Here is a 288,358-nt window from a genome sequence, read left to right as displayed (position 1 = left end):
ATGGGCCTTCTGGTGGAATGTCCTGTGTGTTGTTTCTATTTACCACTCTCCCATAACGCTGAGACGGGCGACTTGGCTTCTGCAGGTTGTAATTCCTTCAGAGTTCTCCCATGTCGCTTGATGGTCTCCCTAACTCGTCTTCTTATAAGCTCACTCAGATTTTGTGGATATGCTTGCTGTAGGAGAGTTATAGCTGTGCCATCCTCATTCCATGTCTTAATAACTGATTCATGAACGGCTGTTCAGTGCCTTGGATATTCTCTTTTCAGTCATGTTTCATGGAGCTACTTGTTGTGTTCTTTGGTCTTCATTGTGTAGGTTAGGCCACCATACTGACTCATCACAGGTTGGACTTTCAAGATAAGGTGTGTTTTATCATTTATCACCTTTGCTGTGCACCTAAAAAGAAATTTACCAACTAGCCACTTTGGTTCTTTTCTTAGTGAGGGATAAGCATAAATGTCAAAACCAGCTGCACAACTGTCACCAGTCCCATTGTCCTTAGAGTACTCTGCGTGTTTTACCTTGGGGCCCTCTAATGGCAGGCTGCTCCCTAACTGGGAGGCTTTTATTTTTACTTCTTTACTTCAATCCCATTTATCACCAGTAGAGGACTTCCCAAACCATCCTTTTTTGCCCTTCAGGGACCACAGCTGGACAAGGAATGAACAATTTGCACTCTGCAACTTTAGTAATCCATAATCAGAGACATCATATTTAAGCTTGTACTGAAAACAATATTTGTTTTGGTTCTTTTATTTCATCTTATACAATTTCTTGTATTAGGAATTTGTTATTTTTTGCATACCCCTTGGGGTCAGAATGCAGGGCCAACCATTGTACAGCGCCCCTGGAGCAATGGCAGGTTAAGGACCTCGTAGAGTAGGATTCCCTTTTGGCAGTGACAGGGATTCGAACTGGCAACCTTCAGAGCCACCACTCTGTACAAGAACAAAAAGCATCAAATAAAAGCAATGTGTTTTGGTGGACTCAGGATTGGGTCACTGCTTTTTGCAGATGATGTTGTCCTGTTTGCTTCATCAGGCCGTGATCTTCAGCTCTCTCTGGATCGGTTCGCAGCTGAGTGTGAAGTGGCTGGGATGGGAATCAGCACCTCCAAATCGGAGACCATGGTCCTCAGCCGGAAAAGGGTGGAGTGCCCTCTCAGGGCTGGGAGCGAGATCCTGCCTCAAGTGGAGGAGTTCAAGTATCTTGGGGTCTTGTTCACGAGTGAGGGAAGAATGGAGCGTGAGATCGACAGGCGGATTGGTGCGGCGTCCACAGTAATGCGGGCTCTGCATCGGTCTGTCGTGGTGAAAAAGGAGCTGAGCCGTAAGGCAAAGCTCTCAATTTACCGGTCGATCTATGTTCCTACCCTCACCTATGGTCATGAGCTGTGGGTAGTGACCAAAAGAACGAGATCGCGAATACAAGCAGCTGAAATGAGTTTCCTCCGCAGGGTGTCTGGGCTTTCCCTTAAAGACTGGGTGAGAAGCTCATTCATCCAGGAGGGACTCAAAGTAGAGCCACTGCTCCTCCGCATCGAGAGGAGTCAGATGAGATGGCTCGGGCATCTGATCAGGATGCCTCCTGGACGCCTCCCTGGTGAGATGTTCCGGGAACCTCCAACCGGGAGGAGGCCCTGGGGAAGACATGATGGAGGGACTATGTCTCCCGGCTGGCCTGGGAACGCCTTGGGATTCTCCTGGAAGAGCTAGAAGAAGTGGCCGGGGAGAGGAAAGTCTGGGCATCTCTGCGCCCCCGCGACCCGACCTCGGATAAGCGGAAGAGGATGGATGGATGGATGGATAAAAGCAGTGCAAAGACTTTATAGAACCTGGGTGAGTTCATGCAATCTTCATTCAACCCCAGATGGCCCAGTTCCTTAGTTACAGATTATATATCCTGAATCTAAAAGTGAAAAGAAAGATTGATTGCCAGAGAAGGAGCTCCTTGGAAAGCATCCAGCAGCTAAGCAGATAGCAAGCACCATTTAAATGTCGGTGGCTCCTCTTGAAGTGTCAGGCAGGCAACAATGCACCAACTGAGACTCTGTTTGAAGAAACTTCTAGTAAACGACAGCCACTCTCTTCTCCCCTCTTCTCGCCCAAAGGTTTTCTTCTGCCAGAAGCGCAGGCAGTTTCTCCAAACACAGCAATGTGACTTTTAAGACATTATCACTACAACTAAGGTATTTTCCTATGGGAATCAAAAGCTGCCATCAGACTGGCTGTATAAAACATTCCAAGGTTTGGCTTTTATCTTTCAGTTTTCCCAGAATGCACTTCACTCCTGTCCAGCTGGACACTTCTATCAGGCCTCTGCCATTTACTTGAAATCTGTCAGTCGAAAAGGTTAAAGCGTCAGCTGTCATTGATGGGTCTTCTTAAACCAGTTGGCTGCACTGAAGTCATATTAAGGGGTGGTAGGGATACCAATTATGTTGTGTTTTACCTTTGTAATTAAATCAGAGCACTTTTCAGAGATCTGTTTTCACTTTGACTTTTAAAGAGTCATTTTGTGTTGATCAGTGTCAAATAAAGTCAAATGCAATCCCCTAGGATTCGGTTTTGCATAACAGGAAAATAATAAAATGTCCAAGAGGGTGAATGCTTTTTTCTAGGCCCTGCCCACAGCAGGTCTATTGGGAGGTCGGTGTTAGTGGATGCCCCTTTCCAGGTGGACCTCACCGGTGGAAATCTCAGGCCTTCTTCCCCGGCTTTGGCAGATGTTATCTGTGCCTCCAAGCCTTCAGGGCACTCGTTGCCTTTTGGAGAAGCCGAGCAGACACACCCGAGCCTCATCAGGCTAATTGCCCCCCTAATTGCTGATGTTTCCTCTGCATGTTGCAATTTGCAAATCTAATTAAAAGGCCCACACCCTGAGCAAGGCAGACGGCTGACAGGCCCGAAGACGAGACGTACAGGCATAGAGTAAGTAGCTCTTGGGGACCGGGACACACCTTGGAGACGCTTGGGTTAGACAGCCAGCATGAGCACAGATGACGGGGATCTCGGAGAGCGAGGGCACACACACACACACAGAGGGAGCGGAAGACATGCTCCTCCAGACCCTGGAGACCCCCATCCAGACTTGCGCTTTGCTAGCCCTGATACCAATTCTGCTCAGTAGCACCTTCCATGGTGTATCTTTTTTTTTTCTTCTTCTTTCCCATGATCACATTGGTTTGCATGTTGACAATCAGAAGCAGTTAGTTGCTGGTGGTAATCAATTGCACCCCTTTGGGCCATAGTGGCCAGACGGAAACATTTGGTATGCCACCATCTTGCCACCTCCTTAGACTCTCTTCTATCCCGCCAACGTGGAACTTCTGCACTCCGTCAAACTTGTTCCCAGTTTGACCATTTCAAGTGGTCGCCGGACCCCAAAATATCTAGGATGTTGCCATAAGCGTGAAGTCACCCTGCCATGTTTCTCTTTGGGCCTGAATGTGCAGCGACACAGTTCAGTGGCCACATTCAGCGGTTACGTTTTTACAATAAAGGGGGTGCCATGCCAATATTAAAGTATTTGGAAGGAATACCAGTTACAGTTACTGGAGCGCAGTCTTCATTTTCAAATGCTGTAGTGCCCTAATGGTAGTTAGCAAGGGGCACTTAATCATTGTCTTCCTAATCAGCCTGCTTTGCGGTGTCCCCCTTTTTCAAATAGAAATGGATGGGACTTTCAGGGGCACTGCAGGTCTGATAGACACGTCACAATAATAGCTCTGGACACTCGGACACACCGTGCTGCATAGGACGTTTTGACTTCATCAGCCATAGCTGCACACGTTTGGTCTTGCCGTGGTGTCCTTGAACCGTTGTTTAGTTGCCTTCTCTGAGGAGGTAGCGTGTCCTCTTGGTGTCTTTGCTTTCTCTGGACTGTAGCAGGAAACTCACAGACTCAGGAATGGATTGGCCTCCCAGCCAGCTTCTGGTTCTTGCCTTTTAATATTCCTGGAGACTGTGACCAGGATGGATGGATGGATGGAATGATGGATGCATGGGTGAATTAATGTTTTAAATTGCTATGCAAACAAATAACGTTTAATGAGGCAGGTGTTCACATTGCCCACGTATTTTCCGCGTTTGTAAACATTCCACTTGTTCCACTGTCTCACTGGTGCAATGCTTTGCAAGAAGAACGTAGATGGCAGACGTCTTTAATGCAGCCCTGTTTCGGGAAAGGACACTTACAAGACACTCTGTCACGCTTTGTGGGTCTGCAATAGATTGCGAGGAGGGAGTCTGCACCTGAAGATCCGCATGTTCAGGCCCGGCCAGTACTTGGATGGGAGGCCATCTAGGAAAAGCTTGGGTTGCTGCTGGAAAAAGTGTTGGTGAGGCCAGCAGGGGGCGCTTACCCAGTGATCTGAATGTAGATCTCAATGCCCCAGTGCAGACAGGACAATGTGCTGCAAAAATGAGCTCTCTGTGGTCATTAAAGATCCCTGGCTATCCTTTGTAAAGAGTAGGGTGTATCCCGATGTCCAAGCTGAACTGCCCACTACAGCCTACTCACGCTGTCCCTATTCATCCCATGTCTCTATCTCTTGCTCACCACTTCACCATCTCATAGCTCAAGCATGTGAGGTAATTGGCGCAGAAACGGCAGCCATTGCATCATCCGGGTGGATGCTACACATTAGTGGTGGTTGAAGTGGCTCCCTACACTCTGAAGAGCTTTGAGCAGCGAGAAAAGTTCTTTATAAATTTAAAGAATTATGGTTGCTTGCGGTGACCCTGCCCACATTTATATAGCGCACTCCATTGCCCATGATTCACAGAGCCCTCAGCAGGTCATTACAAGCATTGGTACATTTCTGAAATCTGCAGGAATGTTTGAGACCCTTTAATTACTATCTGCACCCGTGGGGAGGTTGGCAGTGTGGCCCAGTGGTTATAAATCACAGATCTGCGGATTTCATGTCACACTGTGACCCTGAGGGAATCCACTACAAAAATAACAAAAGTCGTACAATGGGTGACAAGATCTTTTTGATGTAATGGTGATGGCAACCCACACCATGACACCTGCGGTCATTTGAGATCGCACTACGTTGTCTTCATGTACGAGTCCGGTGTTCATCAGCTCCAAGGATGAAGGAGGGTTCACAAGTGTACATTGCCCAATGCCAGTTGAATGACAAAAGCCTTTTACAACCTTGGCAAGCATGGTAGTTATCTTTCTGGACTTCCACCTCAGCCTGTGCTCCCTGGCATTGTCCAGGATATGATTAAAATTATTCATGGGCCTGTTCCAGAAGGCCCTGCGGCCTGTTGCCAACATCATGGCACTGTTTCATCCGTACAACTTATTTGTGCCAGGATACATTTAGCTGACCATACAAACCTCATGAACCATTCAGCTTTGGTATGAGTCTCTGAGGGGTTCTCAGTGTGCTGTAACAGCAGAACAAGCGTCCACAGGTAATCCTGATCCAACTCTTTCTGCCCATTACCTTTCTTAGGGTGAGCACAGTCACTGATAAACTAAATTAGACACAATGCATTTCAGCTTTTGTCGAGAAGGGTCGCCAACACCTCTGCTCCCTCCGACGTCTGATGGCAGCCTACATTTCTGTATATGCTCTCCCGAACTTCCACAGACACTCAGTAGAGTCCAGCCTCAGTGGCCCCATCACATGCTGGTACGGCAGCCGCTTGGCTCAAGATGGTAAGGTCCTGCGGAGGATGGTGAAGGCGGCACAGAATGTTACAGGGCTCACACTACACTCGCTGGCAAGTAACTGAACACGTCAGCCATTCTGTATAGCGGCATTTCTCACTCCTCCCTTCTGGACTGTAGGCACCCACAGATTCAGGGGCAGCTTCTACCCACAAGTCCTAGCATCGCCGAGCAGCCAGTCATATTCATAAGTGCTGTATGTTTTCTCGTATGTGTTTATATAAACGGGTGTTAAAGTTTGAAATCACTCAAATTTAAAATGCATACATCTTACCTGAAGAAGGGGCCTGAGTTGCCTCGAAAGTTTGCATATTGTAATCTTTTTAGTTAGGCAATAAAAGGGGTCATCTTGCTGGACTTCTCATTAAACCTGTCGTAATAATCATAACCTGCATGTCTTTTTCCATACAAATAACTGTAGTACTAGGATGTTGTACTGTGTTAGCCATTATGGAAGCTGTGAGAAGTTATGTCTCGCCTGAGTTGCCTCGAAAGCTTGCATATTGTAATCTATCTAGTTAACCAATAAAATAGGGTCATTTTGCTTAACTTCTCACTACATTCACAATGGCTAACACGGTACAACACCCTAGCACTATAGAGTTCGCTACAACTCCGAAAACATTTCTGTGTTTTCGCCGGGGTTAGAACATTAGAACAATCTAAATGAGAACAGGCCATTCAGCCCAATAATGCTCACCGGTTCTATCCACTCTTCTAAAAAGAACATCTAGTCGAGTTTTGAAAGTCCCTAAAGTCCTCCTGTCTACCACACTACTTGGTCACTTATTCCAAGTGTCTGTGACAAGACAAACTTCCTAATGTTTTTGAGAGATTTGCCCTTAACAAGTTTCCAACTGTGTTCAAGGTATTCTTGATGAACTCATTTTAAAGTCCCAGTCTCGATCCACTGGACTAATTCCCTTCATAATTTTGGTAGCAAGTGGTTCGCTCATCACTAGTCACGGTCATGTGACACCTGTTCACATGTCTTACAACAACATAGCATTGTAGTGAATGGTGCCACCCATGACAACTAATCTTTCAAAATAGTTAGGACAGCACTGAAATCGTGGGAAAAAAAAATCTAGTATGGAAATGAGAGAATGATAACGGAGAATCGCTTCTGTACTCCCAACAGGCCAATATTACATTACAGATTCAACTACTGTACAGTATGAGCACTGCTGTCGGCGCTGTCCAAGCTCGTCCTGTACAATACGTGTGTACTAGTTGGGCTGCACTGTCCATTGTGGAAGATGACCCGGACACAGACAGGCGGACACGTTCAACTCGCCCAACACACGTTTATTATGATAATCCATATTTACAAGAAGCGCACACGCACACCCCAAAGTCCCCACAAGTCCAGGCCAGCAATCCAAATGCCTCACTCTTCTCCTCTACTAAGACCTTGTCTTCCTTCTCTCCCGACTCCAGCCCCTGAATGGAGGGAGACGGCCCCTTTTATCCACACCCAGATGTGCTCCAGGTGTCTTCTGATGAGCTTCCACCGGCACTCCCCAGTGTGGCGGAAGTACCGGCTCCGCATTCCGGGTGTCCCTGATCCTCTTCCCCCCAGCACTTCCGGGTGTGGCGGATGTGCTGAGGTCCAGGGCTCCGTAGGCATTGGGGAGCCCCCTACAGGGTTGAGCTTCAAAGCTCTGCACGTGTGGTCCCCATAGCCACCAGGGCGGTCACCCTCACGTGGTCTGGGGGAGGCGTAAGCCGTCCTCCGGGGCATCCTGGCCGGGTCCCCCCCCCCCCCCCCCCCCATGCCACCTGTGACTCCATGTACAACAGTCCAGTGCCTTTTATTGCCTTCAATAACTCACTTTGTGTGCCATGACATCAGTGGCGGCCTTTGTCCTGATAACTTTACAGTCATTGGGCTTTGCCACTAGGGGGCCCCACTGCCTTCCTCTCTATACATTATACAGCACACACATGGTGTCTCTGTGAAGTGGCAAGTCTTTTATTTCTCATTAGTTATGTAAAGCAGTCCTAATCCGGTGAATAGATGGCATATTTTACAGAGCTGCTGTGTTCTGAGACCGCAGAATTAGCGGCAGATAAATTTGACACGCCGTCCAAGTGTAATATTTTCCTTGGCAGCAATCGGGAATCCTTGCAGGGTTTTTAACAATTAGAAAAGACGCTTTCAATTAGTGACAGCTTTCCTTGGCATGCTGAGTGTTTAGTGAATGCCGCTTCAAGGAACACATGTGGCACCGTTTTAAAGGCCCGGTGAATGTTTACTGATTGTCTTGGCATTTTCTTGATGGCCGGGCCTTCTGAGTTGGTGGGTTGTATTTTGCTCTGTTTAGTTGATCTTAAAATGAGAAGCCAGGTTGCTACAAGATTTTTGTATGTACAGTGCCTTTGGAAATTAGTCTGAGCCCTTCAAATTTTTACACATTTTGTTATGTGGCAGCCTTGTGCTAAAATCATTTCAATTCATTTTTCCACCTCATCAAGCAGCACTCAATACCCCAGAATGACAAATACTAATAATGATACTTTTCACTTATATAGCGCCTTTCCCATGCTCAAGGAGTTAATACAGGATTTTACAAATTTATTAAAAGTAAAAAGGAAAAATCTAAAATGGACCCATCCTGGTGGGTTTCCAGTTTTGTGCCAAATGGTGCTGGAAAAGGTGCAGGTCATCCTAGTACTATGAACATCTTCAACTGGAGAGGCTAAAGCTGTAAATGAGGGGGAGCCCAGCTTCCCAGAAATTTTAAAAAATAAAAGGAAAATGTAATTGCCTTTCAGCCACCGTTGTCCCGGGGCTTCTTCCATTCTTGTAATCCTTTCCAATATTCCAGTACTGGGTGTGTATTATTATACCAGGCCAAATAGACAACCCCAAGTTTCAAATAAAAATCCTGAGGACTACATTGATTAAGTAGATTTCATCCTGTTGTGGAAGTTTAGCAAGGCTAGTGTATAACATTTCAATTCATTGCTGTTTTTTCTTAGTAGAGTTCTATATTCCTTTACTTTCCCCTTTTATATTCTTAACTAGGGGGCTTCACCCCCTGCCAGCGCTCCGCGCCGTTGTGAAGAGGGGGGCTGAACTCACACCAAGGAGATGCGGTCGCTCCTCCGAAACCCCTCTTCAACGGTGATACATTGGGATACATTACCTCCTCTTTGCTCAATCAGCTGCTGGCTTGCTGCTGCTGCTGCTGCTGTTGTACCGCGTGATCTGCATTTCGTGTAGCACTTTGAACGTTTAAAAGCTTGTACAGCACCTGAATATTCGATCTCTTTTCCCTGTTCTGCTATTTCACCAAGTAATACTTTCAGTTTGTTTGCGCTAATGCGATCTTTACTCTCATTTTTTGAGACTTTTGAATTTTCCTACTTCCATTATCTCTAACCTGCTCTGCATGTGTATCATGGGACTTGCTTCCAAAGGTTGTAAATATGACGTGACTTGTCCGTCTCGCGGGAAGTGAAAGTGTCTCTCTGTCTCTCTTCAAAAGATCACGTCTCGTATTGTCACTATTTTTTTTTTTTATAATCGAGAGATGAGTATCCTTTGTCAGAATGCTTCAAATCTCCCAGACTTACCACTGTTTATAAGGTATTATACCATATAACGTCTCCCCACCTGCCCTTCTACATCTATAACCTCAGACAATTAGGTGTAGTAGATAGATAGATAGACACTTTATTAATCCCAAGGGGAAATTCACATACTCCAGCAGCAGCATACTGATACAGAAAGCAATATTAAATTAAAGAGTGATAACAATGCAGGTATAACAGGCAGTAACTTTGTATAATGTTAACGTTTGCTCCCCCAGGTGGAATTGAAGAGTCTCATAGTTTGGGGGAGGAACGATCTCCTCAGTCTGTCAGCGGAGCAGGACAATGACAGCAGTCTGTCGCTGAAGCTGCTCCTCTGTCTGGAGATGATACTGTTTAGTGGATGCAGTGGATTCTCCATGATTGACAGGAGTCTGCTCAGCGCCCTTCGCTCTGCCACAGATGTCAAACTGTCCAGCTCCATGCCTACAATAGAGCCTGCCTTCCTCACCAGTTTGTCCAGGCGTGAGGTTTTGTCTCTCAGCTGGCCTGGGAACACCTCAGAATTCCCCCAGAAGAGCTAGTAGAAGTGGTCAGGGAGAGGGAAGTCTGGGCATCTCTGCTCAAGCTGCTGCCCCCGCGACCCAATCTCGGATAAACGGAAGAGGATGGATGGATTGTTTGCTTTGAATTTTCACTAAATATTTTAAAACGAACTTTTGGACTGAGAGATTTCTTTCGGCACACATTTTACCCGTGCTTGAACTTGCCTTACACTCCTACGGCTACAACGTCCATATTTCCCCTGCCGTGAACATCTACAGTTGCTGCATTGTGAGAAGTACTTGGGGTTGTAACGTCTTTCTCGTCCTTCTACTTGATCACAATCTTCTGACATTTTTGCCATGCAGGAGCTTCAGATGACCAAAGTCACCAGGCATATCACGGCGGTTTGGTCATACAGTGCTGTTTGTATCACTCTCACTATCCGTGTCAATGTCTGATGGCCAATTCACATTGTCATCACTATCACTTGATTCTCTTGATTCTGTCATGAAGAAAATCTCATTCTCACCTCAAAGAAATCATACAGAGTTTCTGGATGAGCAATCAGAATAAGACTCTATTGCAGGGATCTTAAACTCCAGTCCTGGAGGACCGCAGTGGCTACAGATTTTCATTCTAACCCTTTTCTGTTTTTTGCGGCTAATTAACTTCTTTTGAATTCATTTGAATTGACTTTTTTTTTAAGATTTCTTCCCCTGAATGTCTTCATTGTTCCTCTGAATTGCTTCATTTCTTTCCTTAAATGGCACCCAAACAGAAATGAAATGTGAAGTGAGTGAGCCAACAGAAGACCAACTAAGTCAGGGCCTCAAACTCCAACCAATTTCTCTCCAACCAGTTGCTTAATTAGGCGCCGATGCTCTTTGTTAATTAAACCTGCTCTTTAATTCCATGGCTTGTTGCGGCTCCCATTGGGCAATAGCAGACATTTCTGAAATTATTGATTTTTCTCTTTTCTAAGATCACTGTTCAAATGTTTTGTAGACCTGAGCAGATCAGCAGAGACCTTCATCTTTCTTTGTTTTCAGATATTGTGTGATGGGCACCAATTGTTTTGGTTCATTTTGTTTCTAATTATTGTTTGGCTGCTAATTAAGAAAAAGAAACAATTAAGGGGTCTGAGGCTTCAAGAGCAAGTCAAATTAAAATTAATTCAAAAGAAGTTAATTTGCAGCAAAAACAGGTCACCAATTAAGAAAAGGGTTAGAATGAAAACCTGCAGCCACTGTCACTGTTGCATAAAGCACAAAGCTATCTCAGTTCAATGAAGTGAGCCCCTTAGTCCAGGCAAGCCTCATATTTATTACAATTCATATCACAAAGCAACCTTTCTTTATACATTATTCATTACTATCTGACCCCTAAGACACCACTCCCTCATCCTCTTGGTTTGCTTTCTCCACTTATATTTTCTTATGCTCATTAGGCATAACTACTTTCTATTCATCAGTGCAATACAATACAATACAATTTATCTTTTGTATAGTCCAAAATCACACAAGAAGTGCCGCAAAGGGCTTTAACAGGCCCTGCCTCTTGACAGCCCTCCAGCCTTGGGAAAGGCAGTTCAAAAAGAGACCCCTTTCCAGGTAGGTTGGGCGTGCAGTGGGTGTCAAAAAAAAGGGGGTCAGTACAATACAATACATCACTTGCCACTATTATCTTAACCTCCTTAGTGTTAGACCGGAGCGTCACTCAGGCTGTAAAAACAGTGCTAAAAGAGTTAGCCCCGCGTGTCAATCGGGCAACTGTATAGACGTGTCCCGTGTAAGCATTAGACCCGAGGATTACTCGGGCTTTTAAAGAGCCAACCGTGTTAGAGCTGATTGTTGCTCAGGAAACAAAATAGGAGTGTCTTGTGTAGACAGGCCTGAGTGTTACCCAGATAATGGTGTAGACATGTCTTCTCCTAGCCTCATAATGGCCGTCTCAGAGGGGGCTGGGCGGTCTCATGGTCTGGAACTCCTGCAGATTTTATTTTTGGAGTTTTTTTGTTTTTTCTGTCCTCCCTGGCCATCGGACCTTACTCTTATTCTGTGTTAATTAGTGTTGTCTTATTTTAATTCTTACTTTGTCTTTTTTTTTCTCTTTCTTCATCCTGTAAAGTACTTTGAGCTACATTATTTGTATGAAAATGTGCTATAGAAATAAATATTGTTGTCGTCTCGTAAGAAATATTTTTTAGTAGCACACGTGTCGCATTTTATTGACGATGATATGAGCAGTGATGACAAAGTGAATTTTTCTTCACGCAGTGATATTGAAACTGGCCAGGAAATCGAAAGTGATTCTGATGAATCTGAAAGTGACGCGGGTGTCGATCACACAAGCTGATCAGTCTGGAAAGAAAATACACAAGAAATCACGAGAGTACTGTTGCGACTGTGACGTTGGGTTATATGTTTCACTGTGCTTCAAGATGTACCACACAAATGACGCATTTTGACAGTATATACAGTATTAGCAGCATTATTATTAGCCATTATTATTTGTATCATTATTATACTTCTTACTCTTCTCACTTTGTACTTTGAGTGTTTTCTATTAGAAAGATCAGATTTAATAAATACTATGGGGCTCTGCCCCCTACTCGCTTCGCTTGCCAACCCCCGGGTGGATGCTATGCACTAGCCACTTCGCGGATCTGCAACTCGCTTATGGGGAAGCAGATGTACAATTTAAAAAGATTATTATTTTAATAGGAATTGTTACATATGCATAATAGAAGTATTTTACATTACAGTGAGTAATTAATCATAGTACAAATTAGTAAAACATAATGAAATATGATTTTCTTCCAATTTACGTATGTGGTGTTAGAGGTGTTTGTTGCGTTACACTTTTTTGTTCTGTTTGGCTTTGAAATTAACACACAAACACTTTTAGTGTAAAACTTCAGTAAAAACAATTTTTGAATGAACTTTTCTTCAATATTGCATTGAATTTTGATTCCGTGTTTGGACTTACATCGTGACAACTCAGCATATAATTGCCCCTAATAAATAAGCCGACTTTTTCTAATGTTTGTCCCTGTGATTTGTTAATTGTCATAGCAAAAGCTATTCTAACTGGAACCTGTAAATGTTTTAATACGAATGGCATATCAAGATCTCCTTTGGTGTCTAATGCTATCCCCTGAAGATGTACTACATTACCTTTCTTGTCGCCTGTTAAAATTTTACTTCAGAATTGTTTGACCAATTTTGAATACAACTAATCTTGTCCTACACAATAACATTACGATACATCCTTCTTTCTACAGTAGTTCACCGGTGGAAGACCGGACGGTGTTAACGGTTGTAGATATTCTATGGAATATTGTAAGTTGATGTTTTCATCTTCCGCACAATCACCATCAACTGTTTCAGCAGAGTCTATTGATACGCATTTAACCAATTTGCCGTGTAACCGATTGACAATTTTCGCGTTGATTTGTTTGACTTCTTTAATTTCTCTGTATTAGGTTTGCCCATTTACTCATTTCTTCTGTTGATAACCCTTCAGGATGACATTCAACCTTAATCCGTTCCAGATCCTTTGACTTATACCAAACAGGACGTATACCAAACTAATTTTTCCCATAAGAAATAAAAGGAAAATGATTAATCCGTTTCCATGAAAAAAAATCCTATTGTTATTGGCATATTATACATTGATGGGGTTGTATAAAATAATAAACACTGCTTAATACTAAAATACATAAATACACAAAAGCAATTAGATGAAATAAATGAAAATTTAACCTCACTTTACTTTTTAATAACATCTTTGCTTTTCACAATCGTAGATCCCGTTGTTCTCGCCATACGGTATACAGCAGCCATGTCCTGGATACGCATGCCACCTTCATACTTTTCAACAATCAATTCAAATTTACGTGAAAAAACACAAAATCACGTGAAGATTCACATAGAGTTATAGTGCGGGTTGTTCACTGAATGCTAGCAATTGGCGTACTGACGCTCATGGGCAGCGTAGGGTAGCTCACGGTGTGATGATGCAGGTCCGCTCCACACTCCCATACGTTCTTACGGGGAGCCCTGAACCTAAAAACCTCAGTAATGTCACCGAGATGAGCTGACAAATGAGGACAATTCTCAAATGAAGCCAGGGGGTAGTGCAAGAATGCCAAGTGTTTTTATTTAAAACAAAAATGTGCATCTAGTTTCAATAAATAATTATTTAGTCAATACCCATAAAAACAAGTGTTCTGTGGAGATAAAAACAACAATAAATAAATCCGATAAAATCTGAGGTTAAAAATGCAGTCTCACTCTTCCCGATCACAGCCCACCTGTGCAGGTGAGATTTGCTCCAACTACCTCATTAACTTCCCCGCGGTCGTGCAATTGCGCCCATGGAGAATGACGCGGCTATACGGGTTAAAACCTGGCCCTTTTTTTAAGCCGCGGACCCGCTATACCACACGCGCTGTTCTAGCATGCGAGTCGTATTCCAAACAAAGGTCGTATACCAAGCAAAATTTTTTGCGTTCAAACAGGACGTATACCAAGTTGGATTTATTCCAAAGCAACCGTATACCGAGGTACCACTGTAATAAGTCTTCTTTTATTGGGAACTTAAAGTGAGGAAAACATAAACATTTATAAGAGCTGAGAGCGCAGGAACTGTGTCTGACAAAAGCATTCACACGAATGAGAGATGAGAGGATGGTTGAAAATGGTTGAGAGGAGGGCGGGACTTGAAAAAATCACTTGGCAATAGTCTTGTCTCAAGATTTTCTTTTATAATAGAGAGGTGTAATTTTTCAAGCCATAAAATGCAATACTTTTTACATGTGTCTTGTAGGACATGCTGGACACCTGGCCCAGGAAGTGACCATCACCTGATCACCCTTTCAATATTCACTTAATTACTTCTTATATTCCTTAACCTTGGGCTGATACTGTAAATATGGTGGTTTTCCAGTTATTTTGAAGTATAAAAAAGTACAGGCAGAAGCCTTTAATATTTAACTCTTACATGACTATTACAATGAGGACATTGATATATAGATTTAAAATCTCTATAATTCAACTCACGGTTCAGTTTCAGTTTGGTCCAAAACTGGCTCTACAGCTTCTCATTTACATGCCATCATGTGCTTTGCCTGAAGGCTTCACCCCACACTCATAAATGATGAGTTCCAGTGGAGTAGCAAAACATATAGTGATGATTTCTTTTCCGCCTGATGTTGTCTTATCCACTAGGTGGCAGCAGGGTGCTCTCCAGGGTGCTCCTTGGGCTTTTTACATAGAATTCTGAGCCTGTGAGACACTCTCTGGGTTAACACTCTTGGGCAAAAGAGGGACTGCAGTAACCAATCAGCTGGATGAGATGTTAAACAAGAAGTTAAAGGCACTACACAAATATTGCTTAGTAAGCTGCGGTGACACTGAAGTGCTCAGAATGCTTATTTGCATTTTGCTTTTCTTGTGTGTTTTTTGCAGAGCATCATTTTTGTGAGGCCAGCTGAAGAGTGCAATAGAACAAGACTTCTGGCAACCCAGGTACTGCAAATATACAAGTTGAATAGTCATCTGAAAAGAGGGGGATCCAGGACAGGCAGTGAAAGCTGTAGACTTGGGGATAATATAGCTCCCGGCCTGCAGCCTTGCCGCTGCTTCACTCCTGAGGGATTCCTCCTCTGCTGATGCTGTTCCTGCTGTTTAAAGTCCACAAGTCCACCTCCATTATTTAGCTCTGGTGAGTCTGCCTTCCTTAGCCTCTCTCTCCTCTTATAAATCCACCATCAGTGCTTGGCCAGCGGCCGCTGTGCTCCCTTTTGGTCCCCTCTCAGACTGTAATATTTGGGGGAGAATGGCACGCAAATATCTCGGCGGCCTTAACAACACCACTCACTAGATTTTTCAAAGCTGTGGTATAATCCTTAGGAGAGCAACATTGATTTCACCCACTCCATCATTTTACTGTAACCCTCACAGGTACAACAGCCCAAGGAAGAGCTGAGCTCCTTGGAGAGCATCATGAGAACTCCTACTTTTGGCAAAGCCATTCTGTTCAGGACAGAGACAGCGGCTGAGCATGAGAAGGTGGGGAGGAAGTCTATGTTTGTGTCTGAGAAGAGAGAAACTCCCAGGGAGCTGGGATTAACATATCCTGAGGTGTCTGATCAAACCAGTGGTATTCTGGCTCAGCAGGAGTTCAGGTAGGCTGGAGGAATGGATCCAAGAATGAAAGCCTTAAGGGGCTATGTGCGTGCACTCAAGTAAATATGAATGTTAGTTTGCAGAATAAACTGAAACAAACATCTCACTGTGGTCATTTTCTACCTCTTTGAGAGCAGATTTTATTGTAGGAAGCTTTTTGCGGATACATCTTTTTAATACATAAATCCCTGTTATCAAATGTACGTATTATTTTTAATGCGAACTCATAGCATAATGTTTAATTCTCCGTCACTACTTTAATTTGCCTGTTCTTAACACTTCCCATCCTAGGGCTACGGCCCACTACCTTCTGTCAGTAGTTTCTTCAGACTTCACCCAGGTACGATCGTCACTGTGGCCTTCCTGCTGGAGACGTCTCTCCTCACCTTTGATTGACGTACCTAAGAAAGGAACTTGGTTCTCAGCCCCTGGCGGTAGAATAGGAAAAACCTATGAGCAGAAAAGCAATTTTAATAAGTTTTAATCTTTAAAAATGACTTAAATATCTAGCACCATAAACAAAATCAAATAGGGTGTGGTAATTCACCATACAACCTGGCTGTGCTGTTCTCATTCCTCCAAGCAGCTCTGTTCTTGTAGTCTGCATGGAGTTTGACCCCTGGACACAGACCGATGGATTCAAAATTTCCCCAAAACTCACATGGTTTATTTTTAATTATCTGCACAACATAATGTAACCACAAATTTTCCCAGTAACTCAATTCTTATCTTTTCATTACGGCCTTCACTCCTCTTTTGCAAGCTCCGTCCTCTTCCACCCGACTCCGGCTCCCCGAATGGAGTGAAGCGGCCCCTTTTAAACCATACCCGGAAGTACTCCAGGTGTTCCTCAATTAAGTCCCGGCAGCACTCCTAGGTGTGGTGGAAGTGCTGTGTTCTAAATCCGGCTCCTCTTCTGACAGCACTTCCAGTTGAGGTGGAAATGCTGCAGGACCACCACTCCGGAATTATCCCAACGGCCCCTGGTAGTGGCCACATGACCCAACAGGCTTCAGTGTTACAGCCCCATGCTCGTGGCCCCGAAGTAACCCAGGGTGGCTGTCCTTTCATGTCCCAGGGAATGGCTTGCCCTTTTCTTGGTCCCCTGCTCTCCCAGGCTTCCCGACAGGGCACAATCCCCGGCTGTCCATCACATCTGAAAACTTCATTAGTATATTAGAACCTTTTTGGTTTCTCTTCTCTTGCCTTCTATCAGCTCTGTTATTGATCTTATAAAGCTAACCTGGGTGTGATGTGGTCATCCTGCCCTTTTTGAAATTGTTTCCAGTCTCCAAACAGTACTTTCAAAACTCATAAACTAAGTTACGCTTCTGTCGTTAGAAGCACGAGGTTAATGCGTAGCGAGCTTGTGTAACTTAAAAACTCTGTTGTGCTGCCCTAAATTTAACTTTGTGGTAGATGCATTTGTTTATCTCTCACAACCAAACCTCAACTCCACAGCAGCATTCCTAAAATTCTGCAGTTACAATGCCGTCGAGCTTTTTTTCACTTTCTACTTAAACTAATTATTGAAATATTCAGTTAATTGCTAAGCAAATACAAAAGCACTGACTGACAAGGTACAGTTTTCAGTATTCAAGTGACATAATAAACTGTTTTAATATAGAAAAAGGAATTACGAGTCTTTGTAAAAATACATGTTTTAAGACAATACAAGAAAAGAGTTTCTCCTGTGAGATTACACTTCATGGTTAAAGCTTTGTCAACACCTGACCATCACTCCTGTATAAGCTTGTTAGACATCCCATTCCAAAACCCGGGACGTTAATATGGAGTTGCCTCCCGTCCCAAAAGAACCTCCTCTCTTCTGTGGGTGGCTTTCTACATGATTTTGGAGTGTGTCTATTGTGTATTTGTACCCATAATAATAATAATAATAATAATAATTCCTTTTATTTATATAGCACCTTTCCCATGCCCGGCCAAAAGAAGATTTGTGATGTCAGATACTGATGTTGGATGAGAAGGCCAGACTTGCCATTTCAATTCATTCCAAAGGTGTTCAGTAGGGTTGAGGTCAGGGCTGTGTGCCGGCCACTTGATCTCCACCATGTCTTTATGGACTTGGGTTTGTAGGCAAGGACACAGTCATGCTGGAACACAAAAGGTCCTTCCTCAAACTGTTGGTACAAGGCTGAAAGCACACAATTTTCTAAAATATTTTTGTATGCTGGAGCATTAACAGTAGGACCATGGGGACAAGTCCCAAACCCTGAAAAACAACCCTAGACCAATATCCCTCCTGCAGCAACCCTTACAGTAGGCAGCATGCAGTCCTAAAGGTATTTGTCCTTTAGTGAGACATCATTCATCACTTCACATTTCTGCTGCTTCAGAGTCCAATGATGGTGGTTTTACACCACTCTAGCTGACTCTTGTCATTGCCTGTAGTGATCTTAGGCTTCTGTGTTGCTGCTAGGCCATGAAAATCCATTTCATGGAGTTCCTGATGCAGAATGTTTGTGCTGATGTTGCTTCACGAGTCTGTCTGGACCTCAGTTGTGAGTGAGGCTACAGACGATAGGCCATTTTCACACACTATGTGCTTCACCACTTAACTGCCCTGCTCCATGAGTCTGCGAAGTCTGCCCCTTCCTGACCAAGCTGTTGTTGCTCCTTGACGCCTCCACTTCACAAAAATGGCACTTATAGTTCACCTGGGCAGATCTAGCAGAGCAGAGATTTGACGTCCTAACTGGCAAAGGTGACATCCTAGGACAGTTGCCATATTTAAAGCCATCGAGCTCTTCGGCATAACCCATTCTGCTGCTGCTGATTGTCAGTGAAGATTAAACGGCTATGTGCTGTTTTTTTATTGTACCTGCTAACAATATAAAATTTCAATGGGTGTCCAAATATGTCTGTCTGTCTGTCTGTCTGTCTGTCTGTCTGTCTGTCTGTCTGTCTGTCTCATGAGAGCAATGAGAAGTCAAGCAGAATGATCCCTTTTATTGGCTTTCTAAAAAAGATTACAATATGCAAGCTTTTGAGGCAGCTCAGGCCTACATGATACAACACCCTACTACTATGGTCATGTGAGGAATGACCGCTCAATGGAATGAACGTTAGGGTTCCAATCCGGCCATTCCTGTTTACTTGAGTCTTTTAAGTAACAAAATCCGCTTTAACAAAACAATGATATGGCTTTCCTTTTTCTCCTTGCTTGATTTATCGAGGTCCGTCTTGCGGGTCACTCGATCACGTAAGTACTGCCTCCTTCCAACTGCCTTGGAAGTTATGGGCTGGAGGATGGAAGGGATGAGGTCAGTTGCCCTCACTGGGTGTCTTCTCAGCACTGTGGAGGGAAAAAAGAGAGGACACAATTAGCGACCGTGCCCCCTCTCAACTCTCTTGACTTGGAGGGGTAATACATAACCTCAGACAAGCCCCATGTGTGACACTTTTTATGTTCCCTGGATTAGTGTACAGTTTGGGCAGTTTCACTGTTAGAGATGGTGGCACCAAAAAATAATGAATTAATAGTGGCAATAAATAATTAAAGAATGCAAAGCAAGTCTGTCATTTTTTAACCGGTTTAGTCCTAGACGGAGTCGCAGGGGTCTGCTGGAGCCTATGTCAGCTAGCATAGAGCGCAAGTCAGGAAGAAGCCCTAGAGAGGGTGCCAGGCCATCACAGTACAAAGAGGTTTTTTTTAACAATAAAATACGAATACATTCAAATTTTAACTGGAAATGCAATAAAAGCATACCCACAAAAAAAGGACATCTATATAAAGTTTAAATTTGACTCTGCAGAGGTATCTCAGGGTGTCATTTTTCACAACATTTAAAATATAGAGAACCATATCTTTCTGATTTTTATATTTTTTGGCTTCAGTTTTGAATTATATGATCTATTTTATGTAGTGATGTGTGCATCTGCATTCTTGGTCTTTTTTACTGTTAGTTCCGAACACGTCTCATTGTTGCAATTACACTGTTTGTCACACGCAGAAGTCGGATCTTCGCTCTCTTTAATGAAGTAAACAGCAATTAAAAATGTTCCATCTTTTCCAAACACTTAACCAAGACCTTAGATGCACCTGAATGTTATGCAATGCGGACATTTTCTAACTTGTCTAATAATTAGGAGGTCAGAATGCTTGTTGTTTGCTCTGCGTTGCAAGGAGAATTATTGAGTGGGGTGAGAATTGCAGGAATGCATTTGCTTTGGGGGTATCGTGTTGTTGCTTAAAGGCCGTGTCAGACTTCTGTATCGAAGCAACTCTCAACAAGTTGTGCACAGACGACATGTCGCAGTCACGCTTAAGGGTGTGGTTTTCAAGTTTTCACACTAATCCCCTGGGGACAAAAATATCTATCTATCTATCTATCTATCTATCTATCTATCTATCTATCTATCTATCTATCTATCTATCTATCTATCTATCTATCTATCTATCTATCTATCTATCTATCTATCTATCTATCTATCTATCTATCTATCTATCTATCTATCTATCTATCTATCTATCTATCTATCTATCTATCTATCTATCTATCTATCTATCTATCTATCTATCTATCTATCTATCTATCTATCTATCTATCTATCTATCTATCTATCTATCTATCAGTGCCTTATGTCATCTGTCTGTCTGGGAATGACAACTCCACAGAATAAATGTTGGGGGTTCCAATCCGGCTGTCCTTGTTTATTTGAAAGTCTTTTTAGGAACCAAAAAGGGAACCCAATGGCACAAGTAACAAGAACCACTTTAACAAAACATCCCCTCTAGGGCTTGCAATGCCACAGCTTTCCTATTTCATACAATGCCTTATCTATTTATTATATAGTGCCAAACCTGTCTGTCTGTTTGCCTGTCTGTTGGTCTGTCTATTATATAGTACTCTGCCCGTCTGTCTGTCTTATAGTGCCTCGTCTATCTATCTGAATTATAGTGCTCTGTCTGTCTGTCTTATAGTGTCTCCTAGTGTCCTACGTATCTTTCTTTTATATAGTGCCCTGTCTGTTAGACAGACAAGGAGGCAATCCTATAGTGCCCTGTATGTCCGTCTGTCTGTCTGTCTGAATTATAGTGCCCTGTCTGTCTGTCTTATAGTGTCTCCTAGTGCCCTACTTATCTCTTTCTCTCTTTATATTGTGTCCTGTCTGTCTGTCTGAATTATAGTGCCCTGTCTGTCTGTCTTATCGTGTCCCCTAGTGCCCTACGTATCTTTCTTTTATATAGTGTCCTGTCTGTTAGACAGACAAGGTGGCAATCCTATAGTGCTCTGTCTGTCTGTCTGTCTAATGTTTGCCAGCAGGTCACCCCCATTCATTCATCTGTGCTGTATTTGCATCAAAGCCTTATGGGTGTGACAACAACTGTTTCCAGAGAACTTATCAATATTGACCCATTCTTCCATTTTCCAGCCCCGCTTTCCCAGTACACTTTTAACAGATCTGACCTCCCAGCAGGATCGGCCCAGCCCAGTGCTAGTCTGTCAAGTGTGTCATTCACTTTGGGGCCATGCGGAGTCCCCAGTTCTCCCAACCTCCATTTCTTGGTAAACTTGTTTGGGTACAGCGTGAAGAGATGTGCCAGTGAGCTGCTTTAGATGATAATTAATGGGAATCAATACAAAAGTCTCTGCTTCTTTATTATGTTCTAGTTAAGTGGATGTAAGGTACGCCCCACGGCCGTCTCTCTGATTTGCGCAAATAGTTCGCTTACAGTACCAATTTATGATATTTAGAGCGATGAGAGAAGTCACAAAATCAACCGGAATGTTCAAGCAAATTCTAGAGGAAAACCTGATCTAAATCCGTTAAGTAGATCTCTCGTTGAAAAGCAGAAACACAGACAGACATTGGATTTTATATGTAGAGAGAATGAAAAGAGTGGTCAAATGCTGCCATGCAGAAAGTTCCTTATTTTTTAAATTAAAAAGAAAAGCTGGCAAAGCTGTAAACAACAGCTGTGTGTTGGGTCTGCTCCAGGACAGGCAGGCTGAGGATATTCATTATTATAAAAGATGCCATCCTTTTCCCATTTTTTTTCCTTTAATTTTAACATTCAAAAAGCAGTCATGCTGTGGAACTGGATACCCTGCTGTCTCCCATGAAACAGTTGGAGGAGTACCATAGTTTAAAAGCTCAGTGTTTAGCCAAAAATATTGCAATTAATCTAGTTTATTGAACTTTTAATGAATAACCTCATATACTCAATTTATAATAATACATTGATTGCCTGAATATTTCAAAGTAGAGTCATTCTGCTTTTATGCCGTAAATCACTTGAAGATGTTGCATGTGTACAACTCTCAGATTCTTCCTTCGTTTCCAGCCTTTATTTCGACAGGGGACTCGTTTCGTTGTGACTCACCCGCAGCTCCGTGTGCGGCCTGTTGGTGACACGTCACAGACCGCTTGTAGGCTTTCACCTTTGGGATCCCTTTCATTAAGCGAGCCACAGGGAATTTTTCCTAGAGCTCGTATTGTTCGGCCCTCTACTCATCCCTGATGTCATGTCTTCACCCTTTTAAGTTTCCGAAAGGCAGAGGAAAGCTTTTGCACAGCTGTCACTTCATCGGGCGTCCATTTCATTAGAGGCTTGACGCCGCACCGTTCCACAGGCTGTCCCACGGTCTCGTACGTGACATGACACTTCATGTCCGTGTGCAAATCACCGTTTCCTGTTTTTTAATCTGCTCTTTCCCGGCTCTCAAATATATGAACATTTGCAAATGTGTCTTGTCTTTAAACAGAAAAACATTTTGTGCAACTCCAACTAGTTTAGTATGTCAATTATTCCTTCAACTTGAGTGTGTGTGTGTGTACAGTGGTGTGCCAAAGTATTCAATCCTCTTGAAAGCCATCGGCCGTATTTATCCAATCAGTATTTTAATGTATGCTGTAACAGTACATTTCCAAAGTCCAAATAAACCATTTTCTGTAGATATTTAACTGAAGAAGAAAACCCCAAAAGTTTGCCCTATACAAGGCCTAAACATGAATACTTTGTAGAGAAGCCTATTGCTGTAATAACAGCTTTCATTCTTTCGGGTTTTCTATGCTCAGGAGGAGATCCTCGAGGCTGGTGGGATGGTACCTCTGGACAGCAGTTTCAAATAGTGCCACAGATTCTCAATGGGACATTCAAACTTGTCTTTGGCTCACTCAATCCTGTTTTTGGTGACAGAGTTCTGGGTTCAGCTAGTTGGCTGACTGGGCTCCTTCTTGAAGTTGAGGTTGTTGGTTAGGGTTAGGGTTAGGTTAGGTTGTTAGTTTTCCTCAGTTATGCTGACTGGACCCCTTCTTAAATGGACACCTGTATCACACTGACCTTGTCCTTCATTGCACCGTGCTTTGTGTCACTTCCATTTTACCCAGTTTTGTTTGTGGCCTGGTAGAGCAAAGAAAGTGAGCTTGGCCTACTGGTATCCAGAATGGTTCCCAGCAAATAGAAAATAAGAAAGTAACCAACCCTTTTTGCATTGTATTTGCTTTTAATCATGTTTTTATTATTTGGTGATAAATAAATGAAATGTTCATAACTGAATTTTCATGATTGACAGGATCAAAATTATAACATGGAATGTTGGATCTACTGTCCCCACTCGAGATTTCATCTCCTGGCTGGCCTGCAGTGCTCAGGAAGGAAACATCGACATGTATGTGATTGGGTAAGCACCGCACAGCCTACAGTTCCCATACGGGTGCTTACGTCAAACACCCTGGGGGGATTCTTGCCCTCCTTCAGTGACATCAAGCCTGGTGGTATGGGGTGGGCTAAAGGAAATAATACAATACATTACAGTTTATTTTATGTACAGCGCTCTTCACTGAGTGCTGTGAACAAATTCTCAGGTAAAGACTTTACAAATTATGAAATACAGAACTAGTACATATAAAGCAGCAGATTTGTTAAAACACAAAGTAAAAACTCCTTAACATAAATGAAAAGCAACAACATCTCTCCATGATTTGGCCAGTTGACAGTGCAGGAGATGAAAATTGAAAAAGATAAAGTTACAGACAAAGATGTTATTCCTTAATACATCGAGTGCTCAATTTGAGTTAACTTGAAGCAGGCGATCTACAGATGGACGCCACCTGTAGGTTATCTTGTGGAACGTAACATCCTGCGGCTTATAGCATCAAATAGGACTACATTTGTGGATAACAGGTGTGAAATGAGGATAGTGAGCATCTGAACATCAGAACACAAAAATAAACATGCAGAACCACAACCATCTGAGTATCTCTCAGCGCTTTGCGACTCACCACCACCAAATTCAAACAGAAACTGTGACATTTGATTGCAATGATTAATGTACAGTGATCCCTCCTCGATCGTGGGGGTTGCATTCCAGAACCCCCCGTGAAAGATGAAAATCCGCGAAGTAGAAACCATATGTTTATATGGTTATTTTTATATTGTCATGCTTGGGTCACAGATTTGCACAGAAACACAGGAGGTTGTAGAGAGACAGGAACGTTATTCAAACACTGCAAACAAACATTCTTTTTCAAAAGTTTAAACTGTGCTCCATGACAAGACAGAGATGACAGTTCCGTCTCACAATTAAAAGAATGCAAACATATCTTCTTCTTCAAAGGAGTGCGTGTCAGGAGCACAGAATGTTTGCTTTTCTCTCTCTCTCTCTGACAATCAAAAATCAATAGGTGCTGTTCGGCTTTTAAGTATGCGAAGCACCGTGCGGGAAGCATATCACGTGACAAAGCAGCCACAAGTAAGCCCAGCAAGGAAGGGAGCAATGTGAAGGTAGTCTTTCAGCGTTTTTTATAGGAGCGGCTGTATCTTCTAGGGGTGCGAACAACCCCCGTGCTCACAATATATTTGAGGAGTTTTATTTAATACGTAATACGCGCTCTGATTGGGTAGCTTCTCAGCCATCCACCAATAGCGTCTTGTATGAAATCAACTGGCAAACCAACTAAGGAAGCATGTACCAGAAATTAAAAGACCCATTGTCCACAGAAACCCACGAACCAGCGAAAAATCCACAATATATATTTAAATATGCTTACATATAAAATCCACGATAGTGATGTTGAAGCATGATATAGTGAGAGATTACTGTAATATCTAACATGTTGGACCCAGACGAGTTCTCTCTCTGGAGTCATGCACAAAGAATTTTCTGTTTCATATGCCTACTATAAATTAACTCATAGATTTTTTGCTCAGTAATACAATGGGTTTAATTAGTAATTTAAAATAACATTCTGATTTTACACTGCTGTTAGGAACAAATTTAACTATTGTCACTTTTGGCAGTCAACGTGTTAAGCAGTTTGGACAAAACGATTTTTGAACACATCTGCTTACTTAACCTGAGCCCTAAAAAATATTTGTACTTTGTCAGTGGCCAGGTACTATAAATTAGGGTTGTGCGGTATAGTGGAACTGTTAAATTAGCAAAAGCAATTTATTTCCTGTATAGTCCAAAATTACACAAGGAATGCCTCAATGGCCTTTAACAGACCCTGTTTTTTGACAGCCACTCAGCTTTGACTCTCTAAGATGACAAGAAAAAACTCCCTTGTAGGAAATGAAAAAAATTTAAAAAGTGGAATATCTTAGAAGAGGCAATTCAGAGAGAGACCCTCCCCATTGGGGTAGGTTGGGTGTGCAATGGGTGTCAAAAAATAGGGCAGAATAGATACCAGTCACTATTTACAGAGCTATCGCATATCAAAAACAAAGTAGAAACTAATTAACATAAATGAAAAACAACATGCTCTGTTCTTCGGTTATTTGCAAGTCTTGGTAAGGTACCACCATTTCAGGATTTTCGGTACCAGAAGTAACCCTCAGCTTTGACGCAACAGAAACTTCATGGGGGATGAGGGACAACCCCCCCCCCCCCCTGCTGTTGCTTCAGCACAACCCACCCCTTCTTATTGCCTTTGCACAAACAAGTCTTTATGGGTACCTCCCTTTGCTTCAACACAATCGAGACTTCACAGAGACCCCCATCTCCCTCTTCTTATTACTTTACTGCTATCAAGACTTCACAGGCCCTCCCCAATTGCTTTAACACAATTAAGACCTCAATGTGCTTCTACACATTTGAGGCTTCCCTTTCTTATCGCTTTGACGTGATCGAGACTTCGGGGGAATTGCTTCAATGTGCACTCAATGCTTTTAAAAGGGAAGTGCTGTGCAATGCAGTGTAGCGGTGTGTTGCATAAGGGAGGCGCACAACTTTGTGGCTTACCAGGGAGGCTGGAGTCCTTGTGGGGTTTGGAGTCATCCATTATTTGCTTTGGTTACTGTTTTCGTACCGGTACTGAGGTCCAAAAGCTGGTAGCGATGCCAAAGTCAACATTTTGTACCGACTCAACACTACTGTAACTACGTTATTTGCAAATTCACACTAAAAGTTTGACCACTTTGTTTTGCTTAGTAACACCACATGTGGAAAGAAAAGTGGGATTTGTAGTAACGCTTTAGTTTAGGAAGTACAAAAATACACCTTAACAAAGGCTTCTTTGGATCTTCATAACACTTACAACACGTCAGTAGGTCAGTGTGGAGTATTGACGTGATGGTAAAATGACTTGTTATTATGAAGGATTCGCAGATCTTCTACTAAATATGCAATATCAAGAGAAATATGTATCAGTTAAGCCCCCGCAGATCACTCAAAAGTGACGTTTTGTTAGTTGGTCACAGGATGAGTAAACCCTTCACTGATGGTCTGTAAGTGTTTGTTAAGGTCTTACTACATAACAGTCAATGAGTATTAGATGAATTTTTTACTTTACTTAAACTAAAGTGCTATGCCTTTGCAGTTTTCTAACAGTTGTTTCAACATTTCTGTATTAGTGCCTACTCATGAATTTTTCATTTTTTAGTCCGTTTTGTTTGTTTAATAAGTGAATTGTCCTTCTTAATTACACTAGTTGCAGTATTTCCAGTGTAAAGAACAAAATGCAGAGAGAAACAAATGAAGGGTTGGGGAATCGTCCCCGTATACTGTAAGCAACTCAGACAGTGAAAACAACTCTGAGCCACTGGTCTTTGGCATACAAACTGCACAAAAGACAATGAAGAGTTGACAGAGGGAGGCTTTATAGTGTCGGAATGGGAAGGATTACAGATGCAGAGGAAATGAGGGTGACGTAAACGGAATGGGACTGAGTAGACGTCCTCATGGGAGCCGGAAGTGGGGACATCAGTAAGGGACCGGAGTGTGACGATGCGGGTTCCGCTCCATGCTCCCATCTTACTTCTGGGAGCTCTGAACCCGACACCGTCGGTAATGTCAACGATGAGCTGGACAGTGAGGCACAACAAAGCAAGGGGATGGTGCAAAAAGGGCGAAGTGCTTTTATTAAAACAACAGCAACAAAACAGCGTTCAAACAAATAATGCAGTGCATCAAAGTTCCATACATAAATAATCCAATAAAATCAGTGAACTGGTGGAGGTTAAAATCCAATACAAAAAATCCTTTTAAAACCCAAGGTTAAAACAATGGCTGGAAGCAGTCTTTTTAAAAGCAGATCCCAGTGCCTTTCTACTGGTGACACCCCTGCTTCTCCCGTCCAGGCTATGCACCAGGGGAGCCACCCTACCTGCAGCTGACCTTCTTTTTGCTTTCTACTGCTGGTCTGTTTGCCTTTCTGACCCCTGGCTCTGTTGGGCTTCATCAGACCGTGACTTGGGCTCCCCAGCGACCAGGGTGCTCACGCTGGGGCTTTCACTTCCCAAGTCCCGACTCCCGCTGCCTTCTCGGCCTTATGCGGCCTTCCGGTCACTCCCGCTCCTCACTAATGCTCAGTGACCTCTACTGACTGCTCCTGGGGTGCCGGCCAAACACCCCACAAGGGCTCACTGTCCAGCTGCACCTTCGCTCGTTCACACACCAGCTTTCTCCTCCCTGCTTCCTGTCTTCTTCTTCTTCTACTCCTTCTTTTTTCTACCCTCACCGCCTCGCGCTTCTATTATTTATCACAGGGATGTGGATCAGGTGTGGCAATTAGCAGCTTCCGGCATCAATTGCAGATGCGGACAACTCCTCACCTGTGCACTTAAGCGAGGACTGTCCGCATTACGAATCACCCGGGATCCTGCTCTGGCCTCACTACCACACCCCCTCGCTAAGCTGCGACTACGGTGACTATTTATTTAAAAAGTGGCCTTTTTGACTTGAGCTGTGGACCCGCTACACCACACGGAGATGACGTCATCATGGGAGGACTGTAAGCGAGCGATGCGGAAGTGCCTTGGCTTTTGTTGTTGGGAGGTTGTCTTCGGAACGTCTTTTTACGTATTTTCGGAACTCTGATTTTCAGGTTTTCTGGTAAGGAAGAGAGAAAGGCATTGATATGTTGTCCGGTACCCCAATCCCGCATCTTTTCACGCTCTGTCGGGCCTGTTGGCTGCCCCCTAATCGCCTGTGTGTGACACCAGGTACAACACATTTTATCTTGCATTAATATTTATAAATATGAGGAAAGAGCCCTCAAAAATGCATCAGTAGTGCAGGTACAGAAGAGACTCGTCTAAATTTGAAAATGAACATTTCTTAGTAAAACCCTTTAATGATTACATTTCTTGCAGTTTCAAGTTGGATGGTGAATGTCAGTGGTCATAAGTGGGGCATTGAACTGGCATTCTTCTGCTTTCAGGGTCCAGATACTTGGCTGCCTGGCCAATAGATTCTTTTGCTGCATGACTTTAAACATGTCTCCCTCCATTTCTTAGGTTACAGGAGCTGTGCATATTGCCAAAAATAAGGCTGAAGGAAAGCACCTTCTCACATCAGTGGAAGAAGCAGCTGTCCCATGCCCTGGCTCCCTTCGGATACAGTTTGGTGAGTGGAATGGCAGCTGACGTCTCAAGCAGTGTGTTTAGCCAAATTGAATTTGTAGTTTAACTCCGTGTTTTGCTCCACAAAAGAATTTGCAAAGCAAGTGGTGTTTTCCTTGCAGTGGAATGTGTGCGAATTACTGTGGTGCCCGGGATGCTTGCAGCCCTGGTGTCTTCATCGATAGTCCTGACTAGTGCAATGAGGACACACAAAAAGCAGGAGATGGTGCAAAGTGCATTGTTAAGTTTTATTCAATCAACAGGGAGTGTCCAAATACATAAAGTGCAGTGCTGTCTTCTTCCACAAATAAATAAAATCACCAATAAAATCTAGTGTTCTTCAAGGGACAAAAATCAGTCAATAAAAAGATTCTAAAAACAGGAATAAAATTGGATTTCTCTTCTTTGTTTCCTGAGCCTAAGTGTCACTCTTTTTCTTCTCCAACCCCACACACCCATCAGATCCAGTCAGTGGGAGCCGAGGCACTGGCCATCGTGGTCTGTCGTTGAAACAGCCTGCCTCCCAGCCACCTTAGCCAGTCACCACTGGGACGCCCAAGCCCAGCTCCACCATCTCCACACCATCTCTCCCTTGAAGCTCTTTGGTTACTCAACAGGAGTGATCCTATCCCTAGAGTGCCATTCCTCTTTCTCCCCACCAGGCCAAGCACCCAGACTTCAGTGTTTCTCTTGCCTGCCAACGCTTGTCCTTGATATTTGTCCCTTTCTCTCGTTCTGTCCCCCCACTCTCTCTTTTTCTTTTCCTTTTCGATTTCCTCCCTATCCCCAGAGAGGCGCTCAGGCTCCTTTTATCTGCAGTGAGTGTAGTTGTGCTGAACGACCTGGGGAGCTCCGATGATTTCATATATTTATACACACTTAACTATGATTCCATCTCTAAGGCAATGTTTCCATTATCCAGGGTCCATAGTACTAAAATCCTGTTTCCAGAATCGCTAACATCAGAAACATTAGATAACAGCACCACATACTTTGAATAATTTAGAAACACTTCAGGAAACCATTATGGCGTGTTACGGTAGCAGTTCTGCATTACGGCCCCATCACATTCAGCGATTGCTTTTACAGACTTCATTTACATCATCTTAGTCAGTTGGAGGCAATCAACGGTGCGCTCCTGTGAAGGCCTGTTGTGACACCTCGACCCTTCTGCGACTGGCCACAGAATAATCAAACCAGTTGTGAGACGTGCCTGGACACCACCAGACTGAGACCACATCTTTATCAAAATACACACGTTTATTCACAGTTCTTTTCACTTTACACCGTCCCGCACAGCACACTGTACTCCCAGCACTAATCACCCCTAATTTTCTTTAATTGTCCGTGGGCCGCCTTTCCTCTCTCCATGGGAGCCTCGTCCTGCTCCCACTCCTGACTCTAGCTCCCTGATTGTAGGAAGGCGGCCCCTTTTATTTCCACCCGGATGTGCTTCAGGTGCCTGATGACATTCTTCCGGCAGCACTTCCTGGTGTGGCGGAAGTGCTGCCCTTGCACTCCGGGCATCCCTGGAAGGCTCTTCATCCATCTTCCCAGGTGTGGCGGAAGTGAATGCCTCCCGGGCTCTCAGTGGCCACAGGCCCCAACGGGCTTGAGCCTCCTTGCTCCTCTCCCGTGGTCCTCTCCCAATCCAGGGCAGTTGCCCCCTCGTGGCCCGGAGGTCCTTCCAGGCGTCCCGGCTGGGTCAGTCGTAGAGGTAGGTTCTGTGTGCATGAGAGCTGACGCCCAAGGCATAACGCAGATAAACGCAGCGACGAGGAACAACGAAGATAGGTGTGTCAGACCACACAAACAAAAGAGAAGCTCGTCTGTCTTATCTCTTTTGCTTTCCATCCCATGGCAATATGGAAAAAAGAAAAAAGGGCTGAGATTGCAATTCTTATGCAGCGGCAGTTCCATCAGACAGCATATCAGAAGAAGGGCCGAGCACAACTGTGCTGGAAAGTCTGCACGTGGTCAGTAAATATGGCATCGTCTGTAGTTTTCACTCATTTAAATTGAAGTGGGCTGGCAAATTTGACATATTCTGTCACTAGACGTCGCACAGTTTGGCATCGGCATCACATAATGTGGCACCAAACCAATAAGAGACAAGGTACATTTTTGCAGAAGCGCAGATAATGAACTGGTTTTTTTTTAACATAACAGACTGTCTTGGTATGTGAAAGGAATAAAGTTTCTTTGTAAAAGTGCGCTTTTTAAACACAACAAGAAACGTTTTGCTCCTTCAACCCGCAGCTCCAAATGAATCTTTCAGAATGTTGGGATGTTGTGTGCAGATTGTAACTAGTGAAAGAGGCAAGGTGAACGTGTCACATTTTAAAAATGCATTTTCTCCTCTATCCAGGTTAAATCTCATTGTTTACTGGGCATTGTGCTGATGTTATTTCCCAGACGCCATCACATGCCACACATCCGTGGTATCAAGTCGGGCTCAACGGCCACTGGCAAGTGCGGATTCTGTGTAAGTAAGTCTACTTAGTCGCCTTCTTCTCCCTTGTCCTACTGCTCCCGCTGCTCTGTCTCTTCAGTCCTGGGTTATTTTACGTAGTGTTAGGGATTGGGGTTCATTAAGTTTAATTTTTTTCTTTGTATTCCTTTATTAAATTGGTTTGTAACAATTTGTAACACATTTCTCATCATTCAAAGTACAACATAAAGCTGCAAGGTAATGAAATGTAAATCAACACATAATAATGGAATAGATAGATAGATAGATATTTTATTACATCATAAACCGAACTGTTAGTACATCAGAGGAGATTTGGAGTCTGACCTGGTCACAGGCACAATGGAGCTGGGATGAGTATGAGGCGTACAGACATCATTTTCAGATTAAAAGAAATGGCCCTAGTTGATCTAAAGTCCAAGACGTTATGGTCAGCAGTTTTTATGAATTTATGGTAGGTTTCCCTGGTAAAATATTCCGTAATTTTGTGTACATTTAAGTGTTTTATAAATCCAAGTGTTGTGTCTGGGTGTCCTAAAGCATATAAACCTCACAAGCACTTCCAAAACTGCCCAATAGTGGGGGAAATCCTGTCATTAACCCTGGCTGGGCACAAAAACGGCCTGGTGGAATCTTTTATAAAAATAAAAAGGTGTGGACACTAGAGGCGCTGTTGCCCCACTAAACCCACCGGACAGACGTCCAAGACACACTTGTAAAAGCACCCAGAAGACTTTTAATATTTTTCTTCCAATAAAGTGCGCAAAGCACCGCACACTCCACAATTCACAGATCACAAATCAATAATAAACAATAATCAATAATCACAATCCTCCACTCCTCCCAGCAGCTCTGTCACTCTACCACCCAACTCCGGCTCTCTTGCTGGGATTCCCAAAGTCCTTTAAATACTAGTCGATGACCTGGAAGTGTTCCTTCTCCGGGTCAAACGCCACATCATCCTTTTCAAGTAGCCCGGAAGTACCGCAGGCTTCCGTCCTTGTGACTCCATAGTACTTCCGGGTTGTAGTAACAGTAGGTGTCCCCAGGTTCTTTGTGAGCTCCCCCTGGCGGCACCCACGGCATCCAACAGGGCTGAGGAAACGGACTCCATGTCCCAGGATGCTTTGAGGGAATCCGGGAAACCGTTGCCATCCAGGGGAACTGCCGCCTACCGTCCCGGGAGATGCAGTGCCCTAAAAAGCCTGCTCTTCCTCCTTCTTTCTGTTTAGGGACGTCCCATCCAGACTGAAATGCCAGCCGTCCCTCACAAGGTTTATTTCCATAAACTGCCCGAGGCACACAAGAATGCTCTGTGGTGTACAAAAGGCAAAATGACTTGTCTGTAACAGAAAGGAAATCCAAAGCAAACAAGTAATACAGATATTTAGAAATTAATTAAAAAAACAGAGCAAAATGGTCAAAATCCAAAATATTCAGAAAAAAGCACAGCAAAATGCACAAAAACTCACCACGTCCTGAGCGCAGTCATAGTGAACTGGCAGGAACCATAGGAGACCAGGATTTATAGGAAGGTGGGCAGTTCCTGGCAGTGATTGGCAGGTGGCCCCACCATTGGGGGAAACGCACACATGTATGCCTTGGTATGTTTTACTGCTAAATCCTTTTTTGCAGGCTTAATGTAAAACAATTTTAACAGGAAAAGGAAACATTTCTTTTCGGGAGGAATACAAAAAGAATACCGCCAGGAATAAGGAAGACTATCTGAAAAACATACAATGCAATACAATTTATTTTTGTATAACCCAAAATCACATAGGAAGTGCCGCAATGGGCTTTAACAGGCCCTGCATTTTGACAGCCCCCCAGCCTTGACTCTCTAAGAAGACACGGAAAAACTCCCAAAAAAAAACCTAGTAGGGAAAAAATGGAAGAAACCTTGGGAAAGGCGGTTCAAAGAGAGACCCCTTTCCAGGTAGGTTGGGCGTGTAGTGGGTGTCAAATAAGGTGGTCAATACAATACAATACACAGAACAGAACACAAGTCATCCTCAACGCAATATAATAGAAATATTATAAGTTCAGAGCAGAATTCAACAGTCTATGATATCACATAATAGGATTTGGATTTTGGAAAATCATTTAAACATTGCAGAAATGGGGATATATGTTAGAATTTATTCCTAAGTACTGTAATCATAAAGTGATCGCCATGCCAGCTTGCTTTACAATCTTCTGTATGTAGATGGATTTACGTTTGCATTTTTTCACTTAGCAGACACTTTAATTCAAAGCGACGTACAAAAGCGGGTCCAAAATAATCAGCCTAGGGACTGTTTTGAAACAAGTGTTGTAGAACCAGGTTACAAAATTGACCATTGCAAGTGAAGAGCTCCAAAGCAAACAGAACAACACCGTTCTGATTTGTGTTCACTTGGAATTAGTTACTCCTCTAGTTGGGGGGTCTGTTTATGTCATATATTTAAATGTACAGGGCCCTCCATAATGTTTGGGACACAAAACGCATTTCCTTGACTTACCCCTCTGCTCCACAGTTACACTTCAGACATTGTGATTAAAGTGCATGTGGTATACTTTCATTTAAGTGGATTTGCATACATTTCCGTCACACCGCGTAGAAATAACAAAATTTTTTCTGCATGGTCCCCCCATTTCAGGCCACCATAATGTTCTGGACACAGGAATGGCGGGTCTCTTAAATCAGTCATATTTAGGACTTTGTCACATATCCCTTGCATGCAATGACTGCTTGAAGTCTGCGATGCAGGTGCTGAGGATCTTCTCTGGTGAAACTTTGCCAAGCGTCTAATGTAGCCATCTTCAACTCCTGCTTGTTTCAGGGGGCTTGTCCCCTTAGGTGTTCTCTTCAGCATATGGAAGGCCTGCTCAACTGGATTTAAATCGGGTGACTAACTTGGACTTCAAGAATTTTCCATTTTTTTAGCTTGATGAGTTTGGAGGCATTTACTGGAACTTGATCAGATAAGATATTTCTGTACACCTCAGAATTCATTGTGTGACTGCTGTTGGCAGTTCCACCTTCAATGAAGAGAAGTGTGCCAGTCACTGTGGCAGCCATACATGTACAAGCCAGAACACCCCACCGCCATGTTTAACAGATGAGGTGGTCTGTTTTGGATCTTGGACAGTTCCTTCTCATCTCTACACTTTGCTCTCGCCATCAGTCTGATGCAGGGTCATTTTTGTTTCATCTGTCCACAAGACTTTTTCCCAGAATTCCTTTTTCACAAACTGTAATCTGGCCATCCTGTTTTTGTGGCTACCACTGCAATGTTGTCACCTCAGTATTTCTGTTCAGGAAGCCTTCTGCTGATAGTCGTCTCTGACACGTCCACATTGGCCTCCTGAAGACTGTTTCTGGTCTGTCAGACAGGTGTTTGGGACTTTTTCTTTACCAAAGTGAGGGTTCTTCTGTCATCATCAGTGGAGGTCTTCCTTGGCTTACCAGTTCCTTTGTGATTACTGGGCTACCAGTGTGTTGTTTCTTCTTAATGATGTTCCAGGCAGTTGATTTAGGTCATCCTAAGGTTGTCCTGATGTCTCTAGTGGTCTGATTCTTGTTTTTCTCTCTCTTAATGGCTTCTCTGACTTTCACTGGCACTGCTCTTGTCCTCATGTTGACCAATGGCAAGTACAGACTCCAAAGGGTAGAAGCAAGCTAAGGTATCTTAAGAAGCCATGAAACACACCTAAGGAATCACAAACACCTGTGATGCCCCAACATTATGGTGCCCTGAAATGGGGTGGCCATGTAGATAATGTGTTGTCATCTCTGCGTGGTGGGACTGAAATGTATGCAAATCCCCTTAAATGAAAGTCTACAATGTACTCTTTAATCACCAATGAATTGTTTGAGTTATAATTTTAAACTATGAGGTAAATCCAGGAAAAATATGCCTTTGTCCCAAATATTTATGGAGTGCACTGTAGGCTGGTGATGTCACAGAAACCAATTTTGTCATCTGTTTTTTGATTAGAGATCATTTTTCACTAGTTATATATTTTCATGTAATTTTCTGATGCCATCTTAATTTTACTGGTTGTCAGACTTGTTATGCATTTCCTAAGCAACAAATTTTATGGGGGCACAGAGCTGACATTTCACCACGGTAGGAGAAAAGGTGGTCCTCCTGCACTTCCTGATGATCCATGTTTGCAGATAATTCTGTAGAAATGTCTTCAAGTTGCGTTTTGTGTTTTTGTTTTGCATTTCAAAGCTTATGCAGTCCACTCTTTTGTATTTTATATTTGTAATTAAGCTGGAGCCCTTTGCAGAGATCTGCTTTCACTTTGACATTAAGGAGTCATTTTCTGTTGTCAAAAAAGCCAAAATGTATTCACTGTGATTCATAGTTCTATAACAAGAAGAGGTGAGAACTTCCAAGGAGGTGAATATTTTTTATAGCCACCGTTTATCAGCCTCTTTAAGCCTATTAGGGCTCCATTTTGAAGTACGTGGTGGTGTAAAGTGCTATTAAAACACACAACAGAACAGCACATTATGTACTCCACTGATGCATGTAATTACATTCTCTTATCACTGTTATTTTTGGGTGTGACTCACTGTTAAAAATTAATGTTCTATCTACCTCTGTGATGAAGTAAATGGATAAAAATTTACAACACTCCCAGCTTCTAAAACCGTCAACTCAATTCCTGAACATGTGTGCACATTTTATTTTTATTTGTTTATAGTGGAAACTCCGGCAAGTCGACCCGAATAAAGTCCTATGATAAGTGGCGAGGATTGGACCTTTGACTTGGTACTTTCAGGCCTCACCACTTCATAAAAAATATTACCTTTCAAATCATTTTGCTGTTTAACAATAAGGATTTCCAGGTGACCACATTCTCGTGGAAGCAGGTTGTCTTGCAGTTCCAGATCCTTGTTACGTTCCTCAGTCACGTTCACCTCCTCCTGTGTTTTGATTCTCTTTCTGTCTCAATTTTTACATTTGAGTCAGTGGTGTGCAGCCGCTAGAAGATGCCGGGGGCAAACTCCTTGATTGTATGCCCCCTAAGGTGAGGTGCTGTCAAAGAGAATGGTAAAGGAAGCAGATGAATATGATAAAGAAAGTCATATTAAGCACTTTATTCATTTAAGTTTGTTTCCCTAAATTAGATCTCCTCTCCAAAAACAATTGTACTCCTTCATTGTTTACATCATCTCTGAGGAGTTCCTTTTCAATGCTGATTAAAGCCAGGCTGGTCAGACGCTCTTGTGACAGACAGGTCCAGAACCCCGGCTGAACTCCTGTACATACAAGAATTATACAAGACTACATATTTCTCCGACTTACCTTACTGGACAAGCTAGAAAAAGAACACGAGAGATGAAATAAGTGAGGTAAACTCAGTCTCAGAAAAACACTTCACTGCACCAAGGTTGGACTAATGACCCTCAACACGTTCACTGCGCATACGGGACTGAGGGAGGGAGAGGGAGCCGAGCATCTCTCTCGTGCTGAAGCCCTTTCAAGGTCGTTTGACTTGTGGGTTCAATTCCTTGTCCCATGTGAAATAAGCATAGTTTTCATAATGTTTTCAAGGGAGGGCCTGTTTTTGCTGCTTGGGGCCTGGGCAGGCCTGGTGTAAGCACTTCTAGCTCTTAGAAGTCAGAGTGCTTCACTGAGAATTCTTCTTCTTCTTTCAGCTGCTCCCGTTAGGGGTTGCCACAGCGGATCATCTTCTTCCATATCTTCCTGTCCTCGTCATCTTGTTCTGTCACACCCATCACCTGCATGTTCTCTCTCACCGAATCCATAAACCTTCTCTTAGGCCTTCCTCTTTTTTTCTCTTCCCTGGCAGCTCTATCTTTAGCATCCTTCTCCCAATATACTCTCCTCTGCACATGTCCAAACCAACACAATCTTGCCTCTCTGACTTTGTCTCCCAACCGTCCAACTTGAGCTGACCCTCTAATGTCCTCATTTCTATTCCTGTCCATCCTCGTCACACCCAGTGCAAATCTTAGCATCTTTAACTCTGCCACCTCCAGCTATGTCTCCTGTTTTCTGGTCAGTGCCACCATCTCCAACCCATATAACATAGCTGGTCTCACTACCGTCCTGTAGACCTTCCCTTTCACTCTTGATGATACCTGTCTGTCACCAATCACTCCTGACACTCTTCTCCACCCATTCCACCCTGCCTGCACTCTCTTTTTCACGTCTCTTCCACAATCCCCATTACTCTGTACTGTTGACCCCAAGTATTTAAACTCATCCACCTTCTCCACTCCCTGCATCCTCACCATTCCACTGACCTTCCTCTCATTCACTCTTTGCCCCCTTGCCCCCCAGCATGCCACTGATTGAAGTGGAAGATTTCTTGGTTCTGCTTGTCCTTTAAAGAATACGTTTGGTATTTTTCAAGTCAAAGTTATTTCTTCACAAACATGGTGTGTATGCGTTTACAATGCAAAATTGTGTTCTAAAGGTAAGCATTTTCTATACATTCAAAAAACACGTAGCTGGTTTAATAATGGAACCTGTAGGACACATGGCACCATGGGAACATAACTTTTTGAAGCAGCAAAAAGATTCACAATAATAAAACACGCCTTCCGTGTTTTATATGAATCTTTGTGACAGAAAAAGGGATCTGGAAGTGATCATTACTACTGCGTATTCCTGGTACTACTTTTCTCGAGGTAAGGATACATTTTCTATTTACTTACGTGATAGAAGTGACCTTCCTGGAAGGAGTTCTCACAGAAATCTGGAAGTAAATCAACACGATACCAAGCACGTGGATGAACAGTTTACTGTGATTTTGTCTTTCAGTCACGCTCTATGGTGAAATGTTGTTGTGAAGACAGATGAGCACGGATGTAATACATGTAGCTGCTCTTTTTCTAGAAATAGTTGAATTTCATAAATTTGATGATTTTTTTTTTTTTTTGCTCAAAAATAATATGTGTAAGCTATTTTACAACATGTGTGTAATCTCAAGTCGCAGATCAATATTTGATACATCGATGTATTCAATAAGTTTTAAGGCTTTTGTTTTTCCAAGAGTCCCATTTCCCCCATAGCTTCCATTCTGAAATACCAGAATTTGCTATGTAAAAATGTACCTTTATCTGTTTATTATCACAGATGGACATGTCCACCCCACAACTTTTATGGAAGAAATCAAACAAGTACAGTCATATGAAAAAGTTTGGGAACCCCTCTCAGCCTGCGTAATAATTGACTCTCCTTTCAATAAAAAAGATTGTGGTATGTCTTTCATTTCCTAGGAACATCTGAGTACTGAGGTGTTTTCTGAACAAATATTTTTAGTAAAGCAGTATTTAGTTGTATGAATCAAATGTGAAAAACTGGCTGTGCACAAATGTGGGTCCCTTTGTCATTGTGCTGATTTGAATGTCACTGCTCAATGCTGATTACTTACAAAACCAAATTGGTTGGATGAGCTCGTTAAGCCTTGAACTTCATAGACCGGTGTGTCTAATCATGAGATATAAAGGTATTTAAGGGGGTCAATTACAAGTTGTGCTTCCCTTTGACTCTCCTCTGAAGAGTGACAGCATGGAATCCTCAAAGCAACTCTCCAAAGATCTGAAAACAAAGATTGTTCAGTCTCATGGTTTAGGGGAAGGCTACAAAAAGCGATCTCAGAGATTTAAACTGTCAGTTTCAACTGTAAGGAATGGAATCAGGACATGAAAGGCCACAGGCACAGTTGCTGTTAAACCCAGCAGGTCTGGCAGGCCAAGAAACATACAGGAGTGGCATATGTGCAGGATTGTGAGAATGGTTACCGACAACCCACAGATCACCTCCAAAGACCTGCAAGAACATCTCGCTGCAGATGGTGTATCTCTACATCGTTCTACAATTCAGCGCAATTTGCACAAAGAACATCTGTATGGCAGGGTGATGAGAAAGAAGCCCTTTCTGCACTCACGCCACAAACAGAGTCACTTGTATGCAAATGCTCATTTAGACAAGGCAGATTCATTTTGGAACAAAGTGCTTTGGACTGATGAGACAAAAATTGAGTTATTTGGTCAGAACAAAAAGCGCTTTGCATGGCGGAAGAAGAACACCACATTCCAAGAAAAACACCTGCTACCTACTGTCAAATTTGGTGGAGGCTCCATCATGCTGTGGGGCTGTGTGGCTAGTTCAGGGACTGGGGCCCTTGTTAAAGTCGAAGGTCAGATGAATTCAACCCAATATCAACAAATTCTTCAAAATAATGTTCAGTTCACAAAGTTGAAGTTTCGCAGGGGTTGGATATTCCAACAAGACAATGACCCAAAACACAGTTTGAAATCTACAAAGGCATTCATGCAGGGGGAGACGTACGATGTTCTGGAATGGCCATCACAGTCCCCTGACTTGAATATCATCGACAATCTATGGGATGATTTGAAGCAGGCTGTCCATGCTCGGCAGCCATCAAATTGAACTGAACTGGAGAGATTTTGTATGGAAGAATGGTCAGAAATACCTCCATCCAGAATCCAGACACTCATCAAAGGCTATAGGAAGCTCAACTAAGTATTGATGTCATATTTCTGTTGGGGTGCCCAAATTTATTGCACCTATCTAATTTTGTTATGATGCATATTGCATATTTTCTGTTAATCCAATAAACTTAATGTCACTGCTGAAATACTACTGTTTCCATAAGGCATGTCATATATTAAAAGAAAGCTGCTACTTAGAAAGCTCAGCCAATGATAAACAAAAATCCAGAGAAGTAAGAGGGATTCCCAAACGTTTTCTTATGTCTGTATATCAGGAGAGATTTGTAGAGCACTATTACTGAGTCGCCCGGGGGTGACACGTTACATAATTGAGGACAGCAGGCACCGGCTGTGATTGTCTACAATTCATTGATTTCCTTAAGATAATGTAAATGCAGGGTGCAGCTGAAAATGAAAAGTCATAGTGTGAGGTCAGCCTTCACTGTGTATAATAAGCTCAAAATGAATTAATAAATCAAGTTTCTTTAGTCTATGTTAGCTATTACAATTACGATTATTAAACTGAGCCAAGTTTTAACACAGTTTCTAAGATGCCACATGCCACACAAAGTCCAGTTGCTATATCGCTGTCATTCCAACAGATGGTGCATCAGAACGTTCGTAGTACAACAACATGCATTGCTATAGCACAATTTCATACAAATGATTGATAGATAGATCGTTTATTTATCCCCAGAGGGACAGTTGGCTTTTTACAGCAGCTTTTTAAAATAAATAAATATATAAACGGGTAGATAATTAAGTATGTAAATAATAAATAAATCGGTGAAAAAAAGAAAAACCATGAATGTAGCTCAAAGTGCCTTACAATGTGTCAAAGAGAAAGTTACAAGAAAAGGAAAAGCAAATATGATTATTTAAGAATATTAATGAACAAGTAGCAAAGAAAAAGTTACGAAATAAATAAACATATCCACACACTCTTATAAAACATAGTTATATAATTGTATAAGGGCAGTGTCCTTATATACAAAATCATAAATTAATTAAATGAGTTGCATTTGTTATTCCAACAGTGGCATATCACAAACATTACCACTGCTTCTCCAAACCCCTTAACAAATAGCATTGATTTCAATTGGTCTTAAATAGATAACACCGCTAGTCCACCTTAATTTAAGGATAAATGTCTGTGTGTCAGTCTGGTTGCTATGTCTCAGTCATTCCAAACATTTTTAGTAACAAAATGCATTGCATTTGTCATTTCAACAGTTGGCGCCTCACAAAACATTAACACTGCCTAACGTATCCAATACCAAATGTCATATAACAGAGATACATGCATTGCATAATGCACTGCAAATGTTTAACGCTGAGGTCTACGTTGATCTCATTTCATCCCTTTCATCTTAGACGGGTAGCATAGCTCGTTATATTGATAAACCGTTGGGTTAATTTACATAATTTCTAATGTTTAACTACAAATTTACAAGTGGAATACTTTCTCTTAGTTCTTTAAAAGTTTTCAATAATTTATTTTAAGGTTGTAACTAGATTTTCATCGATGGAGATGATTTCTGCATTGCAATTGCCAGGGATTGTTCCTGCCTTGGGTTTGTCTCCAGTTCCCCTGTGACCCTGCTCAGGATTAAGTGGGCTTAGAAAATAGTATGGTATTGTTATTGGTACAGTAATTCCTCGCTATATCGCGCTTCGCCTTTCGCGGCTTCACTCTATCGCGGATTTTACATGTAAGTATATTTAAATATATATCGCAGATTTTTTGCTGGTTCGCGGATTTCTGCGGACAATGGGTCTTTTAATTTCTGGTACATGCTTCCTCAGTTGGTTTGCCCAGTTGATTTCATACAAGGGACGCTATTAGCAGATGGCTGAGAAGCTACCCAACTTACTTTTCTCTCTCTCTCTCTTGCGCTGACTTTTTCTGATCCTGACGTAGGGGGATTGAGCAGGGGGGCTGTTCGCACACCTAGACGATACGGACGCTCGTCTAAAAATGCTGAAAGATTATCTTCACGTTGCTACCTTCTGTGCAGCTGCTTCGTGAAGCGAAATGCTGCACGGTGCTTCCGCATACTTAAAAGCTCGAAGGGCACGTATTGATTTTTGATTGTTTGTTTTTCTCTGTCTCTCTCTCTGCTTCTGACGGATGGGGATGTGAGCTGCTGCCTTCATTGTAACTGCTTTGTGCTGTGGTGCTTCGCATACTTAAAAGCCAAACAGCCCTATTGATTTGTTTGCTTTTCTCTATCTCTCTGACATTATCTGCTCCTGATGCGCACTCCTTTGAAGAGGAAGATATGTTTGCATTCTTTTAATTGTGAGACTGAACTGTCATCTCTGTCTTGTCATGGAGCACAGTTTAAACTTTTGAAAAAGAGACAAATGTTTGTTTGCAGTGTTTGAATAACGTTCCTGTCTCTCTACAACCTCCTGTGTTTCTGCGCAAATCTGTGACCCAAGCAAGACAATATAAAAATAACCATATAAACATATGGTTTCTACTTCGCGGATTTTCTTATTTCGCGGGTGGCTCTGGAACGCAACCCCCGCGATGGAGGAGGGATTACTGTAATTGCTTATTGCAGGGAGGCACTAAAAATAAATGGGAATAGACGGCTGGTACTTTTTATAAGAGGAATAATATGGTGGCAATAATAAGCCATTGAGAAGAATGTTTGCCCAGGTCTGTGTCTGCATATCCTAGCCTAACATCACAAACTCATCTCTGGCATTGCTATCTGCACGGCTACTCAGTCTCTACCTCAGTGACTTTTACAGTGTGATAAACGTTACCACCAATATCCTAGATGTTTAGGCTCGACTGATTTTCTCTTTCTTTCTTTTACAGTGTAACAAAGGGGGTGTCTGTATCAAAATGACACTCTATGGACATGCTTTGTGTTTTCTGAATGTCCACCTGCCACATCATATTCAGAAATATGAAGCCCGCATACGAGCTTTGAAGAAAATTACCAAAAGGCAGTTTCCTGGAAAGAGTCCCTATCAGGACTTTGACGAAACGTGAGTAGGAGAAACAAAGGGCATACCTTGCAAAATAAAGAACAAAGAACTCGGTACTTCTTGTACACTTCATATCATTTCTTGCTTTCTGTGTAAGTCCTTCATTAACAGGAAATAGGAAGGGAGTCGGAACTGACGCGGATACAATCAATTGGCCTTTATTTGTATGGCCGAGGACCGGGACTCTGATCTGTAGTATGTTTGAACTGTTTCTCTTAAATTAAAGCAATGTCAAAAATTTAGTATACCTTTTGTTAGTTCTGTGATTTTCTATTTTGGAACATAGCTGATAATCTTCAGCAGACTCTAAATACAAATCAGTCCGATTTCAGCTGACAAACCCATAACAGTACATCACTCGTTTAAAGTGCGCTTTGGACTCGTGACTGTATTAAGAGACACACAAGTGTTTGAAGATTGTTGTGAGAGAACAAAAAGATCAGGATGGTATTGAAAATGGAGATATAAATTAATCAAAGCCAGCAATATTACAAACATGCATCACAAGCATCTAGGAATCAAAGGGCAAGACATGGGCAAAAATTAAAAACGAGTCAAAAATTCAAAAACAAACCTGCTGCTTGGGTCTGCTTGGAAAAAATAAACTTACTAACCCACAAAATGAGACATTCTTTATCTAACAAGGGATAATGAAGACTTGACACTGGCTTGAATGTGTAATGGCAAGGTCATATGGTGGGAACCAACAGCATCACGTAAACAGTAGTGGAACTAAAATTTTCCAAACTTAGACATCAAAATTAGAATCTATATCCCAAAAAAGACTATTAAATAAAGTAAGGTACATGAACAAAATGTGTCTCTTGTGGAAATGAAGACATAGACAAGGATTGGGAGTAGCCAGTTTGGAAACCTACAGGTTTCAGCTCTGCTGTTTATTGATGATGCTGAACTTTCGACGTTGTTTACTGGGCTTTCTCCCTGTATTGTGATGAGGAACTCGCCAATTCCAGAAGACTTCTGCATAGAATCAGAGGTGGTGTACTGGTCCCTTGCTATGTTGTGAAATCGGTCAGATCAGGTGTGTAACTACGTTCTTCTGTTTCTTATGATAGTGGGTGAATTTCATTGTGTGACTAATTGTAAGATTATTATCAAGTTTTTGCACTGATTGAAAGTTACGTATTGGCCCACACATGTGAGGGTCACTTTGGCAGCTACTTGTTGTTAAAAAAAAAAGAATATGGCGGACTGCATTTGCTTTGGGAACGAGGGAGAAATCATGCTGCCTAAAGGCAGTGTCAGATTTATGTTTCAAAATAACTCGCAATGAGTTTTACATGGAAGGCTTGACATATTTATCAACTCCACTTCTCAGTCACTTGTGTGCAAATTTTTATTTTATTTTAGGACTAGGGGCTTTTGCCCCCTGTTCGCTTCGCTCGCCAACCCCCCTGCCTGCGCTATGCAACAGCCACTTCACGTCTCTGCCACTCTCGTATGTGAACTTCACTTTCACCAAACAACAAAACTTTTAATTTTCGCGGATAGGCCTATTCATGGGAAGAAACATTACTTTTCCCTGACAGCAACACGAATTAGACAATCTACAAGTCTCCGACTTAAAGTTTAAAGCCAAACAATATCTACATACTTCTGTCATATCATCCATGTCTATATATTCAATATCTTTTCGCTTTTACCTTTTCGTCAATATTGCATTGAATTTTGATTCTGTGTTTGGAATTGCATTCTGATAACGCAACATATAACTGCCCTTGAGTGAATATCGTTTCTTTCTCTCTATACGAACTGTGTCTGACAATAGCATTCACACAAATGAGAAATGATTGAACCGTGTGTGTGGTTGTAAATGTTTTAGATGTGGGTAGGACTTTTCAAAATCTCTTTGTATAAAGTCTTGTCTCGCTGGGCTTGAAATTTCTCTCATGGATATGCCTCTTCATTGGGAAGAAACACTACTTTTCCCTGATGGCAACACAAATTAGACAATCTAGAAGTCTCCAGCTTAAAGTTTAAATCCGAACAATATATTTGACCTCTATTACACCAAGTAATAATTTCCATTTCTTTGCACTAATGCAATCTTTACTATCAGTTTTTTGAGACTTTCAAATTTTCGTACTGCCATTATCTCTAACCTGCTCTGCATGTGTATCGCGCCAACATTTTTGAATTCTTTATGATGTTCTACTTTGTCATCTTCTCTTTGTCTTTTATTTCCAGCCCCGAGCGTGGTTAAATCTATTGGCACAAAGTCTTGTCTAGCAGGACGTGAAAGTGTCTCTCTGAGAAAATCACATCTCGTCTCTCTTCCCAAGATTTTTTTATTATAATAGAGAGATTTTTGGTTTATAAAATTTAATTATACTTGCCATCTTGGTATTCTTTGTTTGCATGATGCCATTGGTGTTGATCACTTGACTACAACTGTTGCGATTTCCATCATCTCCTAGATTTTTTTCTACATAAACATTCTTTGGCACTCTGTGCGTCATAAAGTGAATATCATGTTTCAGATTAATTACAAGATTGTTTTTGATTTTGACCAAGTTTTTGGAACTTGGTTCCAAGTTGTGTATCGCATTGTTTGAATAGCGCAAGTTTACGACTATTTTAGCAGCCAGTGGAATAGGAGCACCATGTAAGCGTAGACTAGCAAACAACATGGACAACTTGAGTCCTGTCCACACTAATACATGTTTATTTAAAAATACAACATTAGTCTCTGTTTTCGCCTTCTATTCACACTACCTGGTACCCGACCCAAAAATGGAGACCTTTGAAAACACTCTCCAGAACTGAACTGTATATTACTAAAAACATCCACTCAGTGTTAATGTGGGTAGACTGTAAACACAGATTTTTGAAAACTCAGACTCTAATTGGCTTGAACTTATTTTGTGGCCCTTTCCTGATTGGGTCCTGCATATTATATAATCTCAGTCCCTGATTGGTCACCCTTCAAAAAAGAAGAAAACCATATTCTAACATAGCAGGCACAGAAGAATTGCTTTCCATGGCACTTGTTGTGTTGCTTACCTGTATGCACCTGAATTGTGATTTCTAAAGTCTGAATGCTGCATACATGTGCCAAAGGCAAATAATTTACCAGTTGCTACAGTTTTATGATAAATCAGTTGGCAGGCAGCAACAATAACAACATTTATTTCTATAGCACATTTTCATACAACAATCTAGCTCAAAGTGCTTTGCAAGATGTCAAAGAGAAGGATTCATGGATTTTTCCATCGATGCAGGCTTTAGTGTGGATACTTTCGTAAACAATGTGAAAACGCGAGTACCTACAAAGATTCTTTTCATTTAAAAATGCCATTTTTAAATGAAAACATAGAAGTGTGGACGAAACCACGGTTGCATTCTGCCCCTTTTGAAAATTTACTGTGATTTAATTTGCTTTATGATTGAAATTCATTTACTACTTCTGACTGTTATGTGGAAGCCAAGGTGTCATCCCTGTTTCAAATGTCTTCCCTTTTTATTTATTTTATTTTTATGTTCTTTTGTAATTTATGTTTCAGAGAATGTTTTCTCTCTATTTTTCTCTTCTACTTTTCTATATTTTATTATCCTTTATGAGTATTTTGAATGTTACTTTTTATGTGTTGTTTATGCACGACAAGTTAGTTTGTTCTGTTTGTCATGTCTCCATTATTTTGAGCCTATGGGGGGTGTGCCCAAACCCAGCAGCGGTGGAACTGTCCCCAAGCTGTATAAAGCATCTCACAAAAGTGAGTACACCCCTCACATTTTTGTAAATATTATATCTTTTCATGGGACAACACTGAAGATATGACACTTTGATACAATGTAAAGTAGTCTGTGTACAGCTTGTATCACAGTGTAAATTTGCTGACCCCTCAAAATAACTCAACACACAGCCATTAATGTCTAAACCGCTGGCAACAAAAGTGAGTACACCCCTAAGTGAAAAATGTCCAAATTGTGCCCAAAGTGTCAATATTTTGTGTGGCCACCATTATTTTCCAGCACTGCCTTAACTCTCTTGGGCATGGAGTTCACTAGAGCTTCACATGTTGCCACTGAAATCCTCTTCCACTCCTCCATGACAACATCACGGAGCTGGTGGATGTTAGAGACCTTGTGCTCCTCCACCTTCCGTTTGAGGATGCCCCACAGATGCTCAGTAGGGTTTAGGTCTGGAGACAAGCTTGGCCAGTCCAGCACCTTTACCCTCAGTTTCTTTAACAAGGCAGTGGTCGTCTTGGAGGTGTGTTTGGGGTCGTTATCATGTTAGAATACTGCCCTGCGGCCCAGTTTCCGAAGCTTCAGTATGTCACAGTACATGTTGGCATTCATGGTTCCCTCAATGAACTGTAGCTCCCCAGTGCTGGCAGTACTCCTGCAGCCCCAAACCACAACACTCCCACCACCATGCTTGACTGTAGGCAAGACACACTTGTCTTTGTACTCCTCACCTGGTTGCCCGCCACACACGCTTGACACCATCTGAACCAAATAAGTTTATCTTGGTCTCATCAGACCACAGGACATGGTTCCAGTAATCCATGTCCTTAGTCTGCTTGTGTTCAGCAAACTGTTTGAGGGCGCACTTGTGCATCATCTTTAGAAGAGGCTTCCGTCTGGGACGACAGCCATGCAGACCAATTTGATGCAGTGTGCGGCGTATGGTCTGAGCACTGACAGGTTGACCCCCCCACCCCTTCAACCTCTGCAGCAATGCTGGCAGCACTCATACGTCTATTTTCAAAAGACAACCTCTGGATATGACGCTGAGCATGTGCACTCACCTTCTTTAGTCAACCATGGCGAGGCCTGTTTTGAGTGGAACCTGCCCTGTTAAACCGCTGTATGTTCTTGGCCACCGTGCTGCAACTCAGTTTCAGGGTGTTGGCAATCTTCTTATAGCCATCTTTATGTAGAACAAGAATTCTATTTTTCAGATCCTCAGAGAGTTCTTTGCCATGAGGTGCCATGTTGAACTTCCAGTGACCAGTATAAGAGTGTGAGAGCGATAACACCAAATTTAACACACCTGTTCCCATTTCACACCTGAGACCTTGTAACACTAACGAGTCACATGACACCAGGGAGGGAAAATGGCTAATTGGGCACAATTTGGACATTTTTCACTTAGGGGTGTACTCACTTTTGTTGCCAGCGGTTTAGACATTAATGGCTGTGTGTTGAGTTATTTTGAGGGGACAGCAGATTTACACTGTTATACAAGCTATACACTGATTACTTTACATTGTATCAAAGTGTCACATCTTCAGTGTTGTCCCAGGAAAAGATATAATAAAATATTTACAGAAATGAGAGGGGTGTACTCACTTTTGTGAGATACTGTAGGTCAGTGCTAGTGTTGTGGCATTAATTGAAAGTTTCTCTCGTCTGTGTCTCTCTTGAATTCTGTCCATTGTACATACTTTTTTTTTTGTTTCTTTTATAGATTAGGATTATTGTATTTTAAACTTGTTTTCTTTTAGGTTCGAATTTTAAGCATAACTTTTTTGGTTAGATTTTTTGCTTTTATCCTATTTTGTATTTTAAATCTTGAAATGTAACAAGGCTTAATTTTTGCAATTTGGGCCAAGTTTTTTAATGGCTCTTTCTTTTTTTTTATTGCGATTTTGAAGTCTTTAGTCCATTTTGATCTGTAGAGGCTGAAACGCCTGCTTCTCAAGTTTGAGAAAATGATTTAATTGATTCCTCATAATAGACATTCAATCCAAAGAACTCGGGCTCAGAACCTCATGTGAAGCTTCATGTCTGCCCTTACTGTCTGTTTAGAGTTTTTGTGAATCGTGCGAGTCCATAACACCACCACCTGAAGTCCACACTTATGGGTGGGTGGGTGAATGAGATTGCTAGGTGGCCTTTACCACTGTTTTCAATGGTGCTGTATCCGTTTATCAAGATTAGCCACTGAAGCAGCAATGCTGTTTTGCTTAAATTAACCTGTGGATTTGTATTTTTTTTTTAGTACTGCCTTTTTATTTGGGGACTTTGAATTTCAGAATTGATGATCTTGACATCAACTTTGTGAAGATGAAAATTGGTGAAAAAGACCTATCCAAGCTCTGGGAAAGTGACCAGGGTAAGAAGACACCATATAGTGAAGCATGTGAAAATTGTGAGGTACTAAAATGTCTTCACTCAAATTGAGCCAAATGTGTTTGTAATCTTCGGTTGGGCAGCTTGTGGCAATACATGTGCTGATTTTCAGCCTTGCATTCTGTGTGAGCTGATGACAGACCACAAGTAGACCCAATCTTGAGTCCTTGTTGGACATTTTGCCATTGCTCTTCCATTCTCTCATGCTGCCTTTCCCATGTCTGCTGGTTGTTTGGATAATGGCTTAAGGGTTGTCCTCGCACATTAACCACTTTGGCGTGTTCCCTCTGCTTTAAATCCAGGTTTGTCATGAAGTGCTGGGTGTGCAGGTAACAAGTCAAACTGAGCTGTTATAATCAAGTGGATTGATAAAGCGAGTAAACCCCACGGAGTAGAGTTAAACTGTTTAATTTTGGTTTTTCAGTGGTTCAGTGGTGAAGACTTTGGTTTAAAAGGAACAGTTAGCTCCAAACAAGACCATCAGCTTTTTCAGACAGCGTTTGTAGAGATGAATCCCATTATAATGTGCCTTCAGCTTGCTGAAGGAACTTGTAAGGTTATCAGAGAGCTCTGTCACAGTCCATGTGGGACCAGTTTCACTACTGCTGAGTCACACAAGGGGTTTTGGTGAACTGTAATGGACATGTTATGCAGATATGGGACCCTACTCTGTTATTTCTATTTTTGATTTTAGCATAGCTGCCATCTCACCTTGAGTCTAACAAATTCTTACATTTTGCCTATAAGATAAGTTTGCATATATGTGAGCAGCACGTACTGTGATTTCCACGTCAGTCTGTCCACAAAATAACAAATTGGCTCCCAGTAGAGTGATTCTATTATATTTTGCCACACTTATTCTTCAATGAAATTTGTCCTCAAAGTTCCATCTTTTTGTATCTCAAAAACAGTGCCCTGTATTTTTCAAATTTCAAAATCTCTCGTCTTGGGAGGCCTGTTGTGATTCTCGAATAGAATAACACGTCTGTGGACAACCCGTTCAAGAGTGTGTAGTGAACAGCAGCACAAGGGCTTTGCCCATAGGGCTTCTTCCTAAAACTCTTACCCCCAGTTTGTCCAGTCCTTGTACTTTAACCCAACGCTGGGGTTTTAGGAAGCGGTCAAAAGATACTGAACAATATAGAGATCCTTTATAAATATTTAGGAGGGGTGTTTTTCTTAGGATCTCTTGGATAACGTTGTGTTCTTAAACTTAAAAGATGCAAGCATCCCATCATCCACACCACATAGGAGTTATTGGTCATGTGCAAATGTCCAGGTCACAGACTCCAGCCTGTCATACAAGGAGCAGAGCTCCAAGAACACAGGCTTGTTTGTTTTTTTGGGGGTTCACTCAAAGAGCCTGATCATGAGTTTATGAGTGCTTCTAATTTGGCGCTAGCTGTAGGAGACTTGTGAGCTTGTCTGTACAGATCTGTTTCTGTCTTACTGCTTCTTCTTGTCATTTACAGCTAAACAAAGCGAAAAAAATAGAAGATATTTTTGCTGGCTTTCAAGAAGGGATGTTGAATTTTCCCCCCACATACAAATTTGATGTAGGATCCAACATCCATGACACCAGGTTAGTCCTTGACCGTGGAAGCTTTTTAAGCAGCATTTAGATGCACCTTCTTGTAGATGGAACTGAATGGCCACTTTACGTCTATGGCATAATTTTGGAATGTCTATTGAATTAAAGACAACTTCCCTAAAATTGTTTGGAAACCAGAGGATTTGTTCAATCGAATGACTGATATTTTTATAAAAATTGATTGTTTGATATGATGCGTGGCTGTTTGCGTAGTCCAAACTCTACACACTTTATGGACTATTAGTCTTTGAATGTGTGAGGTTTCTTCTCCTCAAATTTAAAAAGGGTTGCTTAAAATTTTCTAGCAATGCTACCAGTTTTTATTTTCTGTTTAGCATGAAGATGCGTAAACCAGCATGGACTGACCGAATTTTGTGGAGAGTGAAAAATGTCACAACAGCACATCTAGAGGGAGGGTCACCAGCTGGGAGCAACATCTCTGTCAGCCAGGAGTCTTATGAAAGCCACATGCAATTCCAGTCTAGTGACCATAAACCTGTGTCTTCTGTCTTTACTCTTAAGGTAAAGAACCTCCTCAGAAAAAATATTTTGTATGTGATAATGATTATTAGAACAATTATGACAAGAACAGGTTTGTCAGCCTAACAAGCTTGCCCATCCTATTCACCTAAATTGTCCAAAACAGCATCTAGCTGAGATCTGAAGATCCCCAAATTCCTGCTCTCCACCACATTACGTGGTAATTTATTTCAACTCTCTAAAGTTCTCTTTGTGAAGGAAAATTTGGAAACATTTGTGCCAAATCTACCTTTTAAGAAGTTTTCTGCCATGTCCCCATGTTCCTGTTGCAGAGTTGATTTTAACTCTTTCAGGGCAGATGTCGACTTTTGTCGAAATTCAGTAGTAGAAGACGGTAACCAGCCGTATAACTTGCTGATTTGTTTTGGCTTAGCTCTCTTTGCTAGAAGGAAAGTCAGCTTTGTTAAGTTGACCTCGATTACCTGCGCATGCACGAGTAGCAAAGAGCAAACAACCTCTAAAATGGCATTGACGTCTGGCGAGAGACCAAAGCGAATGCATAAAGCAAAATATTCAGTGGACAATGTTTTTTGCATTATTGACGACTCTTACTTGTCGGACTCCTATTTTGATGCAAGTGACCTGAAGATGAAAGTGAGGTACCGGCATCAGCTGATTGGTCGGTCAGTCCCCAGATGATCACGGTGCTGAACACGCTTGTGTAGCTGATGCACCTACGGCAACATTCGCCTGGGAGGACCACTACTTGCGTTGACAGGAGGTACAAACCAGATTGTGTCACACTGCAATAGGAAGATAGTCAGGCAGCCAGCCTGCCACGCATTCCCACCGGCCATCGAGCGGCCCCCTACACAGCCACCAGAGACCCTGAACAGGCGCAGACAGCAGCCACAGCAATATATGAAACCTTTGCTTTGTGGGCTTTTCAGAAAAGTGAGTTGCTTACAAAAAATATTCTTCCCTCAATGAGTTAAAGTGATAGCTGGGATCCACTGTACTAATTTCTTACAACATTTTAAACACTTCAATTATATCAGCTCTTAATTCTTCTCCATCAGTCACTCCTCATATCTCATACCTGCACACAGTACTCCAGGTTAGGCCTCACCCAAGTGTTATAAAGCTTAGGCTTGTACTCCTCACCTTGTGATATAAAATCCAGCATCCTGATAGCCTTCATAATGGCATCTCTAGCCTTCATAATGGCTTCTCTACACTGTCTTGACATGATTGAAGTGTTAAAGTATGAAGGGAATTAGTCCAGTGGATCGAGACTGTGACTTTAAAATGAGTTCATCAAGAACACCAGGACACAGTTGGAAACTTGTGAAGGTAAATTTCGCAGAAACATTATGAAGGTTTTCTTAACCTAAAGAACAACAGAGATAGACACTTGGAATAAGCGACCAAGTAGTGTGGTAGACAGTAAGACTTTAGGGACTTTCAAAACTCGACTTGATGCAATTTTAGAAGAATTAAGTGGATTGGACTGGTGAGCTTTGTTGGGCTGAATGACCTGTTCTCGTCTAGAATGTTCTAATGTAGGCAGTGACAAGTCCACCATAACTGTTGTACTTTCAAGTTTCAGACCTCCCATTGTGCATTCAGTTCCAACATTTTTACTTCGTACGTATCACCCATTACAGTTATGTATAATAAATTTCAGCCACCATAAAGCTGCCCAAGCCTGTGTACTGTCCACATCCCTCTATAACACTAGCCGATTCTATATTATCTGCTCTTCTGCCCAGTTTGGTATCATCTGCAGACTTAACCAGCTTATTGATTATGTTCTTGTGCAGATCGTTTATGGATATTAAAAAGAGCAGCAAATAGATCATTCTTTAGAAACCTTTGAAGTTTCAAAAACTCCCATTGAAAAGCATAATCAAATTTTCAAACACGTTTATCTTTAAAACAGAGAAGCTTTCTGTGTGACTTCAGCTATGGATTAGTTTACAGTTCACCTTGAGAGGAGTTACTTCATCTTTTTATATTTTGTATTTTTTTCCTCTGGTATTCATCCAAAAAACATTTTGTTTTAACTAAACAGTTTTTTATTTCACAAAAGCACAGAGAAACACCAGCTCACTTTCCTCTGCTGTGGCTGATCTACAAATGAATAGAAGAGGAAAGGGATTATGTTTTCAAGTGTCACTTTGTAAGCGCTGAGTGATACAAACACGTTCTCAGTATTTACACTGTAATGAAATCAACCTCATGACTGCGTTATCTGCATATTATAAAGGTTTAGTATTCTCTAACACTAGAATTTGTACACAAAACTGTAGACCTACTCGCCATCATAGACTGAAGCAGCCAAAACTATTACTTTGATTCTTCAAGAGAAGGTTTACCTCTCTGTCAGGTACAGCTTATAAAATATTATGTTAGAATTTGAAACTACAGTTAGCCACAGAAAATCCATAACTGACAACTAACAACAGCACATCAATCGGTGACATTTTTACACCACTTGAGTGGACTTCATCCACCACAAGATTATTGTTACTCCATGCCTACGTTTTCTAACTTGCAGTTGGCTGCCATTGCAATTTTGGATTTATTAAGTCAGAGGTACTGATTTTGCACAATTTCTGAATTCTTTCTAAACGTGGTTTGTTGCTTCTTTTGGAACTTGTAAGAGTCATTGTTTTGTCATTGTTTAGCCCAGACCATGAGCCATCTCTATAGATTTGCACTGAGGTAGCAGCTGGTTGCCAGCCATAAACTCTTGACCTGCGCTTGGCTCTCAGAAGCTTCCCTTCATCACTCGGAGCTGTAGAAGAGCTTGGTGTGCAGGGACAGGCTAATAGCAGAGTCGATTGCTTCCTGGTGACATCAGCTGATCTCTCTTCAGCCCCCACTCTATTGCTAGGTTCCACAACGCAGCAACACTCCACCTCCACCTCAGTGCAAATAACTGCGGACTACGCCAAGTGTTTTGTTGCGGGCTCACACACACACCATGGGCCATCTCCATTCACAGATTTGCATTGTAGTAACAGCCGGTAGCCAGACACAATCTGTGACATCTGGATAACTGTGTCTCTCATTTACATTTATTTGCTTAGCAGACTCCTTTATCCAAAGCAACTTACTCTCAGAAGCCCCCCTCATCACTTGGAGCTAAAGAAGAACTTCTGTATCTCATTACACAGGCTATGGCTGTAAACAGAGCACTTCTCAGTCATGTCAATTGATCTCTCCCTCTCACACTCTGAATCCTCACCCTGCTGCTTGGCAATTAACTTCCAACTATGCCAAGTGTTTTGTCATGGGTTTGCACATACCACAGGCCATTTGTATTGTGGTAAACTGCCGGTGTGAGGTTGTGAACCTGCACCATCTATATTATTACAGCTCTCAGAAGCCCCTCTCATCATTCAGACCTGAAAATCTTCTATATCTGACAAGAACAAGCTGTAAGTGGAGTGGAGTAACCTCCTGGTGATGTCCTGCTAACCTTCCCTTCTCCTTAAACCCCTGCTACTCTCAGTGCAAATAACTACAGATTACACCAAGTATTCTCACGCAAAACCACAGTCCATCTCAGTGTACAGAATTGCACTTTGCTTTGGTAGCTGGTTGCCAGCCATGAAGCCACAAGGTCTGGATTGCTACCACTCTCAGTAGCCCCTTGTCTCATCGTTCAGAGCTAATGAAGTTCTGTATGTTATCGTGCAGGGACCTGGCTGTAAACAGGAGTGGAGCCTTCCCTGGTGATGTCCACTGATCTCTGTCTCTCCCTATGTGGGACCCCACTGTACTGCTCAGCTCCACACTGCCTATATTGTCTTAGATGTATTTTTTCAATTTTTCAATTATCCATCCATCCTCTTCCGCTTATCCGAGATTGGGTCGCGGGGGCAGCAGCTTGAGCAGAGATGCCAGACTTCCTTCTCCCCGGCCACTTCTTCTAGCTCTTCTGGGGGAATCCCGAGGCTTTTTCAGGCCAGCCGGGAGACATAGTCCCTCCAGCATGTCCTGGGTCTTCCCGGGGCCTCCTCCCAGTTAGACGTGCCCGGAACACCTCACCAGGGAGCGTCCAGGAGGCATCCTGATCAGATGCCCGAGCCACCTCATCTGACTCCTCTCGATGTGGAGGAGCAGCAGCTCTACTCTGAGCTCCTCCCGGATGACTAAGCTTCTCACCCTATCTTTAAGGGAAAGCCCAGACACCCTGCGGAGGAAATTCATTTCAGCCGCTTGTATTCGTGATCTTGTTCTTTCGGTCACTTTTTCAATTATTCATTTAATTAATTTTTTTCATTGTGATATACTATATTAATCCCCAAGGAGAAATTCTTTTTGAATGACCTTTGGAGGTCAGAGTTCAGGGTCAACAATTATACAGCTCACCCAGAGCATTTCTTGGGTTAAGGGCCTTACTCACAGGCCCAATGGAGTAGGACCTCTTCTGGCAGTAACGGGATTTGATCCAGCAACCTTCAATATACCACTGCATTTCCTTAGCTTCACAGCCACCACTCTGCCTTATTTGTGTTTTTGATTAATTTTTAATGTGTATTTCGACATACAAGTGATAAGTTTCTTTTGCTGTGCCAAGTGATGTTATGGGTACAATATTTTGAATTCAGGATGAAAACAAAATACTTTTATCAGTACCTTGATTAAAAATTAACTTTTTTTTTTTTTTAACTGAAGGACCAGCTGGCCTGAACTTAAGAGGGTCTTTGGGGGAAATCTAGCACACACCTATTTCTGTTTGTTTTCCAGTTTGCCTAGGAGCCATTTGAAAGGGTTTTATGGTGGCCGTGAAGTCTGCTGGCTCTCATTCTGTTATATCTCAGCCAGAGTTGTTCCCCTGGCTGGGGTTCAAAGTCTTGTTTTATGTCTAATTCTGAGTAGTTGAGGTATATTAATGTTACGTTTGTTTATTGTTGGCTTTGTGTTCTATGCCTGTGCTAGGTTCCGTGTGTTTTGAGGGTGGTCCCCTAAGAAGCAAGGCCACCCACCAATCACCACCAGGAACTGCCATCTGCCCTATAAATCCAGAGGGTCCTCCATAGTTCCTGGTGGTTCATTTTGAATGTGCTTGGGAATGTTTGAGTTACTGTGATTTTTTCTGAGCTTGTAAATGTTTAGACATTTTGAACCTGAGCTCTGTTCTTAGGCCTTTCTTTGGATTCTGTAGTGGGACTTTGTTCACCTTGGTATGCCTTGCTGGCAACATCTTTGTCTTTTGTACACTTCAGAGGTAATAGTGCATTTTTTGGGAAACAAAATGTTTTATTTTATGAAGATGCTGTGTTCACCCTCATTACTAGCCAGGGTTTGACAGTAAATTCACCTCTAGCGGGAAATTTTGGAGGTTTTTGGTTCATAACACATTCCAGCAGCAGCTGCATTGTCCTTTTTACGTGCACAGCCAGGCCTTTCTTAAAGTGTCGTCTGTCTGGCTGTTATTGAGTTGCTCTAGTTTTGACCTCTGATGCACACAATCACAAATATGGTCACCCACCTCTTGTGATGAAGTGCTCTAATGTTTAGTTTGTGGTTCTATTTAGGTCCTTGTCTCTTTCTGATGCAGTTCTTCATTGATGAAAGAGTAGATCTGAGGAATGAACATACACAGCTAGATACCTGATGTCTGCCATTTAACACTAGGATTACCAAAGCCTGTGAAAAAACTTGTAATTCTGGCCCACCTTAAATCCATTTGCACCTCTCTGTCAGCGTCTTTTGTGTTGTAAATGTGTCGATAAGCACAAGCAAGCTCCATGCAACTGTTTTTACGGTTCTGCCTTTGTCCAGAAACAGTTTCATAAGCTTTATGACCTTAGTCTCGGAAAGTCTTTCTCCCGTGGGGCGACTGGAACTTTTCCTGAATAAGATCAAACACACTTGTGTAGGGTGTGACAGGAGCTTCCACCTGCAGCTAAAGTCACTTCAGTACACATATATTTTTTGAGCATGCCCATGTTGATCAAACACAGGAAGCTCCACAGTCTGCTTGTGACTTTACGGTGTGGGAAGTAAGTAAATAGGTAAATAACATTCGATCTGGCTTTTATATACAAAGTACAGTAATGTCAAAGGTGCGATGGCAGCTTTCACCTGTAGCTATAGACTCTTCAGTACGTGAGCGACTCTCCATGCTAGTGTTTAGATCTGGATGGTGTATGTGCCCAAAAAAGAAGTCTGACTACATTCTCATACCATTGCTCATGTACTAAAGTGTCAGTGGGCACTTTTCATGGCATTAAACATGTAATTTGTGAGCATGTCCTTGTTGATTATGAGTCAGCAGTTCTTACCGCTGTACTACCAAAGCAGTCATGACAATGAAGTACACTAATCCGGTTTCTTTTTCTTTGGTTATAGTCTTGAATAAAAGCACATTTGTTCTGTTATACTTGCATATTTTGTGAAAGTGCTTATTTGATATTTGGACTTCAGTCTTCACACATTATATACTTCAAGTCTACATTTTGTTGTTAGTACTAAAATATGAAAAAAGTTTGTCTTTTAGGTGTGTGCTAAACATTTCCTTTCATGCTACACTTACATAGATCATTGTAGACATGGAACACATGTGAAATGTATGTGTTCCAAATAACAATATATTATTTAGCCTATACGGCTCCAGGTACCTCACTCACAGATAATCAAGGCTGGGTCTGGGAAAACTTCTTGTCCTTTCTGCCACGGTGGCGGGGATGGTATAGCAGGCTGCTTGCTGCTTGTGCTGATCGACACATTTACAAGACCAAAGACGCTGATAGAGAGGTGCAAAAGGATTTAAGAGTTTTTTCGTAAGCGTTGGTAATTCTAGTGTTAATAGATTATATCAACAACCCAGAAACCTAAAGGAAGAAAAATATTTTTGTTTTATCTGCCTGACTGAGTCATTGCATTAACACTCAAGATGGGTGTCGACAAGAGTCGATATATAAATGAAGGCTAACCACCAAGAAAAATCACCTAGAATGTATTATATAGTTTTATCCACTAGATGACAGCAAAGACTCTGAGATAAAGATGAGTCGCCATTCATTTTCATTACAGCATGGCGTCAAATGCCGGAAAGCCACTCTCATCAAAAGAAATCCTCTGCCAGAGATGTGTTGAGTATTGTCGATGACTCGGATTCTGCCCTGTCAGATGAGGATTTTGAGCTGTCAGAGAAAAAGTGACAATGAGAGTGCTGCTGTAAAACCATTTTGTTCATTTTATGTTTTTCACAGTCTGGGCAATAAAAAGGAGTTTGATGAAACAAAAAAAAATGAAGACTTCAAAGAGTTAAGAAGCCCTTTACTTTGCTTTTAAACATTTAATTCTATTAAACCATTGCATCTTCCAAGTTGGCAATCATTTTGATTTACAAGGGCAACAGATGGAATAGTGTGTGCGATATGGATATTTCCAGATTAAGTGAACCATTTTGGAGTGACTAGATCCAAAATTAATGTAGTCACTTTCCCACCCAGATAGACAACATGGATGAGTGATCAGTTTCAAAGCCAGCACTCTGCTCTAGGGGAGGAAAAAGAATTTTGCCATGCCAAGTATGCTTCAACTAGCACGCAGTACAGACATGAAAGAATAGCTGCACATTAAACCAACCTAGCCAGGGACTTCACAGGTTTTTCCCCTTATTCTCTGGATTACTACATGCTAGAAAATTACCTTTTTTAGATCATACCTGTAGGTAAATGATGTGCACCTGTCTTGTTTGGGTGGGAATGTCTGAAAAAGAATGTCACTATATATCCTATAATTGCATGGTAAAGAGGATAATGAGACTGGGGATGACATTAGTCTACAAAGAAACCTTTTCAGTAAGGCTAACGTGTGATTATTTCAAAGAGCATCTTGCGGCCGTCACTCTGAACTTTGCTACATAGCCCCATCTGTGGTTTACACTACCTGCCTGTAAGTGTTCTTATACAAATCTGCTAATTCTGATGTTTTGGATCACCACACCAATAATGGGTCTGTTCTGAATTCCCCACCCAAACCCCACCCTTGCATCAATACTTGCATTAACTGGTCTCCATTTGGGAGTGCAAGTACCAAAGTGTTCATACAATCGCGATAAAGGCATGTTGTATTAAAATAAAAGCAGAGGTGGATTTATAGGTACTCATTGTTGTGAGTTTTAGACTCGAATGTGACAAAAAGGTGTGAAGACCTGTAAAAGAAGCAATGAAATCAGGCCAGGACCCTCACTAGCCAGCCCAAATTAGGCTCACCCTGTCCAACTCACTCCAACCTACCGCAGTTGACTTCAGCCCAACTAAGCCCAACAATGGATAGAAGTTCGCCATCAAACTTAAATGTTCAAAAATTCAAGAGAGGGTGGAACCATTGATAACCTCTAGCCTGTGACCAAATGGCAAATGATTATCATTTTAAAATGAAAATATTTATTAAAAGAATCTCTCTAGGTATATAAATCAATAAAACATAAAATGTAAGGCATCCATGCCTGGACAATATTGTCTTCCTGTGTCTACGAGAGGGTGTCCCCAGCATCCGACACAGACGGACGCTCACACAACTCCAGCACAACACACATTTATTTACTGGGTAAACGTGTCCCAGTCATTCCCCACACCACAGCACAGTACAAAGCACAGCAAATGAATGACACTCTGCCTTCTTTGTTCTTTTCTCTCTTTCTGCCTCCACTCCTCCTCCAGCAGGCTTCGTCCTCCTCTTCCCCACTCTGGCTCCACGAGTAGCTTCAGACAGATCCTTTTATGCTATTCCCGGAAGTACTGCTGGAGTCCCAAAGGATTGACCTGGGAGCACCTCCGGGTAAGGCTGCAAAGTCACAAAGCAGGGGTCTCCAGTCACTGCATGACCACCTAGTGGCACCCACAGCACCCAACAGGGCAGAGTCACCAAACTCCCAATTCTCATGAAGCCCTGTGGTGCCGCAACAACCCAGGGGGGCTGCCATCTATCACTCCAGGGGAGATGATGCCCTGTGAACGTTCTCTCCCTTGGTCCTTACAGTGCAAAGGGGTCCCAGCCGTCTGCCACAAAACAAACAATGTGGTTAAAACAGACGGCCATACCATTTGTACTGTTAATCCTGTTTTTTAGAAATGTGGAGTATTACTGTGCTAGTGAAGAAATAACAAGAAAAGCTCCAGAGGGCAAAAAAAAAGAGTTGCTGACAGGCAATCCGGAAATGAATAAATGCCAAAGCAGAAATCCAAGGGCAAAATCTGATGAAACAGTACAAAAATAATCACAAAAAACAATAAAATCCAATGAACAAAACAATACTCACTCATTCCACGTCTAGCATTAACCCTTGTGAGTAGTGCAAGGTGAAGGTGATTTTGAAAGCTATTTGAAGTAAGGAACATCAGAACAGTTGCTATGAATAGATATAGTCCTTATAGATGTCACCTCAGAAAAACCGTTCAATTGACATCTAAAAAATGCATGATAGAACTGGTGGCAGAGCGCTCTTCAGACAGGTAAACATAGCTGGAATGGCCTACCGGTAGACATCTCAAGGCAGCAGCCAAGCCCACTCCCAGACATTTTTTCCTTTCAGATACCCTACAGATTTGGGTTCACCAGGATGTCCTGATTAACATGGAGGTCATCAAGGCTACGTCCCGTGTCTCTTGCTCTTCTTCCTTTAAATGTCATCATTCTACTCCTCCTTTTACAAGAGAGCTTCCCAGGTAAGCTTCACCATTTCTTATTCTTGACTGTTTCGATTGGACCTCTTTCAGATTCTTTAACGTGCAACATCACCTTTGCATCACCAGCAATACCATGAATTCTTACTTACTTGTACAGAAATGGACAGAGAGGATGCACATGCTCCTGACTCATTACAAAGTCTCTTTTCTGCAGCTGAGTAATGTATGCAGTCCTATCGCCAACCAGAAAAATCAATTCGATTTATGCCTGTCGATCACATCACTGTGGCATGATGCATATGCTAGATCGTAAATCTCAGTACTCAAGAAGTCTTTTACTGCCTTAACCTGTTTGAGGGTTTGCACATCACATGCACTTTTCACCTCTTGGCTGTTTCTGATGTTCAATCTTTAGAATTGCGATCATCAAGATTGTCAAACTGATCATCATAATACATACTATCAGAACAACACATGGCTGACGGCTCAACAAAATGTCTTCACTCGATAGGAAGCGAGTCCAGTGATTTTTTATTTTTCTTTCTTCACTATAGATCTTCATTTAAATAAAGCTTGTGGAATCAATGAATGCAAATGATTCCAGAAAAGGATTAAACATGCAGTACTTCATCTTATGGGAATGAAACAAATTTTGCTGGAAGCTAAACACAGTTTGTTTTGGAAATTTGTTCATGTTGTGATGAGAATAACAATTCATGTGCAATTGAATTTGCAGTAAAAATCCGAAATTATTACACATTGGGGTAGGGGGGCTCTGAAACTTGAAAATACACTTTATGAGACTGGTGGACACGTCTCTGGCCACCTCTAGACATTGGACAGAAGTGATTAGGAAGGCTAATAGGCCATGTAGTGCTATGTCACCTATAGTATAGTGGTTATAAAACAATAAGGAACGTTAGAACTTTGACAGACGAGAGGAGACCATTCAGTCCATCGAGCCCATTTGTTTAGCTGATAGCTAAGCTGTCCCAATATCTCATCCAGATACTTCTTAAAGGTTGTCAAGGTTTCTGCTTCAACTCCATGACTTGGTAGTTTGTGTCAGAATCCCACAATTCTTTGTGTAAAGAAGTGCTTCCTGCCTTCAGTCCTAAATGCACTTCCCCTTAATTTCCACTGATGTCCTCGAGTACACGATTCACCCTTAAGCTGAAAGAATGCTGCTGGATCTTCTTTATCAATGCCATGGAGGATTTTGAATGCCTGGATTAGGTCTCCATGCACTCTTCTCTGCTCGAGACTAAACAGGTTTAATTCTGAGTCTGTCACAATATGACATGTCCTTAAGTCCCATGATGCACCTGGTTGCTCTCTTCTGCACGGCTTCAAGTGCTGCTGTGTCTTTCTTATAGTGTGGTGACCAGAACTGCACACAGTACTCCAGATATGGTCTTATTAGTACATTATATAGTATGAGCATAATAACCTAACATTTTATTTGCATTTTTAATCACTTCTTCACATTACTTAGGTGATGAAAATTTGTCAACATGAACCCCTAAATCATTTCAGAGGTTGCTTCCTGCAGCTCAGTGTCTCTCATCTTATTTTAATAATTGACATTCCTTTTGCCCATGTGTAGCACTTTGCACTTTTCTGTTTCAAACTACAGTTTCCATGTGTTTGTCCAGTCCTGAAGGTTTTTGAGTTCTTTTTGCTGCCTCCTCAGTGTCTGCCATCCCTCCAATTTTAGTGTCATCTATGAATTTCACAAGTTTACTAACAATACCAGAATCAATTAAATTAAGTATAAATCAGAAAAAGTAACGGTCCAAGGACGGATCCCTAAGGAACTCCACTGATGACCTTGCTCCATGTGGTCCATTCTTCTGTTATCTTTACTCTTTGTCTTCCGCCAACTAACCAACTCGAGATCCAGTTTTGTAAGTTAGTGCTGATGCCTACAACTTCTAGTTTCAGAATGAATCTTTGGTGTAGTATGGCGGAGTCAAATGTTTTGTGAAAGTTATGTTGTATGCTTTGCTTATGCCAATATTTGGAGTTGCCTGTTTGAAAATCATTGAAATGGTTGGTTTGGCAAGATCTTCCTCTCATAAACCCATGCTGGCGGTTATCTAGTATGTTATTTCCATACAGGAAGTTTTCTAATTTATTTCTTATTATAGTTTCCATAATTTTGCATGGCACAGAAGTAAGACTTCTTGGTCTGTAATTACTAGGATCCATTTTGTCTCCCTTCAAGCTGTAAAATGCACATTGGCCTAGGTAGCACCAAAATCTATACCAACAGTCTGGAAATTAGCCCTTTACACCAAACTCAGAACTGATGCCTTTGATGAGAAAATCTGTATCCTGTTAGTTAGTCAACAATTGGTCACGTTTATTCCACTTCTTCCAATGATCAAGTTTTTGCACATATAAATAAAATGTATTATTATTATTATAATGTAATAAGTATCCTTGAAATGCACTACACAGGAAAAGCATCAAACTGGACAATGGCTGTAAAAAACATTGCTGGAGGAAGAACTCCTTTATAATTACAAAGAAGCATGGTGCACAGGTTTGCGTTGGCTACATCACCTCGTAACTGGACGCCATGTCATGTCATTTTCTCACCTGCTTTATTCAGGCCAGGTTTCAAGGGGGTTTTGGAGCCTAAGCCAGCTAGCATAAAGCGTAAGGCAGGAACAATCTCTGGAAAACAAGAAAGCAGATGGTTAGAAAGCATAACCATCTTTACATGCTCCTTTTAAGGATAGGGTGAACACACACCACACCCACAAAAACACACACCAAACACACACTAGGGACAGTTTTCATCACCATGTCACCTAACCAGCATGTTTTTGGACAGTGGAAGGATGCTGGAGCACCTGGAGGAAACCCACGCAGACTCTGAGAGGACTTGAAGACTCCACAAAGGGAGGACCTGGGAGGTAACCCTGGGCCCCTTACTGCGCCACCATGCTGCAATTAACTGGTGTGTCTACCAGGGGGCGCACCAGCTCCCCAAATCCGACACAAACAGGCACAAGGCACAAGTTCAGCATAACACACGCTTTATTTGCAAGTGGGAAACACTTTTTGTTTGTTCCCCACCTATACACAGTGTACAGTATTAAGCACACAGCAATGTCTTTTCTTCTTCTTGTCCTGTCTGTTTCTTTCTCATTCGCCAACACTCCTCCTCTGGCAAGCTTTGTCTCCCTTCCTACCGACTCTGACTCATCGAGTGAAGTGAGGTGGTCCCTCTTATTCTGCAACAGGGAGCACTTCAGATGGCTCATCAGCATCATCTGGAAGACCTCCCAGGTGTGGTGGAAACCTAAAGTAGGGCTCTGCAGCTCCCACTGGAGGCTCCCACAGAACCCAACAGGGCTGGGCCAAACTCCAATTGCCCTGGAGCCTTGTGGGAATCTGATGTACTGCTGCCATCTTGCGCTCCGGGAGAGGCAGTACCCTGTGCACATCAGCTACCCGATCTTCCTTCATGACAATCTCCCGGCCATCCATCACACTGGATGTTATTTTGTCAAAGTACAGTTAATAGCAAATGATTAACTGTTTTGAGGTGAAGTCTTGTGAAAATGTTTCCTATGTTAAGGGTGGTGTGTTTTATTAAGCCTACAATATCTTTGACCCTTCATTTCTAATCAATTTTTTCCCTAGTTATTGCAGAGAAGAAGAAGCTCAGTGATATATGTGCGAAAAGGACGAGTGAATAAAGAAGTATGGAGTCCTAGCGGTCTCTCCGCTGTTTCATTATACGTTACCACTTGATCTTCGCACACTACCAAGAATGACATTATTTTGAGCTTTTCCACGAAGGTATATTGCTTTGTCTTACTCCTTACTACTCCATTTACCAGGAAGGTAAGCCCGGAGACGCAAGAGAACCAGAGCATTGCAACCAAAGAGTCGTCCATACTTGCCTAAGTGAGACTGTACCTACATTGTTCATTCATTTTCACCATACTCACAATCCGAAGAACGTAAGGCTGCCTCATTTCATCGAAATTGCCGTTTGAATTCCTGAAGTGAATACAGCGCTCCAAGTCTAACTTCATAATCTTCTGTGACAGTTCTTCTCACGTTTTGGGTGTTCCTTCATCGTTCCCATTTATTCTGTAATTCCTGCATCGTATTTACAATCATAATTATTTTCGTAGCAGTGAAAAAACTGAATCCAAAGAGATTTACAAATCACAATACAATAGAAATACTTGCACTTCTATATTTAGAAAGGACTAATGGCTCACTCAGTAGCCACTACTGGGCCACATTGCCTGTTTCACGACTTCCATTTTCATGGTTTTGCACCACTACCCCATGCTCAATTGGTTTTGCAGCCAGTATCGCATGCTCAACTCTTTCCTCAATGTGCATCTGGAGAAAAAAAAATTGAGAATCTGACGGATAGAAGTACAATGATAACTGATGCTAGAACCTTCTGGAAAAAAGAAGATTTTATCAGATTTTATCAAAATGGCAGTTACATTGGAGCAGTGGTTCTCTCTGCTTCTAGATGACATAACAGTGACAGGAGCCAACAGGAAAGGCATAAGGGAGTCCTGTGTAGGAATGATGGGATTGCCGAAGGACCTGTAGAAGTGGTCTTCAAGATGACAGGTACCATACACCTTCTGATGAGGGTGATTCATTATTTATTCCGTATAACTTCATCAATGAGTAATTATTATCATGCATGTTTTGAGTTCTTTCAGTATGTTTCAATGAGTGAGTGTTTTCTTCTTTAAACTTCTGACCATTTTCTATAGATCATGCTAGTCAAACCTGTGAACTCCTCAGAGACCGCGTCATTTTAAATAGACTTCTCTCTTAATCTTCCTGCCAGACTATTTGATACATCAACAATATATGCTTATGTCTGTAAAGTATAAATGTATTATTTTTTTAATAAATATTTAAAGAGACAATTTGCATCTCAATGGCTTTTGTGCTTATGGCTGGCCAAAGTCCACCGTGCAGTCCATGTTGGTTTTCATTTTGATGAATATCTGAATTTATTTTTTTTTTAATTATGGTATAAAAATGGGTAATAAAAAATACTTATCAGGGAGACATTTTCATTAAGTGGTGGTCTATGTTAATCTATTATTATTATGAACCAAGACACACAAAGAAAATATTGCTTGTTGTGATAAACTGTAGTCTTCGATTACGTTGGACTGCTTCTTCCAAATTTTTGGTGGCTGTATATTATGGAGTCTGCCCTGTTGACCACAAAAATCACCTTTAAATTTTCCTCTCACGTGCTGTTCTATTACAATCACCTATTTTTTCGATTTCCTCTTGTAGTCTAAGTAAACATGTACATTGAAACAGCTACAACTGGAATATCTGTGGTCGGGTTATCTAATACTAGTGGCACTGCTACTAGAAATGCCGCTCGGCTATACCTTGCAAATGGGACAGCCATGCCAAAGTGTCTCGTTACATTAAAAACAACTGGATGTACCGTAAGCATTTGGTCCCGGGGCACCAAAGTGTGGTACATAATCCGCACACAGCGTCAACCCTACAAAAATATTTTAATATAAAAGTTGAACTAACAAAAAATTTTTTTGAAAGTGATGAACAAGGGTACTGAAGGATTTCGATATTTGAAACCGATGTTTCTACAACTGATGCCAAGATTAAGAAGGCCATTTTTTTGTCAGTCCACAAATCAGACGTGTCATCAATAACAAGCGGTTTGAAGATCTGCTAGTGGGACTAGGGAAATTTGCATGGAAGGCATTCGTGGATGTCATTGAGGATTGTCTTGGCAACTACAGAGCACCAAACTCCGTTCAGCTGGCTGATGACATGTTTCAAGCATACAAAACCATGAAGTGCTACGGGTTGCTAAAGATTTGTTTTCTGCATTCGCACTTGAACTTCTTTCCTGCTGATCTTTGGGGTAGTTAGTGACAAATATGGTGAGAGGTTTTAGCAGGACATTGCAATGATGGAAAAGCAGTGTCAGGGCAGTGTTGCACACTGAAACGAGATGCATCAGATGCTGAGTACAAACAAATAGGCAGCAAAACATTTTAGCTCGATGGAAGTAATAAATTGCATCAGAATCATTAATTGAATAAACACACTAAATTCAATGAAAGTTAATTTAATTTTTTTCCCCAATCCAAACCCCTATGTGATACAGTCAATCAGGAATGATATTTGTGCTCATATTGAAGCTATCTTATCAAAATGAGCAAACATTTTTCAAGAAGCAAATCCAGAGTTAGCTTTTGCAATGTCTGTACGCAAGACTCTCCTGGAAAATTCCTTACTTGAGGTGTGCTATTTCTGTGAAACGAATGTATCACAATTGGGCTATAATGGCTGGTGACAATCACCCCAAATTTTGACTAAGCCCACCACCTTGCTTTGTTTAGATTGGCACACTGCAGTGGCACTGCAATCCATCTTGATTTTCCAATGCAGAGATGTGACAGAAATTGATTAAAAAGTGAAGTAAAATATGGCAAATTTCCACTCAATTTTACTTAATGTCACATGTGGCATGTTTGTATGAGATTTAACACGAGAAGCGAATGTCTGGTAACGTTTTGATTCCATTTGTTTATTTTGGCTGTTCACACTTCTCTAAAAGGATTGTATCTCTGCCACATACAGACGTGGACAAATTTGGTGGTACCACTCCACAAAAAAACACAAACTCACAATTGTCTTCGAAATAACTTGAAACTGACGTAAGTAATTGGAACTCATCATTGTTTAGTCCGTATTTATTTCATTTTGATCCAACAGAATTTTTCAAATATTAACACAAATGAAAAGGGCATCAACAAAAATGATGTAACCCTTAACTTAATATTTTATTGCAAAACTTTAAGAAGCAATCACTGGCTTTAAGGACTTTTAAGACTTTAGGGACTTTCAAAACTCGACTTGATGTTTTTTTGGAAGAAATAAGTGGATAGGACTGGCGAGCTTTGTTGGGCTGTTCTCGTCTAGAAAACAACCGATTCCTGGAGATCTCCACGAGACTTCTGCATCTGTCCACGGGTAGTTTGGCCCACTCTTCCTGAGCAAACTGCTCTAGGCATATCAGGGTTGAAAGGGGTCTTCTTCAGGCAGCATGTTTCAGTTCTTTCCATAGATGTTTGACTGCATTAAAATCAGTGCTCATAGAAGGCCACTTCAGAATAGTCCAATGTGTTGCTCTTAGCAATTCTTGGATGCTTTTAGCTGCATATTTTGTCTCATTATCCTGTTGGAGGATCCATGACCTGAGACGGAGACAGAGCTTTCTGATAGTGGTCAGTAAGGATCACTCCAGAATGTCTTGCCAGAAGGTCTTCATTGTTACCTGCACAGACCGAAGGCACCTCATGCCAGATTGCAGCAAAGCATCCCCAAAACATAACCAAGCCTCATCCATGTTTCACGGTAGGTTTGGTGTTCTTTTCTTTGAAAGCTTCATTTCTTTGTCTGTGGACTTAGAGCTGATGTGACTTGCTTAAACGCTTTGGTTTGGTCTCATCTGTCCAAAGGACATTCTTCCAGAAGCATTGTGGCTTGTCAATATGCATTCTACCAAATTTCAGTCTGGATTTTTTAGGTTTTTCTTTCAACAGTAGAGTCTTCCTGGGTCTTCTTCCGTTGAGCCCACCTTCACTCAAAAAGCGACTGACTGTGCAATCAGACATTGATGGACCTCAACCTTGAAGTTCAGCTTATATCTTTTAGAAGTTGTCCTTAGCTTTTTTTCTGCCATTCTTACTATCCTTCTGTCCATTCTGGGCTGATTTTCCTCTTGTGGTCACGTCCAGGGAGGTTGGCTACAGTCCATGGACCTTAAACCTCTTAGTAATATTTGCAACTGTTGTCACAGAAACATCAGGCTGCTTAGAGATGATTCTAGACTTTGCCTTTAATCTGCATGTCTATCATTTTCTTTCTGATCACCTCAGGCAACTCTCTCCTTTGCTTTCTGTGGTCCGTGTTCAGTATGGGACACACGATGACACCAAACAGCAGAGTGACGAAGTTTCTCCATTTAAACGGGCTGAATGTCTGATTGCATGTTTGGAGACCTGTGTGATACTAATTCAAGAACACAACTAGTTTACAGATCACTCCAATCCAATTACTTGGGATCTTTTATTGGGTTACCAACAAATGTGTGCAGGCCATTTTAGATTACTGTATCTTAGTAGAATAAGTAATAATTGATCTCTTTTCACACTTGCTTTGCTTTACTTGATCAAAGGCATGCAGGTATACAGCAGATAACTAACTGCATTTTAGTTAATCACTTCAGAATCATACAGCACTATTTTAACAAGATCTAAGGGTACCAACAAATTTGTCTATATCTGCATGAATGAAAAACTTTAAACTGAGCCACAGTGTGAATGTAGCCACAGACTACATTTAAGTGCATAGCACTTTGAGGACCTTCAAGAGTCATTGTTATTTTATTTTAAAGAAATTAGGTAAATACACTTGGTTAATGTATTGTGCAGGTCGGTTTTTGTAAAAATTGTTCTTCAAAAAAAGACACTTCTATAATAATAATAGTTTTTTGCATTTATATAGCGCTTTTCTCACTACTCAAAGCGCTCAGCAATTGCAGGTTAAGGGCCTTGCTCAAGGGCCCAACAGAGCAGAGTCCTATTGGCATTTACGGGATTCGAACCGGCAACCTTCTGATTGCCAGTGCAGATCTCTAGCCTCAGAGCCACCACTCCTAGCTACAAGCATATCCTAAATTGATCTCCTGAATTTTTTAATTTAGTTATGCACTTAAAGAAACTCCACAAAATTCTTTAGCCATTGCTTTAAGCATAGTTCAGGAAATGTGCTAATCCAAAATTGAGCCCTAACTTAAAATGGCCACTAAACATGCAGACAGGTGCCTGGCACCAAAACTGACAATTCTAAAAATGGCTTAGATGACTAAGGAAGCTGGCAAATTCATTTGACAAGCAGCCCTTGAAGAGAAACTAAGCAGAACAAAGATGAAAGCCGTTTTTTTAAACAACATCCATATGCATGCATTCTCAAACATATTTAAGACCTTGACTGCTACATAGTAGGTGATCTATAGATGGACGTCACCAATGAGTTATCTTATAAACTGTGTTTGGGGCGGTAGCACCAACTATGAGCTTATTTATGGATAACACATGTAGGAAGAAGATAGTTGGTGTCCAAAATGAACAATCTGTGCTTCCACAGAACAGAATGTTTCACTTCAGTGGAACACAACTACCTGAATACAATTAGCACATCAGATGGGAACTGCGACATTCGATTTCAACGAATTGTTAAAGATCTAACATGTTAGACCCTGCTGAGTTGTTGCACAATCAGGGTTCTGTTCCAAACACCAACTGCAAGGTATCTCAAATAGATTTTTTTTTTGATATTTTTGAGAAGACTAGTGGGCTCTGCCCCCTGCTCGCTTTGCTCGCCAACCCCTATGCGCTAGTCATTTCCCAGATCTGCCACTTGCCACGAATCGTGCTGTGCTTTTGGATGAACACGAATATCAACTCTGTCTTTGATATCTCTGTCTTTCAAAACTATTATCACTGACAATTCGTCACATGTTGGTTTATTATATACTGTATGTGAGTGTGATCTTTCGGATTCATATAGAAATCCAAGAAAATTTCTTTGTCCATGTTTTTCAGATAAATTTTGTGCAAAGTGTGATACTTTTGAACATATGGATTTGTATCCATTATTGGCTGTAGAATTTCTAATACGTCCGATTGTTTAACTCTTTCGATTCAATGTTGCATCACTTCTGTGTGATCATAAATATAAACCTGACCGAATTGTGGTTTCTTTGAAATTAAACTTGTAGTAGCTCTGTCATATTACCTATGTCCATATATTCAATCTCTTTTCGCTGTTCCATTATTTCACTGAGTAATAATTTCCATTTGTTAGCGCTAATGCGATCTTTGCTATCAGTTTTTCGAGACTGTCGAATGTTAGTACTTTCATAATCTCTAACCTGCTCTGCATGTGTATCACGCTGATGTTTTTCAACCTCTTTACAAAGTTCTACTTTGTGTTCTACTCTTTGTCTTTTCTTCTTCTACTGTTTGTCTTTTATTCCCCGCCCCTGCTTGAACCTGTTAGGTTTTCAATTCATCTCTTGGCACAAAGTCTAGTCTCGCGGGACATGGCATTTTCAGAGAGATAATTTCTCGTCTTGTCTCGTTTCTCTGAAAAAGTCTCGTCTCGTCCCAAGATTTTTTTATATAATAGAGAGATACATTTTTATTAGTTTTCCTCAATAACAAAATGTGTTTAATTATTATGTGAAACTAACACCCTGATTTTTCCATTGGCGTTTAATGACGTTATAAACAAATTTACCTGTTTTTAGAGTGTTAGACATATGAAGGGGGTTCAGAGCCTATGTCAGCAGCAGTGTGCACAAGGCCATCACATGACCCACTCCCGTCACACACGGACTCATTTATAGTCTTTATGGTCACCAGTATGTCTGCTGTGCACAGGTGTTTGGGGAGTCAGGATGAAAATTCAAACAGATAATTGGGCATAGGAAGTAAATCCATGATGATGGATCCATGAAATGCTGACCACTAGATCATCCTTCTAAACAATGAATAAACAAAAACTAACCCTTGAAGCTAACATGTATTATGTCCTAAAATTGACATGATTAGCATTATGGCTAGCAATGAGCCGATCACCTGGCAAGCAGACTGCCTCATTGTACTGGACCACCTCTCTCTTAATGTCACACCCTACCATCAGTGATCAAGGCTTTTCCATGTCACACAATGAGAGATGCAGCAACCTTCCATGCACCACGTTTTCAAAATGTAACGTTCAAGACCATGTTTGACGTGACAGTCTCCACTAAGGGTTTCTGTGTACGCTGTTGTTGGTGCTTAGTAAGAATGACTCACTCAAATTAAAACCCACAAAGCAGAAACCTTGTTCCTTGGCCAAAAGTACTGGGCTTCTCCTGTCGGTGTGTTTACTCAGTGGCTTTACAGATGATAAAAATATGTGTGCAAGTCCCAGACAATCCAAGAGTTTTCAGTAAGCTTGGACCCAGACTAAATTAAGATGTTTTCCATCTTGTGGAAATTGTAGCCAGACACATGGTCCTAAATTTGTGATGCCGTTGAACAAGTGCTGGGTGAGTTCATAGAGAAGGGAGATCAACTCCAGGAAACAGAATCATTTGGCTCTTTAAGGAAGAAGATGGAATTCATTTTCAGAGCTCATAAGCCTTATTGATCCTTGTGGTCCCCTCAGTCTATTCCTCATTTATAGTGGTGTGATGCTCTTGTGCCAACAGTCCATTGCAACGTCCCTTGTCGGACATCTTGGACCAGCAGCAAATGAGGAAGCAGACATGACTTTCAAGTGCAATGTGCATAGTGTTTGTTAATCAACAAAGAGTTTAAAGTTCAAAACAGTACATAAAAGATTAAATAAATATTCTTAAAAAAAACATTGTCTTCCATGATGAATAAATAGTTAGAATACTAAAGTTAGAAACCAAAGCTTAGTTGTATCCCATCATTCAGACCCCAGGAAACCTCCTCCTGACGCAGTCACCATACAACACCTGGGCAGCAGAGCACAGTCGCCACATCTGACTTTGCCAAAGACCCCAAAGATCTTCTCCCGGCAGCTCGAACTCACACACAGTGAAGCTTTTTTGTTGCCGTTGTACCCAGGACGTTCCCTTTACACTTTGCCACTACTGTTGGTACCCGTAGAGTGTGAACAGGAGTCTTCTCTTTTGATGTGTCTGTCCGTCTCATTTGCTCTTGTAGTCAATGACAGCAGGCCTTGGTCCTCCCTTTCGATTTCACCACTTCTACCAAACCACTCAGCAATGCCAAGACTATCTCTCCAACAGGTACACACTACACATATAAAACTAGTTTCTTTCCTTTCCCACACTCACTCTGTTTATTTAAATTGTCTGATCCCAGCTACTCTCTGATTGCTGCTCCACATCATTCATAATCAGGGTTCACGATCACACACTTCCACATGTGAATCACTTTTAACGTCACTTTGGTAAGTGCTAAGACTATTAAATTAATTTATTAAAGTCACCCCCACAACATAACGCACCACAAGTGAACTAATATCCGTGGTCCTAGAACCTCTCGTGATGTTTGTATTAATGAAAGGTCCAGAAGTAAAACCTTACGGTGTTTGAGTGTTGTTATCCTGTCTGTCAAGCTGACAATCCTTGAGTAAATATCAGAAAGGCAAGTTATGATCAATGGAAAAGCTGTTGTAGTCTGGATTTAACTTGTGAAAACAATTCTGGTTTTCTGGAGAAACATCAAAATGAGGCCTTTGTCTCTGTAATGAAGCCTCAGAGGCATGTAGGCAGTGGAAGGGAGGGGAGGAGGGAATTTCAAGAAGGAGAGCTGGAGATGGGTGTCTGAGGTGCCGGGTAGAAGGAGGGCAGGAGGTGAAAGAGAAGAGACCAGGATTGGTGTATCTATGAGTGAAAGGATGGAAGCCATTTGAAGCTGAATAAATCAGGTCAACAAAAAATGCAACCGAGTCATTGAAGTTGTGTGTCCAAAGTGAAAGGTGTTACCCAATGGTTAATGGTGTTAGAGGTGTCCATATAGTGCATGTCAGCTATGTCATATCCTGTAGAGTTTACTTAGTGAGTGAACAAAACTTGACATGACTTGAAGGAGGGACCACCATCCATGCAGCCTGAATGAAGTAGAAGTGAGCTTATTATGGAGGAGTTATTCATCATTTTTGTTTGCTTGTGATATACAGTACAAATGAAGGGGCCAATTGCTGTTATTATTTGACTTATTTATTGCGGTTCTAGTAGATTCTGGTCAGTAGAACAGTGTTCTGTTAGCTTTCCCTTAGCTCAAATTCTATAAGGTAGTAAGGAAAATACTTATCTCTGCTTGAAGAAAATGCTGACACCCGTTTAATTAGCTCTCACATATCAAGGGACAGCAAGACCTTGGGTTCACTTCCTTCACCCCTTGTAGGCCATGAGATCTCACCTGAACCCTGAGTCTGTCTTCTCCAGTGAACCAGCGACTTTTATGGCTTGGCTCACTCTAGCATTTCAGTAATTGGGCTCATAAGAATCCACTGCAATATCTTATGGATATGGTTTGGACAATATATAACTTGTGTGGTGTAAAGATTAAAAAGACACTGCCTTTTGGGACTACAAAGGGTCCCGAGATAGCTTAAGAAGAGGAAAGAAAATGCTTATCTCAACATGCTTCTTTAAATTTAAAGGTGAATTCTCGAAAGCAGAGACTCCTTTAGGTGCCGATAGGCACAGAGACACTGCATTATATATGAATTCACCTTTGCATTTTACAACTTTGAACAAAGTGTTCAAACACGGCTATGGGGGAAAGATGCACATTCAGTTTTCATGTCTCAGCAGTGAGTGAGAAGCATGTGAATGACCTACCAAAGGAGCAGTGGAAGACGCACTGTTGTGCTTTTATTTTTGAATGATATACAGCATTATATTGGCTGTGTCTGAGCAACACTGAACTATAACCTACTGCAAGCTGACAATACACCTGATTGGTCTGTTTTATAAATTCATGACAGTTTGATCTGGGAAACGAGTAACACGGCCTTGCTGGAAAATGTAGTGATGTAAAAAGTATGGCATTGGACCTAAAAATGTAGATGGGTTAAAGGGAAAGAAGCAAACTCAAGTGACGTAAAGCACAAATGGCTGAAACACATACTCAAGTGAAGTAACACAGTAGTTGTACTTCATCATTTTACAAGTCTGTTGGCTGTACAGCATTCCCCACACACGTGTTAACATGGTGTGTCTGGGATCTCCATGCTAAAGTTTCAACCTCGACCAGTTAGTTTCTCTTGTCGTTTTATCCAGGATTAAACATGTCTGCTCCACTCTCTGTTTGCAGCAAATTTGAGCAGCAAACAGTGATACATTTTTAAGGGCTGAAGGTTTGCCAGGGGTGAAAATCTTTGTCAATTTATCAGAATCATGGTGTAGACTTGCTCACTGTTGACATAGATGGGCATCCCACTCCTTCTTCGTGCTTAACATTTGTGTGGCCATTTTTGAACTTTTCAATCCATTTGCAAAGACTACATCTAGATAAAACACTGTATCCATATTGTGCAGAAATGTATACGTGTGCATTAATAATAACAAATAAGCACGGGCTGACTGAGAAGCTCTGAGCCTCATGGCATTCATGACGATGTGATTTAAATTTCCATTCGTAACCCTTTTGCCACCATCTATAGCAAAAGCAGGGCCTGATTCAGTTGGAATATGAAGACGAAAGCACCAGTAAGCTCTGACGGCTTTCAAAAAGAGCCATTCCTTTCACCAGGAGGAGATGTCAGCTGGCAGGCCCTGCCTCACACAATGGCTGACCTGAGAGGAGTGAAGAACGCCTCTCACTGTTTCCTGCAGTGTCCTGTAGTGAAGCCTGCCAGCTTCTGCCCATACATGCCAACAGCTTTTGTTTATTGTATGCTCAACCGCAGCGATCTCAGAGAGAATGCAGGTCTGCTCTACTCATCTGTAACTTCTTTATCTTCATTTCCTCAATTGATATTCTGCAGGCACATGAAAGCAGCACATGTATTAAAAAAAGGCGCCCCTGCGTGTATCCGCCTGAGGCAAGAAGCTGCCATTATTCAACAGTTAGAAATGGAATTTCGAAATGCTAAATGGCAGCTAGAGAAGACTGTTTCTGATATTTGAGTAATATTTTAGTAGTAGTAGTAGGTGAACTCTACCACAGCATCATGGAAGAAGAACTTTATCAAGTGGGAAGTTTTTCAATTCTTCGTACCCTGCTATGGCACTTGCCAGCTGTGGCAGCTGTTTTTCCTGCCAATGGTAAAGACACCCGAGATACTGGGAGCCTTGGAATCAATGGATGGAACAATTGTGCCGTTATGTTAAATGGCCCAACACAGACAGCAAATTTACTGGAGAATGATGGGGAGTGCGGAGGTCTCCAGGACTTTGTCTCTTACAATTGACCGTAGACCCCCCAGCAGTTTATCTTCTCCAGGGCGGTTACTATCTGAAATTTTTGCTTTCCTCTCCACCGTTGTCAACAGCCCATAGTTCACTGATAGTATTAAAGGAATATTCCATCCCATTTTTGCATTTGCTACTTACCATTTGTGGTTTGTAGTGATGGCCAAGAAAAAAATGTAGTCTCATGTTTTCATGAAGAATGGAAATAACAAAATTAATGCTTGAACAGAAGCATACGGTGACTAATGCTTCAAGTTCAAGGATCTTTATTTAACAGTTTTAGTAAAACTCAAAACAAAACACAAGTTCTCTTATAAGTTCTCTGTATAACATACAGGCATACGTTCGTAAGTCAAACATGAAACCGTCAGAAACTGTATGCCATCGTTACACCTTTTAAAACAAGGCAAACCAAACGGTTATGTTTTTAGCTAACTGAACGCTGACTACAATTCTGTTATTGCAGTTCAGATGAAGCTGAGCGCTAAGGAGGTGCCGTTAGAAGCTAGCCTGTGGGGTTAAACAGAATCTTCCATTAACTGTGAGAAACCTGCACAATTTGCATTCTGATCAAATGAAGCACACACTTTTCTGCATTTTAGCATTTCCTTCAACATCCTAAGATTGGTTATTACACACGTTCCTTGTGTTGCACTGTCTACATGGGAACTCCTTCAGTTGTATGCTGGAAATGTGCAAAACGCATGCATTTTGTGCTGCAATATTACAAAATTGGTACCTCTAGAAGAAGAAAGTAGTCCACAACCCAGAAACCCTTTCACATGCAGTAGTACTTTGAACTGAAGACCCTCTTTTCCTCCCGACACGCTGGGTAAGAGTGTTGTCTTCAATTCATAACTGTGACCCTGTATGAAAAGGATTCTGGGTTGGGGACTAACTTTCTTTCCCTGGAGGCATCGATTTGCATGCGTTTTGCACGTTACTTTCCTCTCTTTTCTTTTACAACACTACAACCTGATCAAAGTCCTGTGTAGCTCTCTGTGATGTCTGAATGAAAGCGGATGCTCCCACCCTTCCACAAGACCCTCTGCATAGAACTGTCTAAGAAAAAGGCTTGAAAAAACCATAAAGAAGTACTTAAGACATTTAAATTAGTTAGAGTGTCCACTGGAGGCTGGGTGGTCTTTTGGCCTGGGACCCTTACAGATTTTTTTTTTTCTCCAAGTTAACTGGAGTTTTTCTTTTGTTCTTATTTTTTTCTGTCCACCCTGGACATCTGACCTTATCATGGTGGCTCTGAGGCTAGGGATCCGCACTGGCAATCGGAAGGTCGCCGGTTCGAATCCTGTAAATGCTCTGTTGGGCCCTTGAGCAAGGCCCTTAACCTGCAATTGCTGAGCGCTTTGAATAGTGAGAAAAGCGCTATATAAATGGAAAGAATTATTATTATTATCATCAAACTTAAAAAAACAATTATTTATATATTCTATATGTAATTCAATATAAGTCTGTGTCTATTTTCAATATAGTTCTATAACAATTTGATATATAAGAACTCTACTTCTCTTAAATATATATCCTTTGTAGCAGTAGAGGCGTGGAGCCACCTCTAACACCCTCAGGTACCACTCCAGACACTGGATAAAAGTACAAGACTTCTTTATTTTGCTGTCTACACGTCCACCAAGCACCCTCCACTCCACACCATTCATATAATTTACTATAATACAATTCTCTTTCCTCCTCGCCCAGACACTTCGCCCTCCTACCTCCCAGCTCAGTGTCTGGGCTTTCCCACAGTCCTTTTGAACCCCCTGACCCGGAGGTGTTCCTGTCCAACAGTCCACAGTTCCTTATTCCTTCCAGGTCAGGGTAATCAGTCCTTTTCTTCTTATAGGGCACATAAGAGTCCACGAGCCCCCCTACAGCGACTCCCGGTGGCCCCCAAGGTATCCAGCAGGGCTGTGTATAAAAACTACATAGTCCATGAGGCCCTGCTGGAACTCGGGGCACGATCATGCTGTCGGGAGAGCTCCTCCTGGCGGCCTGGGGTTGAGGGCCGGAGTAAAATGCCGGCAATCCACCACACCTTCTTGTGTAAGTGAGCATTATAAATTAATATTTTGTGTACTATTTATTGATTATTATTGATATCTAATTTAAATTTGTTTTTATTTGCATGTAACTAGTTCTTTGACAACTTGTAAAGCACGTTGAGTGACATCCTCTGTATGAAAATGTGCTATAGAAATAAATGTTGGTGTTGTTGTGAGCGTATGACAGGATAACCCGACATGTGACACGAGTAACGTGAGATGATTTTCGTGGATAGTTTCATATTGTTTCTTGCTATGCTGTTCTGCATGGGGTTCAATTTTTTTTTTCAGCCATCACTTCAAACTTGACATCACTTCAATACCACTTTAATGGACAGATACAGTTAGGTTCCGTTCATTTTACTCAGTTTGGAATTGCTTTGTTTTGTTATGTCTTTGAACAAATCTGTGTCTTTATTTGTATTCATTATGTGCACTGGGAAGCAGTGGTTTGGAAACAGAAATGGAATCAGGAGCTGGTTAGACTTATATAAAACTAGCCAAGTTCAAAACCACGATAGCCAGACTTGAGTAACAGAGCTCAGAATGTGGAACACAAATCGTAGTCAAGATTTGAAAGAAGTCAAAACTAGGAATTTTACACACAAATTTAGTCAGCGCATATGTAAACAGGGGACAGAGGGGGACAGAAAAGACTTAGTAATCAAAGATCAATTACAGATTGTAGCGGTCATGGAGACTCTGATTCACACCTCCACAAGGATGGTGATTTCTTTATTTTTTAAGTGGAAACTCCAGGAATGCACCAGGCCTTGGCCCGACTCACACCACTCACACACAGAGACACAGAAACAAAGGGATTAAACAATAATCAACATGAATATAGTAAACAAAAAATAGAAGGTGAAATCTAACTAAACAATAAACAAAAACAATCCCTCCCAGCTCTCTGAGAGATATACTGAAACCTGCAAACAACAACATGCACGATAAACACAAAGTCCAATACGCTGTCCAAATGAAGCAGCAACCGATGATGTGGAATTAAAGGTGAAATGATAATCCGGGGAACAAACAGCTTGCTGTAAGTAACGCAAAAAACAGTCCCACCAGTATTACTGATGCGTGGAGGGCTGAAGAGATAGGGAGCGCTCCTTTTGCCAAAGCACGATATTCATTCCAATTCAGTACTCACATGACATGCAGATACTAGACAGTTCATACTTCCATACAGGCGTGATATTCCAGGACAAAACGATAATATCTATCTATCTATCTCTAATCCAAACACGGTGACAGTAATGATGGTAAAACTGCCAGATTAGCACAGCCACAAACTCCAGACCATTTATCTGTCTAGCCGGCTCCCCTTTAAAGGGTCTGCCGACCGATCTTCTCCCCAGCAGTCCCTGTATTTCCTGCAGATGTCCACTCCGGGCTACAGCAGGGACTGCTGGGAGTTGTAGTTCTTAATTTACGTTGCGCCTCTAGAAGATTCAAAGAAAATAACACCAGGCTTTTTAAGTTGTATCCACAATCATGGACAACCTGGAAGTTTGCAACACTACTTTTATACCTTTGAGCTGGTGATGACATGTGCTGCATACTTGGAGACAATGCACACAATGGTGGCCCCCATGCAAAAACAAAGTGGCGCCTCATGAACGAAATTCATTTTTATCATAAGAAAATGGGTTCTGAAATAAAACGTGAAAGTGATCACTGGATTCCTTGGTCTCTAAAACCCTCAAAACCATATACAGATTATTTTTAGACCGTGATATTATGTAATTAGTAACTTGTAAAGTTTGTACTTGCATTTCCTTTTGTTGTACATGTTACCATTCTCTGAGCCTGCACTCAGTGAAGTGCACTATACGAAAATAAATTGGCCTGCATTGAACTCTTTTATGAAATTTCTGGTTGCAAACACGTTTGGTTTTTAAAAACAATATTCAGGGTGCGTTAAGTGAACAAAGCCCAGGACTTGAATCAAAAATCAAAGTTGGGATACAGTGTGGGATTTCGTAGCCAAACTGGAATGCATAAACAGAGCCATACTGAGCAGGTGTGTAATGAAGTAAAAGAACAGAAGAAGAATTCATAACCAAAAGGTACGAATAAGAATGACCACTCAATGTTTTCCTAAGAGGAATCTGAAATCTCAAATGTACGGTATGTGTCGCATCTCACTTGAGTTCATCAAGAACATGAGGACACAGTTGGAAACTTGTTAGGGGTAAATTTCGCACACACATTAGGATGTTTTTCTTTACATAGAGAACCATAGACACTTGGAATAAGAGACCAAGTAGTGTGATAGACCGTAGAACTTTAGGGACTTTCAATTCTTGGCTTAATGCTATTTTGGAAGAATTAAGTGAGTAGGAATGGGGAGCTTTGTTGGGCTGAATGGCCTGTTCTCATCGAGATTGTTCTAGTATTCTAATGTTCTAACAATTATAGGATCAGGAGATGAAACCTAGTCAAAGATTATGAGCATGGGTTGATACTATAAATGGCAAGGTGATCCTTTACCAAGCCACAAATGCTAGACAGGAATTAGGAACGAAAACCAAAACACTGTCAGAATACTGAGAGACACAGAGAATCGTGTGTAAACATGGATAAATTAGATTTGCACACACTGGGATTTAAAGGTTGCACCGATGATGTAGCACACCCCTGCTGGACTCTGGGAAAGTTGCCTAGGCAATGGCTGACACTGCCACCACATACAGTCATATGAAAAAGTTTGGGAACCCCTCTTAATTCTTTAGATTTTTGTTTATCATTGGCTGAGCTTTCAAACTAGCAACTTCCTTTTAATATATGACATGCCTTATGGAAACAGTAGGATTTCAGCAGTGACATTATGTTTATTGGATTAACAGAAAATATGCAATATGCATCATAACAAAATTAGACAGGTGCATACATTTGTGTACCCCAACAGAGATATGACATCAATACTTAGTTGAGCCTCCTTTTGTAAATATAACAGCCTCTAGATGCTGTCCTCCTATAGCCTTTGATGAGTGTCTGGATTCTGGATGGAGGTATTTCTGACCATTCTTCCATACAAAATCTCTCCAGTTCAGTTAAATGTGATGGCTGCCGAGCATGGACAGCCTGCTTCAAATCATCCCATAGATTGTCGATGATATTCAAGTCAGGGGACTGTGACGGCCATTCCAGAACATTGTACTTCTCCCTCTGCATGAATGCCTTTGTAGATTTCCAACTGTGTTTTGGGTCATTGTCTTGTTGGAATATCCAACCCCTGCGTAACTTCAACTTTGTGACTGATGCTTGAACATTATCCTGAAGAATTTGTTGATATTGGGTTGAATTCATCTGACCCTTGACTTTAACAAGGACCCCAGTCCCTGAACTAGCCACACAGCCCCACAGCATGATGGGACCTCCACCAAATTTGACAGTAGGTAGCAGGTGTTTTTCTTGGAATGTGGTGTTCTTCTTCCGCCATGCAAAGCGCTTTTTGTTCTGACCAAATAACTCAATTTTTGTCTCATCAGTCCAAAGCACTTTGTTCCAAAATGAATCTGCCTTGTCTAAATGAGCATTTGCATACAAGTGACTCTGTTTGTGTTGTGAGTGCAGAAAGGGCTTCTTTCTCATCACCCTGCCATACAGATGTTCTTTGTGCAAATTGCGCTGAATTGTAGAATGATGTACAGATACACCATCTGCAGCAAGATGTTCTTGCAGGTCTTTGGAGGTGATCTGTAGGTTGTCTGTAACCATTCTCACAATCCTGTGCATATGTCGCTCCTGTATTTTTCTTGGCCTGCCAGACCTGCTGAGTTTTACAGCAACTGTGCCTGTGGCCTTCCATTTCCTCATTCCATTCCTTACAGTTGAAACTGACAGTTTAAACCTCTGAGATTGCTTTTTGTAGCCTTCCCCTAAACCAGGAGACTGAACAATCTTTGTTTTCAGATCTTTTGAGAGTTGCTGTGAGGATCCCATGCTGTCACTCTTCAGAGGAGAGTCAAAGGGAAGCACAACTTGCAATTGACCACCTTAAATACCATTATATCTCATGATTGGACACACCAGTCTATGAAGTTCAAGGATTTATGAGCTAATCCAACCAATTTGGTGTTGTAAGTAATCAGCATTGAGCAGTGACATTCAAATCAGCACAATGACAAGGGGACCCACATTTGTGCACAGCCAGTTTTTCACATTTGATTTAATTTCATACAACTAAATACTGCGTCACTAAAAAGCTTTGTTCAGAAAACACCCCACTACTCAGATGTTCCTAGGAAATGAAAATATACCACTGTTATCTTTTTTTGTTGAAAGGAGAGTCAATTATTATGCAGGCTGAGAGGGGTTCCCAAACTTTTTCATATGACTGTAAGATCAGTGCCCATTCAAAATTGATTCTGCTGCACTACTTTCCTTCCTAGATGAGACCAAACTGGCACTTCTAGACAGTATTCTGTTTGCATAATAAAGCCTTAACTTGCATGTGTTGATTCGGTGGTGAATGGCGTTGACTGACAAAGATTTACTGAAGTATTCCCAAGAGCCACTTGTCATGATATCTGTTCCAGACACATGATGGTTTTTAAGAGTGGCGTCTGAGGGATCGAAGATCACTCACATTCAGAAATGATTTCAGCCTTTATGCACCACGATTTCACTGGTTTCCTTGAATGTGTGAATTATATTATGCACTCTCAAGGGTGATAAGCACTTTTGTCTATGGGGAACATTGTTGTCAGAGTGCTGGATTATTCGCTGGCACAGCTGTGAACAAATTGACGAACCTCGACCCATCCTTGCTCTTAGAGGACTAGGCCTTTTCTGCAGGGTCCTTGTATATTTGAATCTAACAGCGCCACCCATTTCACATCCCCTTGTTATTTTAATTTATAATAATAATAATCTTTACATTTATATAGCACTTTTCTCACTACTCAAAGCACCACCATGCAGGGAGGACCCGGGAAGCAAACCCATGATCTCCTTGCTGCAAAGCAACAGTACTACCACTGCACCACTTTGCCACATTGTTATTGGTCCTAGATTGTAACAACCTTTTTGGAAGGCTCTATTCAATAAGGGCGCACACAAAAAGGTGAGCTTCAAAAGGGCGACCTCAATTGGGCATGGCGATTAAAGGCCCGCGTAAATAAAGGCGAGCTTCAAAAGAGCGACCTCAATTGGGCATGGCGATTAAAGGCCCGCGTAAATAAAGGCGAGCTTCAAAAGAGCGACCTCAGTTGAGTGCGGCGAATAAAGGTGTTCATAGATAATTTAGTTCAAATGGCTCTGGAATATGTGAAGAGCAACAAAGGTGCAGATCTACTCGTAGTCGAAGGCTACACATTCAGAAAGGAGAAAACTATCAACGGGAAACACATCTGGAAATGCACAGAATATAGGATTGGAAAATGTTCGTCTTGCTGTCATACTAAAAATGGATTATTCATCAAGAGACCATCTATGCACAACCATGTTCCAGATGTGGCAAAGATCGAAACAAGAATGTTTTAATATTCTTGCTTTCGCCTTTTTATACGTTCAATCATTGCCTTTATCTAATAAATTTTCTGTAATAATTTTGTTGCGTTTGCCTTTATTCGCTGCGCCCAATTGAGGTCGCCCTTTTGAAGCTCGCCTTTATTTACACGCCCTTATTGAAGGATTCCTTTTTGGCACGTGTCGCAGGCATCAATTTCAGAATAAATGTATGTCTTCAGAAAATAATGTAGGTGATTAGGTGAAACATCGTCTGAAACGGGCCCAGCTCTAGCTTTTTTCCTGCCTTGGCAAAAGTTGTGCCCAAAAAATGAATTCTTAAAGGCAATTGCTATGCATATTATTGCAAATCAAAGAGGGTTTACCCTTCGATGTTTCGTGTGAGTCACACACAGATATTGGATTAGCAGGACGAGTCAGGGGAGTCCCACTTGAAGATTCACTCGAGTCCTACGTGTGTCATTTTGTATAGAAAGGTTTCCCTTTTGGGTACACGTGGTTCATATGTGGATATCATATGAAAGAGGAGACAAGGGTCCCCCTTGGAGATCCATGCAAGTTACACAAACATTGTGAGGGGCAAAGGAAGAGACATCACCGTAATCCACCCTCCTCCTATGCTGAAATGCTCCCCACGAAAACGCTAGCACCCTTGTTCGCCTATCTGTTACAGCAAGCCTTGGTCTGAATACAAGTCAGCGTGAATTTACAAATGACTCCTTTCTGTTGTTATTCACAAATTTCCATACTGTCCCAAATTTTTTTGGAATTGGGGTTGCAAAACACTAACACTTAATAGAACAATAACAAAACGTGAAGGAAATACGCAATCGACATAATTCTGAGCCAGAGTTGAGGACGGAAAAAAACTTGGTTATTCCACAACACTTCAGAGATCCAGTGGTGGGCGATGATTCCCTGCCTAGATAAGATTGACGTGTTTCCTACTTGTGTCACACTGAATAGATGGGTTCCCCTTGTAGATGCACGTGACTTGTACTTGGATGTCATATTGAACAGCAGTCAGGGGTCCCCCATGGAGATTCATGCAAGTCACACAAACATTGTGAGGGGCAAAGGGAGGATAATAAACAGAACAATTATAAACAAAATACACCAGCTCCAGCTCCCCATGGGAAAAAAATTAGTCCAACGATGGGTGCAAATAATTTTAGTTCTAATGATTAAACTGACTAGAGAGTTCAGCCAAGTTCTGAAAAAATGCATAGGCAGTAATTTATTCTCTAAGTACAAAATATTCTTCAGGTCAATACACCGACTTCACTATCCAGCGGCAAATACCTTTCTAACTCAAGATCATTAAGATGACAAAAAATAAACAATAAATCTGCTGGATGACATTTTTCAATATTAATAAACTGATTGAAAAAAAATTGGTGTGCAAAGCATTAAAAAGAAACTGACTGCCTCTGGCGTCTTAAAACCAGGAAATGGCCTAAATGCTAATCTCACATGCTGTATGCGCCTTACTGCTTCACGCGCTAACTTTCATCCGTCTTGTTTTGATCTCTAAGCTGCAACGGAAGCAGCAAGGTAGTCGGCGTCTGGAGGACGCCAGGAAAATGACAATACACCTTCAAGTCTTGATTGAGTTTTTTTTTTTCTTTTTAGTTTTGTTTAAAGGTTAATGTGAGTGTGAAACGGAGACTACTTTGATATAGAAGTCCAAAGCCGGATCTTTGTGTTTGCTACAATATATCTGTAATGAAAGAGTGCATTCATATTCTGAATCAGATTATCATCATTATTTTATATTGGATTGATTATAATTTATTATAGGTGCTTACAGATTTATCTATCAGCTGGAACACAGATAGGGTAAGTGACAAAGGGAGTCATGGGTAGAAACTGAGCAGCCATCTTGTCACTACATCAGTGCTTATGGATAGCTTGAAGACTTCAAACCATTAGATTTTTATTCTTTGGTCTAATATCACATCCATCCATCTATCCATCCGTCCAAGATGACACAATCACACACATTGCACCCATAATCAGATCTGATCTTCATCTTCACTTGTGTGAGAAGTGGACGGCAGGTCCATGCCACCATGTGGACCGTGTGCCGGGAGTCAAATCCATGGACTCTGGAGCTATGAGGCAGCATCTCTTACTGCTAGAGCGGCCACTGCCAGGGATCCCATCATGCAATATTATTCAGTCCTTGAGTCATGTGGTAATATTGTGTTTTTTTTGTTAATCTATTGCAGTTTATTAAGAAAGGAACTCTTCAATTATGTGATATATTGCACTCATTTGAATTTAAAATTAAAATCATATCTCTTGTAATGGGAAGAGACACTGGATTGATGTTCCAGCCCGGCTGGATGGAGTTCCATGTCCCAGATGGGATTATAAAGTAGATGGACCAGTGGAGACAGACTTCCATAAGTACAACAATTGATTTCTTGTATAGCCTAAAATCACACAAGGAACACCTCAATGGGCTTTAACAGGCCCTGTTTTGTTACAGCCCCCCAGCCTTGACTCCCTAAAAAGATAAGAACCTCCCCTAAAAAAACCCTTGTAGGCTGGGCGTGCAACGGGTGTCAAAAAATGGGGTAAATATAACACGCAAAACAGAACACGTAACTGTAGGTTTGCCTGATACGCTAGTTGACAGTGTTACTAGGCCAGTGCCACCAGGGGGAGCTACAGGGGATGTCTGTCCCTACTTTGAGGAGCTTCCACCTGACATGAAAGTGCTCCTTTTGTGTCGTGTCATGGCACCAGAAGTACCTCCTCCCTCCCATAAAATGGGCCTCCGCGTGTCATTTGGGGTCAGAGTTGGAGAACAGCACGTGCTGGAGGAGGTTTGTGGGATAAAGAAGAAGGAAGGATTTATTACTTCCGACTTGCGTATTCAAACTACAGACTTCAAATAAAACACTTGTTTGAACCTGTGACTAATGTCTGGGGGAACTGTTTCAAGGTTTTCACCTTTTAGGCAAACCAGTAAGTCTGTTACCCCTAATCAGAGAATATGTGTCTCTTCTTCTTCTTCTTTCGGCTGCTCCCGTTAGGGGTTGCCCACAGCAGATCATCTTCTTCCATATCTTCCTGTCCTCAGCATCTTGTTCTGTTACCCCCATCACCTGCATGTCCTCTCTCACCACATCCATAAATCTTTCTCTTAGGCCTTCCTCTTTTCCTCTTCCCTGGCAGCTCTATCCTTAGCATCCTTCTCCCAATATACCCAGCATCTCTCCTCTGCACATGTCCAAACCAACGCAATCTCGCCTCTCTGACTTTGTCTCCCAACCGTCCAACTTGAGCTGACCCTCTAATGTCCTCATTTCTAATCCTGTCCATTCTCATCACACCCAATGCAAATCTTAGCATCTTTAACTCTTCTACCTCCAGCTCTGTCTCCTGCTTTCTGGTCAGTGCCACTGTCTCCAACCCATATAACATAGCTGGTCTCACTACCGTCCTGTAGACCTTCCCTTTCACTCTTGCTGATACCCGTCTGTCACAAATCACTCCTGACACTCTTCAAAGCCTGCACTCTCTTTTTCACATCTCTTCCACAATCCAAATGTCAGCTATTCGACTATAATTTAAATTTATCTAAAAAAGGTGTTTTTTTTTTTGTTCTTTATTTTGCCTTATACAATTTCTTGTATTAGGAATTTGTTAGTTTTCGCATACCCCTTGGGGTCAGAGCACAGGGTCAGCCATTGTACAGCACCCCTGGAGCAAGTGCAGGTTAAGGGTCTTGCTCAAGGTCCCAGCAGAGTAGGATCTCTTTTGGCCGTGACGGGGATTTGAACTGGCAACCTTTCCTCCAGATGTGCTATGCAATTCAGCACCATTTTACAGATCTGTTTATGCACATCACTTCCACAATCAGCCTTTTTGTAATTTTAAATGGTGAGCTTGTTATCTTAATTAGTCAAACTTACAGCGAGACCCTGTTGTGACGTAGATTGAGACGGATATTTTCTAACCCACTACTTTTTTTTTTAAGCCCCCAGGTGTATTCAGAGCAGATTTTTAAACACTTCTGCGGTACTCTAAAAGTATCGCTCTGCATGTGATCCTGTCCTGATTGACTCCTAAACCTAAGATTCTTGGCTATTGTTTTATGCTAAGACCTTCTGAGTGATACAAATGGAAAATGACTGTCAGAATTCTGACTTCCCGTTTACTATTATAATAATTTAATCCTTACTTTCAAGATCCTTTTACGCAGTGGCGTAGGAAGGCGGGTGCAGTGGGTGCAGCCCGCATCGGGTACCAGCTCTGAGGGGGTGACAAAAAATTGCCGGTTTTGTATTAATGCGCCTTTTTGTTACATAAAATAACGTCAAATAATTTACAAGGGCTTTAACAACCCCTAATTTCAGCAAATTGCGGGTGAACGATGTGATGCTGTAATGATTTAGTATTATTGGGTGGTGCGTGTTCGGTCTCGTTTCTTTTGAATTGTGCTGGTGCTCAAGTAAACAAACAACCGGTCCTGTGACTCATTGTCTCATCCCTGCCACAAATATATCATCGCCCCAAGTTGTTCTGTGTAACAAGATGATATTTTTAACCCGAGCATCATAAAAATATAGTCGGTGCGAAACGTTTTAGACAGTGGGGTGGGTAGGTATTGTCCACTCTAGAACCGAGTTTACTTTAGGATCGTTCTACGAGCGAACGGACAATATCTCCCTCCACATCCCAATATCTTAAGGCTCCTACTGTATATATACGAGCCGGGACACACGACGAAATCATGTGTCACAATTCTGGTTAATTGACGATTTGGCGTAATTTTTGGCAACAAATCAGAGGCCAAGAAGGGGCAATATTGGAAAATTATCATTGGCGTTCTCTTGATTTGGCTTGTTATTGCCTTTATTTTACGTCGCCAAGACGATAGTTTTAAACATATTTTTTTCTAATTTTTCGACGCTTCTTCGGTTTTTCCTTGAAATTCATGTTGGAAATCTATGGTAACTTAAACGTGTGCATAATTTATTGTTCCAATTTTGATGTATTTTTCAAGATGTGCTGTTCATAAGACTTCAATAGTGATACTGTTTTGGCGATTTATTCCTTATTAATAAAAAGGCATTTTACTTTTTTTTATTCATAAAAAATTGTTTACAAAATAATTAACATTATGCCCTCTTAACCAATTGAATAAAAAAATTGCTTTCTTAATAAATTTCATTTTATATTTTGGTGGACATGGGGGTGACAAGTTTAAACTCCGCACCGGGTGCCACCAGACCTTGCTACGCCACTGCTTTTACGAGCTCCACGGTTCCGGGCAGTGAGCACAGGGTCCACTAGAGGACGTCAGGCCCTCTGGCCACCCTCATGAAGTCTGTTTCTGATTGTTTGGTCAGAGTCATTCACACCAGTGGCCTGCCTGCTGGAGGTCATTTTGCAGGGTTCTGCCAGCGCTCATCCTGTTCCTCCTTGCCCAAAGGAGCAGATACCGGTCCTGATTATAAGTTAAGGACCTTCAATTGCCCTGTCCAGCTCTCCTGGAGTAACTACCTGTCTCCTGGAATCTCCTCCATGCCCTTGAGACTGTGGTGGGAGACACAGCAAACCTTCTGGCAATGGCACATTTTGATGTGCCAACCTGGAGAAGTTGGACTACCTGTGCAACCTCTGTAGGTTCCTGGTATCACCTCATGCTACCAGTAGTGACACTGACCATAGACAAATGAAAAACTAGTGAAAAAACAGATGAGGAGGGAAAACTGTCAGTGGCCTCCACCTGTTAAACCATTCCTGTTTTGGGGATTGTCTCATTGTTGCCCCTCTAGTGCACCTGTTGTTCATTTCACTAACACCAAAGCAGCTGAAACTGATTAACAAGCCCCTCTGCTACTTAACTGACCAGATCAATAGCCCAGAAGCTTCAGTGACTTGATGCTATACTCTCATTCAAAAGTGTTCCTTTAATTTTTTTGAGCAGTATATATTCCTGGTCAACACTCAAACTTATTTTATAGAATCTTTGTTTGCTGCTGAGATGGTCATCTTTCTGACAGGTTCACTGATCTCAGCAGAGATCTTCTGAAGCTCCATTACAGTGACAATTGGGCTTTTGGTCACCTCCCTGACTAAGGCCCTTCTTGGCTTGTTGCTTAGTTTGGCAGGATGGTCACCTCAAGGAAGAGTCCTGGTAGTTCCAGACTTCTTCCATTTCCCAATTTTTGAAGCCACTGTGCTCTTTGGCACACTCAAAGCTTTATGGTTTTATCCCCTTGCCCTGATCTGTGCCTCACCACAATTTGCTTATGGATGATAGAATTCCTTGAACTTCTTTGCTTGGATTTTGTCTTGACATGCAGTGTGAATTGTGGACCTTCTACATACAGTTGTGTGTCTTTCTAAATGATGTCCACAGGTGGACTCCAATCAGTTCCTCAACACATCTCAAGGTGAATTTAAGCAGACAGGATGCATCTGGCCATCATCTGGAGTGCTGGGGCAAAAGGTCTCAATATTTGATTTGTAATAAATTTGCATACCATTCTGAAAACAAGTTTTCCTTTCTCATTAGGGTTAGGGTTAGGGTTATTAAGTGTAGATTGATGGGCAAAAGTGTCAAATGTATCCATTTAAAATTAAATCTATATTACAATAAAGTGTGGAGAAAATGAAGGGGTCTGACTACTTTCTGAATCCACCGTACAAAATGAACTTGGACTATATGAGGAACACCCAGGTGGACACAAGGAGGCATGGAGACTCCATGAAGAGAACATCCCAGGACAGAACTGACTGTGTGCTGTCGGCTACCAACTGCCCTGGCATGCCTTACAACCTCCATTTAGTATAAACGGAAACAAATGAGATACAAAAAAAAAAAAAAAAAGCCATTGCGAAAAGATTTTAGGGATTTATGTGGATTTAATGTTCTACTCCTTCAGGCAATGCAGAGAAGCTATTAAAAATCTTAAACAATGTTAGGCTATACTGTGACAAGCACAGAATATAAATCAAGGAATGGTATGCTGAAAATCTGTAGCATGGAGCGCAGCTGAATTAGGAGTAGCTTGTAAGAATGTCATCATGGCGCGTATAACATGAGGGAGCTGCAGCAGGAGAAGAACAAACAAGGGCACACCGGAGAACCAAAGGACATCCTACCCTGACAAGTGAGCCAAGTAAATGAAATAACTCACATAGTCACATATTCAAGAGTGAATATTACTCTCTAAGTCCTTGTTCACACTTCACACTACTTGTTTATGGTGATACATAACAAGGGCACAGTACAGCAGTAACATCACTTACTGTATATTCCATGGCCCTCGTTCACATCAGCATGGAGGAGCACTGTACATTTCTTATAACTGTGCCGTGCTGCATATTTTCCACAAAAAAATGGGTCATTAGTGTCACTCCACAGGAAAACCACATGGGATGTTTGTCTCTAGCCAGTCTGTTACTGAGTGACCACTCTTTCCTGTTTCTTGATCCCTGCAGAGGAGACCGATTGAAAGTGCAATGGAGGAAAGTGCCAAGCATTGCTTCAGTCTCCTAAGCATCTTTATGATTGCCAAGATTGTAATCCTAATTGGCGAAGCCGGCATCATACCACATGAATAACAATAGCACACGGCTCATGGCTTGACAATATGTCTACGCATGACAGGAAATGGATTTTTCTGCTAGAGAACTTTATTTAAATACTAAGTGACAGGCCAATGCAGGTGGAATTAGCACTTCCAGTCTACTAACTAAACACCTTTGCTTCTGAGCTAATGGCGTGAATTTCACTGGTTGTGAAACGCCATACTGTGTTCAGTTCCACTCAAATCGCTGATTCTACTAGTGCAGATCAATTTATGAAATTTCATCCTTGTAATTTCAATCAAACAGTACCTCTGCTCTTTCGGTGCTTTGCATCGATTGTTAAGGTGGGAATATTTGTGTTCTTATATCTGTTTGCTTTCTGGAGATTCCTTTTATATCTTTTCAAACAAGAGAGGTTGCTGAGTTTTTGTGTTTTCTGTGGTGTGAGAGTTAATTAAAAATTTCACTTTATTCCATTAAATATTAGTTTTGGTTGTCACTAAGGAACTGTGCTGGAAATTTTAAACATTTTTTCCCTTTTAGAAAGGTTATATATACTGTATACACTAGCTGTACTACCCATCTAAGAGGGGTTGAAATAGACTTCCACATATTCAGCATTAACAAGTGTAGGGCACCATCTATTAGAATGCATTTTGTAATGCATGCAGTTAAAAAAATTCATTGCACTTGTCATTCCAACAGATGGCACATCAGAAGCATTTATAATAATATATGTGCCATTTGGTATGGGATTTATGGTATGGGATTTGTGAAAGCAGTGTCAATATTTGTGACATGCCGTCTGTTGGAATGACAAATGCAGTGAATTTTACTACATAAAACACATTTGTTGCACACCATCTGCTGGAATGACCGAGGCACAGAAACCAGATGGACACACAGACACACAGATGCATCCTTTTTTAAGGTGAAGATATTTATACAGTATATATATTAGCTGTGTAAGCCTGTGCTGTAAAAAGCCTGGGGTCCTAGAAACTATTGAAATCGTCAGAAAAAAAATTGAAATGTAGAGACGTCAGCTAATTGAAAGGAACTACTCTGGGCGTCTCTCTCCTAGGAGGATTTGTTTAGCAGACGCACTCGCATTGCTTGTGCATTAGCGGCGGAGGGAAAAGTAAAAAGGATACCGTTTATCTGACTTTGTCTTTCTTCTGAGGTTTCGTTTTGTTGACATGGTCGCCTCGCTTGTGTTTCCTCGGAGGTGGAGCCCTTACCGTGACTCCCCCTCTCACATCCGGGCCGGACAGACAGACACACACACTTCCACGCGTAGACATTTATATATAAGACTAGTCATTTAGCCCGTTACAATAACGGGCGCTAGAACAGTAGTGCATAAACATTAGTAGGAACAATCTATATTAAATGGCAAGGGACTTTGACCTCATTCTTTTTGTTGGTCGTATTTTTCTTTCTTTCAGCCTTTGTTATGTTGATGTTTACTTGCTGAGCTGACCGTTCTTTGTGGGCTGCCGCTGTGTATTGTGTGTCTTTAATTTTCTGTGACAGTAATACTGTCTTGTATGGCTCTATTCAATAAGGGCGCTCACAAAAAGGCGAGCTTCAAAAGGGCAACCTCAATTGAGCGTGGCGAATAAAGGCGTTCGTAGATAATTTAGTTCAAATGGCTCTGGAATATGTGAAGAGCAACAAAGGTGCAGATCTTTATTTACGCACGCCTTTATTCGCTGCGCCCAATTGAGGCTTGCCTTTTTGTGCGCACCCTTATTGAAGGATACCGTCTTGTACGTCCGCTGGCTTGTACGTTCGCTGGCTTGTACGTCCGTAATATACCTTTAATTTTCTCTGGCGGTAATACAGGTGTGCGCGTCGGTAATATGCCTTTAATCTCCTCTGACAGTAATACTGGCTTGTATGTGGCTGTAATATGCGTCACTGTATTGTGTACCTTTTAATTTCCTCTCGCAGTAATACTGGTTTGTATTTCCATAAAACGCCTCTAACTTTCTCTGACAGTAATATCGCGCATCGCACCGTGCCCCACGCATGCGCACTTCATCAGAAGACACACACACACGGACATCTGGACACACACACAGGGATTTTATATATATAAATAGTCAACGACCATGAATAATACAAGACTCCAGATAAAATGTTAGGGTGCCTACTTGGTCAAAAGTAACAAGCACACAATGGCACAATAATGCTCCGTCAGGCAAGTGGCTCATCACCCAAATGAGATGCTTCCTTCCGTGAGTGCCCCACTTTTATAGCTTGTGGACAGGAAGGGGCTGATTCAGTTGCACTCAATGGCCGTCTCAGAGCTGTGGATGAAACAAGAGACATAAAAGTTAGTGATCACATCCCCCTGGTGTCCCAGGGTGGCAGGGCGGGTAAGGATTACCTCTGATGAACTCGGAAGGCAACTCTCTGATGTGCATGCATCATGACTCTCATGTCTAATATATACTTATTTGACTGTTTTAATTTCAGCTGCTTCTCTGATGGTCCTATCATGAAAAATTACAAATAGTATGAACTGAGTTGTCAGTTGTGTTTGATTAATATTTTTCATTTTCTTTGATTTGTTATTTTTCGTTAATTTATGATTTCTTTGGGCGGCACGGTGGCACAGTGGTAGCGCTGCTGCCTCGCAGTTAGGAGACCCGGGTTCGCTTCCCGGGTCCACCCTGCGTGGAGTTTGCATGTTCTCCTCGTGTCTGCGTGGGTTTCCTCCGGGCGCTCCGGTTTCCTCCCACAGTCCAAAGACATGCAGGTTAGGTGGATTGGCGATTCTAAATTGGCCCTAGTGTGTGCTTGGTGTGTGGGTGTGTTTGTGTGTGTCCTGCGGTGGGTTGGCACCCTGCCCAGGATTGGTTCCTGCCTTGTGCACTGTGTTGGCTGGGATTGGCTCCAGCGGACCCCCGTGACCCTGTGTTCGGATTCAGCGGGTTGGAAAATGGATGGATGGATGGATGATTTCTTTGTTTTAAGACTGCTTGTAAAATAAATATTTTCTGCATAACAGATAAAATTTCATGATTTATTAAATATAATATGCTTTGGTTATAAAGCTGCATGCCCTTGCTATATTACCTTTGGTAAAATGGCTGTCCTGTCTTTCTGTTACTTTTGGATCCCCACCAAGACCCCATTACTCTCTAAGGGTACAGTATGTTGCAGCTCTTCGGGGCCCTGTATTGGAAAAAGCAGTTTCAGGACAAGAAAAACTCCTCAGATGAAGACCCAGGGACACTTACCATGGCAACCTAAGCTTTTGAGTCCTTCAAAGAAATGGTGTTCTGGCAGACCCCTGAACTCGTCATCAGATGGAAAGGAAGAATAGATGGAATGATGGATGGAGTTTGTTCCTGTAGGGAAAGTCCTTTTGTAACTGCGGCGTTTCAAGTAACTGAAAACTATATAGATATGATATTAAAAGGTGATACTTCTCCCATAGTGATATGTCGGTAAATATCACATAAGAGAAAATAACTTAGCTTTCTTTAATGACGATTTATGCAGCATTACAGATGGGAAGCCTATAGCAAGACAATACCAAGGAGGGATCTTGATCTATACAGTCTGCCATCTTTCGTCGCTGCGCTGGAAGGATTTTCTGGACGGATGACGTTATCACCCACCCGTCCGTCGGCTTCAAAGTGTTTGGCTGTTGTCCAAGTCTTTATACTGTCTTCTCCACGTGCAGGCTCTTACTTAGGTTCCAAACAAGGCAAGGAGAGGATTCAATTTCATCTCTAACATACAGAAATAGTACAATGCCCATTTTCGTAGTTGTACCTTTCTCTCTTCAAATGCTTGCCTAGCAGTTCTAAATGCTGAGAGCCCCTGTGTGCTAACTTTGGCCTGGCCTGTACATGTGAGTGGATTTATACAATAATTATTGTACAGGGGCGGCACGGTGGCGCAGTGGTAGCGCTGCTGCCTCGCAGTTAGGAGACCCGAGTTCGCTTCTTGGGTCCTCCCTGTGTGGAGTTTGCATGTTCTCCCCGTGTCTGCGTGGGTTTCCTCCCACAGTCCAAAGACATGCAGGTTAGGTGGATTGGCGATTCTAAATTGGCCCTAGTGTGTGCTTGGTGTGTGGGTGTGTGTGTGTGTGTGTGTGTCCTGCGGTGGGTTGGCACCCTGCCCGGGATTGGTTCCTGCCTTGTGCCCTGTGTTGGCTGGGATTGGCTCCAGCAGACCCCCGTGACCCTGTGTTCGGATTCAGTGGGTTGGAAAATGGATGGATGGATTATTGTACAGAGCACAGTGACATTAAACTTAATATTATAACAAACGTATTATAACAGAGTTGTTGGACCCTAGCATTTGACTGATGACCATTAAAAGAGAGGACAGCTTGTACAGCTGAGTTATAGAACCAATTGCTTTCAATTGTTGATGTGACATCAAGCCCTGGTGACAGAGGCTTTGGGAAGTGGTGCTGTCAGATGAGAGGACGTTGAAAGAATAAGATTATAACAGCCAGTCGCTCAGTTTGAGAAAGAGCAGGGTTTGGTTTACGTGAGTAACAAGAACTTGAAAAAATGAATCGTTAGAGATAATAATAATAATAATTGTAATAATAATCATAATAATAATAATAATATAATAAAAACAAAACCTTTTATTTATCTAGCACCTATGCCATGCTCAAAGCACTTCACAAATATTCAAAAAGGCGCAATTAGAATAAAAACAAAGAAGATGAAATAAGTAACATTACATACAAACTAATATCAAAACATTAAACACAAGCTAAAAGATCAAAACATGAAACACAAAGTTCTGAATTAAATAAGAAACAATAAAATGGTTGAAGACAGCGCGTATCATAGTGAGCACCTGGACAGGTGGGGAGGACTGAAGGAAGCATCACAATTGTCAATTCAAGTCCAACGGCTTTCTGAACAGATTTTACGCTGTCTTTTAAACTGGTGATGATGATATGTTTGATTTATACAGTGCCTTACCCACGCTTAGTCATTTGGCTTAGCCAATCAAATTCCTTTAGAGAAGCCATTCCAAAGGCTGGGTGTAATAGAGCTGAAGCCCCATTGCCCACAGAGCGCAGGACTGTGGTGCTACTGGAGGGTGGTGATGTTGTCCACTTCAAAGCCATTTTTTAGGTTAGCTACAGAAATGTACCTTCAGTTCTATAAGACACCTTGGGTTAGTGAAGCTGGAGAAGAGCAGCCATTATGAGCTCACTGCTGCAGGTCTAATTGAGGACTTGTGCATCAGAATTTTGAACTCGACTGAGATGTGATTGAAGGATTGCAGAAGTCACTGTATGGTGTGATCAAAATGGGAACAAAGTACTCAGCATCAGAACAGGAGAAGAACAAGCACTCATGGGACAGTTGATGTTAAAGTTGAAGTAATGGGACTGCTTGTGCCTGGTATTGGCTCTGGTACCCCATGACCCACGGTGTCAATAATGGGTGGATGGATGCAATTGTTATATTTATGGTCCCTCTGTGTTACCTTGGATCTCAACTGGGTTGCTGTTGGCTCGACTAACAATCTAACTTGTGTAGCAGTAGAGGCTGTTACCGACCTCTTGAACCCTCAGGTACTACGCCAAACACCAGGTAAAAGTCCAAGACTTATTTATTTTATGAAAATTACGTGCACAAAGCACCCTCCACTCCACACTACACATACACATACAATAACCAATACTCTCTACAAATACCAATCCTCCTCTCCCAGACACTTCGCCACCCTTCCTTCCAGCTCAGCTCAGTGTCTGGGCTTTCCCACAGTCCTTTTATACCCCCTGACCCGAAAGTGGTTCCTGTCCAACAATCCATAAGTCCAGACAGAGTAAAAGACCTTTTCTTCAACCTGGAAATACGTTGTTTCTCCTGTTCATGTGACCAGGACGTACTTCCAGGTTATAGGGCACATGGCAGTCTGAAAGCCTCCCTACAGCGGCTCCCGGTGGCCCCCATGGTATCCAGCAGGGCTGCGCATAGAAACTACAAGGTCCATAAGGCCCTGCTGGAATTCGGGGAACCTCCATGCTGTTGGGAGGGCTCTACCTGGCGGCCTGGAGGTGTGGGCCGGAATATGTAGCCGGCCACCCATCACACTTGGTACTGTTAACAGTTTTTATTATTATTATTCACAAAAAACCAAACAGTCCTGTAGTGCAGTGTCTTCTAACAAACATCCATACATCTAATCAGCTAAATCCAATTCCGAGCCATGGCAGCCTGCCCATTGCAGGGCCCACTCTTCTACACTTCCACACCTGACATGCAGGACTTCAGAATGTGGAAGGAAAACCAGAATGCCTTCTTAAAAACATGCCATTGTTAAATGGCCTTCTTTTTCTGTTTTGTTTTGAAGTTAATTCTGGCTTAAGGCTATTCGATAAACTAGTAATAGTATTTTCAAGGAGCACTTTCGTCAGTTTTGGAAGCCTGGTGTTTTGTCATGGGGGTATCACAGAGGGATCCCACCGTATGGTTGAAATTTAACATCTTATTAAAGAAAGAAACATCCTCTAACAGGACAAATCAGTAATCAGGCTGGAGAAAAGCTGTTCATTGTATCTTTTGATGACTCCTCAGCAAAATGACTCAGAGGGATCATTCTTCAAAAGCAGTCCATTACAGCATGGTGGGAACGATCAGGGAAACAAAGGATAGAGGTTCATTTTATAAACTGTTGAATTTACATACAATGTCAATCAATGCATACATTTACTCTGGTTGGTTCATTGGTTTACACCCAAATGATTTATATAAAATAAAACTTATATCACATTCTGGTTATTCTCATTGTTTATAGGACATCTGCTTAGTCATCTCTTAGTCGTCCTTCAGTTCATTTTGTATATTACGTCAACCTTTCTTCTTGTATATTATTAATTTGCTTGACCATTTCAGCATTTTTCCAAAACCAATTCTTAAATTTCCGAGTACATTTTGTTATTCACTTGACCTTTATCTGGCTTCCTGGTGTGCCTGAACAGGTTTCTGACATTTATTTAGCCTTTATGCTATTTCTTTAAGATGAATGATATGTAACCCTACAATTATTCTTCCACAGCACTCTCCCCCAATAGCACCCCCAAATGAACCTCTACCTGTTTATGTATAAGTCAGGTGTCAGGCTGTGATTTCACTGATGCCGATCACAGACGGAGCAAACCAGATTGACGGCAGACATCATTTATCATTAAGTTACTCAGACACAGTAAACTGAGTGTACGCCAATCAAGCAGCGGAGTGGGTAGAACTCTTTCTTCACTCATTTTAAATCATACATATCCTTAACTCCTCAAATGCTGAAGCAAAGCGATGTTGTGGCATTTACCCCAAATGCATCCTGGATGGATAGCAGCATTTCTCAATGAAGGCTACACACCCAATGTGACTACTGGTGTTTTTGTGTTACACAGACTGTGGGTCAGATTTTCCGGCAAAGCCTCGGGCTGCAATGGTTAGGGTGGAACCTAGACCACCAGTTGGTCTTGGTATTTATGCCTTTTTCAAGCTTTCCTGTGCCATTTTTGGGCCAAAGGGGTGTTCAAGGGTAGTCACTGAAACCCTTCCCATGGTGTCCTCTGGCCCCTTGACCAGTCATGTCCAGGTTCTATCTTTCTTCTCAATTCTTCCATTAGTCAATGTTTTTTTCCATGATAACTTTCGCATTCTTTTACCACCTTCGACCCATGCTGACCTCAAATCCCCCTTTTCTCCAGTTCTAGCCTGTCTTGTGGCGAGCCAAGCAGCTCAGTAAATCTTATAACGGAGTAATTGCTAGACAACGTACGCTTAACCCATAACTTTCACGTGTTTTTCCAGTACATGCTTTTATCACTATTGTATTATGGGTCTAATCAAGACATGCCTAAGATACAAGAAACAGACACAGCACATACAGTATGCATCATAGTCCCCAAGTCACCTGAAACTGATTTTTTATTGGATATTTGCAAGTAACTTGTGCTTACAATGCTAACATAAATCCAACTTGTGCCCTTTTTTTCCTTCGTCAAAGGTCAATTCATTGTTCACTGAATGTCATGCTCGTTCCTCAAGCATAGTCTCTTTTTCTACAATATTATGATACCTTCTTGGAAAACTTTACCTTATGGAATACTAAAACCTAGCCTGCTTGAAGGCTAAGAGTAAAACAAAAGGATTGATTGCAAGAGTCACACTTGACAAACTTAGCCAAACTTCTGCTGCCCTCTGTAGATATGGGCTTAACCCGCCTCAAGGCCAGAGGTATTTGACTCCAGGAGATACTACAGACTTCCATTTTCCTGTTTGGGTGGAGGGGTTTACCCCGCCACAGAGGGCAAATTGAAGATAGCAGCTGAAAATCCCTTCGCGAGTGCAATAACATTCCTGAGTGCGCTCTCATATCTGGAGACATCAACACCATTGACAGGTTTATTGGGCGTGAAAGGCATTTGCCTTTACTAGCACACAGGATTCCAAATGTCATCGTCATACTACAGAAAGAAGACCACAGCATTGTGTTAATGTGTTCCTGTCAGTCCAATGGCAATATTAAAGTGGAGCTCTATGAGTAGATGTGAGTCAGTGCCCTCTGTTGAACTTGACGCTGAGGCCTCACCTTTTCATTAACCTGACTTTGATCCCCAGCACATTGTCCTCGGGCACTCATGACATCCCAAACACTTTTGAGCTTTCGTTGCTTTTTCCATCTTTAAAGTGGAGTGGCGTGGCTGTGTGTGCGCGACTGTGCCCTCCGCGTGGCTTAGTGCTGGTGCCACCTCACTGTGTGCTGGAAATCAAATCAGATCCCAAGTTCTCCCCATCTGCATGTGTAACAAGATTTTATTCCAATAAAAAACTCACCCATAGCCCCTCTTTTAGTTATTTATATTTAATTTAACACATGATGACATTATTTTAAATGATTTATTCTGTGTTGTTATATTCCTTCTTTTGTTGACCTTTGCCCTACATCGATTTGCATTACTTGTGAGATTAATGTGCCCTCTCTTCACTCGGCACCAAGTTCAGCTAAAAACGGGAGCCCTTAATGGACAGTGTTACAGTTGTGTCAACTCCACCATTGTGTTACACTTTGTATGTACAGTCACTTTCTTCACTATGTTGTGGGTTTAATTTTAAATGGATATATTTAACATTTTTGCCCTTCATGGCAAAGTGAAACCAAGTTTTCAGAAAGGTTCGCAAATTGGTCAAAAATCAAAAACTGAAGTCTCTCATTTATGTAAGTATTCAGATCTTTTATTCACTACTTTGCCGAAGTCTCTTTGGCAACAATTCCAGCTTTGACTGTTCTTATTTAAGTCTTCAGTTTATTCCTTTCTTCCCAGCAGATCCTCTCAAGCTCTGTTAGAGTGGATGTGAAGCTTCTGTATACTGCCATCTTCAGGTCTCTCCACAGACGTTCTATGGCAGGGGTGTCCAACTCTGGTCCCGGTGGGCCCAAGTGGTTGCAGGTTTTCATTTTAACCCTTTTCCTAGTCAGTGATCAGTTTTTACGACTAATTAACTCCTTTTCCCTTCATTTGAATAGCCCTGTTTTTAACGATTCAGTCCTCTGAATTGACTTGTTTCTTCATTAAATGGAAGCCAAACAGAAATTGAATTAAGTGGTGTTGTGATGTGAAATTTTGCATACAAGTTGATAAATATTTTGTATGTCTTTATTTGTAATTTAGATAAAGCAATGTAATATTAGTGTTACATTAGTGAGAAGCATTTATGTTTACCCCTGCCTTTTAGCAATGGGTCGCTTTGAATTTTACAACAGAGTTGGGGGGAAATGTCTTAAACAAGTTTGGCTAATGTTTCTATGAAGTCTCTCAGTCAACCCCCATAGGAAAGTCAGGCTGCCTAACTGGCAAACTTTAGCTCAACATATGGTTTTGGGGGGTGGCAGGTGTGAAGATGTTCTATCCCCCCATTGGTCTGAAGTATGGCTGTTTGGAACTGGCTTGTATCAGAAGCCTTTAAGTACCATGACATCCTATTGGCTCTGGGGGTTGGACAGAAAACCTATAAATTTGCTCCCTCCCTCCCTCTCTCTCTCTTACCAAACTGCTGAATGACCATCTCACACCACGAACTGAAAAAGACAACACAATGAAGAGCACAGCTCGATAGCCATATTGAGACAGGCATGCGGCCTGTTCTGAAGAAAGGAGACCACAAATGATGCCTTAACTAGAGACATTTTAAGTAACTAACAAGTCTGTGTGCCGCCTGAAACTACACATCAGCATTTATCAGGTTGTATGGTTGCCAATATTCACTTGTACTTTGCATATTGTTATTATTTATGAATATTATCAATAATACATTGTTTAAATTGTAACTTAACTCCTGCTAGTCTTTTACTACACCTAATTGCCTGAGGTTATAGATGTAGGAGGGAAGGTGGGGAGAAGTTATAAAGTACAATACCTTATAAACAGTGGTAAGTCTTGGAGATTTGAGGCATTCTGACAAAGGCTGCATATTAATAATACAAAAGGGGGAAGTAGAGTAATATAATACTCTACCAAGACAAAACAAGTGGTCTTTAGAATGGTATGGTAGAAGTGATTAAAATTCTTATTTCAAATAATATTTTTAAAAGTGCTTGAGATATAAAGAGGTCTAACTGATAAGATCTAGGATCTGGTTTCAGGTCGTCAGGACATACAGGTACATAATATGATGTCTTTTTCTAGTCTTTGACAAAGTGTGTAATACAGAATTATTGTATGTACCACCATTCATGGGCAAATTGTCTGTCACAAGATGCTTTATGAGTGGCACAGTGGGTAGCACTGCTGCCTCGCAGTTAGGAGACCCCTGGGTTCGCTTCCCGGGTCCTCCCTGTGTGGTTTGCATGTTGTCTGCGTGAGTTTCCTGCGGGTGCTCCGGTTTCCTCCCACAGTCCAAAGACATGCAGGTTGGGTGCATTGGTGATTCTAAATTGGCCCTATTGTGTGCTTGGTGTGTTTGTGCGCCCTGTGGTGGGCTGACGCCCTACCCAGGGTTTGTTTCCTGCCTTGTGCCCTGTTTTGGCTGGGATTGGCTCCAGCAGACCCCCGTGACCCTGTAGTTAGGATATAGCGGGTTGGATAATGGATGAATGGATGGAAGACCCTTTATTAAGTTAATTTATTGTGTTGCACACATGCACATAGACAGCATCAAGCAGGCTTGGGTAAGGTAACACCTCCATCACAAGCACTTGAGGACACACGACCACTAATATCTTCTTCATTTTTATGCACAGACCGCAATAAGCATTGACATCACTCTGGTTTTCATCTGGCGGTCCCTCTGCTTCTACCCCGGGACCCATTTAAAGTGTAACAGTGCTGGAAGCCAAGATTCACTGGTCTTCAAAAGAAGACAGAGCTCTCAAAATGAAAATAGAACAGGCTTAGAAACAACAAAGCATAGGCATCATAAGATGAAAGATATCCAATTCTTTCTTCGGATCACTATTTTCATCCATCCATCCATCCATCCATTTTCCAACCCGTTGAATCTGAACACAGGGTCACGGGGGTCTGCTGGAGCCAATCCCAGCCAACACAGGGCACAAGGCAGGAACCAATCCTGGGCAGGGTGCCAACCCACCGCAGGATCACTATTTTCATTTTTGTTTATATTAAATCCATTTACATTCTCCCTCTCCCTTCATATTATTCACATTTTTTTTGTTCTTTATTTCACCATTTTCTTGTATTAGGAATTAGTTATTTTTCACATACCCCTTGGGTTCAGAGCGCAGGGTCAGCCATTGTACAGCAATCCTGGAGCAAGTGCAGGTTAAGGGCATCACTCAAGGGCCCAGCAGAGGAGGACATCTTTTGGCAGTGAGGGGGATTCAAACCGACAACCTTCTGGATACCAGTGCAGATCCTTAGTGTAGGGGGTACACTATCTGTCACACAGTCATTGTCAGTCAGCCAGTCTTTTTCTAACCCGCTCAGTCCTGAACAGGATCATGGGGGTCTGCTGTCAGACCATACTGATGAAATGATAATAATAATAATAATTCATTACATTTATATAGCACTTTTCTCAGTTCTCAAAGCGCTATGACCTAAACAGAGAAGCAACTTGCAGCTCTCTGACTGTTTTTGGCATTTCTCTACTTTGGAATCAGATTGCTATAATTGATTTGGATAAGTAAAATGTTTTTTTTAGAAACATAACACTGCTCTTCACAAGGAAGGCAGCTGGAGTTTCGAAGTCTCTTCTGTAGGATCCATTTCTTAATGCTCATGGTCACAGATCTTCTTTATAAGCCACTATTGTAAAGCAGATGCTGACTGGTAACAACCCAAGCATTTTTCAATTTTCCATCTTCTTTTCGGATCCTGGAAAGAGCCAGCAACATTGCAGATTTGCAGATGCCGAACTTGAAAGGAAATGCGGATAGACAAGTAAAGCACAGTGAGCCAAAGATAATTCTTTTAAAATTATATTCAGAAGGAAAAAAAACAACATATATTTAAACATGTATTTTACAAATCATATTTTAACGATACAATTCTTTATAAATGAATATGTACAATAATAACTTATATATACAGATGGAAACAAAATAGTGCTCCGATTTGCAGAAACAAAATACATTGTAAATGAGGTATGGTAAATGGCGAAAAACACTTGAATTCCTTTTTCTATTTGCTGTATGATGTTTTGCAAGCTTCTGCTAACCTGACCTAACTTTAATTTCTTTGAAGTTAAATGAAAACAGAGATGTTCTGTTGATCTTCTGGAAGAGACGGTAAACATCACATGTAGCTGCTTTACATTCTTGATTAACATCACAGGAGTCCTGCTCCCCAAAACTGAAAGGTAAGAAGAGTACCTTCCCTGCTGGACAAGCCACATTTTCAAAAGCCTGACAGGTAAATTCAGGCTGTTGGATGCATGCCTTATTGTCCCCACATTTTTAAATACATACTATAAACATTCATAGACGCGTATTCGAAGATAAGTAATTCCATTCTTAGGCACTTGTCCATTGTCATGCAGCAACAGAGCATAAAGGAACTTTATACAGGATTCTGGGTTGAAGAAGTATGCAAATCTGTAGATGCAAAAAAGTACGCCTGAGAAATGAGCATTGTCTTTTTGTCAGTGAGGTTAAGAACACGATACGTGACCAGTCTACAAGTGCAGAGTGAAGTAATGCTGGTGAGGCGGCTTAGAGTCAGACCGCAAGTCAAATGTGGGCACTGAGCCTGTAACTGCAAGCTTCTACAGGGGACTCAGGATGAATTCAGACCTCTTCACTTTCTGCACACTTTATTGTGTTGTACATTTTGTTTTAAATGGATACATTTGCCATTTTTGCCCACCAATCAATACTCAATAACCCGTTATGACAAAGTGAAAACATGTTTTCAGGAAAGTTTGCAAATGAATCATCCCTCATTCCTATAAGCATTCAAACCCTTTGCTGTGTGACTCCAAAATGTGTTCAGGCCCATCCTGTTTGCTTTAACTCTTTGAGGGCTGAATATTTTTTCCAAAAAACATAGTTTCTGAAAAGCAATGGTTTCACACAGAAATCAAGAATTAAACGTCTGTTGCTGCATGCTGTGGCTGCCAGTTTGCCAATAATATGCAACAGGCTTGCTGCCAGGCTGATTTTGCGTGGCTGGGACAAAGATAGATAGATAGATAGATAGATAGATAGGTAAGGCACTATATGATAGATAGATAGATAGATAGATAGATATGAAAGGCACTATATAACAAGATAGATAGATAGATAGATAGATAGATAGATAGATAGATAGATAGATAGATAGATAGATAGATAGATAGATAGATACTTTATTAATCCCAATGGGAAATTCACAAAGTCGCAGTGCATTGCAATCTGCTTTCTACCTGTTATCATTGTTAAGTGGCACTCCTCCCTGGCGAACATTGTCAGTACAATGATTAGCTGGGGACCAATCAGCTGAAGCTGGAACCTCACATTCATTTTCAATCAAAATCCGACAAGTCATAGTCCAGTTCAGAGATAATTGGCAAAATGTTGTCCACGGAGTGTTTTGCTTTACGCATTCGCTTTGATCTCTCTCCAGATGTCAGTGCCATTTTTGCTGTTGTTTGCACCTTACTACTCACACAAACACAGGAAATCTCGGTCAAACCAATGAATCTAACTTTCTTTCTAGCAATGAGAGTCCACCTAAAACATAATGGTTGGTTTTGTCATAGTTTACAGTCGATTACCATCGTCAACTCCTCCTTTTGACAGAAGTCGACATCAGCCCTGAAAGAGTTAATTCTCCTTGAGATGTGTCTAGAACTTGATTGGAGTTCACCTGTAACAAACTGAGCTGGTTGGTCATTGCTTAGAATGTGTGCCTGTGTAAAGAAGGTCCACAATTCACAATGCATTTAAGGACAAAGACCGAGCAATGAAATTCAAGGAACTCTCTGTAGACCTCAATGATCAAACAGTGTTGCGGCAGCACTCAATCAATCAGGCGTTTATGGTAGAATGATTAACTCCTGTCTGGAGTTTGCCAAACATCATTTGAAAGGTTCTGATTTGATGAGATAGACTAAACTAGATCTGTATCAGAACATAGTGCTTACATCTCCAGATGTCTGGAGAAGACCAGGCACTGCTCATTACCTGCCTAATTCCATCCCTTAGGTGAAGGATAATGGTAGCAGCCCCATGATGTGGAGGTGCTTCTCACTGGTAGGGACAGGGAGACTGATCAGAATTAAAGTTAGGACAAATACAGACAAAAACACTGAGGTCCTGAAGAAAACCTGTTCCTGAGTGCATGCAAGGATGGCTCACGTTTCACTGCGACAGTGACCTTAAGCTTACACCCAAAACAACACTGGCATGGCTTCAGGACAAGTGTCTGACTGTCCTTGAGTGGCCCAGCCAAAGCCCACACTTAAACCCCATAGAACATCAGTAGAGAGAGCAGAAGACGGTAGTTGACAGACGCTTCCTATCCAATCTAACGGACAAATGGGATAAACGGCCCAAATCCAGGAGTACACAGTTTGTAGAGACTTACCAATAAGACTCAAAGCTGGAATTGCTTTCAAAGGCTCTTCTACAAAGTACTGACTTATGGGGCTGAATGCTTCAACCGATGAGGGATTTCAGTTTTTGATTTTTAATAAATCTCGCAAAGCTTTCTGAAAACACATTTTCACTTTGAAATGATTGATTATTGAGTGTAGATTAATGGGGCAAAGATGGCAAATATGTCTATTAAAAATTTAATCTACAAGGCAATAAAGCATGCAGAAGGTGAAGAGGTCTGAATATATTATTTGAATCCATTGTACATGCCAATGCCTTGCACTGTGGGCGACGCTGCCCTTTCAATTTTTAGTAGAAACTAGAAATGGTAGAAATTTGTAGTCCAACTGTAAACATCCATTCAACTCAGAATTGAATGCAGTCATCTACTTTGACAGAATTTCAAATCAAGTAGCACTCATTAAGAGTTATTGTAAGAATTTAGTGATCAGACAATTAGCTTTGCAGAACATTTCTTTTCCTCATAATCTTACCATAAGCAAGTCCTCCCATTTGAAACTCCTTTGTTTCAGGACGGTGTGAAGCTGAAGCAGTATACCTTGGCAGTATCAGGTACCAGACAGTATGTCAGTCCACTCAGATACACACCTTCACCCAAAGCCCTGTCACGCTGCATGATTTTTCAGTCAGAGACTTCGTTCTTAGTGAGTTGGAGGCAGTGGCGGCACTCTCTCGTGATTACCAGCTGTGTGGTTTGACATCTCCAACAACTCAGTCTGATAGTCTGATCAGTTTTCAACTCGTCCCTTTTGGTGTCATGGGACACGCAAGAGCTGACAACCAAGGTATGTTCAAAAACAGGAGAGGCCTACCTGTGTGATGTCTTGTGTTTTATGTACCATGACAGAATGAAAAACAAAACAAAAAAAAAACAAACAAAAGGGGCTGATTTTGCGGCTGAACCCATCATATCTGGAAAGCACTCTTACAGCACCATCTGGCAGCACTTTATGTGCGAGTCCTCTTTGGAAATGTGAAACAGGCCCGGAAATTCATCACAGAGTCACATAATTTGTCATGCCCTACGATTCCAAACTGTATAACTTGACATCCTCAGGTGACGAGATCAGCAACTACGGCTGTCAAGTTTGACATCACCTCCGACCAGAAGCTATGTTATGTCCCGCGGCTTTCCTCCCGTCATGTTGACCTAATATGAACATCTCTGGGATGTGGGAGGACACGAGTGGTGATTAGTAAGAATTTCTCTGCACTCTTTACATGTGACAATAATGATCCTCGAAATCTGATATGTCGGAGATGATGGGAAAAACTACAACAAAAAGATCACAAGTTAAAGCTCTGTTCCTGCACCCTGGGAAGCTTTTATTCCAATTGGTTTAATCGCAGTCCTGACTACGGGTGCACATTAAGTTTACTATGCATGTACTGAGCATGAAGAGCCATGCCAGGGTTCAGAACTGATTTGCACCAGAATGTCAAGTAAGGCACGACTGATAGGGAGCCCTGGCGAAACAAAAAATACGCTGTGCTCATTCATTCTTAAAATGTCCTTAATAAATTATCTTGGAGATATCAGAATCAACTTAATGTGATTCTCTGGGTGTCTCGTCTCTGGTAACAATACATGGAAAAAAAAAAATCAAAAACATTGTAAAGGACCTACTTAATGGAAAACGCCCCAAGGTTGTCCTTAGCAGAATGTCCAGCAGCCTGCTTCATTAGGGTTCTTAAAAGTTAAGTGAAAAATTTGCTTCAGGTATTCATTTATAATTTTGAACACCGGTGCTCTGGAAAAGTCTCTTCAGAATTAATGCCAAAGAAAATCCAGTTCACAGCACAGGTTGTCTTTCCACTTCCGAGACCCAAGGAGGATATTCTTCATTTTATAATGGGTAGGTTCAGAGGAAGTGCTCACACACTGGCACAGCGCGACGAGATGGAAGGGCTGTTGGCGGGTGTTATCTCTGCCCATTCCAGAATATCCGTGCACAGGGACTCCACCGCATCCAGCCGTTCAATTTGCACCAGTTTGGTCAGCAGGTCTGGGATGCTGTACCCAGCCGTGCTGATGCGGTCGAACAGTTGCATGCCATCTGACATGCCGCCGATCTCATCCCTTTTCAACCCAAAGCTCTCTGCTAGGTGGCGCCACGTCTTCACGATGGCTTTCTCTGTATTGTACGTTGAGCTCAGCATCCTGCTGGTTTTTTCCAGGCAGTCAAAGGGCAACTCAGTTGGACTGAGACCTGTGGGAAAAGGAAGGTTTTAGCAGTTTAGGATGGCAGACAATGGCTGTTTATACAATGAGATATGCCTCAGGACTGGCAGAGTATAGAAACAGCCTTCATCAAAAAAAATCTGAGAGCTCCCATCACTATCGAACTTCATCTAGTGCACCCATTTACTAAACTTGGTAAGTCCAACTTTAGGGAGATATAAAAATGAAGTGTCACCTGGCAGCACTCAATACAAATAGGAATCTGACCTGGAAAGGGTGCCAGTCTATTACAGGGCACATACAGGTACAGTGCCCATAAGATACCCCTTGGGAATTTTCACATTTTATTATTATACACCTTGGAAACTCATCTTTATATATAATCTTCATTTGGATCTTGATCTTTGTTTGTCCGCGAATTCATGTTCCCCTGACACTGCCTTGGTTGTTACTTTTGTTTACAAACACTGTCGATACCACTCTTTGTGGTTAGATCTGGCGTCGACACCATGCTTTGTGTTTAGATCTGGCATCGACACCTGCTTCGTTGTCGAGACTGTGGTTTTTTGTGTTTCTATCGCCTGTCGTTGGCAGCACTTTGTCCAAATCGAATGTTCACCCACTTCTTGGAGTCGGCACTCAGAGTATATAAGTCGGACACACTTCTGTGATTTTCCATCAGTCGGCGTTTGGAGTTCAAGAAAGAAGCATTGGTTCTTCCTTACTCTTTGGATTGCCACAAAGCAACCTGCGAGATTGGAGAAAGGTTGAGAAGAGATCGTGAGAGGAAACGACAGCGTCGTGAAAACGAGACGGACTGTGAACGGAGAGAAGCAGAAATGCTCCTCCACCACCACATAATTACTATTCGGACAGTGATTCCGAGTAGGCCATTCCTATCGAATCAATGTCCAAGGGTTTTGTTTTGTAATTTTGTTTCCCTTTTAAAAAATCATAATGCTGTGTGACGAAGGGCCCAGTTCATGACTGGCAGCAGTGTTTAAACAGGGAGCCCTTCACAGATAACTTTAACATGCGCAACGTAGTTGGGCGCACAAGGCTAGTTTTATTAGTGCTAGAGGCGGGACTTCTGACTTCACATAGGAAGTGATGTCACTGTTTGTCCGGTCAAATCTATGACTAAAAAAGTGAAAAGTAAGAAGCAGTGCTCTTTCTTTAACAGAAATACACATAACAGCCTAAGGAGAGCCTTAAAAATACCCTCTAGACATATGCGTCTGACGTGTACACAGTGTCTATAACAAGCATTCACCCTCTTGGGCGTTTTCACATTTTATTATAATTCAACATGGAATCAGAGTGGATTTAATTTGACTTTTCTGCCAGTGACCAACAGATAAAGACTTTTTAAAGTCAAAGTGAAAACATATCTCTGCTAGGCGGTCTAAATGAATTACAATTATAAAACACAATAATAATTGATCACATAAACATTCTCCTCTTCAAGTCACTATTTAGCAGCAGGGGGGACGGGGGGGGGGGGGGGATGGGGTAGAGGGTGGTTTTGCTCCAGTCTCTTCGGAGGCGTGAGGGGGGGCTGCAGTCTCTTTAACTCACCAAGAATAAAGAAATTATTTTAAATTGGTGTTTTTGTATCCCATTGTTTTCGACTTCAGCGTTCACATTATCAAGCATCTCAGAGTGGGTAAACGGTCCTAACTGGCTCAAGAAGTGGTCCTTCTCTTAGGAGTAGGAGGAAAAGCATTTTATCAATTTTCAAATTTAGGAAACTCCTCCTAACTCCACCAGGATTTAGGAGTGCTCCCAATCTGTCTTAACTCACTAGGTGCTGCAAGAAGATGGCGTTCAGGCAGTGATTGTCACACACATCCCAGGAAAGACTGAATGTTTTGGAAACGGTTGACAACAATGAAGTCGTAAAAAGATAACAATTTGACAGAGATGAAATAATATTTGTAACAAATGTGATCGATCCATCTACACGAAGAAGCTATTCGCTGTCAGTCGAAATTAAGATGTTGGTATTGTTGCACTTTTTGACCAATGCAGCTTTATATGTGTATTTCACAACGAACCATTTATCACATTTTGCACCAAACTTTGAATGCTTCTAGAACGTGTGAGGTAATATGCAGATTTATACATTTCCCAACCACCTTACTTGAGGAAATGTGACAACGAGCTCCATTCATGCAAATCGCTGGTTTTCCTGGAGTTTTTGGCATGTTTGATGACATACAAATAAAGATCACTGCCTCAAAAGTGGATGAACATGCATGTGTGAGTGGTAAGTGATATCTCAGTATCAACACATTGATGTTGTTGAGAAGTGGCAACCATTACATGCAGCTTAGCACAATATCCTACATTATTATATCTTCCTGCTTCTTCTCCTACTACTAGTTTGAATATTCCTATTATTCTTTTACTTATTATTAATATTGTTGCATTAGTATCTGAAAACTTCTAAATGCCTTCATGAGTACCATTTTGCGGCTTGGGGTGCCATAAAATCGTAACGTCATTCACTCTCAAATCTGAACTTCTACTCCTCACTGTGAGTAGGTGTGGGATGCTTTGTAACTTCATCTCATGTCCTACTCTGGAGAAGAGAAGAGAAGTGAAGAGAAGAGTGACTGGGCTGATTCCATGGCTACAGGGGAAGAATTATGAGGAAAGATTAACAGGTGACATGACTGGAGTGTTTAAATTTATGAAGGGAATTAGTCCAGTGGATCGAGACTGAGACTTTAAAATGAGTTCATCAAGAACACGGGGACACAGCTGATAACTTGTTGAGGGTAAATTTTGTGCAAACAAAGGTTTTCTTTACACAGAGACCCATAGACACTTGAAATAAGCTACCAAGTAGTGTGGAAGACAGTAGGACCGTAGGGACTTTCAAAACTCGACTTGATGTGATTTTAGAGGAATTAAGCTTTGTTGGGCTGAATGGCCTGTTCTCGTCAAAAATGTTCTAATGTCCATCTAGTTTTACAATAACAAATAAAATTTGAAAACTTCCAAAGGGGTGAAAATTTTTATAGGCATAGCATATTGTGAATTTCCCACTTGGGATTAATAAAGTATCTATCTATCTATCTATCTATCTATCTATCTATCTATCTATCTATCTATCTATCTATCTATCTATCTATCTATCTATCTATCTATCTATCTATCTATCTATCAGTTCTGTAACTTTAAAATTGACAGTGCTCTGGCGTTTTTTCCTGTACACAGCTCCCTGCCCAGCGCTGATTCCTTCCTTGTACCCAGTGTTGGTGGGATAGGCTCCAGCCCCCTTGTGACCCAGGACAGGATTCAGTGGGTTCAAGAATGTCATGTCATCTCGTTTCTCAACATGAACATAACTTTCAGTTCTTGCTGAAACATCTTTAAGTGCTATAAAACATGCACATCCTAAACAACAATGAGCAACGCACTCTGCATCTGCTTCTGATTTATTGGGGTTGCATGACTTTTCAGTGGAAAAGTGGAAGCAAATGCTTAAGACACCTGCAACATGGGGACTTGATTATAAACCTCAACTATCAGCACCAAAGTGAAGTTTAAAAACATTCTCCGTTAACTGAAGGTTGGTGTGTTTATCACATTTTTATCACGATTTTCTAAGGATATTTTAGAAGCCATTTTCTCCCCCAGTTTTGCAAAACTCAATGAAAGAAACTTGGAAGCAGCAGTGGAAACTGAACAACATGGCCAAAGACATAAAAATAAATTAAAAATAACCTCAGAACGTATACCTCCATTCACACGACTTTATGACAACTAGGATTTTTACTGCTATGGAATTCTTTTCATTTTACCAAGCTGCTTATGCTTAACGTTCTTAAGTGAAGCGAGACGTTCAGGTGGACTTCTTTAAGTCAGGTTTTACCTGGAATGTCCTCGAAAGATCTAATTACATTTGTTAAAAGCACATTGAGATCCTTGCCTCCTGCTTTGTGTCCTGCAGTACAGTATGTGGCAGCCAATGACTTGAAAAATTAATGAGTGTTCCATTTTTAAAAAATATATTCATATAATAAATGAACGATAGATTACTTAATTAACCTTTGGTTACCATTGTTTTAATAAGAAGGCAATGTTGGAGCACATTGGCTTTTGAAATGCTTATGGTAAGCTGCTAATTCTGTTGAAATTTTTGCCAATAATAAAAATAAGTTTATAAGTAAAACTGAAATTATTACTTAAAGAGTCAAACTGATTTTTTGCACTGAAGCCAATACATCTGTTTTTAATCCCTCTGTCAAAACAGTTACTCATAAAGTATACAAACACATTAACTCTGATTGTGTGCGGTTTTTTTATAATAGTTCCAGTCATCTGTTTAGACCTACAGTATTTTTTCCAGAAGGATTTATTGTGGATGTAAAACCAAAATAACTGTTTATTGTTCAGTGTGGATGTTCCCTTTGAAAATTGTACTAGGGCACATTAACCTATTGAGAGCAAAGTAAGCCGAAAATAAATAACTAATGGGATCGTCCTGTGGAAATGTTAAATCTTTGCTTTATTGTAAATGACATACTGTATGGACAATATGGCAACATCTGACAGATTTTAATTTTCTGTGACAAACCACCCTGCTCGTTATGTACGACACGTCATATACTGCATGACTTATAGGTGTTGGCCAAAGACGTGGAGCCATTGAGTAAACAAGGACGACTACACATATTGAAAGCAGGTGTTTCCACACAGGCCCGCTTTCTGAGTTCACACAAGTACGTTCACAGCACAACACTCCTAGGGTTGGTGCACAACGACACTTTTAATTGTGGATATCATGGTTAAAAGGTGAGCCATCAGTGGCTTTGAAAGAGGGATGCATGTTGGGTATGTTGACCATGTGTTATGATTGGCAGTTTTGCGTTATTATGTTTCGAAATATTATTTCTCTTTAAACATTTTTGGCCTGATGTTAGGTTTTTGATATTTTATTGGATTTAAGCTTGCCAACGTAGTTTGGCATCTTCACATGATGCCTTTTAGCTATCAGTGACTTTGAAAGAGGGATGCCCGTTGAGTATGTTTGCCATGCGTTATGATTGCCAGTTTTGCCTTATTGTGTTATTGCTTTTTGGGAATATTATTTTTAAATGTTCATTTTTGGGGTCGTTACATCCAGGCCTGATGTTAGCTTTTTTTATATCTTATTGTTTTAAGCTTGCCAAAATAGTTTGGCATCTTCCTATGATGCTATTTTGCTATCAGTGACTTTCAAAGAAGGATGCATGTTGGGTATGTTTACCATGTATTATGATCGGCAGTTTTGCATGATTATGTTTTGGAATGCAGTTTTTATTTGTTCAGTTCTGGGGTTGCTGAATCCAGGCCTGATGTTAGTTTTTTTGATATTTTATTGTATTATGCTTGCCGAAATAGTTTGCCAAATTCCCATGATGCCATTTTGCCATCAGTGACTTTGAAACAGGGAAGCATGTTGGGTATTTTTACCATGTTAAGATAGGCAGCTTTGCTTTATTATGTTTCAGAATTATATTTTTATTTGTTCATTTTTGGTGTTGCTGATGTTAGCTTTTTGATATATTATTGTTTTAAGCTTGCTGAAATAATTTGGCATCTGATTTTGAAAAAGGGATGCATGTTGGGTATGTTTGCTGTGTGTTATGACAGGCAGTTTGTTATTATTATGTTATCACTTTTTGGGAATATTGTTTTTATTCATACATTTTTGGGGTCGCTGAAGCCTGGTCTGATGTTTTTTGATATTTTACTGGTTCAATCTTTCTGAAATAGTTTGACGTCTTCCCATGTGTAGTGTAATGGTTGTGTATTGGTTGCCCTGTGGCTGCTAGGGGTGATGTCAGGAGTCATGGATGAAGTGACATCACAGGTCTAGAGGTATAAAGCAGCCTAACCAGACCAAAATGGCAAGGGGATATCTGAAATACTAGAGGGGTCATAGTGTGATCAAGTCCCACAAATCCAGCAAGTAACTGTATATCTGACAATGTGGGTGGGAGGCTTGACACGATATTTGGAGAGGCTAGCAGCAGAATACTCTCCTGAGTGTTATTCGAGCTTATCACTGTAAAAACAGATCATTAAACGTCTCCCCGAGTCTAACCCTAACTCTAACTGCATAGAACTCCAAGGCCGAGACATGCTGAGAGTTAACACCGTAAGTATTACTTCATTTCATCCAGGACTGGTTTCTACTTTAGTGGATTCCTTCGCACCTTCACTGACGTATGTTCAATTGTTTGTGTTAATTCTGTCTTGAATATTCAGTGATGGAGTTGAGATTGTTAGATTGTAAACAATCATAAAGCCAGAGCCTTTCAAGGTGTTCACATGCACAGTGTACAAGGGACTCCGATTTTCACGTGATTCTGATTTTTCTTTTTAAGTGCAGAGACAATTTTTGGATTGAAACCAATGCTGGAAGGAGTACCCTTCAATGCTGATGGCATGCTGTGATAAAAATCAAACCAATAGCCACTAAAGCAACCTAACGGGTTGAGATTCTCATGGTGTGTGCTTCACAATGACAAAATATATTTAACGTAACTACTAAATGCATTTAAAATGATTTAAACTAATTATTAAAGAAAAACAAAATAATTATTAAGAAGAAGAAGAACAAGAAGCACATGTCTATCTGCAAATAGTCATTGTGAGTTTAGATGGGTTAGGTCGTGTTTTGCTAATATGCTGGAATTCTGTGAGAATGCAACAAAGGATGCAATCAGAGAGGAGCATATGATATGATTTATCTGGAAAGCTGTCGATAAAGTCCCACAGTGGGTAGATGGGTGCAAAACTGGATTAAATACCAGGAACAAAGAATTATAGAGTGGGGGACATTTTTCAGAATTAGATGACTTTAAAAGTCTCTCAGAACTATGGCTTCTGGTTTTTTTAATAGCTATAAATGATCCAGATAGGATTATGAATAACAAGGTGTTTAATCTCCAGAGGATACAAAAACAATGAAATGAAACAAGATAAAAGGTGAGTAATGTAGAGGTTGGCAGCATGCGCTGATAGCGTATTGCCACACCCACCACACAGCCTGGATTGAGACCCGAGTTCAGCGGGTGACACCTCTGCGCCACACTGGGACAGTGTGAGGTTTTTTTTTTACAGTGGCTGGAGTGCCAATCCTGCCATTAAGCCCCACATTTTCGCTATAAATTGGAGGGCCTACTTGCAGGGCTGGATAGAAGTTAACATCATACCCAGGATGAAGCCATTGCAGGTTAAGGGCCTTGCTCAAGGGTCCAACAGAGTTAAGTCAATTCTGGCGTTTATGGGATTTGAATCGGCGAACCTTCCGATTGCTGGTGCAGATCTCTAGTCTCAGAGCCACCACTCCACCCAAATAATGTCGATTCAGCTAAATCATTGTAAAAAAGTCTTTACAACACTAGAGAAAGTGCAGAAATGAGCAACAGGGTAGATTCTGGGACTGTGAGGTAAGAGTTGTATGAAGAGATTGAAAGAGCTGAACCTTTTCAATTTCAGCAAACTGAGATGATTTGGAGATATGAGAGAAGTAGAATTTAAAATTTTGAGTGGAATAAGTCCAGTGGACCCCAGCTGTTATTTTAAGGTGGATTCTTTAACATGAACACAGGGATGCAGTCAAAAAGCTTGTTAAGGAGCAAATTCCACACAAATGTTAGAAAATTTTGCTTCAAACAAAGAACCACAGACAAATGGAATAAATGACCAAGCAGTGCGGTAGAGAATAGGACATTGGAAAACTTCAAATCTCGACTTGATGTTATTTGGGAGAAATTAGGTTTTGATTGACTAGCTTTGTTGGGTTGAATGGCATCTTCTAGTCAAAACTATTCCAACAAAATAAGGACTAGATTATCTTTCCCAAACTTAATTCCACCATCAAATGGAGTGTAAAATGCCTTCTACTAATTGATATTTTTCTTTCATTTTATAGACATTTTTTTTCCTTTGGGTGCACCTCAGTTTGCTTCCATCCCCTGTGTTTTACAGGTGCCTCCAGCTGATGTTGGTTGTTTCATTTCTGTTTGCTTATTTGGTCTTTACATTTTCCCACAGTTTATCCCTCGCTTGTGTTAATTTTTCTTCAGTAAATCTTATAATTTTAATAAAGAGTCTCTCTCCCCATTAAAATCAATGCAATATGTGAAGCAGTCCGTCTAGTCAGCCATTTTCTAACTGGCTCAGTCCTGAACAGGGTCACGAGGGTCTGTTGGAACCTATCCCAGCTAGCATAGGCAGGCCACAAACCCTCGCCGTGGTGCGAATCCATCGCAGGGCAAACACACACACACCAACCACGGAAAAAAAGTGCCAATTTAGGAAACGTCAGTCTACCTAACCTGACCTGCATGTCTTTGGACTGTAGGAGAAAAACCTGAGTACCCGGAGGAAACCCATGCAAACACAGGGAGATCAATCAAACTCCATGCAGGAGTTACATTTTTGAGACTTGACTGGTAAATAATTACCTAGTTGCTTTGTTCTTTATTTACAAAATTAAGTTATACCCACCTTCAGCAATGCAGCAAGCTTTAGTATAAAGATCCAATATCTTCTTCCTTCGACTTTGTATCTGAGAAATAAAAATACAATAGAGCAGATGAAATTTAACAGTTGTAATTGGAATAATTGCAATCACAAATATAACATAATATTCTCAAACCTGCCTAATCTAATTCAGGGTCACAGGGTTCTGGGTTTGAATCTTGTGTCTAGTCGTAGTCAAAATAAAGTTTACACATTCTCCCCATGTCTACATTGGAGATTCTAAATTGATTAAACGTGTGTGAACACGTAAGTGTGGGCATTAGTGAACTATTGAAATAATGTTTGAAGAATCGAGTTTTTGAGCCTTCTTCCTTGCATGCATGTTTTCTTTAATCTTGTCGCCGGGTGCTAGGAACAAAGTTCCTTTTTCAGCCATGGTCAGTCAGGGGTAATTGTTAAGTGTATTAATAGACAAATGACAAGATCGGCAGATGTGTGACATTTAACTGTGGGTCTGGAGGGTCAGTGAATTCAGAGTAGAGATTTAAGGTTTAAGGGAAGGTCACCCCAAAGCCTTTCCTAATGTGCATACAAATGTTAATTGGAGAAACGCATTCCAGCTATCTGATGGTTTCAATTCTTTTTGGAGCATATTTTGATTTGAAAATAAAAAAAAATTTGTAGTGCCTGCAAAAAGTATTCAACCCTTCACATCCACAGGTTTTCACATTTTATCATTATTTTATCATGAAAGTGAAAACACGAGAGATGCTGGTGTCTTAGTGTGGGAATTTGCTGTGTGGAGATTTCCATTAGAATCTTGCATGGGGTACAAACCAGCAACATTCAGATTATAAAGAGGCACTCAGGAGGTCTTTCTATCATGCTGAGCAATAGGAATATTGCCCCTCACAGATGCGCCTTGTTCGGAAGCAATTCCTGAGCTGTAAACTGTGTGCTTCTGTATGTGCCATCAGCCTGAGTTCTCTTCTACACTTGCTGCTCTGGGGTTACGACTGGTTGTTTTGAAGAAGAAATGGGACAGAAGTGGTATTCTCCGATTAGTGGATTTGTTTCTTCCTCTTAGTGCTGATGAATGCTCACTACTAGGAAATCCATTCCCAGGAATTTGGAAATCCTGCATGTCATTCTCGGGAATGACACAGTGCACAAGCATCTCACATGTGAACGGTTTTAGAACGAGCGACACTTATTTTTAATAAAACTACTGCAATATGTTGACACCAATAAAAGACTAACCTTAACTACACGCAGTTCATGCTGCCATATAAATACATGTATCTAGTTAGTTGTGGTAATATAGAGCGTAGAAAGCACAACGTGTCGTCATCCTTTATGCAGAGTACGGCAGCCGCTGAGAAAGCACGCTGTGCCTCCACTGAAGTAGGCGGCCCAGTCATCAGATACTGATACACTTGTTCTAAACAACGCCCGCGCTTGCCATTGCTCTGAAACACCGGCATTTCAGCTTTTACTGATGCATCTAGTTTCTTGTCTTCATTCTGTGATGGCAAGTTTCTTAGCACAGATAATGCGGATGCAACACACTGACGCATTGCAATTTCAAGTTGTTGGTCAAAGCTGGCAACAGCACAGACGTCAATGAACTCTGCCCCGTCCCAGCATTTGTGAGCTGCAGAGTGCAGACACCTCCGAGTCCACTGTGCTCAGTCTTAGTGGGAGCCGGGAGACTGACTGCTGCTGGTATGTTGTTGACTGAATTAATGAGCAACACACTACACTGTGGGACAAAAAATCGTGCCACTTAATTATTTTCAACTATAACTCTGTTATTTCTTGATCGATTTTTACACTTTTACACACTATAAATGCGAGCTTGGCTGTTCCCATTCAGCTGGGAATTCCAGCAGTTTCATTCCCGGGAATGCGGAAATGGGAAACATCCAGGAATGGATTCCCAGCTTACTACTCAGACAGGAATTTGTTCTATCACCAGTCAGCTGGGTATCACACCATTCGTGAGGTGATGAATTTCCATCTTTGATATTTGGACATTGTGATGAATGTTGTAGCCTTTTAACATAGCGGGCTCATAGTTCTCTAACATTTTTGCATGCATGTTCATGTGAACTGGCCTGAGAACAATATTCTCCCTTTTCTTCATGTTATACTTCTGATTTACTATTTATTTATTTATTTTGGAGAATTTATATACATGTTTTATTTCACTCACATTAGTATTTCTTCGTGAGCAATCTAATTTTGTTGTTTATTTGGTGCTCCGGGCTAATTGTAACAATGTTTCTATTTTTAAATATTACTTTTTTTTGGGTTTATACAATGTCACATGACTCATTGAGTTGCACTGATGACACAGCAGCAATTGTAAATAAGTGTGATACTCTTGGATGTATCCTTCAGTGGATAACCAAAAGTCTTCCTAACATTTCATGTTAGCTTAGCTTTCAAACCAGTTGAAACATTCTTTTTAGTTTTGTGACTTTGGCTTCATCTTCCTGGTCATTCTTTTGACTCTCCATCTTTGTCATGGAACTTGAATATTTTTGTTTTTCCAGTATCGATCTTTACACTTTGGGCTATGTTCATCTCCTGGTCCCATTTACGATCTCAGATTAACATGAGTGAACCTGAGAGTTCATGTAACACGTCAGAATGCATCTAAGAATGCTCAATCATCAACATTTGGATGTCTCTAGTTATTTATATAAAAGAGGTACTGTATATTATCCACTTAACAGCTCCACTGCAAGCTTCAAAGCACTTTTAGTTAAAATAAAAATAAATAAATAAATAAACATCAAATTACGAAACCAGGGCCACTCAGCTCCAATCCTGGAGGTCCACTATGGCTTTAAGGTGTAATGCTGCTACTGTGGAATGAAACTTCATCTCCCAGCAGTCCCCGCAGTGGCTCTATTTGGTTATCTGCTTAGGGTGCAGGGGCTGTTGGGTACAAGGAGGCCAGTGTGACATTTAAAAAAGGGGGCCAGTGATACCAAAATGGGAGAAGTATTTTGTGTTTCGTGTTTGAAGTTCCTGTCTGTCTACCTTCTGTTCTGATACCTGTGGATTCTTGTTTTGTCCTGGATCATCTCTTGTTTTGGGCTTTGGTCTGTCTGGTGTCTTCCTGCACATGATGACTGTCCCAGGATTTGTTGCCATCCATTGAAGAAAGGAGCGCTCCTGATTCAATTCATCTGTCTTCATTTCGTCAGGAAATACCGGTAGGACTATCTTTACATTCCCATTCAGCATGCTGATTTCTGGACTATCTACCTCCATCATTGCATTTCAATCATTGCCGTTTTCCATGGACTTTATAGTGAGTGTTTATTGTTGTGGTTTGTTTTCGTGTTTATTGTACATGGGTGGGATCGTTGTTTTCATTTATTATTGTTTAATACATTCTTTATTTGTTGTTTTATTACCGGTGGCTTTTTTGTCTCTGCTGGTGAATGCGTGAGTGTTGGGCCAAGGCTGGAATCTCCACCAAAAAAATAAACAAATCACTCTCTTCAAGGGTGTGAATCTTAGCGGCACTGGACCGCTGCTAAGGCATTTGCTTTAACCAGATTTTTAATTAGAACCTATTTATTTACTACTAAAGACACAAGTTTTTTGGACTTAGTTTTAATTAACTCATTTGTTACAATTCAAAATCCTTGATTTTTTCGTTATTGTCCGCTTTCTTAATCAGCCATTGGTTAATAATGAGGTGCAAATGAAAGAGGAACCACCAGCTCCCTAGCTAATGTGATTCCATTTAAACCTGTATATATGCATCATGAAATATCTTCATTAATACAATATTTTGAAATAAATGAGAGACAAGGGTAGGACCAAGAGGTGCAAATCTGTTCTGGATCACAAAAAATATGGAGAATGTTCTTAGAAAACAAATATTCTACAATGTGATAAAGATTTGTCTTGGAAGCCATATAATTAAATACCAAGTTTCATTATCTGCTAATCCTGGCTTCTAACTGCGAAACTAGTTGGAACTAAAACCTGCACCAGTTGGGGACCTCCAGGACAGCACTTGAGCAGCCCTGCACTAAATACTCACAATGCATCACTTCTTACCCCTGTAGACTTGCTGTTTGCTGAAGACGACTTGTCTCGGGTGAGGTGAACTAAAGACAGGAGACATAAGTCTGTGGTGCCTTGCTTTTCCAAAGCTGCTTCCTCGTCACTGTCTATGCTTCGGCTTAAGAGCTGCTCATTTTCTGATGAAGCATCATTTTCACTAGGAAAAAAACAAAAACATAAACAAATGAGTTATAACGTAAGATTAACATAAGCTAAAATCGCTAGCCATACAGATAAGAAATGTATGCCATCTAGATTTTATTTCAGATTATATAGTGTTACAAAGACCATTTGATCAATTTAAGTGATAAAGTGATATTACCAAAGTACTTTACACACACCAACCATCAGCCCTCCCTCAAAACACTGGTGTTATTCCTTGAAGCCATCATACCCAAGATCATAAAGAGCTGGACTTGGCCAGCAATGAACTTAGGCAGGATGAGATGATGTTAATTGCCTCTTTATCTCATCTCTGTGTTTTCTGTGTGAATTTGCATTTTTCATACTCAAATGTTTCCTGTATTTTGTAAATTACGACTACATTTACTCGTAAATGATAACAGGTGAATTTAGTAATAGTTGGCAGCCCTCAGAGTAATTATTAGGTACAAAACTAGAGGATGCTTTGTTATAACAAGAGCTTTGTTCAATGGTAACCCCTCTTGTTCAACAGCCACAACTTAGAGACTGGGGTTTCCACAAGATGCCAAAGAAATGGTGCTGCAGAGGAGATGATGAGGTGGAAGAAGGTCTGAAAGGAAAGCTGGAGGACACAGATATGTACATTGCAATGCTGCTAATACGTTGAACCAGCATGGGGATCAGTCAGCAACAAAATGAGCTGGCATTCCATTGTGTGAATGAGCAGCTCCAGAACCAGCTATAAAAATAGCAAGTATGCACAGTATGAATTCCAACTTGTGTGACAAAAGTCAGCCATCCTTATAAGGACCACAAGCTCTCTAAAAGAGCCCACGCTCACGTAAAGAGCCCAAGAGTCCATTGGCACTCAATGCCAGTGAGCACTGACATGAAGCTGCATTGGTGTCAGTAGTGGGATGAGGAAAACATCTACAATATGACTTAGTAAAGTGCTGAATGCTGCAGAGAGCAAACATGGATTTGCTGGGTTCATCTCAGTAGGTGGTTGGTGAGTTTCAAGGCTGAGATCTCAGATCTGGAGTGTTGTTTGAAGGTCCAGTACAGGAAAGAAGACAGACGGGAGTCTGCTACCTGTGTATCACCACTACTGCCACTACATCTGTCAAGGTCCACTTGGCCTGGCTAGCAGTCACCAGAAGAGCTTTGGACTGATGGAGCTGACAACAAGTGATGCAGAAACTGAAAATAGATTTTCTGGGCTCTTCTGAGGAGTTGCTAGGAAGTTAAGAGGTTGGAATCCAAGATCTGTAATGCTGTTTGTAGCATCAGTACAGGAAAATAGACAGCTGAAAGACTGCTAATTTTGCAGCTCCACTACTGTTCCTCCATTGGACTGGATGAGTGGTCATTAGCAGGGGTTTGGGACTTGCAGAGTTGGGGAAAAGTGAGAGAGACTGAATTGGCGCTGATCCAAGTTGTGCACACAAGGAACATTGCCTACCCACATATAACGGACAAATCACTGCAGAGAAGTGCAGCATTAAACACCTCTGCTGCACCGCCTGACCGTGCAACACTCGATATTCCATTCAAAGAGCACCCCGCCATTTCAAACAGTTTGTGTGCTATTGCAAATAGTGGGGGTCAGAAAATTTGAAAGGAGGGTTATGTAAGGGTGCTGACAAATTGCATCAACCTGGGAATGAATATTCACCACTATGACCTGGCATTTTATCCTGTAAATGAACAACTTCAATGTGAGCTGAAGGGGAGTGTACAAAAATTGCAAGCCTACCACAGTTGTATAAAATTCCAACTAGTGTGGCAACAATGAACCATCTTTCAAAGGACAGTGAATTAACTAAAAGAGCCATGTAAAGAGTCCAACAGTCTGTCCAGAGTGAAGCTACCATACATTATTGGACTGATTTTAAGGGACACCCAAGAAACTGGAGAATACCCAGCAGAAAGGAAGTCCTGTCCAAGGACTGATGATCACGTACAGTATGGGGTTTCATTATCCCTCTCCTTTTGGCTAATATGAGGTAAAGCCAACAAGATATAGGAAATAAATTTCATTTGACTATCAGCATGCTGACATAGGAGACACTTGGAGCGGCTCTATAAAAGATCTCAACTGATCTTGTATTAAATGGGGATTAGCCAGCTGGGACTCTTTACCTCCCTCTTAATACAGTCATATGAAAAAGTTTGGGAACCCCTCTCAGCCTGCATAATAATTGACTCTACTTTCAACAAAAAAGATAACACTGGTATGTCTTTCATTTCATAGGAACATCTGAGTACGGGAGTGTTATCCGAACAAAGATTTTTAGTTAAGTTGTATGAAATTAAATCAAATGTGAAAAACTGGCTGTGCAAAAATGTGGGTCCCCTTGTCATTGTGCTGATTTGAATGCCTGTCACTGCTCAATGCTGATTACTTACAACACCAAATTGGTTGGATTAGCTCGTTAACCCTTGAACTTCATAGACAGGTGTGTCCAATCATGAGATATAAAGGTATTTAAGGTGGTCAGTTGAAAGTTGTGCTTCCCTTTGACTCTCCTCTGAAGAGGGATCCTCAAAGCAGCTCTCCAAAGATCTGAAAACAAAGATTGCTCAGTCTCCTGGTTTAGGGGAAGGCTACAAAAAGCAATCTCAGAGATTTAAACTGTCAGTTTCAACTGTAAGGAATGGAATGAGGAAATGGAAGGCCACAGGCACAGTTGCTGTTAAACTCAGCAGGTCTGGCAGACCAAGAAAAATACAGGAGCGGCATATGCGCAGGATTGTGAGAACGGTTACAAACAACCCACAGATCACCTCCAAAGACCTGCAAGAACATCTCGCTGCAGATGGTGTATCTGTACATTGTTCTACAATTCAGCACAATTTGCACAAAGAACATCTGTATGGCAGGGTGATGAGAAAGAAGCCCTTTCTGCACTCACGCGACAAACAGAGTCGCTTGTTGTATGCAAATACTCATTTAGACAAGCCAGATTCATGTTGGAACAAAGTGCTTTGGACTGATGAGAAAAAAATGGAGTTACTTGGCCATAACGAAAAGTGCTTTGCATGGCGGAAGAAGAACACCGCATTCCAAGAAAAACACCTGCTACCTACTGTCAAATTTGGTGGAGGTTCCATCATGCTGTGGGGCTGTGTGGCTAGTTCAGTGACTGGGGCCCTTGTTAAAGTCGAGGGTCAGATGAATTTAACCCAATATCAACAAATTCTGCAGGCTAATGTTCAAGCATCAGTCACAAAGTTGAAGTTACGCAGGGGTTGGATATTCCAACAACACAATGACCCAAAACATAGTTCGAAATCTACAAAGGCATTCATGCAGAGGGAGACGTACAATGTTCTGGAATGGCTGTCACAGTCCCCTGACTTGAATATCATCGAAAATCTATGGGATGATTTGAAGCAGGCTGTCCATGCTCGGCAGCCATCAAATTGAACTGAACTGGAGAGATTTTGTATGAAGAATGGTCAGAAATACCTCCATCCAGAATCCAGACACTCATCAAAGGCTATAGGAGGACAGCGTCTAGAGGATGTTAGATTTGTAAAAGGAGGCTCAACTAAGTATTGATGTCATATCTCTGTTGGGGGGCCCAAATTTATGCACCTGTCTAATTTTGTTATGATGCATATTGCATGTTTTCTGTTAATCCAATAAACTTGATGTCACTGCTGAAATACTACTGTTTCCATAAGGCATGTCATATATTAAAAGGAAGTTGCTACTTTGAAAGCTCAGCCAATGAGAAACAAAAATCTAAAGAATTAAGAGGGGTTCGCAAACTTTTTCAAAAGTCAGTATATATATTGTCTCTCATGCACATCAGAGAACCTCCTTTCAGGTTCGATCGAGATATGTGATAACCCACAGGGGGCGCTGTCGCTAATATTCTCGTCTTCTCTCCCCACAGCACCAAAAACCACCCAGTAAGGGCACTTAGCCCCGGCCCTTCAGATTTGTGCTCTATATGAAGCCTGGAAGGAGGTGTCATTTCCCACTAAAAGCAACCCGCCAAACGGAGCTTAAAGGAGCGACTCTTATTTATTACAGCCTAAAGGACTTGCTGCCTTGTTATTGTACCTAAGTGCCTTTCACTTTACCGCCTAAAGGTTTGACTTTTTTGTTTTTTGTATTTAGTGGGATGATCCACTTGGTGTCCCAACTTTTCATTTTGCTTGACCTGTCATTCCTGCACAATATGTACGTTTGAGAGACTTGACAAGTTTAATTGAAGTTTTACTGATTGTCACTTATCCCCTCTCTTGTATCACCCATGTAAAAATCGCAAACATGGCAAAGATGAAGAACAGTTTGGCATTTTGCCCTCTGATGCACAAATGAATTAAATTCCAGATTGTCATTGTCTTTTCCTCACCCTCACTAAACTTTCAAATTCCTTACTACTAAGACTGCCAGCATGGGAGATTATCCATCTGTCTTTCAGATTACCAGAAGTGTAGGAAATGGCAATCCAAAGTGAGAAATAACAGATCTTTAGCATAGCAAACATTTTCAACCTCTGATCCCCAGTCATTTGTGAATCTGGCAGTGCATGCAGTTTTAACCTTAATGTCAGATGAAATAGCCAGAATTCAGTTACTTTAACATTTGGTGCATACTCAACTGTATCTTAATTCTGAAATATGTATTTTATGGCCAGTGGCCCAAGGTCAATGTCTCACAGCTTTCACATTCTGGAATTCTTGGCTGGAGGAAGCCTTTGGAATGGAAATTTCTGGATATGTTTTGAAGTTGCAGGAGTTAATGGTTCATGTGTGCTCTCTAATGAATCTTTAATTAAATTGGCTGAAAGGCTTGCTTTTCACACTCTCTTTTGAAGCTCAAAATTAAAGACCCAAATTTATATTTATTATATTGTAGTGATGCCACATATTAAGGTTATTTCACATTCAGTGTATCCTATCTTAAGGTTTGTGTTTGCTGTTTAGCATTCAAAAGTAGATGCCCATAAAAACTGGGGTCTGCTCCCTTAAGACCATTGTAGAATACACAGGGGGCTTTGTTATTTGTTGTGCAGAAATTATTATTAATTTAACCTTAATAATAATTTCACCTTCTGCAATTATGAATGTATTAAGGAATGTGTAAATGTACTGCAGCCATGGTGTTCGTGTTTGTTAGTTTCTGTGTTTATTTGAGGGTTTGCATATATTTTGTCATTTCTGACGATACAACCCAGTTTGTCTGTTATCAGTGAATCTGATTGGGTAGTTGAGTACAATTTGTACAGGATTGGGTTAATGCTGGCCTTAAAATCCCAGTCCACTTTATTAAGCATAGCAAATTATAGTTATGCAAATCTATTGTGGCCTCTTTGCCCTTTTAATTTTTGGGGTTCATTACATTATTTGTGTGCCCTCACCGGCCAGATCCCTCTGTCAGAGAAGCTAACATTTAGTAAGTGAACAGGGCAGCAGGATTCAAGTGACGCAATTGCCTTATGTCACTCTTTACTGTGAGTAGTCCGATCAAGCACTTGAGCTAAAGGAGTTTCCAGGTGGCCATCACTATGTTACACCACATTAACAACAAGCGAGTGGGCTGCACAATTGTTTCTTTGGCTCAGGTGGATGGGGGGCTTGCTTTTCTCTCTCTCTTGGGTAGGTAAGTTGTAAGCTGCCAAGTTATTTTGCCTGCCTAAGGTAAAGTCATCCCTGATAGAAGATTGCAGGAATCGTGGGATAGAGGGGTCCTTTAATCGGATTGGCTGGCCTAGCACTGTGTCAGCTGTGAAATGGCCAATAGGGGGAGGCAGCTTGAAGGCTGAGATCTCCAGGACTCTAAGCAAATCCAAATCATATTATGTGATATCATCTACTGTTAAATTCTGCTCCGTACTTGTAATATTTTTATTTTTATACTGTATTGAGGATTACTTGTGTTCTGTTCTGTGTATCATATTGTATTTTCCTCCTTTTTTTTGACACTCACTGCATGCCCGACCTACCTGGAAAGGGGTCTCTTTTTGAACTGCCTTTCCCAAGGTTTCTTCCATTTTTTCCCTACTAGGATTTTTTTAGGGGGAGTTTTTCCTTGTCTTCTTAGAGAGTCAAGGCTGGGTGGCTGTCAACAGGCAGGGCCTGTTAAAGTCCATTGCGGCACTTCTTGTGTGATTTTGGGCTATACAAATAAATTGTATTATATTGTATTGTAGGTAAGGATTGATGTGGGGAAGCCACCTGAAGAAACCTTGATACTCAAATGTTGATGAAAAAACTGATAGGAGATACAGGAGGAAAAACAGACCACCTAAGCCAAGGTGCCGCACACTTACAGCTCAAGAATGGATGGCAAGCTTCAGTCCTTTACAAAAGTATAAATATATTAATGAAATACATACATGACACATTTATACAAAATGTATTATTGCCTGTATGAATATATTTAAAAAAATGTTTTAAAATACTTCAAGGACAAATATATTACAGTATTTTGCTGTGTAATGAATTGTATTTTAAAATTTGCAAATTATATTCTTTGCAAAAAATAAAAATATATTGAATATAGTTAAAAATACTAGGAATAATCGTGTGTATGATATATTAAGAAAAGTATTGGTACATATTTTAAAATACACCATAAATGCTAGTTATACTGTATAACATATTTTAGAGTTTATAGTTCAAGTAAATGTATTAATGTGTAATTGAAGATATCATCCAATTGATAATTTACATATGTTTCTGTTTATATTGAGATATATTCTAGATCAAATTGCACTGTGACACAACGCATGTTTAAAACTTATTATTAATCGTGCGCATTCAAGTAAGCAACAAGTTTGTAAATTGAAGCCTACACATGTTGCCAGAGCTATCAACTTGAACAATTTTTACTGAGTTTGGGGGGGGGGGGGGGGGGGGGGGCTTTAAATAAATTGGAATTACTGATAAAAAGATCTGCGTGGGTTTCCTCCGGGTGCTCCGGTTGCCTCACAAAGTCCAGACATGCAGGTTAGGTGCATTGACGATTTTAAATTGTCCCTAGTGTGTGTGCGTGTGTGTGTTTGTGTGTGTGTTTGTGTGCCATGCAGTGGGGTTGCGCTCTGTCCACGGTTTGTTTCCTGCCTTGCGCCCTGTGTTGGCTGGGATTGGCTCCAGCAGACCTCCATGACCCTGTAGTTAGGATATAGCGGGTTGGATAATGGATGGATGGATGGATGATAAAAAGATAAGCCATGCATCTCTTACATACAATATATTTAAAAATGTTTTTGTTGAAATATATTAAAGGAAATATGTGATGTCAAATTCTAACCTGATTAATCCAGAACCATTATAGAGGCCTACCAGTCGGTTAAGGGCACAGGGGCCATCCCAGCTGGCATGCTAGTCTATCCTTGAGAATAGATAGAAAGACATGAAATTCCTTATATAACTGATAGAAATAACTATTAAAGGTTTTATAAGATAGATAGATAGATAGATAGATAGATAGATATGAAAGGCACTATATTATAGATGAATAGATAAATAGATATGAAAGGCACTATAGATAGATAGATAGATATGAAAGGCACTATATAATAGATAGATAGATAGATAGATATGAAAGGCACTATATTATAGATGAATAGATAGATAGATATGAAAGGCACTATAGATAGATAGATAGATAGATATGAAAGGCACTATATAATAGATAGATAGATAGATAGATAGATAGATAGATAGATAGATAGATAGATAGATAGATAGATGACAAACATGATTTAAATGGTTACAAAATGTAAGCAGTTTCTAAGTCCTGAATATTTATTAGGTAAAAGTCAAAATTCAATATTATGGTCAGTTGGTCAGGGAGGAGAGGAAAACAAAAACTCCAACTGATGGGATGTCGGAGAAGCTAAACCTCTACAGGTTTCAATGCCAGAAGAGTTGCCAGCAGCGGGTATTCTACAATACATAGATGTGATGAAGTAACAGTTAGTATGTTGTTTTCCCATGTATACCTTGCATACTGACAACACCAAACACAGTTGCTCATTGTTCCTTCATCATAGTCTCCGATGCGTAATGCTTACCTGTGCCAGCAATTATTTTCCTTTCATTGGATTGTTACATGGACAGAGGGGCTGGTGGGGGGGCGAAGCTGTAATGTTTCAAGTGAGACACTTGGCAGCAGCTCCAGAGGATGATCAATCAGTCTGCATAATTGGGGGAAATGAGCAATGCTGCTAAAAAGCAAGCCTCTGAGGCAATTCTGTATGCATGACTACAAAGTCACCAAATATACCGCGTAAATAAAAAACAAAAGAGAGGTTTTCAAAACTGTGCCACATACTGCATATGCAAGACAAATGCCAGAGAGCAACTTCCCGCCACAGCCAATCAGCTGGCAAGCCCAAATGCTACAACTTGTTCTGTGGCAGCTTTAATTATCTGCACAATTAAGGCAAAATATCAGATGATAAAATCTCCACTGCAGGGCTCCAAAAATCAAGTTTCGACACACTTGACTCGTCACTCTCTGTAATATTTATAACCTGCTTGTGCCCTAGAGTTAAACGAAAATCTGAGACCCACTGTGTTAAGAGAGTTTAATTGTGGTGTTTTTATGCTGTGACAAGTTTTAATGAAATTAATATTTGTTAATCCATTTTGGGGATGTTTTATTGTTATATTTAGATAATAAACCCATAAATTTTACATATATAAAACCTTGTTTCTGTCTCTTTTGGCTTCAAACACTTCATGTTGACTTGATGTTTATTTTACAAGTTTTGTTGTATATTTAATGCCTTGTGCGTGGCTTATTGCCTCAGTAGGGTTAGGGTTTCCAGCACACCACTTTTGGATTTCTTGTTAGTGTGACTAGTCGGTGGAGTTTACATGTTCGCTCCAGCCACTTCAAAAACGTGTCGCCAAGTTGGTTGGAACGTGCGGCCTGTACTTTGCTGACCTCCGATTTGAAGATTAATTCCTGCATGCATGATGGTTTTGATTTAGGATTTCCATGAGTGAAGAAGCAGGTTCAGAGAACCGATAGGGGGGATTGAGGGATGTGTTAGAATACAGTAGGCCACTGAATGTCATGATCTGGCTTATAAGATTAATTTTTTTCAAGGTTTCTTTGAAAATGGACTCAGTATGATTTCCAGGGTTTCTTAGGCTAAGGGATCTAGTGTTTATTTATTTTTACTTCCTTCTATTTCAATCATTAATAAAAAACGTTATCTATCCTGCCAGGGCGTAGTCTTGTTTTCCTTATGTACACCATCATGTTGAAGACTGATTGCTAGGATACGACACCCCATGGCTGGGATGCAGATAGGCCACCGTCATGACGTCACTAGTACAACATTTTAAGAGCCAGCACCCCACTTAACTAATCTTCCAAGACTGGATTCATGACATAACAACCTTTGCAACATTCCATATTGTTCGTTTTGAACATTCAAGTTACGCCATTTTTTCCCAGTCCTCTGATTACAATTTATGTATTAAATTGTATTACTTGTACCCTTTTTTGCTGACTAATTACTGCTTCATTCTTTGACTGCAATTCTGGCTGCATGTCCTGAGCTTTATTATTTAATTATTATCTTCCTGGTTATGACTCACACATGAGTCCAGACTTCTGTGCCATCTTCCGAGTCCATTTTCTCTCAGCACTGTTCTTGCTTTGCCCAAATGGTACATGAAAAAACTGTATCAATGTGACCTGCTGGGCCATACGACTGTCAGATTGCTCCTCTAGATTAGGTTGATTCCAGGACAGCTGGGGATGAGTTTTGAGGAAAGATTGAAGGAGCTGAACCTTCTCAGTTTAATCAAGAGAGGAGACATGATCGAGATGTTCAAAGTAGTGAAGGGAATTAGTCCAGTGGATGAAGACGGTTACTTTGAAAAGAATTTAGCAAGAACACATGGACACAGTTGGAAACTTGTTAAGGGTAAATATCGCTTAAACGTTCTTCACTCAGAGAACCACAGATACTTGGAATAAACTACAAAGCAGTGTGGTAGACAGTAGGACTTTCGGGACTTTCAAAACTCGACTTCGTATTATTTTGTAGGAATTGCGTGTTGTCACATATGTGTGAATAGGAGGCAGCTGAAGGGCTTGGAGAATAATGGTAACACATCTGCCCAGGGGGTGGCGGGGTGCACTAAAGCTATTTCTAAGTTCTCTGCAGACCTTTCCTGGAAAATCCCATGAGGAGCCACTGCCTCGACTCGGGACATGTCACTTCCGGTCCCGGCCCTGAGGACGACATCACTTCCCCCAGACTTCCTATAAAGCCTCAATCCCTTCCACTGTTTCTGTTTTGGGTTTGTTTCTACCATATATGATGAATTGACATGGATCCAATACTAAATAAAGTTTACTGTAACGAAATTCATGGTGATTTACCTCTATTAGCAATCCAGCCTCTCAGTTAAATATCCAGCATTTAGATTACCTTTAGTATTTACTCGGCTAATAATAGTGAATTACTAATTTAAACATTAATAAACTTTGGATGAGGTACATGCTTTTTGGGCGTGTTTCAGAGCGTCTAAGGCCAAGATAAGATGCTATTAGAGCAGGCAAATTCATTTTGCTATCACATAGGAGGGCAGTTGTGGCTGAGAAATCACTTCAAAAACACACGAGATCCTCAGTTTTCACAAATCAATCACAATGTTGCTAATGTTAAAGGCCCTGTCCATACCACTACATTTTCATTTAAAATCACAGGCATTAGTCTCTGTTTTTGCCTTTCGACCACACTACATCTCCATAACAGGCGGGAAAGTGTGACCTAACAGAGCAAACGTTTGGGATCCTCAGGCCTGCATAAAAAATCCCACGGCAGGGTCACCGTCAGACCCTTTCCATAACAAAACAAATGCTATACCAGAAGACTAAAGGCAGTTAAACTGTTACCTATCATGCAGTCATCTGCGGCAACACTCATTTGCCAGAACAGATTCAATGCTACTGATCATCCAAACCTTTTAAATTTGATAAGTAGGGTGGCACTCTGGCACAATGGTTAACAATGACGACTTACAGGTTTAGCGTCTTGGGTCTGAGCTCACAAGGAGTCGTAGGCCATGAGGAGTCTGTGTTGTTTTTCCTCCCTCATCCCCAAGGACATGCTTGATAGGTTAATTGTTAACTCTCAGTAGGCCCCAGGCTTCATGGCAGCATGGGTATGTGTGTGTGTGCCCAGCTATTGACTGGCACCCTGTTGATTTTTTAAGGCTAGGCTCTCTGAATTGAATTAAATGGTATTAAGAATGGTGCATTATGCTGTGTAGTATGTACGTTTGTATGATTAATATCAATATTGTCAAACACTGACATAGAACATTTCATTGAAGAGAATCAGTGAATCAGCCTGAGTAGACAGAAAAATGAAGAAGATTTTAAAGCAAAAGAACAGTTCTTACTTTTTGACTGTTTTGGGGGGATTTGGTTTGAGCTTGTCAAATTCATCTTTCTCTGTGAAAATCACCACATTTTCTGCAGAAGAGAAAACACAGACAAACAAAAAAGAAATTGTTAAAATCAGTTTTCAAAAGCAAACCTTTGAGACGTCACCTTCAGGACAAAATACCAGCCCAGCTTTACTTTCCAAAGCTCCATTGTGTGGAGAGTGCCGTCTCATGGCACTCTACAAGTGGGGTGGAATGTGTCTCACCGAATTTCATAAATGCTTCACAATCACAAATTTGGGATCAAGTGAAGTCAGTGGCAGGGAACTGGACACGTATCCCTTAGGTCTTCACAGTCCAGCACTTTATCAGCTAGGGTACACTGCTTGCACCTGGCAGTCCTCAATATCCAGTCCTTGAATGCCATCACTAGAAAGCTCATAACATTAAAAGACAAGCACATTTTTATGCAGCATCTTTCTACTGTCTGTGGTGGGCTGGCGCTCTGCCCGGGGTTTGTTTTGTGCCTTGCGCCCTGTGTTGGCTGGGATTGGCTCCAGCAGACCCCCGTGACCCTGTAGTTAGGATACAGCGGGTTGGATAATGGATGGATCTTTCTACTGTGCCAGTCTGTGACGTGGGTGACATAGACAGTTAAACAGGCTGTGTCGCCTTTATGGGTGCACTGATCAAGTGTTAGCCTGGTTTATAGGCATTTTATCTGGTTGGCAATGTACCGAAGAAAAACTGCAGAAAAAAAAAACCCATGGGTGCCAGCCTGTTAGAACTTTCTGATCTTAAGAGTTACCACTAAAAACATTAGGCTGCATTAACTAAACACTTATACAAAGTGCTGACTTGATGGGCAAACATGGATAAAGTTACATTCATTTTAACAATAAAATGTTCAGAGGAGACCAAACACGGTGTCCATGTAAAACGTCTGTTTAAAATATTTTACCGCTGCCAGAACGTGGGTTGTTTAAATTCAAAATACACAGGTTGACTAAATTGTAAAAGAATATGAGGAGCTCATAATATCTTATTGTTGAAACCTAACCATTCATCTGACAAGTGAAAATACCTCACAGCAATATTATAATCAAAAATTGAGAATAAGAAATTTTTTCGTGCATCCATTTGTCATTTTTTGGTAAACGCAGAGCTCTGTTCTAAGCAACATTTAACCCCCACAAGCCTTTCATCCAGAATGTCCCACAACCTTCATTTTTATATAGCACCATTTCTTACTGTACTACGGATTTTTTTTACAAGATCTATTGTGTAGATTTCCAGCCACAAAGTCACTCAGAGGATCAGAGGAGGAGATCAATTTAATATTAGTGATGAGCGAAACGGCTTGCATGAAACTGAATTCGCAGCAAAACCCATTTTTTTATTCCTTTCCGTGAAATGCCTATTATTGAGATAATAAGAAGGAAGATTAATAAACACATCTAGTGGGAGAAAAAAAAAACAAAACACCGGACTGATTTTCTGTGACATATAGACAGTTTCATGAGCCGTCAGACATGTATTGTGTTTGTACTGGTAAGATGATGCCCACTTTGTCAATTATAATGACATTTTTGGCAATCAGTATGTTAAAGATGCATCAGAGACAGAAATGAAAGTCAAAACTCCATGGTGTATGCAGTCTGCATGTATTCATCTTCAAGCATCAAGGATTAGGAAATGAAGGTTTGCTTTGTAAAGGCGTTTGGATGATCAAGAATTTTTCCATATACTGAATTTTCCTTTGGAGAAAACATGATGCACAATGGTGTATTTTAGTGTGTCTCTCTGTGGAAAATATGCAGAATGTCACAATTAAAAAAAAAGTTACACTGTACCTCTGAAGTGAAGTGAATCAGAGACATAAATAGAATTGATTTTACTGGTGTGCAGGAGATTACCTTCATTTTGCAGATGTGGAAATGAAACAGGAAGACATGGAAGTGTGAACAAATCTGTAAGGAGCACTATTCCTTGTTTTCTACGTCAAAAAACTATTTTTAGTTTTGTTAGAGAGAAGAATTTTAGGGTCAGATTTGCAAAATTGTATGTGAATCGAAACCTGTCTGTTTCACTTATCGCTAATTAGTACTCTTGTGGTTTAAAATGCACTGGGGTCCGATTGCCACATTTCTACACTCCCATGGATTTTGTGCATGTACTCGTACTGTAGAGATTCATTCATTTTTCCTTTACAGTACTAATCACCTTTACTAACTATATTTGAATTAGATAGCATTTATTCTGTCACATGTGTTTTGGTAAAACATCTGTACTCAAAACATAAAGATTCTGGAGAGACAACTTTAGAAAAGATGTCAGTTTAAATTGTCAAAGCCACCATGGCAGTTATATAGAAATTTCCAAAATACTCCCATGGTAATCAATACGCCAGCATTGGCTGCGACACTGAACTCTTACTCTGGCACTATGGAATATGATGGGGAACCCATAAATTTCCAGAATTTGTCAATAACACCGGAGTAGCGTGGAGTTTTTGAATATGTTGCTAGGTACTGTATGACTACTGTGTGTTGAGTGGTACAGTGTAGAGATGATCGAGTGTGTATTTCTGGTGTGTATTCTACACTCATGCTGGTAATTGGACAGAATTTTTTCTTCAAGCCAACACAGCAGCTTTTCAAGAGACCATGCGCAGCACAAAAGTATGATTTTTGCATAATAAGACATTTAGTAATAGTTCTGTTTTTTGATATACTGCTTTAAATTCTCAACTGTTTTTTGTTGTTTTCCTGTTATTTTTCCCTTATTCTGTGTAGTCTGCTCCCTTCATTGTACCTTAATAGTGGCAATTTAAAACAAGCAAAGCAGATACCTGAGTGAACAACACTAAATGATGAAAGGAACTGCTTCAGCGTCAGACCCAATAATTAGTCAATAATGGAAAAGCAGAATTAAAATCAGGAAAAAAAAAACCTGCAGCTCTAGGGGGTCCCCAGGACCAAGTTTGGGAACCACTGTGCTAATGCAAGAGACAGAAAGAAATAAACATGGGCTCAAAGCAGTTATGAGCTAATACAAATATGGGTTCAAATAAAATAGAAGTTGAGACTGTAGCATGGTTAGAAAAACAGTTTAACCCTTAGCGCTCATCCTTCAAGATTTTAACACCCCAGAACTTCACCAACTCCTGCACTAGGCAGGACAACCAAGAGTGTGTGAAATGTGACATAATACATGTGTTGGAACTCTACCATTATATACTTTTATATTCTACTCTTATATACTTTTATCTAAGGCTTGCGCCAAACGATATTTCATTGTATTGTACAGTGACAATAAAGGTGTGTTGCAGCTGACGTCTTGGAACAAAAGCCAGCATTGCAGCATCGCACACTTCCTGCTTATCCAAGATTATGGATAATTAAAATGTATCTCACAGCTTTTGCTTTAAATTTCTCAATTTAACAAAACATACTGTTGCTATATATTCATCAATTCCATCTTTGTTTTGTGATTAGTGATTGACTCTTGGCATTCTTCTTTGAAATAATAAAGACTTTACACAATGTTTTATGACTTCGATGCTAGATTAGCCTCTCAGGTTTTGACACTAGTTGTTGTCTTTCTGGTTTTGGCCTCACCATACTGCCTACATTTCATCTCCTGTCCTTTCCTTCAGTTTTACTGCACATATTTCATGGGCAGTCTAATCAACAACCAGATTTATTTATTTTTTTGGCTTTTGCACCTCACAGTTTCAATTTGAGTGGGAGGCCATGCGCTTCCAGTGAGTCTTCTCTCCAGACTTTTGAAGACTACTGCCAACTAAAAGTGGAACCAGAATGGAATTAAGTTTGTTTAGAATTCAGAAAGAATCATCATACTTTCATCATCATCATTAGCACCTAAAAATATAATGGTTATGAGATCATGAAGATGGAGGGAAGATGCTCTTGCACTGACTGTATGATTTGTTACAACACTCTGCTTCATAGACAGAATTGCTTAGAGGCATACAATGTGTATAATAGGAGTATTGTTTCAATGGCATGCACTAATCTAGTAGGGAATTAAAGCTTTGTAAATATGTTGTGTCATGGTACCACCCTTTGGCACGACCCAGGATCCCCTATAAAACGGTGCCAGACCACAAAATATACCAAATAAATGGCCTTTTAATTAAAAACATAATGAAGGGGATCAAACACATACGCATAAAGCAACACCTGGCTGCTCTACCTGAAATTTTTAACAGGATTTTCTTACATTGCTGTGTGTATTGTCCAGTACATGCTTAATTTCCCCTCTTATAATGGTAATCACAGTTAACTTCCCCTTTGGGAGTGGGCTATTAGTGTTGGCATAGGACTACTTTAAACATGGGAGGACAAAAGTGGGTGTAAACTTAACACTAGAATCCCTAAAGCCTATGAAAAAAGTCATAATGCCAGGCCACCTTAAATCCCTTTGCACCTCCTCATCAGTGTCTTTTGTTTTGCAAATTTGATATTTGGACTTCAGACTTCACACATTATACATTGGCATTTTGTCATTATTACAGTAAGATGAAAATGTTTCTGTTTTAGTTGTATGTTCAACATTTCTTGCCTCGCATTTCCTGGCATCCTACATTTTCCCAGAATGTTGTAGACATGGAACACACATGAAGTGTATGTATTCCAAATAACAATATATTATTCACCCTATACAATTCCAAACACCACACTGCCATATAAAGAGACTTCAGCATCTGAGTTGACTTCAGCTGCCTCGGCAGGGGGGGGATGAGTGAGCAGGCTGCCTGCTGCCAGTGCTGATCGACACATTTGCAAGACAAAGACGCTGATGAGGAAGTGCAAATGAATTTAAGGTACCCTGGCATTACGACTTTTTAGATATTTAATTATTTCATGGTTATACTGCACAAATGTTTTCATAGATTATTTATTGAAGATATTTAGACACTGTCTTTTTGTTGATTTGAATAAAACACACTTTGCACTCTGAATTTGTTGTTTCCTCACTCGCCATATTCCATCCTTGGTTATGACTATTGATGTCCAGAAAGATGGAAGATGCCCATATCTGCTGGCACCTGGGGCATCACACAATTCAGCTGATTCTACGTTATCTGTTCTTCCATGTAGTTTGGTGTCATCTGCAAACTTCAGTAGCTTAGTGATGACATTCTTGTCCAGATCATTCATGGGTATTAAAAAGAGCAGCAGCTCCAGCAGTACTCCCTGAAGTACCCCACTTTTAAGTTCCCCTCACCATAACCCTTTGCCACTTATTTTTGAGCCACTTTTGTACCTATCTACAGACCACAAGCTGAATTCCCACTTGTTAGTTTCATCACCAACCATTCATGTGATACTTTATCAAAAGCCTTGTGAAAATCAAGAAAAATAATATCATATGCATCTGTCTGATTGTATGAGTTTGTTGATTAATCATAGAATTCCAGAATATTAGTGAAACCCATTTTGCCACATATGAAGCCATGATATTTGCTATTACTCCTAAAGAGCTGTTCGACAGTTTCCTTAATTAACCTGTGATGTATGTTAAGCTTACTGGCCTGAGCAGCTTTGCACATTAAGCACTTAACAAACACGCAAAACACATTTAGCGTCCATAGCAGATCAAGTTAGAATGGTAACCAGCAGTTGTGTACGCCAACCTCTGATTGCAAAGGGATCAATCCAGTGAATTTTGTTAATTTGTAGTAGCTCTGGGTACAAAAAATATTTTGAGGAAAATAATAATGGGGCAATTTACTGCTCTGAGGTTGGTCCTTTCAAAAATTGGATCACAAGAGTCTCCAAATAGAGCCCTGGAATCTATTACTGTTATAAACCACGTCATTACTGCATGTCTCCAATTTTTTTAAACTGTTCAAACATCAGTCCAAGTATCCCATTAGCTAAACCTGAGTATTATTAACACTCCTCCTCAATTATATTATCCCAACAGAGATCTTTTCATCCAATTTAGCAATCAGAGGATTACTTTAGCAGTTAATGGCCTTCTTGCTTAATCTTGTATCTTAATTTTCCTCTTGGCACTTTGTGTATGCAGGCCATTCTCTTCTTTTCTATTATTTGTTTTAAATTAATGGATTGATTTTGTATGTCACAATCATTTGGTGTAAGTAAAATGTTTAGCTGCAGAGGACTGGATTAGTTTCTGTCTTACACCCATTACTATTCAGACCCCAGCTCCTGGTAACCTGGAATGTGAACGGATTAAAGCAGGCTATGAAACTGCATCATTTAAAATAAATACATGTGAAGGGAACTGGCCCATGGTTTATACATATTGCTGGATCAGGAGGGCAAAGAACCACATCTACTTGGACTTCATTCAGATTACTCAGATTCAGATTATGGAATTTCCCATAATGGAAAAAGAGAAAGAATAAGTGCACCTCACCACCCCCTGGTCTGGGGTGGAATTACACTTCATTTGAGCCCTTTAGCTGCCTCCCATGTGCACCTGTGACACCAATATAGATAGATAGATAGATAGATAGATAGATAGATAGATAGATAGATAGATAGATAGATAATCAATTAAAGGGGAAATTGTAGTATTATAAGACACACACACTTTGAAGAACACACTCAAATCAAAATTATATGAATAACCAAATATATTTTTTTTATAATCTAATTAAAATTAGAATATTAAAATATGATGCAGACATAGATTATCTAGAGGTTAACTTCCTATATCATCTTGTGAAAAAGATCTCTTACAGAGCTCCTTAGGATGTTTCTTTCTACCTTGAATCTCATATTCACAAAATAGAGTTCAAAGGCAATCTGGCAGCTACACACTCACTTATTAGTTAAGTATCAAGAAATATGTAACAAATGAAGAATTCAATAAATTATAGACAGCTATTAACTGCCATAGGTAATTATCAACAAGTATATTTGATTGCTTGCCCAGCCACTGTCTCTGCTGAGATTATGCATTCCCTCAGTCTAGCTGTGCTTGTTTTAGGTACTTTAGCCTCGTCTCATATGCCAGCTGTTTACTTATTAGTATAATTTGTGACTTTGTATTGGCACAGAGTGAGGAAGTGTAGGTATGAGAACAAATCATTGTTATAAAAAATGATGCTGAATTCAGGCCTGGTTCCAGCATTTTCTAAATGATGCCAAGGATGAGTTGAAAGCTGGTCAATGACTTTAGGAATGAGGAGGCAGGCCAGATTTACAATCTACATTGGCGGAGACAGGTTAGTGCCGTCACTTCTCTGATTTTACTGTTTAAGTGAATCGATACATTGCATACATGATATCAAAAGCAGAATCAAGCTTTATGTCGTTTCTTCACTGGCTCATTAACATGGCAGCAAGAAAGCAGGTGTCTCTTTTTGTCACTTTTACTTTTGTAGTTTTTTTTTGTTTTTACTATTTTGCATCATAGAATCCTTTCTCAATGTCAGCCCACCACAGGACACACATCCCCACACTAGGGCCAATTTAGAATCGCCAATCCACCTAACCTGCATGTCTTTGGACTGTGGGAGGAAACCAGAGCGCCCGGAGGAAACCCATGCAGACACGGGGAGAACATGCAAACTCCACACAGGGAGGACCTGGGAATTGAACCCGGGTCTCCTAACTGTGAGGCAGCAGTGCTACCCACTGCACCACCGTGCCGCTCTCATATTGTTTGTATCATGACAAAATTATTTAGTTCTAAGCAAATCAGAGAAAAACAGAATGCTATTTTAAAATTAGTAGTCTGGAAGGGTGACATTAATGCCAGACTACAGCTCCGTGGCATTGCCACTGTGGAACTACAGTATATATTCAATTAATCAGTTAGTAACTTAAATGTTGATTTTATTCAACAGTCTTTTCTTAACACTCATACATGCCTTAAAGCTTTGTTTATAACAACAAATCTGGAAAAAATTAATTATAGAAGTGTAACACATGGATCTGGCATGAACTAGTTACCAAGGACATCATAGCTTGGCAATTTAACATTTGTCTTTTATGAATGTGATGAAAACAAAATGGAAAGATGTTCACTGAATTAGCAGGCTGATTATGAAGGTAGGCTCAGTTATGGGATGCACTCTGGACCCGCTGCAGGTAGTACTGGAGAAGAGAATGAAGACAAATTTGGGTGCCATTATGAACAATGCTGTACATCCACACCAACACTGAGGACTTTCAGCCAATGTATCATTCAGCAGGAGTGTGTGAAGATACGCGACTCGAGGGACTTTATATCAACAGCAATACACCTTCATAATGCCTCACTGGGACTGTTCTCTTATGATTAGCCATGCCAGATCTTTTTATTTCTTCTTTTTGTAGTTCTTGTGTGTCTTTGAGGGGGGTTGTTGTTTGTTATAATATTTCTATATAGCTGAAATACCCAGCATTGCCTGGGAGGAAAATCAAGCGTTTTTTTTAATTGTTTGAGAAAAATATAATTAAAAAAAAAAACCACAATTTTAAAAATAATTATAAATCAACAAACAATGAAGACTCACTAATGTGCTTGTCTTACAGCCTTGTATGTATGTTATCATCCAGTTGACGCTCGTAACCGGCCAACTCTATTTAATTTCAAAAGCAACAGGGGCGCGGTGGTGCTCAAACATAAAGAATGCTGGCAGTCACCTCCGGTTCGCCCTCTGGTGGTCGTTCCGAGTGTCAACTGGATGATAACATACATGCAAGACCGCAAGATCACCCCCCAGCCTACTCAGAAGGGGGTGGGTTAGGGATGATTTCACCCTACGATACTTTTAGTCGACTAATGAAAACATGTGCATCAAGTTTCATGAAAATTGCTCCAGCCGTTCGGAAGTGATGCTGGACTGGAACATACTGTACATACATACACACACACATACATTGACTTTAATATATACAGATTTCTTGACCTTCTGTAAAAGCTAAATTGATCCCTTGGGACGATTAAAACATATATTATGTATTTCCTTTTCAATGTATCTATCTATAAAAGCAAGGTGTCACATCTTCCAGTGTATGTTAGTTCTCAATAACCAGACTTAGAAATTTGTTTCTACAATTAGCATTTCTTTGAGTTACTGTTGGATTATAGTAAAATTTTGATTTCAGTTTTGATACTAGCTTTCGGACCTCAGAACCTCAGCAAATGACAGATAACTATGAACGTTCCCAACCTGTCTTACACCAATATCTGTGGGGCTCAGCACAGTTGCTCAATTCTCAATTCCCTGGTACGCCACACTACACAGCAATAACGGGAAGTCCTCCATGAAGTCCTGAACGTACTGCAGCAATAAGGGGGGGTTAGGGTGAAGTTCACATGAAGTTCCCCCATGAAGTTCACATCTCATCAAAGTGTGTAGTTTTGTTTCCTAAAGTCAATGACTGCAGGAGTGAATATCTTTGAGAGGAAAGATGAAGTTTTTCTGTACTTTTCCAGCACCGCAACCTGAGTTGGAAAATACTTAACAGTGCTTGTTATATGTAACTCTGGTCTTGATTAATTAATGAATTCAGTAATTAATTTATCTTTCAATTTAAATTTTTACTGTTTCTGGCTGCAAGACTGTAGCATTCAGAACGACCTGAGGCCTTTCCCTTTATCTTCCATCATGCATTCTTTGTCATTTCGCATGTCTGGCTTAATCCTGCACAATTACATTTTTAAATGAGATTTAAATGATCACAAATGCATCATTATTGTTCAATAAATGTCTCTTTTCCAATATGTACAATCACCATAACTGTGTTATCCATTCCATGAGGAAAACAGAGTTAGGCGCCATGTTGTTAAAATTTTAAAAATGTTCTTAATTTCCAGTTTTACATTAGCAACTTTGAAACTTACAGGTAACAAATGCAAAACAAAGTGCTAGTTAAAGTCCTGTTAATATGGTTTAGGCAGCTATTAGCGGTCTGTCTGTAATTAACCTACTGAAAACAAACATCTAATCAATAATAGGTGTTAGGTATTCCCTTTTTCAGAAAATATAATACAATATTAATTCACTCTGATTCACTGTCATGTGCTAACAACACATACAAATACAAAAATAAATGTCAGTTGACATCTTGTAGGCTATCATTACTCAGCAGCTGGCTACAGTATGTACCTTTCATTTAGTCCTTGAAATACAGTCTGGCCAAATAAAAATCATTAAAGCAATAAATCAAAAGCAACAAAACAGATTGATAAATTAGACTAGAGACACCAGCAAGAAAACTAAGAACCTAAATTAGGCCTCAGTACAGTCTCTGGAGTTTCACTTAAATGCTGTGGCTGTTTTAGAATAATGGCCACACATTAGCGGTTTTAAGCCTTTGTGTCTCTAGTGTAAGTTGAAAATCCAGTATCTTTTGAATGACATTCCCATTTGGTTTTGGCAAGATGCGCATGTTTACTGTTTTGCAGTCTTGAGTGAAACCACATGTGACGGGATGAGCTCTCAGGCTGCCTTTTATTTGCACAGCACTGCTTTATGCAGGCTTTAACAGGTAGCGGGACACACAAAGGCAAGGCACCAAATGTTCTTCTAATTAACTTTTTAGCACATGAAAACAGACAATATTTATGTTTGTTAACGAATACAAAAAAACCATAAGGTTCAATTTCTTTATCATCAATAGACATTTCTAAACGTATTTGTTTGTACTAAGCTGTTCCATCTATCTATCTATCTACAGTGCATCCGGAAAGTATTCACAGCGCATAACTTTTTCCACATTTTGTTATGTTACAGCCTTATTCCAAAATGGATTAAATTCATTTTTTTCCTCAGAATTCTACACACAACACCCCATAATGACAATGTGAAAAAAGTTTACTTGAGGTTTTTGCAAATTTATTAAAAATAAAAAAAATTGAGAAAGCACATGTACATAAGTATTCACAGCCTTTGCCATGAAGCTCGAAATTGAGCTTAGGTGCATCCTGTTTCCCCTGATCATCCTTGAGATGTTTCTGCAGCTTAATTGGAGAGAATTGGGAGAAGGGCCTTAGTCAGGGAGGTGACTAAGAACCCAATGGTCACTCTGTCAGAGCTCCAGAGGTCCTCTGTGGACAGAGGAGAACCTTCCAGAAGGACAACCATCTCTGCAGCAATCCACCAATCAGGCCTGTATGGTAGAGTGGCCAGACGGAAGCCACTCCTTAGTAAAAGGCACATGGCAGCCCACCTGGAGTTTGCCAAAAGGCACCTGAAGGACTCTCAGACCATGAGAAAGAAAATTCTCAGGTCTGATGAGACAAAGATTGAACTCTTTGGTGTGAATGCCAGGCATCACGTTTGGAGGAAACCAGGCACCACTCATCACTAGGCCAATACCATCCCTACAGTGAAACATGGTGGTGGCAGCATCATGCTGTGGGGATGTTTTTCAGCAGCAGGGACTGGGCGACTAGTCAGGATAAAGGGAAAGATGACTGCAGCAACGTACAGAGACATCCTGGATGAAAACCTGCTCCAGAGCGCTCTTGACCTCTGACTGGGGCGACGGTTCATCTTTCAGCAGGACAACGACACTAAGCACACAGCCAAGATATCAAAGGAGTGGCTTCAGGACAACTCTGTGAATGTCCTTGAGTGGCCCAGACTTGAATCCGATTGAACATCTCTAGAGAGATCTTAAAATGGCTGTGCACCGACGCTTCCCATCCAACCTGGTGGAGCTTAAGAGGTGCTGCAAAGAGGAATGGGCGAAACTGACCAAGGATAGGTGTGCCAAGCTTGTGGCATCATATTCAAAAAGACTTGAGGCTGTAATTGCTGCCAAAGGTGCATCGACAAAGTATTGAGCAAAGGCTGTGAATACTTATGTACATGGGATTTCTCAGTTTTTTATTTTTAATAAATTTGCAAAAACCTCAAGTAAACTTTTTTCACGTTGTCATTATGGGGTGTTGTGTGTAGAATTCTGAGGAAAAAAATGAATTTAATCCATTTTGGAATAAGGCTGTAACATAACAAAATGGGGAAAAAGTGATGCGCTGTGAATACTTTCACTGTATCATATATAGTGCCTTTCATATCTATCTATTTGTTATATAGTGCCTTTCATATCTATCTATCTATCTATCTATCTATCTATCTATCTATCTATCTATCTATCTATCTATCTATCTATCTATCTATCTATCTATCTATCTATCTATCACATAGTGCCTTCAATTTCTATCTATCTACAGTATCTAAGTATCTATTGTGGCGGATGGCCAGGACCCATGCCCCTTCTACACTGGATCCGGGGGAGTAGCAATAGGGTACACTCTATATCCCCACTTTGTGGCAGTCCCCCTGGGTTGCATCGGGGCCATTATCTTGTAACACCGGAGCTTATCCTTGTTGGGTCACCACTAAGGGGAGCTGCAAGGCTTCCTGAACCCGTGTGGATGACAACGCAGCCACACCCAGAAGTGCAGACTAATTTCGGTTAATTACCACCTGAAGCACTTCCAGGTGGGCTATAAAGGGAGCGTACAGACACTGCTGAGGGTGGGAGTCGGAGGAGTAGGACAAAGCTACCTAGGAGGAGTGGAGGAAGAGTATTTTGTTTGGGTTTATTTGGTGTGCTTAGTGCGGGACTGTGGGTGAAGAAAATAAATCTTTGTGTTGTATTTTACGTGTGCCTCCGGTGTTAGTCTGTGTCGGGTTGGCGCTGATATAGCGCCTTTCACACTATCTATCTATCTATCTATCTATCTATCTATCTATCTATCTATCTATCTATCTATCTATCTATCTATCTATCTATCTATCTATCTATCTATCTATCTATCTATCTATCTATCATGTTCATATCCTACCATCTTCTAAGCCCGCTCAATACTGAACAGAGTCATTGGTGCTGGAGCCCAAAAACATTGGGCCCAAAGCATTTACTACCCATTGTCTAGGTGCCAGTCCATCTCAGGGGGAATAAACACACACATAACAGCAACATTTATTTGTATAGCATATCTTCACATAATCAATGTAGCTTAAGGTGCTTTACAAAATTAAATAAAAGGAAGTTAATATAAAACATAAAAAAACAAGATTAGGCAATAATATTATACCATATGTAACAGACAAAAAGGTAAGGACGAAAGGCCAAGAAGGCAGTAAAAAACCAAAACCAAAAACAAAATCTCCAGTTAGGCTGGAGAAAAAAAACCCAAAATCTGCAGGGGTTCCAAGGCCAAAAGGCTGCTCATCCCCCACTGGGCACACCACACACCCAGTAGGGCAGGGGTCTCCAACTCCAGTCCTGGAGCACACCCTTTTCATTCTAACCCTTTTCTCTCTATCTATCTGTGGTTGTGGCATCTGCTGATAAAGAGCCAACAATGACCACTAACTTGAATAAATAGAACAGGGTACTTAAACTTTGTTCAAATGGTCACGCTTGAGAAGCAGACTCAGTTTATTTCAGTTTATTGTTGTGTAGTGCTCATCACTGAGTGCAGGCCCAAAGCTCTGTGACATGTGGTCAGGTAAAATGCAAGTATAGATTTTTCAAATACTTAACTTTTCCCGGTTTCCAAAGCTGCCTGCAGTTGATTCACTTGCTTCCCTATAATTAATCCAGAAAATAGTAGCAAGGATTACACCTAGAACAATGAGCTACAACCTTACAACACCAAATCATAAGTCACTTCGCTGACTTCCAGTTTACAGCTAGTTTTACAATCTACTTTTGCTATGTGTAAATTGCACCAAGTCTAAAAGAGCTGTCATTCAGAATAATTAAAACGTGAAAGAACAAGGTCAAAGGGATAAGCAAGAGTCAAAACCGAAATTCAAAAATAAAGAAATACAGAAATAAAGACACATTGTAAAACAAAAATTATATTCAAAGGGCAGGGCTTTGTTTCAAATAACCAGTAATCCAAATTCAAAGTAAGTATTAGGCCCGGTTTGGTCCAATTTTTTATACTTGTGACTATTTAGGGTGATCATCACAAGCAGTACAGCCCTGGTACTGGTCCTATTTCATGGTAAATCTCCATGGAAAAGGACTCCACCACCCACCAAATTACGGTGCAAGTTCCAAAACAAAAAGGCGTTGAAGAAGGAATAAAGTCTTCTTTTGTAAAGACTTTCAGAATTGGATTCCTTGGGTGTTAGAACCCCTAAACCTATGCTAAGATTAGTACTGCAGCTTCAAGAAAACCCCCCCAAAAAATAAATAGAAGCTCTATAAATATCAGTTATAATATAAATGGTTTAGATCCCCCCATAACATTTTATTAGGTGAATATCACATTATGTCAATATTCTGGTCTCCTCATAACTATAAAGAAAACAAACACGCCTTGTGTTGGGGCAGACCTTTTGACTACAGTGCACTCAAACTCAGTAACAATCTGCCTCCAAATATGAGAGAAACCAAATCAGACACAGTGTTGATGTCAGACCTTAAGACTCATAATCATGTTGTAGAGGGGCCACATAGGTATTGTTGTTTATAGTGTTTACACCCAGTCGTGCCTCATCACAGCACCCTGTCTAAACTAATATGTGTCTGCTTAAATGTCGTCTCCGTAATGAGAAATGAGGAAGGATTTTGCGGGGAAGCAGCGACCCCTGGACACGTCAGTACCGGAGTTTTTCCAGTTACATCCAGCTCATCATTATTTAAATGATCAGGAGGTAAAGAAGAGGGAGGAAGGAGAGACGGAGATTTCAACTACCGACAACCGAGCATCATTTTTCTGCCATTATTTACATCACGCCTTGTTCCAGTTTGCTTCTCATTCCGCCGGAATCACGACAGCTCAATCATCGCCAGAAACCCCGGGGTTGGACATTATTATCCACCATTCGCCGAGGAAGCACGGTGAGATTGTTCTGTTTTAGTCGGTAGATTCAAACACATTCATTATTGATCAGCCATCAGTATTCTGGACAGTGATTTACCCGGACTCAATTTCACGTCATTATCATTTAGTAATCATCCATTGATATTATTTGTGTTTTGTGTTTGTTATACATTTGCAGGGGCAAGGGAGGTTTTTTTATTGTATATGTGGTTTGCTGGATGGATATATCCTCTTTAATAAAATCCCTGTGTGCGTCCAGGTGCACGTGTGTGTGTGTCTTCTGGTGAAGTGCGCATGCGCAAGGCATGGTGCGATACGCGATATTACTGTCAGAGAAAGTTACAGGCGTTTTACGGAAATACAAACCAGTATTACTGTCAGAGGAAATTAAAGGTACACAATACAGTGATGCATATTACAGCCACATACAAGCCAGTATTACTGTCAGAGAAAATTAAAGGCATATTACCGACGCGCACGCCTGTATTACCGCCTGAGATAATTAAAGGTATATTACGGATGTTCAAGCCAGCGGACGTACAAGACAGTATTACTGTCACAGAAAATTAAAGACACACAATACACGGTGGCAGCCCACGAAGAACGGTCAGCTCAGCAAGTAAACATCAACAAAAGAAAGACAAAGAAAAATATGACCAACAAACAGAATGAGGTCAAGGTCCTTTGCCATTTAATATAGACTGTTCCTACTAATGTTTATGCACTACTGTTCTAGTGCCCGTTATTGTAACGGGCTTAATGACTAGTATAGATATATTTTACGTCGGGATTTGTATTATTGTTTTTGTCATTGTGTTTTATTTAATATAATTCTACACTTATTTTACACATCTGCTTTTGTTTGCTAGTCTTTAAACCGTCGATTGAGGAGGAGGGAAAATATTATTTGTCAGAGATATGGCTTGGTACAAGTAGGTTCTCCTCAGTAATTTATCCAGGCCACGGGTCCTGGTAGTGTGGCTGCCAGCTAGGGAAGGGGTTGGCCATTAAAATGTCATGATCAGGGCTGAATTTTACGCTCCTATTGCTTTTTTTGTATTAGAGGCCATTTTGCATAACCATTGTGAGGGTCATGTCCCATGTTTCTAGGGGCGTGGTCTCTGGGGGTCGTGACCTCAGGTTCATCGGCACGATTGGATTATGAAAGGTCATTGTTGCACCAATACGGATAAATGTTTAAACTCAAAAACAGAAAACCTCTCTTTGCTGTCGATCTTCATGTCTTGACTTTGATTCTTATCTCTCATCTGGGTTTCGGTCACTTCATTTATATTTTATTTGTTATGTTTGGCCTTTTGCACTCATCTCCCCTTTCGTCTCAAAAAATAATTATGTGTTTCCTGCTGAGCCAGAGTCAGAGTTGTTACCTGAGGCTGTTTCATAATGCTAACAAAATGATAACTTTTCTCAGAAAGGTTTTTGGAAAAAATGAATGCATAAAATAAATTCCTAGGGTAGAAAACCACCCAATTAGCCACATACATTGTGAAAAAGAAATTAAAAAAAATCACAAAAATAAATAAAACCAAATCATAACAGTGACATGGGACATCGTAATGGTCACACTGTAAAAGATGGTTAAGAGTATTAAACTGCAGTCGATATTTATGAAAACTGGGGAAATTCTGCTTGTTAAATGGTATGATTTTATCTGGTTTACTCTCATATCTGTCACTTGTGCTACATCCATGTTCATCACACTCATTTCTACATTATTACATGGCTACTGGTTTCGTTGAGAGTTGCTTGCTTAGCAGAAATGCATTCTTCTTTTTGCTTTGTTTCCTGTGGGCTAAAACTTCTTAAAAAAGTCCTACATATTTTAAGCCTTTCTCAAACCCATTTAATCCAATTCTGTGTCACGGCCTAATCTGGTAGCATTGGGTGCAAACTCCAAACTAACCCTGAATGGAGCAGCACTATATCACAGGGCCCAGCCATGCACACTGATATCTGGTCAATGTGGTGACCACGAGAACAAAATCTATTAAGTTAATGTTAATGGTAAATTTACCTTAGCGTTGCTTAATGTGAATAGAATGTAGGTTTCACATAGTTAATAGGAGATTGTGCTATAGCTAACAAGTTAATGGAGTGTTCGTAATGTTCTGTCATATTTCCGTATTTAGACATTAGGATGCCTTCAGATTGTAGTTAGACAGCCAGAAAGAAACCTACACTGTTAGAAAGAAAAGAAAGGCATTTAAGGGCATATTGTTTTCTGACTATTATATTACATAAGAAATGTAACTTAGACACTTAAGCCTTGTGATAAGGCGCTATATATGTGCCCGACCCAACACAGACTGACAGCGGAGGCACATTAAAATAAACCAAAAAGGATTTTATTTTCTTCTTCATTTGGGGGCCACGTCTTCCCCGTGTCCCTCAACCACAACACAGTCCCGCAAAAGCACACCCAAAAACACAAACACCAAATAAACTCTTAAGTCCTCCACTCGACTCTGGCTCCTCAAGTAGTGGTTGCTGGCTGCTTTTTATAGGAAGTGCTCCAGGTGCGTGATTGCCGAGTTTCGGCTGCACTTCTGGGTGTGGCAAAAACACTGCCCATAAGGGCTCAGGAGCTCCAGCTGCAGCACCCCCTGGCAACGCCTGTAGGACCCAACAGGGCTGCGCCAAACTCCAACTCCCATGAAGCCCTGCAGGAGTCTGAGGTACCGCTGCAACCCAGGGGGGTTGCCGTCTAGCGTCCAGAGGGAGGTATTGAATAGCCCCTGGTTTCTCCCCCAGAACATATACTGAAGGGGCATCCCAGCTGGGCATGGGCCCCGGCGATCCGCCACAGCCTTAAACAGAACATCATGGACAAGAACCTTCATGTGTGTATTATCAACTTTCTTCTTTATTTTTTGCTTTGAATTTTTTAAAATAAAGAGACTTGGAATGTGGAGTGTTATTTGTTTGACAAGTCTGGAATGCTTGTATGACAAGTCTAACTTCTGGAATGCCTTTCTGGTAACTGCGTTTTGAGCTACTTGGAAACTCTCAACAAAAGCAGCTAGAGTGAGAGTTACTGGGGTGGTCCCTGAGGAGTCTAATTAATTCCAAGGACATGGAATCTAACTGGGATTTTCCTTCAAAGTAAATTTTAAAACCATGTTATAGTATAATAAAGCAGAGTGCAGGAAGCTCTTTTCAGGCGAGATTAAAAGGAAGCCCTCTGTGAGCTCTTTACCTTGCTGGATGGATGGTAAGAGTTCATCCAGGAAGGAAGGGGAGATCATCCATTCAGGAGGATGTGAGAAAGATGGTAGTGATGTTCATGTGGAATGAATAAAGAGGAGCAGGAATTAGAGCTTGACCGTGTTGGGCATATTCTCAATGATGATGAAGAGTGTGATGGCGATTACTTATTGCTGATACTGTAATATGGACAGCATTTGTTGAGAACAGTGAAAGGCTTGCCATGAATTTTCCCAGATTGTATTTCTTGTATTGTTGTTTCCCATGGCCCATAAAAATGGAAGTTAAAGTCAGCGGTCTCATTAGGCTCTTAGAGTTAAATGTTCCTGTTTATTGTTGTTTAGCAAATAAGTTTGTTATGAGATGAAGCTGTAGCAGTGCAACCACAAGGGCTTCAGTTCCCAGGAAGCAGCAGGAGTGTACAATGGGAGGAGAAGGCCTTGACCAGAACTCACTTTAAATGCAATCAAGCGTTGCTCACACAATGTCCAAGTATGTATATGTCAGAAAAAGTGAAAAAAGCAGTTAATCCTCACTATCACATGCCAACCAGGATGCAACACATTGCCTATAAATGTTATTTGTGACTGGCTAATTTATTGCAATTCAGAGCAAAGTACTTTGGTGTTAACATAATAATAATGAAACATTTTGAGACCCCAGTGTCATTCATTTATTTTTGTTCAGCTACTGCACAACACTATTTCTAACTGAGTCTTAATGTGGCAGATTGCTTAACACGACTTTATTAATGGGCTTGTGCTCATACCCCGTGGTAATCACAGGTCCCATCGTCTGAATACTGAAATGTTAATCTGATATTACAGAATATACAATAAATTAGGTATCGAGATAGTTATTAGTTATGATACACATATCTCAGGCATATGAATCATATTATATATGAGTACCGTTTTGTCTTGGTGGAGTTCTATATTACTCTACTTTCCCCTTTTGCATTCTTTAATATGTAGCCTTTGTCAGAATGCCTCAAATCGCATACACTTAGCACTTTTTATAAGATATTGTTCTTTATAACTTCTCCCCACCTTCCTTCCTACATCTATAACCTCAGGTAATTACATAGAGTAAAAGACAAGCAGGAGTTAAGTTACAATTTAAACAATGTATCATTGCTAATATTCATAAATAATAACAATAAGCAAAGTACAAGTGAACACTGGCAACCATACAACCTGATAAATGCTGATGTGTAGTTTCAGGCGGCACACAGACTTGTTTGTTACTTTAAATGTCTCTAGTTAAGGCATCATTTGTGGTCAGCTTTCTTCAGAACAGGCCGCATGCCTGTCTCAATATGGCTGCCGAGTTGTACTCCTCAGTATGATCTTCTTTTCAGTCCATGGTGTGTGAGATGTTCCTTCATCGTGGTGTGTGTGTGGGTTAAAGCAAACAAATTTATACATTTGTGCAACAGAATGGCCTCTAATTCAAACCAATCCCCAACAGCCATACGTCAGTCCAATGGGGGTACACAGTACCTTTCACACCTGCCCCCAAAACCATTTGCTAAGCTGATGCTTACCAGCTAATTAATTTGGCTTTCCTGTGGGGGTTGATTAAGAGAGTCCTGCAGACTGGTTTTAGGCACTTCCACTGACCCTCACTAAACTGAATCAGTCCTAAGGTGGGATGGCGGGGGGGAGGGGGGTGGTTAATTAAACATCAAACCATTGCTGTTCTTATCAATGATGTAACACTAATATTACATTGCTTTGTCTAAGTTACAAATAAAGACATACAAAATATTTATCAACTTGTATGCAAAAGTTCACTCCACAACAAATACCCAGTCTGTAAGCAAAAGCCAAACCAGCATAACACTGAAAGGCCACTTTTTGTGACTGCACCCACTTACCCACTTTAACGCTGCACCAACCTTTTTCCCCTGACCTTCAACTCCCACCGGCATCTGCACAGTAAGAACTGAAGTCATCTCATTAGCACAGCCACAAGTTAATTCCAATAATATACAGCAACACTGCATAACTTAACTAGACTGATAATTTCACTTTCCCATTTTTACAAGTGACAGGAGATGCCTCCAAAATCCATACGAACTGTTCCCAGCTTGAACACTGTTAGCATCACATTCTGATTTAGAGGATTCATTCTCAATCCTTGCCACTCAAACATTTGGCCCCGCCCTGTCAGCTACCACTCAAACATTTGGCCCGCCCTGTCAGCTGCCACTCAAACATTCAGTCCTGCCCAACTTGTTCCCCAGACACTCATCTAAACCTGCCTGTAAATTATTCTTGAGTAATTTATAAAGTCCTGCCACTTCACACATCAGTTTCTCAAAGCTTTGTTTAGCCTCAAAATGTACAAAATATTTATTTCTGGTTTCAAAATGAAATATTTATATTTTTTGACTGGCTTTGTGGAAGTATAATGTAGAGAAAAGCCAAGCAAAATGACACCTTTCATTGGCTAACTAAAAAGATTACAATATGCAAGCTTTTGAGGCAACTCAGGCCCCTTCTTCAGGCAAGATGTAATTAATTTTTAGATTACATCTTGCCTGAAAAAGGGGCCTGAGTTGCCTCGAATGCTTGCATATTGTAATATTTTTAGTTAGCCAATGAAAGGTGTCATTTTGCTTTGGCTTTTCTCTACATTCATAATGGCTAACACAGTACAACACCCTAGTACTATGGAAGTATAATGAAATGGTTTGTTGGGTCTGGAGACCCCCCCACCTCCATTTTCCCAGTAAAATGTTCACAAAAAATAAAGCAATTATGGCACAAAGTTTACCCATAACTGTCACACACAATGGCTTTTGGAAACTTCTGCCACTTTGGCTTTTGGACCCATAACATGCTGGTGCCTTTCATGATGAATGTACACTACATCTGCCTTCAAAGCTGGACTGTCCTGATACCCAGGGTCCTTATGTCAATCAATAGGTAAGAAAAAAAAAATGGGAGACAACTTCAGTCACAGCCGGGAATGCTGGAATCATAACACAAAGCTAGGTTTACATAATTTGGCAGCTGTGTCAATGCAGGTTAAGATGATAGACTGAAAGCCACAGGCCTTGTGGGTTTGTTGTCTTCACTAACGTACTCGATGACCCCAAGTGAGTCCCTTACCCTTACTGAGCTCCAGCTACAGAAAAATATTTACCTGAAACACACTGTTGTATTGTACAGTATTATTGTCATGCTTTGGAATGAAGTTCACTGTGTAAGAGGTAATATAAAATTAAGCTGAAGAGAATGACATAAGGGGCACCTTGAATCTGGCCAAAAATAAGCAAATAGTAGATGTGATATTAGAAACTGATGAGTACCTGGAAAGCCTGCAGCATGCGTCATACAACATGGCTTGCTTTTATATCTTGTTTTCTATCCTCTGACATTTTTACAGTATTTTAGCATTTATTATCCTGAGCCCCAGTGCTCACTTTAAATTTAGATGGTCTTTTATTTCTTGATTTGTGCTTGATCTACCCAGTAGCAGGATAGAGTTAAATCACAATACAGCGCTCAGTAGGCTTGTCATGAACAATTAATGAAAGAAGTAAAAGAAACACAATAGCACAGTCTTCTGTCTAAATATCAAAGAGATCACTTACCTGGTACTTCTTTTTTGTCTTCTTGCTTGTTGGTTTGCGCCTCCACTGTCTTCACTGAATGAGTAGAACAACATGCTAAATCAAACAAAATACAACTTAGTGAAAAGATTTCTTATAAACATAAAACTGAATTCAAGTTTTAATGATCAATACATTTTTGAAAATGATAGGACATACAGTAGCTGCTCTTGGTGGTACAGGGTGGCGCAGTGACATGGTGGTTGGCACTTATGCCTCACTGACCTGGCATCCTGGGTTTGCATTAAGTGCCCAGTTACCATCCATGTGGAATTTCTGATTTTTCTCTCATGTCTTTATGTTTCCCCCCCCCCCAAACTCATGCACACTGGTTTAAGTGGTGATTGTAAATTGGCCCCCTGTGAGTTGGTGTGTGTGTTGGTGTGTGAGAGACAGCTCGTACCCACATCCAGGGTTGGGACCTGCTTTCCCTGTGATGCTGCAGGAATTGGCTCTAGCCTTTAGAAACCCTGGACTGGATTAATGTGGTTTGAAAAATTTTAGTAGTTTAAAACAGGAACAAAGTCACGAAGTCCATATGATAAGAAGTTAGATAACATCCACAAGCTTTGTTACTTCCATGTAAATGGAAATTGGGTGACTGGGTCAAAAATTCACTATCAAGTTAAATTCAAATTAGGTGCAAATCTGAATCTACAATGTTCAAATTATGAAGAAAAATTAATTGTATCATGGTGTTTGCATGTAAAATTGGAATTGATTTTTACATCTGAAAATTACAGTTTTCATTGGAAAACTAGTCATGTTTTGCATTGTGTAGTGCTCCTGGCAAAGACAGAACATTTTAGAGCAAGAAAATTCTGAGATATCCGCCTTAAATGCTGAGACCTGTGTACAACGATAACTTCCAGAAAAAATTTGCATTATGTACAGCGAAATTAAGTTGAGTTCTTGTAACATAAACAAGTTTTTTGAACGTGACTATCCTATATTTCCATAAAGATCTGCCCATGTTGTTTCATTGTGGTCCAAGCACAGTTGAAAAGAAAGTTAAAATCTTTTAGTAGATTGATTTTTTTTAATACTATGCTGCAGGGAGAGTCATGTACTGAGCAAACAGTATTTTTAAAAATGTTATTAATTTTTTTGCATGGTGTTTTTTAAGACACAATTTGTCAAAGATATTAAAAACCTAGGCTTGCCCTGCTTACCTTGAGAGTTGGGTTTTGCCTTCAGTATGTAGAACATGATGATTAAAACTATAGCGATGGCCATGATGAAGATGGTGGACATTGCGATGATAAGAGCAGTAGCCAGGTGTCCTTGTCCAGCTAGATCTGCTAAACAGACAGACAGGCCATTAGAGGAGGGTTTCTTGTACAGACGCTCATTATGGCTCCTTAAAAGGAATGGAAACAATCGAGTCAATTTTTTAAGGAGAGACCCAAGTGTCAATGGGAGCAGTGCATACAGGTGCTGGTCATAAAATTAGAATATCATGACAAAGTTGATTTATTTCAGTAATTCCATTCAAAAAGTGAAACTTGTATATTAGATTCATTCATTACACACAGACTGATGTATTTCAAATGTTTATTTCTTTAAATGTTGATGATTATAACTGACAACTAATGAAAGTCCCAAATTCAGTATCTCGCAAAATTAGAATATCAATTAAGACCAATGCAAAAAAAGGATTTTTAGAAATGTTGGCCAACTCAAAGGTATGAACATGAAAAGTATGAGCATGTACAGCACTCAATATTTAGTTGGGGCTCCTTTGGCTTGGATTACTGCAGCAATGCAGTGTGGCATGGAGTCGATCAGTCTGTGGTACTGCTCAGGTGTTATGAGAGCCCATGTTGCTCTGATAGTGGCCTTCAGCTCTTCTGAATTGTTGAGTCTGGCATATTGCATCTTCCTCTTCACAATACCCCATAGATTTTCTATGGGGTTAAGGTCAGGCCAATCAAGAACAGGGATACCAAGGTCCTTAAACCAGGTACTGGTAGCTTTGGCACTGTGTGCAGGTGCCAGGTCCTGTTGGAAAATGAAATCTGCATCTCCATAAAGTTCGTCAGCAGCAGGAAGCATGAAGTGCTCTAAAACTTCCTGGTAGATGGCTGCATTGACCTTGGACCTCAGAAAACACAATGGACCAACACCAGCAGATGACATGGCACCCCAAACCATCACTGACTGTGGAAACTTTACACTGGACCTCACGCAACGTGGATTCTGTGCCTCTCCTCTCTTCCTCCAGACTCTGGGACCTTGATTTCCAAAGGAAATGCAAAATTTACTTTCATCAGAGAACATAACTTTGGACCACTCAGCAGCAGTCCAAAGGCGAGACGCTTCTGACGCTGTCTCTTGTTCAAGAGTGGCTTGACACAAGGAATGCAACAGCTGAAACCCATGTCTTGCATACGTCTGTGCGTGGTGGTTCTTGAAGCACTGACTCCAGCTGCAGTCCACTCTTTGTGAATGGGTTTTGTTTCACAATCCTCTCCAGGGTGCGGTTATCCCTATTGCTTGTACACTTTTTTCTACCACATCTTGTCCTTCCCTTCACCTCTCTATTAATGTTCTTGGACACAGAGCTCTGTGAACAGCCAGCCTCTTTAGCAATGACCTTTTGTGTCTTGCCCTCCTTGTGCAAGGTGTCAATGGTTGTCTTTTGGACAACTGTCAAGTCAGCAGTCTTCCCCATGATTGTGTAGCCTACAGAACTCGACTGAGAGACCATTTAAAGGCTTTTGCAGGTGTTTTGAGTTAATTAGCTGATTAGAGTGTGGCACCAGGTGTCTTCAATATTGAACCTTTTCACAATATTCTAATTTTCCGAGATACTGAATTTGGGACTTTCATTAGTTGTCAGTTATAATCATCAACATTAAAAGAAATAAACATTTGAAATACATCAGTCTGTGTGTAATGAATGAATCTAATATACAAGTTTCACTTTTTGAATGGAATTACTGAAATAAATCAACTTTGTCATTATATTCTAATTTTATGACCAGCACCTGTATATTCATGTCAAACTGAAAGGTGTTGTCATAAATTTAGATTTGTCAGTTTGCTATGAACAATGTTAATTAAAAGCAATTCACAATTATTCAAAGAAGGTTAGAGCAAAATAATAGAAAAATTGTAATTTCTGGTTTCTTCATAAGTCAAAAACTATAGCCTGATATTTAAAGGTGATGGACCAATGATATCTTATGTTTGAAGCTTATGCTAAAGCTTGTGTGAATTCTTGAAAAGATGAAATTGTCCCTTAATACCATTTCCATCGCATTAACTATTTTCAGAAATCAGGGACTTTTTGTGAGAAAAATATTAAATAATCTGTCCTCTTAAAAATGCCTTCAGAGTTTCCCAGAGTATACCTGCTGAGACCTCGGATGATGCATTTGCCTCAAGAGAATAATCAGTTTGCTTGGGTATGAATTCTGTACAGTTCTCATCAGTTAATGACAGAGGGTTAAGATGCCAGCTATGCGATGAGTGTGTAGGACGCAATAATTTAAGCTCCATGATCAGAGAGGAATAGTCAGAGATAACGATAGCTTCGTACATACTTGATTTGGTAGTGGGCAAAAAATTATTGTCTATGAGGAAATAATCAGTTCTTATGTAACAATGATGTATGAGTGAGAAGAAGGAATATGCTCTTAGGTTAGGATTTAAGAATCTTCATAGGTGGTCATATAAGTTATGATTCATTACAATTTGTGTAATTATCTTTGTAGTATTAGATGTTATCACCATTGTATCTGAGGATCTATCCAGATTTGGATTTAAAACACAATTAATGTTTCTGGTCATTGAAATTTTGTGAGTGTTCACATTTGGGATAAATGCAAATACATTTTGGAAGAAAGCTCTATTATCCGTGTTAGGTGCATAGATATTAATTAAAATAAATTTAGTATTAGATAAATTGCCCATCACCATGACATATCGCCCTTTAGAATCAGATATTGTATCTGACACTACAAATGGGATAGTTCTGTGTATTAAGATTCCCACACCCCTGGTTTTGTTTGTATAGTCAGAGTGAAGCATTTGGCCAGACCACTCTCACTGCAACCGAAACTGGTCTGAAACTAGGGGGTGGAGAGAAAGAGAAAGAGAGCAATGCTATTTTTGTTTTATCCCTTATTCCCCAATAACCGTTAGTGACAACATAAACATCACATTTCATAGCTGTATCACTTGGCAAAAGCATGAAATCTATGTCAAAGCTATCGTATATACAATATACTACCTAAACCCAAGACTACAAAATGTCACAAAAGGTTCAGAAGAAATTTTTCCATGACCAAATAGTGAACTTTGTGAGCTGGAATGTCAAGGGTCTCAATCATGAATTAAAGAGAAAGAGAGTACTTTTGCACTTAACAAGCCTACATACCAAAATAGTATTTTTACTGGAGACTCACTTATTAAGCAATCAGGTCACTTGTAGTTCATGGTACTTTTTTAAGTTTCTACTCCAGGGTTTTCATTCAACTAGGAACAGTTGTGGTTGGGGATCAAGCGATGAATTGGGCTGACTGGTTGAACACAAGCACTGGCGTACTCTTACAAACATGTTAGTAGTCTAAACTTTGGGAGTTATCAATGAAGATGGAGTGCTGCATTTTGCAATGCATCATTCTTCACAACACCTCCTAGGTGTGCCACACCATGCACCACATCGAAGTATGCCACATTTCACACTGCCTTTTTTGAATGTCACATATTTTGCATAAAGGTTACAGTGCCTGTTGTATGGTGGGAGCGCAACACATGAAAGTGGCCAAGGACCACAAGTGGCTCAGAGCCAACATCATATAGGAGTTCATAGGTTCCTGAAAACAAAGTCTCTGCCATAGAAAAACACCTTATGTCAGTCTGTTTGTAATTATGTGAAAGTGCCATGGCCATTTGATAACAATGACATAGTTAGCACTCTCTTAGGTGCATGTTCCTGGTTCCAAACAGAATCCATCTTTTGAAGACATTTCTTAGTAATTTTGGTCCATTCTGTTAATTTCTGCAAAATCTTTGGTCACATGTTTATGTGATGAAACTCCATTCTGTCTGATCAATGAGGTGTTTTGTTGGATTCACGTGTGTTGCAATAATAATATCATATAGTCAACATTAATAATTGTAAGTCATTTATTAGTGATTAAGGCCAACAATGATAGTTTGTGGTATACACAATGTTTACACTTCCATTGCTAATGATGACATTCTTGCAGTTCAATGGAATATCTAGGACAGTACCAAACCCTCTTGTCTTTTATTAAATATTTAATTTTCCAGGTACCCTTTATACATTTCATTGTGTTTTTAATTTTAAATACTGCTGCTTACAACTTGCATGGTTTTTGAAAGTGTCATATATCATCATGTTGTTGTTTTTTTCTCTGCTTAAGAACTGCATCTTGGCAGCATCTTACCCCATGAATGATGAGCACCATTTTGACATACTGTTCAGTCCTACCACAAAATGTTAAAATTACCCTGACTACAAAAGCATCTGGTTTGGATTAAAAGCTGTGATGGAAATGGAAATTTGGGTGGAAAGTTTTGTACACACTGCAGAATATTTTATCTTGCATAGGAGGATATCCTGAGAAGACTGGGAGTGAGGCTAGGAATCTGTCCTAGATGGGATGCCAGCCCATTACAGAGTAGACATTTAAACACAGAATGGTCTAATCTACCCACATGAGCACGGGGGGAGCATGCAAACTCCAAAAAGAGGACACCTTAGCTCCAGCACAGACACTGAGTATTAGAAACACTACTTGCTATTTCACAATAATATTCATATTGTAACGCTACAGATAAATGGCTATTTTTGTAAAGGTAGCATACTTGCCATGGTGAACATACCATAAACAAATACTCAGAAACACTCAAAGTACATGAATTTAGCTAAAACAAATAAAGTAAACTTCTTATTATTAATTAAAAATCAACACAGAGATAATTTCTACTTCATAAATGCAATAGAACCTCGTTATTTTGTGGGATTTAAGTCTGTGAACCTGTGTGAACCATAAAAAAAAACTATTTTTAATATTCACTGGCTGCTATTGTATCCAGGACTGAATGCAAACCTTCTTTGCTATCCTGTAAAGCTTTAAATGGCCCTACTCCTGACACTCTGACACCATTTCTAATCTACTGCTTCCCAAATAACCTATGCTACATGGATGATGGAGGCTTTAGTTCTTTGGCACCCCAACCTCCATAAAGTTATTAGATCTGCTGACTTCATTAACTCTTTTAAAGATCAACTTAAATGTCATCTGTTCAGGAGGTCATTGACTTTCATTTACTTTAAAACCTCACTTCAGCTGTTTTATACTCACGAGTACACTGCTCTGTCACCACTCAGAACTTGTGACCATAGATAGGCTAATTAACAAGGGAAGATCTTCCATTAGGACTGCTGCTTCTCCACTGGTGAGGTCATTTGGGGACAAAGTTTAAAGGCCACTTGTACAACTGCCAGCTGCAGAACCAAGCCATGGTGAAGCAACTCATCTCTTCCTTGGCCTGGGAGTGTCTGGGAATTCTCCAGGGAGAGTTGCTGTTTTGCCTAAGTCAGTGTGTCGGAGTAAACAGCCAGTGCAATTTTCTACAATGTGGTGTGCTCGGCTGGTAATATAATTTCAAGAGAGGCCCACCGAATCAACACGCTAATGAAGAAAGCAATCACAGTTATACGAAACACACTAGACCCCCTGGAGGTCATAGCAAAGGAGAATATTAAAGCAAAATGGAGTACTATAATGAACAATGCTGCACATCCTCTCTCTGACACACTAACACTGAGGACCTTCAGGCAAGGAATCATTCAGCAGAAGTGTGTCAAGAAATGCAATTGGGGTCCTTTGTGCCATATAAGGCCTCACTGAAACTAGGACTGTCAAGTCAGAATTTTCCTTTCTTTTTTAGTTTTGTTTTCTTTTTAGTCATTTTGGAGTGTTTTCATTAAAAAATTAGCCATCAGCAGTGTGTCTGTCTGCGGGGAGAGTGTCCTTTGTCGAGAGGTTTACTTACCTCGGCAGTGACATTCATGTCTATGGTGACTCTTCCTATGAAGTCAGTAGACGGATTGGGAGAGCATGTGGCGCTCCCAATATCTTTGCGAAAAGATGAAGGTCCAAGTCTTTTGAGTCTGGTGCTTCCTGTTTTGCTATATGGTTGTAAGACATGGACGCTATCCAGTGACCAGAGATGAAGACTGGACTCCTTCAATACTGTGTCTCTTTGGAGAATCCTTACGTATCGCTGGTTTGACTTTGTGTCGAATGAGCAGTTGCTCATGGTGTCCTGAATGAGGCACATTACCTGCATTGTGAGGTAGCATCAGTTACGGTACTGCAACCATGTGGTGTGATTCCCGAGGGTGATCCAGCTCACAGGATCCTCATTGTTGAGGACCTGAGTGGCTGGACCAAGCCAAGGGGATACCCATGTAACACCTGCCTGTGGTACATAGAGGGTCATTTCTGAAAGGTGGGAGTGGACCATGTGTCTGCCAACCAGAATCTTGAGCTATTTCATCATGGGGTGGGTGTGGCAATACACTGTACCAGTGCGTGCTCCCCAACCTGACCTGGGGTGTGTTCAGACCATATTTTGAACATATCAAAATATGCTGGAGTATGTGAATTTCCCCTTGGGATTAATAAAGTATCTATCTATCTATCTATCTATCTATCTATCTATCTATCTATCTATCTATCTATCTATCTATCTATCTATCTATCTATCTATCTATCTATCTATCTATCTATCTATCTGAACGATTCAAAAACCGAGGTCATTGTTTTTAGTCCCGACCGCAAACAGACCCTACCCCTTGACCTCGACTTTCTTCCCATTCCAGTAACTTTGTCTGTTTCCAATCTTGGAATCAAAATGGATATGGTCCTGAAAATGGATGCTCAAGTCAACAGCACAGTAAAATCCTGCTTTTTCCATCTCAGGCGAATTGCCAAACTCAAACCAATTCTGCCTTACCACCTCCTGGAATCAGTAATCCATGCATTCATTACGTCCCGGCTCGACTATTCTAATTCCTGCCTATATGGTATTAGTAAAGCCACTCTTTCGAGACTCCAATTGGTTCAAAATGCGGCTGCAAGACTTTTAACTGGAAGCAGCAGAAGCCAACACATTACACCGATTTTAAAAACCCTACACTGGCTGCCGGTTAGCTTCAGAATTGATTTTAAGATACTCCTCTTAACCTATAAGGCACTAAATGGTCTAGCCCCTGCCTACTTGAGTGTCTTGCTCCATCTTCACAATCCCCCTTGTGTTCTTAGATCCGCAGATCAGCTGCTCCTAACCGTTCCCAAGGCACATTTTAAAGCTCGTGGTGAAAGGGCTTTTTCTGTCTGTGCACCCAAGCTCTGGAACTCCTTACCTTTAGTGGTTAGGCAAGCCGCTTCAGTCACCACATTCAAATCACACCTAAAAACGCACTTCTTCACATTGGCTTTTAATTCTTAACCTGTCTTATTCCCACTTGCTTTTTGCTATTTCTCTGTTTTATTGGGTCCCCTGACCTGTTTTTTAATGTCTCTGTTTTAATTCTCTCTTAATGTTTGTTTTTAATATTTTGCTTTTAGTCTTGCTTGTTTTAACTGTACAGCGCTTCGGTCAGTTGTAATGCTGTGTTTTTAAGCGCTTAACAAATAAAAATGGTATGGTATGGTATAATTATTATCTTGCCCTCTTTCTCAGTTCACTGTCTTCGCTCAGGAAGTTGATGAAGGCATTGTGTATCTTAAACCCTGTTTTTTATTTATTGTCTTAAAACAGTGGGTTGGTTTTGTTTACCTTTGCTGTCCCAGACTTTTGTACTTCTATTTATGTTGCTTTCTATTTTCAACTGAGAGGTAACTTATAAATAAATTTCATTATTTTATAGCACCACTCTTTCACAGTGGTTTCAAATTTAGTCCTTGAAAGACACCAGTGCCTGAAAGTTTTTATTCATACCAATCAGTGTGTCATTGTTAGTTTTGACTGATTTTATTGTTTATTTATCTGAATAGAAAAGGTTCTAAGAAATTCATGAATATTTGTAGTCTTTCCCAAAACTTTAATTTAAAGATCTGCATTCCCAACTCAAGGTTTTGCAGCACAGGACCAGATTTAGGAGTTGTAAGTGGACGCACAAGGTTAGACTTTATTTATTGTTTTTGCTGTGCTAAATGCAGCAGTCAGAAAATTAATTGGGGATGAATCATAACCCAAGTAACAAGCAGCGAGAAATAACAGAGAAGTCAAAAAACAAATAACCACGTCTCAATATGTGTAACAAAAATTGTAGTGAAGTAGAAAGGGTAAAAAAATTCAACTCAATTTAACTGCACACACAAGAATGTAAACATTAATCTTAATCCATCCATCCATTTTCTAACCCGCTGAATCTGAACACAGCCAACCCCAATCCAATCCCAGCCAACACAGGGCGCAAGGTAGGGAACCAATCCCGGGCAGGGCACCAACCCACCACAGGACACACCCACACCAAGCACACACTAGGGCCAATTTAGAATCGCCAATCGACCTAACCTTCATGTCTTTGGACTGTGGGAGGAAACCGGAGTACCCAGAGGAAACCCACGCAGACACGGGGAGAACATGCAAACTCCATGCAGGGAGGACCCAGGAAGCGAACCCAGGTCTCCTAACTGCGAGGCAGCAGCGCTACCACTGCACCACCGTGCCGCCCCCATTAATCTTAATTCATAGTCAAAAAGCAGAACCGGAATTCATTAACCAAAATTTATTTTTAAAAGAACAAAGGAATAATAATTTTAAGGTATGATTTGAACCCAATTAAGGAGAACCAGAAAGCATACACCACAACTTTTATACCTTTAACCCATGTATGTTACGTGCCACACACTTTTGGTTGACTTTGACTAGCAACAGCACATTAACCATCAACCCTCAAAATGAAGGATCCAATAAGAAAAACCAAATGGTGTCACAGGAGATCATTACTCATTTTTGAAATCGTTAATAACACATCAAGTAAAAAAATATTCTTTGACCTCTAAAAATTCTAAAAAGAAGTCAAAATAATTTTTTGAAGTCAAGGAAAATTGATAAAATTTGAAACAAAAGCCTGATCATGGCAGGAGTGGGTGGTCAGAGTGTAGGTCAACCTTTGAGAAAATTGCTTCTTGAAAAGTAATGTATGTGCCACATAACACTCATTTGGGCAACGTCCCTTCAGCATATACTTCTGTGGTCCCATAAGGTTATAACAGAGTTCAGAAATCCTGATCGGTGAGTGGGATGTAGCAGACATAGCCAACGCGACGGCTTCCCGTATGCATCTTTGTGTATCTCATATCTCTTGCCAGTACTGTACTGCAATTTCTATTATTATTTTAATGTGAAGTTCCCTACTTACAAATAAAATGTTTACCATTTAACAGAGTATGCTTTGACTAGGAGGCAGCAGCACCCAATCTTGCATATCGCGTGTCTCTGGAGTGTTGTAGTGTTATCTTTCTGTATTTAGTCAAAACAGGTACACTACAGTATCCCATATAGCTTTGCCAATATTTACATAACACCCTATTTCACAGAATGTATCATGGACGTTAAGCAGTGCCTACCAGTAGTTATTTTACTATTATAATTTATCACCAATATTATAATGATCAGTTTCCAAATGAAATATCATACAACTAAGCATTTGGTGAGCATCATGAAGAATTGACTTCTTACCTTTATGGGCATGGGAGAAGATGGTTGTCGTGCTTGTAGAAGAAGAACTGGTGGAGCTCCCTGAACTGCTGGCAGTTGTTCCCATACCTGCAAACCAAAGGGAAACAGAATGGTAAAAAAATGATCTAGATGAGAGTCTGAACAAAAGTCTGATAACTGCAGTGCACTGTGTCAAGAGTTTCAGATAAGATAATATAAAATAGTGATACCACACGGTTGTTAATCCTTTTAATCGCTTGCAGTTTTGTGTGCTCCAAGAGGCTAGAAAAGACCTTGCTACTGCTAGTCTCTAATTTATTTAACTTGCTTGTTTTAACAACGGGTAGAGATGAGTGAAACAATTTGGATGTGAATAAATTTGCAGTACATGTCTGTGTTTTACTGTGACTTAATGCGTACAGAGTTTTCTAATGGAGAAAACAGCAATATGCATGATGGTGTGAAAAAAACAACACAATGCACTACTCCATGCTGATGTGCACAAGAATCAAAAATTGAATTGACTTTGCTGGTGTTGTCATGAATTGCATGCTCTGTACAGCTGCAGAAAAAAAAACCACATAAACACGAAAAAGTAAATAAGGTTTTACGGAATAGTAGTGCTTGTTTTATAGCGAACAAAACAAAACAAAACAAAACAAAACAAAAAAAACTTTAATAACCCATAACACTCTTTACTGAGATTTGTGTTGTGCAGTTATTAAGTGAATTTTAGTGTTAGTTTTGCGAAGTTGTATATAAGTTGAAACACTTGTTTCGCTCATCTCTATAAATGGGGCAACTTACAAGTATTGTAACGACCTGCAGATAAAAAAGATAGCTGCAAGGACACACCAGTAATTGTCAAGGATCACTTTATTGCAGGACTTGCTGTGGATGTTAATTCACTGCTACGATTATCCTATTGTATGGCCTTGGGAGACACCACTGCAAGTGTTCGAGGTCTTTGGGCGTCCAGGTCTGTTCAGCTAAGCAGTCATGCAGTCTCCTCATCAACAGATGTTCTTCAAGGGCACTTTGCATGTCACTCATCTGTCAAAGCTCCGCCCCCTGTCAGCTGCTGCCATGACCTCACTTGTGTGCTTTCCTCCTGAGTCCAGCGTGACAGTGTGAAATAAACATGTTGGAGTGATCAGTGCTTCATGCCCAAGAATTACAAAGCTTGTTGCTACATTAGATACTATTACTGCATTCCATTTGCCACATTCCATTTATAACATGTTCACAGACAGAAACTGGACAATATGGTGTTATGTGGCTAATTTAATTTGACACAAATAAGTGGAATTGCTAATAAACAGTATAATACTACAGCTTTCAATAAAGTTTGCAGTGTATGCCCACACTTTGGATTGATGCCATAATCTGAAGTTGGACAAACTTGAACTTGACAGACCAGGCCCGAGTTTCCGAGTAGACATTCAAGTTGAAAATTCCAAATAGGAATCTGTAGTATTAGAGTGTTGTACCGTGTTAGCCATTATGAATGTAGAGAAAAGCCAAGCAAAATGACACCTTTTATTGGCTAACTAAAAAGATTACAATATGCAACTCAGGCCCCTTCTTCAGGCAAGATGTAATACAGAGACTGGAGTTCCCTATGTTTATATACACACTCTAGGACAAGAAACAACATTGATAAATCTTTTAATTGAAAAATTTTAAATGTAAAAAATTAATAGATTCATTCAGGCTAGGGTTAATTTAACAAGAGAGAAAAGAACAAAAGAATGATCTTGACAATACATTGTTCTATTCTCTCTTGTTAAATTAACCCTAGCCTGAATGAATCTATTAATTTTTTACATTTAAAATTTCTCATTTAAAGATTTACCAATGTTGTTTCTTGTCCTAGAATGTGTATATAAACATAGGGAACTCCAGTCTCTGTATTACATCTTGCCTGAAGAAGGGGCCTGAGTTGCCTCGAAAGCTTGCATATTGTAATCTTTTTAGTTAGCCAATAAAAGGGGTCATTTTGCTTGGCTTTTCTCTAAATAGGAATCTGGAAATTCTGACTTTCCAGTTCAAATGGAATGCACCACTAGTCCCATTGACAGGAATGGAATGTTCACACATGACCTCCAAGTAGGAGAACATTTTGCAAGATTTGGACATTATAAATGACTTGGATAGGAATATAAGTAATAAGCTGGTTAAGTTTGCAGATGATCCCAAAACAGGTGGATTGGCAGTTAATCTCAAATCCATCAAATCATTACAGAGAGAATTGGATAGCATACAGGATTTGTTAAATTTGTGGTGGATGAAATAAAATGTAAGTAAATATAAAGTATTACACATAGGAAGTTAAAATGTTAGGTCTGAATGCGCAATGGAAGGAATGAAAAGCGAGAGTACACCTCATAAGAAGGATTTAGGAGTCATAGTGGACTCAACACTATCAACTTCCCGACAGTGTTCAGAAGCCATTAAGAAGGCTAACAGAATGTCAGGTTATATAGCACCCTGACGTATGGAGTACAAGTCACAGGAGGTTCTGCTCCAGCTTTATAACACACTGGTGAGGCCTCATCTGGAGGACTGGGTGCAGTTTGGGTCTCCAGGCTATAACAAGGACATAGCAGCACTAGAAAAGGTCCAGAGGAGAGCGACTAGGCTGATTCCAGGGCTACAGGGGATGAGTTATGAGGAAAGATTAAAAGAGCTGAGCCTTTACAGTTTAAGGAAAAGAAGATTAAGAGGTGACATGACTGAAGTGTTTAATATTATGAAAGGAATTAGTCCAGTGGACAGAGACTGTGACTTTAAAATGAGTTCATTAAGAACACGGGGGCACAGTTGGAAACTTGTGATGGGTAAATTTGGTCAATTTGTGTGTTTGGTGTGCAAGTGTGTATAAAAACTGTGATGGACTGGTCCCTTGTCCAGGGTTTGTTCCTGCCTTGTGCCCTTTGCTGGCGGGATAGGCTCAGGCCTTCCCTGCAATCCTGATCTGGATTAGGCAAGTTACAAAATGATGAAATGACAATGTCAAATGCATGTATTGTGTTAGGGTAAAACTCATAAAAATAAACCAATAATACAAGCATATTACATAAATAAGGACCTCAGTAATCATTGTGTAATGGCCCACACTCAGACATACTGTGTTCATCAGGTTAGAGAAAATTTCTTAAGGTCAAGAAGGTATGTTTATGCATGTCACCATTTCTAAATAAATACATGAAACCTGCTAGTCCTTGCCTAAGCTACAAGATGAATGGAGAGTTCTCAAAGAATGAATAGAGTGTGATAAGTGAGAAAGATCGTTTTTACTTTATTGTTCTGTTTGTAAAGTAGAATCAGTCCACAGAGGGGAAGTGGTTTTCCATTGTTTTAGAAGCAATGCTCAGCGGCTCACTCTAGCTTATCCACGTCCTCAGTAGGGACTGCCATACCAAACAATCTCGGTGAAGGTTAAAATGCTTTCAGTAACTGGCAGAAAATGGATTTTGCTTCCTGTGGCACTTTAAATGTATTTATCTCTTTCAGAGAAAGCATTCCCTGCTGAGCTTTCTTAACCATAACTGATGTGTTGATCTCCCATGTACAAGTGAGACTATTTTGGGAGTCCTCTCTGCAGTTCTGGTAATTACACAACCAAAAAGACATAGCAGCACACGAATCAAAGGGGCAACCGTGTTCTTCTAAAGATTAAAGTGCATGGTCAGCTCTGACAGACTAAAGAAAATGATTGCTTTACTCTTGACTAGAGAAGGCCATGTGCAGACCAAACTGAGGTCCTTGAAAATATCATATAAAATTGATCAAGCAAGTTTTTGCTAGTTTAGTAGTGAATGACATATTTCTATACACAGAGCGGCCATTAAGAGGAAGCAAATTTAAACCAAAGACCAGGATGTGCTGCCAAATGTCTGTGTCATGTATCTGAACACTCTTAAAAATAATGGCTCTTCAAAGACACTAGAATGGGTTGTGTGGTTCCTCGCAGAAGTGAAGCTTGACAAAGCACCATTTCATTTTGTGAAGGGTTCTTTACATATGAAGATTGTGCTTTGGGATTTGAAAAGCCTCTTAACATGTGGACAAAACTGAAATCTTTAAGGTATAGTTGGCCACCTAGTAGAGTACTGACAGATCAAGAAAACCTGAACCTACTACACACAGATGGAGTCCTTTCAAAATCACAAACCATTGGCATTTCACAAATCAGTTATCATCTAATCAGGGTTATTTATGAAACCTGTTATGAGTCAAAATATGTAAATGTTCTTTCTGGAACCTTCATGTGGATAATTCTTTGGACATCCAAAAATAGTTCTCCTATGGCATCACTGTGAAGACCCTTTATTTATGGGAATGTAGCAGTAATGTCTGGATGAAACGTGCTCTTCATAGATTGTTATTCAAACAACAGAACACAAAGAAAAACAGACAGAAGAGGCAGAAGAGGAACATTTTGGCACAATGAGTACAATTCCCACACTAGCAATTTAGACGAGGTCTGATGCACTCACTTTGTCTGTATAGAATAGCGCTGTAAATTTATATTTATTGAAGTTTACTGCAGACTACTATTATAACTATAGCGTAAGTTTTATTTCCATTGGCTAATGATTGCTTATGCCTGTTTTCATTGTATAAGTGCAAGCCTAATGCTCATTTGGGCTAATTTGATTTATTCTGCCATTATTGCAGTTTGTTTGCACTGTGCTCCACAAATCGAGGTTATTAATCACTGTAACATAAAATATAAACCAAGCTATTCAAAAGTAAATTGTGCAAGGGTGGAAATCACATTTTTCATTACCAAATGTAATTTTTTAACGCAGACGTAATATTTGTGAAATGTATTGCATTTGTGTTGATCGACTTGCTGACACCATTGTGTTTACACAGTTCAGATTAATTGAGCTGGATGAAGTGGCAGCCTGACAGATTCCATAATTGATGAATATTTCCCAGCTCTCTCTCCTGCTACTTGAACACTTCTCTACAGTATGAACAGCAGTGTTTAGAAAGAAAAAAAACAACAGGGTAAAATAAAGTTCTTTAACTAAGACTGCTCCGTGGTGTTGTCTGCTCTGGTTTGGGTGATTTTCTTCATGTTAAACCCAAAATTGATTGGATCACAGGCAGGAAAACGCTATTGAGAGCTTTTGGCTTAGTACCGGAGTCGGGCCTTTACTGGGAAGGTGCACCATTTGCCCCTGGTTCAGATGCCTTTCTTGTCATTTACCATTTTTGTGTGTTTTAAATATCACTTTGTTATTGAATATTATTTTCTTTACTATATAATTCTATTATTCTATTATGTTCTTATATTTCTTGTCTTGTATATATTGAGCTTAAGAAGGTTGGTCCCCCTGACATCACATTATTTAAGGAACTAGTAGGCTGTAAGGTGGCTGCTATGACATTAGTGTTCAATTATTGTTGTTCGGCTACCATTTTTTGGATTACCATTGTGTTCGGGATTAATGTAAATTCTTGGTGTTGATCTCTCTGTGTTATAGACATTCTGCTGTGGTTCAAGATTTTGATTTTGATTTTCAAACCCTTTCTTTTTAGAGTTTCTTTGATTGAGTTTTGGATTCTTGTTTTTGAATAATTATTCAAATTATCAAATTATTAATAATTTGTATCATAACAAGGACTACTTTGTTATCTAGGCCAGGACTTTACTGTTTCCCTCTCTCTTTCTTGAATTTAAAAACCTTGCCCATTTCTGCTGGGTCGTCTAGATTTTGGGGTCAGAGTCCCTTTGATAATAAGCCTCTGTGGACCTTTGATGCCTGTCTCTAGAGGCTAAGCCTCAGTTTAACTTTCATGAGCTGTCAAAAATCATAGTGACTATTTCCCTCCTGCATCTGTCATTTCTTCTTGGCATTATTGTCCAAGACAATCTCTCAATCAATGATGTCCTTTCTTTCCATTCCACTAACCACCTATTTCACTCTCCAGTCTCGATTCCTGGTAGACCATAGTGGGTGCAGCTTTTCATTCCAGCCACTTTCTTTATCGGTAACTAATTACTGCTGCCATCTAATCTAACTTCTTTTTCTTTAATTGACTTACTTTTTGAGACTCACAACTCTTTTACTCTTCTTTACTTAACCAGCAGATAACAGATGATCCCATTTTGTATCATTTACACAATTATATACTTGCATTTCTTAGTTATTTTGTGTTTATATACATTGTCACACATGTGCACTTGGGGAACAACTTCAGGGCTCATCTGATGGTATGTAATTCTACTCCGAGCCATGGTGTGGCGCTGTATCTAACCACCTCTCTCCTCTTCCTCAATCTGCAGTTTCCAGTTTCCAGCCTCCTGGATCCGCCCTTCCACTTGCTCAGCCTCATAACTGGCTCCACTGCCATCTGGAGACATTCGGTAGAAGACTCCCATCTGAAAAGACATTCTTCATAACTGTGTGCCGGATGCCAAATTGTACAATTCTTTGTTTTGTTTACTTCATCATTATACAGGGTCACCTCTGGCGCCCCCAGCTTTTTATGATCTCTTTTCTTATTTATTTCTACAACATATACAATTTAGTTCTGTGTGTTTTGAGATTGTTAATTTTTATTATTGTCTTGATTTTTAGTATTTATGCTTATGGATCATGTGACCGCCTCAATCGCCCCTGAAACGTCACGTGATGTGATGTTTAAACATCAAGACCTTTTTTGTCACTTTCAATTATCCCTCAGTGCATCTAAAATGTCTTTCTTTTTGGCACTAACTAGCTTTATTTCAATAGGCCCTAGTGCCAGGTTTGTTTCTTTGGTTTCGACCCCAACAACCATTTGATTATGCTTTTTTTTGCACTTTTGCTTCTCTTTCTCATTTTGTCACTTGGTATTTTGACTCTTGCTATTCCTTTTTTGCCTTCAATTCTCCAGTGGTCCTGTTTGATCACAACAAACTTCAGCCATTTTTGTGCCCTTAACTCACTTGGATGCATGTGTCTATCATACAAATTATGTTTCAATGAAATATTTGAAAAGAAAAACTGAAAGTCTCAGACAATCAATTCTGGTCCGCAACTCTTTAGGATGATGATGATCTCAGTAAAGAGAAAAACCAACAGTTTCACAAATGTCTGGTGTGACAGAATGAGAGCACCAACAAGCTATAGAATTACATAAAATGGGTGTCATTTGCTTTCTTATTAAGAAATTAGTTGGAGAGGAAAATGGTGGCCTTCTGGGAACAAAATCTGAGACTCTTGAATTAGATGGTCTTCTGTTGGCTCACGTTGCATCTCATTTTAGCTCAATGATAATTTTAATGGACAGATATTGTTAGGGTCGATTAACTTATTATAAACAGTTTGGAACTGCCGTGTGTTACTGGATGTTTAAACTACTCTGTAGTCAGATGGAAGTGTGGATGGATCTTTATGTGTATTTATTATCTACTTAGTAATCTATAAAGTCTTTAATTGTATTTTTGCCCATGACCTTTTTACCGTGCTCTGAGCTTGCACTTAGTGAAGACTGCTATACAAAAATAAACTGAATTAAATTTAAAATTGTATGGCTGCTGCTTTAAGAAAAAAAAAAATAAACAATGCAGGGTTCTGAACCTTAAAAATCAAATCAATTAAAATCAAGGCAAAATTAGTCTGTTCCATTAGCAACAGTAATTGATTACTAATTAAGAAAGCGGTTGCAATGAATATCTGTAGCCACCGTGAACCTCCAGGATCTGAGGTTGACAGTCCTGCCTTAAACATTCCACAAATAACTCCACATGTTTCATATTATTAACAACATATTTAATAACAAAGACAGAAAATCTTCTACTATATTGTCAATTATGGATCAATAAAAGTTAAAATCTCTTTATAAGCTTCTCAGACACAGATTCAGTATTCTTCTGCATCATACAAAGCAGCAGTAGAGTGGGGCTGCAAACACAGAGTCCATATGCAAGAAGGCGACACTTCAATGGACTTCCTGAGAAGACTCAAGGCCTTTTGGCATGGACAGAACTTTTCTGTATATGTTCTATCTGTCTGTCTATATCAGCAATATTGGTCAAAAGGTTTGGAATACCTCCGTTTTTTCTGATTTTATGGAAATGCACGCAGTTTAATGTCTTAATGTTTCATGAAATGAATGCATAGAACAAATAACAATGTCAAATAAAAAAATATATCAAGGAATCAATAAGTATACAAATTTTATTTTTGATTCATCAAAGCAGCCTGCACCTTTTGCTGATATAACAGCCAAACTGTGGTAAGCCTTTTGATTCAGAATGGCAGCCACTCTGTGCAAGACGCCGACTCTGCCTCCAGCAAATGGCTTTCTGCCTGCTTCTCGTCCTGTCAAACCTGCAGCACAAAATCTCCTCTTCACAGTAGAAACTGAGATTTGCTTTTGTCAGCCCGCACTGTGTGCTTGAAGCTGTTGTGCTGGGAGGCGTCTGTGATCATGTGATCATGCAAGCTGGTGACCCTTACAAACTTGTGTTCTGATTGGCTGGAGACTTTAGATCTGCCACATCTCTTCCTATCAGAGTTTCTTCCAGTTTCCAATTGCCTTTGGATTGTGTAGGACACCACTGTACTCGCTGACACTTTCATTTTTGAATGGCCTACACTTCTAAGGGTAATAATACTCTCTTCTCATTTTATTTGTTCATTGCTATATTCTTGCCATTATCACTGGAACATTGTGCAATAGTACATCAGAGGTTGTAGTAACTCAGTCTGTTCCAACTCTGCTTTAAGACACACAGAGGGTTTTGAAGTAATCAGCAGAAGTTGGGACACCTGTGCAAATTGTTTGCGTCATCTTTCAAGGCTTAATTTACTTTAATTGCTGTAGAACATCTGTAGGTTGTAACCTATTAGGTGTTCCCTAAAGAAGGCCCATTTGTAATATTCTGACATTCCCTTTTTTTCCAGTTTTTGCTAAGATAAATTTTAAATTTAAACCTCTGGCAGTTTTACTGTTTACATTTTCACCATTTTAGGTCATTCATTGCATTTCAGATGATTAAGTTTGAAGAAAAACTGAGGTGTTTTAAAACTTTTAACCGGTAGTGTATCTTGGGGCAGTAGAATGACAGCAGGAAATACCAAACGAGTTAACACATTAATCGGGAAGGCAGGCTCTGTTCTCTCCCTTGGTGGCAGGAGCAGCAAGAAGGTGTGTCAGGGCATCACAGAGAAGCTAGATGTCAGTGCAGTTAGGGCCTAATTATTCACAGAAAAGAGGCATAAGTGTAAATAGTTAAGAGGTGTAGTTACCTACTGTAGACAATGGGTGGTGCAGGGTGTTACTCCGAGGATGGATCAGAGGTACAATTTGTTGGAGTGGAGTGGAGATGATGACCATCAGTAAGACAGAAAAAAAAAGTGTAGGAAATCACTAGAGAGTAGAAGGAGAGTGGGCAAGGTGGTGTGGACACATGAGGAACACAATGTAATTAGAGGAATTCTGCACCGGTGACGAACACAGCCAATTGCTAAGATTCTAGTGTGTGTGTAATTAGAGGGCGAGTGAGTAACACAGGGATTGGATGAGTTTTCCCCGTGAGGGTTAGTTAATGCCCGAGCGAGTACTGGAAGGGGATGCCATTCATTTCGTTGTTCCAGATATCCATGGTTGGATCTGTTGAACAATTCAGAGTTAGCTGTGAAGACAGAGTGATGTGTGAACCAGCCTCCGATTTACCTGAGTAGTGGAGTTGAAGATCGTGTGGGGGCCGCGAAGAATGAAAGAGGCAGACAAAGTGCTTAGGGGATTAGAGCTCCGAGGAACCAGGAGAAGTGGAAGAACTGAACTAATTGCGAGGAAAGTGCTTTGGGATTACCTCTGAGCAATCAGGTGCCATGCAAGAGGTAGAGAAAACCAATGGGTTTGTTGGCTTGTTAGATTGTATGAGATTTTAAACCTGAACGTTTAATATTTTCTGGAAGAAATTCATTTTTTTCTTTCTATGCGCCCCTAATGACTTTCTTAGAACTACAGCCAAAAATAGTGCAAGAACAATTTGTCCTTTATTATTTTCAGTGCCAAACCATAATTTGTTTTTGCACTATTTTTGGTCTGTGTCTCTCATTCCTTCACTGGAACTCAGCTATAAACTACCAGATGTCCAGACTGTAATTCTGCTGGGGTCTAGCGGTGGGGGGCGTCACAGATGGACTTTAGCTAAGCTGGTGGTTGTCATAAAGACTACCTCGCATTATGTGCATGACACCACGGCCAGTCTTCAGGACGCCTCAAATATGGAGCTGGCTCTGCCATTATGAACAGATTGGGGTCTGTGGAGCTGCAATTAGATATCATCCATCCATCCATCCATTTTCCAACCCGCTGAATCCGAACACAGGGTCACGGGGGTCTGCTGGAGCCAATCCCAGCCAACACAGGGCACAAGGCAGGAACCAATCCCGGGCAGGGTGCCAACCCACCGCAGCAATTAGATATCAGAATATGATATTCAACTACACTATTCTTTTTCCTAACATTTAAAAATGTTCATTTTAATTAAATTTTAGACATATTATTTAGGGTGGCACAGTGGTAGCACCACTGCCTTACAATAAGGAAACCTGGGTTCACATCCCGGGTGCTCCCTGCATGAAGTTTTCATGTTCCCACCATGTCTGCATGGGTTTCCTCCTTTTGCTGTCAAAAGACATGCAGATTAGGAGAACTGATGACTCTAAATGTGCGTTTGGTGTGTGTGGTCATCCAGCAATAGACTGATGCCCTTGTGCCCTGTGCCAGCCGGGGTAGGCTCCTGTGGCCCTACTTTAGATTAAGCAGGTTATCGATATATGTATTGTCACAGAGGACATGGACTGGCACAGATCTAGAATCTTTCACATCTTGAATCCCACCCTGGATGGATGGTTCCTTACCCCATATGTGTAGCCTTGATAATGTAAGGGTAGGAGGAAGGAGACTTCTTCCCGGGGTCATGTGTTACTCCAGGTGATAGCAACTCTCTAGTTGGTTTTCAGTGTCCACAGTGCAGTGCTACATGGGAGTTGTAGTTCAGATGGGTAAGCCTTGCTGGGTTTTGTGGGAGCCACCAGGGGGAGCTGTGGGCAGGAGGTTCCCTCATTTTAGGGAGGTTCTAAATAAAGTACTTCCTGGATGCAATGTGATAGCACTGGAAATTGGGTATAAAAAATGAACTGAAGGTGAAAGAAAGAAAGAAAGAAAGAAAGAAAGAAAGAAAGAAAGAAAGAAAGAAAAAGAAAGAAAAGCCTTTTGTGAAAGTATTTTGTCAATCAAACTCTTAATCGAACCTGGTATTTGTGTCTGTGAGGTCGTGTCTGGAGTTTGGAGCTCTCTGGCATATCTGCAATTTTTATTGATTTAATGAGTAGACTCTTTGTACTTTTTGTATATGTTGCTCACTGTAATACTCCAATTTACCTTTTAGGATTAGTAAAGAGAGACCATATTTATAGATCTATCTGTCTATCTAGAACACCAAAGCACAGCTGATGAGACCAGGCCAGAAAACAGGACAGCTAGAGAGACCGTATTTATGTGCGTTTTATATGTATGTTTTGACTCAGTTCATGCTTTGTTAGGTCTAGAAATAAAGTTTTTTAGTCTTTTTTAATTCCAACTTGTTTGTTTTGATAATGATTATTTTTATTAACAAGTTGTTTTTTTTTTTGCTTATGCAATGCACTGCTTAGTGTCATGTGACAGCACGTGTCATGTTGCTGACATCACAGGAAGTGACACAATAAATAAAACCGTGGTTACAACACTCACTATCCCTCAGTGGATACACTTTTTATTCTTCACAACCCTTACTGATAATTAGTTTCTAAACAATTACACCCTATTGCTATCTTTTGTTCCTCAATGTTTGATTCTAATTTTTCCCCCTTTGGCTTTTTTCACACATTCTCTTTTCCTTCTTTGTCTGACCTCTGCCTGTCTTCAACTGGAACTTTTGGATCATGTTTTCCATCTCCTGGTCCTTCCTTTTTGCTTACAATAAGAGATTATATGTCTCGGAACTTTGAAATAATGTAATAGTCTGCTTAATTCAAACTAGCGTTGTGGGTGCCATAGCTTTGGGTGCCAAGCAGGGACCACCCCTGACATGAGGCCAGTCAGTCGCCAGCTATAGCAATTGGGCTCCCAATGTAAAAAAACATAAAGTAATCCTATCACTGCAAAAAGTGAAATCTAAGCATGTGAAAAGCATTTGTACCATGACATTAAATCTCATTTTGATTATTGTAAGAATTATTGACACATCAAAAAAATTATATTTACGAGTATTTAGTTCACTTTAAGAAATCTTGTCAAGTAAATTTTGCTTATTCCATTGGCAGATGTTTTTGCTTTGCTAAATAAAAGCAACACAACTCCCATTTAAAGTTTTTTTTGTCTCGGTTTGTGCAGATGTATTTTTTGCAATATAAAATGTTTTTCTAGTGATTTTCAGATGTAAGGGAATAGTCAATGAGTAAGTAAAGTGCATCAATACCAGCAAAGATTATAATGTTACACAGAAAATGAAACAAGCAAAAACTCTTGCTGCATATTTTATAAAAGTTTCATCTGTAAAAAGGTGAGTAACTCGGTAATGGCTAGAGGGAATATAATGGAAATTCTAAATGATTTGGAGATTAGTAGTCAGCATTAAAAAGGCAAAAATACAAATAAATTGCTGGGGTGGGACCAGACACCTGTCATTTAGGAGTTTTCAAAGAAGTTAATGATTATATAGTAAAGTGCTTAATGTGTGTTTTATCAGAAATCATGGGTTAACAAGGACATTCTCAAGAGTAAATGTTAACAATTATGGATATAAAAAGGGTGGATGGGACAAACCTAGTAACGATAAGCAATTATGAGTAATTTATAGCAAAGGCAATGTACATTATTCATATATTTATGCTAAATTTAACCTTGGGGGAAAGAATGAAAGTTCTATCTATCTATCTATCTATCTATCTATCTATCTATCTATCTATCTATCTATCTATCTATCTATCTATCTATCTATCTATCTATCTATCTATCTATCATATAATGCCTTTCATATCTATACATACTGTATATACATATACATACCCTACATGAACACACAGCCCTGGACATAGACTTTGGACTTTAAAAACATGCCCACATAGAAATGCAGATAATTTGATTTTTTTTTCTGGTGTAAAAGCATGATGGCAACAATGCATTGCTTACTTACGTTGGGTTCTTTGACAGGCACAGAACCCCCAGCACTACAGGAGTTCAGATATGAATCTGAAATGGCTGATAGACTGAATGCTCACAACTTCCACTTTGCTGTTGCCTGTAGCTCCTTAAGCACTGTTGGTGGATATTTTGAACATGTGACACTTGAACTGCAAAACCCTGTGTCTGTATTTCTCTTTATGTCATTAAAGTGCAATATCTGCATACCTTTTATATTATACTTACATATGAATGTGGCACAGTGGTATCGCTGTTTCCTCGCAGTAAAGAGATCAGGTTCATAGCCCAGAACATCCCATTGTGAAGTCTGCATATTCTTTTCGGATGTTTTCTGGGTGCTCCAGTTTTTTCCCACAGTCCAAAGACATGCATGTTAGGTGGACTGGAAACACTAAATTGGCCCTAGTGCAAGGGAAGTGCTCCAGAGGCTGCAAGTTCTTCATGCTAACCCTTTTCTTAATAAATGACCAGTTTTCTTTGCTGCTAATTAACTTCTTTTGCCTTCATTTTAATTGTCTTGCTATGTAGTGAGAAGTCAAGCAAAATGACCCCTTTTATTGGCTAACTAAAAAGATTACAATATGCAAGCCTTCGAGGCAACTCAGGCCCCTTCTTAGGGGAAGGGGCCTGAGTTGCCTCGAAGGCTTGCATATTGTAATCTTTTTCGTTAGCCAATAAAAGGGGTCATTTTGCTTGACTTCTCACTACATTCATAATGGCTAACACAGTACAACACCCGAGTACTATTGTCTTGCTATTTAAGATTCAGCCCCTTTAATTGTTTACTTAATTATAAGGTGGTCACAGTAATGTTGATCTGCTCAGTTGAGCAAAACATTTTGAAGTTGTTCTTAGAAAAAAGAAAATGAGCAGTTTTAGAAATGTCTGCTCTGGCAGAACAAGAGCATCAACTAGTCATGGAATTAAATAACGGGTTTAATTAACAACAACAATCAGCTTCTAATTAAGAAACTGGTTGGAGTGAAATTAGTTGGTTTGAGGGCCCAACTTAGTTGGTCATCTGCTGGCTCATTAACTTAATGGCACATGTCTGTTTGGGTGCTGTTTAAAGAAAAAAAACAAAGTAATTCAGAGAACTGAATCTTAACAAACAAGCCAAATGAAATGAATAGAAATGAAGTTGATTAGTGGCAAAAACCGGTAACTAATTAAGAAAAGGGTTAGAATGAAAACCTGCAGACATAGTAGCACTCTAGGACCAGAGCTGGAGAGCCCTGCCATAGTGGTTGTGTGCTGTGTGTGTGTGTGTGTGTATTCACTAAAAGATGAGCTGACATCCAGCCCAGAGGTAGTTCCTGCCTTGCATCCTATGTTTGCTGGGATTGGCTTCAGCACCCATGACCCTGTGCAGTAACGAGCAGCCTTAGAAGATGGTATGGAATAAACATGACACAGGGAGATGATAGATAGATATGAAAGGCACTATATGATTGATAGATAGATAGATAGATAGATAGATAGATAGATAGGGCACTATATAATTGATAGATAGATAGATAGATAGATAGATAGATAGATAGATAGATAGATAGATAAGGTACTACATAACTGATAGATAGATAGATAGATAGATACATAGATAGATAGATAGATAAGGCACTATATATTAGATAGATAGATAGATAGATAAGGCACTATATAATTGATAGATAGATAGATAAGGCACTATATAATTGATAGATAAATAGATAGATAGATAGATAGATAGATAGATAGATAGATAGGGCACTATATAATTGATAGATAGATAGATAGATAGATAGATAAGGCACTATATAATTGATAGATAGATAAGGCACTATATAATTGCTAGATAGATAGCTAGATAGATAAGGCACTATATAATAGATAGATAGATAAGGTACTACATAATAGATAGATAGATAGATAGATAGATAGATAGATAGATAAGGCACTATATAATTGATAGATAGATAGCTAGATAGATAAGGTGCTATATAATAGATAGATAGATAGATAGATAGATAGATAGATAGATAGATAGATAGATAGATAGATAGATAGATAGATAGATAGTGTGGCCAGGGTCCATGCCCGGCTGGGACGCCCCTTCACTGTATATGCAGGGGGAGCAGCCCTGGATGGTGCAATACCTCTCCCTGGATGCTGGATGGCCACTCCCCTGGGTTGGAGTGGCGCCTCGGTTTCCCGCAGGGCTACATGGGAATTGCAGTTGGGTGCAGCCCTGTTGGGTCCCGCAGGCACTACCAGTGGGTGCTTCAGCTGGGACTCCTGAGCCTGTATGGGCAGAAGGGTTTGTCTGGGTGCTTTATTTGTACTTGGGACTGTGTTGTGCCTGTGGGGGTCATGGGGAAGACATGACCCACAGGTGAAGAAAAATAAAAGTTTATTTATTTTAACATGCCTCTGGTGTGAGTCTGTTGTCAGATCAGGCTCCCATATAGTGCCTTTGTTACAACAGATAGATAAGGCACTATATGATTAATAGATAGAAAGATACAGTAGATATGAAAGGCACTATATGATAGGTAGATAGATATGAAAGGCATTATTAGATAGATAGATAGATAGATAGATAGATAGATAGATAGATAGATAGATAGATAGATAGATAGATCCACCTTATGGCCACAGGTTCTTCTCTCCTACTGCTCCAGCTTTAGAAGTTTAGAAACAGTTCTATCAGTTTTTACAAATGATTTATAAAAATGCCTCAGCTGAATAAGCACTGACAGTAAAAGGCTAATTTGTACAGAGGCAGGGAGGCTATTGTAAGTAAGGTGTTTACAGTCGGTGGTTAGAACTAAACCAGTAACCCTGTAGTTTCCAGTTCAGCATCTTTGCCAACAGCCCACATAAAACAAAACGTGTTACTGAATGTTGTTCTGGTTTTCTTTTTATCCACTGGTTTGGCTCTGCTACCACAAAAATGAAAAGGAGAGATAAATCCCTCTAATTGTTTGATGCTTCTGTATTTTGTGAGATACACTCTGGTGTAATGAAAAGTTTCAGGTTATGTGGCTGACAGTCTCCACCAGTCAAGCTCTTTTAACTTTGCAGTGGTTTCATTGGAAACGGCCAAAGACAGAACTGTATTTCGTACAAATGCCATCCATTCTTTAACAAATCCACCTTATTCAGTCCAGCATCACAATGGCGAGGTCACATTGCAGCAGTCATCAAGTATAAGGCAAAAATCTATCCTGAAATGGGGCAGCAGCCAGTCACTGGTCACACTCACTTGTGTGGGGCCGGTTTTAGCATTTTCATTTACAAACAATCTCCTCATTACTCAAGTAAAATCTCACACAGGAGTATGGGGAACGTAACGACTTCACACGGGGAGTTCTGAGAATTGAAGAGATTTGAGAAAGAAACATGTAGACTTGACACAGTCAGAGACAGGGCTGAGATTTGATGCTAGGACTTTGGATCTGTGAGACAGCAGCTCAATTCAATTGGCCACCATTTCAAAATAATAAGATTTAGGATTTGACTTGTCAGCAAATGAACACTCAAACGTAATTGATTATGAATATGCATAATGCTTTACCCAGACTGCTGTTTGTGTCATTATCAGGTATTTATTTCTTATATGTTATTTTATTCTGTGAAGGAAAGGCATCCTCACATTCATCCTTGGGTGACATCCATGTGACAAGGCACCTGTTCCCCTTCATTTAGGGGTGGCAACTTATCCCACAGAAATGAAGCGAGGGGCACCTGTGGGTAAAGATTTGCAAAGTAATTATCACAGGCTTGAACAAGCTAATAATCATCTTCTTTCTTTTAATTAGTAGTCACAGACAAGGCAAAGTGTGTGTCTGCTTTGCAGATTACCTGGCAAGCGTGAGCTTGCCTGATCCTCAAACAAGTAATTCCTTGCTTAACTCCTTGTGTTTTTAGTATTTGGCATTTTCTAAAGCTGAGATAAAGCATTTAATTAATAGCAATGTATCAACCCCCGTCCCCCGGTTTGCTCTTTCTACTTCAGTAATTATGTTAGTAATGTTATGAAACCCCATGAATATGCTGTTTGTTCTAAAGTCTAAAGAAAAGACAAAATATTACGAGCTGCTGTTTGAAGATTACAAGAGAAGAGACAGCTTAGATGAGAAGCAGTCATTCAGCACAGGCAATGAACCCGTCAAAGAAAACAGTTGATTTAGGGGGCATTGTAGCACAGTGGTAAATGCTGCTGCTTCATAGATCCAACGCCCTGGGTCTGAGTCTTGTGCCCTGTATTGTCAGTGTATGCAGTTTGCACATTTTCCCAGTGTCTGTGTGGTATTTCCTTCAGGTAATTTGGCTTTCCTTCCACCTTTTTTCCCTAGTAGACTATGACCCTTTAACAGTGGTAGTGACATTCTTTACATGTTCTATAACTCTCTTATAGCCAGTCTGTACTGTGCTGGGCTGGTAGCATCACTTCAACAGAGGCTTCCCGAATCAACAAGCTGATTAAGAAGGCAGGCTCCGTTATGGGACTCCCTCTGGACCTGCTGGAGGTAGTAGTGGAGGAGAGGATGAAGAGAAAACCAATGGCCATTAGGAACAATGCTGCACATCCTCTCTGTGACAAACTAATACTGAGGACTTTCAGCCAGCGAATCACTAAGCAGAAACATGTCAAGAAACACGACTGGGGGTCCATCATAATAAAGGCAAAATGACTCTATAGTGCTTCACTGTGACTGCACTCTTATCATTGACCAATCTATCTATCTATCTATCTATCTATCTATCTATCTATCTATCTATCTATCTATCTATCTATCTATCTATCTATCTATCTATCTATCTATCTATCTATCTATCTATCTATCTATCTATCTATCTATCTATCTATCTATCTATCTATCTATCTACAGTGCGCCCCCATGACATTTGGGACAGCAACACATTTTTAGAGCACATTGCAGACTTTCATTTAAGGTTATTTGCATACATTTCTGTCACACCACATAGGAATGATGACACTTTTTCAGGACACCATAATATTTGTGACACAGCAATGGCAGGTCTGTTAAAGCTGTTATAATTAGGATGTTGTTGCATATGACTGATAAAAGTCTGGCATCATCAGGTGCTGAGTATCATCTCTGTTGATGCTCTGCCAAGCCTCTACAGCAACCATCTTCAGCCCCTGCTTGCCTCCTTAAGTTTCTCTTCAGCATATGGAAGGCTGGCTCAATTGGATTTAAATTGGGTGACTGGCCTGGCGATTCAAGAATTTTCCTTTTTTTAGCCTTGAAAATCTCCTGTGTTGCCTTAGCAGTCTGTATGGATCATTACCTTGTTGTAAGATGAAGTGCTATCCAATGAGTTTGGAGGAATTTACTGGAACTTTAGAAGATCAGATGTTTCTCTACACCTCAGAATTCATTGTGTGACTGCCGTCAGCAGTTCTATCATCAGTGAAGAGAAGTGTGCCAGGACCTGTGGCAGCCATACATGCAGTTTTCGTTTTCACACTTTGCTCTTGCCATCACTCATATGCAGGTTCATCTTTGTCTGTAAGATCTTCTTCCAGATTTCTGCAGGTTCTTTTAAGTACTTTTTTGCAAACTGTAATCTGGACATCTTGTTTTTGTGACCAACTAGTGGTTTGCATCTTCTCGTGTGGCCTCTGTATTTTTGTTCATGAAGCCTTCTGCTGAAAGTCGTCTCCGACACACACACATCGGTCTCCTAAAGACTGTTTCTGATCTGTCAGAGAGGCATTGGAGGCTTTTTCTTGACCATAGTGAGGATTCTTCTGTCATCAGCAGTGGAGGTCATCTGTGGCCTACCAGTCCCTTTGTGATTACTCAGCTCACCAGTACATTCTTTCTTCTTAACACTAGAATCCCTGAAGCTTACGAAAAAAGTCACACTCCCCGGCCTCCTTAAATTCCTTCGCACCTTCTCATCAGCGTCTTTTGTTTTGCAAATGTGTCGATCAGCACAAGCAGTGAGCAGACTGCTATCCCATCCCCCCACTGACGGAGCTCAAGTCAGTCAGCTTGCGCCCAAAAAGAAGAAGCTTTTGATTTCAGTCTGTAACACCCAGTGCAAATTTTTGCTACCTGTAAAAGATATCGCTGAAGGGATATACGCAGACACACAAACGCTGGTGAATCCTGTCCTGTTGGTATGTTGTTGTCTCTTGAATTTTAATGTTATTCAGTTTTATTCTTGAATAAAAACACACTTGTTTTTCGTTTTTGCGAAACTGTTTATTTTATATTCCAGTAACCACTTGAATGAGATCAAATCTGTCTCTGCCTCTCTCATGCACACACACACACACACACACACATTCATACATGAAAACGTCACTATTTGAAAACGCTATGCCATTTGAACATGAGTTGCCATTTGAACATGTTTTTGTTTTCGATCTTGCCTGTATTCCACGTTATAGTGGATGGTACTGAGAATGCAGACAGACTTCTTTTTCGGTGCATACACTGTCATACACTATCTATGGAAATATTGAATGCCTATCTATCTATCTATCTATCTATCTATCTATCTATCTATCTATCTATCTATCTATCTATCTATCTATCTATCTATCTATCTATCTATCTATCTATCTATCTATCTATCTATTGGGGATATTAGATGGTACAGTAAGTATAGGCGATTCATTATTGTTGGATTGCATAATAATTCCAGGTGCCTCAGTGACTATGGTGTTACACTGACATCCCATGTAGTGCTTTGACTTTCTGTTACCCCCCCTATTTCAGAACATAGGGTAATAATTATTCATTTGTTTTTTTAATCATACATGCTATATAAAATGAAAACTACAATTGTTACGGTGGATTGATTGATTTATGTGGTGTGTTGTTGGTATTTTGGGACTTTCTCCAGTCTGTTGGAAATATGAAAGTAAGAATTTTGTTGTATTGTGCACACATGGCAATAAAGTTGATTGCTGGTAGTGTGACCAATCAGGTAAGAGGTTTCACATTGCACTGCCCTGTTGTCGATGATTAAATACTGTATATGAAAAGAGTGTCCTCCGGCAAGTTCTATGAGGTAGACATTGCTGGACATTTCAGCATGCCTTGTTCTTTTTGGGCTAAGGTGTGTGGTGTTATAGTCCAGAGCAGTTGTCAGGGCAGAATTAAATGATTTTTTTTAACTTTAATTTTTTCATCTGACATCTTTTACTAATCAGCTAAATCAAACACGGCCGCTCGAGTTCCAAAAGGACACTGCCAGCTGCTTGCTCAAACTTAAATTACTTGCAAATGAGACACTTGAGTGATGCCAATTGCGCCTGCAATCTGCCTTTAAGTTCAATGTGCTCTGCACATTGGATTCCATTTGCAGCCTCTTAAATTTACAATGTACACTACTCGCTCTTCCACATTCTGAAAGATGTTTTCAAGAGTTCCTTAAAGCGACTGATAAATGGCAATTTCAAGCCAGATCCCATCTGTTTTGTGTTTCTGGGCAAAGAAAAAAAAATGGAAGTCTCGATAAATCTTCATTGTGGAAAATATGTCTTGTAAGGGCTCGGCAGTAAATAGGGAGTAACCCTCTGGTAAACATCAGAAATAATTTGTTTGAAAGAAGCTGTCTTCTGTCCCTGGATGAATCCATAAAGCAATTATTCAAATGGAATAAGGGGAATGCAGTACAATTGTTTAGACCTCGGAAAAGCACAAATAAATGCAGTGAGATGCAAAGCTGATGAGGCCATAAATTCAAATAAGAGGAGGAAGCTTTCCTTGTACTTTGCCAATAGTGTTGAGCAAGAAACACTCAAAGCTACAATCTGTTCAATAGGAATAGAAAAACTGGAGTCACTTCCTTTGTGCCTCTGTTAAATGCTGGATATGCCAAGTGCTGCCACATGCTGCATGGTCAATGAGTTGTCTTCTGTTCTGTGGTGCATGTTGTAAATGTCAAGTTCAACCATTTTGTCATGATTACACAGTACAATACAATTTTTACATGAATGTCACCCACCGATGAGTGACAGTAGAACAATGGCAACAATTAAAATGAATAAAATGTCAGGCAATAGAAAATCAACCTATGTATGTTTTAAATAAAATTTAAATTACTGAGGGAGACTTACTTATTACTGATTTTTTACAACATTCTTAATGTAGAAACGCCACTGATAAGGTGAATCTTAACACGCGGAGACTGATTGCCCAAAAAATAACCTTACTATACATTTTATCATTTGAAACTATTGATAAACATTATTAGTGTATGTACCTGTAGTGCATGTAGGTTATGTATAAATTGTGTATAGATTGCGCACTGCCACAGTTACTTGGGGGTCCACATCAATAGCAGGCTGCACTGGTCTCGTAATACAGTGTTGGGGCTCTAAAACTGTTAACAAAATCTGGTCCTATTGTTTATTGTTCTTTGTTATTGTGGGTGTTTATACCATCAAAATGTAAACATGCACAAATTGTGTTGATGACTTTCTTTCTTTTTAGTTCATAATCTAATTCTCAACTTTGACTGTCTTGTATTTTTCTATTATTTGGTGTTTAATGCTTAATATTAGTGTGCATCCTGTGTTGCTCATGTCATCACTTCTTTTATTCTTATTGTAATCCTTTGTATATTTGTGAAGAACTTTGATCATGGGAAACAGTGTGAAACATTATATATATATATATATATATATATATATATATATATATATATATATATATATATATACAGTATGTATATTCATGGCATTCATAGTCTGAATCACAATCTGATTGTATGGGTGGTTAGGTCTGCTAACATCCGCCACGGTGCCCTCTTTCAGTTGTGAGAAGCAGATCATAGAATGGTTGAAATAGTTTACTGTCAAATAATGCAAAGAGTACGCGACACGTGTTTCACCCTAATTCTGGGCTCATCAGGCGTACACACTCACTGCACCCCCTCTCGGGAATCGAACCTTGGACGTCAGTGCTAGAGGCAAAGCCTCTAACGTTGTGCCACGACGTGTGGTTCGTTCATTTGACAGCATGTAGATCGGGGTAATTACATTCATGGCATTCGTAGTCTGTGTCACAATCTGATTGTATGGGTGGTTACCTACCAGGTAACGCTTGTGGTTGGTCAGCAAGTTGGCTAACATCCTATACACTATATACTGTATATATAGTGCAAGAATGGACGCTGTATAGCACCTGACCTGACACAGATTGGACACGGGAGGCATGTGTAAAATAAACAAACTTTTATTTTTCTTCGTCTGTGGGCTACGCCTTCCCCGTACCCACAGACACAACACAGTCCCAAGCACTTAAGCACACAAGTAGCAACAAGCACTTATCCACCTCTCTTCCACCACCACTCCTCCTCAGCAAGCTTTGTCCTCCTTCTACCCGACTCTGGCTGCTGAGTGGTGGTCGCTGGCTCCCTTTTATTCGGTAACCAGAAGTGCTCCAGGTGGTCGATTGCTAACATCCAGCTGCACTTCCGGTTGTGGCGAAACCAGTGCCCAAAAGGGGCCAGCCACTCCTGCTGCAGCACCCCCTGGCGGAGCCTGCGGAAGTCCACAGAGCTGCACAGAACTCCAACCCCCATGAAGCCCTGGGGGAGTCCGAGGCACCGCTGCAACCCAGGGAGGCTGCCATCTAGCGTCCAGGGAGAGATACTGGGCTTCCCACCCTTGTCCTCCTGGCATGGGCCCCGGCCATCCGTCACAATATAGATAGATAGATAGATAGATAGATAGATAGATAGATAGATAGATAGATAGATAGATAGATAGATAGATAGATAGATAGATAGATAGATAGATAGATAGATAGATAGATAGATAGATAGATAGATAGATAGAAATGCCAGGGCCTTCAACCTTTATCTTGCTATTAATTGTGCACTTATGAAGTGTAACAAAAGCAACGAATTGGAGGTGCGGGCAGCATCAACCATGGTAGGTGGAGGCATGGCCACACACCGTGACTGACAGGAGAAATACAGCAGCGTGGGCATACCACATTGCTGGAAAGAAAACAGCCACAATGACATCAGCTGACAGTGGAGCACATTGCACAGGCCGACTGATTGCTTTCATTGCTAACACAAGTCATGTACTTTGAGTGCAAAAGAACGCCATACACAACTGAAAGACAGGAGGTACAAGCTACCTTTGCCAGGTTACTGGGCTTCAGGAGCTTCTCGATGCAAGAAGCAGTGCGGCCATGTGTGACAAGAAAAGAAGAGTGGCAACATCTGATGACAGTTGTTTTCATCATAAATGCAGGTCATACACTGTGAGTGCAAAAGAAAGTCTTGCACAACCAAAGAACAGGAGGGACAGGCTAACTCCACCACATTACCGGGCTTCAGGTACTTCTGACTGCAAGTGGCAGAGCGGCCATGTGAGACAGGAAAAGAACAGTGGCAACATCTGTTGATAGTGAAGCACATTGCAAACACATCATGCACACCATTTGGGCATGCAGAAGGTGACCTGGGTAGCTGTGAACAACCTTTCTTTGAGGACCGGAGGTCTATGTGTTTCCTCGTGAAGTTGCCAGTACAAAACAGCTTTGAGTAGCTGTGTCCTCGTATCTAGTGGTGCTAATGGTTCTGTACAATTTGCCAGACTGCATTTGTAAAATTCTGTTGTTTCCAAGGTAAGTGGGAGTATAGCTTGCTTTGATTTGTGGTGTCTTAAGCCAGAGTTCATTACTAGGCAAAACACAAACACATTTGAGAGCTCCACTATTTGCATAGTCTGTTCCGTACGTTAAAAACCAGCCTGAATGCTGTAAATGATAAGAGAAACGTAGCTTTTGATGTTCATCAAGAAAACAAAGCAGACAGGGATGCTTGGCCATGCCTTTTGCAGAAGGAGCCCATCATTGGAAACTCTTGGACAGAGTGTCATAGGTATAGAGGGGAGGTTTACTCACACACATCTGGTAACTCATCATAGTATTAGACACACAACCCAAAGGTCAATTGTAATTCATTTTTTATTCATTCTTTAATTTATTGTATTTATTCATACAGATAATAATTAAAACGACCCCAGGAGAAATATTCTTTTCATTTCACCAGGCCCCAGTTAAATCATAAAAAACTGACTCACCTTCAGCCCTTTAATCACAAAATATTTAACAAAGACACAATCTGCAGCCCCCACCTCTCCCCTGCCCCAATCTCTAGGGTCTCTTGATAGGAATAAAGACCACCTGGTCTCTTCTTATAATGACTACCACACAATATAACCACAAATGAAGTGGACAGGTCTGGAATAGATTATTCTTTTATTCCTGTACCCCTGTTTTCACCTCATGCCTTACTTTAGTCAATGAAAGCAAAGCAGACCATCCTCAACCCCACTTAATTCAACTGAAGGTTGCAAGGTGCCAGAGCTGATCCTGGCAGCATCAAACTCAAGGCAGGAAAATGTCAGGGGCAATGTGCTAGTCCATTGCAAAGCATACTTACAGTACACATACGTCAAATTAGGGACAATTAAACTCCAACATGTAGGAGAACCATTTGGTGAAAAAATGATGAGAACTTTAACAAAATGCAATGCATCCATCTAGTATTGTTAGTATTGGAAATGGTGGTTGTAACAGAAGCTTACACATTGGAAGTATTTATACTCTTAACTGTTTAAACTGCTCATTCTTAGCCAAGGCCGATTCCATTTCTGTAACTTTTGTAATGGCTTTTCCTACCAGCTGGGTTTGTGTCCGGCCTCTTACACTACCAGCTTTACATGCAGGTAACTTAACAGACTAAAATAAAGTGAGATTTTCTGTAGTCCACTAGACGTGATTGTTATGTTTGTGGAGTGCATTGAAAGCTACCTTACTTACAGCTGTCAGCCTTGATGAAGGCAATCCCAGCTTCTAACAAAGACATAATTTAACTGCAGAACCACTCTTTTGGGGACTGGCACCAAAGCTTCTCACTAAGGGTGGTACTGCATATTCTGATTATGACATAAAACCTTTAGAAGGGCATGGTGGTGGAGATGGCAGGTCTCTTTTTCCCCTCATATTATTGAAAGATAGCACAAGAGGTTGTATTGCTGGTCACTTACATTCTTTTGTATTGGAAGGTGCTGTCAAACAGGAGTGGCAGACCATGCCATAGATGTTCTTGGGTCTGTTCTCCAGAATGTAGAAACTGCATGAAAACAAAAAAGAGAAAGTACATATGTAACAGAAACACACAAATATAATGAAAACAGTGAGTTACTATCAGGTTAGCTCAGGTCAGGTCAGGTGGGGGAGCATGCACTGGTATGGCGTGTTGCTGCATCCATCTCATGACGAAACAGCTCGGGATCCCAGTTGGCAACGCCCCAAGCAGTCCCACCCTCCAGAAATGACCCTCTATCCACCACAGCCAGGAGTTACGTTGGCATCCTCTTTGACTGGTCCAGCCATTGGGTCCTCAGCAATGAGGATCCTGCCAGCCAAATCAACCTTGAGTGATTATGCTACATGGCCGAAGTGCCATAACTGATGCTCCCTCACAATGGAGGTAATGTGCCTCAATCGAGACGCTGGTGAGAAACCGATTCGATACAAAGTCAAACCAGGGGGATTCTCCAAAGAGACACAGTACTGAAGGAGTCCATCCTTCATCTCAGGTCACTGGATAGCGTCCATGTCTCACAACCATATAGCAAAACAGGGAGCACCAGGACTATAAAGACCTGGGCCTTGATTCTTTTGCAGAGATATTGGGAGCACCACACACCCCTTTCCAGTGATCTCGTGAACCCCCCATACTCTCCCAATCTGTCTACTGTAATGTAGTAAAAAGCAGTAATAAACTCATTGTATTGGCCCAGTTCCCTCCATTAGCTCCATTAGCTCCAACTCAAGAAGTCACTTCAATTACCATGGCAGATGTGTAGGCAAATAGAAACAATTGGCTAAACCTGTAAAGTGGCTTGATATTGGTGTAAAGGTACTACACAAAATATTGTATTTTTTTGTAGGTCTTTTCGTGCAATGCCATTGGACTATATTGTCTGCAGCAAATATATTCAGTAATTAGTACAGTATGCAGACAACCCACCCGCTAGAGATTTTGCATCTGTAGATGAGTTCCTCTCTGTCTCTCCCATAGGTCATGAAACAGACTTTCTCCTTTCTCAACTGATTCTTCCACAGGAGTCTTTTTTCTTAACATTCCCTTGATCTCCTTCCATGGACCACCTAACCTATGCAAACGTCTGGTCCACAGGAGAGCCACATTACTCACCAGGCACTTTGAGGAGTTGCTGTGTCACTTCCAAATATGTCCCCAAAATACCTTTATATCTGATCCCTCTGGTAAATTCAATATTAAACAACTGGCCTCTTGCAAGTGCAAAAATCTTATTTACTGCATTTCTTGTAGGAAGTGTCCAGCCATCTACACAGATGAAACAGGGAGACAGCTTGTAGACCATTTCAAGGAACCCGTTTAAGCTGTACAGAGTCTAATATGGAACACTTCACATCCATTGATCATAGCCATATTGATCTTTCTGTTTGTGTCCTTTCACAGGGCTTCAAAGACACTTTTCAAAGAAAGTCAGAGGACACTCAGCTCATTCTGAGTCCAGGATCACACATTTTTCCAGTTCTTAATGACCAACTAACTTTTTAATCTCTTCCTTCATCTCCTTTAATGGCGCGTTTTCATGCCAATTCTCACCTTCTCTCTTGTCTGCCTCAGCTTTGCTCTCTCCTTTTCCTCTTTATTGTTTACTAGCTGTTTAAGCCCGTGTTGTAAAAACCCCGGGGTCCTAGAAACTATTGAAATCGTCAGAAAAAAAACTGAAATGTAGAGATGTCAGGTAATTGAAAGGAACTACTCTGGGCATCTCTCTCCTGGGAAGATTAATTTTGCAGACGTGATCACCTCGCTGGTGTATTAGCGGCTATGCGACTTTGTCTTTCTACAGAGGTTTCGTTTTGCCGACGTGCTCGCCTCGCTTATGTATTAGCGGCGGGAGGAAAACTAAAAAGGATACCATTTTGCCAATGTGCTCGCCTTGCTTCTGTATTAGCGGTTAAGCAAGTGACTCTTTCTTTGGAGGTTTCGTTTTGCCGACGTGCTCGCCTCGCTTGTGTTTCCTCAGAGGAGGAGCCTTTAGCCCAACTCCACCTCTCACTTCCAGGCCGGACAGACAGACACACACACTCCCACATGTAGTTGTTTATATATAAGATTACCTGTCTTTTCGTTTTTATTTGTACACCTGATGAAGGCCATACAGCTGAAATGTTGTGTCTTTAACCTTCTTTCCTTTAACCTTTTTTTTCATGAGTACAGTATATTACTGTGATGGAGGTTTAATTGGTCATACAGAGAAGTATATGCCATTTTTTTAGTTACAAATATATATTTACACTTTTTTATTTGATATACTTTACTAATCCCTGAGGTAAATTGTCTATTTGCATGAGCTTTGGAGGTCAGAGAGCAGGGTCACCCATTATACGGTGCCCCTGCTGCAATTTTCAGGTTAAGGACCTTGGCTCAAGGGCCCAATGGAGTAGGATCCCTCAGTTAACAGGATTTGAACTGTCAAGCTTTCAGATACCAGGGCAGATCCTTAGCCTCAGAGCCACCACTTTGCCAACATGGAATTAGTTTTGTATTTATATACACGTGACATTAGAAAGCTTGCACTTTACAAAGATCTGACCTTTAATACTTTTACTATTTCGTTTTGACTTCGATTCTGGCTTTGGCAACAGTAAATATGACTTTCTGGTTTTCAACTGGCTTTATCTCTCATTCCGATTCCATATCTTTAATTACTGTGCTGCCACCAGGCATGAAATTCAAATTCAGGATGCTTGAATCCTTAAGCACTTACAAACGTGCCATTATGCCACCCTTCCACATGTTATCTTTGTGTTAAAAGTTCCTACAAATTGAATGATGAAGACAACTGATATCCATATTCATTATGAGTGCGGAGAGTAAGGCGGTCCTGTAAAAATGATTCATTTCAGCTTAGCAAAGTGGTTTCTTGCACAATTTACATTGAAATTTATCATTAAACACATTGAGACACTTTAACATCTTAGTTAATATTCCTGTGTGTAACCTTAAACAAATTATATTATTTGGTCTTGGTTCTCTTCTAGTGTTTTGTCATTTTGTATTTTTTTTCCTGCTTGTTGTTTCTTATTGTAATTCAAAACTTTGTGTTTTTTATATTAATCTTAATTATTTGGTGTTTAATATTTGTTTGAATCCAATGTTAGTAATTTGATCTTTTTCTGTGCTATTATTCCTTGTTTATTGTTTATTCATTCAGTTCAGCATCTGATTCCACTTCTAGTGTGGTAACACCAGTGTGGTAGACAATAGGACTTTAGGGACCTTCAAATCTCGAGTAGATGTTATTTTAGTGAAATTAGATGCATAGGATTGGTAAGCTTTATTGGGCTGAATGTCCTGCTCTCATCAAAGGTTTGCAGAAGTTCTAATGTCCTTTAGCTCAGAGAGGGCCAGGAGCCTATCCCATCAGCTCTGGGCACAAAGACCACAATTGGGCACATCAGGTTGATTTAGAATCACCGATATGTGGGAGGAGAACCCAAGAGGAGATGGGGAGTCAAACCATCTTGGTGTCATTGTGCCATCCTGTCGCTCTACTACCATCACTAAATATTACCTACTAAAAATCTCATGTGGTGACAGTGCAGCCTGAGTTTCCAGCTATGATCTCACTTTAAAAGCAATAGCAATGAGGAGGGGACTGCAGAGGGGTGTTACATTTTTTTGAAACCACTAGTTCAAAAAAAAAAAAAAAAGTCAAAAACAAAATAAAGAACAAAGAGTACAAAACAGGCATTAAAATATTCCCATGCCAGGTTCAATTGGAAATGCTGTCATTCTTCATCATTATCTTCCAGTGACCCAATTCAGACAGCCAATTTTTTTTTTATCCTGTAGAAAGCTTTTGCGGTGAGAGTGTGAAGGGCCTCTGCTCTGCATAACAGCCAGCCAGGAAAACAATACCGCCATAAAAACCCGGGTTGACTTGACCATGTATTGTGTAAAATGCCACAAAGTAGATGAGCCAAAACCTATAAAATGCACATTCCAAACTGGAATGCCATTTGGCAGCCCTTGAGCTGCTACTCGTTCTCTGGCCTCAGGTTAGAGTGTGATGTCCAAACTATCCTCGTCTCTAGGGCATCATTGAACAGTCTTGTTTCCTTGTGGAAAAACCAATAATTGGCCAGCTTTAAAGTAATTTAAATAACTTGGAGTGGCTAAAACACACCAACTGATAGAATTATTAGCATCTTTGCTTCATGCATACGGTATAATCGTCGGCTGCTGGTCACAGAATCCTTTGTCTCTTATTATTCTAAATGTGTGAAGTGCTTTGAACTGAGCTAGTTAAAAAGCTGTTGTATTTCCTAAATTACTTAAAAAGTCACCAATATCTGTGATTTTCTTTGGCTTGATGGAATGATGAAAATTGCAAGAGTATCAAATTTCCCCGTACTGATCAAGCTGGAGAAGTGCACTGTGTTCAAATCTCAATATCCTGCCTGTTGAAGACTATCACCAAAAAGACATTTCAGCTATGGGAATAAAGACAACCGTGATGAACGAGCGGTAGATACTGCCAAACCGCAAGTGGAAATGGAAAGCCAATAATATGTCTTCTGTTATAATGATAAACAGACAGAGGAGTGCATAGAGTTTGAAAAGTACAGTGATGTTTGGAATAATGAGACACTTCTTCTTTTAGCAATATATGTGTGGACCTGCCAGTCATGTAAGAACGTTTTCAAACCCTTCATGGTGGTCATTGTTTTAGCTATTGGTAGTAGTAGAGTAACATGTATGGCGAAATTCATTGAGATTTTACACAGAAAATTCACCAGTGTTTAAGGAACTCATATTGTGTTAAATAGCGAGGTGCAAAACAAACAAGTTTCGATTCAAATAACGTTTCTCGGAAACTCAGAAATTAATTTTGCAGGTGATTTTACAATCGCGAAACACGAAACAACATTGAAGATGTTTTTGGGGGTTTTAAATGTTTTTGTGGGTGGAAAACAATGAATATTGCTCCTCGAAGTCTCATTCACACTTCTGTATTCACTTCTGTTCTTTTCTGCAGCCGTGTAACGCATGTAATGTGTAGCACACTGCTAAAATCAGTTCTATTAATGCCTCTTTCTGAGGTGCAGTTTGTTTTTTCCAAAAATGTAACATGCTGCATATTTTCCATAAAGAGACGTCAAAATACACCATCATGCCCACTGCTGCATTTTCTCCATCAGAAAATTCAGTACATAAACCTTTCACTGTTACCTTATCCTAGTCAAGGATATGCACACTGCTGGTGTGAGATCTTTATTTACAATACTGAACGACATGGAGAGACATGCGGGATTAATGCATGTAATTGACTCCATACAGGAAGTAAATGGCTTTCTTCTTGTGTCAAATAGCTCAATTTTCACTAAAAATAGAAGCAAAATTTTTTGCCAACTTTTTGTAAAAGTCAAATACTGAACTTTGTTACTATGGTGAAACAAGTAAGAGGTCTGTGGTAGTGCGTATTTCTTTGGGTGTGGGCATATGCTGCAGCAAAGCCCCCGGGTGCTAAATGAGGAAATTGGCTGATTGCATCTTCATGTGCAGTCGCGGCCAGTTCAGCCGGCTTCCTCGTTGACATTCTGTGGGTTGTTAAGCAAAACACATGGACCCTCACAGAGTAGGTTGGGAAGGAACAGGAATAAAAACTGAAGAGTAATTGAGTAAGTAAGATGAAGACAAAGAGAAAGAGAATGAGACAGGAAGAGGATGGAACAGAATCGAATGGGAGCCAGTGAAGGGTGAAGGTGGCACAATGGTCAGGGGAAGCCCCACGGAGGAGTGTGGTGAGAGACACTTCTGGGGTGGACTGGTTCATTCCTAATGCACGGTAGAGAGCAGGAGTGATTGATGAACTCTGAGGGATTGTGAAGAAGTTGGAGTGAAGACAGAGTCGGGCTCAGCGCATCCTGGTGGGCGCCAAGGCAGGAGTCATTAAGAGTACTGCATGCTCCAGGGTCTCAGCCCCACTGAACATACCTGGAGGTTGGGTGATGTGAGAGTGAGAAAGAACCCTGAGAAGAAGATAAAGGGAATTCTGGTTTGGTTTTATGTTGAGCTTTATGGAATATTTATTACTTATTTGACTTTTTTTAACTTTCTCACCAGGCACAGGATTTTACGGGAATGTTATTTATTGAAGGCTTTATTAATTGACTACACTGAGCTTTTGTCTATGGGCATTGTTTTATTGAATAAAAAACACTTGTGATAATCTTGTTGTTGTGTGCCCTTATTGTATAAGTCCATCCTGGTTATGATTATCGATGACAGTTGTGTCAATCACAGCTACAAATTCAGTTTTGTGTGAATCATTTCTCCCATCACTACTGTTAAAGTTATCTTTAATAGTGTACACTGTATATGGAAATACATACTAAGTATTAATTTAACACTGGAGGGTTTGCTGTGTATATGAATCTGAACTTTAAATGAATACTACATATACAATGAATATCCTAAATAAAGACAGTCCATCCATCAATCAATCAATCAAAACTTTATTGCCATATGTACAAAGTACAGTGTACAGGTATAATGAAATTCTTATCTGAGTGTCTACTTTGTAGAATACAACTATCGACTAACAACTACTGGGACAATGAAAAGTAAAGTAAAGCAACAATACAGAATAATTAATACGAATAGAGAACCAAATACTGTGCAACAGCTAACAACACACAGCCTGGAGTCGTAAAAATGAGGTGGAATAAAGCAGTAGACTAGTGACCAGTGTTGTTAAATGAGGAGTTGTAATCAGTGTAGCGGCTTAAGAATTAATCATTAAAGTGACAGTTTTGAGCTTCAGTAATAATAAGAAAGTGCACAACAGATAAACTAAAATAGGACATACACTAAATAGCTCACAGATAACTGACTGTTCTTGGACTTGAGTCTACAGTCAGTGACATTACAAGATAATGTAGTGCAAAATACAGAATGAAGATCACAGGTTACAACGATCAATAACACATTCTGACAATATGACATGTAGAATTGTAATGATTTACTTCAAAAGGTAGAAGTACATAACGAACAAGCATAGTTGTGTCAGATATTTGAAATACTAAAATGAGTAGCAAAGTCTAAATATTCTCGACTGTGATAGAAATTTGTCATTTTCACCTTCTGATTGAGGTCCATAGAAAGCTAGATCCCTAATAAAGGAGAAGAAATGAAAAATAACATCACATTCAGAATCACTGACCTTGAAATAAAGTGTAAAATAATAACATACATGCTTACATTATAAATGTGTCATTTTTAATCTTCTGGGAGTGGCTCTAAGAAGGTAGGACCACCAGTAAACTGTCAAATATCAAAAATATCATAAAAGCATCCTACACATGTATATATTATTAGGCCTTTTTTCAAAGTTTTGTGAAAAGGAGTAATGTTGACCCCTCTGTCATGTATGTGTGCCTGGGGACCACCTTCCAGACTCTGAGGAGATAAGCACTATCACAATATTTATAGTAAAACTTCACTGATAGATTTATTTGTGTGTGTGGATGTCAAAGTAGGGGAAGTGGGCTGTGGGGTCCAAATATAAAAAAGTGCGCTGGACTGATTGAGTCAAGCACGCAGTCTGTGATGGGAGCTAGGGGCTTGATACCATGTTGATAATTTAACAATGTAATTTGGTTGGATGCATTACACATACTGTTGCACAATTAATTAAGTATTTTGTATTGAATTTTTATCAATATGGCGGTCTGATAGCCATTGTCCTCATGAATTTCAGTTCATAACTGAATTGATTATTATCCCACCTCTAGCTGCTAGAGATCCTACAAACGTTCACTATTAAATAACAGCGCATTTGATATTTCAATTGTCCGCTCTATAACCAGGAATAATCCCTGGAAACAAATATTGCATCCTAAGAGTATTAGGCCATTCAGCCCAACACTTAATTAACATCCACTTAATTCTCCCAAAATAACATCAAGTTTTGAAAAACAAAAATCGTCATCAACTGACTTAAAGAACGAAAGTGAAAGTTAACTTTCAAAGTAATAAAATCTGAGAAAAACTATGCAAAAAGTTAAAATGTACGTTTTTCCTTCAAACAATCCTGACAGTGCGTTATCCATCAATATTTATTATAAATAGTGCTTTAAATGCACTTGTGAGGGATGGCCGGTCAAATATTCCGGTCCACACCTCCAGGCTGCCAGATGGAGCCCTCCCAGCAGCATGGAAGTTCCCCGAATTCCAGCAGGGCCTTATGGACATTGTAGTTTTTATAAACAACCCTGCTGGATACCATGGGGACCACCGGGAGCCGCTGTAGGGAGGCTTGCAGAGTGCTACGTGCCCTATAACCCGGAAGTGCGTCCTGATCACATGACTGGAAGGAACGACGTGCTTCTGGGTTGAAGAAAAGGACTTTTAATCTGACCAGGAAGTGATGAGGAGTTATGGATTGCAGGGCTGGAACCACTTCCGGGTCAGGGACTTTAAAGGACTCTGGGAAACCCCAGACGAGTGAGCTGAGCTGGGTGGAAGGGTGGCAACGCGTCTGGGAGAGGAGGATTGGTGATTAATTATTGGTGATTGTATTGTATGAGTAGTGTGGAGTGGAGGGTGCTTTGTGCACTTTATTATTATAAAATAAATAATAATTGTACTTTTACCCGGTGTTGGGAGTGGTACCTGAGGGTTCAAGAGGTTGATAGGGGCCTCTACTGCTACACACTATATGTTCATAAAAAATAAAGGTGCCAAAGTGGTTCTTCACAGTGATGCCTTAAGAGAACCATTTTTGCTTCCTAAAAGAATCATCCACATGAAGGTTCCAGAAAGAATCTTTATTTATCTTGATCCATAACAGGTTCAATAAATGACCATGAACAGACGATTACAGATTTGAGAAACACCAATGCGTTCCTGATTATAAGGACTCTTGCTGTAGGCAATAACTCAAAACAAATTCACATTTTCCTTGGCCTGCCAGTGTCTTACTAGGTAGCTTACTAGACATTAAAGATTTCTTCCACATATAAGGAACCTTTTCAAAGGCAAAGAACCATCTTAATATGCAAAGGTCCCTTTCCAGAATGAAATGGTTCTTTGATGAGGAATCAAACCACCCAGTAAAGTGCCATTGAAGAGCTGTTATTTTAAGAGTGTAGGATACCAAGATAAATATTAAAATAGCGTTCTGTTAACACCAGAGCTTTGAAGATGCACCAACTGATGACACCTAGTACTGAAGAATAAACAGTGGAACTGGCTGCTTATCACTGCTTTTTTGCTAATTCTTTTTTAACTCCAAAGCAAGATGTTTGCACTGTTTACCATCTGGCAAATGCTGCTGTACTGCGAACAGCTAGAAAGTCAAACAAGTTCAAGAAACTGTACTTAGTATATTGATTTGGCCCATCTGTACATGGCCTGTTTGTGTTGCCAAAATACACAGAAATAAATAACAATAATGCAGCTAAGGGAGGCATGAGTGACTGTAAAACATAGCCCAACGACTTCACAGAAAATCAAATTAATCTTCATTAGGATTGAGATGTTCTTGACTAACTCAGAACCCAGGAGATTGTTAAATATACCCGACATAAGTCGTTAGCCAGTTATTAAGCTTTTATTCTGTGTATGAATCAAGCAAGTTGTGTTAAAACATTACTTTTGTATTTGACAAGTCCTCAAAATGCCTTTATATCAAGAAGAAGATAAATGTCTTCTCTGCAAAATCTGTTTGATCTTAAGAGACAGTGACTTTGAAGAAGGATTTACAAAAACAGGCAGAGGCTGCCACTAACATATGTTCAAGTTCAAGTGTATTGTCATGTGTGCTCAGTACAATGAAGCTCTGTGTTCTCACAACAGTGTTAGGCCAGTGATATAATACTAACAAAAGAACACACACACGCATCAAAGCATACAGACATTGAACAAAACATGAGTACTGGATATGCAAGTGTGACAGTGCGGGTCGGCTCCTGGATCCCTCTTCAATAATGAGAGTCTCTTGAACCCGACACTGTCAGTACCGTAACTGAGATCAGCGTGGCTGATGAGGGCAAATCACACGTAGGGCAAGGGGAAGATGCAAAAGTGAATCATTGCTTTTATTAAACATCAAGTGCAAAAAGAAAGTGCAGTGCTTAGAAAACAAATAATCCTTAAAAATGAACTGTGGAGGTTAAAATCAATATATAGTAAAAAAAAAAAAAAAGTTCATTAAAAATGAGGTTAAAATCAACTGGCAGGAAACTGTCTTTACTAAAAAGCCCGGTGCTTTCTTTCTCACTGGTGGCTCCTCTGCTTATCCCATACGGACCTTGCAGCAGAAGAGTCGCCCTAACAGCAGACGCAGCTGACCTTCCTCAGGTCCGGGTCTCTGCCATCCCAGGGCTATGGAAAAGGCTCCCTCTCTGGACCTCAGCCAGGGCGCTCACACTGGGGCTCTCCTCCCAAGCCTCCTCTGTGGCAAGCCGTCTAAACTCCTGGTCACTCCTGCTTCTCATTGCAGATCAGCCATAGTGACCAGTTCCAATCACCTCCCTGAGTGTCGGCCACACAGTCCTCTTCGGGGAGTTGCCTGCTTTCTCATCCCTTGAGCCTGCTCTCCTCAGCTCGTTCACTCCTGCACTGGCCCCTTCCACCTCCTGCCTCTTTCTTTCTTTCTTTCTTTCTTTCTTTCTTTCTTTCTTTCTTTCTTTCTTTCTTTCTTTCTTTCTTTCTTTCTTTCTTTCTTTCTTTCTTTCTTTCTTTCTCCTTTTAACCTCCATCTTTTCTTTTTCGATTCTTTTCCCCTCTCACACTCGTACTTCCCCTTTTAAAATGGGGACATGGGACAGCTGTGTCGATTAGCAGCTCCCACCGCCAATTAGGGTCACGGGCAATCCTACCCCTGTGAACTTAGGGTGGGGCCGTCCACTACCGCATCGTGCCCACGAACCGCTCTCTGCACGCTACCATGCCCCCTCCTACCAAGACACAAATGCGGCGATTGTTTATTTAAAAAGATACCAATCAGCCGCAGACCCCACTTTACCACAGTAAGCACTTAAGAACAAGAGCACATGTAATACTTGCTGTGATGACAGACTACTACTCGTTAACCTGTAGATGGAAACTGTCCCCGACTCTACTGGTTGAAGTGCCAATGGTCCTGTACCATCTGCCATAATGGAAGAGTGAGAAAAATAACTCTTTACCCTGTTTGCTATTCTAAGGCTGTGACTGTCATATGTCCTGAATAGAAGCCAGTAATGTTATGGGCCACCTTCACCACCTTCTCAAGTTCTTTATAGCCTTGAGCTGCGATGATACTAAAAACCAGGATGTTATGCAGCCAGAAAGGATGGACTTCACAAAGCCCCCATTAAAGTTAGTGACAACAAGTCGAGAAACTGAAGCTTCCCTCAAAAGTCTGATGAGTAATCCTCCTGACGTAGATCACTGAGTTGCTCTTGAGTGAGTTTATATGCTCATGTTGTGTTCTTGTGAAGTTTCCTTGACGAGATGACAGAATCCATTCACTGCAAAGAGGCTGGTAGCCAATATGGGAAAATTGGGTTCTTCCTTAAGAATCAACACAGCCTTGTGTGAGGAAACGGCTCGCAATGTGATAATTTAAAACCACTTTGCTCAGCTTGTATTTAATTCTTTGCAGGGAATGTCTTTATAATAAAAGAAAAAAAGGCACTTGTTCACGTACTGGTTTGTTCACCGTGTGCAGATGTGGAGAGGCCATGTGTTGTTAGGCTTGGAGTGGATGGGGTGGCACATGTTTCCATTCGAAACACCCTCGGGTGGAGACGTGTACCTGTTACATGTAATACTTTGTCCTAATGTTCTTTTGGTGGGACCTGTGGTGTTTGGGAGTTACAGTGCTGCAAACTAAGTAACTGGCATATGACAGGCATGGGTATACTGGACAAATGTAATGCTGTTTGCTGCTGAGTGTCGGCAATGTATGTGTTCACGAGGTGCAATCGGCAGGGATATCGTTTAGGCTAGTCATGTGACCAGGGAGAGAGAGACGGGGAAGGTGTTAGACTCGGGTCAGGTGATGGTTGACCCAGGATAAAAGTTGGTCTTTTCACCAGCCAAGTGGTTCAATTGAGACCAGGAGAAGGTCAGTAAGTGAAGAACTGAGGCGGCTGCAGGGTGATTACAGGCAGGTGAATAAACCGTTACTCCGATATGTAGACTAATCATTCTTTTTTAAGTAAGGGCTGATTCTTTGGAGACCAGTAAAAAGGGTGCCATTGGTGTGCCATTTGACAAATGTAATTTTGTATTAATGTTTTTGTGTGTTTTTCATCTTAATTAATTATTGCAGTGTTTGTTTGAAGTTTTTATATTTTTCTCAAACATTTTTTTTTGCTTGTTCTATCAGCTGCGTCTGCCTCCCTTATTGTCCCCAACGACTCTTGAATGACTTCATGTCCCCGAGTTCCTGCTAGAGCTTAAAGGAACACTGGGACATGATAAACCATTATGTGGGTACCCCTCCTCTATTTCATCTTCATCCATGATTGTACAGCTCGATGCACGTCTAACATCGTGAAATTTGCTGATGACACAACAGCAGTGGGTTTTACTTCCAACGGAGATGAGACTAAATGCAGGAAATCAGAGCCCTGACACACTGGAGCTAAGAAAACTGCCTCTCTCTTGATTCAGCCAAATATCCGAGAGATAGGTAGTGAAGTGCAGGAATCGAGAAGGTGCACAGCCTCCTGTGGAGAGGGTGAGTAGCGTTAAGTTCCTTGATGTGCATATCACTATGAACCTCACATGGAATGTTAACACTGGAAAAATGGGGAAGAAGGACATTGAAGAAGTTTGGTATATCATTTTACACTTTCAAATCATCCTACATGGTTGTGTCTCTGCTTGATATGGGAACCGCACTGTCCTCAATCGCAAAGCATTGCAGAGGGTACTGTGTTCTGCCCAATAAATCATTGTAGATGATGTTCCAAACTTACAAGACACATACAGTATGTTAGGCAGTGTCTATGGAAAGCCAGGAAAATCATCAATGACCCCACTTGTCCGAGTCATGAACAGTCCTTTAAGTAGACAATACCACAGCACTGGGTCCCAGACCGGCAAGCTCCAAAGCAGCTTCCATGCTGCTTTTCCTTCATCTCTCCATTCCATTACAACTATCTTGTTTACATTTTTTATTTATCGGGCTGACGCTTTTATCCAAAGTGACTTACAACATTTGAGATACAATTGGTTACATTTCTTTTTTTCCAATTGGAGCACAGGCGGGTGAAGTGACTCACTCAGGATCACACAGTGTCAGTGGTGGGATTTGATCCCACAACCTCAAGGTTTGAAGTTAAAAACCTTAACCACTGCACCACACTGCCTGCCTTTGTGTTATTTAGTATGCATTGTAGAGACTATGAATGGTCGGCATGTCTAATTAATTATAATGTGTTTATTTTAGCACAATGAGTGACTGATGAATTGGTATTTAAATGTATTTATTAGGTGTATACTACATAAGTTTGCACACAAGCTTGTCACCTGTATATTCAATTTATGTGATCAGAAGAGCTGAAAATGAAATCCTTCTGGCAATTCTCTACTGTCAACATTGCAAGTGGTGTGGCAAAATTGGCACCTAAAACGGATGAGAATTAACATTTTAGGGCTATACTGTGTCCAAATAAGTACATTTTTCAAATATTTCTCATGCATCCTACAAAACTGCTTTAGACTGCATCACATGATGTATGTATATCTGCAATACCACATATGGCTGACACGAGGAAAGCCTTGCCAGCAACTGCAACTATTAATTACCCATCCATCTGTTATCAAGCCCACTTCATCCAGATCAGAGTAGCATGTGTGCTACTACAAATAATAAGAATTCAGGCTACCCGAGCTTAGTGAGTGTGATATTTATTATATGAGAACTGGAATGGAACTTAGAGGGTGGCTAAGAATGTGAGATGTTCAGTACAGTCTCTTTCACCATAAATCTCCCACTCATCATAAATTCCTTGTTAATTGAGGGCAGAAACTATTTTAGCTAATCTACTTGTTAATGTGTTTCGAGTTTATATGGAGATCCATTTAACATGTACTTGCTCAGTAAGATCAAACTTGCATTATCTATCTAATAAAACTGCATTTCTTAACCATTCCTCAATTATGAGCAAATTCTATCAGACATGAACAGGGGTGCCAACGAACAGAAAGGTGATTACATGCACCATCGTGATGTGGACCATGAACAAATAAATCTGTGCAAGGTTTAAGAAAACTCTAATGGGAAATAAACAATCTTGACAAAAACATAATTAAACATGTACCACGAAGATATTTCAATGTTCCTTAAAAGTTTTGAAGAATTGGCGTTCTAAGCTTACAGATGGCTTGACATTTAGTAAAGAGCTGATTGTGTGGGGATTGGTTACTTGGAGGAACTGGGGGTTAGTACATTTGAAAGAGACAGTATTGCTGCAATGAATTGTTTCATTGAGGGTCGGGCACGGCTCAGCAAGCATCTTGCAGGAGGTAGGAACAATCTCTGGATGGGGCACCAGCTCGTCGCTACCATTGCACCACTGTTGCCCCATGTTTAATCTTCTTCTTTCAGCTGCTCCCATTAGGGGTCATCACAGCGGATCATCTTCTTCCATATCTTTCTGTCTTCTGCATCTTGTTCTGTCACACCCATCACCTGCATGTCCCCTCTCACCACATCCATAAACCTTCTCTCAGGTCTTCCTCTTTTCCTCTTGCCTGGCAGCTCTATCCTTAACATCCTTCTCACAATAAACACATGCACATGTCCAAACCAACGCAATCTTGTTTCTCTGACTTTGTCTCCCAACCGTCCAACTTGAGCTGACCCTCTAATGTACCCATTTCTAATCCTGTCCATCCTTGTCACACCCAATGCAAATGTTAGCATCTTTAACTCTCCTGATTTCTGGTCAGTGCCACCGTCTCCAACCCATATAACATAGCTGGTCTCACTACCATCCTGTAGACCTTCCCTTTCACTCTTGCTGATGCCAGTCTGTCACCAATTACTCCTGACACTCTTCTCCACCCATTCCACCCTGCCTGCACTCTCTTTTTCACGTCTCTTCCACAATCCCCATTACTCTGTACTGTTGATCCCAAGTATTTAAACTCATCCACCTTCGCCAACTCTACTCCTTGCATCCTCACCATTGCACTGACCTCCCTCTCATGTACACACATGTATTCTGTCTTGTTCCTACTGACCTTCATTCCTCTCCTCTCCTCTCTAGAGCATATCTCCACCTCTTCAGGGTCTCCTCAACCTGCTCCCTACTATCACTACAGATCACAATACATGCTTTAATTTATTTCATCATGAAAATGATATCAGCTATACATCTCAGTATTTAAATTATTCAGAGAGCTGTAATATCACGAATGTAATGGATTCTGTGTCCTGTCGGAGGAAGAGAAAGCCCGTTTAAGAAGCACGTAGTGATTCACACACATAGAGCACATAGAAGAACACATACAAAACAAAGCATTTAACGTGCTACTTTAGTTATGATGGGATTTGAGAAACTAGCAAGTTAAATGATTTTAAGATTAAGTTTATGACGTTCTACTGTAATGACAAAATAAACTACATGATTAAAGTGTAGATTTCAAAATTAAAGTTTACATTTCAAGCTTTTTTCCCACTGTGTCCCTATTTTTTATCTTTTCTCTGTACCCTAATAAGTTTCCATTTGACACTCAGACAGTGGGCTACAACTTGCCTTTTCACTTTGATATCTGACCACTTTATTTTAGGCACTGTGTGACTTTCTGAACATTGAACTTTTGATCAACTTCCTTTTGTTGTTTATATCACTGCTTAAACTAACAAACAGTACATTTTTTCTGTGCCTCCACTTGGCATTCACTGATATTCTTCTTTTTCCTGTGCTTTTGCCATTGTCTTTTCACAATATGCTGAACTTAATATTTATATTGACTTGCATATTCAAGGAGGCGTAATTCTGGGAGGACATGGAGTGGGGCAGCAGGCGTGTGAACAAGTGTTACATTTCACGCTGACTGGGATTTATGTAGTGGAAGTGCGTGGAAGGTGGCTTACGCACGGTTTTCTGCATCTGAATTTTTTTGTGCATACGCACATTTTGACTTTTGTCCATGCTCTATTTTTTAGAATGAATTCTACACTTGGTGTTATGCATGAGGCCCCAGGACCTTAGGGACCTTGAGATCTCGACTAGATGTTATGTTATCTCTAGACAGAGGAGCAGCTTCAGCGACAGACTACTGTCACTGTCCTATCTATCTATCTATCTATCTATCTATCTATCTATCTATCTATCTATCTATCTATCTATCTATCTATCTATCTATCTATCTATCTATCTATCTATCTATCTATCTATCTATCTATCTATCTATCTATCTACAGTGGTGTGAAAAACTATTTGCCCCCTTCCTGATTTCTTATTCTTTTGCATGTTTGTCACACAAAATGTTTCTGATCATAAAACACATTTAACCATTAGTCAAATATAACACAAGTAAACACAAAATGCAGTTTGTAAATGGTGGTTTTTATTATTTAGGGAGAAAAAAAATCCAAACCTACATGGCCCTGTGTGAAAAAGTAATTGCCCCCTGAACCTAATAACTGGTTGGGCCACCCTTAGCAGCAATAACTGCAATCAAGCGTTTGCGATAACTTGCAATGAGTCTTTTATAGCGCTCTGGAGGAATTTTGGCCCACTCATCTTTGCAAAATTGTTGTAATTCAGCTTTATTTGAGGGTTTTCTAGCATGAACCGCCTTTTTAAGGTCATGCCATAGCATCTCAATTGGATTCAGGTCAAGACTTTGACTAGGCCACTCCAAAGTCTTCATTTTGTTTTTCTTTAGCCATTCAGAGGTGGATTTGCTGGTGTGTTTTGGGTCATTGTCCTGTTGCAGCACCCAAGATCGCTTCAGCTTGAGTTGACGAACAGATGGCCAGACATTCTCCTTCAGGATTTTTTGGTAGACAGTAGAATTCATGGTTCCATCTATCACAGCAAGCCTTCCAGGTCCTGAAGCAGCAAAACAACCCCAGACCATCACACTACCACCACCATATTTTACTGTTGGTATGATGTTCTTTTTCTGAAATGCTGTGTTCCTTTTACGCCAGATGTAACGGGACATTTGCCTTCCAAAAAGTTCAACTTTTGACTCATCAGTCCACAAGGTATTTTCCCAAAAGTCTTGGCAATCATTGAGATGTTTCTTAGCAAAATTGAGACGAGCCCTAATGTTCTTTTTGCTTAACAGTGGTTTGCGTCTTGGAAATCTGCCATGCAGGCCGTTTTTGCCCAGTCTCTTTCTTATGGTGGAGTCGTGAACACTGACCTTAATTGAGGCAAGTGAGGCCTGCAGTTCTTTAGACGTTGTCCTGGGGTCTTTTGTGACCTCTCGGATGAGTCATCTCTGCGCTCTTGGGGTAATTTTGGTCGGCCGGCCACTCCTGGGAAGGTTCACCACTGTTCCATGTTTTTGCCATTTGTGGATAATGGCTCTCACTGTGGTTCGCTGGAGTCCCAAAGCTTTAGAAATGGCTTTATAACCTTTACCAGACTGATAGATCTCAATTACTTCTGTTCTCATTTGTTCCTGAATTTCTTTGGATCTTGGCATGATGTCTAGCTTTTGAGGTGCTTTTGGTCTACTTCTCTGTGTCGGGCAGCTCCTATTTAAGTGATTTCTTGATTGAAACAGGTGTGGCAGTAATCAGGCCTGGGGGTGGCTACGGAAATTGAACTCAGGTGTGATACACCACAGTTAGGTTATTTTTTAACAAGGGGGCAATTACTTTTTCACACAGGGCCATGTAGGTTTGGATTTTTTTTTTCTCCCTAAATAATAAAAACCACCATTTTCAAACTGCATTTTGTGTTTACTTGTGTTATATTTGACTAATGGTTAAATGTGTTTGATGATCAGAAACATTTTGTGTGACAAACCTGCAAAAGAATAAGAAATCAGGAAGGGGGCAAATAGTTTTTCACACCACTGTATCTATCTATTTGGATGATGTAGGTGAATAGGAAGGAAAAGCTTGTTGGGATAAATGGCCTGGTCTTGCCATGACCATTCTAATTTTCTAATGAAAAAGAACAAAAAGGGTCACCACTACAGCTAGTGGCATCTCATTTTGATGGGCTGAATGGTCAACTTTGACTTTAATCATTTGATAAGAACAATAGGGTCCCAGAAATGTATTGTTTCCAGATCAAGGAAATTGTGATGTATAGCAAAACAACATACTGTATATCAGTGTTGTTACTCCCTATAAGAAGTGAAGGAAAATGCTGTTAAGGCACCAATTAGTGTTAGTTTTGTCCTTAATACAACTCCTTAACCTAAGAATTGAAGATAATATAGTGCTATGCACCAGTAGATTAACAAATTGGAAAAATAAATGTTAGTTAATTAATGACAGTTAATTAAGCATTTTTTTCTTACCTTGATAAAATGAAGAGTCCTGCTGTTGTGGCTGGGGGCTTAACAGTGGAATGCATTTTAATGTGATGAGCAAGATTATCAGAATTTTCATTGTCTCCTCCTGAGAAAACTTCAAACACTTCATGTGGAGCTTCGTCAACAGCTAACTGGAGCAGTTCCAAACCAACGTGGGAATCGGCCAGTACAGCCTTACACACCTTCAGCATCAAATGTGTGTGATTTATTCAGTCTGTCCTTGTTAATTTTACTGTGTGGTGTTGTACCATCCTAGTCACATCTTCAGTTTTTGTATCTGTTTTTTTAACAATCCATGTTCATATGCAGTATTGATCTTTTTTTTTCTCATTTACACCCACAATAAATATGTCCTTAAAAAGTCTGCTGGAAGATGTTTCCAGTAACATATTTCCCAAGGAAAAAAGTACAGTGGGACATTATCACAAATATTCAAGATTGTACGTCTCAAACAGCTTATAACAGGGACCTCCTGATTTAGCTAAGTGACACAAAGGTGCTGCTATGATTATTTTGGGATTTTGATAATGGAGATTCTCATTTTTGTTATTATTTTGGGTATTTCTTCTACGTTCGCACTTGTTATTAAATTTTCTCATTTCACTGCCATTTTTCTATCTCAATTCGAAAGGAAGGCAACACTATTTAATTTTGCCTGACCATGGCCACACTGTTAACAGTTGCTATGTCCATTGCAGGTCAGGTGACATATTATTTCATTGCTTCCCACCTATATAAGATGGAGATACGCTATTTTCACTGTCAAAGTTCCAGATTTTCAAAAACCTTCTCATGTTATGGTTATTTCAAAAATAATTTAGGGAGCCAGTACATTTTGGATGTTTATTTTGGTCTTTGGTTTTTGGTTTACTTAAGAGTATGTATTGCACATTGGTGACTGGTATGTTTTGTCTGTCTCTAATTTTTTATCCTTGCTTTACTTTTTTTATGACTATTAGGTTCCAAATAAATATTGTCAATCAGCCCCTCAGAATATATTCCATAAGACAAAGTTTAGCTAACTAACTGGCACTATGTCTGCTGGGTAGACATGATTTGAAGTAACCAGGAGAAGGACATGATAGCAGAAATGGGTCAAAACAATGAGATCAAAAGAATCTGAACATCAACGCCAAAACAAAGATCAAAATTCTAAGTTAAAGGCAACAGCGAAAAGTCGATACACAAAAGAATAAAGCACAAACATTTCAGCAAAAGCAATTGAATAAGATTTGTTTAGAGAAGACCTTTATTTTATTGCGTCTTAATTCCCAGGTCATGACCTCTAAGGACACACCCATAACAATCATCACGTGTCCTAACAACAGGCACTCAAAATAGCGACAAATATGAGTAAAAATAAAAAATAATGGCGACTGAAATAGCTCAAAAAATGATTTCCAATCCAAATGTAGTGAAATAGCAGAAAAAAATGCCAGAAATGAATTCCAAACCTCTGAACAGGTACTAAAAATTAATACACAAATGCCTTCATAAAAACATAAAAGAGAAAAATTCCTAACGATTGGGCTTGATGGACTACATGGGCCTGACTTCTCTGTAACAATTCTTTACTTTCACATGTGTGAGATTCAACAGACAGAGACAGTCTCATCCGTACAAGTGAGTCAGTCAACTGCAAATGAATCACTGCTTAATCACCAATAAATATTCCATAGCATTCAAATTAAGCGAGTGAAATTGTCATGGCATGGGGACAGCTTCCTTATCATCTTCATCCAATGAGTTTTTGATGGAGTTCAAGAATCCTCTGAATATGGCTATAGCCTTTCTGGTAGACATGTCTCTCAGTAAAAAGAAGACTGTATAACAAATGGGATGAAAGTTGATTATGAATGTAATTGAGGAGTTGTTCTAAGTGCCCATAAAACTTTCTTGGGAATGCATGCACATCATTATGGTCCCATCAAAATCTATTACTATACGAAAGCAATCATTTTGTCCCATTGGTGTCTTTTACTGGAACTCCTCTGTCTGTGAAGACCACGGTGGATTGCTTACATTTATTGAATGCCCGCAAGTCCACTGCTGCCGTTCTTGTCACCACTGCACTTAAACACATTCCAAAGCAGTAGAAATAACTATTGACTATGGTGTCCTGCTTAATAGACTACTTTCAGCTTGGCCTAGAATACTGCTTTGAAAAAAACGTTTGACATGACATGAGATGGAGAGTTCACTCACCCACAGTGAGGCACAACAACTGGTGAAAGTCAATGCGGTGTTGTGATTAATGAAACTATCATTAGCTTCATGGCCATGTGGTAATGGATTGTCTAACATGGTGGTCGCAATAGAAAAGTTGAGACCATCTGCTTTTCGTCACGCATCTCCGCCAGCACTTTGATAAATGGTCTAATGTGTTGCAGAGTAGTTGACTCAACTACTTGCCTGGACCCCCCTCATCTCCGCCACCCCCCACTCCTGCTTTCATGTCACTAGATGAAAAGAGTTTAGGCAATTTCTCAGTTATTTACTGGAGCTGTGTTTTGTATTGCAGAGGCAAAGAGGGAGTCATGAAGCAGAGGTTGTGCTCCCAAGATTTTTGAGGAGTCAAATATTTACCACCCTGATCCCAAGACTTACAATATTGTTGATCACAAACAAAACTATTACACTTGAGATAACAGAGAGAGAGGTTGTTGAATGTGTGAGGTTTTTATATAAGGTGGTGTGTGCTGTGTATTCAAGACGTATCTGGATGAGATTGGGACAGCGTAGCTATTAGCTAAATAATCAGCTTGACGGACTGAATGGTCTCCTCTCAGATGTCAAATGTCTTATCTGCTTATGTTTCGTAATTGTCGGTACACTTCTTACAGTCTTCGATTAACATGCTGTTCAACCAAATGCACCAGACATTGCTACGAGAGATGGGTGGAAAAAATAGATATGGTATAGTATTGCAATATTTTTTCTGAGGATAAATGATTTATGTGCCATCTACTTGAATTTAATGCATTTTATCAGTTTTGCTTCTGCATTCCAATACTTGGCAAATTGATGTAAAAAAACTTTTGCTTCTTTATTCCCAATTGTGGTGCATCGCTAACAGTGACACTGATACAAAATGTGCTGTCCCAAATGTGCTGAAACATGGGATTAGCATGCATAGTTAAATGATAATCCAGGACTCCTTCGTACTACAAACTAGGACTGTCTCTCCTCACCAGCACCTAAAAGCTATGTATAATGTATGTTGCATGCTATATATTTTATTTTATTAATTTAATTATTTATTTTTGTATTGTATTTTGTGAGATGTTCTAAGGTACAGATGTTGAACTCCAGGACTGGAGGGCCGCAGTGGCTGCAGGTTTTCATTCTAATCAGTGATAATAGAAATTAATACAGGAAAGTGATGAATTAGAGGAAGAGACATAGAAGAAAACTAAGCTAATATTAAAACCAGAGAATTAAAAAAAAAATGATGATAAAAGCACATTAATCAGAAATAGTAGTTAAAAGAATAGAAGAAAAGGCCGTTAACCAAAAGAATGCCTTTCAAGAACACAAAAGAAATATCTCTAGTCAAGAGCTGTGACTTATCTTAATGAATACTCCAAACACTTATGTATAATTCAAATCCTCCGTGATACAAACCCCCAAATAAGCATAAAAAGGAGAGTCACCTTTAATAAGTTGAAAACAAAGAGAGATGGCTAATAAATCCGGGTTTGATTCTTGCCCACTATATATATTTCTTTTCTTCACTCAAGCGTTTCCATCTATGTTTGTCATGGCCCAGAACTACCACTAGTGGGGCCACATTGTCTCTGGTATTTTGTATTGAAATTTGGGATTCTTTGCACCAGAAGGAAAAAAAAAACCCAAAAACATTCTGTACGAAGAACCTTTGTAATAATAAAAATAGTTATAAGCTAAATGCAATAAGTTTAAAGGTAATAAACTTTGGGATACAATAAAGTTAATGCTAATTCCACTTTCTCACCTTCTAGCACATGCACTGTTGCATAACTCAGCTAATACATGTAGGAATTAGAAAACAAAATAAAGGGTGATCAAATGTGTATGTTAGCACTGTGCGATTAATTAGAATTTTCAAAATTCTCTTAGCCCATTTTGGGTCACTGTTGAGTGAGTAATAAATATCTGTTCTTATGATTTATTTATACAGCAAAAAAATTATAAACCAGAGCCAAAGAGCACTAAGTCTGTGTATTAACACAGAACATAATTTATGAGAATTTTCCAAACTCACACAGTAGAGCGAGTGACTTCATTTACTGACTTGCATTGCTGAAAGCATCGTGTAAATAAAATGGCAGACGAGAGGTTTAGTTGACTTTTAAAAAACTGTAATTTCAACAAAAAGAAATGCTAGAAAGCTAAAGTGTATTTATGAAACATGGACAAAAATGTAAACAAGAGTTTGAAATGTAAAATGTGATGGAAAAAATGCTTTTCTCCTTTCAAGTAATCCCACTGGTGCGTACAAAGACCCCGAGCCTTACCCCAGGCAATGCGGATGGTAGGAAGTGCCGATCCTCTAACATCTGTTACATTTTGTTTTCGTCATTTTTCACTTTTCTGTGGTTTAGGGTATTTATGTTATTACCGAATAGAACATCTTTAATTATTTTTTCTGCAACACTGATAAAGATGTATTGATTTCTTTGATTATATTTTGCTGTTTCTTGGTGTTAATCTCCAAGATTTTTCAACAAACTACATGACAGCAAAAATGGCAAAACAATGCACCCTTTATGTGCAGATTGTACAGGGATGTCAAGTAGAAACTGGCTTTGAAGGCAACAGAGGGCCTAGAAGATAAATGAAAGACCACAGTAGAGCATGTGTGGCTCAGACGTACCCTAGAAGTGATAACTCCAGGGGCACAGAAATAGGAACAGGGTGAAAGGGGGGCATGTAATAAATGAACAGATGTGCCCCAGCCCATCATGAGGCAGCAAGGAGGCCCCTTTCATACTACCTGTGGCCCTCGGCTATGTAGTATAGTGACCAGGCTCTTTTAGGCTTGTCTAATGACGCCAGGGGCCTGTTCTAGGAAGACAGCCCCAGGAGTTGACTTCACTGAGATTGGAGGAAAGAATTCAACTGGAGGGAGGAAGGGAGGCAAGAATTGGAGAAGAATAAGTCATAGGTTGTTGTGAGGAGGGCTTGTGTGAAACTGTTGTAATAAGTTTAATATGTCACTGTGCTCTGTACAAACATATTTTATAAATCCACTCACATGTACAGCTAACACAAGGCCATATTTAGCACACAGGGACTCATCATTTAGAACTGCTAGGCAAGCATTAGAAGACAAGAAAGGGACAACAGCGAAATGGGCATTGTACTATTTCTGCGTGTCAGAGTCAGCACGACATTAGAGCTGCTTTTCCTTTTTTGGAATGGCATGATTCACCTCAGTGAGGGCCTGCACATGGAGAAAGAGTATAAAGCCTTGGAACATTGCCCAGCACACCTTTGAAGCCGACGGACGGGTGAGAGATAACGTCATCTGATCCTGAAAATCCTTCCAGCGCAGCAATGAAAATGGCAGACTTTATACACACTACTCAAAAGGTCTTGTCATGGCTTCCTTCATCTGTTATGCCGCTAAACCGTCAATAAAGAAAGCTAAGTTATTTCTCCTATGTGATTTCTTACCGCCATATCACTAAGGCAGGGGTATTGCCTTCTTATATTATATCTATACAGTTTTGGGTTATGTAACATGCCGAAATTACAAAAGAACTCATTCCAACCAGGGAGGTAGCACCCCCTGCTGGATAGAACTGTAAGTTGGTTTATTTGGAAACCACCCTAATGGGTACGGGGGCTTACCACTTTATTAGGCTTAGAAAGGCAATAATCAGTGATGAGTAAAATAAGAGAATGAGTGCAAAGTGAAGCCCTGAGTTTTGCTGCAAACTCAATTTTATGCAAACTGTTTTGGTTGTCACTATACAAACAGTAAATGTTTGTTGTTTTTCCCACACTGTTTACGTTCTTCCTAACATTACTATTGTCTATTACTAAATTTTGGATTTTTTGGTAATTTTGATCTTCTTGATGTTATTGTGGAGTTGTACGTGGCTTGAGTGCACCTTTTATTTTTCACAATACCCCTGCCTGCGGTTTGTTTCCTGCCTTACACCCTGTGTTGGCTGGGATTGGCTCCAGCAGACCCCCGTGACCCTGTAGTTAGGATATAGAGGGATGGATAATGGATGGATGGATGGATGGATGAAAAATTATTTTTCTAAGTGCCGTTGCTTATGCAAAGAAGATTTTGGAAGAAAATGACCAACACAGGCAAAGTATTATGGCCAGAGGGCAAACAAAGGCCATCAGGTTTGCATATTTTTAGCTGAGCTCTAGTCAATGAAAGAAAGTTCTGATTCACATACACTTTCACAAAGTACAAGCTAACGCCAATGCAGAAACCGGGGCATATCTGAATTTGACATGTGACTATGTGGCATCGATTTTTGTGAAAGCCAAGCCAATCGCAGAGCAGAAGTTAGCCTTTGATATTTCAGAATCAAATCTGTGAGACAATGACACTGAGGGGGACTCCAAGGCAGGATCACTTAACAGTGATGAGCAAGAGAGGCAAGTTTTGATTTGCACAGAGTTTCGTAAAACAGGGACTAAAATTTAGTTTGCAATTGATTGCTCATTAAAAATATTTTGTTGGAAATTTTAAACTTTTTCGGGGAAGCAAAACACATTTCTTCGTTTACCTGTGTTCTTTTCTACAGCTGCATAGTGCATGTAATTTCTCATACAGCAGATAAATCAATTCAGTTTCTCACTTTTGTTCACTACGCAAGCAATTGTGCCCACCTGCTGCCCACACCATTACCTAGAAAACACCCTTTTCTGTTTCTTGATTCATGCAGAGGAGAACTCACACACTCCAGGCACCATGGAACCTCAAGTCTCCTTTCTGTCTTTGATGAATCTTTAGGATTTGGATCATCAAGATTGTCATCCTAATTGGCAAAGTTGGGATCATACTACCAGAACAATGCTAATGGCTCAGTAAAATATATACATGTCACAGAAAATGAGTCCGGTGATTTTGGTTTTTTTCACAAGATACTTAATGACAGGCAGACACATGGAAAATGAATACATTTAAATGCTTCCAGAACAGACTAAAATGTCAGTTTTCTTGTGTCAATTGCACAAATTTCACTGAAAACAAAACACGGTTTGTTTTGCAATATTCTTTTGCAAAGTGAAGCAGAGCTTTTCTGCAGACTCAATACTGTGCAAACTGTTTCAGTCATCACTGTACAAACACTAATTGTTTGTTGTTTTTCCCCACTGTTTATGTTTTGCTATGCCTGCTTCCTATATTCTTCCTAAAATCATTATTTTCTATTAGTAAATGTTGGAAGAAAATGACCAACCCAGACAAAGTATCATGACCAGAGGGTAAGCAAAGGCTGTCAAGTTTGAATATTTTTAGCTGAGCTCTAGTCAACAGTGTCACAATTCCATATAAACCATTGTTCTTACCATCAGACCTGTAGTACCATCTTCTGAGAGGTGGAATACAAAGTTCCACAAAAGATGCCATCATCAGGGAGGGCAATGATGGCAATAAAGCCATAAATGGCTCTTCAAATATCACTTGTCTTTCTACGAGAATTCTATCTATCTATCTATCTATCTATCTATCTATCTATCTATCTATCTATCTATCTATCTATCTATCTATCTATCTATCTATCTATCTATCTATCTATCTATCTATCTATCTATCTATCTATCTATCTATCTATCTATCTATCTATCTATCTATCTATCTATCTGCTAATTATATAGTGCCTTTCTATCTATCTATCTATCTATCTATCTATCTATCTATCTATCTATCTATCTATCTATCTATCTATCTATCTATCTATCTATCTATCTATCTATCTATCTATCTATCTATCTATCTATCTATTATATAGTGTAGTGCCATTCACATCTATCTATCTATCTATCTATCTATCTATCTATCTATCTATCTATCTATCTATCTATCTATCTATCTATCTATCTATCTATCTATCTATCTATCTATCTATCTATCTATCTATCTATCCTTTCATAAAGACATAAGAAAGTTGGATGAGACTAGAAAATTCAGTTCATCAAGCTGTTTTGCAGATGTTTGAGGCCTAAGTTGTATAGACGTTAGATGTGCAAACTGTTAATTTTGAAAGAGGAGGCTAAACAACGTCATTTTTAGAATTACAGTGGAGCCTCGTACCTCAAATTTAATTCATTTCAGGAGGCCTTTCAAACTCTGAATTGTTCGAAGTCCGAATCAGTTTTCCCCATTAGAAAAAATGGAAAGTAAATTAATCTATTCCCTAAAAATACCCCTTTCGGTAATCTTAAACTGCAAATACATTTAATTTAAGGTAAAAATAACACAATTAAATGTCCTAAATAATAGATTATAACACAAAACAATAAATAAAATATGTATATACTGTATAATAAAATGAAAATTGCATTTATTGTGCTTTCTTAAATATGGCCACCAGATCCACCACATGTAGTTCACTTTCATGCTCCGCGATACGTTCCTGTTTCATCTCAATCATTGATACTACAACCATCCTCTTTGGCTTCTTGCTTCTACAATCTTCTTGGATGCCATGGTTAATAGACAGGGGTTATATATATATATATATATATATATATATTCCCATACACACCAAAAAAAGCACTGAAAACACACAAGCGTGACTCAAGAGATGCTTTCACAGCAAGCGCGAGAGACAACTGGCCGCACAACAGATGTTGTTTAAGCTCGCTGCGTAAGCGTTATCTGATTGCTGCATTTTTTAACTGTGCGTGGAGTTTGAATGTAGAAGCATCGTTTAAACTTTGGATCAGAACATTTGAAATACAAGGCACTACTGTATTGAAATACCTGCTGAGAGTTACTCCACCTTTTAAACTTTTCATTTCACACTAGCAAATATCTGTCCATTTATTCTATTGTCTCATTTTGGCACCAGCAAATACGAGTTGAGATACAAACTCATTAGTGAAACCCACTAAATTTCAGTGGGTGTTAAAGCAGAAAGCTCTTGACGCAAGCAAATTCAAACCAGTTTCTAAAGATTTCTTTGCAAGCTTTGGGAGTTTGAAATTCATGTTCACTGAATCATCACACAACAGGATCTACTTGTGGGCATGTATGATGCCAGCAGCTGCAGCAGTCTCAGTGTATATGTTCGTTGTGCAGTCAGTAAGTTCCAAAACTGCCCACTGTGTGGCGCTACTGCGGTCACGAGCCATCAGTGTATCCATATTACACGTATTTGACATATCAGCTTTATTTATGGTGCCAGATGTTTGTCGTTCACTCATTGTCAAAAGCTGCTAATGTTTGTTTTTCGTGAAACAGGCCAAAATTACATTTTGTCTACTTTTCAGAAAGTTGAAACTGAAGCACTACAAATATTAAAGCAGATGCAAGGTGACCAAGCACTTAGCCACTATTTGGCGTTTGTATGTTTGTGTTACTTTCCTTCTTCATGTTTAATATATTTTCATCGAAATCCTCCTGTGAAAATTTAAGCTAGCACATACATTTTTGGTTTCATAATTTTCTCTACTCCCTGGCTATCAGTTCAAGTACTGGAATTCTTTCTTTTTTTTTTTTATCTTTCTCCTCCAGATCTCTTGTTTTCAAGCCATTTTTTTTTCAAATAGGATAATAAAGTAGTGACAGTTCTGCACATATGCTACTAGTGATTTATGTGAAAGTTTAATTTCATTACTTGCCTTGTTAACGACTACAGACGGTATTTCTTTATTGGTACGCACCATGACATTACTCATGGGGTACACATCAGCCTGTCATCCGCTAGCTTTATCTCCTCTTCAACCTCATCAACAAATTTCACAGAGGCCATGTTTTGCCTTGTGCATTTTCCTCGTATTAAACTTACAAATTTAAACATGGTATAAAAATTTCGTTCTTGTCTCTTGAAGTGAAGTGAAATTGACATCACACAGCACTGGTGGCCTGATGGGACAGGGCCTGAACTCCTGTTGGGTGGTTGCAGTGTGGAGTTTGTTCTCCCATCTTCTCCCACAGATCAAAGACACTCCGCCAACACTGAATTGGACTGCTGTGAATGATGGTAGGTCTGTGTCAGTGCGTGTGACACTTGAAGAACTTGCATTCCTGTTTGGAACTTCAACATCATGAGCTCTGTCTACCTACGGCCTTGGAATACAACATTGGGCTCAGAAGACTGGATGGATGGAAGGATTAGTTTACAGCCAAACTTCAGATCATTCAGCCCAGGCATACTGCTCATACACTGTATATGTTTACTTCATCCTTTAATCCTAAATTATTTCCTGCCACAACTGTGCATGCATCCTTCTTCAATGTGAGCAATGGCAGTTAAAGTGATTTGCTCTGTGGAATCAATAGTAGCCACTGCACTATAAATAAAAAGGATAAGTATGTGATCAATTATAATATAACCATCAGGATAATATTCAGTCTAAAAAACAGAAGATAACATTCCACAACCCACCTAATCCAAGTCAGAGTCAAAGAGGGCCAGAATCAAACAGGCAACACTGGGTGTATGTCCAGAAAATGTCCAGGCAAGGCCATCCAGGGTCTACCCACCCTTAAACAGGACCGAATAACTAAACAAATTGAATCTGAGTATGCCGATAAAACTTACGAAAACACAGAGGGAACATGCAAACTCCCCAGGTGTAAGATTCAGACATCTGACGCTAGATCTGTGAGGCAGCACCACCACTATTTCACTCTAGAAAAGTAACATAACATGGCCTTCAAATTCAGGGTCACAAGGGATTAGATACCATCCTGTCAATATGTCCTGAAAATGAATAAACAACCCTGAACTGGATACCAGTTCATCTTAGGACCGACATGCGCAGCAAGGATTAATTAATCTAACTCAAATGTCTGAGTTTTGAGGAAGAAACCCCAGGCAGAAAGATGAAAAGCATGCAAACTCCATACCCTGAGCATTGGGTCAGTGAGCACAATGATAACACCACCATACCTTCCATTCTTGAAACTTCTCTACATCCACCGTCCATACAAGGGAAAAAAAGCTGAATTCTACCACATGGACAATGACTGGCTTTAAATCGAGGAAGATGGATCCATATGACAGCACCACTACTGTACTGCACCACTTTAGGGAAGTACTTTATAAAATGTGTGTTTTGATAATAAGTTATGAAGAATCATCTATTTTAAGGAAAGGTTTTTGGCTTGGGTCCACTAATGTAGGGATAAGTTGCAACTCTCCGAAAGACTGTAAATGGGAAAAAGTCAGAAGTCAGACAAACAGGCAGGCAGGCAGGCAGGCAGGCAGATAGATAGATAGATAGATAGATAGATAGATAGATAGATAGATAGATAGATAGATAGATAGATAGATAGATAGATAGATAGATAGATAGATAGATAGATAGATAGATAGATGAAAGGCACTATATGATAGATAGATAGATAGATAGATAGATAGATAGATAGATAGATAGATAGATAGATAGATAGATAGATAGATAGATAGATAGATAGATAGATGAAAGGCACTATATGATAGATAGATAGATAGATAGATAGATAGATAGATAGATAGATAGATAGATAGATAGATAGATAGATAGATAGATAGATAGATAGATAGATAGATAGATAGATAGATAGATAGATAGAACTTTATTAGTCTCCAGGATGAAATGTGGCTTTTTATAGAAGCACTTTAAATGAATAAACATGTAAATAGGTAGATGAGCAAGTAATAAATAAATACACACACATTTTGGTCTGAACACACACAGAAACTACTATATTTATCAGAAACGGATGAATGAGTTGATGGATGTTGAAGTAAGTAATAAAGAACTATGGGGATATGCCCCCTGCTCACTTTGCTTACGTATAGAGAAGTGGGTGTACAATTAAAACAGATTGTTATTTTCATTAGAATTGTTACATATGTATAATAGAACTAAATATTTTACATTACAGTGAATAATTAACCATATTAAAAAATAGTAAAACATAATAATTTTAAAGTAAATTTTGTTTCATGTTGCGTTAGAGTTATTCATTGCGTTATACATTTTGTTCTGTTTGGCTTTGAAATTAACACGGAAATACTTTTTAAACTTACACTTTTACTGTAAAACTTCAGTAAAAACAATATTTGGAATTAACTTTTCTTCAATATCGCATTGAATTTTGATTCCGTGTTTGGACTTCATGACAACTCAATGTATAACCGCTCTCTAATAAATAAGCTGACTTTGAATGTTTGTCTCTGTGATTTGTTAATTGTCATAGCAAAAGCTATTCTAACGGGAAACTGGAAGATGTACTACATTACCTTTCTTGTCGCCTGTTGAAATTTTACATGCTAGAATTGTTCGGCCAATTTTCAATACAACTAATCTTGTCCCATTGCATAGCCCATTACTCATACATAAATTACGCAATAACATTACGATACATCCTTGTTTCAATAGTAATTCGGCCTCTGTAAGACTGAACAGTGTTAACGATTGCAGATATTCTATGGGATATTATAAGTTGAATTTTTCATCTTCTGCACCACCACCACCAACTTATTCAGCATTGTCTATTGATACGCATTTATTCAATTTGCCCTGTAACTGATCGACAATATTCTTGTTAATTCGTTTGACTTCATTGTTTCTTGGTGCTAGGATTGCCCATGTACTCATTTCTTCTGTTGATAAACCTTCGGGATAAAATGCTTCAATAAGATTTGGACATAATAAGTCATCTTTTATTGGGAACTTAAAGTGAGGAAAACGTAAAAATTTATAAGAGCTGAAAGCGCAAGAACTGTGTCTGTCAAAAGCATTCACATAAATGAGAGGTGAGAGGACCGTGGCTGTGGGCTGTTAATCGGAAATGGTTGAGAGGAGGGTGGGACCCCCTTTACCAACTTCAAAAAATCTCTTGGCAATAGTTTCGTTTCGTCTCAAGATTTTCTTTCATAATAGAGAGATACTTAAAATGAGGAAAACGTGAAAATGTATAAGAACTGAGAACACAAGAACTGTGTTTGACAAAAGCATTCATACAAATGAGACGTGAGAGGACCATGGCCATGTGCCATTAACTGGAAATGGTGGAGAGGAGGGAGAGACCCCCTCTACCAACATGAAAAAATCTCTTGGTAATAGTCTCATCTAATCTCAAGATTTTCTTTTATAATAGAGAGAAATAAATGGATGGATGAGTAAACAATCTGTGAGTAACAAGAATGATTGGCTTCTTCGATTATGCAATGCCCCAGTTGTAATAGATAGGTGATGTGCGCCTGAGACTTGTACATGTTTAAAAAAGTGGAGTCTTACACGTTAGCCACTAATCTGCTCTTCCTTTCGTCACACAAGTACCTAAGAACATGAAGCAGAGCACACCATTTGTCAGAGTCAGGAGCCACGTCCCAGCTCACATTAGCAGAATCCAGGTCTTCCCTACACTGCATTAAAAGCCATATTTGTGCAGTCTCAGAAATGAGAAAGTGCTGCTTGTGAGCAACTTCAAAATGTTGCCAGCAGCATGAAAGGAAATCACTTATCATCCCTAATCCACAGCAGACACGGCTTCTGACACTGGAGCTCTGCGTGACACAAGTTAATAGCAACAGCAGCATGATGTCAAAGCTGTTGAATCAAAAAATGACTGTGGACTAAAGATCGTCCACCATACAGTATGGCCCCTGATAGAATGGCAACATCCTGGTTCGGTTGTAAACTTCCATGCTTTATTTTCCGACTACACTTTCTATTACTGAATCCTTGAAGCCTATCATAAGCTTAATCTGAATGGGTTGCCAGTCAACATACTACCTACTCAAGACCAACTGAAAATGCTTACCGACTCAAACTTAACATCTTTTTAACAACATAAGACTTTGGGCAAATGAAGGGAGACCCTTCACTTTATCAGACATTGAACAGAATCAGGTGGTACATTTTGTCATTTCAAATTTTGGAGATTTATTTTGATGCTATACTCAACAAAAGTAAAGCTGTCTCATGCAGGGCTGCCAGGCTCCCATCCTGTAGGGATGCAGATTTTCATCCCAGTAACTTTCTTAATAAATCACTGATATTGCTGCTTAGGCTTATTTTGTCTTTTTAAGATTCAGAAACATGAGAAATATTAATCTAGTCCCCAAAATTCTTTGATAGAGCTGTCAGAAAAAAGTAGCATTAGCCAGCACTAATAGGCCATCAGTTTAAGTAACACACTTCATTAAAAGCAAAAAGTGGCTTCTAATTAAAGAATTAGAGTGAAAATAGCAGCCCTCCAGGAACTGAATTTAAGATTTAGCCAGTTATCTGTTGGCTATCCTCGCATCTCATTATTTTTTTGGCTGGTTAAGGAAAGAAGAAACAATTAAGGGGCTTGAGTTTTAATAATCGTAGAAGGCAAAAGACGTGCGTTCTGTTAGCAGCAGTAATGGGCTATTAACAATTGGAAGAAGGTATCAGGAGTATTGTGAGATCAAAGAATTAAGGCAAAGATTAGAAGTAAGGTTAGTAAGACAGTGGCAAGACCAGCAATGACGTATGGAGCTGAGAAATGAGCCAGAGAAGAAGTTAGATGTGGAAGACGTGAGAATGCTGAAATGGATGTGTGGAGTTACAAAAAAAGGACAGAATTGGAAATGAGACAATTAGAGGTACAACAAAAGTGGGAGAGACATCTACGAAAGTACAGGAAAGTAGGTTGAAGTGGTATGGACATGTGATGAGGATAGAAAATGAATATGTGAGCAAAAGAGAGATGGGAATGAAAATACTGTGGAAACAAAACAAACTACCAATGTGGAGCACAGAAGTAAGCTCTCGTCCAAACAAGACTCTACTTTGAGCTCAAGCGGCTTTTGGCTCTGTGTGAAGGGCCATCCAGAGCTCTCCTAAAGTGTATACTCCACTGCTACAGATCTGATAAATCCAGTTTGTGGTGACTTCTCCTTTTGGCTGCTCCTGTTAGGGGTTGCCAGAGCGGATCATCTTCTTCCATATCTTTCTGTCCTCTGCATCTTGTTCTGTTACACCCATCACCTGCATGTCCTCTCTCACGACATCCATAAACCTTTGTTTAGGCCTTCCTCTTTTCCTCTTGCCTGGCAGCTCTATCCTTAGCATCCTTCTCCTAATATACTCAGCATCTCTCCTCTGCACATGTCCAAACCAACACAATCTTGCCTCTCTGACTTTGTCTCCCAACCGTCCAACTTGAGCTGACCCTCTAATGTCCTCATTTCTAATCCTGTCCATCCTTGTCACACCCAATGTAAGTCTTAGCATCTTTAACTCTTCTACCTCCAGCTCTGTCTCCTGCTTTCTGGTCAGTGCCACCGTCTCCAACCCATATAACACAGCTGGTCTCAGTACCGTCCTGTAGACCTTCCCTTTTATTCTTGCTGATACCTGTCTGTCACAAATCACTCCTGACACTCTTCTCCACCCACCCCACCCTGCCTGCACTCTCTTTTCACGTCTCTTCCACAGTCCCCATTACTCTGTACTGTTGATCCCAAGTATTTAAACTCATCCACCTTCACCAACTCTACTCCTTGCATCCTCACCATTCCACTGACCTCCCTCTCATTTACACACATGTATTCTGTCTTGTTCCTACTGACCTTCATTCCTCTCCTCTCCTCTCTAGAGCATATCTCCACCTCTCCAGGGTCTCCTCAACCTGCTCCCTACTATCGCTACAGATCACAATGTCATCAGCAAACAAATGACAAATGAACAAATGGTGACAAATGTGACAAATGAATAGCAGACACACCACACCAGAACTGCTTCATCCTTGATTCTTGAAGTGTCAGGTCTTTGCATCGATCATCCTCTCCATGCACCATACAATGTAAGCCACACTTCAAGTGAGTGAAAAGGACATTCATTTCACTTAAGCGGCACTTCAGGTTTTAGACTGCATGTCACTTTCTAGCAGATTTAGACTAAGCCATCACGCCCTCTACCGTTCTAGACTTTGTTCCCCATAATGGTGTGCTGCCACCAATTTAATGAATCTCAATCATGGTTTAAAATGTAATACAGTACCCCTACTGTAAGCAAACACCTTGAAGGAAACCAAGAACCCTGTTTGTGAAATTTGGAAAGGGAAGCCTGTTTCAGTCAAGCTAAGGCAGCATTGGCTTATTAGGCCTTTGCTTCTAAGGACTGAGGTGATACAGTGACTATGGTGGAGGCTATTCATGACATCTACGTGGTGACGTTTCGTCCTCCTTGGTGGTGTGCAGCCCGGTAGGTAATTGACCATCCCTGACTTGAAGAATTTGTCTCACTGCACCAACTTTAATGAAAATACAACTTTTGGCCCCACCACAGCTTCTCTTCAGCCTAGATTTAAACACAGGCCTTGAAAATTGAAAAGCTTGTAGCGGGGCTACATAGTGTTGTCAGTACTGAGTGCGTCTCGTTTCCATTGTACCGTTTGCTGTTTATGTGTGTGTATCAGTAAATGCTGTCCCCATAAAGGGGGACGGATGATGGAAGAAGACCACAGCCTCAAACCTGGAAAACACCTGTTCACTATTAATCAATTACAGCCGTCACATGGACTATTTAAGCCATCAGGAAGGAATAGCCGGGAGGAAGAGAGAGAGGAAGAGAGAGAAGGAGAGAAGAGAAGGAGAGAAAAGAAGGAGACTTTTTCATTTTCACGACCACGAGCCATCTTTACCTGCTGTATTCTACATTGCGCATTTTCATCCAGTTTGTTTTTCAATCCGCCGGACTTACTTCAATACCCTCATCACAAGAGACCCCGGGGTCAGACTTTATCATCCACCACGCACCGAGGATTCACGGTGAGGCTGCTCCATTTTGTTCCGGGAAAATCAAACAACTCATTTATCATTAGTTCAGTCAACCGTATTCAGGACAGTTTTTATAACTGAACTGAAGTTCACGATCATTTCCGTATTTCATTCATTTTTTGTTATTCGTGTTGTTTGTTATATGTTACAGGGGCAAGGGAGGGTTTTGTTGCATTTATATATGGTGGTGTCTCATTGTTGATGTGGTGGAGGGATATTTATATTTATATATGCTTCTTTCTATATCTGCATTTGTCTTGTTGTTTCATTTAATACATTTAATCAGTATAATTTTACATACCTGCTTTTGTGAGTTTATATTTACACCGTCAATTGTGGGGAAAAGTGTACTTTGTTAGAGGTACGGCTTGATAGTTAGATTCATTCTCAGTAAATTATCCAGGCCATAGGTCTTGGAGGTGTAGCTGCCGGCTGGGTAAGGGGTCAGCCGTTACAAGTTGGCCCTAACTCAAAGTGACATATGAAACTTTGGAATCTGGGAAACATGTGAAGTATGTGATGTCATTGTCACACTATTCCATGTTATTTTACTGCATCCTCATTCAGGAAAAATTGCAAGTGTAAGGAGAGTTATAATGGGGGTACTACACATATTGAAAATTTAGAGAAGCAACATTGACAAAGCACAGAAGAAAGAGAATTCCTATTAGCTAAAAACAATGCGATCATGAAGTTCCTTACCCAGGTAGACAAGCTCCACACTCAGCATCACTCTCAGCTGTGCCAGGCGTCAAGACAGTCGCCCTGAAGAAGGCTTCACAGTCTTTGTGTCTCCTGCAGATCTGGTATCCACCCTTGGAGAACTTGCCAGATGGACAGGGACTGCAGCCATAGTTTTCATCCTTGGTTCCATAACCACAAGTCTATAAAAACAAAAAACACAACTCAATCACTAAATCAATCAGCAAGGACGAAAATGGAGTTTTCTGATCATAAAAATAAGGTTGCTGGTCCAGAAAGGATAGGATTCTATGACATGTTTATCTGCAGGTACACCTGTTCAACTGCTTGCTAATGCAAAGATTTAATCAGCCAATCACATGACAATAGCTTAATGCATTTTGGCATGAAGACATCGTCAAAACAACTTGCTGAAATTCAAACTAAGCATCAGAATGGGGAAGAAAGATGACTGAAGTGACTTTAAACATGACATGGTTGTAGGTGCCAGACAGGCTGGTCAAAGTATTTCAGAAACTGCTGATCTACTGGGAGTTTTAAAGACCATCATCTCTAGGGTTTGCAGAGAATGGTCCAAAAAAGGGAAAATATCCAGTGAGAGGCAGGTCTCTGTGTGCAAATGCCTTGTTGATGCCAGAGGTCAGAGGACAATGGCCTGACTGGTCTGAGCTGATAGAAAGGCAACAGTAATTCAAATAAGCACTCGTTACAACTGAGGTATGGAGAAGAACATCTCTGAACACACAACACATCAAACCTTGAAGGAGATGGGCTACAGCATCAGGAGACCACACCGGGTGCCACTCCTGTCAGCTAAGAACAGGCAACTCAGGCTACAATTCACATGGGCTCACCAAAATTGAACAATAGAAAAAATGTTGCCTGGTCTGATGAGTCTCGATTTCTGCTGCAACATTCAAATGGTAGGGTCAAAATGTGGTGTCAACAACATGAAAGCATGGATCCATCCTGTCTTGTATCAATGGTACAAGCTGGTAATGGTGGAACAATGGCGAGGGGGATATTTTCTTGGTATCTTTGGGCCCCTTAGTACCAATTGATTATCGTTTAAATGCCACAACCCACCTAAGTATTGTGGCTGACCATGTCTATCCCATTATGACTGCAGTGTACCTACTGTATCTTTTGAAGGCTCCTTCCAGCAGGGCAACATGCCGTGTCACAAAGCTCAAATCATCTCAAACTGGCTTCCTGGACATGACAATGAGTTCACTGGACTCAAATAGCCTCCACAGTCTCCAGATCTCAATCCAGTGTAACACCTTTGGGATGTGGTGGAATGGGAGATTCATATCATGGATGTGCAGCTGAGAAATCTGCAGCAACTGTATGATGCTATCATGTCAACATGGACCACAATCCCTGAGGAATGTTTCCAGCACCTTTTTGAATCAATGTCGCAAAGAATTACAGCAGTTCTGATGGCAAATGGGAACCCATTGTGGTACTAAAAGGTGTACCTAATAAAGTGACCAGTGAGTGTAAATGTACACACACACTCATACACATATACTGTATATATATATTAAGTGCTATAGAGAATGGACAGTATGGTGATTTCTTGACTGGTCAGGGGGCCGTAACAGAAGGACTACATAGTTGGAGACACACTATAACAGAACACTGGATGGACTGGATGAAACTAGAAACCAGGGGCAGTAAATCCACCCATACAAGAGGTGGCAGTGTCTTACTTGAGTCATCCCAGTTTGTACACCTGCAGGGTTGAATGGGATTTAGAGTGCAGAAGTGTAGCCCTGTCAGAGTCCTTGAGGGCACTACCTGGTTTCCTCATGAGCCAGAAGTGCTCCCAACAGGCAGTGCTGTGATATTGGAAGCATTCCTGATTTCAGCCTAAAAGGAATCTGCCACCTCACCTCACCTCAGTAAGTCAGAGTCAGCAGGCAGCAGATAAGACTCACTATATGGAGAAGAACAAGAGCATTCATGTAATCTGTACTCATGATGATATTTAGCTGTGCTCATTTGGAGTGTAGTGGTGGTGACTAATAACAATAATTTATTTGAACCCGGGACTGTGTTGGATGAAATTGTGTCTGAGGTTTGGGGTTCAGTGGCACCCCTCAAATAACAGTTCTTTAATATAGGTGTGCCTAAAGGCTCTTCTGACTGCACAATGCACTGAATCTTGAAGCTGATGGGCTACAGCTGCTGAAGACCACAGGTTTTATTCTTGTAAGCTAAGAGCAACAGGATGAAGCTTTAGTGGGTGCATGGTCACCAAAGGTGGACAACAAAAGATTGGAAAACCATCACTTGGTCCAATGATTCTCAATTCCTATTGAAAGATGCAGATGGTAGGGACAGAATTTGGAAGAAAAGAATGAATCCATGGATCCATCCTGCCTTGTGCCAATAATACAGACTGGTGATGTTAGTGAAATGATGTAGGAAATGCTTTCTTGGCACATGTTAGGACTTCTAATGCCAGCTGAATGTTGCTTATATGTCACAATGTATCCAACCATTCATTTTTCCTAATGATGTCCATCCCTGTATGGCTACAGTTCACCCTTTTCCAAATGGATTTGGTGTTATGTCACAAAGCCAGCATCATCTAAAGATGACTCAATTTTCATAATAATGGATTGCAAAGTTCCTAGATCTCAAGCTAATAGAGGACCTTTGGGATGTGGAAGAAGTGAAGGTTTGCAGCATGAAAATGCAGAGCAACAGCTTGATGCTGTCTTGCCATTATGGACAAAGAACAGCACCTTGTTGAATCCACACCTCAAAGAATTTAAGCTGTTCTAGAGTTACAAAAGGGGTTCTACCCGTAGGCGGGCCTAGTAAAGTGTCCACTAAGGATACAATATAAAGATTCATTGTTTTAGTAATTGACGGATTGGTTGGAATGATCTCATCTGTTTAAAAACTAATAAGTGTAAATGCAAACAATATAAGCTCAAGGAAAACTCCCTGCGGTTTGTGAAATGAAGAGAATAATGAAGGTGACGCCTGCAAGTCCGAGTAATTTGTCACCCGTTACCCACAGAGTGTATACAGAGCTGTTAATGAATCCTGATTACATGAGTCTTTGGTTGTAATTCGCAGGGCTTTTGTGATGAATCTGCTTACAATACATAAAACAAATATTAAGTTGATTTACTGTGTAAAAAAGATGAATTCTTCTAGTTAGAAATATTTGGATTTACTGATTCAGTACTATAAACAGAGTCGAAAAGGTTACTTAGAAAAACTAAATAATAAATTCATTCCACTGTTTCTGGCGTAAAAACAAGCTTTAATGTTCTAGTGCTATTTAGAATGGAGTGTTAAATAATGATCTAACTTTAATTGCATGCCAGCTCTGAATTGAATTATAAAGTAGTAAATGGAAAACAGGTAAAGGTTAAGTCTGTGGAAAGAGAATCAAAAAGAATATCAGCACCATATTTGTCATTTGCAGGTACGCTCAGCAAAGAGGAATCTGATGAACTTACAGCAGTCCGAGAAAGTGTGGAAGACAAGGAGCCAGGAGACTGAAGGTGGGGAAAGATAAAGGACTGAAAGACAAGAGAGATTAGCCATCTGCTAGTGGGGGTCCACAAACCCAGCCTGGGATTTGGCTGATCTCCTTCCATAAAGTTCAAAAGTGTCCCAGCAAATACCTGCTCCTTATAGGGAATAGGATCAGAGCGAGCATTCTCATTTCTCATTTTGGATCGGTGTGCGATGACGCCATGCTCATTGAATGCACTGTATAGTTGTCTGCTGCAGTAGTCACTTCAAATAAAGTAAAATAAAGTAAAAACAAACAAATGGAGGGAAGTATGGTGGAAAAATGGAGAGCACACCAGTGTGGACCTCAGTTCAGTTGCTTCCATGCTTGTCCCATTGTTATGACAGAGTTCAGGATTTCATTCTTAATAGCCTTTTTTAGAGTATTTTTCTCAACCTTTCAGGGTTTTGATTATGGTTATTCTTATCTTTGGCTTTTTATATTTTTATTTTGTCACTCGCTTACATGTTTTTATAATAATGACCTGTAAATGTGAATTGCACAACATCTTTGGAACGACAGGATAACAGGTCTTCTCTTTGGTCTCATCTTTATTAAACTTTATTATTAACTCCATTTACTCTAGCAAATCTTTAATAGTATTTTATTCTTTTGGTTAACTAATTTTTGAAACTTGTACTTTTGTCTCCTTGTTAGATCCTTGCTTCCTTCTCGTTTTCATCTTTTTTTTTCTAATTCTTACCTTCTTTATTTGCTGTTTTTCCACTCTTAGCACACCACTCGTATGTGTATGCCATTTGCACGTTCTCTCTGTGTCTGTGTGGGATTTGCTTGTTGTACTTTGGTGTTGCTCCCACAACTTAAATACTTGGCCGTTACATTTGCTTGTGCGAGTGTCCGTGTGGTTATGTGCAGGAGTGGGCCCTGTGATCTGCTGACGCCCCCATGTAGGTCTGCTTCCAGTTTTGTGACCAATGAATTAAGCTTGTTCAAGAGTGTTATTTGGTGTGACAAATGCAAAATGTATTCTACCTGAAAGTCCACAAACAGGTTTATAGGTTGATTATCAACATTAAATTGTATTGGTGTGGGCTGACGCTTTATACATACGTATACGGTAGAATACAGTGGCTGTCTCTATCCTTTCAGGGATACACTATGAGTCAATAATGGGGGCTGAATGGATACCATTTACTTTAACTATTTAAAACTTTCTACCTGTCAATCCCTCTTCCTTGTCGAAAAATTATGTTTGTAACTATTGAAGATAATTAATACACAAAATAATCTAATTAAACACATAACAAGAATCATTTAGTCCAGTTAGATGAGTCCAGGGTGATGACAGTCATTTTAGTTTAGTTAGAAGGGAACTTGAACTTGACAGCTGGAGTGCTGATGTTGTCACCTAAGGATGTCCAACGACACCAGTAATCACAAGGCATGGCAAATTATGTGACTGTATGACAACTTTGTGTCACATTTTCAAAGTATTGCAACCTCAGCCCTCCTTCTGACACCTAATAACGTGCTTCCTGACAAAGACAGAACTGTACAAATGCTTACCAGGATGGCAGGCTTAGCTGCAACCACGATCCTTTTATTCTTTTTTCCATTCTGTTGTGGTACACAAAACACGTGATATCAAACAAACAAGCCACTCTTCTGTTCCCGATCCAAAACACCTTATTTTCCACAGCTATGTTATACTTCAGGCCGAGTGCTTATTGGTTATCAGCTGTATCATTAGAACATTAGACCATTGGGATAACTTTTGATGAGAACAGGCCATTCAGTGCAGCAAAGCTTGTCAATCCTGTCCACTTAATTCCTCCGAAAAAACATAAAGTTGAGTTTTTAAATGTCCCTCGAGTCCTAAAGTCCACCACACAACTAGCTAATTTACTTCATGTGTCTAAAGTTCTCCATGTGAAGAAAAACTCTCTAACATTTGATGGTTAGAGTGGTCCAGATCTAATTATGCAACTGTTCAACTGACAACCGTCTCCCCGCCATTTTGGAATGCAGGGCAGGTGCGGCCATCTATCAGTAACAAAAATAATTTTAAGTGAAATCTCTATGTGCAGGGCAGGTGCTGTTAATTCTCTATGTAATAAACTTAATAAGTTATAGCGTAATGAAAATTGCATAATTAGATCTGGACCACCCTATACATCTTGCCTGAAGTAGGGGACTGCATATTGTAATCTTTTTATTTATCCAATAAATGGGGTCATTTTGCTTGACTTTTCATTACATCCATAATGGCTAACATAGTACCAACACCTTAGTACTAACATTTGCTTGAAATTTACCCTTAACAAGTTTCCAACTGTGTCCCCGTGTTCTTGGTGAACTCATTTTAAAGTCACCGTCTCGATCCACTGGACTAATTCCCTTTATAATTTTAAACACTTCAGTCATGTCTCCTCTTAATCTTCTTTTGCTTACACTGAAAAGCCTCAGCTCTTTTAATTTCTCCTCATAATTTAACCCCTGTAGCCCTGGAATCAGCCTAGTCGCTCTTCTCTGGACCTTTTCTAGTGCTGCTATGTCCTTTTTGTAGCCTGGAGACCAAAACTGCACCCAGTACTCCAGATGAGGCCTCACCAGTGTGTTATAAATGTTGAGCAGAACCTCCTGTGACTTGTACGCCATTCATCAGGGCGCTATATAACCTGACATTCTGTTAGCCTTCTTAATGGCTTCTGAACACTGTCTGGCGGTTAACAGTGTCGAGTTCACTACGACTCCTAAATCCGTCTCTTAAGGTGTACTCTCGATTTTCAGACCTCCTATTGTGTATTCAAATCTAGCATTTGTACTTCTTACATGTAACATTTTAAATTTAGTGACATTAAACTTCAATTCTGCCCAAGCCAGTATGTTGTTCAAGACCCTCTGTAATCATTCATTAGATTCTCGATTATCTGCCAGTTTATCGACCTTGGTGTCATCTGCAGACTTAATCAGCTCATTGATTATATTCATATCCAGATCATTTAGATATATTAAAACTAACAGCAATTGCAGTGCTGACCCTTGAGGGACACCACTCTTAACATCACTCATTTCTGATAAGGTGTCTCACATCATAACCCATAACATACACATAAGCCCACCACTATGACTTAAAAGAAAAATCTGACCTGTTTGATTTGGTCTGGGCAAGTCACATACTGGTTGGACTGAATTGCTGGGTATGACAGTGTACACAACTGGTGGTCTCAGGAACCCACCGTGACAGTCTCTGACTTGCTAAGATTGTGTTGATGAATTGCCAATTGCTGGAAACGTTGTTAATGTTACAGAGCCGTAATATAACATAATATTCTTAATTCATCTTAACAAAAGTCAGGTCCATGAGGGACTAGAGCATATTCCAGCAACACTGGGCACAAGGCAGGAATGAGCTGTGGCCCGAGTGTTAGCCCATCTGAAGGCCCACACTCACATTAACACTCACTTGGGGGACAAGTTGAAATTTCTAATTAATGGAACACAAATGTCTGTGGGGGTGTGAGAGGAAACACACTAGGACATGTGAAGGAATGTAAAGTAAACTTGGACAATATACAACATGCAGGATATGCAGGGCTCCAGTACGGAACAATGTGCCATTGTTTTAAACCAAAAAAAACAAAAAAGAATAACATTCTCATTCTCAACCTTTTCAACCTACAAAAAGTTATCAGAAGCTCCCCCATTAAAAAAGTGTCAAGTGTCGGTCAGGCCTGTGTTTTTGTTTCTTTTGATACTTACTGATTTTGATTTTTATTATATTCATCACAGGCGGCATGGTGGCGCAGTGGTAGCGCTGCTGCCCGGGTCCTCCCTGCGTGGAGTTTGCATGTTCTCCCTGTGTCTGCGTGGGTTTCCTTCCAAAGACATGCAGGTTAGGTGCATTGGCGATCCTAAATTGTGCTTGGTGTGTGCCCTGCCCGGGGTTTGTTTTCTGCCTTGCGCCCTGTGTTGGCTGGGATTGGCTCCAGCAGACCCCCGTGACCGTGTAGTTAGGATATAGCGGGTTGGGTAATGGATGGATGGATGTATTCATCACTTTATAAATCTGATGTTGTACTGTACTTTGACTTAACCTGTTTGATGTAAAGATTGCGAGAAACTTGGTCTGCGAGTGTTTTGCAAGACAAGCAAAAATTGTTAATAAATTTTAACTTGATAGACCAGCGAGGTCTAGCAATACAAGTAGTACATATACGCTTTGTCTGCTGAACGTCACGTGATCACAACTGAGCCGATGATTCCTCTCTCTCTCTTGCTGCAGGATTGTGGGTAATCGTCTCCCATGCTCGTTCTCAGTCGGTGTGCCACACTCGTATAGTACGAGCGTATACTGTTTAGTATGGCATCGTGACCAATAAGGCTGTAGCAGTGCGAGCGATGACTCTGTTTAATTACAATGCAATGTCACATTTCCGTGAAATCCTCAAAAGGAGGCAAAAGCAACTGTCATTGGACAGGTTCCTTGTTAAAGTCGCAAAAAAAGAAAAACATTCCACTGAGCCAACAGATAGCAGTGATTCCGTTAGTTAGAGTGAAAGTCGACCTACACAATAACCCACCTCCTCTTCCTCCTCTCTTGTCTTCCTCACACCAGCCGTGATTCTTTCCAAGGGTAAAGTGCAGCTCAATTTGTTTTATGTATTTTTACTTTTATATTTTATATCAATCATTTTTATATGAGTATTTTTAGGTTGTGGAACGAATCATCCGAGTTTCCATTATTTCTTACTGGGGAAATTCGCTTTGATATACAAGTGCTTTGGATAAACTGAGTATCATACAAAATGCAACCTGAGTAAACACAACACACAGTTTTTAAATGATCATCTTACCCCCCTGAAGAAAAAAGCTCACCAGCACCTACTACACCAAAAAATAAACTGCCCCCAAACTTACTTGGTTGTGCCACATTTAATAGTACTCAAATGCTTCTGGTACCAGTTGATCAGTCTTCAATTGCTGTGGAAATATTTTGGCCCACTTTTCTTAATAGAATTGTTTAAATGTAATAGTACTATATAAACATAAACTCGTACTGAGACACTATCAGTGTGTCCACAAAATACCATACATGAAGTGACACAACATTAGGCAGATGGCTTGGTGATGCCAAGCATGACCACAACTAACACTCTAACAGACACAGGTATGGGTGCAAGCGCAGATCGATTTTTGTACTTCACATTGAAAAATTAGAATCTGAATGCTTTAGGGCCTGTTCTGTCTTTTGTTATGCCAAAGAAAAAAACAAAAAAGAGTATTTTTTAAAAAGCCAAAATCCATAAGAGGGCTTATCTGAAGGTGCCAGTTATTTGAACAATGACAAGCAGATCTCAGCAGCTGGCATTTTTTTCAAAAGGGTGATGAGAAAATCTTTCACTTTCGGGCTATAGTTAATAATAAGAACATTATGTATGTTTTTAGTTTCTATATAATGGCCTATTGGAGTTGAGCCATAAAACATAAAAATCATAAAAAAACACATAAATGTAAAATGTGTCAAGACAAACACTTCCCTGTGTTAAGGCAATAGCACATCTAAGCCAGCTTATCCAGAGCAGAGTTGTGGGGAAGCTGAAGGCTCTTCCAGCACACATCAGACACAAGGTAGGAATAACCCCTAGGTAGGGTGAACACAGACACACACATCAGGGGTCTGATGTCCCGTGTGCCTGCAGACTTGGCCTCTGCTGTTTTCCAGGACATCGATAGTCACGAACCGAGATGGGTGTCAAAGTTAAATTACAAAGTCGGTCCAGGATGAGAAGAAAACCTTTATTGACACGTATGTGGAGCTACTCAGTACATGGGAAGACATGACTGACTTCTTAAATACACTTCATCAATTACAGAAGCACGTGATTACTTTCATTTCTCGTGCCTTTGATAGTTACTGATAAACAGGACCCCAGGAGTCAGGATTCTGCTACAGTAGAATATACCGGTTCTCTTACCCATACTTGTTCTTGTGCTAAAGTAGCAACAGGACTGGGTTACAGGTCAACAGGCTTTAATTAAAACGCTTTCTAAGAGTGCTAAAGGCAAACGTTAACAATTAACAAGTACAAAAGTCATTCAATATAATGAATACATAATCAATTTGTGAAATTCACATTTATCTGTAAGAATTAACCGTCACAATTCCTCCTTCTGTTCTTCTAGAACAACAGCAATCAATTGTCATTTGCTTCAAGTAACTGGTTCGGGTAGGTCTGAGGATAATGCGGATACAAATGACGCTCTTCTAGTGTAAAAGACGCAAAGTGTAAGTATTCACAATTGTTTCTTCAAACCAAAAGTGCAGTGCGGGTTAAACATCTTCAATAGATAATTCATAAATACAGTACATTTATAAAGATAAAACCCAATAAATAGTTTCAATAAATACATCACAAAAATCCGAGTCAGAAACGTTACTCTCATTGTCTTGCCGTCCATCTCTTGTGCCTCACTCTTCCTCGTCTCCTCTGCTCACCCCCCTGGGTCTTCTCAGCAAAGCCGAGACACTGTGAACATGCTCTCTTCTCTGGCTCAGACACCTCAACTGGTCTGTGTTGGGATACTCAGTGCCAGTCTCCATCTTCTAGACACCTGCCTCCGGTCTGGAAGGACCCCTGGAACACTAAATGCTCCTGATCCTTCAGTTGCTCAATAGGAGCACCATTCCTCTCACTCTTTTACAGGTCCAATCGACCGCCTCACCTCCTACCCTTCACACTGAGACGGTTACGTGGTTGTGCACTCTCTTTCTTTCTTGTCTTCTACTCCATTTTTTACTCAGACAGACCCCTTTCATCCTTGTGAGTTTAGGTGCTTAGATAACACTTTAATTTAGGTCAGTGGTTCCCAAACTCGATCCTGGGGACCCCCTGTGGCTGCAGATTTTTGTTCCAACCAACTTCTGCTTTTCATTGGACTCTTCGCATAATTAAGTGAGTCATTATTTAACAGTTTCTGTGTTTTGGAGTCAATGTAGAAATGAAAAACTAAGTTTGGTAGATTTTTATTAAAATGTAATAAGCAGTTATATGGGGAATATGTATTTTTTTAAGTCATTAACAGTATTTTCAACCTAATTTTCATTCTGCTTTTCCAGGTTATTTAATTAGTTATTTACTAATTAGCGCGTCTGTCACTGAAGTCGCTGCAGCTTTCATCATCCTGGTTGTTAATTGTCACTATTAGAGTTAAATGAAGGGAGCAAACTACACAGGAAAAGGGGAAATAATAGGAAAACAACAAAAGAGAGTTAAACAGTTATAGCTTTAGAAAAAATAGAAATATTTTTAAATGTGATATAAATGTAAAAACCATACTGTTGTGTTTTTTCTGAATGCAGCATAAGAGAAGAGTAAAAAAGACCAGCTCATTAAATGAGATCACTTGTTATCGATTATTATCACCGATTGTGAATCTGGTTGGAACAAAAACCTGCAGTCACAGGGGGTCCCCAGGACCGAGTTTGGGAACCACTGGTTTAGGTATTGCAAAAAGGCATCTATTAGTCATTGACAGTGATGTAACGATATCTTAACAGACCCTTCTTTGGGTCTTCTTAACACTTACAAAACATCAGCCAAGTGTTTATTCATCTCTACAATGTGACCTGCTGACAAAATGTCACTTTGGAGTGGTCTGAGGTGGCTAAACTGAGGCACATTTCTCTTAATATTACATATTTAGTATAAGATCTGTGAATCCTTCATATTAACCAGTCATTTTACCATCATGTCAATACGCCACATTGTACATAAACGAACAACCCATCCACGGATGCTTTAAAAGTGTCATTAAGACCAAAAGAAGCCTCTGTTAAGGTTTTGTTCCATAAGATTAAATGCATTGTTTTCAACACCAAAACTAAAGTGTTACCAAATTGCGTATCCTCTGATGCTTCACTTACAACAGAGTACCAAACTGCCTCTGGACACAACATTAGCACACGAATTTTCATGAAGTGGCTTTTCATGGCTGCAGCTGCACACAAGCCTAAGACACCAATGTGTAATACCAAGTGTCGGCTGGAGTGGTGTAAAGCAAACCGCTATTGGACTCTGGAGCAGTGGAAATGTGTTCTCTGGAGTGATGACTCACGCTTCACTGCCTGGCAGTCTGGTGGACCAATCAGGGTATGGATGCCAGATGAATGCCACCATCAAGACTGCATAGTGCCTACAGTAAAGTGTGACAGAGGAGGGATAGGTCTGGGGGAGCTTTTCAGGGTTTGGGCTAGGCCGCTTGGTTCCAGCGAAGGGTACTGTCAATGCTACAGCATACAAAGACATTTTAGGTAATGTTTGTTCCAGCGTGACTGTAGCCCTGTGCACAAACCCAGGTCCATAAAGACATGGAGTAACTCAAGTACCCTGCACAGAGCCTTGCCCACAATCCTACTGAACACCTTTGAGATGGATTGGAAATGCAGATTGTGAGCCAGGTGTTTTCGTCCAACGTCAGTCCCTGATCTGATGAATGCTCTTTTGGCTGAATGGGCACAGATTCTCACAGACACCCTCCAAAATCTTGGGGAAAGAGAAGAGTTATCACTGCAAACAGAAGGCCAACTCTGTATTCATGTTCATGGCTTTGGAATGGAATGTCCAACAAGCTCATGTAGGTGGGATGGTCAGGTGTCCACAGACTTTTTGCCATAAAGTGTATCAAAAAAGCTAACAAAAAAATAATGATATGTGTGGCAAAAGTTGAACTCAAAAATGATGACGATTATTATTATTTGGTGAAGTAAATGGAAAAATGATCTGAATATGAAAGCATGTATGCAACTAATTTTAATAATCAACAATGATAGTCAATAAATCCCTAACCAATTATACAATAATCATTGTCATCTTCATTACATCATATTACGTGACACCACCTACAACCAACTCTTCCTTGGCCTTAACCCCTCCACCCTCTTCATCCTCTCTGCGCCTTTCACTCCTCATACCCAAAGCCCCTTAGTCTATCCCTCCTTTAATCGACTTCACACCAAGAGTTTCTCTTAGTTTCTCTCACTCTATGAGATCATTCTGATCTCTGATCCTTTAAGCCTTGCTTCATGTCCTGCCTTCATCAGCCAGGTCTCACACCCATAAAGCATACTTCTTTTCATACAGCTTTCATAATCTTTTCTCATCAATGTCAGACCTCAGACCAGCCTGAAATTCCTTTTAATGTTCCTCTCACTCTGGCTGTCACTGTTGTATTGGTACCCTTGTCTGCACTCAATGTGTCATTTAAGTAGCAGAACTTCCCTACTTTCTCCAAAAGAAGTCCAATGCTGATATCCAAATCGACACTTGATAGATACATCAGTGTCCTGCAGCCCCTCACACACCTTCTACAAACAATGACCTGTGCATTGGATTGAGTTTCCCCACCATCTTTAGCATACAATCCACATAGCCAAGCACTGACCTCTTCTTCTTCTTCTTCTTATATGATCTTCATATTAATCTTAAATTCAAATAAAGTAAGGATTTCAAGGGACCAGAGCCTTTTAGCAAATTAAGAGTTTCTCCCACCACAGAAAAGTGAATTCAGTGTTTTTATTAAAACTGCAGATTTTCTCTAACCCTTTTGTTTTGTGATCACCCCACCTAAAATGCTCCGGGGTGAGATCCCCTAAATGCCAAAGCAATGTTCACTACCTCATGATTTTATAACTTAATCCTTAATATCTCATTCTGAGCGACTGAAAGGTGAGTGTTGCCGTCTGTGTTCTTTTTCACTTCACTCATCTACTAATCGGGGCGCATTATGGTAATGCTCGGAAATTTATTAGCTAAGGTTGCTTTCCCATCTGGTTTCCACCATTCTGTCTTTTAAACACTCAGTTTCCAAAAAAGGCTTGCCAGAGTTGAGAGACTTATATGCCAAACACGTATCATTACCGACTCACAAAAACAAGACTGATCTGTAAGAATATTTCAAGCTTTCTGCTGGTTTGGCTGCCTTGTTTTTCCATTCCTGAGCTAAAGGGCTCATTTTAAGTGCTTGCCTGAAACCTGACAGCTTTAGAAAACTGCCTTGACATATAAGACATGCTTACTGCTTTATGTCCCACACTGGTAAAGAACTATTTTGGTCTCCATTTTTGATTAAGAGTACAACGTTCTAAGTCTTTTTCTTTTTTCTGCACTCATTTGCAATTAAAAACAACAAACGGACACTACAGTATAGCGCTTTAACACAATGAAGGTGTGTTACATACACACCATATAAGTGGATCATTACAGTCATGTAAAGAAGTGAAAATGTTTTTAAGATATTTGGACAGGATTTCACCTTCCTTTAAACAGTATATTTACATAAATGTGACATAATTGAAAAAAATGATGAAAATTTGACATTGCAATAATTTATTCCGCAAATAAAAAAAGCAGATATGCCATTACCGTTCAATGAAAAAGTAAGCCCCTCTTTGGCTCTAAAGGCTGGTCTAGGAGTGTCTAGAAAGTTTCTCCCACTCCTGCATGCAGAATTCCTTCAGCTCTGCAATGTTTGAGGGGTTCACACCCTCTTTTAAAATATCTGCCCCCCGCCCAGCATCTCAATGGGATTCACATGTGGGCTTTGATTTAGCTATTCCAAAACCCTCCAATTCTTTCTTTCTTTATCCATTATTTGGTGGAATTTCTGCCGAGCTTCAGTTTTCTGACAGATGGTCTCACATTATCCACAATCACCTGCTGGTACAAAGAAGAATTCATAGTGGATTCTGTTATGACAGCCCTAACCCATAACATTTCTACCGCTATGCTTTACTGTTGATATCACGTACTTCTGGCCAAATGCTGATCTTGGTTTTTAGAAAACATGTCTTCTGATACTGTGGCCAAATAAATCTATTTGTATCTTGCCTATCTGGAGTATATTGTTCCAGAAGTCCTAGTGTTCACGGGCAAACTTTAGTTCTTTCTGAAAGACAAAGATTTCCTTCTGGCAGACCTCCTTAACTTGTAATGGTAGACTCCTGAACTTTGACATCAACAGTGGCAATAACTACACTGGTCTACAAAATAATATTTTTTTGTTTGCTACTGAGAACTTCAGACCAGCTGTCTATTAAGTTTTTTACACTGATTTCATATATGAAATTGGAATTAAGCTAGCACATCAGATTTTTAAGATACACATTATTGCCGTTTTTACACTTTTGAATATCAATGTAGAGAAAAGCCAAGCAAAATGACCTCTTTTATTGGCTAACTAAAAAGATTACAATATGCAAGCTTTCGAGGCAACTCAGGCCCCTTCTTCAGGCGAGATGTAAACCTGAAGTTTGGTTTGTTGTTTGTTTCCGAAGTGTGCGTTATCACCATGTCCAGACTGAGAGAGTTCTCTTTGAGACCTTCAGAAAGAAGGTTCTTGCTCTTTATGAGTGTGAGAAGAGATGTGAAAAGGCTTCTAAACAATTGGAAATCAACCATACCACTGTCTGGAAGATCATCAACAAGTGAAGAAGATTTCAACCAATTGCCATCTTGTCCAAGGCCAGACATCCTGAAAAAGTTCAGCCAGACAGCAGAGTGCAAGATGCCAAAAGAAGTCTCTGAGGACCGCAGAATTTCAACATGGGACATATAGATAACACTGGTCAACAAGCATTTTGCTATTGGGACTCTTTCACCTGTACTTTAACAAATTTCACTTGCTGACTCCAAATCTGAAAAACATCTGAGTTGCCTCGAAAGCTTGCATATTGTAATCTTTTTAGTTAGCCAATAAAAGGTGTCATTTTGCTTGGCTTTTCTCTACATTCATAATGGCTAACACGGTACAACACCCTAGTACTACTTGAATATCAATATAATATATCAACACAATATCTGGAGTTTCAACTCTGTCCCACCAAAATTGTTTGAATGTGTTTATTCTGAAAACAAACCAGAAGACGATACCATAGACACATTAAAACATGTTTGTATCAATCTACCTCAATATAAAAGCGAGGTCAGTGTGCTCAAAATTGTCTGAGGCAATTGCTTTTGCGCTTGTACTGCACATCCATCTCTCTTTGCATGAACCAACAGTAGTCACCCATCATGCTCAGAGTGAATTTTCCTGATATCGGTTTTCCATCACCTTTGTATCTTGATGAAATCTTTCCCCATGCTCATCTCTGACATCGCTTAGATTTGGTGGAAAAAAGTCGAGATGAGAATGTAAAAAATGCGTCTTCAGTGACATTCTGGCTCCTGTAAGCTAATATACTTTCAGCACATTATGTACAAGCTCAGCGTAATTCTCTGCTCTGTGACTGTCAAGGAAATTCTGGACAACCTACACAAATGAGGGTGCTGATTCAGTTGGCTTCAGTTTCCTTTTGAACTCATCATCAAGCATCAGTTCATGGATTTCAGGGCCAACAAAAACACCTTCCTTAATTTTGACTTCACTTTTCTCGAGACCAAACTTATTTCTTAAATGCTGAAACGCATCACCTTTACTGTCCAGTCACCCTAGTTATCCAAGACCTGGAACATCATAACTAAAAAATGGGACGTGCTGGACGAAAACGTTTTTCAGATTTGGAGTCGGCAAGTGAAATTTGTTAAAGTACAGGTGAAAGAATCCCAGCAGCAAAATGCTTGTTGACCAGTGCTATCTGTATGTCCCATATTGAAATTCTGGGGTCCTCAAAGACTTCTTTTGGCATCTTGCACTCTGCTCTCCGGCTGAACTTTTTCAGGAGGCCTGGCTTGGACAAGATGGCACTTGGTTGAAATCTTCTTCACTTGTAAATTATCTTCCAGACAGTGGTATGGTTGATTTCCAATTGTTTAGAAGCCTTTTCACATCTCTTACCACACTCATAAGCAGCAAGAACCTTCTTTCTGAAGGCCTCAAAGAGAACTCTCTCAATCTGGACATGGTGATAACGCACACTTCGGAAACAAACAGCAAATCAAACTAAATGTCTGAGGTTTAAATCAGACAGGTTCAGTCCAGATCCTGTTAAATAATCTATGGCACCTGATTCTAATTTGATGTACGTATATGAGGTAATGAATGTAGGGTTGAACTTACTTTTTTCCCACATTCAAATTTTGCATTTATTTAAATTATACAGTTAACTACAAAATGAGGTGGCACTGCGGTAAGACTGCCTGTGCTGCCTGTATGGAGCTGCATTTTCTTCCTGTGTCTGTGTGGGTTTCCTCCGAATGCTCCGGTTTCCTCCCACAGTCCAAATGCATGCCAGTTAGGTGAACTGGCAACAACATTAAATTGGTCCTAATGTGTGTGTGTTTGCCCTGCGATGGACTGGCATCCTGTCCAGGATTTGTTCCTGTATTGTGCCCTATGCCAGCTGGGACAGGATCCAGCACCCACGTGACTCTGGTCTGGATTAAGTGGGTTAGAAAATGACATAACTGCAAAACATAAAGGTGGCATGTTGCTTATTATATCACCTTTATTTATAGATACTGTTTAAATGAACATCAAATCTTGATATGTCTACATATGCTAAAACAGAAAAAATCTTCCATGGGATGTACTGAGTTGGGGGTACAGGACTAATCTTGTACTTCGCAAGTAAATGTTTATTCTGTATTTTTATAAGTTATGCAAACAAGGGTTGCAAAAGGTAGAAGACATACTGTAGGTGGTTAGTGAAGTCCATTTTCTAAAGGGGTGGATTTGGAACCACAATATGGTGGGCGCAATTTCTACCACTGACTCAGCTCCAGTTGCATAAACGTACATTTAAATGAAATATAAAAAGCATATCGGTATGGTCAGGGCCGTCTTAACAGCATTATAGGCCCCTGGACAAAACAGTGCACTGGGGCCCCTACCTGCACAACCACTCAGCAAGTCACAACATACATAGATTAGCATGGGGCCCCTATGCTCGAGGGACCCCCAGGACAACTGCCCAGTGTGCCCATGCGTTAGGACGGCCCTGGGTATAGCAGTCAGTGTGTCATTTTTGGCATGCAAAAACAGATTTAAGCACAGCTCGGCAATGTGGATAAAGGCAGCATATTATGCATCACTTCAAAGAAATGCAAAGAAATGTTGAAACTTACAAGAGAAACCAAAGGGAATTACCTTTGAACAAAGTGCGAGAAGGATTTTTGTGTTTTAAGCCCGGAAAAATCCAGAAAAAATTACATTTGGTGGCTGATTTATCTTTAATGATCAAACTTTTTTACAGACACAAGTCAAACAAGTTCAAACAATTTAAATAATCCATAAAAAACAAAAATGGAACCGCAACCCACCCAGCCCAGAACAAACTGTTATGCCAGTTATAAGAACAGGTAGCATTCCCACGGCCCTCCTTTTGCCACAATCTGACTGCCTTGCTAGTCCTCTTGCAGTTATTGTTTATGAGCAACTGCTACGATGTTTAAAGATGCACATTTCTTATTGGAATTAAATGAAAAGCCAAAGGAAGTCATTCCCAAAGAGTGAAACTAACAAATGAGTGGCACCATGGCACAGTGATAGTGCTGATGTCTTACAGTAAGGAGACCAACATTTGCATCCCGGGAGTTTGCGTGTTCTCCTCATGTGCTTATGGTGTGGGATAAGAACCAGTGAGAAGCATGGTTTATTACCTGGATGGGAGGCCCAGGAAGAAGAATGGATGAATTGGTCAGCTGGATGAAAAGTTAACTTTGTGCCCAGCCGGTATAAAATAATGGATGGACCAATAGAAGTCGAATCTTGAAAGTGGTTCTGACCACCCCATGTGTTAGGTGGCAGTGGTCCTCACATTGGCAGAATGAGTCAAGTCTTCATTTGGGTTACAACACTTCCATCAAAGCTCTTGTTCAATGAAATTCCAGGGGGAAAGCACCAGTGCCAGTACTTAAAAATGTAAGAATATAAAAGACTGGCATCTCTAGTGGTTCTCTAAACAAAGTGGGCTTTATTTCAGAGTTCGTCATGGTCATTTAAAGCCACAGATAAAGTCTGCGAAATAAAAATGAAAGAAAAATAATTATGAGCTTTCCCACAAATCCATCTTCTAAATGAGGTTAGCCACACACTTCGATTTTATAAAACTGTGGCTACCCAGAACCATCTATTTCCACAGAATTGACCACAGAAAAATGTGCATGGAGAGGGAAACTAGCGAGACTTTGAAAAAGTAGGAATTACACATTCACGGTTTTATTTCTGGAGCACAATACACTTTAAAGCTAAAAAATTTCATAAGATCTGTAATGAAATGACTGTGAAGTTGTGTGATGGACCACGTCTACTTTTGGTCCTCATCTACTCTGGTAGTTGGGGCAGCTTAATATGTCATTCAATCTTTAACTGATACAGCAAATTTCATGTTTTCAAGATGGTTTGCAGTAAAATACAAATGTAATATCACAAAGACACTAAAACATTCACTCAGAGTGTCACTGTGGGCATTACAAAGATGTCCTCCAGGGGTGGCCATTTGGATATGCTGGGAGGGCAACTAAATGCCAAACTAGGCTAAAATGTTATTTTTACTGGTTTACTCATTGGGTGAACAGAAGACCCTTTTGGATGGACACTGCCAACTCCTCTTCCACCCGTAGCCTGGTACAGAGGGTTTCATTTGAAGCAGTCTAACATCTTAACTATTAGGTCAGATAAGTCCTATGACCATCAAAAGGATACCTGCTCAGGGGTTTGTAAGAAATGGAGTACATCACCTCATGCTGCTTCTGTTGGAGGATTTGCCTCAACTAGAGTTCTGAAGATCCCAGGATGTCCTCATTTGCACTATTTTGTTTCACCCCTATCTGGACCACTTTAGCATTAACAAGCAGAGCACTAGAGGACTAAGAAGAACTAAGAAAAAATAAAGAACTCTATGTATAACCCTGAAACACGTCACCCTGCTCACAGTCTCCCTTCCTTGTTTAACACCTACAGGTCCACCACAGACCTCAAAGACCGTGATACTGCTGTTGTGGAGCTTTAGCAGATCATACTAGGCCAGGGGTGGGAAAACATTTTTTGGTGGTTCACTAAACGATACTTTGGGCCAATGGCAATGTCAATTTATTTATAGACACCATCAGTAATGCTGTATCCAAAGTGCTTTACATTAAAACATACAATAAACATAAATAAAACAAATCGAATAAAATACAATAAAACACAATACAACCAGCAGTAATCTGAAACAAACAAATGCCTAAGAGGAAGGAACCATTAGCATTACTTAAGATCACAGAATACCAGAGAATAGAAATGCGTTTTCAGTGCAGTTGAGGGTGACTGCTTAATGTAATTAGGTAAAGAACTTCACAGGTCAGGTGCAGCAGCTGCAAAAACCCTGTGCCCCTTAGTTTTACACTTAGTACGAGGGAGAACAAGAGGCAACTGACCAGTAGATCTAAGCTCTCTGGATGGCTGGTGTATAACACGTAATTCAGATACTGTACATAGATGGAAGCATACCCATGTAATAATATAAAAACCAGCAGATAAATTTTAAAAGCAGTTTTAAAGCTAACTGGTAGCCAGGGTAATGAGGCTAAAATTGGAGATAGAGTGGCAAACCTTTTTGCCACAACCAAAAAATGAGCACCAGGATTCCGAACCAGCTGCAGCCTGCATATCAGGGGTTTGCTGATTCCAGAATACAGCGGGTTGCAGTAATCAAGCCGAGAAAAGGTAAAAGCATGGGCCGTAAAAAATCAAGGTGTGCCTTTAAACCCGGATACTCTAGCGCTAATATTAATTTTACAAATAATTGCTTCAAGACGCAGTTTAATTAAATATTTTTTATTAATAAAAGCAATGATCAAAAGAGTAATTTTCAAGTGAAACTCTTTTTTGTCATGAACATGAAACTGCTTGCTTCTGCCCAAACTTAGACGCTGATCATTACAACAAAGGCTTGTATCTGTTAGATGGTTTCTCTACTTGCTTTTAGTAATTTTGATTTGTGAAAAGACCTTCTCACGACTGTATGTGGTACCAAATAATGGCGACATACACACACAGCAGGGTTTCATCCTTGGGGACAAATCCTAAGGATTTCACTGTCTATAGAAATCAAGCAAAGAAACCTGATAAACATTTTTTAGGTTCACTCTGGTATTGGACACCAGTTGCTTTCAATGGCAGAACTTTGAGAACATTGTCCACATTAACAGAGAAAGGAGATTAAATAATCTGTTTTATGGATGCTGAAAGTGAGATTCAAGTTCACAATAAAATATGACAACCTGAGTTGCATATCTGGGGCAGTCCTCACAGATCTCTGATCACTGATCCTTAAACTATATAGAGTATATACTACTATCCTGTAGTTAGGATATAGCGGGTTGGATAATGGATGGATGACTCATAAATTGCATAAAAAAGTGGAGTGTTTTGGCAGTGTTTTAACTAGATGTCATTGCATCTTTTTATGGGATGAGCCAGGAACATACAGTAGCAGGAAGCTTCTAAACTACAGGGAAAAAACAAGTCTTGCTCCTTGGACAGTATAGAGACAGAAGTTTACATTGACCTGGTCAAGCAGCACCATGAGCTGCATGACAGACGTCACACTTTTTGTTTTTTTGACCAACAGAACTCAATAAGCATGTATAGTTTGGGTTCTGTATTATCATAGGGTCATGACGACCAGGGACACCACATTATCCATTTAAGCTATAAATTGTTCCTTTGGGAACGTAATAACTGCTATTGACAAGGAATATCTGGTCAGGTCACACGTTTACATTGGTAACTGATCACATGCTGCTGCAATGTCTTTATAGACAATAAGACGCAAATTCTGGACTCACTAAATGATTTATTCAATTGCAGCCTTTTAAGTTTTTTGATCAACACCATCCTGGAAAACAATGTATTAATGCAAATGTCCTTTTCCTAATTCGTGGAGTCAGTGTTAGAAAGTCACTCTGTTAATCAAGTGAACAAAGCCAAGGGGTTGGGTGTGTGACGTATCGGGCTGGGGTCTCACTTTCTAGAGCCCGTTGAGTAACTGAGAAAATACAGTTTCACTCAGACAGAAGTCAGGGAAATGCTGGATCAACTGTCATCAAGCACAAGTCTCATATCTCACCATTATAAGAACCTTTAGAAGTAAATGGTTGATTGACACAAGGGGTTCTTTTCCAAGCTGAGGTTTTTGTGTCTTGCAGATCACTCACAGAGTTTGTGATCCTGTCCCACTGCAGCTCAGCAGCTCTGGAGACGAGGCCTTTGAATTCTACTAATTGCAGGAAAACAGGAATGGAGTCAAACATCTCTTCAAGTCTAGAGTTAAAGGGCTATTCTAAGTTTTATTTGTGCAACCTCTAAACCCCTTACGAGAGAAATATCTACACTCACGACACTGATGATCAAGATGGTCCTTGTGAATGCTACGAGCACCAGAAATAAATGTCCTATAGTCACAGAAGACATTCTGGAGGCACGACAATCATCTCAGAAGACCTCACAGCTCACAAAATGGTGACAAGAAATGATGTCAATCATATTTTCCCTGCAAAACACTCCTTTGAAAGAGATTGAAAAAAAATGACTACACTTGCCCAAAAAACACTTACAAAATGTTTTGAAAAACGCCAAACAAATTCAATGCTCAAGTGTGAATGGGCCCTTAAGGTTTCATACAGTCATCAGACCAGCAGTGATGAAGGATTAGAAACTGCCGCAATGACTAAAATGTTTGATTAAAGGTGGGGCATCACCAAGATTAGGATGATCTAATGGCCAGAAGGATTCCAAGAATTGATATAATCCATCCATCCATCCATTTTCCAACCCGCTGAATCCGAACACAGGGTCACGGGGGTCTGCTGGAGCCAAACCCAGCCAACACAGGGCACAAGGCAGGAACCAATCCCGGGCAGGGTGCCAACCCTCCGCAGGACAGAATTGATATAATGAACAATAAATATATGAGGAAAAATATGCAAAAAAGAAGAATCTTCAAAAATGTGTAACATTCAAGAATGTTCTGGTGTTTGCACGTGAAAAGAAAAGAGACAGAATATGTGAGTTGAATAGTGCGGGTCATTGACCTGCCAAAAGAGTAAGAAGAAGGCCAAAGAGATAGTAGAGAAGAAAATCAAGAAAGATGTAGAGGATCATGGGTGGGCAGACCTAAAATGGAGGATGGTGATCTGTTATTGACACCTGTATGTTTAGGGAAAAACTAAAAGAAGAAGCAAGAAGTACAGTTTAATACAAAGTTCGTGTTGATAGGCATCATGTTTGGCAGAGCATATTTTTAATCATAATGGAAGTCAGAAAAGTGTTCTGAACCTGGGAGGATGCATTTTCACTCATACACTGCAATTATGAGAACATTTCTTCTAGAAAGACAAGGCTTTGTTCAACTACACACAACCTCCAGCTGTTGCACCTGTACCGGCAGACTTTAATTACAGAATTGGCTCCGTGAGAACATGTTATTCACATATTCCTTTCAAAGGAAGATATTTAGAGCTGCCACAAAATGCACACTGCTTTATTTGATTAATACACTGGCTATTAGTACAGCGGCTATGACGGTTATGCCGTGGCTCTGTCTTTAGGTTTCTCTTCTTTCCCTTTTGTTTGTTTGTTTTGTTGCCTTTTGAGGATTCTTTTGTAATTTATGTCATTCAGAATGTTCTTGTTTTCTTTCCATTTGTATTTTATTATTTCTTTAGTGAGTATTGTCTTGTGTATTTTCTATTTTGTAGCTGTCCTGTGTTGATTATGTATTTATTAGATCTTTGTCTTATGAGCCTTTTGAACTCCATACTAACCAAAAGGGAGCGGAACCACCGCCAGCCTTTAACAACTGCCAGGAGGCCTCAGTCCACTGCTATAGGATTGCCAGTTACCATATTACCAGCTTACCGGTTCATGCTGTTCAGCTGCTGTCTTTGGATTATTGTGTTATTAATGACGTGTCCTTTTGCTTCTCTGCTTTTTAATTTTTTTTCTATCTTCTGATTAACAATTTTTTGACTGCAGAATGTATTTTGTTGTATTTTGCCTCACCTCCTCTCGATTTCCTTTCTGTTAACCTTTTTACTTCATTTTTTGGATCCTTTTGTTTAGTAAACTTTGTTATTATAATAGAAACAATCTTTTTTTTCAAATTTTGAACAGTTTTTTAATAGTTTCCTTCTATATATAAGTAATATATACTTTGGCTCAAGATGACTGTAAAGCCTTACTTCTTGAGTTTGAGAGCTTGTGTTCTCAGGCTTATTAGAGTCTTAAGGTTTAGTTTCAGAGGAAACGTTGCTTTTGGATTTTGTGGAGCCATATATCCATAACAGTAACCTCATCAGTCCTAAATCCTGGGATTGGAATTTTCTTTAACTAGAACACTGGGGCACAGATGGAAGTTGGTTAAGGATGAAATTTATATTCATGTAAGAAAGTTGTTCCTCATTCAGAGAGTACTAGGGTGTTGTACCGTGTTAGCCATTATGAATGAAGAAGGGGCCTGAGATGCCTCAAAAGCTTGCATATTGTAATCTTTTTAGTTAGCCAATAAAAGGTGTCATTTTGCTTGGCTTTTCTCCTCATTCAGAGAAAAATAGATAAGTGGTACAGAGTACCACATAGGCTGTAAGACACAGTGGATTTCGAAACTAGTCAAACACCGTCACTTTCTGCACATTTTTACCCATCAAGTCTACACTCAATAACCCAAAAACAAGTGAAAACATGTTTTTAAAATTATGATTGGCCTTAATTTCAGTTTTTGATTTTTAATAAAACTTTTTAGAAAGTTTTATTAAAAACCAATAACTGAAATCTCTTCTTGATATACAGTAAGTTTCAGACCTTTTCAGACTGTGGAATTCCATATTTTGGTCAGGCCTATCCTGTCTGCTTTAAATCTCCTTGAGATGTGTCTAGAACTTGATTGGAGGTTATCTGCGTCAAAATGACTTGACTGGACATTGTTTAGAAAGGCACACACCTGTGTAAGTAAGGTCCACAATTCATACTGCATGTGTGGACAAAAAAACAAGACATGAAGTCCAAGGAACTTTCTGGAGTCCTTCACAATCAAATTATGGTGAGGCATTGATCAGGGCAAGGGGATAAAACCATTTCTAATGCTTTGGCTATTCCCTAGGAGCACTGTGACCTTAATATTTGTGAAAAGGAAGAAATTTTGAACCACCAGGACTCTACCTTGAGTTGGTTATCTGGCCAAATTGAGTAACCAGGTCAAGAAGGGTCCAGGTCAGGGAGGTGACCAAAAACACAATGGTCCCTCTAACAGAGTTTCAGAAGTTCTCTGCTGATATACAAAAACCTGTCAGAAGGACAGGATAGATAAAAGCCAGTCTGAGTAAAAACATATGACTGCCCACTTGGAGTTTGTGAAATGACATTTAAAGGACTCTATGATCATGAGGAAAAAGATTCTCTGATCTGATGGGACAAAAATTGAAGTCGTTGGAAGGAACTCTAAACACCATGTCTGGCAAAGACCAGACACTGCTCATCACCTGCCTAATACCATCCCTGTGGTGAAGCATGATATAAATATGTTGGTATACATTAGAGATGCTGCTTAGATCTTCATCCAAACTAGGCAAGTTCACCAAGGGAACAAATATAGGTGAAAGACAAAGGGTGTTTGGTAAGTTGCTGTTATATACTGCATGTGTATACTACACTCTAAAAGTGTGTTGCTGGAAGATTACATTTGCAGCCTAACATCTCAAAAGAAGTAAATACATTCTCAATGCAGAGCTCTGTAAATGTCACACTACCCAGTGACTTGCATAGACTGCATATTGCATACTGAAAGAAGGCTGAAATAAGTGATTATCATGTATAGAGGCAACAGACAGGAGCGTCTCTGCCTTCAGAAGAGTCCCACAATGGTTCCATATCTTTATTGTATGATGAACCAGTGGATTGCTGATAATTTGAGGTAATTATTGTTAACTGGAGCACAGAGTAATGCATACAGTGAAGATTTAGATAAGGATTTCCTTTCCATGGCTAATCATACAGGTGTAAATTACAGGACTTCTGCCAGTTTTCAATGTTTTAATGTATGAATAAGTAGTCAGTAATAGGACTGAAAGTTAGGTAGTGCCATGCCACCTTCAGCTTTACATTTCTGTAGAGTTGCCTTCTATATGCGTGGCTGTTTTGAATTCCAGATAAATTAGATGAATATTAGATCTACCTTTTTAAAGAAGGATTCACTTATACCTATATATAGAGAGAGATGCTCAAAAAAAGATATAGAACCTTTGGACATTTTTGACCATATGAATTCTCCTGGCTAAATAAAGATGAAGAGAAGTTTCTCCATTTAACTCTCATTTATTGGTTATTATGGGCTGCACAGTGGTTGGCCTTGCTGCAGATGCAGTATACTAACCCAGTTGTCATCTGCACACTCCGCACATCTCTGTAGCTGTTCCTCTGGGTGCTGTTTTCATTCTACATCACCAAAGATGAACAGATTAGATGCGTTTTCAAATGGGCCCATGGTGTATATGAGTGTTGGTGTGTGCATGAGTACAATGTCCTGAGCTGCTTCCTGTCTTGCGCCCAGCTGGAGAATATTATATTATGTGATTTCTTATTATTCCCTGACATATTTTCTTTATTCACTTAATGAACCACATGACTGATTTAGTACTGTATAGCTATCAACCTGCAACTCTGTGGGTTTTATCGCAGACCTCATTTTTCAAAGAAATTGCTCCAGCTTGCACAGAATAAACTTTTTATTATGAACAGATGTTTTAAGAAGGTTAACTGCATACAAAATGGTGAAGCACAATAAACACGCATTGTATTTAGGAATGTAGAAAAGTGGGGAGCAGAAGTTTTGGAATGCTCTCCAACCATAAAAGAAGATGTCATATGGTACAAAAGCCTCCTTTTAGACAAACTAGTAGCTTGACATTCCCAGCTCAGTTCAGAAGATTTAGTAACTCATTTGAGGAATTCCTGAAGTGAATGTTAGCTCTGCTTTTTATCATAATTACACTAAGCCGTCTAGGTTCTGCTTAAAGAGCATTAAAAACAGGGCTCCTACTGTCCTAATGGCGTCTCCGTTCAACATCAACACAGAGAGCGCTCTGGGGAGGCCATTTTAATTTGGCTAGCTATTGCACAGATATAGCAGACATCCTCAGAGCATCCACAGAAGGTCCCAAATGTAGTGAGGGGCAAAACAGCAGAGTTTCGTTTTGCATACCGTTTTGTAAAATTGTTCCTATAATTAATTTTTTCAGTCAATTTCATAATTGTAAAATGCAAAGGTCACTGAAATTAGGTTGCTGAGGTGGAACAGATGCACTATTGCTCTCTAAGGGCTATTGCATGGCTGAAACAGATATCTCCTTCTTCGTGCACCCCACGGTGCTGCCCAGGTGTTCCTTGACTCCTTCCTTGCGGCACTACAAGCCCTCATCTGGCTTGTGTACTGTCTCCCTGTACATTTATGGCGCCAGTTAAACCTCGCACTGCTCATTTGGGTCAGAGGTAACAGTTACCCAACTCCATAAGCCAATCCCATTTTCCAGCAGCCACACACCCAAGCCAACTTTAGCAGCAGAGCAGGGCTTGCAGGTATGTGCTCTCTAGCTGTGCTTCCTACTTTCAACGCTCTGCACCGGAATAAATTGTGCCACTCTTTTGCACATGAAGAAGAAGGTTGCAGATGAGATGAACATACATGCGTTAATGGTGCAAATTTTACTTGTGGAGAAACACGTTTTTGTGAACTCTTAAGTTTTGCTGCTAATTTAATTTCAGACAAATCACTTCACTCATCACTATTAGTTCCCTATAATGTTATCTGGTAGGGTTCCCTAAATATGCCTCAGGATGGTTTTTATGTGATTTCTGCAAACCTTCTAATAATGTCTGGTGGATCACCTGGAGTCAGTCAGTGCAGAGAACATTCTCTAGTGGTCAATTTGTAACTTTTGCACAACATCTCTTTAAGCAAGTCTTCACACAATACCTTCACCTAATCATCACTTCACATTGATAGAAGCAATCATCTAAGAGAGTTTAGCCAAAGGGGAACTCTGTCAACTTCAAACACTTTTGACTATGAGTTCTGCTACATTACAATTTTTTATGAAATGTTTGGGGAGAACAACAAGTAAACTCCTACAGCCAACAATTGTCCCAATGACATTATATTGCACTCTTACAAGTGCCTTTTGGGACCTTCTGGGGACACCTTGAGAACTTTTTTTGTTTTAGTGAGCAGTTATGTCACCATTGAGTCTGTCTTCTCGATTACCTGCTCACCCTTAGAAGCCAGTAAGTGTCTCACTCTTTCAAGTGTCATCATCACAAAAGCAAAAGAGCTCCAACTGTTCCTGTTGTATGGGTTCAATTTCTCTGAATATTAATGGTATGTGGTGACTGAATAAAATCGATTTGTTTCAATTTAAGGGTCAGGTAAATGCGGACACAACATCAACACTCCCAAAGTTCCTAGAAATGTTTTGAATGTAACAACCCATAAAAATCAAAAGAGTATCAATGCAAACATTGTGTGGTGCTCTGTCGACATTCTAAATACGTTTTGAGATAAAAGAAAGGGGACCAAACAGAATGTTCTTGAATGCTATATGGACCTTCTGAGTACAGCACTTTGACATAACCAAAAACGGATCAAACGCAATCATTCTAAATACCTCTACTGATGCCCTGCGTGCAACTTTATATTATAACAGACAAAGGAGCACAAAGTGTATTAACATTCCAAAGTGCTTTACAAATTGTTTAGACAGTAACTTTGTCTGGCAACTAATTGGGGACCAAACACCATGTTTCCCCTTGTACATTATGTAAAGGTTATTTTTCACTGTGATACAGAACACAAGGCTAAACTGTGAAGTGTATATACTGTATATATATATATATATATATATATATATATATATATATATATATATATATATATATATATATACAGTATATATATATATATATATATATATATATATATATATATATATATATATATATATATATATATATATATATATACAGTATATTCTGCCAGACAGCCGGCTGCTCAACCCGGCCAAGACGCCCAAAAAAGAGAAGGATGGGGGAAGGCAGCTACTGTGGGACACTGCCTCCCCCAAGGCACCATATGGTGAATTCCCTGAAGCATAGCGGTTCCCCAGATTCCTGCAGGGCATCATGGAATCTGTAGTTCAGCATCACAGCCCTGCTGGGTACCGTGGGTGCCACGAGGAGACGCTGCAGTAAGATCTGGGGATTTGTATTTCCCATATAGCCCGGAAGTACTGCCAGGTCATGGGGTCAGAAGCCCCAAAGTACTTCTGGGCTGAAGAAAAACTTCAAGTCCTCCATCGGTCATGGAAGTGCTGGCAAGTCACAGGGACGGAAGAACGGAAGCACTTCTAGGTCAAGGACTATATAAAGGACTACTGAAGACCCAGCAAGTGATCTGGAGTTGGGATGTAAAAGACAGAGCTTGCTGGGAGGAGTGGAGGAGAAATTAGTGTTAATTATTGTGCTGATTATTGTTGATTTGCCTGTTAATGGTGGAGGAGGTGCTTTTGGGCACTATTTCAAGAAAAAAGAATTAAACAACTTCTTGGTAATTTTAGTCTTGTCCAACTTCTTATGTCTTTATGAAAGTATAGATAGATAGATAGATAGATAGATAGATAGATAGATAGATAGATAGATAGATAGATAGATAGATAGATAGATAGATAGATGGCACGGTGGCACAATGGTAGCGCTGCTGCCTCGCAGTAAGGAGACCTGGGTTCGCTTCCTGGGTCCTCCCTGCGTGGAGTTTGCATGTTCTCCCCGTGTCTGCATGGGTTTCCTCCGGGCACTCCGGTTTCCTCCCACAGTCCAAAGACATGCAGGTTAGGTCGGTTGGCGATTCTAAATAGGCCTTAGTGTGTGCTTGGTGTGTGGGTGTGTTTGTGTGTGTGTCCAGCGGTGGGTTGGCACCCTGCCCGGGATTGGTTCCCTGCCTTGCACCCTGTGTTGGCTGGGATTGGCTCCAGCAGACCCCCGTGACCCTGTGTTCGGATTCAGCGGGTTGGGAAATGGATGGATGAATGGATAGATAGATAGATAGATAGATAGATAGATAGATAGATAGATAGATAGATAGATAGATAGATAGATAAGGCACTATATAGATAGATAGATAGATAGATAGATAGATAGATAGATAGATAGATAGATAGATAGATAGATAGATAGATAATTGATAGATAGATAGATAGATAGATAGATAGATAGATAGATAGATAGATAGATAGATAGATAGATAAGGCACTATATAATTAATAGATAGATAGATAGATAGATAGATAGATAGATAGATAGATAGATAGATAGATAGATAGATAGATAGATAGATAGATAGATAGATAGATTTTCTTTCTATTTAAATTTTTTATATTACATTTTTTTAGTCAGTTTATCTGTTGCCTTGGTTACATGGCATTTCCTATTGGGTTCTCAGCATGAGTGCTAATATTTGCAATAGGCAACCTATGGGATTGAAACATGCAATGCATTTTATTGCCACATTCATTACAAAATTGATTCCAATAAATATTGCAAAAGTTTACAAAATAGACTATGCCCAACAGAGTGCAACTGCCAGTCAGATGGGCAGAAATACCCTTACAGTCTGGTATACCTTTATATAAGGTGTGGCAGACAGCCAGGGCCCTTGCTTGGCCGGGACGCCCCTCTGATGGAAGGATCAGGGGAGAGGACATGTTCACAGCCATACCTCCCCTGGATCAGGTGAGGACAATCCCCCAGGATTACACCAAAGCTTAACCTTGCTGGGGCCCATGGCCACCACCAGGGGGTGCCTGGAAAGTTCTGGAGCCCTGGACTGCAGCACATTCGCCACACCCGGAAGTGCTGCTGGAAGAGGATCAGAGAGCACTTCCCGCTGCACTATAAAAGAGGCTGCCTCACTCCATTCGAGCAGCCAGAGTCGGGAGGTGGAGGACAAAGCTTGCTGGGAGAAAAGTGAAGGGGGCAGAGGAGAAAGGAAGAAGCAGTAGTCTTGTGCTAGATAATTATGTACTGTGCTCTGAAGTGGGGAGTGAAGAATAGCGCTGCCCCATCAGGAAATAAACAATGTGGTATTTTGCACTTGTGTGTCTCTGTGCCTGTTTGTGTCCGGGTTTTGTGAACTGTATGTCCCCGTGGCTTTCACAAGGGAAAATAATAGAGCATAAGAAAGGCTAACAGTGGAAGTACTAATCCCAATGAAGCCCGTTGGCTGTCACACTGAGGGAAGGAGCTCATGGTCTGACCATCAGGGTTTTAAAATTGAGATCTGGGAGGCCAGCATGTCTTCTTCATGGCTGTTTGTTTACAGTACTGCTCTGATTTTGCTACAATAATGAGGACAGATCACCAGAATGTTTAATGGAATCAAATGGCTTTAGTACTTGCTCCATCTTCTTTTTAATTTCCTATCTATTTTACATTTAAATTTTCCTTTTTCATGCTATAGTGTCAGATTCTTTGTTAACACAGTTATATGACATTTCCTATAGGATTCTCAACAGCAGTGCTAACGTTTTTGACGTACCATCTGTTGGAACGAACCACTATGTGCTTTACAAAAGATATTACTGTAGATGGCACATTGAAAATCTTATCAATGAAAATGTCCAAGAGAGTGTAACTGCCTGACAGATAGAAATTGGCTCATAAAGGTAGATGTATACACACACACACTCATGCACACGCACACACACACACATTATATATATATATATATATATATATATATATATATATATATATATATATCAGATTGTGATCAGACCTACGCAAGTAATACTCGGATCTACATCCTGACAAGTAAGCGAATCAGCTGCTGTGGTGCCAGAAGGGAGCAAAAGTGTGTACACCTGATGAGCCCCAATTAGGGCCAAACACATACTGTGTACTCTTTGTATTATTGTATTATTATTTGGTGAGTACTATATCACATACTGTATATATACATACAGTACATACAGCTGTACACATATACACTGTATATATACACAGTGCATATATAGAAGTGGATATATATGTATCCATTTAAGACTACTTCAATCCAGCATCGCAGGGAGCTGGAACTTGGACATGACATGGCATTTAGTCCTTTACAAGGCATATACTCCAAAGGTACATGAATGGTGCTGGCTCCCTAAGGAAGAGATGATTTTTTAAGAAGAAAATAATCAGAAACATGCAAGCCTTATGCTTCTTCTGAAGTTTCCACTTCACAGAGTTCCACCAAGTGTGATTCCCTAGCACCTCCCATCCCTTTCCTTCCTAAATCCTGGGCCCCCAATAAGCCAGCTCAGCTGTCACCTCTAAGCTCACTGTCTCATTGTCAAGAAGGAGCCTTTAAACTCCATCACAGGTTTACTTCCCTGCCAAGACTTGGTAAACTACAGAGTCAGCAGATAAGAGTGCCCTCTGGTGGTTTACAGTAATATCATTATTTTTAATATTATTACTATTGTCTATTTTTCTAATGCTTTTCCTTAAATCTGACCTACAAAATCAGAATACAGTACAACACCCATTTGTTGTGATAGGTGCATAGCCAAGCAAAGGTGCCTGCTATGAATTGATCCGACAGCCTTCTCTCTCTTTAAGTCAGTGGTATCCCTCCTTTCCTGTGAAGATTCTCAGACTTTCAGGCTTTCTCTCTCCCTCTGAGTTTATTTCCATAGCACATCATGCATTTTTATACTTGATTTGTACTTTTAGGGCCTACTGCTTTGATGGCAGAACCCCATGTCCCACATTAGCTGGAAGATGTAAATCCCAGTTGTCAGTGTGGCTGCCATTCCCCCAGTTCCCCTATCAGGTTTACCCCCCTATCCAGTACCACTTATATCCTTGGCAGCTCTCAATAATTCCTTATTAAATGATTCAGTAGACAGATAGAATTGAAGATTATCTACTTGCTTTAATTTGTTGAATTTTATTACCACCCACCCCCTGATGTTTGAAGTTAAAACTGTTAATTTTCAAATTTTAGGGCTGGTTAGAAAAAGGTGATAATTAGCATTCATTATTGTTACCTAATTATACACAGCATACAGTATTACACTTCCTATGACAGATCTGATTTTATCTCAGGAAGCATTCACTTTTCTGTACGGCAGGAGGCTTTCCGAGAAACTAAAACACGGATGAAAAGAACATAAATATTAAAAAAAAAAGAAACATCAGTCAGATTTAATTTTTCCAGACAGGTAAAGACTGGCGGATGAGATTAAACACCGTTCAACGGCTGCTGCTTTCCTGCTGGGAGCTCCTGCCGGCTTTTAATTACCACTCCCTTTAATCATTCGAAGCTTAGGTGAACATTTGAAGTTGAGAAGATGTTTGATGCCACTACAGTAACCTGTAGAGTAATAATTAGATTTTTCTTTCACTTACTGTAACGGAACAATTAAACTACTGCACCTTTCAGATGAGACATTTGTTTTGTGACTGTGGTCACTTTTCTCCTCCTGTGCTGAGAGAATTGACATTTCCTCCCTCTTTGTGGTATTATTTGGGCATTTAAAGTTGTGTTTCATCATGGTCTTTTAGGTCAAGGATGCTATTTTTATGATTTGCTTTATGTTTTGGCTTGATTTGAGAAAGGTTAACTTTATTAACACGCTGCTTGCATTATTTACGCGACGTTCCGCGACGTTCCAAGTGCACAAGTATCATGTGACCAGTTCAGTCGCTCTGTTGACATCACGGGATATGACGATATAAATATGCCAACGCTGACTTCACTGACTGTCCCTCGGTGAATACTCATATTGAATCGATCAAGAAATTAGCGTTAGTTCAGTTTCTTTTCAAGTAGGCCCTAAGGTCAGGTTTTAAACTCCTTCATGTCTTCGACTTTGATTTTTGCTTTGCCCTCTGGTTTTGGTATCTTGATCTCTTTCCTTTTATTCTTACAAACCACTGCCTGCCTTGATTTTGATCACGTTCCTGGTGATCAAATCCTTTAGATATTTGAGATTCACCTGGTGGTGCCCCAATCCTTTATTTTCTCCACTTGTCTCTCTTTTTTTAATTTCTCCAAAATAACATCAAGTTGACATTTGAAGATCCCTAAAGTCCTTCTGTCCACCACCCTACTTGGTAACTTATTTCATGTGTTTATGACTCTCTGGGTGAACAAAACCTTCCTAACATTTATGCAAAATGTACCTTTAACAACTCCTTTTAAACTTTAACTTTATCTCATTTTAAAGTAACTGACTTGACCCACTGGACTAATTCCCTTTATAATATAAACACTTCAGTCATGTCTCCTCTTAATCTTCTTTATGCTCAAACTGTAAAGGCTCAGCTCTTCTAATCTTTCCTTATAACTCATCCCCTGTATCCCTGGAATCAGCCTAGTCGCTCTTCTCTGGACCTTTTCTAGTGCTGCTATGTTGTTTTTGTAGCCTGGAGACCCAAACTGCACCCAGTACTCCAGATGAGGCCTCGCCAGTGTGTTATAAAGCTTGAGCAGAACCTCCTGTGACTTGTACTCCACACATCAGGGCGCTATATAACCTGACATTCTGTTAGCTTTCTTAATGGCTTCTGTACTCTGCCTGGATATAGAGTAGGATGAGTCCAATATGATTCCCAGGTTCTTCTCATTAGATGAGGTTCATAAAATAATATCTTCCAGCATTCAGTTTCTTTGGCAGATTCATAAATGTTCAAGACATCATATTAAAAAATGGCATCTCTGTGGTTCTACTCATAAAGGGGTGCTTACCAGCTTCAGACCCCCCAATTGTGTATTTAAATCTAACATTTTTACTTCCTATGTGTAATACTTTATATTTACCGACATTAAATTTCATCTGCCACAAATCTGTCCAAGCCAGTATGCTGTCTAAGTCCCTCTGTGATGATTCAACGGATTTGAGATTATCTGCCAATCCACCTAACTTGATAGCATCTTCAAACTTAACCAGCTTGTTATTTATAATTCTATCCAAATCATTCATATATACTAAAAATAGCAGTGGCCCCAGCACTGACCCTTGAGGATGGAGTGAAAGTGTGGTCAGTGGAAGCTGTACTGGCTTCTGGTGCACGTCCTCTGGTGGGATTCTGGCCAGCTCCCCTGAAGGTTTTTGAAGCCTTCACAGCTCCTTGGTTACACTTGAGATTAGATCACAGTAGCAAACATCCATGTGCTACAATTTAGAATTAGTTAAATAAGAAATTAGTTAAATCTAAATTTTTTGAATATTTTAATTATTTCTTTTAAATGGGGTTGAAATACAGAAGTCTCCCATGAATTATGGCCACCCAAGTTTAAATAAAGGTGTTCTGCCACAGGTAAGAAATGTCAGATATTGTGATAATTAAGCCGAAAAACTTAAATGAAGAAACAAACTAAATTTCACATTCGAAAGAGTGAAACACACACAGCTAACACCATGAAAAAAGTTTCTGTTGTTCATCCAGAATCTTGGACAACTGGGAAGCTATGTAGGCAAACCTTTAAACTGTCCCAATGATGACACCACATATTGTCACAATAAAGCAACCACCTAGTGACAGTAAACAAATGCTGTATGTGTAAAATGGCAGTGCCCAGATAAAACAATCTGGCGTTGCAGTAAGATCTAAAAATAAAATTACAATTACAAAAATATTTTTAATTGACAAACTGATGAATTAATGGGATTCAGCTCTATAAAACAGAAGGGTAGCCATCTCCCAATACACATCCAGTGTAGCGAAAATATAAAAATATCCAACTTCATGACAACAGGTCATTGACACGTTCCATGGGGAGAAGTACGTACTCATTAAGATTACATAAATGACGAAAGGGCATAGAAAAATAACATGAGGTGACATAATATAACATTCCAAACCCCACGCAATGCAACTCTGGGGCCGTGGCTCACAAATGGTATAAGTAAAACAGCAGGGAGCCCTCCGTTCACCTTCCATCATTACGAGTGTTGAAGAATTTCAATCAAACCAGCCAGTGGGATGATTGATGCGACTCTTGACTCCAGTAAGACAAAGCAGGAGTTCTATTTTTTTTCTTTTTAATAATAACCCCAAGCTGAAACATTACTTACTGACATAATTGCTTTTCATTTCTCTCGCATTTAAAGCCCAAAGGGGAAGAAGGGCAGAAATAGCAGCCGGCTTTTATGTGTGCCTCCCAAGCAGCTGTTAACAAAAATAATCATTTTAGAAGGCTCCCTGTGAGAACTTCAGGCCACATTTGCTTTCTGAAGTTGTTAAATGAAGCAGCACTTTCCAGTGAATTAAGTGTCATTAGATAGTTTGCATTGGCAGATTTCACCGTCTGATGTGCTACCGAAATTGAATTTAATTTAAACTTCTTGCTTAGTTAGACTTCTTGCCTTGACTCTTGATAGACACTCCGTACACCAATGACTGCTCCTCCAGTGACCCATCATGAAGTTTGCTGAACATATCAACTGGACTGGCCTGATCACAGATGTGAATGAGAAGCCCTATTGGAAGGGACGTGGATCGACAGGCCACTTGGTGCAACTTCAACAATCTGAAATTAAATTCCTTGAAAACAGTAGATATGATTGTGGATTTAGGAGACACTCCTCGCGTCCTACTCCTCTAGTTATGAATGATGCCACTGTCAACAGGATAGAATCATCCATCCATCCATCCATTTTCCAACCCGCCGAATCCGAACACAGGGTCACGGGGGTCTGCTGGAGCCAATCCCAGCCAACACAGGGCACAAGGCAGGGAACCAATCCCGGGCAGGGTGCCAACCCACCGCAGGACACACACAAACACACCCACACACCAAGCACACACTAGGGCCAATTTAGAATCGCCAATCCACCTAACCTGCATGTCTTTGGACTGTGGGAGGAAACCGGAGCGCCCGGAGGAAACCCACGCAGACACGGGGAGAACATGCAAACTCCACGCAGGGAGGACCCGGGATGCGAACCCAGGTCCCCAGAAGGATATAATCCTTTAAATTTAAAACAGAATGGTTCTTATCAAAAAAGCTCAGCAGTGGATGTTTCTTCTCTATCAACCTTGTAAAGTTTAATCAGTCCCAATCAGTTCTCGTACAGTTTTATCATGTCATCGTTCAAAGCTTTCAACATAACAGTCTGATACGGTAGTGCACGTGCTCACTCGAAACACAAACTGCAGCGTGTTGAGCATGGGAAAGGTGCTATATAAATAAAATATATTATTTTTACTATTATTAAACAGCAAAGACGATTGTAGGCCTGAAACTGGACTCCATTGAATTTCTGAATATATTGTGGGTCAATAAACGAGACTGAAATATAATCAAAGACTACATTCACCCAGGCAGCTATCTCTTTCAGTTGTTGCCATCAAGGGTTCATTAGGAGCAAGAACAACTAAACATAGAAATAGTTTCATTCTTACGGCAGTCACTCGGTTCTGTGTCTCTTTGGAGAATCCTTGGGTACCACTGGTTTGACTTTGTGCTGAATGAACAGTTGCTCACTGATCCCTGAATGAGGTACATTACCTGCATTGTGAGGAAGCGTCAGTTATGGCACTACCACTACAGCCATGTGGTGCGATTCCCCGAGGATGATCCAGCATGCAGGATCCTCATTGTTGGGGACCCGAGTGGCTGGGCCAGGCCAAGGGGATGCCCACGTAACACCTGGTTGAAGCAGATAGATGGTCATTTCTGGAGGGTGGGACTGGTCCACGTGTCTGCCTGGTGGGTTTCCAACTGGGATCGCAAGGTGTTTTGTTGTGTGGTGGTTGAGGAAACACACTGTACCAGTGCATGCTCCCCAACCTGACCTGACCCGGCCTGCAGTCACTCCAGTGAAACACAGTCTTGGATTCATCTCTCTTCCTGATGTCTATTCCCCTTCATTCAGTATAATTTATGTTTAATATATTACTGGTTGGGAGTGCAATTCTGTTTTGCTATATTGTTTTATATATACTGTATATACGGTTGGGATGGTGGTATGTAAAGTTGCACCTCAAAAAATTAGAATATCATGAAAAAAGGTCATTTGATTTTGTAATTTATTTCAACAAGGTAAACCTTCATATATGCTATATTCATTACATGTAAAGTGAAATATTTCAGGCCTTTTTTGTTTAAATGTTGATGATTATGGCAGATAGCTCATGAAAATCAAAATCCCGTTTCTTAAATTATTAGATTATCTCATTTTGAGTTTGAATAAATTGCTAGTCATTTATATAAATACTGTATATCTCTCGGTCTTGGTCAGTACACGCAACCACAATCATGAGGAAACTACTGACTTGACAGAAAACGATCATCGACACCCTCCACAAGGAAGGTAAGCCACAGAAGGTCATTGCTGAAAAGGCTGGCTGTTTGCAGAGTGCTGTATCCAAGCATATTAATGGAATGTCAACTGGAAGGATAAAGTGTGGTAGGAAAATGTGCACACACAACAGGGATGACTGTAGCCTTGAGAGAATTGTCAAGAAAAGTCGATTCAGGACCTTGGGAGAGCTTCACAAGGAGTGGACTGAGGCTGATGGTAGTCCCTCAAGAGCCACCACACACAGACGTCTTCAGGAAAAGCGGTGCAACTGTCGCATTCTTAATATCAAGCCACTCCTGAACCAGAGGCAACGTCTGAAGGGTCTTAACGGTTTTAAGGAAAAAAATAACTCGACTCTTGCACAGTGGCCCACAGTCCTCTTTTCAGATGAAAATAAATTTTGCATTTCATTTGGAAATCAATGACCTAAAGTCTGGAAGAGTAACAGTGGAGAGGCACAGAATTCAAGGTGTTTGAATTCCAGTGTGAAATTTCCACATTTTGTGATGATTTGGGGCGCCATGTCAACAGCTGGTGTTGGTCCATTGTGTTTTATCAAGTAAAAAGTCAACATAGCCGTCTTCCAATAGATTTTAGAGCACTTCATGCTCCTATCGGCTGACAAGCTTCATGGAGATGCTGATTTCCTTTTCCAGCAGGACTTAGCACCTGCCCACAGTGCCAAAACTACTACTAAATGGTTTGCTGACCATGGCATTACTGTGCTTGATTGGCCAGCCAACTCGTCTGACCTGAACTCCATAGAGAATCTGTGGGGTATTATCAAGAAGAAGATGAGACACATCTGACCCAAAAATACAGACGAGCTGAAGGCCACTATCAAAGCAAACTGGGCTTCAATAATACCTCAGCAGTGCCACAAGCCGATCGCATCCATGCTACGCCGCACTGATGCAGTAATTCATGACTGTATAAATTAACAAAATTTTCAGAAGCTGAACATTTCTGTGTTGTGAATCCTTTTTTGATCAATCGTAGGTAATATTCTAATAATTCGAGATACTGGAGTTCTGATTTTTATGAGCTATCTCCTTTAATCATCAACATTTAAACAAAAAAAGGCATGAAATATTTCACTTTATGTGTAATGAATTTAGTATGTATAAAAGTTTAGATTTTTTAAATACATTATGAAAACAAATGATTTTCTCATGATATTCTAATTTTTGAGATGCACAATATGTATATTGTTGTTGCTTAATTCTATGAACTTTGTTGATGTAACACAGAGAGAAGTTCCTAGCAACTATGGTGCCTGGCAATAAAGTTGAAATTCAAGAGCAAAATACTACTTGTATTTCTGTTGTTTGACTCCATTCATTTTCTGAAGCCAGATGTCCATTAGAAGGTTGCTGGTAGGAGAAGTCTACTCTAGCAGTAAGATGTGCATATGACAGTCTATCCCTAGAAGGGAAACCAGTCCAACCTACACTAGTACCCAGTCAGGTGGGCCAATGTCCATCTATCTAATGTCAGACACGTGTGCATAGGACCCCATTTCAGGACAATGGATCAAAATGTAATACCCCTCCGAGTTATGAGGTGGCGCTATCAGTAATACCATCTCCTTTGTTGCCCTTAGATATGAGGACATCTAGCCAGAGCACTGATGACACTTCTTCCTTCCTCTTGGGAGCCCTGTCCCTTCCAATCCACACTGCATATAAAATCCTACAATGTTGGACATCAATGTTCAATTTTTGGACCGGTGTTAGTGAACAATGGAGATCATGCACCGTAGCATTAACTGCGGATGATAACTATTGTTTCTTTTCCTTTGTGTTCATTTATTTTTGGCCCAGCCAGCCATGCAATTAAACAGAGTTACTGCTGCAAATCTTTATCTTGTTCTATTATCTTCTGTTACACTGTTCATGCTAACCATCATACCACTCTTCTTAATCACCCTTCTTGTTATATAATGAAGTCCTTTGTGTTCTGATGGTACGGTCAGAACACAATATTCCTAAACACAAATGCCACCCTTCATATAGTTGTAATATTGAGTGTAAAGGCATTTGGGGTTCAAACCTTGCCAATGTGCACATCATAGGCTGCCTACCAGATATGGTTCCTCTCCAACTTGGCACTGAGGGCAGATATGACAGCTTCCAGTGGTCTGATTGTAGTACTCATTTTCTCCACAACTCGAATATTCTGCCTTCACCAAAGGGATAATAGAGACCTGCAAGAAGGACAATCAGGTTAAAAAAGGGATACCCATTCTGGTTCCCGGGTCTGTAACCACTGGGGTTTGATGTCCATCCATTTAGTGAACAGATTAAAATGGAATTGAGTGTCAATTAATCAAAGTAATTGAGGCTACCACACACAAAATAATATTTGGTTTGTTTTTCTATATTATTTTTTCAATGCTAAACTCTAAAGTCATGGGTAACATAAACCACACAGCTGCCTCCAAAAGATTATTATTCTACAAAGAAAACAGCCATCACTTCAAGACATTCTGTTTAAAGCCCAGCAATGTTAAAGCACATCCTCACCGGCTGTATAACCAGTCTGTCTCAAGTTCACTACACCTGCAGGCATAACCAGGTTACAACAATTGGCGATTACCCTGGAAGAAAGGAGGTCTACCACCAATGCCCTGCCGCCTCCAATCACCTAATTTGCAAATACCATCCCATTTGTAAGAGTGGGACAACCGCCAATGAAACCGTCTACAAGTAAGGAACTGACTGTAAAGGGGGCTGCCCGGGACTTGAAGATGTAGGTTGATCTAAATCAGAAGCTATGATTACATCTAGTCTTAGGCTGGACCTGATCTTGTGGTAAACCTCGCAGAATTCCTTGTTCATCGTGAAGTTAACTTTGCCATGGAAGACAATAGTTGATGAGTCGTATGAATGCAAAATTCTTAGGTTTGCAGACATAGCAGCAGAAGCAGAACAATACGGCTGGCGTACCCAGGTGCCCCGATGGAGGTATGGTGATCAGGGTTTGTAACCATGTCAACAATCAGGCTTCTGAAGGGGATGGGAGTACAAGTAAAATTAATACGTTTCTAGCATTTTCCAATACCGATACAAGTGTCAACATTCATTGAGGTGGAGTGATTCATTTTGTTTCAGGTATCATCTCCACACCTGCACAGTGCCTTTAGAAAGTATTCAGACCCCTTCACTTTTTTACACATTTTGCCCTATTACTACCTTGTGCTAAAATTGTTTAAATTCTTTTCTTTTTTCTTCTATAAGGCAATACTCAATAAGGTGGAATGGCAAATTGAAAACAATATTTTAGAAATGTTTGCAAATGTAAAAATTAAAAATTGAAATATCCCATTTACAGAAGTACGCAGACCTTTAACTCAGTACTTAGCTGAAGCCCCTTTAACTGTGATTTCAGCCTGGAGTCTTCTTGGGTGTGACCAACAAGCTTCACACACCTGAATTTGGGGATCATCTGCTACTCCTATCTGTTGATCCAATCAAGCTTGGTCAGACCATTGGTGGACAGCTACTTACAGGCATCTCAACAGATGTTTGATTTGAGTTTATGTTTGACCTACGGCTGGGTCACTTGAGGTCCAGAGTGCTCCAGAGCAGGTATTCATCGAGGATCTTTCTTTAGTTTGCTCCGTTCAGCTTTCCCTCAACTCTATCTAAGCTTGCAGTCCCTGCCACTGGAAAACAACTCTACAGCATGATGCTGGAACCACCATGTTTTACAGCTGGAATGGGATTGCACTGGTGATGTGCAGTGCCTGGCTTCCTTCAGATGTGACACTTAGAAGTGAGGCCAAAACCAGAGAGTCTTGTTCCACTCAATCTGTGAGTCCTTTATGTGCCTTTTTGCCAAGTGTCATCTGGGATCTCTGTCATAAAGTCCGGATTAGTGGAGCGTTGCCGTGGTAGCTGTCATTTTCAAGTTCCTACCATCTTTATTTCATTTACTTATTTGGCTGACACCATTACACCATTTGGCTTACAACATTACATGCATTGCATTACAATTAGAGCACAGGCAGGTCAAGTGACTTGCTCAGGATCACACAATGCCAGTAGCAGGATTTGAACCCACAACCTCAGGGTTTGAAGTCCAAAATCTTAACCACTACACCATCTCCACAAGGCCTCTGGGGGTCAGCCACAGTGACCATGCTGTTCTTGGCCACCTCACTTACCAAGGTCTTTCTGTCATGATTGCTTAGTTTGGCCGGCTGACCATCTCTAGGAAGAGGTGTGGTTGTTCCAGACTTATTCTGGAGGCCACTGTGATCTTGGGAACCTTCAATGCTGCAGGATTTTTTTTGTAGCCTTCCTCAGACCTGTGCCTTGTCACAATCCTGCCTCTAAACTCTGCAGGCAATTCATTTGACCTCAGTTTGTTTTTCACCTGTGGGGTCTCATAAAGACAGGTGTGTGCCATCCGTAATCATGTCCCATCAATGGAACTGACTGCCAGTGGACTCCAAACATCTCAGTGTAATGATCAATAACATACTAAAGCGCCATAGCAAAGGATCTGAAAACTTGTGTTAATGGAATATTTCAGATTTTTATTTTGAATAAATTTACAGTCGTTTCTAAAATCAAGTCTTTGTCATTCTGAAGTATTGAGTGTTGCTTATTGACGGAAAAAAAATTATTTAGACAATTTTAGAGCAAGACTACAACAGAGAAAATTTCACAAAACAGTGAAGGGGTCTGAATAGTTTCTGAAGGCACTGAAGACACAGACAGACATCACTGTGAACAAAGCCAGTCAGTGATCAGGAATGCATAAAATGTGTAAAAGAACTTAGATATATGGAAAGCGTAGGAAAAGTGAAAAGTAATGTTATACCTTTTTTTTTTTTAAAAGAACACTTTAAGCAATGCTTAAATGTAGAAACATTTCAAATATATTACCAAACATTCCATCACAATGAAGGTTTAAATAAAATGCCTCTTTTTAAAAAAGAAAAATATTTCAATTTGCATTCAACATTCATTTAATATTTTGTCCTGCAGTTGTCCTAAGGAGATTTAGGGGGGCGGGGGGAAGGAGGAGAGTGTGGCACAGGAGCTAATGTGCTTTTTGCTTCCATACTTAAAGTGTAAAGGTCATAACTGAAGAGCTCTGACATCACACCCTCTTGGCCCTCAGACTCCGCCTCCCAAAATGCATCACTCCTAATGGACCACTAATTCCAGGCTTTTTTTTTTCCCTTATTCTCTATGACAATCAATCAAGGGATTCCTGTCTGTGACCCCAACTCTCTGATGTCTCTATCTTGTTTAATTTACTATGTTTTTCTTCTTCTGATGGGTTGTCTGGCTGGCAGGTGTTATGGACACTAATAGGCGTCCAGGGATTATTGTAAGATAAATAACAAGGAGCTGATAAACGTTAGGAGAGATGTATTTGAAAGGAAAGCAAAAGGAAAAAAAAAAAAACAAGAATAAAAGGGCTGCGCAAAATACATCAGATAAGAAGCAAAGGTGAAAACCAAAAACCAAACCTGACTTAAAATATAATAATAAGCAATAATCAATATTAATAATAATCCTAACAAAAATTAATCCTAGTTAGAATTCAGCCATCTACTCCAAGGAACTTGAGAATGTGAAATCCATTATGGAATGAAGATTGAATGAAGTAGTCCTGTTTAACCGTCATGTCTGATGACGTGATGGCTCTGCCAGTCATGGTCAAGGGACTAATGAAAGCAAAAGTAACAGGGAATCACTTTTTCAATTAAACTTGAATCTAAAAGCAATCCACACGAAGCTGTCCCTCACAATTCAAAACCTAACTGCAGTGGAGAAAGGTGCCATCAGGATATTAGAGAATAGGGGACAGTTAAACAGGGATTGTTTACTCAACACATTGGTGGGAAGACAATAGTCAACAACAGACAGTCAGCTCTTTTTGGTACCTGGGGAATTTGGAACGGAATTCTCACAAGGCACTATTGAGAAAAGGAAGCCATTAAGGACTAGCATGAGGCGAGCATTACATGAGTAGGATTGTAGGTGACAGTGGAGCTACATCCAGTGGGACAGTGCTGCTCAACTCAGTGGGTGTTGATTGGTCACTAAATAGTCACTCAAGACTCTAAGACCACCAGATGGCATTTTGGTCTGGAGGTCCTCATCTTTGGATTTTCCTCTTTGTGCTTAAGTTTCTACCACATGTCAAAGATGTAAAATTTAGGCTCATCGGTGAAAACTGGTCCTGTATGAATGAGTGTGAGTCCATGGAGTGGCATTCTGTCCAGGGTTCATTCTTGTCATGCACCGGATGCTGCCAGGAGAGGCTCTGGCAGCCAATTATGTTGTAATATGTTGTAATGTGAGACTGGATTCGACTTCTTCTACACCTCCATCAATTCTTTCCTCCTGCTTGGCTGAGATTGACGCTTGGATGTCCAAGACCTTTCTTAAGCTGAACAGTACCAAAACTGAAGCTCTTTTAATTGGTACCCCCCGTAAATTGTATTTCCTTTTCTGGCCATACCATTAATTTCTCCCCTTCTGTTACTAATATGGGTGTCAAATTAGACTCCAATTTGTCATTTGATACACATATCCATCACCATTATAAAATTGCATTCCTTCATCTTCGAAACATAGCCAAACTTCATCCTTGCCTCTCCCTTTGTGATGCTGAAAAGCTGGTTCATGCCTTTGTCTTCTCCAGCGTTGACTATTGCAATGCACTCCTCATCGGGATACCCAACAAGAGCCTTCAAAAGGTACAACAAATCCAAAATAGTGCTGCAGGGATCCTAATGACGGTGTGGAAATATGAACACATTTCACCAATCCTTCGGTCACTTCACTGGCTCCCTATCCACCTCCGTATTGAATACAAACTTTGTTTGCTCACTCACTAGTCTATCCATGGAAATGGTTCTGCAAAATTTTAAGGAACTTCTTATATTACAATCCACTACAAGAAACATTCATCTTGCATTCATCCTGTGACCAATCTTGGGTGACCGAGCCTTTGCAGTTGCTGCTCCACGGCTCTGGAACGCCCTACCACAGAACCTGAGAACACAGCAGACTGTGGGCTGTTTTAAAAAACAGCTAAAGACTTTTCTATTTAGGAAAGCATACTAACAAAATTGCCTTTGTTTTTATCTTGTGTCATTGTTTAAATTTTTTCTATGTAGCACTTTGAGGTTTACTACAAATGTAAAGTGCCTTATAAATAAAATTCCATCCATCCATCCATTTTCCAACCCGCTGAATCCGAACACAGGGTCACAGGGGTCTGCTGGAGCCAATCACAGCCAACACAGGGCAGAAGGCAGGAAGCAATCCCGGGCAGGGTGCCAACCCACCGCAGCTTATAAATAAAATTAATTATTATTATTACTATAATAGAATAAGCAGTTTTAGAAAATAGATGGATGATGAACAAGAAAAATAGAAAACCTGTAACAATAAAGAAATGAACATGGATATTGAGTTAAAAAGATTTATCGTCAAATATTAAATAGTCTTTGTGATATTGCAGCTCCAAAAGAATGGCCATTTTTAAATAAATAATCCATATGGCCGTTTCAGTCTCCGTGGGCAGAACCATGGGGAGTTAATGAGGTAGTTGGGGCGAGACGCACCTACACATGAAGATGCTATCGTTCTCAATTGCTTCATTGGCTTCCTGCAGCATGTGATTGAGACTCTGAACCCACGGAGCCGGGTAAAAAAAGGAAAGAGAGAAGAAAGCGAGACTGCAGAGCGAGAGTGCGGCATTGGCGCAGTGAAAGAGGACGAGCCAGCCGGCTAGTGGAAGAGAGAGGGCAGTGTGGTCAGGGGTCCCACGAGGGATCGGCACTCTAGGGATGGATTGTACTCACTGATTGTGTCAAGGTGTGGGTGCGATCGAGGTGGCATCCTCTCCAGGTATCCGAGGGATGACTACTTCAGTGAGAAGGATGACGAGAGGACAACCAATCCTGAGTGGTCTGACAGATACCGACGGAGGCAGCTAAGTCTCCACCAGTTGAGTGAGCCATGGGTGGGCTGGGGAGACATGGAAGGAGTTGTGCTCGGCTCATTTGTACCAATGACTGTTGCTGGTTTTAATTCTCATTTTTAGCCTGGTTTTAAACACTTGGATTTTCAGAGCTTTTAAGAATTATTTATGGATCTATGGAGCACTGGACTTTTTCACACAAAATAAATGTACTTTGCACCATCCCTTCCTCAGTGTGCGGTTTGTCCCCATCTGTCCACTCATTCAGTTACGTTATCAATGGTGTTGGGTTCAAGAGACTCCCCAAACTGGATAAGGGAGCATGGGGCAGAGATCTGCACTGTCAGTCTTACTCTGGGTTTGAGTTTGGGAACATTGACTTTAGAGTTTATAGAACATTTCCAGCCTAGCTTCCTAATTTTTCATTGCACTATTTAAGTTGTAAGTTATAATTATCATTATGCTCCATCTTGTTTTCCTCAGATGCCACCATATTGTGTGCTCTGCTGCCTAGGCAGCATTCCAGGTTGTTTTGTTCATCACAGTTACAAACATCACCGCTGTGACGCGTTAAATATCGTCTCGTCCCATCACCATCTATTCGTGATTTGGATAACAACACTATAAAACTCCTTGGTCATTTATCCCTGATCTTCAATTTTCACTTCTGCTTTTGACCATGATTTTCAGTTTATGTTCTGGATCTGGCATTTCGGTTTGGGATTGATTTTTGGTTTTGGCTTGTTTCTGTTCTCTGGCATTGTTTCATTTTCTGATCTAGTATGTTCATTCTTTTTCCCACTGTGCAGTTTGCTGGCTGTACAATAAAATAATTCAAATACAAAGATGGAACATGGAAATATTAAGACATTATAAAAATGTACGGCTGTCAAGCCAATTTAAGATATACTGTAGGTTTATAGAGTCAATATCGTTACAGAATACAGTGCTGATCAGCATGGAATACGCCATCACTCTACAGCATCATGATTAAGTAGCAGAACAATCTTACATTGAAACATCTGTGTTCATCAATTGAAAAACCTCTTAATTTTATAAATCACACTACAATGAAACAATTAGATATATAATCAATGCTACTTCTCATAATGTTTATGTGTAAATTATATTTCTGAAATATGACGTATTTTTTATTCTGTACTGTTTTGTTTAGTGTTCTTCTTCTTCCTCTTCATGTTTTCCCACTTCTATGTGGAGTTGATGTACTTGATCAACCTTTTTGGTTCTGCACCTCTTTGCCAGTCAAACTCTTTTCCTTCAGATCTTCTTTGACTTGATTCATCCACCTCCGCGTTGGTCTTCCTCACTTTCTCGTCCCCAGTATTCCCATTCCCATCATATATTCATTGTCTATCCTCATCATATGTCCACTTCAACCTACTTTCCTGTACTTTCTTAGATATTGCTCCCATTTTTGTTGTTTAGCATTCTAAATCCTCATAATCTTCTGCCCTCCCTGACCAGTTTGTAAAATATGTGTGCACATTATGTTTATCCGTTTTTTATTGTCGCCTTGCAGTGATACCATCCCAATGTAAAATAGTTGTAGGAAACCATGTCTGCTTGAGGCACACTCTGAGGCTAGGGATCTGCGCTGGCAATCAGAAGGTTGCCAGTTTGAATCCTGTAAATGCCAATTGGTACTCTGCTCTGTTGGGCCCTTGAACAAGGCCCTTAACCTGTACTTGCTGAGCACTTTGAGTAATGAGAAAAGTGCTATATAAATGCAAAGAATTATTATGCTTTCTCTACCATTCACGCCCATCCTGCCTGAAGCTTTTGGCAGCATAGTTGGTAAATTACAGTATATACTGTACAATGGATTCAGAAAGTACTCGGAAGGCCTCTTCATGCCATCAATTTACACTCAATAACACATAATGACAAAGTGAGAATCTGTTTTTAGAAAGTTTATTAAAAATCAAAAACTAAAATCATTCATTTATATAAGAATTCCAACCCTTTAATGTGGCTCTCCAAAATGTGGTGAGGTGCATCCTATTTGCTTTATTTGCCTGTTTGATTTAATTCTGTAGCTTCATTGAGATGTGTCCAGAACTTGACTGGAGTCCACCAATGGCCAATAGAATGGATTGGGCATCACTTAGAAAGGTGCACACTTTCTGAATCCACTGTATGGGAAAATGTACAATATATAGTGCTAATTATAGTTTACTGTCAGTTGTTAATTTCCTCCATTTATTAGACTAGCAGCTCGGAGCCCAGCTTGTCATGAGGTGTACGGATTGCCAACTTTATTAATAAAGAGCAGGTGTGAAGCTACAAAGCAAACAAACACATAACTCAACTCTACGTGAAACACTAAAACTGACATGTCTACTGTATGTTTAACATGGGGTTGTTAAGAAGGCACATTGGTTTTTGCAACTACTTCATGGATCCGGTGTTCTGAGTTTGAATTACGCTCTTGATTGTTGTCCATGTGGAGTTTTCCTGTAGGTGTTCTGTTTTTTCTCCCACATCTCCAAATACTGTACATGAAGGTTATGATCACTTGTGACTTTGAATTGGTCATGAGAAAGTTGTAGGTGTCTCCCATATGAGTTGTTTCCTGTCTGGTGCCCACCTCTGCCAGGACTGGCTTCTGGCCCACTGCATGTCTGAATAGAATTAAAGCAGCTTTGATAAAAAATGAATGTGCGGTATGTTCGATACCCTTCACTATGTTAACAAAAGTCGACACAGGTAAAATAAAAAACAGTTGCTAATTCATATAATCAAACATTTTAACAAAAGGCAACTTACCAGTAAAAAAGAGTAAAAATGACATCGCTTGTGTTCTCCTTGGGAAATCATTCTTCCTTTCATCTGCTGGATTAAAAAAGAAAAAAACTTTATTTTAAATTATTATTTTTATGATGACGATGATGAGTGGATCTTGGCTCTTGGCCTCCACATCCCTGAACTGTTTAAGAAAGTACCTGAAAATACCATGTTATGTTACGTTGTTATGCCATTGTCTCATTATGCTTGGATTCAAATCCAGGTCAGATCATTGCCTGTTTGCACGTTCTCTTTGTTTTCATGCAGGTTTTAATCTAAGCACTCTGGAGATCTCCCACAATCTGTGGTGTACTGCGGTCCAACTGTGTGCAATGACAGACGCCAACCCTCTACATCCCTATAATGAAGCAAATGGTTTCACAATGTGGATCAGAGCCAGTCAATCTACTAGAAGACATGCGTACAGAAGGCCATCCACACCTGTTAGGCGTCGTTTCTGAAAGTTAAGGGGAGCAGACTTTGGATAGTGAGGGGTACCTTTTATGTAGCTCAAGCGCCACACGCTCCATGACTTTTGATCACGTAAGAGCTGTGAACAGCAAGGCGTGGTGTTTTGATAAGTCAAGCGTTACATGCTCTAGATCTTTCCACCTCCCCATCCCATCCGTTCAGGCTATGAACACTGAGGGGTGTTGTTTTGGTAACTAAAAAGTTGCGCATGCCCCCCTGGCCTAGAACTCCAGCTCGCCTAGTACTCCATATGGGTTTCAACCAGCACTTCATGTGGATTTTGGGATTAGTGAATTATTATTAGGTACATTTATATGTAGAGTGAAAAGCAGCCTTTGTTGTTGTCATGTCGGTCAGAAGGTCTGCATGAAACAACTTGAATCCCACTGGACCACGTTTGTTGACATTGGCAACACTTAATTGTTGTCAGGAAAGTGACATTTTCATTGAGAAAGGAGAAGTACAGGAGGACTGGAAAGCTGCAAACGCGAGGTGACCGCTCAGAGACCTAATTCAGGTATTCAAAATCTTCAAAGTCTTCGATAAAGTAGATCCAGCCGAATTCTTTCAAATGAAGAACAAACCCATAATCGAGGATGTCAGTGGAAAGTAAGAGGAAGTGCAAAGAGTCCGAAACAAACTACAGAGTGATGTCATTGAAGTAGAAACCTCTACAAACTTTAAGAAGTATCTGGATGAGGTATGGGGACAGCATAGCTCTTAGCTAAACAAGCGGGCTTGATGGTCACTTGTCAAATTTCTTATGTTCTTATATATTTTGAATAGCTGTGTGATTTACAAACTTTTAAAGTTTCAAAACCTCCCATTTAAAGCACATTGACAATCTTTTTAAACATAGAAAAAGTCTCTGTAACCTTAGTAACTGAATGATTTAACATTTCAAATGTACCTTAGAAGAAGTTATTTACTTTTATATTGTAAATATTTTCCTCTTTTTACTTGCCCTAAATGCTAAACACCTCCCCGATACATTTAAATGCCAATATAGCTACACGTGAGGCCAGGTGCTTTGCTTGACATCACATTAGTAGACTGAGCAGCACCAAGTTTAGTTTTTCCTCAACAACAACAACAACAACATTTATTTATATAGCACATTTTCATACAAAAAGTAGCTCAAAGTGCTTTACATAATGGAGAGAAGAAAAATAAAAGACAAAATAAGAAATTAAAATAAGACAACATTAATTAACATAGAAAGGAGTAAGGTCCGATGGCCAGGGTGGACAGAAAAAACAAAAAAAAACTCCAGAAGGCTGGAGAAAAAAATAAAATCTGTAGGGGTTCCAGGCCACGAGACCGCCCAGTCCCCTTTGGGCATTCTACCTAACATAAATGAAATAGTCCTCTTTGTAGTTCGGGTTTTTCACGGAGTCACTTGATGCTGATGGTCATACAGACTTCTGGCTTTTAATCCATCCATCATTGTTGGAACATCATGGTGCTTTGGGTAGATGGTGGTGGTGCACGCCTCTACTTGAAGTTATAACATAAAGGTTTAAGGATCTTTTAAAACTAAAAAAATATAAGCAAGGAAAGCAAACTGTCACTTAACTTATCTGAAATTGATTGGAAGAGGGCTGGAGCTCCCTAAGCGTGGTCAAGTAAGGCATCATGCGAACAGTGAATAAATTGTATGTCCTTGGTATTTTTGTCCCACTTAAAACAACCTTACGGCTCTATTCATAATTTAAATAGTGGTGGCCAATGCCATTTTCTTCGCTGTGGCATGCTGGGGGAGCAGCATGAAAGTGGCAGACATCAGGAGACTAAACAAACTAATTCAGAAGGCTGCCTCTGTGGTAGGAAAGAAACTGGACAGCTTGGAAACTGTGGTAGATCAGAGAATGTTGTCTAGGCTCTGGTCTATTATTGAAAATGCTAATCACCCACTTCATAGTGTTGTGTTTGGACAGAGGAGCGTTTTCAGCAGTAGACTGACTAGCATCAAGTGCTCCACTGACTCTATAACTCCTGTTCCGGTCACTCACCCACACTTTAAGCTATTACCCTTTTTTCTTTATTGGATATCCAGGTACATTTTTTCAAGTACTTGAAATGTGCAACACACTATCTGTTCTTGTGCAATAAATTGTCTGCTCTTCACATGAAAATAACCTTATTTGTTCTCAAAATGTGCAATATTAACTTAAGGTGCAACACTCTGCACTTTAGTTTGATACTTACATTTACTATACTTTATTATATTTACATGATTACTTTTATACGTGCTCTTAGTATAACACCAGCAAACCCGTGATTCTCGAAAGAATCGCAAATCCAAGAATGGCAATCACTTTCTGTTCCCTCCGATATTTGGAGGGAAGAAAAATCATGGAGGATGGGTGTGTCCTGGGAAAGTTTTCATTTAATTAAATAAATATATTTGTATTAAAGCAGTTTCTTTTGGGAGCCATGACTCATCTGGTTCTGGTGTTTCAGAAGCGCGTTGTAGATGCCTGCGTTCATTGTTTTTATCCATGTGGTCTCATTGTTGTTTTTCTGTGGCTGTGTCATTAGCTAGAATTCGTTTGCTGATGGCAGCGGAATCGTGTGCTGAAGTGACCATGGCGGCGGATCCGGGCTTGGAGATCTGCATTACTAAATGAAGGGGGCGGCGGTAGTGCTGTGTACGGCTTGCTTGTGGCCTCTGGCATATGTGCATATATACAACCTGGCGTGCACGCTTTACCTTAAGTTTAGTTTACAGGTCGTGTTGTGTTGTTTGGGCGTCACTTACTGACTCTGGGAAGCCACTGGGTTTAACTCGGGGGCGCTGAGGAGCAGTGCGGGTGCGCTTTCGGTGCTTTTTCCTTGCATATATACAAACATCACTAAACGAAGGTTGTATATGCGGTGGTGTTCACGTTCGGGTGGCGTTTGTATTGTGACGTGAAGTTTAATTTACAGGTTTTGTTGTGTTGTTTGTGCGCCACCTACTGACTCTGGGAAGACACTGGGTTTGACTCTGGGGCGCTGATGCGCAGTGCGCGTGTGCTGTTGGTGCTTCTGGCCTCTGCAATCCTTGCATATATACAAACATTACTAAATGAAGGTTGTATATGCGGTGGTATGCGTGTTCGCGTTTGGGCGGCGTTTGTATTGTGGCGTGAAGTTTAGTTTACAGGTGGTGTTGTGTTGTTTGGGCGCCACCTACTGACTCTGGGAAGCCGCTGGGTTTGACTCTGGGGCGCTGAGGCGCAGTGCGCGTGTGCTTACGGTGTGTCTGGCATATATACAACCTTCGTTTAGTAATACAGATGTCCCTTGTCCGTTGTTAAGTTGTAACATAAGTAATTTCCTTCGGGATTAATAAAGTTTTCTGATTCTGATTCTGATTAAATTACAGCATGGTCCACTGCAGCCACATTTAGCTTGCGATTTCAACACAGACTTTACCACTCCAGTAGGCACCTCATTCAAAATATTTAACAAATCTGAGCTGCAGTTGGTCTACATCTCCACACACAACCAACACTTAACAAAACTGCAACCAAATACAGTTTTATCATCAGCTGAGTTGGTCTCTACTGTCTATGAAAGCTGCTGAGTCACCACAAATCTATTTGGGTCCGGTTTTTAACGGCATGATAAGAACATTAGAACGACTATGACGAGAACAGACCACCCAACCCAACAAGCTTGTCCATCCAATTCACCAAAATAACATTAAGTTAAAATCTGAAGGCCCCTGAGGTCCTACTGTCTACCACGCTACCTGCTAATCTGTCTCATGTGTTTATGGTTCTCTCTTTAAAGTTTCCACCTGGGTCTCCATGCTGTTCTTGTTGAAGAATTAATTTAAATGTAACAGCCTGGATCCACTGCACTAATTCCTTTCATATGATATTGTAAAAAAAAATAACTCCACTAATGCATAGACTTCTGTTATCACTGTTAATTTTGAATATGACTTATTCTTACAAAATATGTTCAAATAATGTTCATTAATAAGACAGCACAAGCATTACACAATCACTCTTTGTATGTTTAAAAATTACAGTAATCCTTCGCTATATCGCGCTTCGCCTTTCGCGGCTTCACTCCACTTCACTACATTTTATATGTAAGTATATTTAAATATATATCGCAGATTTTTTGCTGGTTCGTGGATTTCTGCGGACAATGGGTCTTTTAATTTCTGGTACATGCTTCCTCAGTTGGTTTGCCCAGTTGATTTCATACAAGGGACGCTATTGGCAGATGGCTGAGAAGCTAGATTGCTTACTTTTCTCTATCTCTCTCTTGCGCTGACTTTCTCTGATCCTGACGTAGGGGGATTGAGCAGGGGGGCTGTTTGCACACCTAGATGATACGGACGCTCGTCTAAAAATGCTGAAAGATTATCTTCACGTTGCTATCTTTTGTGCAGCTGCTTCCTGAAACGACATGCTGCACGGTGCTTCGCATACTTAAAAGCTCGAAGGGCACGTATTGATTTTTGACTGAAAAACAAACTTTGTCTCTCTCTCTCTCTGCTCCTGACGGAGGGGGTGTGAGCTGCCGCCTTCAACAGCTTTGTGCCGCGGTGCTTCGCATACTTAAAAGCAAACAGCCCTATTGATTTGTTTGCCAGAGATTGTTTTCTCTATCTATGTGACATTCTGTGCTCCTGACACGCACTCCTTTGAAGAGGAAGATATGTTTGCATTTTTTTAATTGTGATACAGAACTGTCATCTCTGCGCAAATCTGTGACCCAAGCATGACAATATAAAAATAACCATATAAACATATGGTTTCTACTTCGCGGATTTTCTTATTTCGCGGGTGGCTCTGGAACGCAACCCCCGCGATGGAGGAGGGATTACTGTATTTCTTTATTAGTAGTAAATTATTTTGTAGTACCTATTCTAAACTAGCAACTATTCATTCATTGTTAAGATTTGCAAATATTTATTAATAAAAAATGTAATACAAAGTGTTACCAAAATATTTAATAGATTAAAATGTGATATCTGTTTCTCTGGTGATGTAAATAAAGTAACATTCCAAAAGCAGTTGATTAAGTCCCACAATGAACCTGAATGTTACCTACATTTTCTAACGTGATCATCTTCCTGGGACGCTAGATCTGTGAGACAACAGATGTCCAGTGCCCCCGTAAATTGGTTTGGGTTTGAGAGTCATTTATTATTAACTAGAAGGGATAGGTGGTGCTACCAGAGTGAGGGCACCAGTTGGCATTGACCAGGATGGGGTGATAACTAAATTTCAGGAATGGAACGAAAAGTAGCCTATGGTGTTCCCTGGTAACAATGGGGAATCTGTGCAAAATTGTGCCAACAGTATGGATTTTCATGCTGGACAAACAAAAATTGCCTGGTGTAGGGGCACTGACTAAATTTTGGAATGAAGCAAAACACACAAATAGGAATTTTGCGCAAAATGTGGCCACTGTGTGGATTTACATTCCAGGTAAATACACAGATATACCCAAACCGAGCTTTATATATTAGGGATAGACTGTCTACATGTTATAAGTTTTACGTACCTTCACCACATCCCTAAAAAACACTTAAGGTAGCAGATTTGAGGTTACTCTCACCATAAGTGAAGCAATGTAAAGACTCCTGATTACATTTAAATATGTTTGACATTGGGAGGAACTGGCTGTTAGCTACCTAAAGAAACATACTCGAATCTGTGTTTCTAAAATATGTCAATAGCAATAGAGTACATACACCAGTGAAGATCCAAAAATTTTAGACATGAACAATATTTTTAATTAACTCTCAGGAAGGTTGCTGCTTCATTGTGTATTAAAGAAGATGCACAATAGGATTAAAAATCAGCCAGTCTCAGGGAACACATCCTCCTTTGTCACCAACTGAAATCATAGTAATGATATTAAAATGGTTAAGTCTGTCTTAATGCACAGGTTTTATTTAAGTTTTATTTTAAATGTGTTTTTGTTTTCTTTGTGAACTTCATCTGTATGGTTTTACCTGCTGAATAGCTACCTTCATACTGTGGGACTGCACTTGGAGATCATGACAGGGAAGGAGCAAAATTTGGTGGGCTCAGCTCTGTAAGGATCCTATTGCTATTATTATTATTATTACTATTGTTATTATTGTTGTTGTTGCCATTGTTATTGTCATTTGGTACACTTTATTAATCCCAGAGCTCAGGGTCAGCCATTGGAGCAATTTTAAGGTTAAGGGCCTTGCTCAAGGGCCCGATGGAGCAGCTGTTATTGACAATAATGATAATGATGATGATGATGATACCAACAAACTCTGGATTATGTAGCATCTTTCTATATTGAACCACATCTCAGGGGGCTTTACTAGTGTTACACAATCGCTTCTGTATTTTTTACAGAGCGTATTGACTTGTATAGGGGGAGACAGTGGTTGAAATTGAGACGTGTTATTTTATATAGCATATATTTACTCAGGATGAAAATTGAGTACGTAACCAGCAATCAAAGGTGAAATGCAACTGATTTATGAGTTTAATTGTTAGCATCATTTTAATCTAATTGCCAACCATCTTATTCTGTCTGGGCCAAGCCTTACCCTAATGTTAGAAGTAGCTATCAATTGATGTAAATGTTTTAGAATTTTCTTTAATTATACCCCTATGTGTGCTTTTCTTATCTTTTTAGGTGCATCTGTTTATTGTGGATACCTGACCTAACTAAGAAACTGAACTCTTAGGACTAAACATTGTGATTTAGTGCAGCATTCAGACAACACCTGAGTCTGTCTCACTCCTGCCTTTTGTCTAACTGGTGTCACACCTGACCTTCACTCTTCACCTTGTGGTTGGTGGGCCCACGTGGCACCTCTATACAGCTATTTTTGGGCTGTGCCCCATCAGGCAGTTTGGGTCACTCAGCCACCGAGGTCTCTGGGCTGTGTGACAGGGAGAGGAATTCAGAAGAATCTTGGTGTCCTAACTTGGCAGGAAAACAGGACAAGTGAGTTTGTGAGTAAACCAGGAATAACAGGCAAAAGGCAAAACAAAAAAGAATAAAAATAAACCGTAGTGACCGTAACCCAGACGAGAGGCAAAATCAAGGTCAAATAACAGGTCATAAGGTGAAACCAAGCAATACAAGAAGATCAGAGATCGAAATGAAATTAAGGATTTTATCTGCAGATCGGATAAGTTTTATGTTGGTTTTTGATTCAGTCACGTTCACGACCCCGGAGACCCCGCCCCTAGAAACGAGGGATGTGACCCTGACAACAGTACACAATATGGCTTTTGTTAAAGGAATAGGCAACAAAGCATCAGTTTTCAGCCTAAATCATGACACCGTGTGTAGCACTGCTGTTTCTCTGAATTAAGAGATGCCAGTTCAGGTAGTTTTCCTATGTAATTAGAAAGCCTCTGGCCTCTTCCTACAAGAGATGTACCTTCCATAAAAAGGGGCATCCTATAATTACAAGAAACATTCAATATCATGGCATTAGGGTGTGGTTATCGAATATGCTACTAGGTATTGTATGCCTACAGTCTGGGTATTCAGTCCACTGAGTGATATCTTGCGGAGTTGATTGAGTGCAAATTTCCAGTGTTTATTCTATAAACCTGCAGGAGATCCTGGGCGACTTTTTTCCTCTAAGCCACCATGGCAGATTTTCAGGAGACCATAATGATTGAGTTGACTTGTTCACAAAGCGGTTATTCTCCATGGACAGGCTGCTAATCTACAATGAACTGCTGAGGCATCTACTGAGAAAGCATGGGAAAATTTTAACTGAAAATTCTTTACAGTGCTCTGTGTGTCTACTCAGTGAAGAGCACTACACATAAAATAAGTTGGAAAAAACATTCAGTGAAGTTCTGCACCCAATACACCATGACAGCACTCCTTCACACACCGCATTGTCAGTCAAAGTGTTTTTCACCAACAGCAATGCGGTTGTTACTTTGCAACCCCTCATATTCACCAGATCTCACTTCCTGTGATTTCTTTTTGTTCTTGAAATTCAAATTGAGACTGAAGGGAAGAAGATTTGCGATTGTGGAAGAAATGCAGGAAAAAAGTGAAGTAGGGTCTAGACACTGTAAAAGAAGATGAAAACAAGGAATATTTCCCTGAACATGGGAAGATCTGGAACAGGTGTGTTGCATTTGAAGGAGAGTATGTTGAAGGTGACGAAAATATAATTTTATAATAAAGTTTAAGTTTTATAATAAATATTATTTACCAGTAACAGCACACTGTACGATAACGTGCAGTGAATACACTTGACTTGAGCATTCCTAGTTTTCATCCTCTTTCTCTGTACGTTTACCATTCATTTGCTCAGAGGTTGATGCGCTTGCTGCTTCCTGAGCAGCTCTTCTTTTCTCCACCCTAGCGGCCCGCTTCTTCTCTTCTTTCCTCAGAATCTGTTTGTGTTAAAACTGATTAAGTCAGTGTTTGTGTTGCAATTACTTAGCACGCTTCCCTTAATTTTTCACTTAAGCTAGCACTTAAGTCTTCAATCTGCCTCAAGAATGATTTAAGATATGAAGAGGTAGGGGAAGTGACAGCGACGGTGGTAGGGATGAGAACGGCGCCTGTACACATGCGCCACACAGCCACCCTGCTGGCCGCTGCCGAGAGTTGATTCTACAATAAAATAAAATAAAAATAAAATGAGGAATAACCTTGGAGGTCAACCATCACCCCGAAAGCGTATAGTAGACGTCACGTAGTATATGTGAACCAAATTTCAGGTCAATAGTTCAAATGGTTTATGAGCTACAGGTGATTTAAAATCCTGGCCAGACATATGAACAGCTACAGTAGCGTATTATACTGTATATAAAGATGTGACTCCTAGAATTGCTGTGTCTCTCCTTGTAGGTCACCATGAGAAGGCTTAGGGGCAGACGTGGGACACCCTGGAGGGTCAAAAGGATTGGCAGAGAAAGGCTTAGTCAGCCCCACTCAGCATGCTAATACTCTGAATCTCATGACAATAATATTTGGAACATCATTCATTATAGCTTTTAGAAATTAGGTTACTTTATAGTTAATTCATATATTTGACATTTCCTGACATAGGATCAATTGGTGAACCAATAATTAATGTTTTACACGGTGCCTTTTATGGTAAAATCTACTAAAGTGCACTTCGCAGATGAATACAAATAACATTACAAGCAGCTTCTTGAAGGTCCCGCACATAGCAGCTTGTCACATGCCCATGAGAATGATTGTCACATACCAATGCAATTTTTATTTTGCTCTAAAAATGCCAACTTCTCGGATAAGTTTGCCAAGGCATTTTTATTTCCTAAATCCATGCACACGGCCTCTTATTCCAGGTAACATTAGGTAATTTTACTCTACCAGGTGGTAAACACCCACATGCCACTCCAACCTTCCTAGAAATAAGACTGGCATTGTAGCTCTTAGATTGCTGGTGGGGCTGACTGAAGTGATTACAGGATGTGAGAACAAACAAGAACAAGTCATGAGCTGTGGGCCCGTCTCTTAGAAAGCAGGTGAAGTTGTTAGCGTCTCCAGAAAAAAGGTAGCGTTAAGAAAACAGGCAGATGTGCTTCTGATTAAATAATTCTTAAAAAGTAGCCAAATTATGAACCAAAACCATGGGATAAAAATTAGACCGCCCAAGGGTAGACGAGGAATACAAATAGTAGAGATTTAGACATTGATGCCATAGATAATTACTCCATTAACCTCCAGCTGCAAAAGTATGATGCCATCTCGGTAAGCAGAATCTGGGAGTACAGCGCCTCCTCCAGGAGCCACAGAGACCTGACCAGGAACCTAAATTCCAAAGGGCTTCCTGGCCAGAGCCAAACTCACATACTGAAAGCAATTGAAGTATTACAGCCATAACACCATTTGGCGAAGAGCATACAAATGAAGCATCCATACAAGAATAATCTTCACTCAACAAACAACCAATCTGACACAAGACACCTAAGCATTCATCAGATCTTAAGGTCAAGATGTTTTGAGTAGAAAATGGGTGTTAGGCAGGAAGGTGGGGTTGAACTGTTTTCGTGACTGGAATTAGCCATCCCAGAATTTCCGTAAAGGAAAATTAAATCTTAAAGCCCATTCTTAAATTAGATGGCTTATTGAGCATAATTAAAGACCTGTAAGACCACCGGGATCAACACAAAGCACTGACATCCTTGGACAAATACACATTTCCGTAAACACCAAACAACACAGTGTCACTTTTTCACAAAAATTTACAGGAAGCATGAACTTTTTTCACGCCTTAACAGATGTCACTTGTGCCTGCCCATGCATGCCCATGCCCACAAACCCTTTAACTGAGGTCTAAATGACAGATTTCCCAATATGAAGAGTGAAGGAGGTGGACCAAGCATCTGGCCTCCAGGAAGTCCTTGGTTAACACCTCTAATGTGGGGGTATCTGTAAAACAGTGTGCACCTCAGAGGTGGCTGCTCCAGGGAAGAAGGAGAGACTGCTCTGCTCGAAAAATTAAAACGTCACATCGTATCATATAATTGTTTAATTACTGGAAATCTGGGCAGTCACAAACATGAAAATTGATGTAAACATATATTGCAATTAAATCTGCACTCTAGTATTATCTTAATTCAATTGCCGCAGGACGGATTCACCTCGATGTGTGCCAAGCTACAAACATTAGTCACGTGGAGGTCTTTTAAGGCAGGAAGAACATCTTTCCTGTATTGTTTTGTGAAACGACCGACTCCCTTTCAAAGATGATTTCTCTGTTTTATACATATATATTGTAAACTGTGAGAAAATAGCGTAGAGTTAAGTATATGACAAATAAAAAAATAAAGTTACAAACTTAACATTTTAATTGATGATCCTTCCTCCCACAATCATGTTGGAAAAACAACTGGTAAATTACTTAAACTTATTAGTCACAATCTCGATCATCTATCTAAATGTGCACTGCAATTATGACTTAAACCTTATCTTAAAGTAAGAAAATTCATCTTGACGTGTGATACGCTACAAACACTGCTCACATGGAGACCTTTCAAGGTATGAAGAAATTGTTTTTCCTATATTTCATTAAAAAATGGCAATTTTTAAGACAAATGCAGTATGTGGGGTTATTCACATTTTTTGAGCAGAAATAGTTTAAGAGCAATTCCATGGTGACCAACAAAAACTAAGCCCAAAGTACAATGTTTGAGCTTTCATATTGGACATATGAGATTGCTTAATCCTATTACAAGAAAATCAATCTAAACATAATCAGCAATTAAAACTTAATTCTGTCAACGTATTAACAAAACTGATTCACTATCTGGAAAATTGTAATTGATGATTTGATCAGAAAGCATTAGAACATTTGAGCGAGTTCATCCTAATCACATAGACTATATAAAATAACATCAAGTCGAGTTTTAAGAGTCCCTAAAGTCATGTTCTCCACCACACTGCTTATTAATATTTTCACGTATTAATGGTTCTTTCATGAAGACAAACTTGCTAACATTTTCCTCATATCAGTCCTTAAGTTTCCAACCATGTCCCTGTGATCTTGAAAGTGACAGATGTCCGATTTCCTTTCATAAAATGAAACATGTCGATCATGTCACTTCTTAATCTCTGTTTGTTTAAACTATTTTAGTCCCTCCTTGTAGCTCGTACCTCATCATCCAGAAATCAGCCTTCTCTGGACTTTCTCTAGCACTGTTATGTCTTTCTTGTGATATTAAGACCAAAACTGCACATAGTACTCCAGTTGAGGCCTTGCGGTATAACATAAGCATTGCCTCCCTTGATGTAGATAGTGATGAGTCAGTCCACTATGACTCCTAGATTCTTCCCAGAAGGTGTACTTTCAATTTTTAGTCCTCCAATTGTTTATTTAACACCAACATTTCTTCTTCTTACATACAACACTTCATATTTACAATAAATTTCATTTATCCCAAATCTGCCCAAATCTGTTTCCTGCCGAAGTCTCTGCATTACAATTTAACTAATTCCACCTCATCTAGTCATCTACCTAGGTTGGTATTATAAGCAAAGCAATTCTTGTCCAGATCATTTTTGTATTTTAAGAAGAGCAGTGACCCCAGCACTGACCCCTCAGGGACACCTCTTTTAACATCACCTACTTCTGAAAAGCTTCCCTCACCAGAACCCTCTCCTTCCAGTGTTTGAACCAATTTTGTTCCGTCCTAAACACCACACCTTGAATTCCAGTTTGATCATCAATCTTTCATCTGGCACATACCAAAAGCCTTAAGAGAATCAAGATGAATAATATCATTGCACCTCTTTGATTATATACTTTTGTTGCTTCCTCATAGAATTCCAGCATATTAGTGAAATGTGTTTTTCCTGTTGAGTATTTACTCACTCGTACTCCTATTCTGCACATGTGCTGCTGGATCTTTTCCATAATAATTCTTTCCATTAATGTAATCCACATTGAGTTTACTAGCCTATAGTTACTTGGATAATCCTGATCACTATTTTTATATAACAGGAAAAATGTACTATTTTCCAATTTTTATGTCCCCAGTGTGCAGAAATATTTCTAAAAGGGTTTATATACTGTATGTACTCACTAACTTCCCTAAGTACTGAAGGATAAATGGTACCTGGTCCTGGTGATTTGTAATATTTCAGTCTATTTAATCCAAGCAGTACTTCTCCTTCTGTTATGTGCAAATGACTAAGTATGTCCTTAGTAGCCCCTGGTACTCTAGGTTACCCACTCCTTCACATGTGTAAACCAAGATTAGGACATCTGCTATTTCACTGTCTGTACCTTCTAGCTTCCCTTTACCATTCCTCATAGTGTTCACTTCCTCCTTGACCACTTCCTTACAGCTAAAACGTTGAAAGAATCTCTTTGTGTCATCGTTCACCTTTTCTGCAATACTTTTCTCCCACTGCCTTTTGGCCTTCCAAATATTCTTTTTAACCATTGCCCGCTTGCTCACACCTACCCCGTGGAATTCATAGTCTTATATGTCTTGTACAACTATTTCATACTTTGTGGCTTCCTTTTTAACTCTGTGCATATCCACCACGATGTGTTCTTTAATTTGTTACACCAATACAACAGATGAAGATCTTCACGAGGAATGGATTTTGAAAAAATCGTTTTACAACAAAAATAAAAAAAAGTGTAAAAGTGTGTTAAGAAAATGTGTGTTGTTTGACAAAGGTGATGGTCGTTATGAACAATGCTGCAACTCTCCACTCACCTTTATAATGTCTCATTGCGACTGCTCTCTTATTATTTGACAACTCAGGCATTTTTGTAATTCTTGTATGTGTTTGAATAGGGTTGTTGTTGATTGTTGGAATATATCTATATTTCTTGAGCTTCTGTAAAATTATCTATCTATCTATCTATCTATCTATCTATCTATCTATCTATCTATCTATCTATCTATCTATCTATCTATCTATCTATCTATCTGAACACCAATGTAGGACTGTCTTCTGCCAGGCTCTAGATTGTGGTGCCCCTACCAATTATTGCCCACAAATAAATATATTATTATATTTG

At 40.3% G+C, this 288,358-nt stretch overlaps 1 protein-coding gene across 2 annotated transcripts; it reads right to left on the bottom strand.

Annotated features, from left to right (window-relative positions):
• Window positions 1-105,318: 105,318 nt before the first annotated feature.
• On the bottom strand, window positions 105,319-274,444 carry edar (ectodysplasin A receptor). Of its 2 annotated transcripts, none has more exons than XM_028800897.2 (11): window positions 274,381-274,444; window positions 265,721-265,843; window positions 225,805-225,986; window positions 189,642-189,727; window positions 164,417-164,503; window positions 154,852-154,980; window positions 153,662-153,736; window positions 132,058-132,130; window positions 120,511-120,673; window positions 116,449-116,509; window positions 105,319-107,962 (listed from the first exon to the last, which is right to left on the bottom strand). In XM_028800897.2, exons 1-11 carry the CDS (start codon window positions 274,441-274,443, stop codon window positions 107,628-107,630), a joined length of 1,377 nt encoding a protein of 458 aa, XP_028656730.1. In that variant the 5' UTR covers window position 274,444; the 3' UTR covers window positions 105,319-107,627. The 2 variants fall into 2 exon arrangements, with proteins under 2 accessions (XP_028656730.1, XP_028656731.1); XM_028800898.2 differs by having other exon boundaries at window positions 154,852-154,977.
• Window positions 274,445-288,358: the final 13,914 nt, after the last annotated feature.

Source organism: Erpetoichthys calabaricus, chromosome 4 (genome assembly GCF_900747795.2).
Source record: "Erpetoichthys calabaricus chromosome 4, fErpCal1.3, whole genome shotgun sequence".
Lineage (NCBI taxonomy): Eukaryota > Metazoa > Chordata > Cladistia > Polypteriformes > Polypteridae > Erpetoichthys > Erpetoichthys calabaricus.
Note: the sequence above shows the minus strand (reverse complement) of the source record. Positions and strands in the feature narration are given on the sequence as shown.

Excerpts from the sequence above, each read along its gene's own strand:
- edar (XM_028800897.2), bottom strand. The coding sequence starts at position 274,443 with ATGAAAGGAAGAATGATTTCCCAAGGAGAACACAAGCGATGTCATTTT. Across the intron at positions 120,674-132,057 it reads CCCCCCAAAACAGTCAAAAA|TGAAAATGATGCTTCATCAG; the intron begins GTAAGAACTGTT and ends TTTTTTTCCTAG. Across the intron at positions 107,963-116,448 it reads AGCTTGCTGCATTGCTGAAG|GTCTCAGTCCAACTGAGTTG; the intron begins GTGGGTATAACT and ends CTTTTCCCACAG.